This window comes from Harmonia axyridis, chromosome 7, assembly GCF_914767665.1.
Source record: "Harmonia axyridis chromosome 7, icHarAxyr1.1, whole genome shotgun sequence".
Classification (NCBI taxonomy): domain Eukaryota; kingdom Metazoa; phylum Arthropoda; class Insecta; order Coleoptera; family Coccinellidae; genus Harmonia; species Harmonia axyridis.
The window spans coordinates 25703595-25926907 of NC_059507.1; the positions used below are offsets into that span (position 1 = coordinate 25703595).

The 223313-nt window shown below is 34.7% G+C and overlaps 20 protein-coding genes, 3 long non-coding RNA genes and 4 pseudogenes across 32 annotated transcripts; 13 read left to right on the forward strand and 14 right to left on the reverse strand.

Annotated features, from left to right (window-relative positions):
- Nucleotides 1-575: 575 nt before the first annotated feature.
- On the forward strand, nucleotides 576-9195 carry LOC123684322 (ectonucleoside triphosphate diphosphohydrolase 5). Of its 4 annotated transcripts, XM_045623538.1 has the most exons (10): nucleotides 811-1223; nucleotides 1308-1392; nucleotides 1555-1681; nucleotides 1733-1971; nucleotides 2024-2279; nucleotides 3471-3737; nucleotides 6082-6330; nucleotides 6540-6596; nucleotides 8739-8845; nucleotides 8898-9195. In XM_045623538.1, the coding sequence occupies exons 2-10, from the start codon at nucleotides 1330-1332 to the stop codon at nucleotides 8970-8972; spliced, it is 1440 nt and encodes a 479-aa protein (XP_045479494.1). In that variant the 5' UTR covers nucleotides 811-1223; nucleotides 1308-1329; the 3' UTR covers nucleotides 8973-9195. The 4 variants fall into 4 exon arrangements, with proteins under 4 accessions (XP_045479498.1, XP_045479494.1, XP_045479496.1 ...); XM_045623542.1 differs by lacking the exons at nucleotides 811-1223; nucleotides 1308-1392 and adding an exon at nucleotides 576-714; XM_045623540.1 differs by lacking the exon at nucleotides 1308-1392 and having other exon boundaries at nucleotides 812-1223.
- On the reverse strand, nucleotides 5690-8730 carry LOC123684323. The gene is made up of 3 exons (XR_006748132.1): nucleotides 8449-8730; nucleotides 8170-8384; nucleotides 5690-5816 (listed from the first exon to the last, which is right to left on the reverse strand). It is a non-coding gene; the product is annotated as an uncharacterized LOC123684323 (long non-coding RNA).
- A 7040-nt stretch (nucleotides 9196-16235) lies between the features above and the next one.
- LOC123685072 lies at nucleotides 16236-21411 on the forward strand. 2 transcript variants are annotated; one of them, XR_006748246.1, is made up of 2 exons: nucleotides 16236-20900; nucleotides 20982-21411. XR_006748246.1 is itself a non-coding variant. In XM_045624651.1 (2 exons), the coding sequence occupies exons 1-2, from the start codon at nucleotides 16831-16833 to the stop codon at nucleotides 20653-20655; spliced, it is 3597 nt and encodes a 1198-aa protein (XP_045480607.1). In that variant the 5' UTR covers nucleotides 16236-16830; the 3' UTR covers nucleotides 20656-21411. The 2 variants fall into 2 exon arrangements, 1 of the variants encoding a protein (XP_045480607.1); XM_045624651.1 differs by having other exon boundaries at nucleotides 16236-20398; nucleotides 20627-21411.
- Nucleotides 17099-22403, reverse strand: LOC123685076. 2 transcript variants are annotated; one of them, XR_006748248.1, is made up of 3 exons: nucleotides 22075-22403; nucleotides 21663-22021; nucleotides 17099-17392 (listed from the first exon to the last, which is right to left on the reverse strand). It is a non-coding gene; the product is annotated as an uncharacterized LOC123685076 (long non-coding RNA). The 2 variants fall into 2 exon arrangements; XR_006748247.1 differs by having other exon boundaries at nucleotides 21663-22403.
- Nucleotides 22404-46668: 24265 nt separating this feature from the next.
- On the reverse strand, nucleotides 46669-48658 carry LOC123685077. Of its 3 annotated transcripts, none has more exons than XR_006748251.1 (3): nucleotides 48529-48658; nucleotides 47123-47557; nucleotides 46669-47057 (listed from the first exon to the last, which is right to left on the reverse strand). It is a non-coding gene; the product is annotated as an uncharacterized LOC123685077 (long non-coding RNA). The 3 variants fall into 3 exon arrangements; XR_006748249.1 differs by lacking the exon at nucleotides 48529-48658 and adding an exon at nucleotides 48221-48391; XR_006748250.1 differs by lacking the exon at nucleotides 48529-48658 and adding an exon at nucleotides 47710-48212.
- Nucleotides 48659-53325: 4667 nt separating this feature from the next.
- LOC123685073 (open rectifier potassium channel protein 1) lies at nucleotides 53326-80547 on the forward strand. 3 transcript variants are annotated; one of them, XM_045624652.1, is made up of 6 exons: nucleotides 53326-53785; nucleotides 72694-72854; nucleotides 72905-73069; nucleotides 76226-76347; nucleotides 76410-76638; nucleotides 78947-80547. In XM_045624652.1, the coding sequence occupies exons 2-6, from the start codon at nucleotides 72710-72712 to the stop codon at nucleotides 80296-80298; spliced, it is 2013 nt and encodes a 670-aa protein (XP_045480608.1). In that variant the 5' UTR covers nucleotides 53326-53785; nucleotides 72694-72709; the 3' UTR covers nucleotides 80299-80547. The 3 variants fall into 3 exon arrangements, with proteins under 3 accessions (XP_045480608.1, XP_045480609.1, XP_045480610.1); XM_045624653.1 differs by lacking the exon at nucleotides 53326-53785 and adding an exon at nucleotides 57562-57741; XM_045624654.1 differs by lacking the exon at nucleotides 53326-53785 and having other exon boundaries at nucleotides 72712-72854; nucleotides 72905-73056.
- Nucleotides 80548-88891: 8344 nt separating this feature from the next.
- Nucleotides 88892-97698, reverse strand: LOC123685074. The gene is made up of 2 exons (XM_045624655.1): nucleotides 96805-97698; nucleotides 88892-91774 (listed from the first exon to the last, which is right to left on the reverse strand). Exons 1-2 carry the CDS (start codon nucleotides 96816-96818, stop codon nucleotides 90280-90282), a joined length of 1509 nt encoding a protein of 502 aa, XP_045480611.1. The 5' UTR covers nucleotides 96819-97698; the 3' UTR covers nucleotides 88892-90279.
- Nucleotides 97699-106038: 8340 nt separating this feature from the next.
- LOC123685075 (60S ribosomal protein L27a-like) lies at nucleotides 106039-107229 on the forward strand. Its single transcript, XM_045624657.1, has one exon. The coding sequence runs from the start codon at nucleotides 106628-106630 to the stop codon at nucleotides 107084-107086; it is 459 nt and encodes a 152-aa protein (XP_045480613.1). The 5' UTR covers nucleotides 106039-106627; the 3' UTR covers nucleotides 107087-107229.
- A 5811-nt stretch (nucleotides 107230-113040) lies between these two features.
- LOC123685339 (cystathionine beta-synthase-like) lies at nucleotides 113041-117628 on the reverse strand (the record flags this gene model as incomplete). The annotated part of the gene is made up of 2 exons (XM_045624998.1): nucleotides 113041-114562; nucleotides 117604-117628. Coding segments are annotated over 2 exons (1326 nt in total), but the record flags the coding sequence as incomplete, so codon positions are not given.
- On the reverse strand, nucleotides 114622-116538 carry LOC123683902 (nucleolar protein 9-like). The gene has a single exon (XM_045622908.1). The coding sequence runs from the start codon at nucleotides 116405-116407 to the stop codon at nucleotides 114956-114958; it is 1452 nt and encodes a 483-aa protein (XP_045478864.1). The 5' UTR covers nucleotides 116408-116538; the 3' UTR covers nucleotides 114622-114955.
- Nucleotides 116442-117616, reverse strand: LOC123683908. The gene has a single exon (XM_045622914.1). The coding sequence runs from the start codon at nucleotides 117409-117411 to the stop codon at nucleotides 116575-116577; it is 837 nt and encodes a 278-aa protein (XP_045478870.1). The 5' UTR covers nucleotides 117412-117616; the 3' UTR covers nucleotides 116442-116574.
- A 169-nt stretch (nucleotides 117629-117797) lies between the features above and the next one.
- On the reverse strand, nucleotides 117798-118830 carry LOC123683910 (40S ribosomal protein S3-like). The gene has a single exon (XM_045622915.1). The coding sequence runs from the start codon at nucleotides 118560-118562 to the stop codon at nucleotides 117837-117839; it is 726 nt and encodes a 241-aa protein (XP_045478871.1). The 5' UTR covers nucleotides 118563-118830; the 3' UTR covers nucleotides 117798-117836.
- Nucleotides 118831-122695: 3865 nt separating this feature from the next.
- On the reverse strand, nucleotides 122696-123127 carry LOC123685340 (protein big brother-like). Its single transcript, XM_045624999.1, has one exon. It carries the CDS (start codon nucleotides 123125-123127, stop codon nucleotides 122696-122698), a length of 432 nt encoding a protein of 143 aa, XP_045480955.1.
- Nucleotides 123128-124313: 1186 nt separating this feature from the next.
- On the reverse strand, nucleotides 124314-124940 carry LOC123685341 (poly(A) RNA polymerase, mitochondrial-like). Its single transcript, XM_045625000.1, has one exon. It carries the CDS (start codon nucleotides 124938-124940, stop codon nucleotides 124314-124316), a length of 627 nt encoding a protein of 208 aa, XP_045480956.1.
- A 250-nt stretch (nucleotides 124941-125190) lies between these two features.
- LOC123683911 lies at nucleotides 125191-126716 on the reverse strand (annotated as a pseudogene).
- A 2174-nt stretch (nucleotides 126717-128890) lies between these two features.
- On the reverse strand, nucleotides 128891-132019 carry LOC123683905 (homeobox protein prospero-like). Its single transcript, XM_045622911.1, has 4 exons — nucleotides 130838-132019; nucleotides 130132-130509; nucleotides 129560-129847; nucleotides 128891-129061 (listed from the first exon to the last, which is right to left on the reverse strand). Exons 1-4 carry the CDS (start codon nucleotides 131057-131059, stop codon nucleotides 128894-128896), a joined length of 1056 nt encoding a protein of 351 aa, XP_045478867.1. The 5' UTR covers nucleotides 131060-132019; the 3' UTR covers nucleotides 128891-128893.
- A 2153-nt stretch (nucleotides 132020-134172) lies between these two features.
- Nucleotides 134173-137728, reverse strand: LOC123683900 (leucine-rich repeat-containing protein 24-like). Its single transcript, XM_045622905.1, has 2 exons — nucleotides 136236-137728; nucleotides 134173-135128 (listed from the first exon to the last, which is right to left on the reverse strand). The coding sequence occupies exons 1-2, from the start codon at nucleotides 137695-137697 to the stop codon at nucleotides 134410-134412; spliced, it is 2181 nt and encodes a 726-aa protein (XP_045478861.1). The 5' UTR covers nucleotides 137698-137728; the 3' UTR covers nucleotides 134173-134409.
- Nucleotides 137729-142499: 4771 nt separating this feature from the next.
- LOC123683913 lies at nucleotides 142500-149240 on the reverse strand. The gene is made up of 2 exons (XM_045622917.1): nucleotides 148443-149240; nucleotides 142500-143390 (listed from the first exon to the last, which is right to left on the reverse strand). Exons 1-2 carry the CDS (start codon nucleotides 148501-148503, stop codon nucleotides 143065-143067), a joined length of 387 nt encoding a protein of 128 aa, XP_045478873.1. The 5' UTR covers nucleotides 148504-149240; the 3' UTR covers nucleotides 142500-143064.
- A 7436-nt stretch (nucleotides 149241-156676) lies between these two features.
- Nucleotides 156677-167714, forward strand: LOC123683899 (annotated as a pseudogene).
- Nucleotides 167715-167870: 156 nt separating this feature from the next.
- LOC123683912 (guanine nucleotide-binding protein subunit alpha homolog) lies at nucleotides 167871-168404 on the forward strand. Its single transcript, XM_045622916.1, has one exon. The coding sequence runs from the start codon at nucleotides 167871-167873 to the stop codon at nucleotides 168402-168404; it is 534 nt and encodes a 177-aa protein (XP_045478872.1).
- Nucleotides 168405-168462: 58 nt separating this feature from the next.
- LOC123683904 (protein daughterless-like) lies at nucleotides 168463-169769 on the forward strand. The gene has a single exon (XM_045622910.1). It carries the CDS (start codon nucleotides 168463-168465, stop codon nucleotides 169552-169554), a length of 1092 nt encoding a protein of 363 aa, XP_045478866.1. The 3' UTR covers nucleotides 169555-169769.
- Nucleotides 169770-169909: 140 nt separating this feature from the next.
- Nucleotides 169910-175065, forward strand: LOC123683907 (epidermal growth factor receptor-like). Its single transcript, XM_045622913.1, has 3 exons — nucleotides 169910-170591; nucleotides 170693-170991; nucleotides 174128-175065. Exon 3 carries the CDS (start codon nucleotides 174205-174207, stop codon nucleotides 175045-175047), a length of 843 nt encoding a protein of 280 aa, XP_045478869.1. The 5' UTR covers nucleotides 169910-170591; nucleotides 170693-170991; nucleotides 174128-174204; the 3' UTR covers nucleotides 175048-175065.
- LOC123683914 lies at nucleotides 175065-176461 on the forward strand (annotated as a pseudogene).
- Nucleotides 176462-176561: 100 nt separating this feature from the next.
- On the forward strand, nucleotides 176562-181103 carry LOC123683903 (protein nubbin-like). Its single transcript, XM_045622909.1, has 4 exons — nucleotides 176562-176742; nucleotides 177885-178255; nucleotides 179400-179718; nucleotides 180409-181103. Exons 1-4 carry the CDS (start codon nucleotides 176562-176564, stop codon nucleotides 180957-180959), a joined length of 1422 nt encoding a protein of 473 aa, XP_045478865.1. The 3' UTR covers nucleotides 180960-181103.
- Nucleotides 181097-182934, forward strand: LOC123683901 (kinesin-like protein costa). Its single transcript, XM_045622906.1, is given in 2 exon segments — nucleotides 181097-182395; nucleotides 182398-182934. Coding segments are annotated over 2 exon segments (1683 nt in total). The 5' UTR covers nucleotides 181097-181098; the 3' UTR covers nucleotides 182784-182934.
- Nucleotides 182935-183146: 212 nt separating this feature from the next.
- LOC123685342 lies at nucleotides 183147-215190 on the forward strand (annotated as a pseudogene).
- Nucleotides 215191-215901, forward strand: LOC123685343 (homeotic protein antennapedia-like). The gene has a single exon (XM_045625001.1). It carries the CDS (start codon nucleotides 215191-215193, stop codon nucleotides 215899-215901), a length of 711 nt encoding a protein of 236 aa, XP_045480957.1.
- The last annotated feature ends 7412 nt before the right edge of the window (nucleotides 215902-223313 follow it).

Consider the following 223313-nt stretch of genomic DNA (forward strand, 5'->3'; position numbering starts at 1 on the left):
AACTCATTATGTAGAATACATCCTGATATCACAAGGGAACAAATTAGATCTAGTCTGGCCGTCTCCAATAATTTCAATCGACGAAATTGCTTTTTTCTTTTCACAAAACACATTCAAAAATTCTTCGATATCAGCTCCGTTAGTTCCGTCATCGTTCGGCAAATCAATTACGCACCTATTGCTCCGTGGTCACGTGACCTATCAAACCGTTTACACCTTACACTGCACGCTCCGCACCGGTGGGCATATACCGAACGCAGTAATTGTTCGGCAAAAGCAAAACACGCACGTACCTCTTGCACCGTGGTCACGTGATCTATCAACCGTTCGCACCACAGAATATTAAATGTTCGCACTATATATTCAGTATTCTGTGGTTCGCACCTTACACCGGTTGTGACCACAGAACACTAATTTATAACCTTCTAGTCATGGAATATGTCAAAATTGAACCTTCTAATCAAATCATATTCTATTCTATCTCGATGAATCTAATCTAACTCTAATATATTTGTGTTCTGTGATTCTAATCGAATACTAATTTCTTTGAGCCGTGACCTTGCTTGTGTGAGTCCTAGTTAAGATGTTTTAGGCATTTTAGTCCTTGTCACAGAATATGTCAAAATTGAACCACAGACTACTAGTCTTTGAACATTCTAATCTAATTTCTTTGAGCTGTGACCTTGCTTTTGATTATTATTGTTCATATTTTGGGTTAGTTACTATAATTTTATTCCCATTCATTTGAACTTTCATTCAATGGAAAACTGTTCATTATCATTTCTTGGAATTCTATGCTTTAGCTGGAATTTAAATATGTCAAATATACTTAACATATATACAAATATATCTACCTTCAACTCCAATGAAATTCAATATTTATTTGTTGATATATCATTACAATCATAAAACCAAATAGCAAACTCGGAAATAAGAGTATAGAGTAATCGTTATGGAGGTCATTATTTTCCACTTTAGGTGAAATAGTTAAAATCATTCTACTGGCTTTCGAATAAACCCTTCATTGTGACGACAAAAATGGTATAATCTCGATTTTATCAGTACATTTTAGATGTCTATTTTTCGGCTTCATGTTTTTTATTATATAATAATAATCACTTATACCTGGCCAAGATAAGCTGAGTGTCTAGTCCTAAATAAGTATTGGACAATCCTATAATTCTAAAATAATCATGACTAGCGAACTTCGTAGACGTACAAAGGTATGGATAAATGGATTTAATTCCCTTTTTCAATTTTAAGTTTCGGCTATTACTTATTTTATTTCCTGAATCATCTATTTTCAGTGTTATTGAAACACTCCATTACATGACATTTTTCATTAATTTTATGGTTTCGTTCGATTGTAGGAAATTTCAAGAAAACAATTCAGTAAGTTTGAATCTGATGTTTTCATTTTTGACCAACATAACCCCAAAAATAATGGTTGTTTCATTTATTAGGACTTAACCCATAATATTTTGGTTTGATTTTCGTTTGCTTTTAGATATTCCTCCTACATTGTATTCGTTAATATGTTCCAAATGTTTTCAGGTCAAAGAACATAATGTTAATTCACTAATGCATAATAGAAGGCATAAAATTTCAAAGAAGGGATTCTCTATACACACCTCTTTATTATGTCTCATAATCAGTGGATCTATATTGACTTTATTTGGAGGTAGGTGGAAATATTCAAATGAGTTTTATGTTTTAATTCTATGTTTTACAGTTTTATATATAGACAACATTCCATGGCACATAGGATCCGTTGCTATTGATAAATTAGCTGTAAATTTCGGATACCATCAACCAGTATATGCAATTGTTATAGATGCCGGAAGTACTGGATCTCGAATACTTGCATTCACATTCCATGAATCTTATATAGGTTCTCATTTAATATTGGATAAAGAATTATTCAAATATAATAAAGAAGGACTATCATCATTTGCTGAAAACCCTGAAGATGTAACTGATCTATAATATTTCCCTATTACCTTCATTTAAATAAGAATTTTAGGGAGCGAAATCTATCCAGAGTTTAATTGAAGAGGCTAAAGATGAAATACCACAGGAACATTGGACAAACACTTCATTACTTTTGAGAGCAACAGCTGGACTTCGACTACTACCAAAAGACAAGGCCGAAAACCTTTTGGAGAGTGTTAGAAATTTATTTAAAAATGTTCCATTTCTTACCAAAACGAATTCAGTAGAAATAATGGATGGTGTAAATGAAGGAATATATTCTTGGTTCACAGTGAACTTTTTATTAGGTTTGAGCATTAAAATTATTACTTATGGTTGTTCAAAAATTTCATTCACTTTTCATCATGAAATTCTCATATTTTTTTTTTTCAAGAAATAAATTTTGTTGTTATAATGTTGAAGGCTGTCACAGCCAGATTGGTAAACAGAGTACGAAAATTTAGGGCTTTCTAAGCGTGGTCTAGTCAGTTTTTCACCTGATGTTTCGCTCACACCTGCAGGAAATATCAAGGGTTTATTGGAAGTAGCTCTTAACCCAACAATTGATTTCCTTATTATTATTATTCCTATTCAAGGCCGTAAAAATTTAGGGGATTTTTGTTGTGGGTTTCAGTTTGATGGAATAATAAATAAACATTGAATTGTTTCGATGAAAGAAATAAAGCTGCTAATAATCTATTATTTATATTTTCATTAAAAAACAATGACAGAAATTCACATCTTATTACAAAATTAAATTTAGTTTTATAGCTTTCTTAGCAAAATAATCAATTATCTCCTCACAGTCGATGTCAATTTTGCGATGGATTGACATCAAAGCCAAACCGTTTGATCACTCCTGGTTTCTGGAGTGTCCTTAATAAGTTTTGAGGCATTTTAGAGAAGAGAAGTCTTCTCAGGGTACTTGTGTTTGCAGGCAGTGTGTCCAAAAGCCATTTCATCCACTTTATGTCCTGGACTCCTCATGTTACAAAAAGTATTGCTCAATATTTGTCCTCGCACTCTCAATATTTTTGCAGAACACCGAGAACGTCAGATTTTTGTGCAAATTTTTTGCCAGTGTGAAAGCCATTCGATAAAAGGTGCACTTAATATATATAATATTTTATATCTTCAGGAGGATTGATCCCTTCTTGATCGTCCCCCGGCTGCGTCATTGCTCTGATCGATGTTTATTGTTATTATTACCAAAAACCTGGTATTTATGTTTTATTCGTTAGGTGGGGTGGAAATAGATTTGTTGCTGGTAACCAGACAGTTACAGTTAGTAGTAGGTCTTGATGTTTATGATAATATCTGTCTTCAAGTACAAGCATATGCAGCTAGTGTGGAGTTGATGTGATTGGTAGAGCGGTTTATGTTCTTGGACTTCCGTCTGAATGATTTTTTTGTAATATTCATGAAATCTTTTCCGTAGTATCTTTGTTACATTCGCTAAATGAGTATAGTAGTTACATTTTCATTTTCTGATTTTTTAGGAAGAATTAATGGAAATCCAGGAAATACTGTTGCTGCCCTTGATTTGGGAGGAGGTTCAACTCAAGTTACTTTTGCTGCCTTAGCTCCATCTAGTTTGAAACATAAAGACCGAATACATTCCGCTCCCTCGCTAACTGGTGGTATACCAGTATATACTCATAGCTTTCTTGGATTAGGATTGAAAGCTGCAAGAAAGGCAATATTAACTGTTGGTCAAGAAAACTCTAAAAACATTACTAGTGAATGTGTGAACCACATTATAGAGGGTGAGATTTGATACCATAATAATAAGGATAATTTAAATCAATAACGTCATATAAAAACAAGTTATAATTTAGCATTTATCAGAAATTCTACAACCAATTGATATATTACAGACAGTACCAACTCCTCAGACTTCCTTTCAAATGCAGTTGTATTCAATTACTTAAATTTTTCTGGCAATCATTTTACAATTTTGGGCCCTAAAAGTCCACCCTCTGTTGAGTTCTCTTCCATTTGTGGTATGGTACAACTGGTTTGTACCCATTTCTAGTTATGAAATCATATCCCGAAGTTGTCAAGGAAATTACCTCAATTTCTATTCAACCCAGTGTAGATGGTGTATAATATTCAGTGGAAATAAAGGCAAATATTTTTGGTCTTAATTCTCACATATTCCAGACTGATATATTAATTACTGCTTTTTTTCTGAATTGTTTATTCTCAATTTCACTCTAATTATGTGTAACAATAATAGTCCGGGAGCCAGGTGCAAATTTGGTTGATTATTTCCTCTTGAGAGATACTTGGTAAGATGCATCAGATAATAGTAATGAAAAGCCTCGTGAACGTCAGCTACGACTTGGTTGGAGGGGGGGAGAGCGGCGGCAGCCCCCCAAACACGAAGAAAAAAAAATACATTCAGTCATTTCCTCCCAACTAAAAATTTGTCAAATTGTAGCTAACCCAATATCCAGACGAAAAAATACAATCAGCTGGCTATAGCATGGTGGATTATACGTCAGCTGGTGCCTCAAACATGAAAAAAAAATTATATTTTCAATGACAGCTCTGACAGCGACTCTGATACTGAATCAGAGAGTGGAAGTAACTAAATATTATTGTGCAACATGTGGAGAAAGTCCTTTTCTCGCGAGTGTGGCACTCTCTGATTCATTATCAAAGTCGCTGTCAGAGCTGTCATTGAAAATTTTTTTTTTTCATGTTTGAGGCACCAGCTGACGTATAATCCACCATGCTATAGCCAGCTGATTGTATTTTTTCGTCTAGATATTGGGTTAGCTACAATTTGACAAATTTTCAGTTGGGAGGAAATGACTGAATTTATTTATTTTTTCTTCGTGTTTGGGGGGCTGCCGCCGCTCTCCCCCCAGCAGAGTCGCAGCTGACGTTCACGAGGCTTTTTATTACTATTACCTGATGCATTCTACTAATTACCGTTTGAGAGGAACTTGGTCATGTATATGTTACTGTTACTGGCTTCCGGACTATAAGTTTTTTGACAAGAATAACTCTGAATAAAAATAACCATTCAGTATTAACTATCAGTGTCCTTCAGCATATTGCATTTGATTGCATGTTCACTGTAAAAAGAAAAAACTTATTCTATATTGACTTACTGAAGCTTTGATAGGCTCCATTAAAATTAGAGTTGAATTTTTCTGAGTTGATTACTGGGTCTTTGTATCAGGTTCACCTCGGAACTCAAATTTCAAAAAAGAGCAAATTGATTTCCAAAGGACATATACTTATAAGAAGACTTTTTCTTGTACAAGCAATTACACATATAATCTAAACAAAATTCGCACAAGAGGTAGAGATCATATAGGTTTGTTACTAACTTCATCTCATAAATTTCAGCCAAATTATATATTTCTTCATTTTTCCACAAAGTATTTATGGTCAATGAATATGTCTGAATTATTTTATCCCTTAATTTTTTCTATCTTGCTTCAAACAACAATGGAGAATTATTTACAGTAGTATTTATTATTATTAAGTAAAAACTCATGTATCTAATGAAGAATAGGTATGATGCTTGACCTCTTTGAAATCAAGATCTTGTATTTGTCTACAAGCTATTTAATGGCATGATTGGTTGTCTCGAATTATTCTACAAATTTAATTTTTATAATCTGCCATTAAATATACTGTTACCTCTGTTTTACCAGGGGACACTCCTTTTTACAACACCTCGTTGCTGTGCTTTATAAAGGTTTGTGCAGTTTTGGACTTGATTGGACCCCCTATTAATTGTTTTAAGTGAAATACTCCAAATTTTCATTTTGATTATTTTTCTTACTGTCATAAATTTCCTGATGTTTCGATGTGAACAATGTTACCTACAAATTAATAACATTTGCTGTAGATCATTTTTCAGAACTATAACTCTATCAAATGATATGTAGATGATTCTGTATCCTTAGTGTTGAACCACTTAAACAGTCACTTTTATCGAGTGGATTCTACGTAGTTTCATTCAAGCAAGTAAATAGAGATCATACATTTTTCAAAAATTATGATATCAAAGTGATCAACTTAACCTCATAGCAATTCCTATTGTCTGATTTCATATTTGAATCTAAACTGAAAATTTTCCATTTACAGGTCAGAAATTCAAATATGGTAATGAAGTGTATTATGTAAGTGGTCCAAAAAAAGATTACTTAACAATTGAAGATGAATCTGTTGGTTATTTGACTGGTTCTGAAATACCCATAGTTAACATGGATAAATGTTTATCTATCATAAGATCCTTTGTTCGAAGAAACTCGAAGCCTCCAGAAGAATTACCTAATAAAGTTATATTTGCATTCAGTTATTATTTTGATAGAGCTGCTGAAGCCGGCTTGATTGGTATGTATTTTGATATCTGTTGTTTGAATCAACAAATTATTTAATTTCAAGCTTAGCATATTTTTTCCTCTAAATTAAATTCTGAAATGAAAAAATGATGTCGCAAAAATTTCCATTTCAATATCTGTTAGAGGATGAATAGGTTAATTCACCCTTTCTCCTGTATATGCTGTTTATCAAAAGAGGATTCAATTTATCATGTTTTTCAGATCCTCTCAATGGTGGAAAGATTGAACTTCAAGACTTCAAAAATGCAGCTACAGAAGGTAAATATTTTTCTTTCTCAAATCATTTTACCTCACCACGGAGATCAACAAATTCCATTGATTTTTTTTATTTATTCGAATCAATGACTTAATAATACATAAATGCGCCCTTGAGCAGACTTGAGGTGCAGATCATTGAGAGGAAAATTAGGCCTCATGTCACGTGATGGATAGGAGAAAGTTGGAGAGGAGAAAGATGTTTGAATATCAACCAATGATAAGAAAAGTTAAACGTGACCTAAAACGGTTCGATGGTTCATTATGTTCAACCAATAACAACATCGGTTGATTGAGCCTGAGATGCATAGAAAACCTGGTGTGTCTACTTATACCTGTAAAACTTTCAGACACAACGAGAGATTTTTCAGATTTATACCTACTTGATTTCGAAGGATCGCGTTTTTTTCAGATGGCGCATACATCGTTTACATTTGACATTTCTCTCAATTCTCTACTCTTATGAACCAAGGGCGTAGATCTTTTTTTTCTCGGAGGGGGATAATCGAAAAAAAAAACTTTTGACGACTACTTTTACACATATCTGTAATGTTAAAAAAAGAAGTTTGATAACGAAGTTTGAACCAAATTACTCGAAATAATTTTTTTTATTACTAATTCGGTTGTTCTTACCTTATACTGGGTGTTCTCAAATTAGAGTTACGAAGGAAAATGAGAAATTACTTGGATAATTTTGAGAAAAAAAAGTTTCATGAATATGAGCACACAAACGCTTTGCTTTCAATATACAGGTTGTTTCTAGTGTGTCATACTTTTTGTGATGCTTATATCAGTTTATCAAATATTTATTAATCTTCGCTACAGATTGGGTAAATAAATACCAAAACTTATAATTAATGCATTCATTAGAGCTTACTAGCTGGATCTTTATAATAATCTGTATTTTTCTGAGGATTACTAGAGATTTTTTCTCGAAATCGATAGCAGATACGACAAAACTATAACAAACCAAAAAGTGTAGTCCTGGACCAGAGTTTTTTTCACATTTTTCTAAACTAACAGCCATTCACCAAAATATAGTTTTGGAGGAAGATATTCCAGTTTAATGTTCTCACCATGTGATATGCTAATTTTGAATGCAAATATACAGGGTGATATTTTTTCTGGAAGCAGGCATCCTTCCAGAAAAAATATCACCCTGTAGATTTGCATTCAAAATTGAATTCAAAATTCACAAGATATTTAATTTGAATTGGTCATAGATATTCCAGTTTAAGGTTCTCACCATGTGATATGCTAATTTTGAATGCAAATATACAGGGTGATATTTTTTCTGGAAGCAGGCATCCTTCCAGAAAAAATATCACCCTGTAGATAATGAATTGTAATCTATTGTGAATGTTTGCAGTGTCTAAAATCAGTATTTCCTTTTTAAACGGCACTTGGCAGATAGCGGGAATTCGAAAATTTTTGAAGAGCGCCCCCTTACAGAACTCTGGTGAAGCAGAACACCAAAGCAACAGGTGGGTCTCTCAAAATCGAATCAGTAAACACACCAGGTATTCTATGCATCTTAGTTGAGCCTTTCTCTGGTCACGAACATCCTACGTCTTACCTTTTTGTTAGAATCGATTCCTGAAAGCAATCATAACCTTCTGTTCAAATTGCAGTTGATCTTGTTTTATCTTCTCTTCCAATTCCAAAATGTTTGCTATTAATGCATTTTCCGTTCCACTAAATTCTTCAATTTGTTTTCTTCCCGCTTTCTGTCTGAATCATTTTCCGTGCTTGTGAATGGAATATCAGAAATATTCGGTGTTTTTGATTGACCTCCAAGAATAAAAGACAATGTAAGATTTTCTCGAAGTCAGTTTTGTTTGTCTCTATCTCTTACCTGAGCATCCGTTGATCTTGATATATACTGGTTATCTTTAGAGGATGGTAAAAATAATGATGTTAACATAATCAAAGCCAATGAAAATTCAAACAGAAAATCGAAAAAACTTGATATTTCAGTGACAACAGATTCGAACAAGTTAAAAAAGATTAAAAAAAAGTTGGACCAGCTTTCGACTATGTTTGGTCTAGGACACGCCACTTCCTTTTAATAAAATATATCTTGAAGCATCACTTCGAAAACTCCATACTGTCCATATTTAATTTGAGGAAGTTTTTTTTTTTCAGCTTGTAAAACTCCAAATGCAGACCAGCCATTTATGTGCCTTGACTTATCATTTATCTGGATACTTTTAGAAGATGGTTTGGGACTTAGGCTAGAAACGCCAATCAATGTAGGTTTTCAATGGCTTGTTATAAATGATGAATCAATTGAGTTCTTTTTAGCTTTTCAAGAAAATCGATGGCCATGAGATAAGTTGGGCACTAGGAGCCGCTTATGATTTATTGAGAGGAAGATAGCTGTGAAAGAAATTATCCAACTATTGCACAATTTATCAACCAATGTGCCTCTTTGACCTGGTAATGCACAATACAGGGTGTACATAGTAGAAGTGCTGTCATTTAAAATTCCAATTTATCAAAAGTACGTAAATATTTTTTCAATGAAATACTTTACAGTAAAAATGCAAAAAATCACCATGAAAACAGGCATACTTATCAGCAATAAATGTTATGTTTGAACTAAAAGATTTTTATTCAATTACCCTAAGGCTCCTCTCACACGGTGAGCCGTACGGCTCTCGCTCGTGTGCGAGGGCCACATTGAAGGGTCGAAATGCAAAGAGTACAACGGCGCTTTCACACGATGAGCCATGAGTCGTTACGTCTCATGCATCAGAGTGCTTATAAAGGAGACAGAGCCGTAGCACGGTAGTAGGCAGGGTAGGTGGTCGCCTTGGACAAAATTCAGGGGCTACATTTCATGCTTGATCAATAAAAAGCCCATAGAGGTAGAAATTCGAAGTACCGAATGAGAATGTAATTCAGTCAGTAACAATACAAAGGAATACAGACGATTTGGATTTTTCCATAAAAAATTGGGGTTACAATTTTATCTCTTCTGTCTCCGCTGGAATGATAAGTGGGGGAAACACTTTATATTCTTCAATCTCAAAAGAATTTTTGAAAGAAAAACCGGCACTGTTTTTGTTGAACCCGTTTAGGAAAAATGATTTGAAAAATGGGGTTCGTTGAAATGAAGTCATATTTGAAAAGAGGCCTCTGGATCAAAATAGTTTGGGAACCCTTGCTCTAAATGCAAATGGAGAAGTGGGGCATTCACAAGAGGAGCCAAAAATGCTCCCGGCAATCAGTATCATCTATTCAAAATGAATTTGGATGTGGAGCAACTCATCATGCAGTATGCACTATGCAGTCGGCCTGCACTTTGGGATAAAAGTAGCGAATCATATAAGGATCGCTACGAAGTGGAGGGAAGTATGTGGTTCCCTCAACGAACAATTTGAAAAATTGTCCGTGAATGATAAAAAGAAATATGGTAGATTGAAATTGTAATTATTTATTTCAACCACATTAAATTCATTTTTCAATTGTACAGAATTCATGTTATCATTCATAACATCTGAACTGACAGAGTAAATAATGAATTATATCGGGTGTCCCAAGGTGAGTGGCCTATTAGATTATTATGGAAACTATTGATGGTAAAGATTTCAAATTTTGTGGATAGATATTTGGCCATGTAAGGTACATTTTCAAAATAATTTCACATTTCCAGTGTTGCCGGATGTACGACAATTTGGCAACAACTTTGTTATTTTAAATGGGACATCAGGTATTTCTATTTTTTTTATGATACTCCATAAAATATTAAATCTATTCACTCTTACTTTTCCATCCCTATCTTTAACGGTTTTTGAGTTATTAATTATTTTTCGAAATTTTAGATCAAATTAGCGTATTACGAAAATGATTCTAGTTCGCTCAATATTTGAGATTTAAGTCAGAAATTTTGCAAGTCGTTAGATATTGATCTGATCTGTGTGACTCCTTTTGAATTATGGTTGTCAATAATACAGGACGGACCAAAAAAACTCATCATTTGCCAAGTTACAAAATTGTAAAAAAGTCTATTTTTTCAAATTAGACACCTAGTATATTTTTCAATTTTTGTAATCAGTACAACACACTCTACAATTTTTTTATTCACGTCCCTATACCTATCTCAACTGGATTCCGAGTTATATGCGTTATATGTGTATATCTTTCTTGAGCCATTATTTATAGAAAAACCTCGGAACAAAACACCTGTTAGGCAATAATTGTTTATTTCGACATTTTTGGATTGAACTGATTCATTGATATATCGATCTATGAACGACATAGAGAAAATAACAATACAAAAGAAATTAACGCTTATTGAATCAATGTGAAATCTAATAAACGCATATAACTCGGAATCCAGTTGAGATAGGTATAGGGACGTGAATAGAAAAATTGTAGAGTGTGTTGTACTGATTCCAAAAATTGAAAAATATACTAGGTGTCTAATTTGAAAAAATAGACTTTTTTACAATTTTGTAACTTGGCAAATGATGAGTTTTTTTGGTCCGTCCTGTATTATTGACAACCATAATTCAAAAGGAGTCACACAGATCAGATCAATATCTAACGACTTGCAAAATTTCTGACTCAAATCTCAAATATTGAGCGAACTAGAGTCATTTTCGTAATACGCTTATTTGATCTAAAATTTCGAAAAATAATTAATAACTCGAAAACCGTTAAAGATAGGGATGGAAAAGTAAGAGTGAATAGATTTAATATTTTATGGAGTATCATAAAAAAAATAGAAATACCTGATGTCCCATTTAAAATAACAAAGTTGTTGCCAAATTGTCGTACATCCGGCAACACTGGAAATGTGAAATTATTTTGAAAATGTACCTTACATGGCCAAATATCTATCCACAAAATATGAAATCTTTACCATCAATAGTTTCCATAATAATCTAATAGGCCACTCACCTTGGGACACCCGATATAGCTCTGAAACAACTAATAATGTGTAAGTATAATTTTGTTTGAGTATAACTATTATTGGTATGCTTACCCAGCAAGGTATTTATGGCAGCGGTTATGACTAACGTTGTCCTGTACAGTATGTATTTGACTAGACTCCTCCTATACCGTTGGACGGATTTTGATTTTGGTGTGTTCAAGTTTATTCAGTAAAAAAAAAATTTGGATTGAATAGAAAATTTATAAGAGAAACGTTGTGATAAAAACGTGGATCCAAAACCATTCTTGAATCCACTTGAACATATATAAAAAATTTCATCAAAATCCGTCCTGCCATTTAGCGGTAATTCAGTGAAATGAACACGCAAAGAATAATTATATTATACATGGAGACCAATTCTGAAAGATCCCTTATAATATTAATTATATATACCTAATAATATGATAAATAATATAATGAAATAAATAAATCTAACGAACAGACAGGACCGGACTCATTAATACTCATTTGAAGTCTACAGTCATCAAATACATCACTTTATATTTTGAATTTGCAATCATTGGTCAAATTCTCAAAAAGGACATAAACTCAACTTCAATACGCGGTATCACTCAAAATTGTCACATCTAACATTCTCTTTTTATTCTAATTGAATTCCTGGATCTTCAAATGAGAAATAATGAGTCCGATCCTGGAATATTGAAAAAATGAATATATCTCTGACTGAACCTCGGCATGGGTCAATTACATCCCAAGTTTTAATAAATTCCGCTGATAAGTTTGGTTCTGATAATGGTTTCATTATTTCCATGAATATACAAACTCACCCTGTAGCTTTCTCAGCTTAGAAAAGACAGAAATTAATTTTTCGAAGTCAGTCCATACTCACCCAGTCCTACTCTACCTCTCATAAGAGTATGTACAGTTACTCCCGGGGCACTCTGTATATATTATTTTCCTAACCAGTAGGAGAACGAGAATAGTAAATCTGGACTCTGGACCTGACATTCCTAATGCCTCAGCCAAACCCTATAACGTGCAACGATTTTGAACGCTTCAATTAATGTTACGCTACTGGAATTTTAAAAGACGCGGTAATTTGTCGATTCGTCGTTGGTGATTGGTCGGGATGCGGATGCGCGTATTTAGAGAAAGAAACAGACATGATTTTCTCAAAGATTTTCATTAATTATCGAGACTTCAGGAAGGATACGTACCTTGTTTTAGATTTCAGCCATTGCTTGTTTAGTTTGAGATTTGGAATTCAATTTATCGTCGAGAATTGTGTCGGGATTCTAGGTAATTGTTGACATGAATATTTGCATTCAACAAGTAATAATCTCACCAGGACGAATTGATTAATTTTGGGACAGTAGTTTTTTTAGAGTCATCTATCTTGAAGAAACGTATTTCAGGTTTGGTAGATTTTTTTTTGTGTCAAATAATTTCAACAAAACTCCTTCTCAGGTTTATTTTATGATAAATATAAGCATTTATTTATAATTTATTGGTTAGAAATCTGAGGAGTTGTAAATTCAGGTTAACATATTCTTATATCGTTATTCATTTTCCCAAAGCACCTCCCTTGGGATTGGAACAACAGAAACTTCTCTTGGGATTGAAAAATATCAAGAAGTACTTCCTTGAGATATAGGAATTAGAACAGTACGTATGTTAAACCACTTTGGTTCCTGAAACTGAGAGAATATACCTGCGTAATACCTGGCGTTATTACATCAACTTCCCCGAATGGGAAATGGATTACTATAGATAGCTTCCTGCAAAGATCTGGTGTCAAGAGTCTGAAAATATTCTACAGAAGAGGTTTCATCCTAATAGCATATTAATTCATTAGAAACCGATTTAAGTTAAGTTTTTATTTCAATATTATTTGTTTACAGTGAAAGGGATAGATAATAATAATAATAATAATATTAGCCCAGTCATATTAGGTAAAAAAAGGGGTCAACTTCGGAATGAAAGATAATAAGCTGCAAATTAGTATGAACCTTTGTTTTGTCATTCTAAATGTTGTCTCAAAAGTCACAATCGTTATCGTGTCCGCGTCTCAAGATATTCAAGGTCAAAGGTCACAAAAATCGGTTTTTCGCGAATATCTGGCTTCCTATCGGTTAAATGAGATTTGCATTTATTATAAAAGTTGTAGGCTATAAAATTCCCTACAACTTTTGTTTGAACTTTTTTTTCATACGACCAACCGTTTTGAAGGTAGAGCGCGAAGAGTGCACATCGTACAGTCATATACGGCCTAATGCAAGGTCAAGCGTGAGTTATGGTTATCAGTACGTTATAAAGTCAATTATTTACTTGGAAATTATAATTATTAAACAATGCCTATTATTTATGTACTAACTATTAATTATTTATATTTAATTAAAGTAAGTAACTTGATTATTTATATATAATTATTCATATTTAACTATTTAAGTATAAAATATTATTAATTCTGGATTATATATTTTAGTTTTATTTTAAGTTGTAACGAAGTCTGATTATTCCCATAGGAATAATCAGGCTCCGTCTAAAGAATATTTTATTGTTTTCCGTTCGGATAAATCATTCTGATGTATTCCGTAAATATTGGAAATAATTTATTAATTGTTCGCCGCGATGATGAAAAAGTCCATGCTTCATGTTTTTCAACCGACCAGGGCCTCGAATAATCCGAGTGAAATAATATAAGAAATTATTTATTTCGGCGTTTTTACCGCTGATATATTTTTTTCCATATGTCAGATTACGTTCCGCCAAGAGAATTTTCTCGAAAAACGAGGTTTTTGTCGACATGAAGAGTCACGTGGACCGAATTCCTTCACCGTCCCGCACCGAAGTTATAAAAGGGGGTAACCGACCCAAAATCGGGAATTCATGTTTAGGCAGTCAGAAAATTGATGTTCAGGCATTCAGATAGTTGCTTAGTAGTTTTCAGTAGTATAGTAAAGTTAGTTATTCAGATAGATTTAGGTAGTAGTTAGTTCAGTAGTTAGTTAGTTAGATTTAGAAGTTTAGGCAGTAGTTTTAGTTTTAGAAAAGACATTTTGGTTAAGTGGTTACCAGGTGACCGGAAAATAGTAAAATTGGTAATTGAACGCCAATAATTACAAATCCGTTTCTGAGGTCGAAAATCGCCATTTTCATCAGTAAACTTACTTGTTAGTCTTTTTCTGGGGAGTTTGCTAATTTTTACTTGTGACTTTCTTACGAGTGAATATTCAAGGGTTTCATTTGATAGAGACAACGAGAGGGTGGTGTACCGGTGGAGTTTTTCAACGCGCTAGGATTAGTTTTCATTCCTTCCCGACTCTACAAAATCCACGATTCTCAATCTCCAAATATCATAATTTCCCGGCTCCCGGATCCGACTAACTTGTTCAACGGTTCTGACTGACAATAAATTGGTGAGGTAAGGACACAGTAGTTGTAGACAGTACAAATTATCTCAGTAACCGAATTAAAGTATACAGATTGATATAGTTTATGCTTTTCCTGATTTCCCGTTTTTGCTGAGATTGTCTGTATTGTAGAATTGAATCAATAAACCTATTAATTTTGTTGCGTTGTTTGTTACTTGGTCACCGCTACCATCCTAGGTGACACCGAATCCTGTCTTCACTAAGCTGCCCTGGTAAGGTTTGTCAATTTCTCCCTAAAATTGGCTGGCGCTCGAGATACTCCTGCAAAGTGCTGAAGGGCAATTGGCAGAGGCGCCAGTGACGCAAAAAGAACGCTACAAATGGCGCCCGAGCAGGGACTTGAGAGGACAACGCTACAAAAGGACAGAATAGCTCCCGATCTTCAGAAAACGACGCTTAAGGGTGTAAGGACTGAAGAGGAACCGAAGGTCAGTGCAACCATTTTTTTTTTCTCTCTGAGTGGAAGAGATTATCTTCTCCTGTTGGAGGAAGATCCGTATATTGAATTGATTTATTACTGGTACCTAAGTATCAGTGGACTATATTAAAGTGCTATAAACATTTCCGCGTTTGACAATAATTTCCTTTATTAGCAGGAAACCGACATAGCATTAACAGTGTGGACATTGATATCTGAATAACTTTTTTTTTTTTTTGTTTTGTGTATTGCAGCAGGACTAGAACAATCGACCGCCGGATTTCTTGTGACTTTTTCGGTTACGTGAAGGATTACGGAAAGTGACTTTGAGGTGACACTCAGTGACTATCTTTGTGCGCGTTGAATACTGTTTAACGTTGAGTGGTTGGTTCAACTCGGACAGAAAACCAGTGAGTATAATTGAGATACTACTACCGATTGTTTCATTGTACAATCACTGCAGCTAATATAGTGATATCATACCGCCTTCATATAATAGGGTATTGTTCACTGCTACTATTTACTGATCATCGTTTGAATAAAGAAAGATTTGTTGTTTTTTCCCTTACACACTATTATCCTGAGCAACTTTATTCCAGGTTGAAACAAGGTAGGGATATAAAAGTCATAAGGACTTGGAGATATTTACTGTGATTTTATTTGCTTTTGAACCATAATAGCTGATTTCTGATAAATAAAGTTGACTTGTTTATTATTATTGCTGCAACAGTGAATATAAGTTTTGTTGCTGTGTATTCCTTATTTCTGAATTTACTGATTGCCTGAAACATTTTTATTTTGTGTTGAATTGCTGAAGAATTTTTTGAAACAAGTGATTATCGTTATTGATTTGAATAAAGACTTGCATTGATTTTCTTTGTCTGATATTCCGGGATTGCTGAATTGTTGTTGATTTATTTGAAATATATTTTGACTGTGAATAAAATTGACAATTTGTTATTATCTGATTGATAGAACTGTCAACTGTGTTTGACAGTGGACATTATTTGAACTACTAGGTTAACCCTACTTTTCTTTTCTGGGTTTTTGAATTATTTTCTTGCTGAAATTGTCAACTGCGTTTGACATTGAATATTTTTTGAGCTACTCAGTTAACCCTACTTTGTTCTTCTGGGTTTATGAATTAGTTTTTCTTTCGGAAATTGTCAACTGTCTGACATTGAAAATTTTTTTGAGAATCATAATAAATTTAAACCAACTTGTTTTCTGAGAGTTTTCTCATTTTTGATTTTCTTTGACTGTATCAAACAATAATTCAAACTTCTGTTATCAACTTGTAATTTTTCAGCATTATTGTCTATTAGTGTTATTTTTGTGCGAGGGATAAGGGAAAAATAAGGACTGTTACCGGGAATAGTGAAGTTGGGGAAAGTGTTCGGACTTCAACGATTAATAAGAAGAGGACATTGTCGAATAACTTCGATAGATTTCAAACCGATTGAGTTTGGACTTAACCTCAACATGGATGTGAATAGATTATTGAATGATGAGCTGACTTATGAGTTACAGCTGAGAGGACAAACAATACCCAGCACAGTAACGCTAAAGAGAAGCCTATTACGACAGGTATTGAAATTAAATTTGCCTCTACAGCCGACAGGAATGAACCCGACACTGGACATGGAATCCTGTCAGAACAAACTCACCGACTTGCTGGAAACCATTAAACACTTTGACACTGGGAACACCACAAATGAATATACTCGGATTTCAACAAGATTGATACACATTCAGAGAAGACTGAATTTTATTATCACTGAAAATGAAACCGAGTCACAGATGATAGAACAATTAAAGGAGACTGCAGCTCGGGCCTTGAGGTCATTGGAGGCACTAGTGACTGCAGACAGACCGCAGCCATCGAATCATCCGGATGGATCGCTTTTGGATGTAGAGATTCCACAGTCGCCGGGGATGTCTCCCATACAGCCAACCAAGGTTGCACCACTGGAGACATCGTTGATAACATTGGACGCTGATGATCAGCCACTACCACAGGTTCCAATTCCCCAGGCTGCGACACCTAAAAATAAATCAAAATTAGCACAGGTCCTGAATGAAACTAGACAGGAATGTGAAGATTTACTACAGCATTTACCAACAATGCCAGTTTCTCAGCCACAGAGACAGAATGTGGAACAACAAGAGGGGCCAACTCATAGTAGGTGGACGAGCTCTATGAGAAAGGTGTCATTCCCCCATCCGACGGAATCAATAATAGATTTGAACCCCCGACATGAAACCCAACAGAAGTCAACACCGACTGCAACGGTACCCATTCATAAATGGAATATTTATTTTGATGGCACTGATAGCGTAACCGGATTTATAGAGGAGATAGAGAGACTGGCTGAATCCCGGAAGACATCCTTAGAACAGGTGTTCGAATCAATTTATGAACTTTTACGAAAGGATGCCAAGGATTGGTTCATTCCCCGGAGGGGACTTTTCAGAAACTGGGATGATTTCAAAAATCAATTAAAGGAAGCATTCTTACCAGTCAATTATGAAGAGAACCTACTGGATGAAATCAAGAAGAGGATGCAAGGTCCTGATGAGAAGCTGTTGTTGTATGTTACCCGGATGCAAAATCTGTTCCAGAAATTGACTTGCAATCGTCCCACTGAGAGTGAACAGATTCGACTGATAAGACAGAGGTTATTGCCATCACTGCAACAGGCTTTGGCCTTTCAAGAGACCACCACGTATGATGAACTCCTGAAAAAGGGAAAAGTTTTTGAAATGGTTCAATGGCAGATGGGACATTATACCAAACCACCGGTTAAACCCAGCCTCATCGATGAACCACATCTAACATATCATCAACGTCGTCAACAGGACTACCCGGCCAACCTCTCTGCAATTTCGGAGAATACTAGACAACGAAACCACAGTACTCGTCAGGAAGCTCCCGCTCCATCTCCGAAGAAAGGCCCGTCAAGACCGCTAACCACAGCCACAAGGATAGAAGACTGGAATTGCTCAGTATCCCCTGGACCAGATCGTCCCCATCTGCCCTCGCGGCCACCGGAATACTCGACCAACAGAACAGGAAATGCCAACACCTCCCAGGATCGGAATGGATCACCACCGGAGCGAAGAGTGTCCTCCCAGACACAATGCTTCAGATGCGGGGGATATGGCCACCTACGTCGAGACTGCCGAGGGACACCGAAAATGTTTTGCTCCCGATGTCAACGAGAAAATATCCTGTCACGAGACTGCCCATGTCCTCAAAACCGGAGAGGAACGACACCGTCAACTTCAGCGGGACTCCTAACTACAGTAATTCCTATCGTTAGCAACGACAGCTGGCCTCTGGTAGAAGTGCACATTGAGGGAAAGTTATTCCATGCATTGATAGACACTGGTGCGGCAAAGAGCTGCTGTAGTCAGAGGGTAGCCCAGCTGTGTGAAAGAAATGGAATCAAGGGAGAAAAATCAACGACTGAAGCTGTCATGGTAGCGAATGGACAAACTACAGCCATACCGAAGATGTATCACCTTGGAATGGTGATAGCCGATTATGCCCTGAAGAACATAGAATTCTTACTTGTACCCAACTTACCAGTCGACTTAATCCTGGGAATAGAGATGCTGAAGACATACAACTTCTCCCTGGATATCAAGAACACAGAATGTTATCTAGAAGGACGACGGATCCCCAGAGCTAAACAGGTTAGCCAAGAGGTCATAGAGGTGCAGACTCCCGAAAAACACCTCCAGAACCGAAGAGGATCCCACAACAGACTTGCTGAGAGCCCGTTGAGAAATCCATTGCCGACACTCAACTGTGTCCAACTGAAAGAAACAGGTATGCAATGTAAGTGGTACAAAAATAAGTTTCAGGAAGTAGAGAAAGGACCAGAGCACTGCCCCGAGTATTCCATCATCAATGGAAGATTGCACCGACACTTTTGGGATTCATCAGATGTTAGGGAAGCTGGAACAGGCCACCCATGGAAGCTGTGTATACCCACCGAACAGAGGAACGAAGTACTGAAAGAAAACCACGACTCGGCCTTGGCTGGACATCTGGGAATAGCCAAGACAATTGCGAGGATCTCGAGGAATTATTACTGGCCAGGTATGTTTAGGGACATTGCGAAATATGTCCGGAACTGCACTTCGTGCCAAAAGTTTAAAGTACCCCAACAGCAACTGGCAGGAAAGATGCAACCTCGAAAGATGGTGGATGCGCCATTCAAGGAAGTATCAACTGATGTAGTAGGACCTCTACCCCGCTCCAAGAAAGGTAATTCCTATATTGTAGTTATGCAGGACAGGTTTACCAAGTGGGTGGAATGTCGACCAGTGAGGAAGGCCAACGCCAAGACTGTCTACATGGCGTTATATGAACAGGTTGTACTGAAGTATGGATGTCCAACCACTGTGATCTCCGACAATGGGAAACAGTATGACAGCCGGCTATTCAGAGAAAACCTCCAGGCTATGGGTATCAATCACCAGTTTACCCCTACGTATACTCCACAATGCAATCCGGTTGAAAGGGCCAACCGAACACTGAAGACAATGATTGCTCAATTCTGCGAGGCAGATCACCGAAGTTGGGATGAAAAGGTAGGAGAATTAACCTTTGCTATTAATACTGCTCGACAGGACTCTACAGGATTCACTCCGGCATATCTAAATTATGGAAGGGAACTGCGCATCCCCAAAGCCATATATGCCACGGAACCCAGGAATCAAGGATCTGGAGATCCCAACGAGAACACCGAAGAAAAAGAAGAAAGTTTGACTCACCGTACAGAGCAGATTCAACACCTACTGGAGGCCTATGAGTTTGTAAGGACCAACCTATACAGGGCTTTTAATCGACAAGCTCATAACTATAACCTACGACGTAGAGAGGTTCGTTTCCAGGTAGGCGATCAAGTGCTTCGTCGTACACATCACCTATCATCCGCCGTTAATAACTTCGCATCTAAGTTAGCTCCAAAGTTTGAAGGGCCATTTCTTGTTGTGAAGGTGATTTCACCAGTTATTTATGACCTGAAAGACCGGTCAGGTAAGAAAGTGAATCACGTACATGTCAAAGACCTAAAACCATTTCATAACTAGTAAGTTACTTTGTTAAACTCACCGAGAAAAAGTCAGAACTGAGATAAAAAAAAAAAAAAAAAAAAAAAAAAAAAAAAAATTGTTACTAACTGGTACCTCCCCGCATAAACTAGACCTATTAATCTGATTTTATACTACTGACATGTTCTTATTATTCTGTGATTTTCTTGTTCAGGCAAAGAGGATGTCAGAGAGTCTGCATAGTCGCTGGGCAGAAATCCGGTGGGGAGATGAGGTGGTGTACGAGCCACGAAGCTCATCACCGGAGACAATACCGGAAGTACCGGTGTTGAGGAGAAGAACGGTGACAGAGGTGAGGATGTCTAGAGCCCCCCAGAGCTCGGTGTCGTCAGTGCGAGGGAAAAACACCCTAGCAAGAGTGGAGAGGGTGGTGAAACGGACCACTACCCAGTCTACACAAACACCCCCTTTGTGCCAGCTGCGTGCCAGTAAGCAAGATACCGGTTCTAAAATTCCATTCAGGACGAGTGTGGAAGACAACACCGGTATAACTAAACCATATGTTTCAGATCAAACCACACCGGCCCCCAAGAGTGTTCGTACAGTCGGTACGACAGGATCTAAGGTATATCTGGAGGTGAGATCCAACACGTGCTGGAAGTGCGGCAAGACATGCCCCTCGCGGCAGGAGTGTCGAGGTCCACCACTCCTATTTTGCAGCAGATGTGGTTTGATAGGTACGCAGACCAGGTACTGCGAGTGCGTACCCAGGAAACTGGCCCCACGACCGCCAACAACTAGGTCGGAACAACCAGCCAGGCATCCATGTGCAAGATGCACAGAAAGGGAGGCCATGCAGCGGAAAATAAGATAGAACAAAAAGAATGATGAAAAAAAATAGAATTGCAAAGAAGATACCGTTGTTTTTGTTCCATAATCCTGTAAAACTGTATAAAACCATATAGGGCCTAACCCAATATCTGATAACATTATATTCAAGACTAGTAGACTGATTTTTAATCTGTAAATGTTAATGAAACTGAATAGTACATAATAAGTCAGTGAATATTATACAATAAAAACAATTCCAGTCACTTGCCCCGAATTTCAAAGGCCATCAGATATAAATTAGTAGTTTCACTGTGTAATCTATTTGAAGAATGCCATTTCTAATCTCTTACTGTTCTGATAAATTACTGAAATATTCCGCAGTGTTACAGATGAAGTTTTCTAAGAGGCTAGATACTCACCGATGAGAATAAATGCTGGAGATAGGCAACACACCTTTCATCGGATGATCAGCTGTAGGCCCAATTCCACCGAAGACATGTAATCAGTCAGTCCTGAAGATTTAATCATGTCATCATCCAAGAAAGAAGTATGAAGAATTGGACATCATGGCCTGTCAATTATTACTCTGGTGGACATTTGGATTCCATTTCAATTTTCATATAGATAATTTAAACTGTATAACTGGAAGAATTTTCACCGTTCTGAAAATTTCACCATACAGTCACTGATTCCTTGTAATATCCACAGGTAAATCAACCAGTATATCAATGGGTTTGGAATGGTTTCGACTCATCTGACTGGGAACTTCGACGTCCCTCTGAAATAATATGGCATGATTCATCGAGATATGGAAATCACGGAACTACTCACCGGAGAATGGGATAATCCACACCTGACATCAAATTATTTCACCGACACTTGGAAACTTCATGGAAATGGGAATGAGTTCTACTCCACAACCCCGAGATGAAGAAATTCCCAAACATGTTAACATTCAAATCACCCCGGATGACCGAAGGAGGAAGACGGCGTTTGAATTTTTCACCGACACTTGGAAACTTCATGGAAATGGGAATGAGTTCTACTCCACAACCCCGAGATGAAGAAATTTCCAAACATTCAAATCACCCCGGATGACAGAAGAAAGAAGACGACGTTTGAATTTGACATCGATTCATAGAGCAAAGTTTTATTTTTATATGTCATACTGTCTACAACAGCACTATAGTCTTTGATAGCGTAACGTAACAGTCAGACCCGTACTTCCCATATATCCCGCGTAATAAGACAGGATAGTATTCGGTTATTTTTTTTGTTTGTTTTTAGAATTCAAATTTCTGTTTCACCGTAACTTGAATTTTTCCGAACCAGGGGGGATGTAACGAAGTCTGATTATTCCCATAGGAATAATCAGGCTCCGTCTAAAGAATATTTTATTGTTTTCCGTTCGGATAAATCATTCTGATGTATTCCGTAAATATTGGAAATAATTTATTAATTGTTCGCCGCGATGATGAAAAAGTCCATGCTTCATGTTTTTCAACCGACCAGGGCCTCGAATAATCCGAGTGAAATAATATAAGAAATTATTTATTTCGGCGTTTTTACCGCTGATATATTTTTTTCCATATGTCAGATTACGTTCCGCCAAGAGAATTTTCTCGAAAAACGAGGTTTTTGTCGACATGAAGAGTCACGTGGACCGAATTCCTTCACCGTCCCGCACCGAAGTTATAAAAGGGGGTAACCGACCCAAAATCGGGAATTCATGTTTAGGCAGTCAGAAAATTGATGTTCAGGCATTCAGATAGTTGCTTAGTAGTTTTCAGTAGTATAGTAAAGTTAGTTATTCAGATAGATTTAGGTAGTAGTTAGTTCAGTAGTTAGTTAGTTAGATTTAGAAGTTTAGGCAGTAGTTTTAGTTTTAGAAAAGACATTTTGGTTAAGTGGTTACCAGGTGACCGGAAAATAGTAAAATTGGTAATTGAACGCCAATAATTACAAATCCGTTTCTGAGGTCGAAAATCGCCATTTTCATCAGTAAACTTACTTGTTAGTCTTTTTCTGGGGAGTTTGCTAATTTTTACTTGTGACTTTCTTACGAGTGAATATTCAAGGGTTTCATTTGATAGAGACAACGAGAGGGTGGTGTACCGGTGGAGTTTTTCAACGCGCTAGGATTAGTTTTCATTCCTTCCCGACTCTACAAAATCCACGATTCTCAATCTCCAAATATCATAATTTCCCGGCTCCCGGATCCGACTAACTTGTTCAACGGTTCTGACTGACAATAAATTGGTGAGGTAAGGACACAGTAGTTGTAGACAGTACAAATTATCTCAGTAACCGAATTAAAGTATACAGATTGATATAGTTTATGCTTTTCCTGATTTCCCGTTTTTGCTGAGATTGTCTGTATTGTAGAATTGAATCAATAAACCTATTAATTTTGTTGCGTTGTTTGTTACTTGGTCACCGCTACCATCCTAGGTGACACCGAATCCTGTCTTCACTAAGCTGCCCTGGTAAGGTTTGTCAATTTCTCCTTAAAATTGGCTGGCGCTCGAGATACTCCTGCAAAGTGCTGAAGGGCAATTGGCAGAGGCGCCAGTGACGCAAAAAGAACGCTACAAAGTTAACACGACATTATATATCTTTTCTTTAAAACGCGTAAATTTCTCAATACTTATATACCTGGAAATGGAGTGCGCATCTTGTTGGCATTATATAATGCTCCAAAATCTGAGGACAACATTGATCATTTCCGCTACACGCAATTCATCAAATTTACAAAACTAAATAAACCTGTACAACTGTCAACACTTCCACCAACAAGTGTAGCAGCTCATCAACACATAAAACGTGTCTACTACCAGATTCAAACGTGGTTAGGGAAGGACTTAGAACCTCAAGAATGGGGCTGGATGCTTGAAAATGAAATCCTGGAGCCCATACGAACGTTATTACCTCCAGCACCAGCCGAACTACTAAACGTAATATTTTGCAATTGCAAAAATGGTTGTGGTTCCTGCTGTGGATGCAGAAAATCAGGGCTACAATGTTCTTTAGCATGCGGCCAGTGCAACGGACAAGCTCGCCTCAACGCTTCACTGTATCCAAGTAATTCCGATGAAGAAAATACATATGATCCCGATATTCTGGAAGGTTTGGAGATGAACATGACAGATAATGAGGATGATGACAATGAATCGAACATTTTTGAGCGACAAGAAGAAGAAGACGACGAAGAAGAAGAAGATAATTAGCTTCCATTTCCAATTTCATTACAATTAAAATCAACAAAGATACTTTTGATATTTGAACTCACATTTTGATAAACGTATATTATGCCGTATTTAATAATAAATAAAAATATGTGTAAAATATATACTCTTACTATCATTTTAACTTAAAATAAAACTAAAATATATAATCCAGAATTAATAATATTTTATACTTAAATAGTTAAATATGAATAATTATATATAAATAATCAAGTTACTTACTTTAATTAAATATAAATAATTAATAGTTAGTACATAAATAATAGGCATTGTTTAATAATTATAATTTCCAAGTAAATAATTGACTTTATCTACTCCTATTGAATTATAAACTCATTATTCAACTGCTTTTGAGCAATTAATAGTATCTATTAACAAACAGCGTGATTTATAATAACTCACTACTTATAACTCACTATTATAAATCGGAAAATATGGATCTGTGCTTCTATACTTCTCTGCTTCTATTCGATTGGCCGAAAGGGAACATTCCATTATTATTATTGAGGGGAGGAATGTCCGAGGGAATGTCACTTTTGACGTTTTCAAATTAAGTTGATATCTAATTATTGTGAATGTTTTGCTGAAAACGATTAATTCAGATAGTGAAGATGAAATATTATAAAGGTATACATTTCCAAAAGACAAACAGCTAATGTCACCATACAGAATTATTTGCCCGAAAAAATATAAAGTTTGAAAAAATTTTCAAGATTGGTGTAGCAGTAAGATCATTAAGTAATCGTTTACAGGGAATATTTTTTGGTATATTTTAATGCATTTTTATAGACAATTATTAAGGTTTTTCAAAAAAATCTGTACTCTGTACTGAATTCGAGCTAGCCGAAGCTAGTTCGATTGTGATTGGTAGCACTAAGTTTCCATCTCTCTTGTACGGGATCGAGCACCTTATGTTTATTTCCCGTTCCTTCTGTCTTTATTCTAAGTCTGTATTTTTTCTTAGTATTTATTGATATAGTCGTAGATAAAGTATAGTATTCAACTTGCGGTAATGGTCATAACTCACTTGATGAATTACAGCACTCGCCTGCGGCTCGTGCTGCAAACATCATCTGCGTGAGTTATGACCTACATTACCGCTCGTTGAATAATATACTATTATAACGTACTGATAACCATAACTCACGCTTGACCTTGCATTAGGCCGTATATGACTGTACGATGTGCACTCTTCGCGCTCTACCTTCAAAACGGTTGGTCGTATGAAAAAAAAGTTCAAACAAAAGTTGTAGGGAATTTTATAGCCTACAACTTTTATAATAAATGCAAATCTCATTTAACCGATAGGAAGCCAGATATTCGCGAAAAACCGATTTTTGTGACCTTTGACCTTGAATATCTTGAGACGCGGACACGATAACGATTGTGACTTTTGAGACAACATTTAGAATGACAAAACAAAGGTTCATACTAATTTGCAGCTTATTATCTTTCATTCCGAAGTGAAAGCCCTAATATGACTGGGCTATATGTTTATTCAACATGAATAAACATGGTGAGTAACAGAGGTTTTCAATTGTAAAATTAAGTACCTGTGCGTAACTAAAGATCTTTGTATATTTCAATTTTATTAAATTTGTAAAAACCTGGTTAGGAGTTTTGTTGCCAAATAAGCCAAACCACCCCTAGAAATCAGTCTTTAGAGTCTCATGGGCAATTGTAACGTTACAAAAAGTAAATAAATGAATATACATTCATTATTTATATGACGATGATATATTGTAACATCACATGATTAAATATTATTCATCTATACCATTGACCATGGTATAGCTCCAACTGGTGACATGAAGTAATCAAAGAGATCATTTCTGACATCGTTGGCAGAAAATGTTCCTCGTTCTGTTTGCTGCTGTTGTACATCCTCCAGTCCTGTTATTGTCATTGTGTTTTCGAAATTGAAACCATCTCTTTCTCGAACGAAATTGTGAAGAATAACACAATATTTTGACAAAGTCTACAGCGAAATCTATTTGCACGTTGATTGCCCGGTGATGGATGCGCCATTTGTTGGATAAGATTCCAAATGCACATTCTACAAAGCGTCTCGCCCTTCTCAAACGGTAGTTGAATATTCTTTTCGCAACTGATAAATTTGGTCCTTCAAAGGGTCTCAACAAGTTCTTTCTCAACCCAAAAGCTTCATCAGCGAAGAAAACATAAGGTACTTTGGTTTCCACGGCACCAGGAATATTCTTCTCGATCGGGACTTCAGTATTTTCATTTGCAATTGATCTCCAAAACCTCAAATGCTGAAAAGTCGAAGAGTTGCAATCTTTTCCATAGCTGCCAATAACCAAGTACACAAAGCGGTACTCAGAATCCGCTATGGCCATGAGCACCACAGAGAAGTATTGTTAGTAGTTGTATCGATCCACTTGTGGCGGCTTCTCATAAAGCTCCACATAGCAACAATAAACACAGCACTCGGTGGCCTAGAGATTAAGAGTGTAGACTCACTCACCGAGATGCGACAAGGTGCCGGGTTCGAGTCCCGGCGGCTCCCGATAATAATAAATTCCCTAAGCGTCTGTGACACGGCACACACAAATATACCAAAGTCACACTGATGAGTCCGGTGTGTGTGCCAGGGACGAAACGCATAAGTAGGCATATGTGAAATCCTACACACTTTTGAGAGGACACACCAAACGTACATGTTTGCCGTCAATAGCGCCAAGGCAATTTGGAAGTTAACTTTTTTTTCAAAGCCTGCTGCAACACTTACCCACTGCTCTCTTGTTGGTACAGGGAGCACCTCCACTTTCAAAGTAGACCAAAAAATGACTGGCATACGCTTCTACTTCTAACCATTTTGGATGCAGTTGAAATCCCGATTCTGAACATATAATGTAGCTCGGTGAATGTGCAACCACTTGCGAGGTACCTAAAAAGATGGTATAATGATGCAATTACAAAACAAAGTTTTCACACAAATTTCTAAATAGTTAAAAGCAGTATTTGTATTTGTATCACTCAATTAATCATTACTACCATGTTGTCACATTAATTCGTTCTTTGTTGATATAGAAATAAAGGAACGACAAAATGAAGAACCATCAGAAGTGGTTACCGAAAAGCTCTCGAAAGGAACAAAACGTCGACGAGATCTGGTGCATCCGCTTTAAAAATTAAAAAGCACCGGGGTTTTCACTATAGTTTGACTCCCCTTTTAAATTTGTTAATAAAAGAGGTACAAAAAAATGTTTTCTACAAAAGTTTCACGAAATCGATTAGTGTTTTTCAAAATGATTTCACAAAACGAAATATATATAGAGTGGGCAACATATCATATCGATAGCAACTTCATTTTTGCAAATAGAACATCCTGTTTATTTTTCTATATTTGACTAGCTCTTTTTCCCCTGATTTCAAATATATAACATATGTTTGGCCTATCTCTCTTATTGTGAGTACCACAGAGTTTCAAATTTTAAGAACCACCTGGCAAGCTAAATAATCAATTTTCAAGTGGAAGGCTGCGATAACTCAAAATGCCTTTTTTGAGTTATCTCGTTGGCAACGATATGCCATACGTTTTTCACTAAAAATTGGAATTGGGTGATTTGGATGCAACTCCATATATTCTCTCCTTGCAGCTTTCTTATTTTTATTGTTCTTCTAAAGCGAAGATATTTCAAATTTTTCCGCTTCTGTGTAGTGCATATTCAATGAATAGTTTTATTCAATAACAAACGTATGTTACATATCGTTGCCAACGAGATAACTCAAAAAAGGGCATTCTGAATTATGGTAGCCTTCCAATTGAAAACAGATTACTTAGCTTGCCAGGTGGTTCTTAAAATTTGAAACTCTGTGGTGCTCAGAATAAGAAAGATAGTCCAAACATATGTTATATATTCGAAATCAGGGGTAAAAGAGCTAGTAAAATATAGAGAAATATACAGGGTGTTCCATTTGAAAAAATGAAGTTGCATTCAATATGTTGCCCCACCCTGTATATATTTCGTTTTGTGAAATCATCTTGAAAAACACTAGTCGATTTAGTGAAATTTTGTACAAAAAAATTTTTTTGCACCTCTTCTAGTGACAAAGTTGAAGAGGGGGGTTAAATTATGGTGAAAAACCCGGTACATTTACCACGATCACCTAGATTTTTTGAGAAAAATTTTTGATGCAAGGGCGATTGAAGATACGATGGCAACTGGAAACAGTGATCAGGAAAGCTACCATGAAAGTGTAGAAGGTGAGTATGAGGATCAACAGCAGTTCTCCAGAGGTGAAAGGTCTTTGAATCCGAGGAACAGTCCCAACCATCAAAGAGTTCGTCATTCAACATATAAACACAGAGAAAACAATCCTCTACAAGCCAACTCGATGAATTTCAGCTGAATTTAATGGAGATGGTTCAAAATCCGAACCGTCACATAGCTTTTATTCAAGGAATTCTGCCCACACTTGAAAATTTCGAAGACGATGATGTCTTGGAATTCCAAACAGGTACGTGTTCTTCAGTTGGCTCAAAGAATAAAAGCTAAAAGAAAAAAATGTAGCTAGTTCATCTCTAGAACGGTCTCTCTATCCAAATCAGACAATTCAGTGTTATGGATGGGGAGAGACCATTACTTCTGTTCAAAATTCTCAAGAACGGTACTCGAATCCGATGGCAACAGCTCCGCACGCTACTTCTGTAAACATGCAACATGATTACAGCCCTTAGATCCTATTTATTCACCTCTCCCAATTCAACTAATACCACAATCCCGACTCCATCTGAAAGTCCATTTCCACATGATATGATACTATAATTTTTTTTCCCTGATTATTTTCCCAAAACATATTTTTTTAACTTTTTCCAATTTTTTTATGAATTTTTTTGAATAACATTTTACATAATTTTAGAATTCAGTGTTTCTTTTTAACAATAACAATAATAACACTAATTTTATTCGGTCTGAAAGTTTTAATCAAAATAAATGTAAATTCTAGAAATCGGTACCACCTAAGCTGAAGCTTGTGTGTTGCACAGTTACCGAACACATCAACTGTAAAAAATAACTCAGCCACCATATCACTCATCTCATACCTCGTCTCATACATACTCACCCTCACACTCGATCCAGGAAGGAGAGAACGATAAACGAATATAAAAAACACACGCATCTTATTTCAACACTTTCAAAAATTCTTCATAATTCTGCCCGATATATTCCGCCAATTTATGTCTTTTGTATTTCTTTGTTACATCAACATTTTTCAGAGCAGGAGCCAAAACATTGAAAAACTTTGGTCCCAAATATTCCAAACAACGCTGTAAATAACTTTTGCAAACAAAAGAAACACGTAATGATTCCATACATCGATATCTAGATATCTGATGCACTCTATACACTCAAAAATATATAATTGTCTTATGTTCATTTTGTTGCAATCACTGAACAATATTCTGTACTATACGTTCTATCCACCCTCAAGATAATTTTCAAAATATACTTCTGAATGATCTGCGATCCCTCCAGAGCATTATCGTATAAACCACCCCATATAACCAACGCATACCTCAACACCGACTCAACCAAGGAATCATAAACTTTCAGTTAAGTGGAAGTGTTTGCTACATCGCGAACATTGTAAAAAATATATTCCAAGCCCTTAAGACGAGTCCTCAAATAATCCACATGCGCATCCCATCTCATATGTTGGTCCAAGAAAACCCCTAAATCTTTAATACTTGAAACCCTATCAATTGTTGGACAGGTGCAGTTAGAATTATTACAGTCAGCTCTATGTACAGGGTGGGCAAATTTCGATGTTTTAGCACTACAACTTTTGAACCAGAGGAGATAGACAAAATCTGATACCCACTTCTCGATCTCTTTTTCTGAGAAACTAAAAAGGGTAGTTTTCGTTTTTGGCCACCTTCTTTTGTTTTCGAGTTATAAGCGAAAATTGGAAAAATGGCGAAATCGAAAAACAGTTATATCTCCGCTAATACTCATGATAGAGCTCTGAAATTAAAACATTATACAGGCACTTTTTTACGTAGAATCCAGTGGCGTGCTTGTATTTTCAAAAGGGTTTTTAATTACGAAGCTATGACCCAAAGTTATGTTTTTTTAAATGGGAACACTAGATTTTTGTGCCATTTTCTGAAAGCTTAATTTTTCCTGATTTCAAAAATATATAACATCGTATGATTCGGATCAATATAAATAATAGAAAATGGCCAAAAACCTCTTTTCACCTAAGAGTCTCAATATTTCTATGGTTTCAACTGTTGATGAACACAGAAAACTTGAGCTTTCTATAACAAGAGCAGTATCCTTCCGTCAATCTGATTATTTCTATGCTTTTCACTTATTTCTACAAAATTCGAATCTAGATATGTTTTATAAATTTTTTATCTAAAAATTGATTTGGAAATAACGGAGAAACCACAAGATCGAGGGATGTTGATGGGGGTGTTAAATGGTTCACTGATGAGCTTCGCACGATGAGAGATCAGGTGTCACTTTTTAATGGTCTTTATATAGCTCTATAAAACTGACGACTTGAAATCGGCTAGAAACAGGATGAGAGCAAAATATAGGTGTGCATTAAAAAAATCAAAAATACAAGCAAATGATAGAATCATTAAGAATTCTACAAACCCTTCTAAAAGTATGTGGAAGATAATAAACTCAAAGAGACATAAATCCAATGATGTCAAAGTCGGTATCACAGCGGATGAACTTAATGATTATTTTGTTTCAGTACCTTTAAAAATTAAGGAAACCCTACCAGAAAACATGCATAGGTCACCTGAGGACTACATGCCTGAGCACTCACATGGTGATGTGACTTTCACATTTTCTGAAATCAGTTACAATCAAGTCAGGGAAATAATTTACTCTCTTAAAAATAGCAAATCAAGGGATTGTTTTGGACTCTCTGCTACCCTGTTAAAAAGAAATATTAATAATATTGTTTCACCACTGACTAACCTAATTAACAAATGCATTAGATCGGACACTTTTCCCAACTGCCTTAAGGTGGCTAAAATTGTACCATTCTATAAGAAAGGAAATGAGGAATCCACTGAAAATTACCGTCCGATATCATTGCTGCCTGTTTTTTCAAAGATATTTGAAAAGGTCATATATGATCAGCTTGTGCATTACTTTGAAACTAACAATTTACTCTTTAACAACCAATATGGATTCAGAAAGAATAGAAAGACCTGTGATGCCATAATACGTTTTGTGAAGTATACCTTGAAATGTTTTGAGGATGGTAAATTTTCCTTCTCTACATTTCTGGATCTCAGCAGGGCGTTTGACCTGGTGTCACCCTCGGTCCTATTGAAAAAGTTGTCTAAATATGGACTTGATAATGCTGCATTAAGACTAATTCATAGTTATTTTGAAGGACGGCGACAGAAGGTGTTCACTGGTGGGCGGTGGTCTCGGGAGAGCCAGGTTGTGATTGGAGTGCCTCAGGGGTCGACTCTGGGACCTTTTTTCTTTATAGTGTTCATTAATGATCTCTCGCATTTCCTTGGGTCTTATGAACACATACTGTGGGCGGATGACTCCAGTTTTACGGTGGGAGATCGTGATATCCAACATACGGAGGAGTTGGCATTGAAGGTTGAAATGATGGCAGTGGAGTGGTTTCAAACAAATGGTCTCAAATGTAACATGGATAAGACCGAAAAAATGCTCTTCACTTCGAGGCATTCGGATCGTGCAATTGGGGGCACCTCATTGAAGTTTCTTGGAGTTCATTTGGACCCAACCCTAACATGGAGCACACATATCGACTCAGTTGTCAAAAAATTAGTAAAGAACACATTTTTGCTGCGTAATCTGGTTGACTCTGTTTCAGTGAGGATTTTGAAAACTGTATACCACTCACTGATAGAAACACATATGAGATATTGTGTTGTGTTATGGGGAAATGGCTCTAGTTGTGAGAGAGTATTTCGAATACAGAGAAGAGCCATTAGGTTGGTTGCAGGATTGGGCTACAGGGAAGACTGTAGGAGGGCATTCATTGCACTGAATGTGATGACTTTCCCATCGTTGTACATTTATGAATGCTTAATATATGCCCATAAAAACCATGATAGTAAATTAAAAAATAGTAATTTTCATTCTTACAATACTAGGAGAAAGGATGACATAAGACCTGAATCACATCGTTTAGAGAAGACAGGGCGGAGTGTAGAATGTATGGCCTACAAGATGTTCAATTTGATGCCTGGGCATGTGAGAGACAAACCATCACCAGTTTTTAAAAATATAATTATAAAATATCTGAAGAGAAAAGCGTTCTTCAGTGTGGCTGAGTTTCTGTCGGATGATTTTTCATATGAATGATGAAATATTTCACATATTATTTTTATATATGACTGTTTGTATATTTGTGTTTTGACTTGTGTAATACAACATGAAATTTAAGTTGTAACTAGCACCAAATAAATATTATTATTATTATTATTATTTCAATCGACAGAGTTGTAATGAGATGCATGTATCAGGAGATTATTTACATAGGTCTCCAGAATCAATACGCACAAGTACCAATCCATTTTAAACAGCATATGAAACAATGCATATCTGATTGAACTCAACATTTTAATTACAAAGGGACAAACAAGAAATAATATTTTACCTAATAATGACAACAATTGCACAATGCACAGTCGACACCTCTTCTAGATATTTCAATAGATGAATATTTGAAACTGTGTTCAAGCTACCTAGGAACCTTTTTCCAAGTTCGTTTATCTTTTCGAAACTATTTGTATGAAATGAATATAGATTCGAATTTTGTAGAAATAAGTGAAAAGCATAGAAATAATCAGATTGACGGAAGGACGCTGCTCTTGTTATAGGAAGGCTCATCAACAGTTGAAACCATAGAAATATTGAGACTCTTAAGGAAAAAAAGGTTTTTGACCATTTTCTGTTATTCATTTTGATACGAATCATACGATGTTATATATTTTTGAAATCAGGAAAAATTAAGCTTTCAGAAAACGGCACAAAAATCTAGTGTTCCCATTTAAAAAAACATAACTTTGGGTCATAGCTTCGTAATTAAAAACCCTTTTGAAAATACAAGCACTCCACTGGATTCTACGTAAAAAAGTGCCTGTATAATGTTTTAATTTCAGAGCTCTATCATCAGTATTAGCGGAGATATAAATGTTTTTCGATATCGCCATTTTTCCAATTTTCGCTTATAACTCGAAAACAAAAGAAGGTGGCCAAAAATGAATACTACCCTTGTTAGTTTCTCAGAAAAAGAGATCGAGAAGTGGGTATCAGATTTTGTCTATCTCCTCTGGTTCAAAAGTTGTAGTGCTAAAACATCGAAATTTGCCCACCCTGTACAGTTAATAATGATATCAGGCTGTCCGTTCTTCATGAGGGAAAACGTAATGAACCGAGATTTGGTAGTGTTGAGACTTAGTAAGCTCATCGAAAACCAAATATTAATCAACCCCATACCTTTTCGGCTCCTCTGTATGTACACCTCATCCCATGTATTTCCACTGAACAGCAACATTGTATCGTCAGCATATGACAAAATCTTACAGCTTGGGATATTCAACAAAAGTAGCTGATTGACGTAAACGAGGAACAGAACCGGCCCCAGAACAGTACACTGTGGAATGCCCATACCCAAAATTCCTCGATCACTCAGCTGCCCATTCAGTGAGACCCTCTGTACTCTGACATCCAAATAATCCTCCAGCAGTTTCAAACCCCTCATGCCCACCGTTTCTAATCTATGCAGTAATATTTTGTGCGAAACAGTATCGAACGCCTTCGCTAGATCCAAGAACACACCCATGCATTTTTCCCCTTTGTTCATAGATTTTATCAATGAAGAAATTAACTGCTCCATGGCATCCTGGGTTGACTTGCTTTGTCGAAAACCGAATTGATTACAACAAATTATATTACATTTTTCAAGAAAATGTGTTAATCGCGATTTCAAAAATCTTCACGAAGTAGTTAATAAGTGATATAGGTCTATAATTCGTTAGCTTGTCCCTTTCGTTCGACTAATGTACACATATTACCAAAGTTTCCTTCCATTCAGATGGTATAATAGAAGTATTGAATACTAAACTTATGATATGCACCAAAGGCTGTAAAAGATGCTCATGTATGGACTTAATTACCCTAGCACTAATGCCATCCGACCCAGAGGAAGCGTTAATCCTGAGAGAGGCTATTACCTGTATTATTTCATTATGATTCACAGGTTTCAAAAATATAGACTCAGAATTGATTACAGGTTTAAATACTCTATCATTTTTCATGCTTTCTATTTGAGATGCCATCCGCCTTCCAATATTTATAAAAAAATCATTAAACTTATCTGACTTGATTTTATCGTCCGTGTAAGTATTACCCATTTCATCAGTAATAGAATGTGGAGAAATATTATCTTTCACCCGATTTGTTAGTTCATTTATTACTGACCACGTCTCTTTAGTGTTCCCCTTTGCTTTTCCCACTTTCTTAGAAAAATAATCATTTTTAGTCCTGCGTATAAGACTGTTCAAAATATTCCGATATAATCTATAATGTTCACGATCTTCTTAAACAATAAACATTCTTGCTCACTACAATAAAAGCGTTGCAAAGTTGAAATCATGACTTTTATTTCCTGTCAATATTCGGGACTAGGAAATAAAAGAAAATATTAGGTGATTTTGATCAGATAAATTTCATTTTCTTTATATAAAAACATCAAATTTCTTGTTCTTAACATTATCAATTACTGATACGAAAAATATAATCAAATTGGCAAATTTAATAAAAGTTTTTGTTCTGATTTTGCTTTTTCATCGGTCCTCGAGCTGTGATTACCTGATGTTGATTAATTACAAGGGCAAGATTTAAATACCCATAATACATTCCTCAAATATATGAAAATAGGCCCTTTAGTGTAACTTGAATAGAAACGAACGAATCGTATCGTAATCTAAGAAATCGATGTCTCACTTCTATTGTGTTTAAATTTGGTATTCTGTATCTAATTCCAAAGTATTTATATTCGATCTTTACCATCTCTATTCGATTTGAAGTTACAGAATAGGGCTTAATAGTTTTTGAAAATTGAAGGGGAATACGATGCGTCAAAAACATACAAAAGCGCAAACCTGAAAATAAATATCTGGTGTAAACACGGAATATTGTTTATACCCTATGACAAGTCACTATGAATGGAAATCCTGTGAAAATAATGCTCGGAACTCCATCTCTGAAAGGCGTGCGAACTAAAAATATTCTTTCGTTTTCAAAGCAACTTCTCCTAAGAGATATATTCTGTATGATGAACCGCAAATCCATTTTAAGGACTCAATAATTCTTTCATTTTCATCATATTCACCTGGAAATAGCACAAACATCTAGATGACAATGGGCTCAATTAGATCAATTATCACTTCTCCAAAATATGAAAACCAATATTTATCGATGATTTTAACACCTCATTGTGACGCAGATCATTATTGATTTTCTTTAGGTAAATTGACGATAGCGAAAAGTTTCGGGCACTTTTTATCGTTTCTGATGAAATCCCATTTGCATAATCAAATCGGCGATTATAGATATCGGACATGCAACGTACTTGTAGTCTCATGTCCTCAATTTTATCTGTTTATTGTTTTTATTCACGGAATTTCGAGAAATTTGAGTGTTGTAGATAATTAATTTGTAGGTATGAGAAGAAATACTGTTCCTGAAATTTACTGTCAGATTATTATGCTTCAATTGTATTCGATAACAATGACATTAATACAAGTGCACAATAACCAAGTCAGGAAGTTTCCAAATAAAAATCTCAAATATCTCCTCAAGAAAGCATTAAAAAAAGTGCTACATTCCCGGAATATTATTGAGAAAGTCCAACAGTATGCCAATTGTTGTTATAGATATATACAGAGTGGCCCATTGAATAGCTGCTCTTTAGGTCGACAGAACCGAATAATATTAAAATGCTCGGACATGTCAATTACATTGTTCACAATGAAATTTCATCCATCGTAGTTGTGACCGCCACCACTAAATTTTCAAATAGCAACATATGACTAGTGATAAAAACCTCTTTTATCTCTCTTTTTATTCACTCAATCAATAAGAATAAGATGTAACAATACATTTATTCAAAAATAATTATCAATCTGAGGAATTAAATAATCTGTATACCAACAGATAACAATTCCGTTCAAACTTTTCATTTCATCCCCATTTATTTAGTCAAAGAATTTTTAAGGTTCTCAATAATCGATAAAAAGACGTTTTCTCTAAATGTGAGTAACAAAAACATGCATGTGATAATTTTTTTCGCCAAATCTCAATTATGGACGTCTGATCAGTGATCTTTGAGCGAACGACATTTGAGTGAATTACATGGATAAAGCTGATAAAGCCTGATAAACTTCATCTATGATAAAAGTAGAATTAAGCAATGGAAAAAATAATCATCATCTGTTTCAAGATGGTAACCCTTTACCTATCATTTTTCTAATTTTTTCTGAAAATTTATATTCGTCTCAAAACAAATAATAACGAATAGGTACTATAATTTTTCTCAATGACCCAAAAACATTCAAGTATTGTCGAAATAGATAATATCTTCATATGGGTATCATTATATTTTACCCACATCGAATAAATTTTGAATATACACGAAGAAAACAAGAAATTTAAGAATGAAACCAAGGTAATAATGATACATTATTTATAAGAATTGACATTAAATCAACTCCTTTTGGATAAAAAAAAATTATACACGAATTAATTCTAACCATAATACAGAGTAGGTACGTACTAATAGACATGCGAGCAGTGGTGTAGCTATCTGGTGGCAAGGTGACATTATATTTCGAGCCCCTGAGTGGCTAAATTCCAAGTTACGTCCATGCTTTGATTGATAGTATCCGTAGATCATTCTTATAGGATGAACGTTTGGCAGCAAAATTCAATTTGAAGGTTAAAGGTTATGGCGCTATGTTGATTGTCTAGCGCAAGATTAAAGATATCTATCTTAGTTGAGATTAATCATTTTGTTTCGTTTACTGCTTTAAATCGCTGAAAAAATCACCTATATGATTTGTGGTCAGGTTTTCTCTATCCAGTCCAATTTGAACAAACATTAAAAAAGATGTAAATAAACTCAAAACCGTGATTGTTTGACATAATCAATCAGATTGATTATTGAAAATTCAAACCCTTATACTAGATTTCTTTCCTATGGTCATCAGTTAAATGATTTATCAGTCTTAGTTGCAGTTTTTCTCAAAAGACTTATATAAATATGTTTCTATACAGTGCCCGTCAAAATTATGGATTAAATTAATTTTTTCAGAAGAAAAATATTTGGCAACAAAATCCTGAAACAAGTCAATTTTTGTTTCACTTTTACCAAATTTTTATACATTTTTGAAGGATTTTTGTTGCACCCTGTGCCATCCCCATCAACCCTCTAAATTTTTTGAATAGTAAAAGTGGGTCATGTAGTACTTTTTTGGCAAGGTCTTTGTATCTTCTTTACAGGCGTGCAGAAATTTACAAGTTACAAAGCGCGGTAGGACATGCAGAGCTTCGAAAACTAAAAACGAGTGAAAATATTTGGAATTCAACAGTAACTAGTTTCGAATGCAAAATCGTAGGAATTTTCCATATGTTGAATGTGTGAACAACTTCCACATAATTCGAAAGAGAAGATAATGTTGTTTTTCGTCTCTGTGAAATACATTTCATCCCTCTTTCAATTAGGGTAATAGGCAATGCTGTTTATATTGATTGGGTTGCCATGTGTTATTTATTGCATAGGCGGCTTAGTAAAGACGGTTCGGAGATTTTTATTGCAGGATATGTTGATAAACGCAGCGGAGCGGATCAACCACATGTTGTGTTCAAGAACCAAGTCAAATTTTTTTTAGAAAAATGAAAAGACGGCCACAAACTGGGCTAAATTGCCGTCTCTCGAAAAGAGGCGCCTGAAACAGTCGCTTCACTGTTTCACGCCTAAAGCCGGCCTTGTTTATAGCACCAGTAATAAAGAAGTTATGAGAACTTGTCTTTTCACAACATTTTTCAATTTTCTCTCATAGCATGAAAAATGAGGTTGCTCAAAGGAATTTTGAGATCCCCGATTCCCTCCATTTAATAAGGCCAAATAATATGTTCTTGTCAAATTTGACCCAATTATGCCAACCTTTCTTCGAACAGTTCAAACAAAAATTATTCTTGTTGTTGAATAGTTAGACGTTGCCGCTGTTACCCAGGACTGTCACGATGTGCGGAAGAAATAATTCTACTGAAAAATTATTTCGAAATGTGCAAATTCAGAATGATATGGGACAAACAATTTCGTTTATTTGCGATTAGTTTCATCATATTTTATCGCGAGTGATCCAGAATTCCCCACGAGGAGATAATATTCAGATCGACATGATTAAATTCAAAATAGTTATGATTCGTTTTTTTTTGGGAAAATTCGAACTTTATGCATAAATACAATTTTTGGACTCGAATACGATATCACTGTGACTATTCAATTCAAACATAAAATGAATTCTATAAAACAAGGAATCAACAGAAATAAACTCTGAATGTACTTCAAAACTAAACTGTGAATAAATACTATCAAAGTAAAGATCAACTATAAACATTTAAAACAAAATATCTGGATTGTTAATGAATGAATGTCAATAATTTTCAGAAAGAGTCATTCTTGAATTCGGTCATTTCAGAAGAGGATAATACTACTGAAAATTCAAAAAAATCACTTGATTAACACAATGACACAATGAACATTTAGCGGGATAGGAATCCTAGATACCACATAACATTTATGTATAATTTACATGGGCGCCCGCAGAAATTTTTCTCAGGGGGGGCAAAAGATGAAAATTATTGAAAATTGATAAGGCGTCCATGATTGTCGTAAGCGATATTAGTATTCCGTTTCTTTCTTTTTCTGTATTTATATTCATAAGTGGGGGGAGGACTGTGCAAAATAAAAATTATGAAGTTTTCCACTTCAACATTTTTTTTAAACATCAACAACATTGGGTGATGTGAAATAATACGGTAACTCTCTTCAAAAAGAGTCACATTCAATGGAAGAATTTACAAAAAAATAAATATAAAAATATGGAGAACGAAATGAAATAATTATTATAATTGCTGATAAAGAAAAAACAACGAGTAATAACGAAATGAAAAATATATACATATATGCTCGATAAAACTATGTTCATAAGAATAATAAAAGAATAATAATAAATCTTGAAATATACAGTGAATGACGCAAACAATGGAGTTTAAAACAAAATAGCACAGAATTGCTCCAGAATGTGAAAACAACAAACAAGTATTTTATCAAAATTAACAAATCATAAATTGCAAAAAACAACTCATAAAAACAATATTAATTCTGAAGACAAAATACTTAATCGTTATACAACAGAGTAGGCATATTTTATTCTGATTTAAAATTTAATTCTGCGCTGAAACTACGCTCTATAGCACGAGTAGATAGATCTTCAATTTTTATGTTTTCATCCATTTGTGATTTAGATGAATACTCATTCCAAATGTTCAATTCACTTTCTAAATTTTCAATGTTATACATATTGCCGACCTTAGATGCGAAAGATTCAATATCTAGTAATTTTGAATTCTTTGGCAATTGAAGAAAGAAAAAAGAATCTCGTTTCAAGGGCTGAAATCAAATGATCTAAATATGGGATGAATATAGATTTTTCGAAGTAATCTTCAGCTGAATCTGCTTCATAATTAGATCTGTATATTTGTCTACCGCAAATTCGTGGTTTTCCGATCTGTATATTGAGATTCAGAGCAATAGTTGATGCTTTGGAAAAAATTTCTGTGAAGCATGCATCATCTGAGCGATGTTTTCCACATATTTCTATAATTAAATTTATATGACGGTGAAAATCTACAAAATTAATAGAAACACCTTGTAGTGTATTTGCTATTGGTTCCAATATATTTTAATATTTACTTGCTACCGTCAAACAAATCACAAAAGTGAAAGAGTTTATTGCAGCCCATAACTGAGCAGCTCTTTTTGTTGATGAAGAATTCATTGAGATTTCTCCAGATTTTATAGCAAAAAAGAGTTTTGAATATGGTATTGAAGTTTTCAGTGAAAACTTGCAAAGATTTATATTTAGCTGACCAACGAGTTTCACAAAACAAAGGAATATTTGGAATCAGATTTCTTCTTAAGGTACTCTCTCGAAAAAAGACTATAATGTCATTAACGGTTCCAATGCTCTTACGAATCTCAGTTATTTTACTGATGTCATTTATTACTGAATTCAACCTAGTGGAGGCACAACGGAAATAAATTGCTATCTTGTACTTGTCTCTTATGATATTTTGAACCCTGAGAATTTCACCAGCCATTGTTGAGCCTCCATCATAACCTTGCGCTACAAGTTTGTCCAAATTCAAACCAGCTGCGTTGAATGAATGGATCTCTGAATCTTCATCTCCAACGTCTACTCTGAATTTCAAAAGATCACTAAAATTTCCAGAGTTCTTGTTGCTCTCTCGTATAGGCATATCTTCAGTTCCGCAAAAAACTTTTGTTTTTATAATCTGTAAATTTTTTTTTCGATTTTCTCCAATACTTTTTTTCTTACATTCATCTATTAAAGACAAAAGGAGAGTATATATAAAATGTTGTTTTTTTTTAATTGACACGCGTGGATTGCGTTCGGTTCCACGATTTTTCTTCACCCAAGAAGTGCTCAACGCGTCTAAAAAAGTTTTCAATTGAAAAAAATACCTCTGCGGATTATGGATATGTGTATAGTATATTATGGATGTCTTTATAGTCATTCCATTGAAAACTGGAAAATTGTTGTGAATCTATTACCTTCCTTTTTCCTTGCCCTTTGGATTGAGAAAGTAATATTGAGGGTGTTGTGCTGAAAAATGAAGTTATCAAAATCTCAGGGGGGGCCATGGCCCCCCCTGGCCCCCCCCCTGCGGGCGCCCATGATAATTTAATAATATTTCTAGAATAAAGGTTTCAAAATGTCTATCAGATTATCTATTTTACAAACATTATTACATATTTGGCAATGATAACTTTATTAAAAATTTGTGAATAATATACATATCTATTGAGCATTTAAATGTTGCTCCAAAAGCCCTATTGTTGCATGAACGACGAGCGCTCAGAAGCTCCCGACTTCATGTACATAAGCGCTATCCTAATTTTTTTGATATTCCGCTCGAATTTTCCATGGTAGTTAATCGTAGTAATAGTACATAATCCTGGTATATTGAAATCTACCATCTCCAAAAGACGAGCACCATTGATAAGTCCATTGAGTAATTTCTGGAGTAGCAACTAATCGGCTACATCCCTCCTTGAACAAAGATTACCAACATTGAACAATGTGTACAAAGAACCAACGTCCATGTCCCGGACATGATCTCTGAATGCAATAAACCTCAAGAACCTCTTCTGAACTTTCTCCAAGGCACCAATATCGCAATTATAACTTGGGAACAAAATGCAAGAAGCAAACTCTAGAGTGAAACATACCAAGGAAAAATACAAGATTCTCAAGCTATTCATCTTGAATGCTTTGGCGCGTATATCTGATATGTGCTCTTTGAAACTTAGTTGACTATTCAGCTTACTCCCAGATCCTATATGGAATCCACTCTTTTTAATTTGACGTTATCAATGTAATAATCCCTCAAATGAACTGACCGACCTCTATGGAAGCTGATCACACAACATTCGTTCAAATTCAAGTCGAAGTGATTGCACTGTGTCCACTCGAATAGTTTGTTAAGTTCCATCTGAAGATAAAGAGCGTCACTAAATTCCTTAATGGCGGAGTATAGTATATTTTTAGATCATCCGCAATAAAATTTGGTTGTTAAATGTGTACCAATACCATTGTTAAACAACAAGGGGACCCAAGTGGGAACCCTGGGGTACGCCGGAATTAACATATATTATCCCAGACAAATAGTTATTATACTAGACAACTTGAACCCGCCCATAAAGAAAACCCCTGATCCAAGATAGTATGAACCCTGACAAGCCAATAGCCTTTAATTTTGTAAATAAGATGTTTAGGTTAACTATATCAAATGCCTTGGAGAAATCAGTATAGATTGCATCCTGCTGAGCTCCCGCGCCCAGACCACGTAAGATATCATCCGTATAGATTAATAGTTTGCCCATATTGAACGACCCCTATAACAAACTGGCCTGTAGTTGGGTGTTAATGTTTAAAAAAAAAAGGAACTTATTAGAAGATCGGCTTTCTATAGTTCCCGCCAGTACAGTTATTTGGAAATTAACACAATTTCTCTTTTATGAAAGAACCTTTCGTGCGTCAGGCTTATGCTCTAGGATAAGTCTTATATTTGATCTTTTTCTTGGAGGTGTTTTCACTGAATGAGACCAAGTATTCTTGAATAACAAAGTTTAATAATTTATTGGAATAATTAATGAGAAAATACAGTCAATAAAATTTGCACATTACTAGCCTATGGCAAACACCTTAAGAGTAAATAAGAAAAAATTATAACACTCGACAATCTTGGACTATTTGGTAAATCTTTTCTAAGGAGAAAAATCAAACAACAATATATATAAGATTAAATTAAATATCCTTACCCTGGATATCACAATCACTGTTCAAATAAACCATTCAACAAATTCCCTATTTGTACCTTTCCTGAAACCGTTCCCGAAAACCGACTTGAACTTTATTCAACTTAGAATCGAACTTTAACTCAGAACCGAATTCCCCTTTTGGTCCCACCTTCCAACCGAACCCCGAACTTTAACTCTAACTCTGACTTTAATTCTAACTGTCTACCGAATTGAAAACTATTGTTTTTATAGTTGAATAATTGTCACCCTCCTTCTACCAAATTTTTCTAAGCGTCTATCTTCTTTTTCCTTTTGTCCAATCAGAGTGATTGTCCTTATGTACCTAGATTATTGGTTCCACCTCATGTTATGTACTATTGACATGGGGTTGTACCGTTAGCACCGCCTAAAATCAGGAACGTACCGCTGGTGGTCCCTCCGAATAAAACAGATTTTTATGTTCCAAGTTTTTGGGCCATTTAATCCTCCCTAGAGTTTTTACGACTAAATTTTTATTGCTTTGACATCCTGTACAAATCTCTTGAAATTTGAACCTAGTTGTTTTATCGTGGGATATCGACAGTGCCAACCACCCTGGGGTGTTTATCTTAAGCCAGGATGAAGGAATTAATGCCTAATAAATGTGAGGGGTGACAACGACTTCGTTTGCGTTCACTCTACTGGGATAGAATCAGGAATTTGTTGAATATCCTTTCAATGAGCTGTACTAATTGTGAATTATTATTCACATTCATTACACCCCCACGAAAACCGCGCTGCTCATCCGCCAAAACTGGACTAAGCTGCCAAGAAAGGTAACTACAGACAAGACTGTCCAATAATTTCGGTGATTGGATTGCAATGCCTCTATAAGTCTTCACTTGATTCTTATCACTAGATTTATGTATTGGAGTAACAAAACTACTTTTCCAATAAGTTGCAAATACGCCACTATTAAGAGATATATTGAAAAAAAACCGATGATCTAGACAATGAATATGTACAATTTTTAGTACAATACAAGGTTTACCATCAGGTCTAGGCAATAACTTCTGCGCGAGATTATTAATCGAGTTGAAAACCTCAGTGACCAAAACACTGTGTGAGGACATATTCAATCTACTTCGATATTCTTTTTTGGGTGGGACGACTTCTAAATTCCTAAATACTTCTGAGAAATATTGTGTGAAAAGATCTACAATCACTTGTCCATCAGAAGCCACCTCACCACTATAATGTAAGTCCCTAGGGAGATCAGAGTCTCTCCTTCTGGATCTGATATAATTCCAAAAATATTTTGGATCGCTACTGAATCTGATCTAAGCATCAACAAAATAATTATTGTAAAGATTTGCATTCAATGTAGGTATGACAAGAACGTCGAAGTTCATTGAACCTTTCATAATTATTATTGTCTTATAAGATTTCTAAGTTCCGTAGTAAACCAGGGAGGATACCTGCACAGCCTTCTCACCACAACAGGCATAAACTGAGATAAACCATTATAAAAATTAGAATAAAACTTTATAACAGAATAATCAACATTGAACTGAGCGAAGGACCAATCGCATTTCGATAAGTAAATGTTCAAACCAACAAAACCACCTCTACAAAAATCAAACTTTGTCTCCTCAAGTCCTTAGCGCATTTCTCCAACACAACAGCAAAATCCAGAGCAGCATGTTGACCACCATCAGTCTGTAACGGGTCACAAGCACTCATAACACCCGCAGTGCCAACACTAGCAAACACCACGACTATTCGGAACGGTGTTGACCTGCTTGACGTTAAGGAAGTCCAGTGTATATCTAAAACTGGCGGCTGCCATTTTAAGGGATACTACTTGGCTAAGTGACCGTTATCGCATAACACATAATCGCCATCACTCCATCTACCACCATCTACCGGACGTTATAGTCTCCACACAAATAAATGGGTATCATGGGTCACAACAATAAGATCTTCAGACCGGTGCAATTATTGACAGTAAAGTTTCTAGTTTATAGTTGTGCTTTAAGTGAGCAGTTCATAGTAAATAATTCCCTGCTAATCCCACCAAGGACAAAGCAAAACCTTCCTGAACATTTCAGATGGCTCTCCGCGACCACGACCGTTTTCGCTTGACGTTGTTGTAAGTGATCCACTTTTCATCACCAAAAAAATGAAGCGATTTGTTGAGATGCAACAGCGATTCGTGAATGGAACCCATACATAGACCTTCTTTTTGAGACCAGCCTCATGCAAATAGTGATCCAAACGGTTCATTGTAGCTCCTAGAAGCAATCGAAACAGGACACGACAATATCCATGCTTTTATCGATATTTTCGATAATCCTGATGAAGAATACTTTCCAATTTATTCAGTTCACTTTTCACACAAAAGTTTGCTCAGTTAAAAAATAATCCTTCGATATGCGTAAAGGTAGACCTAAAACCAAAGTTGTTCAAGATGGCCTGAAATGTATTTCGCGAGCGAATATCTTGTATAGTATATTCAAAGTCACTTGGAGGAAGATGAATATTTCGATTATACAAGGTTTGTCCAAGTTTCCAGAAATTTCTTTGGGGCCAGTGAATTTATTGCCTAACAATACTTTCAAATAAACCCTGGTATTTAGCAGATCGCGGTATCCACTTTAAAGGGACATCTATGGTCGAGCGTTTTTATGGACTAGTTCAAGTGACTTTGGATAAACTATACTATTTTCATTTTTTCCACCAGGAGTTTAATTTTATTTTATAACTTTTCGTTCATCTTTGAATAATTTGTGTTGATCTCCGTCATTGTAGTTTCGACCTTTAGAAATGTCTTCTATAGTTTTTGCTATAGCCTCAGTCACTAAGGGCCGATTCCACAGTTTACCCTTAACCCATAAGCTCTCCTCGAGGCTCTCCTTAAATTGCTTAACTTTCGATGAAGCATTCCACCGACCGCTAAGCGGAACTTATATCTCTCTGAATTTAAGCCTAAGAATTGGTTCGGTTTTACCGTGAAAGTGGAGCTTAGGAAAATAATGTCAGATTAGACAGAATCGTCTACAAAGTACAAATTACACACACAATTTGAATAGGTGTATCCGAACAAAGACTTTTTGCATTTATTTTTGTTATTTTGATGATGGATAATGATTTTGATGAATAATACTTTTTAAAGATTCAAGGCGTATATTCAAGAGATGGGAATGTTAATCATTACTACTAGTTCGGAATATGTAGGTATCGAGATTACTTTTGATTTTTAACAAAAACAGGTATTGCTCCGTTTTCCGAACTGTTTGTGTGACATGAATCTCATTCATCAGAATTCAATCATTTTATATGATTTGATATTTAGAATTTCTATATTTGATATGTCTTACTATCGGGAAAGATCAAAAAAATTTCAATTCAAAATTGATCCAGGTGGGTGTTAAATTGTATATTAAAGGAAGAAATATATTTGAAATTTAGATTTATTTTATCATAATCTATTACACATACTTATTTGTAAGATTTTAATAATTATCTCTAATATTCAAAGCAACACTGAAATTTGATATGGAAACTTTCCCAAATTAAAACGAGAACCGATTTTTTCAAATATTTTTGATGAAAACAATTATAAATACATATACATATAAACACAAAACTTAATATTTCAACAATTTTCAAATAAAATGAGTTAAGACATTGTTTGTCTGATGGTTGTCGATCTTCCCTGAAGTTCATCATCAATTAGTTTAGATTCATGGTGCATTCTACATTTCAAGAATATATTTGAAATATTTCTGTTGATTTGAACTTCATGTGATGTATATATGATGCATGAAGTAAAAATTGTAAGGTGAATTGAAATATAGTGCAAATTCCTTCATCATTGAAGAATATATCCTTTGTCCTGGAGCAAAATAGGTTCCAGAGGTTATATGTATACATCTAGAAATTGTAAATATTTACTTATAATACCAGAATTCAATTTTTAATAGTAAATTCTAAATTACCTTTCAGTTTAAATCTGCAGGTGACTTTCAAATTAGCTTCAAAATAGTTCTTCGAAACTACATCCAATTTTTAATCACGATATCACCTATCTCCTAGAGATGTCAAGATTTCAAATATGAAAGAAGTTATAAATGAAATTCAAAAATTTCATTTATAACTTCTTTCATATTTGAAATCTTGTCATCTCTAGGTCTAACTTTTTATTGAAGAGTATTTAATTTTCTTTTCAAACAGTTGAATCCCAAGTAATTTTTTGGAAGTTGAGCTGCACTATCAACAAATGATTTGGGTGCTGCTGTATAGATGAAGATAGTAAACTAACATCTGAATTCATATTTAAATCTTCAAATTTTGGGAAAGTTACTGCAGTAGTAGATTATGTTGCTGAACTTAAATCCATATCCCATTGCTTCTTCAACAACTCCAGTAGCCACCTAAAATATAAAGTCAGTCATCAAAAGTTAATAAATTAGATTCAGATTTTATTTAATTTGGTACGCTTTTTTCAAATGCTTTGGTAGTGCATCAGTTTAATTTTTTTTTTTTATAACCTGGCATGTATTGGTAATCTGATGATAGAACATACACTTTTGGACACATTTTTAGCCGAATGTGAGAACCTACGGGTTATTTCCATTTTCCTCTTCCATTTACTGCTCTTGGTAACTCTCGATAAATTCAAAAGTTGGACCCCTTATCTATGGTAACCACAAAATATAGATGTAAGTAACTAGTTCAGAAAAATTGCTAGTCAGCAGTTCTCAAAAGCGGAATCGACACTTAACTAAAAATACGTCCTTGGTGGGAAGTGGAATACAGTCAACGATTTAAGTTACACTTAGTCTAAGCCAAGTTTATGATTTAAGGGTAAACTGTGGAATCAGCCCAATGTTCACTATTTGACTCATAAGTTAATTTTATGCACTAGGTCGCACCTTGATTTGATGCTGATTCTATGTCCTTTGTTATAGATGTATTTCGCGAGCGAATATTTTGAAATCAGAGAATAAATAATTTTTTCGATTCCATAATTGATTACAATAGTTCCTCCACTGAACGTGAATGATGAAATTTATATTAAAAGTTGTATTGTTAACCTGATATCTGTCAAGTGCGTAAATTCCACCTCTCAAAATGCACCAAAGGTCTATTCGTCTAAGAAAGAGGTTATCAATCAGAAATCCTTATCGAGTGTGCATTCGCAGATCCATTCATAAAACGATAATGTGATCCCTTAGAACCTTGGATAAACTCTCAAAATCAGGATACAGAAGCTCTATTAATCTTTACTGGAGCAACAAAAATAAAATCTGGATTGATATATCGATATATATTGAGGATTTCGAGATGATAACAATGTGGTGACGATAATAAGAATATAAAACATAAGTGATATTCTAATTACCCTTTCCCTGTTCACCTATTGTGATGCCTTCGAAGCTTTGACAGTGGCGTACTTTTCACAAGGTTTTTCGTCATCTTTCATCAGATCGAAACGTTTTGTGCAAACTGTAATTATAATGCAGTCTTTTTCCAAATTTCCAAATTAGACGTGAGCCATATTTATGATAACTAAAAATCAACAGTTTACGAGATATTTGCGTTACTCATTTTAATTCATTTTTCGTCGATTTTTTCTACGTTGACCAAATTTGATTATAATTTTGGATTATTTTCGTGGCCAGCGAGAAGTCCGCACCTGTAGAATAGACGAAGCAGCGAGAAGACTGAGAGTAAATTTCAGACGGAAAGTAACAAATGAAGAAATAAGAAAGAGAGCACGTGCTTCTATAAGGAATGGTGGGGGTTATTTAAAACATAATTTATAATTTATGAATACATTTCTTTGCTTCTTTCAAATCAAAATCTGCTGAAACAAAACTAGTACCGTCATTCTAACGACAACTTTTTTAGGAAATAAAGAAGGAATTTAACAAGTTTTCAAAATAATTTTTTCATACATAAATTGTGGAATTTGAAAGTTGTAGTCAAATTTATATTCGAAAGTTTCTATTATTTTCTTCATATACCAACTTTCGAATCATACTCATTCCTATTCAACGTCTAATACTGCATAGTTTTGCTTTTTTCATACATATCATATTTTGAAATTTAAATCAAACTTGGTCAACGTACAAAAAATTGACGAAAAATGAAGTACGGTGAGAAATTTTTTGAAAAATACAAGAACTCGAATATCTCGAGAACTGTTGATTTTCGGTTATCAATAAATATGGCTCAATCGACGTTAAATGAGTGATACTTACACCTCATCCAAGGTACACGTCTAATTTGGAAACACCTCGCATTATTATAGTTCGATATATGTATGTTTATTTTCTCTTGTTTACTTAAATTTTTTATACTATGTCTTATTATTTTTTTGTATTTCTTTCAAACTTTCATTTTGGAATTGGGTTTCGTTTTTCTTCTGTTGATTATTATATGATGTAATAAAACCTCGAATTATGTATTTGTGAATGCAGTAGTGGACTTTAAATGGTCTGTTGTATTCCTTGTCTGTAATAAATGTAATAAATGAATAATAAATAAACAAATGAATAAATAAACAAACAAATGAATGAATAAATAAATAGACAAATGAATAAATAAATAGGTAATTGAATAAATAAATAAATGAATAAATAAAGAAATGAATAAATAAAGAAATGAATAAATAAATAAAAGAATAAATGAATGAATAAATAAATAATAATTTCGCTTCCGAATTTAACGAAAGTAGAAGAATCTTTGTGATTATTTTCGGAATGATAAAACAATTTCAATTTCATGCCTGTATATCGTCTTACCTGATATTAATGGAATTTGGTTTGGGTCAGAAGTGGTTACTTAGGAGTTTGAGCGGTTTCGGATGAATTCTTTGCTCATGTGCAAACGTGTATCGCGAGATATCAATAGCCCTATTCAAATTTGGCATGGACAACAGAATGATTATTTCACAAATACAAACTAAATTTCAATCTACCCCGATTACGATCTGTTCTCTAGGAAATAATGGAAATGATTTTCTAAATTCTGCTTGAATGTTCTATGATGATTACGATCAAGCAATCAACATGGAATTTTGAATAAGACTCAATGTTAAAGTTATTATTTCATACCTACACGCAAAACCTCAGATCAATTGCTTTTATTTTTGCCGAAAAAACAATTTTTTTCGAAAATATTAAATTTTCTCTAATGACAAATCTGAATGATATCTTTCCATAAAAGCAGTAACTCTCGAAGAAAAAACCTAAAAAAATGAAAATTTTAAAGACATTTCGGATCTCGAATATAACGGTTAACTTCATTAATGGCTATTCCCAATTTTGTCCCCCTAATAATTTCAATACCCATGTTATTACTCCAATTTGAAGAAAATTAATTGAAATTGAATTGAATTGAAAAAAGACTCAATCGAGATGATTTTGCTTTTAGATGAAAAAATATGAGTTTCAAGCTTGATGTGAAATATCGATGTCATTCATCATGTGAAAAAATCACTCAATTTTCCAGAAACACTCCATATAGTAAAATTTTGCGTGCTGATATAAAACAACATTTTCAAGCTTCATGTAGAATTTCGTGTTGTTTGTGTCATTAGAATCATATAAAATTCCAGCAGAATTTCGAAAAATCCTATTATGTATTCCCCTAACAACATATCTTACTGATCTGCGAGTAGATGTATACCTAGTGACAATTTTAAACTCCGTGCGGATTCTTATGTTCATTGCGAAACCAGAACCACAGAAAATGGCTGTGATTTAGTTTGTGTATGTTTTAAAAAAAAAGTGTAATATACATCAACATTGTCACCTTCAACAGTGATAAATGTACCCAACGCTTCTCTTTTTCAAACCTTTTTTATGGAACGATTCATCTTCGCCTATGAAATAGACTTCAACTTTGGCAAGCATGTCTTCAGTAGAGCCAAGCCCAATGCTACCTTTAAACCGTTGTTATCTATGGGGCAGAATCTGAATAACATTCTTCAAGTGACATTCAGAAAAGTATTGTTCTGCTTACACAATTTTTTTTCCCATCTTAAAACTCGTTTTTATCCATTTTTCAAACAACAACAAATGTAGTGTCACTAAATCTTCAATATCTCGATCCATACTCAACTGTATGTTCCGAAATTTCAACACGCATATTATAAAGCATAGTAGTTACGAGAAAAAAAAGTGGTATGGCACTGATAGTTGCATCTGTGAGCCAGGCTCAGGATTGAGGGACGTGATAACCTACTTACTGATATGTATACGCTTCAAAAAAATCCTTTTCGAAATAAATCAGGTAAGATTTCATGAGAGGAATAATGTTGCTTGAATGTTGGAATAGTATTGTGGGCTGTAGTCCTTATACGGTGACTATCAAGTAGTTCACTGCCAAGGAATTTAGGGAAATAAAAGAACGGGATAAAAAATACATATTCGATTTATTTCAACCCACTAAAAGAGTTTGAAGAAGATGAGTATTTGTCTAGATTCTTAGGGTCGCTGGACGCTTGGGTCGTTGTGTCTCGGTCGCAGGTAGTTTTTCGCCGGTCGGGAACAGATGTGATATTCTTCAATCTTCTTGTTGTCGGTGCAAGTGTGGAACATCTGTGGAAGTCGTAGTTTCTTGTAGAATGGTCTGAACTCTGTTGAATTATTCTCCCTGAAATGCCGAGTTTTATGGGCATTCAGGCTGTTTTCTATTCGCCATTCACAACGCCTTTCTACGGATCCCTAAGGGGTGTGGCTTTGATTATTCCAAGTTTTTACACCGAGTTCTTCTGTTTTAAGATTTTCGTTCTCGGACGCAATATTTTCGAGGGAATCGATAGATTCCCTACAGTATATGTATTCTAAAACAAGTTGAAGAATGTGCTCCTATCCTCTATCAGTACAAAATGATTTGAGCTATAATGAATCTCTATAGGTTATACCTAAAACAATTAATTATCAACTCAAAATGATTATAATCGAGTGATTCTTTTATTTTCGAGTCCATTCAGAACGATCTCCATGTATTACTGAGAAGCAAAGATTGTTTCATTACTATAAAATTCTAACATATAATCTACTCATTTGATATTCTCATATTCAGCTCAATTGATTTTTGCATTCTTTCATATCTTTTTGGTCTCATTCTGATTTCAGTCTTTATCTGTAAATCTGAAATAGTATATTCTAAAACAAGTTGCAGAAGGAGCTCCTACTCCAACACGAATGCAAAATGCGAACGCATGAGTGTTGGCCTTCTGCAACGAGTATTAGACGATATTTTCTCTATTTCAGTCAAGTTTTGTGAAATATTGTCGAAATTCAATGAAAAATTCAGATTTTACATTCTAGTGATATTTTTATTGAATCTTGGCAGTTGGTGTGACTGTTACGAAAATTGACAAATTGGGGAATATGAATTTGAATTGTACGTTTCAATTTTGAAATAATTTATAATAAGGCGTTAAATTCGTGAATTAAGTCTGCTGAAGTCGAATTAAGAGAAATTGCCAATCATGCCTCAAACCATTTCACTCAATCCAAATTATCATATTGACAATTGATGTTTGTTGAATTTTGATAAGATTGGAAGTCTGTGTAGACAACCACAAAACGAAAAACATAACTGAAAACAATGCTGTAATGAGTTCATTACAGCACTGTTTTAAGAACTGTAATGAACTATACTGAATGTATATGTATATTACTATACTGAAATAGAGAGAAACTCCTTCCGGAACAGAATATTTATTTATTTAATGGAACAAACTATGTGCCCAGAATCGACTGAGAATAAAACTCAATTCCAATTCTTGAGCACACCTCATTGATATTCAACATGAAGCTGCAGTATGAAAAATTCGAGCTCTCAATGTGTAGGTTCCATCGAAAAATTATGATGGGTCATATAGTTGAAGGCAAAGTTACAACAATAAAATCCTCGAATTCGAATTCATGAAAGTTAAATTTCGAAAAAATTCCAACCTTGGCATTCTCCGTTGTGTATTACGTTGGTTCTATCTAATTCTGATTTTCCGCAAACCACATTTTCCATAAATTGTGTGAAATTCGACGTAAAACATATTTTTGAATAGATAATAGACCTAATTTGCATTCTGTGAATCCCTGGAATTGTTTTCACCTTTATCATTTCATATTCGAGATTTTCTTCGAAAAGTGGCAGTGCAATGCTGTTGAAGCCCCACTCGCTACGCCTTTGACGTTAGCCGCAAGATAGAATCTAAAAATTGTCTGGTTGAATGAAAACTGGGGGACTTAAATCAGTTTATCTTTCGTTGAGATGTATCAATTCAATCAGTTTCATACCCACCTCTGATAATTCTCAGCTTTATAAAAATCTCTAGCTCAGTTATCCATCTATTAGTTCAGTGATTCCTCCGAAGTGATGCCTTCAATATGAAATACACTTGTTACAATTCCCATCGGCACACCTCTGAAGCGCTCCATTCAAAATTTGTATGCATTGTTTATGATGCCCTATTGTTGTTAATTTTGTTGATGTTCGACCTGCCAGAACAATCTTTCTCTCGTACTACTTTTGAAAAAATCTCTGGACATTGTGCCTTTTCGGGAGTGATTGAATCTATGTTTTCGATAATATTAATTCTGTGATATTTTACCTGATTTGTGAATACATTCTACTTTTGTGTAAGTATATTCATATTCGAACTTAATTAATCTAAAATCTTGATAAAACATAGATATGTAATAAATTTTGTCATGGTGAGACGGCACTAAATAAAATATTCTTCATTTCAAATTTTCACTGAAAGTCTGAGTTCAGGAAAAAATTAAATGAACAAAGTTACATTTTTTCGATGTAATGCCCCATATATGAATTCAAAAATCAAATGGCAAGCTCAAATAGTGATGAGTTTCTACAGATCACCTTAGAAGCACCATTCGCGAGAAAATGGCAAAAAATTGAAAATATTAAGTTTTTTAATTGGTAATTAATGAAGAAATCAGTTACGCCAGACGCTACCGATAAAGATAATGTTTTTTTGAGTAGATATATTGGCTACTTCTATACAGAAAATGTCAACTCTGGATTGAGTGATCATAATTAATAATCAAACATTAACTACTAGTCCAGTAGATATATACATTTTACCTGGAAAAAATTCCGAACTTAATGAAACTTTTACAAGTTGTTCGGGGGTGTTGTGGGATGACTCTGTCAAGTTATCCAACACGAGGACCTTGTGCTAACTTGAGGACGGTCGAAGAACCACAACATTTTCGGACTTTTTTCGGTTTTTTGCTCATAACTTCTAACCTAATGAGTTTTCTACCAAAACGTTCATTGTTAAAGTTGAAAAGCATTGAATTCTCTACAATTTTGTATTCACAAACTTTTGTGTAAACCCAATATCAATTTAGATACAGTCGATCAAAATAATAGTCCACTAGATAAAGCAAAAAAAGTGGGGTCTGTGGAAAAAATTCCGAACTTGATGAAACTTCTACAGGTTGTTCAAAGGTGTTGTGGGATGACTTTGTGAAGTTATCCAGCACAAGGACCCTGTGCTAACTTGAGGAGTGCCGAAGAACCCCAACATTTTCGGATCTTTTTTCGGTTTTTTGCTTATAACTTTTAACCAAACCAGTTTTCGACCAGAACGTTTTTTTTTTCAAAGTTGTAGATAATTGAATTCCCTATAATTTTGTTTCCAGAAACATCTAAACCCCATATCAACCGAGATGCAGCCAATAAAAATTAGAGGCATTTCATCAAAATTTCAAAAATTAGCAAAAAACAAAGGTTTTGACCCCCTATTAATTAACAGCCGTTTTATGGTAATTATAGTAATTTCTCATCAATATCGATATATTGAGACATGGGGAGGTGGAGGGGGATGTATCTTCGACTAAAACCCTATGTTTATGTGAAGAGGACATATTTCAATGTTATCGTGGCATGTTATCAACTTACTGTAAATTCCTATCAACCTATAATTATGTTGAACCTTAATAATCAGATCAATTGGGTAAAATCAATGAATAATAACCAATAATTAATTGATAATAATGATTATATATAACCGAAAAAAGTCCGAAAATGTTAGGGTTCTTCGGCCGTCCTCAAGTTAGCACAAGGTCCTTGTGTTGGATAACTAGACAGAGTCATCCCACAACCCCGTCGAACAACCTGTAGAAGTTTCATTAAATTCTGAATTTTTTCCAGCAGACCCCCTTTTTTTGTATTTGCACTGGACTATACGAATAACGACCAAAAGCTTTTTTTTCAATTGATACCCTCTGAAAATCTATAATGTTAAGGCGTGGAAAAACCTGATGAAGATAAATTAAGTTTTACATTCCACAAGATATGGAAATACTGGGTGTGCCATTTGAAATAAAAAAGTTTTGGCCATTATTTGTAGTAATATTCGAATATTAATTATGTTCATTCTGTATAATCTAAAACTAAAATTTTATTTTCTATATAAGAGTTGCTCTTTTTTAATTTTTCGCTATTTTCTCGTGGTTGGTGTTTGTAAGGTATAACGTGAATAAAGAAACTCATCATTTTTTGAACTCACCATTTCATATTTGAAACAATTTGAAGGGTGTTAAGTTGAAAAAAGGTAACTTTGGTCTATGTCTTTGTTTCCGAACACCTTGTATCTATAGAAATAATTTCAAATTGTTCATAAGATTGCCCTTTATACATCACGTTAAAATATTTTCAAAATATGTTTATTTACTCTCTTAAAACGAGATCCGCGTCTGTGGTTATCCTCCCGGTATATTTTTTCAACAGCGTGCCATCACTTGCCCAAATATCTGTAAGTATCGAATTTTTAGCTGAGAGTGGTTTCAAATTTGTAATTGGATTCGACTCACTGAATTCGGAATCAAAATCGATTCTGTCAGCCATCGACTATAATTTTTTTATACAATGTGTCAAAGAATTATTTTTAGGGTAGGTTCATGGTACCATTACCTCAGTTTAGGTAAAATCTGGAGTTGTACCTATATAAAATTTTGTTTTTTCGATTATTGCAAAAAAGGTCTAACGACTGAAGACCGTACTAAATCAAATGAAATAATCACACATGAATAACATGATAGCAGTAAGAGAATCTAACTTCTATACTGCAAATACACAGGATGATTGCATAAATACTCACTGAATCAATCAGAACACATATTGAAATGAATATTCATGCGAAATTTTGAGAGGAACTTATCATTGGAATATAAGAAATATTCTTTGAGAAATTTTGGAATCATCAGATTTCTATAAAATCATAATGTAGGGTACATGAAGTTCTTTGATGGAGATAATTATCCAAAAATTCAGAAAGAAAAAAAACAAGATCTTCTAATCTGATAACTCTCTTGATCCAAAGATTATATATCGAAGGAATTATTTGCAGCTGTTCAGCAATTTTTGGCTATTTGCAGGGAGAAGAAATTCCAAGATGCAAGTATATATAAGTTTTTATATAATTCGGTTTTTCGAAAGGTGTTCATGGAGTGTCGCATTTATGGCTGAAATTAATTTTAAAAACACTTGTTGATTTCTATGAAAAGCATTATAGATCAGTAGTAATAGATTTTGATGTAGATTCCACCTGACCAATAAAAAAATTGTTTTTCATTTGAAAAAAAAAGTCTTCTAAGGTATTTTTTCATGGCTGCTATGGCTGAGTGTATTTTCTATTCAATTTATATTAACGGAGGAGAAGCTAGGAACTAAGAAATTTTCAAGCAAAATCTCAATGTTATTAACATTGGAATGGAGCCATATTTGAGAAAATTTGAACATTTTTTTCAGATTCCAGACAAATTTTCTGGAAAAAATATGCAAATGATACATTAAATGAATGTAGAACTGAATGACTAATCTGATAATGAATGAAAAACTGGGTGTTACATTTAAAAAACGGAAGTTGGCATCATTTTCGGTAGAATATATACTCGTTTTCCGAAAAGAATTATTTTCCAGTAAGTACTAACTGACATTGTGTTGACAGTATTACTTCAATTTGTGTCCCAAAAATTGAATTGAGTATATGAAAGCAAAAATCTATATATAGTATATCTGAATAAATCTCTAAAATCGCGACTTTATGTCAGTGCTTCCCCCATTTTAATAACAATATTGAAATCAAGTCGGAAAGTCCGTCTCCTCCACTGATTTACTAAATATTCATAGTGATGACACAGATTCGGGGAAATCTGCTCAATGTTCTCTTGTCGTTTTTTAGGCCAGTCCTTTAGTGACATAAATATCACAAGTTTATTGTTCCTTTCCCTATTAGGAAAATCATTCAATTTCGCTGAGGAAATAGATGTGAATGAGTGTGCAGACTATTGAAACTAATGATCTCGACGTGACATGTTTGGAAATTCTTTTAACAGGTTCTCTAAATTTGATAAGTGGGGTATACACTCTTCAACATGATTAGATCATTATACAACATCAAACAGAAAATAGTCAGTTACTAAAAGCTAAGTTCATAATGTTTGAGATATATCGTTTCGTTCGTAATAAGTCTAGGTTTTTTGAAATTGGGAAGTAGTTCTTTGAATTGAAGAGAAAAATAATGTGATGGTATTACATCTGAAGTCTATAACCGTTTTGATTCCCTGTAAGTAGAGGAATAAAGTTTTCGGAAAAGCTTTTGCCAATTTTCAAAACTTATCAATGAATGCAAAATAAATAAAATCAAAGTATCGTATTCCATTGAAATTCAACCCAAGTTTGATTTTAGTGATTTCATAATATAAGTTTATCAGGAATAACTTTTTTCCACATCAACTAATTCTTTATAATAATAAAATTTAAATGAATTGACATATCTTTCGCTTTTGGCACTTTGGATTAATTCCAATATTCTAATCAGAAAATATACCAAACAAACTATACAGGGTGGCCATTTGAAAACGAAACAGACGAGATTACAGACGAAATAAAGTTTTTCGATAGAAATGCTCGGACAGGTCGATTTCTGTTTCGAGGGGGACAACTTAAGATGTAGGTTACGGACGCATGGCGCTTCAACCCTTGCTGCTACAACCCCCACCCCCAATTTTTGAATAGGAAAGATGGGGTGAGTGATACCTCAATTTAAAGGTATTTTTATACTGATTTCAGCACAGTAATTGTTTTTTCATTTTATGCATTAGTTCTCGAAATATTCATGCGTTAGTTAGTTAGGAAGGAAGCCACAGTCATGGTTGTTTTGAAGCTCAAAATGTCGATTTTTCACTAAACACTACAAGTGCCATGAAAACACCACTTCATTTTCGAATACTTAGTTAAGAATATTTCGAGAACTAATGCATAAAATAAAAAAACAATTACTGTGCTGAAATCAGTATAAAAATACCTTTCAAATGAGGTATCACTCACCCCATCTTCCCTATTCAAAATTTGGGGGTGAGGGTTGTAGTAGCAAGGGTTGAAGCGCTATGCGTCCGTAACCTACATCTTAAGTTGTCCCCCTCGAAACAGAAATCGACCTGTCCGAGCATTTCTATCGAGAAACTTTATGTCGTCTGTAATCTCGTCTGTTTCGTTTTCAAATGGCCACCCTGTATATGATAATCAACGATAAAATATTTTATACAAAGATGTCTCCAATTCCTTAGTTTTTGAGTGACGGGGTTATGTTTGAAGTTATAGGTGATATCTAAATATCAAATTATTACATTATTGAGTGAGATGTCACCTTTCAAATTTATCTTTCGTTGTGTAAGTATTCATTTGCCTAGAAATAAAATTTTAACATGACAAAAGATTATTTATCGATATGAAGAAAAGAGAAAATTATCCAAAACTATACAATACACAAAAAAAAGGTGTAGAGTAAAGGATACCTTCCTTTTTTCTTTTAGTTTATATGGTATATATGGTTTCATGGTACAATTGTATTTCTAGACAAATTAATAAAAATATATCAGAAGATATATTCGAAACTGAATCTCAAATAAGGTTCTGAGTTGAATAAACAAGAAAGCACCTTGAGGGTTATAATCTACCACTGTGTGACTTCTTCTTGAAATTTTTGGAAGTTGAAAGTAATAGAAGTGAGAAAAGTTTGTTCCCGCCCAAAGGAAACAACATAATCTTCAAAATTGATTCTGATGAAGCAATGCTATCTGTCAGTAATACTGAGAAGAATATGCGAAGAAGTATAGACTTGTTTTATCGGATCCTAGAGCCGTTTAAAATAAATGGGATTCTTCTTCGAGCTCCATATTTGATACATCATATATTATCTAAAAAAACTCAGATGTCCGATCTGCCGTCAGTATATAAATCTGTTGAAGCAGGAAAGATCAATGAACCCACAGGAGAAAAATAAACATAGAAATAATACCATTTTTGGTACAAACGATGCATTACTAGTTAGTACGAATGAGAACTGCATTCACAGGTGTTCAGACTTGATCCAGCTACTTATGAAAACGATATACTTGATTACCTGAAGCACACTGTTCTGCATATCCAGTCCAAGTCTGAGCAAATAGCACATGGAGGTGTCATATCGTGTTTTAATCCCAGTTTTGATTTATCCCATCATGATGAAGTCTTCAACCCAGTTATACAGGGTGTCCCATAAGTGGCACGTCACAGTGACACCGGAGGTAGGTCAGCTAAAGAGGGACCTAACCAGCCTAACATGACCCCAGTAAAAGTTGCATGGTTTTCGAGTTATTACCAAATTACGTTTTTTAGTGAATTTTCACCTTTTTTAACATTGTCAGGGTCAGAATTCTGCTGGAAAGCTCTCGAAGCTTATTTTTTTTGTTGTAATGGAATCTTAGATAGTTATTTAAGATGACATGAGTATGATTCTGTCAAAAAGTTATGTGGATTTCCGTAAATTAATGGATAAATCTTGATTTCAATTGCTAGCAAAACGAGAACTTCGACTTTGGACACCTGCTGTGAAAAAAAAATCCTTGAAACAAAACGAGCAAGTAACATAAAAAAATTGGGCATTTTAGACAGATTTAGAAATGGTACAATACACGAATCTTATGCCCATAAAACTAGGTATTTTCATCATTTTACCGATGCCCTACTTAACTAAGTTGAAACTAGGAACCCCGCTATCAGGTAATTTTCCGCTTGCTATGACATTATACATTTGATACCGGGCTTTGTTATTATTTGTTAAAGTCACAATAGGGAAAAAGATGGATTAGGGGAAGCGAAAAAGGAATATTATTGAAAAAAAGGTAAATTAATTAAAAACAGACTTAACTTTCGATTATTTATTTAATTCTTAAATCTAACTTACAGTAAATGTTCAAACTGTTTCCCTCGGACTCTAATGCATAAATGACACCGTTTTATAAAATTACGATTCAATTTTCTTAAACTAATTTCTTATATGGTCCGGGCTGCGTCGAATACGCGTTCACGCAATTCTTCCTCGCCTCTTATTGGTTTTGCATACACTTTGTCCTTTAAACATCCCCAATAAAAAAAATCCAGTGGATTCAAATCCGGGGATCGCGGTGGCCACAGTATGGGTCCTAATCGCCCAATCCACCTGTCGGGGAATATGTTGCTGAGGTGCTCGCGAACCCGCCGAGCGTAGTGTGCCGGGCAGCCATCTTGCTGGAACCACATCTTCTGCCTGAGGACCCATACTGTGGCCACCGCGATCCCCGGATTTGAATCCACTGGATTTTTTTTATTGGGGATGTTTAAAGGACAAAGTGTATGCAAAACCAATAAGAAGCGAGGAAGAATTGCGTGAACGCGTATTCGACGCAGCCCGGACCATATAAGAAATTAGTTTAAGAAAATTGAATCGTAATTTTATAAAACGGTGTCATTTATGCATTAGAGTCCGAGGGAAACAGTTTGAACATTTACTGTAAGTTAGATTTAAGAATTGAATAAATAATCGAAAGTTAAGTCTGTTTTTAATTAATTTACCTTTTTTTTTATTTATATTCCTTTTTCGCTTCCCCTAATCCATCTTTTTCCCTATTGTGACTTTAACAAATAATAACAAAGCCCGGTATCAAATGTAATGTCATAGCAAGCGGCAAAATTACCTGATAGCGGGGTTCCTAGTTTCAACTTAGTTAAGTAGGGCATCGGTAAAATGATGAAAATACCTAGTTTTATGGGCATAAGATTCGTGTATTGTACCATTTCTAAATCTGTCTAAAATGCCCAATTTTTTTATGTTACTTGCTCGTTTTGTCCAAAAACGAAGTTCTCGTTTTGCTAGCAATTGAAATCAAGATTTATTCATTAATTTACGGAAATCCACATAACTTTTTGACAGAATCATACTCATGTCATCTTAAATAACTATTTAAGATTCCATTACAACAAAAAAAATAAGCTTCGAGAGCTTTCCAGCAGAATTCTGACCCTGACAATGTTAAAAAAGGTGAAAATTCACTAAAAAACGTAATTTGGTAATAACTCGAAAACCATGAAACTTTTACTGGGGTCATGTTAGGCTGGTTAGGTCCCTCTTTAGCTGACCTACCTCCGGTGTCACTGTGACGTGCCACTTATGGGACACCCTGTATGGCTGACAGGTGCTGCTATTCGGGAATTCTACCTGAATAGAAGACCTAAAAATTTTCCAACAGATGCGCTTGGCGTGACCTAAGAAAATGCAGAGGGGTTTGGTCCAAAACTTTGTGGCAAATAGTCTGAGTTTTGCAGTACAAGGAGGTTGGGGAGGGAAGTGTCAGCTTGGTTTATGAGGAAAAACTCTCAGATGTATATTGTAATATTACTCATGCTTTTGGTCATAACGTTATTACCAGTATAGCGAAGATTATCCAACAGCAACAGCAGTATGTTTTTCTATCGCTGTACTCTTCAGGAGGTATCCACAGTCATTAATGATTTCCCAAACAAAAAATTCACAGGTCTTTCAAATAATGTAATCTATTTAGGTATTTTTTGTCATCATAAAACATTTTATTCAGAAATTTTGGACGTTATGGTTGATAAAAAATCTGAGAACTCCTGATAAGGTGTTTTATCCAGAACAGGTATGTGTGATTCGATGAAGTTTTCGGTATTCGGCTTTTTCAGCGTTCAACAAAGAGGTTGTAACTTTGTAGTTGACTTTAACTTAATCTCAAACTTCAGTGTATTTATTGAAATATTTGAGAGAATGATGGTCAACAGGTTCATTGACTATTTGAGGAGCAACAACAGTCGAGTGAACTCACAGTATGGATTCAAACCCGAAATATCTGCAGAATTGAATCAGGTAAATTTGTTGTGATGATATTCTTTGACATTGCAAAGATCTTCGATCCCATATAGACCCTGATCTCCTACCTGAAAAGATTTACAATAAGGATATCCACGTTGTTCATGATTGGTTGATAACATAAGTATCTGTCTCATCAAACTATGAGGATTAAAATGGATATTAGTGTTATTTTATTCATCATCAGATCCACCCGGAAAATACGATGAGCTGCCAGATGGCTCATCAAGTGTGGAATAAAAGAACGAGCTGATGGTTCTATGCTGTTTAGAAGTGTTACGTCACAGAACATTGAGGTTAGGCAGATATCTTTCCACCATCATTTAGTAGAAAACAACCTCCTCCACTTCTTTCATCACATTTTCATCATATTCATTTTCAATCGTTGAATAAACGAACGATTTGATGCAATAGTGGTTGAAGCGCTGAATACTTTTTTTTTCTTCCTTTACATGTGCTAGGGTGCTTTGGCAATCCACACAGCGAAAATTTTGTATTATTTATAAAACTCTATCAAATTTATTAACCACTACCAGACATGCACAACATCCATGACCTAACAAGGATTCGAACCCAGTACCTTCGGCACCACAGTCAACTCTTCAGTACACTGTACTACCGAGGTAGTCAGCGCTGAATACTTTGCCGAATAAAAGAAATCCTAATGCAATTTCAGGAGATTTGACAAATAACAGATAAATCCGTGGCAGGATAGTTTCGAATACCAACATTCCAACATATAATAATAAAATATATAACCATGCAATCTGTGCGAATCTGCAATATTCTCGCACGATTTTGTTCTACTAGATGTGGTAGGATGAACCGATTAGCACAGAATTAGAGAATATGACCTTCCTGAACTAAATGCCGAATACTTGTTAGCTACATCTTTGTGAGAAGATGACACAGATTTTGTGATCCTGGAACGAGTTTTTATAGCCTGTATCTGAGAGGTTTTGAGGGATATGGAGCAGTAGAAATTCTAGTGTAACTATAACAGATTGATCAATAATGTAGGTTATTTCGTGATCATGGCTTTTAGTGGAAAAAGATTAAATCTATCCAGCGAGGTAAATATCTGATGTATTTGAAGTACAAATGCTATATAGATTTATATGTGCGTTTTCACTTATTATTCAGAAGGATATTTGAATTACCGTCTTAACTTGTCACGTGCCTCTACCCTCCCTTCAGATCCACTATTTTTGTATCCTAATTTTTGAAGATGTCGGTGATCATTACGACTTCATCAACCTTTCTTCTCGCATCGTCGGCATATAGCGACTTCATAGGAGTTGTATAATCTTCAGTTTCCTCGAAGGATTAGTGGTTTGAGCATCGGACTAGTTATTCGGAGATTGCGGGTTCAAGTCCTGCTGGAGGAGGTACTTTATCCGTAATTTAAAAATTTTCTGACTGCCGTGAAAATATTTACTGAATTAATTCGTCAACAATCGAGCTGCAAATTGTAGAACAGTAAAATACTATTAGGAAACATGAAAGAATCGCGATAAAGTGTCGAAAAGGATAAGAAATGACGAATGGCTCAATCCAGTGCTGATCTATTGATTCTGAATTCAAATACAATTCAAATTTCAACTATGATTTAATTTTTCATCTTTTACAGAAAATTATTTTGGTATAGACATTTATCAAAATATTGAAAAGGATACTGAATTGGTCTCGGGAGCTTTTGAGCGCCAGTTCATTCATACACCTATAGGATACCTATTTTTTTTACCTAACTCTCCCATTCGAGTGATGAGTTTACATTTCACGGAAAATTTTCTGTTTCTGGAACACGATCGAGATTAAAGTTTTCATAAATTGTTTTTATTCATCTATGCCTAAAAATTCAGATCTATTTTCATTGAACTCTAACTTTTTTTTGGTATTCTGCTTAAATTTTCTATACTGTCGAGTTGGCGATCAACATGAAATATTTCAGAAACTATGAAATTCTTATATTATATCTACAAGCAAATTCTCAATCTGTTGTCACTGAGATATTGAGTTTTTTTCTCATTATTCCTCTTTGATTTTCTTTGGTTTTCGTGATGCCATCAACATAAAATTTGGTAAAAAGCTACATAGTGTTATTCTATATCCGATCGCAAAATTTCATTGATTTCGAATTCTTATTTTCAAAATTATGAGGAAAATACAATTTTGAACGGGCATATTCGAGAAACTCCTAGGCAGATTTTACTCATTAAGAGGGAACACCACCACGTGGTTGCTCAGTTCAAAACGAAGTTAGAGCTATTTCTTTTTACAAATCACCGATTTTCTCATAATTTCCTTAAACAATAATCTACATGGAAGGCAGTAAATATTTTCAATTTGCAAATGAAAAGAATTAAAAATTTTGGTAATTCTTAGTTTTTCGCAAAAAAGTTGATGATGTGAACTTTTTACAACGCACTGATATATTTTTAAAATATTCGAGAAAAAAAAATTCACTAAAAATCATTACAAAACAGGTAAACTTATAATTTCGTGTTATTTCATTTTGAATGATGATATTATTGAATTGAAAAACTGTTTGGAAAATAATTGAAGATATTCAGGGGAGAACTGCGCGGAATATGACTTATATTCATTTGGATGAAGGTTTTTCTGATATTGCGGATGATTATGACTGCTATCTAAGGGTTATATCATCTAAGTTGAATACAGTCAATCAAAATAACACAATATAACGCCAAACGCAAAATCAATTTTCATAAGACCAGTAGATTCGACATATATTTCTTAAGGAAAAATGATCAGTTAATTTATATCGTGAATAATTCTTTGAATAATGGAATCTTCTCTGAATCCCTGAAACTAGCTATTGTTAAACCGATACATGAGGGGGGAGATCCTACCAGTTTAGACGACATGATAGATTGATTCTTTTTTGGAACTATCTCTCGAAAATATTGGTCATTCAAAACCCGAATAAATCATTCAAAAATACATAACTAATGAAAGTAGGAGCCAAGACGAGCTGGTAATAAAATATTGTATTCTTCCCGATTCCATGATTGTATTTCGCCATTTTCTCGACGAATCATTTTGTTTTAAATCTGATTATTCTATTTTTTTCTACGAGATTTATGGATTATGCGATATCGAGATAGGAGAATAAATGCTATCAACAACGAATTATTATTTTATCTCCACTAATAGATATTTAGAATTGTTCGAGGAAAAATTTCATTTCCTCTGAGATTTCGGCAGTTTTAAAGTAAGTGGAATTTGAATTCGAATGGAGTTATGAGTACCTACTTTTAGATTGAGTACATTAATCTTGAATGAAAACAATGTAGTAGGTAATCAAATTTACAGTAAAATCACATGATGATATTAATTACAACAGTCTGTAAGAATTTTGAGCAATGAATATATGATCGTTTCATTAGGATTTCCGATAAAATTGCCTCGTGATCGAATATCTCACTATTTTTTTCTTTATAATTTGTATATTCTTTGTATGATGATACTTTGGCGACATGATAGATAATAACCAAATGTAGTATCAACTTTTCAGTTTCTTTTCAAATAATCATTGAAAAATATTCAGTATTCTTACATTTCATACAGTCTAATTTTAGTTCCACTCGCTACTGATTTTTTGCAGAACAATCGTTTTTCTTTGTTATTAATCATCTATTTTTGGAGCATTTATCTTGGCAATACTACTCCCTTACCCCAACCGGACATTTATAAATTTCCGCAAATAAACAATAAACTGAATTATAATATTTGAATGAGTAGAATTTTCTACCGAATTGGCATTTGCGGGTATGAGTTCTCCATTACCAATTGATAGGAAATAGTCCAGTAGATATTATATACATTTCACCTGGAAAAAATTCCGAACTCAATGAAACTTCGAGAGGTTGTTACTGTGTCAAATTATCTAACTCGTAGACCCTGTGCTGACTCGAGGAGGACCGAAGTACCTCAACGTTTTCGGACTACATAGCCCCTCAAAAAGTAGTCTAGCGGTGTTAAATCACAAGATCTTGGAGGCCAATTCACAGGGCCAAAACGTGAAATTAGGCGGTCACCAAACGTGTCTTTCAATAAATCGATTGTGGCACGAGCTGTGTGACATGTTGCGCCGTATTGTTGGAACCACAGCTCCTGGACATCATGGTTGTTCAATTTAGGAATGAAAAAGTTAGTAATCATGGCTCTATACCGATCACCATTGACTGTAACGTTCTGGCCATCATCGTTTTTGAAGAAGTACGGACCAATGATTCCACCAGCCCATAAAGCACACCAAACAGTTAGTTTTTCTGGATGTAACGGTGTTTCGACATACACTTGAGGATTAGCTTCACTCCAAATGCGGCAGTTTTGTTTGTTGATGTAGCCATTCAACCAGAAGTGCGCTTCATCGCTAAACAAAATTCGCTTATGGAAATCGGGAACAACGGCAATCTCATTTTTGACCAAATTGCACTATTGCAAGCGTTGTTCAGGCTTGAATCGATTCATGATGAATTGCCAAACCGAACTGAGAATCGATCATTTGACAGCTGTTAACTCGTTCGCCATCTCGAACAGAAATGCCAACTTGAGGTTATATACCTCGAAAAAAAACACCCTATAGCTTCTAACCTAATGGGTTTTCTACCAAAACGTCCACTTTGGAAGTTGTAGAGCATTGAATTCTCTATAATTTAGTATTCACAAACTTTTTCGTAAACCCAATATCAATTGAGATACAGTCGATCAAAATAATAGTCCAGTAGACAAAGCAAAAAAAGTGGGGCTGCTGAAAAAATTCCGAACTATGCTGACTCGAGGAGGAACGAAGAACCTCAACGTTTTCGGACTTTCTTTTCGGTTTTTTGCTCATAAAGGGTCTTTTTTTTAGAGCTATAGAACTTTAAATTGCAATAAAACAACGATGGAACTTTTACAGGTTGTTCGGGGGTGTTGTGGAATGGTTTTGTCAAGTTATACAACTCAAATACCCTGTGCTAACTTAACAAGGGCCGAAGAATCCCAACTTTTTTGGAACTTTTTTCGGTTTTTTGCTTATAACTTGCTATAACTGAATCAATTTTCGACCAAAACGTTCATTTTCCAAGTTTTAGATAATTGAAATTCCTACAATTTTGTTTTCAGAAACTTTTTTCTGAACCTAACATACACCGAGAAGCAGCCAACCAAAATTAGAGGAATTTCCTCAAAATGTCAAAAATTGGCAAAAATAGAGGTGTTGACCCTCTAACTATCAATTACGAACCGTTTTATGGTAATTATAGTAATTACTAAATATGGACATATTGAAACATAGGGAAGTGGAGGGGTGAAGTAGCTTTGACTTAGAGTCTATGTTCATGTGAAGAGCAGATATTTGATATTATCGTGGCATGTTATCTCCTTACTATAAATTCCATCAACCCATAATTATTTTGAATCTCAATAATCAGATCTACTAGGTAAAATCAATAAATAATATTCAAGAATTAATTAAAAATAATGATTGTAAAAAATCGAAAAAAGTCCGAATATGTTAGGGTTCTTCGGCCCTCTTCAAGTTAGCACAGGGTCCTCGTGTTGGATTAATCAACAGAGTCATCCTTCACCTCCGTACAATCTGAAGAAGTTCCATTGAGTTCGGAATTTTTTTCAGCAGACCCTACTTTTTTTGCTTTGTGTACTGGACTATAATTTTCATCGACTGTATCTCAATTGATATTAGGTTCACGAAAAAGTTTGTGGATACAATATTGTAGAGAATTTTATGTTCTACAACTTAAAAGTGGACGTTTTTGTCAAAAACTATTTAGTTTAGAGGTTATGAGCAAAAAACTGGAAAAAGTCCGGAAATGTTGAGGTTCTTCGGCCCTCCGCAAGTTGGCACAGGGTCCTCGTGTTGAATAACTTGACAGAGTCATTCCACAACACCCCGGAACAACCTGTAGAAGTTTCATTAAGTTCGGAATTTTTTCCAGCAGACCCACCTTTTTGTAATTGTCTACTGGACTAAAGAAGGGCCAGGAAAAAATTATTCGTCCAGAAATGTGAAAGAGTTCATTATGGAGAACATGAAACTAATTTTTATTCTACTGTATTTATACCATAATTATTTCACGTATATGATGCGATACTGATTGGAATGATTTTGTTTTTATGATTATTAATCAATGATTATCAAAATGAACCTCGAAGGGGGCGCATATCCACATCACCACGGACAGCCAAACCAAGCTGAGATCCCTGGAATCGTGTTGTCAGGGGTCTCTGCTGACTTGGGAGTGCCGTAACACCATAAAGCAACTGGCCAGTGAAAATAAGGTGACTCTACTATGGGTACCAGGACACTGTGGGGTTGAAGGAAATGAAAGAGCTGATGAGCTTGCCAAAAGTGCATCAAGGTTAACACCTGCTGGACCCGAGCCTTTCTGTGGGATAGGAAAAGACCAATATAAAGCTGCGGTCCAGCTATGGGAGTTAAACAGCAGGACATTCCACTGGACTAACACTCCTAGACTTGTTCTGGCAAAGAAATCCATGAAGATTTCACCTACCTACGCCAAAAAGCTCCTGAAGCTGTCGCGAGCCGAGCTTCGGGTGATGGTGGGATTGCTGACGGGGCACTGTCGATACAAACATCATTTGTACTGTATGGGAAAGTCAGCAGACGAGAATTCCAAGCTGTGTGGATCGGAAGCAGAAACAGCCGAACATTTGATATGCAAGTGTCCGGAGCTGGCTGGACCAAGAACCATTCACATGGGTAAGCCGGTTCTGGATACCAGAGAGGTAACGGCCAAGGCCCCTAAGAAGGTTGTCAATTTTATTAACGTCGTTGACGACCTCCCTGGGTTTCTATGAATGAGTAGGGTAGTGAACAAAATTTCTGGATGGTCGCAGTTCCCGGAAGGCTTACCGAACTAAACGACCCCAGTTCAAATAATAATATGATTATTAAGCATTAAATTCCAAACTGCTGTTGTGTCCAGAAAATTTTCAATTAATGAGAAGTGGTCCGTAAATATCAAACAGGTTACATACTCGTAACATATTGAAAATTACCAGTAACTGCTTGCCAATACCCATAGATTTCTTCACGAATTTTATGAGTTTATTACTTTTGAGGCTTTTGAAACGAAGAAATGCTGTTTGAATTTTAGGCATGAATGAAGTATCTACATGAATTCTTGCAGAAAGAAAATATTCTGATTGATGAACATGCACCTCCCATTCCATGGAAATTTTTATAATTGAAAAATTGCCTTGTCCAGCAGTCTTTATGTCTTCAGTACCATTTCGATAACGATGAATTCGATAAAAACTTGGGGTTACTAACTGAATTCAAAACAATCATTTTATCGGGCTATCACCAACGCTTGATCTTTTGTTGTCTATTACCTACGCCAACTTTTTTTTTCTGTACGACCGTAAATTAAATGTTATTCATATGGATCAAGGCAGTAATAATATCAGTTTAACTCCTACTGGCTCACTCCTACTGGATATTTTAACTCAACAGGAGCCGGATTTTACAGTTTTATCGCACATTCTCCTATAACTCATTCAAGTAAATCATTACTTAAGTGAAGCCAAAATAGTAATTTACGTAACAAGTCCGGAAAATAGGTTTTTTTTTGGGCGAATAGACAAAATTCCAGGACGAGCGTAAGCGAGTCCTGGAAGTCTGTGAGTCCAAAAAAACCATTTTCGGGCGTGTTGCGTACAATATTTTTTCGGCAACCATGTAAAATAACACTATCGCTGCTGCTTTCCATATTTTATTGCGATTGCGATCAAAAAACATGCAAATTTTTGACAACTAATTTCATATGAACTGTCAGCCGTTATCTCGGTTACTATGGATTCTATGATTCTTTTCCGGCCTAGTCCGGGAAGTACGTACTTTCCGGACTAGGCCGGGAAATGCTACTTTCTCAGAGAAAAAGCGTCCGGGAAGTGAGCACTTCCCGGACGGTTGCCGAAAAATATTATTTTTCGAATATGTCTTTTCCAAAATGCTTGGTTTGTTTTGAGTGTCATTACTCAGGAGAATTAATTAATGCCTTTTTTCTCGGAAATATATTTCAACAATTTTGGAAATTTTTGTTTTGTTCGCGAAGCGCTATTGTACAGAGCCAATCAATATGTTGATGTTGTGAAAATGTCAATCTGAAAGCCACTTCTTCTGCTCATTTACATGAGTAAAATTCATTTAGTTTCATTAAGTGTTGGTGATATCATTTATTCAGATGCATTTTTGCAGATGACAGATGACAATAACCAACACTTGTTCAAAATTGTATTTATGTCATTTATTCTCGAAATGTAGATTAGATTTTTGCTTCAATATACTGAATTCACCAATCTGAAGGTAAAACTTCCCAGGGTGAGACATGCCATAAAAACATAAAATAACGTGAAATTTCAACACAATGTCGTTTAACACTTTTTTGGCACGATTTTCAATATACCGGGTGGTTCGAAAGTCTGGAAACGGTAAATTTATTTCGCGCACAGGTGGTAAATTGGAAATCTGATACCAGGGTGTTTAGTAATTTCGCCCGAAGAATCATATGGGCCGATCAAATTTTGGACCCAAAAGAGCCTTATACCAAATATGAGGCCCAACTTTGAAATTTCAAATGCAAACCCATCTTTTTTATTGCAAATTCGGATTCAGTGGGAGATTTCACATCCGAATTGGTTGACACAAGACTTTTTTCGTCCATTTTTGGGCCCTTTGCAGCGTTTTTTGTTCAAAAATTCGGGGGCGTTCATTCACATCAGGATGCAAAAAATTCATATTCTGATACTGAGGTCCTTAGTAATTTTTCTCGTTGAATCGATTGAGCCAATCAGATTTTTAATGCAAAAGGCTCTTATACGAGATAAGATGCCTACTTTGAAATTTCAAATGCAAATCCATATTTTCTTCTTTAAAAAAAAAACGCTGCATAGGGCCAAAAAACGACGATAAATTTTGGGTTCAATCAATTCGGACTTTGAAGGTCCGTCTATTCTACGGGGTTGAAGCTTGGACCCTCACTGACGCACTGCTTAAAGACTGGAAGCATTCGAAATGTGGACTTATCGCAGAATTCTTCGAACATCATGGATAGATCACATCACTAATGAAGAAGTATTGAGAAGAATGAAAAAGAACAAGGAAGTTGTGTTTACCATCAAACAACGAAAGCTTCAATACTTCGGACACGTCATGAGGAACAGCAAATACCAAGTACTGCAGTTGATAATGCAGGGAAAAGTGGAAGGCAGGAGGGGACCGGGTAGAAGAAGACATTCATGGTTGCACAATCTCAGGAAGTGGTTTGGCCAGACATCCATACAATTTTTTAGAAACGCAGCGAACAAGATAAAACTTGCCAAGTTGATTGCCAACGTCCGGAACGGATAGGGCACGCCAAGAAGAAGAATCAATTCGGATGTAAAATTTTCCGCTGAATTCGAATCTGCAATAAAAAAGATGGACTTGCATTTGAATTTTCAGAATTGGGTCTCATATCTCGTATATTAAGGCCCTTTTGATGGACCCATTCGATTCCTTGCGCGAAATTACTAAAGATCCCAGTATCAGAATTCCGATTTCCACCTGTATGCGAAATAAATTCACCGTTTCCAGACTTCTGATCCACCCGGTATAACTACTATATATAATATATCTACATCAAATCATGGAAGAAGAAAGTTGTATCTATATTTCAATTTGTCTATTTCGAATGAGATCTTTCAATTGAAATTTGCAACTTTTTTAAGAATTAATGATGCGTATTATCGCCATAAAATCAACAATCCACGAATATTACATCCTAATTGTATCTTCTTGCATTTTACTATTTCTTCGAACTTCCCTGCAAATATTTGAAAAAAATGTGAAAAACCTAAGTCTGTTCTCAGAAAAATATTGTTTTTCTTACTAGGTGTTCAGATGAGAATAGTCTTCCGTAATAAAGCTAAAAATTTGAATTTTAGAAAATAACTAGTGAGTTATCATCATTTTCACCGATGACACTTCATCATATTCATCGATGAAGTGTCATCCGTGAAAATGGTGGGGTATTTGTAGTTCACTACACCCTAATCAACATAATCCAAAAACCTATAAAGATTCATCGATATTCAGACAGAATTTCAGGGTTGCTGATATATTCTGTTCAACACGACAGACGGACAGAACAGATTCCTCAAAATCTTCATTAGTGAATCCAATCGTTTGAGACCACTATCGGTTTAAAATTCGACTTGTGTCCTCCATATTTAATTATACACAATATATATATTTATATTAGGAAAACCAGAATAGGAATTAATAACTTTTTCCATCAGATGTGGGATTTTCAAAATGATGTCCACCAAGAATTTCGTTATAGTACTCCTTGTGTTTTGTGTATATGTTCTCCTCGGTGCCATGATATTCTATGGAACAGAATCAGCTGAAGAAAGAACAAGGATAATTCATGAGGAGGAACAACGAAAACAAGTTAAAGGTATGAATTATTTCAATATTGAACATCAACATGAAAATTTTCAATTTCAGATGTGATCAAACAATATCAGCAAAACAAGGAGAACAAAGAACAACTATTCGAAGCTCTAGAAAGTTATTGTGGAAAACCTATAAAAAATGTAACAACCAAAGTTGATCCAAAATGGGACTTCTACCACTCACTTTTCTTTGTTGTGACTGTGGTCAGTACTATTGGTGAGCTTGAATTTTTATGATAGGAATTTCGATTAATATAGAATGTGGATTATTATTTCCAAATGAGGGGTGTTTTTTTTAGAGCTATAGAACTTCAAATTGCAATAAAACAACGATGGATTATTCGATAGACATTAATGTTATTTATCCGCAAGATAATCTTGTGGCATTACTTTGTAAACATGATTTCTGGCATATGACCGCCAGGCTGGCTCGGATGTAGTCCAATCTGGACGTCCAATTTTCAATGACTTTTTCCAACATTTGTGGCCGTATATCGACAATAACACGGCGAATGTTGTCTTCCAAATGGTCAAGGGTTTGTGACTTATCCGAATAGACCAATGACTTTACATATTCCCACAGAAAGTAGTCTAGCGGTGTTAAATCACAAGATCTTGGAGGCCAATTCACAGGTCCAAAATGTGAAATTAGGCGGTCACCAAACGTGTCTTTCAATAAATCGATTGTGGCAAGAGCTGTGTGACATGTTGCGCCGTCTTGTTGGAACCACAGCTCCTGGACATCATGGTTGTTCAATTCAGGAATAAAAAGGTTGGTAATCATGGCTCTTTACTGATCACCATTGACTGCAACGTTCTGGCCATCATCGTTTTTGAAGAAGTACGGACCAATGATTCCACCAGCCTATAAAGCGCACCTAACAGTCAGTTTTTCTGGATGAAACGGTGTTTCGACATACACTTGAGGATAAGTTTCACTCCAAATGCGGCAGTTTTGTTTGTTGACGTAGCCATTCAACCAGAAGTGCGCTTCATTGCTAAACAAAATAAAATATCCTGTTTTTGTGAGGATCTGGCTATTTCAACAATTTCATCTCGAGCTTCTTCTGGTAATTTTCAAGAGTTTGATGACAATAAGTTCGGATCAAGGACAGATTCACAGGTCCAAAACGTGAAATTAGGAGGTCACCAAACGTGTCTTTCAATAAATCGATTGTGGCACGAGCTGTGTGACATGTTGCGCCGTCTTGTTGGAACCACAGCTCCTGGACATCATGGTTGTTCAATTCAGGAATGAAAAAGTTAGTAATCATGGCTCTATACCGATCACCATTGACTGTAACGTTCTGGCCATCATCGTTTTTGAAGAAGTACGGACCAATGATTCCACCAGCCCATAAAGCGCACCAAACAGTCAGTTTTTCTGGATGTAGCGGTGTTTCGACATACACTTGAGGATTAGCTTCACTCCAAATGCGGCAATTTTGTTTGTTGACGTAGCCATTCATTCCGCACAAAACCATTATTTTCGAAATAAAATTGCACTATTTGCAAGCGTTGTTCAGGCGTCAGTCCATTCATGATGAATTGCCAAACCAGACTAAGAATAAATCACTTGACAGCTGTTAAATCGGTCGCCATCTTGAACAGTAATGCCAACTTAAAGTTATATACCTCGAAAAAAAACACCCTATATATCAAAAAATTTTCTCAAGAATCTTCAAGTTTCGATATTGTAATTGGCTTTTTCAACTAACATATAAGGTGATATTATTATAGGCTTATCAGATTATTTTGTTTTTTTGGCCTTTCGTATAGTGAATATATTCTATATAAGTAATTCATAGAATCACTTTAATTCTCCTTTAGACGTTTAGTACGCAATAAGCTAGAAGATAATATATAATTCACAATCAAGCCTTAATGAATCAAGATCTATATTTTACATTGTAAACATTCTGAACGTTTATCGGAGAGAAATCAACGTTGAACTATTTGACCGATTTAGGTTTTTCAAGGTGTACAACCAGGGTAGTGTTAGTTGGAGATCTGTATTCAATGCAGTAGAAACATACCATCCGGTTTTCACATGATACTTCTAGGTCCTAGGAGAATTACACTTTTATATAAATATTCCAAATGAACTTGAGACATGACAAAATTTTGGAATTCAGTTCGTATTATAATACATTGGAGTGAAGCCTGAATTCGAAAGATAACTTCTAAATTTACGATAAAATGTCAAACGATTAGTGATTTCATGCTTCAATCGCGCCCTTGAAGACCACAGAGCTTTAATTAGATACATACAGAAAATTATATTATGTAATTATCTCTGCGGCTTGTTTATGTTTATTTAAATGAGATATAAACATTTCTTTTTTATTTTAGATGAGTGTTGAGTGTAAGAGAAAGTTGCATATTCTTTATATTTTGTGTAATTTTGATCACAGTTATAAAGGGGATTATGATGAAATGAAAAGAGAGAAAATCATAAGCTGAATTTAAGTAGTCAAAGATTCTACCAAAGGGAAATTTTGGGGTCGGATAATAAATCAAAAACCGTAAATTGAAGATAATTCAGAGGAAAATTCGCGGAATATGACTTATGTTCATTTGAATGAAGGTTTTTCTGATATTGCGGATGATTATGACTGCTCTCTAACGGATATATCATCTAGGTTGACTACAGTCCATCAAAATAATGAATTCAAACACAATATAACGCCAAACGCAAAATCAATTTTCATATGACCAGTAGATTCGACAGATATCTCAACTATTGTGGCAGGATTCAAAGATTTTTCATTGAATTGAGTTGTGGTTTTGATGAAATACCAGCCAAAATTTTGAAGGAGTGTATACCAAATATTGTTGATCAGTTAATTTATATCGTGAATAATTCTTTGAAAAATGGAATCTTGTGAGCTTTTGTCATCAAGGTTCCAATTTTGCGTTGTAGATTTTCTAAATTTGTTATACTCCATGAAATTATACCGAAAGAGAATGTTAGGATTGAACATGCATTAATTAATGGCTTTCCTCATATTCTTACTGTTGAGGTTTGTTTTTAAAATTTTGTCGGTTCTCCTAATCACTTAGTTGTTAAATCTTTCTTCATTCTGTGATGGTTGATTCGTCGATTATTCAATAAATCATTATTATTATTATTATAATTAATCGAAACTGAATGATCGATAAAATTAGTTTTTTTTTTCTGTTTTTCCCATTTTGTCCTGCATAAAGCAAAAAGTAACAAATTTTTTTATCAAATATATTAAAATTGAAATAGAAGTTGTTCATCTCATTTCCAGAACATGATCGTTTATTTCTTGACGAACCTAGGAGGGCCAAGACTTTTGACGATGTGTGTATGTATACATATATATCAAAATATTACTTTTCTTTTCAGGATATGGAAATTTGGCCCCGACAACAACATTCGGAAGAATTTTTACGATATTTTATGCACTTGTTGGTATACCAATCAATGGTTTCATTATGATAGCTTTGGGAGACTTTTTTGGAAAGTCGGTATGTAATAAAACTAACAAAATAACTCTTATCAACCAAAGAACTGAATGATATATTTTCAGTTCACAAAATTATACAACAGATGGAAAGATTCCAAGAGACTGAGACAGGTTGATCCATCTAGGTTAGGACTCGTGGCCCAAATAATACTCTACTTGGTTCCTGGTTTCACCTTTTTTATATTTGTGCCATCTATAGTAATATCTGCATTCGAGGGTTGGAGTTACAATGAAGCGGTCTACTTCTCTTTTGTCACTCTGACAACCATTGGATTTGGAGATTATGTTGCAGGTGAAAATTTTTCCAATTACTCTAATCATCTTTTAGCATAAGGAATAGAAGTGGATTAAAAATTGATAAAAGTAATGGCAAAATATTCCTTAAAAGTACGCGCGCTGAATATCATAATATGTCTATCTTTATTCACTAGGTGGTATTGTTGTGGAATGCTAGAACTAATATTTTTAATACAGGTTGATTCAAAAACGTTTTGTGTCCTTTATTTATTATTGTGTCAGCTCGAATTATTATTGGAAAGAACGAGATTAATTTATTATACGTACTAAGCATAGTTCGCACCCTATTTTGTACAATTTCTGGAATATTTGATATTACATATATTTTAAAATTGAAGTAAGACACAATGCAAAACAATTAGGAAAAATTAGAATTAGAAAACATTACTACAAATCTTCCAGGTACTAAAAACGCAAAAACCTTCCATCAATGTTCGGAATGTATTCCTATTCAACACAGAAACTATTGTGATGATTGTCAAGTACACAAAACAATAACATCGAATCTGTCACAGTGAAATTCGCTGGAGAAAGGAATGCGAAAAAAACAGATCATCAAACAGATATGGGATTAATGCCTAACACGGTTGTGAACGTGGCAAGCGGATTTATGATCCACTGAATCACTGACACCCAGTTGCAGTAAGGTTCATTAAAATTTAATGATGTCATTAATATTTCAATCCTCCAGTAGAAGGAGCCTATTGACACCCTTCAATGGAGGATTAAAATTTTAATGCGGCAATTTAATCCAGCATTAAATTTTAATGAACATACCTGTAACTGAGTGTGGGTCTTTTCATAGAAGTAAAGTTTAAAAGTGTTATTTATCTAAAAATTTGAAACAGAATTTCAAATAATTATCTAATTCTTTTTAAAAAGATCTAAAAACCCATTAATCACAAAAAGCTATTCTGATTCGAAGAAAAAAGCGAACGAAATTCTTAAAATAGTTCCTATCGAAAAAACTTAGGTACGTAATTTTTGATACGTGGATTTATCAATGTTATTTTTTATATTTGAATTAATAGCAAAAATAATAAAGTTTATTCACCAATATTCAATTACAAAGATGATTTTTCTCCAAAATATTTAATAAACAATTAACCGTCAAGACGAAATGCTAGCAACATAAAACAAAAACATTCTACAGGCACGTTTTCAGTAGAATCCATTGATGCAATCATTTGTTTTTTATTGCAATTAGTTCAGAAATTATATAACATGATGATATATAAATTTCTTATCAAACTATAAAAATCATCAAAGGTTTCAGTTTCACACGGCAAACCAACCAAGTACCTACCTAAGATAATCTGTGAATTCAAGATGATTAAAATTTACGGTGACATTTGAAGAACACCATTTACCAATTTGAAAAAGTTGAAATGTTGAAAAAATCGAACGGTGTTAAATCCGCAGATCATGATGGCCACCGATCATTTTAATTATCTGAAATTCACAGCTTTATCATAAATAGGCACTTGTTTGTTGATTTTTATAGTCACACTCTAATGCGGTACCGGTGGTCATATTGAACTGTAAAACACATACTTAATGTTGATGGTTTCCTCTATATTTTCAATTCAGAGCTTGATTTTCCAAAAAACCTCCGATAACCCTTTTTTATTAACTTTTCAAATTAATGTAGAGAACGAAAAAATTTTTTTTTCGAAAATCCAATAGCTACATGATGGTTAAATACAAAAAGGTCCTTTTCAATTCTAAGTTCGATATTTCAGTTAGAAGAGCTCGTATCGAAGTTTTGAAAAAGAGATATTGAAGCTGAATGAACAAGTTATCTCATCCATATAATGGTTAAGTTGGAAAAAAATTAACAAGTCTGTATGCCAAAAATAAAAACTAAAAAAATTTGGCAAAAATTTTAGATACTGTATTCATTAGGATTGAGCGGTTCACGTTGCTTGAAAAATGTGTTCATCATGAGATATATAAACTATAAACTTCAAGCTTCAAAATTATTTTTACAAATTGAGATACGACCATTGTTATCGAAAATACAGTCATTTGAAAATCCGCTTAAAATTTCGAATTCTATATTGATCCTTTTATTCCCCTAGTATATAATGAACAAGCGCTAACCACAATTATCTTGAAACACAAAACAAAAAAGGAAAATGCCACGAGAATTATTCTACCTGTTTATAGTGAAGCATTTACAAAATGAATTAACATGTCAGATTTTACACTTTATTTCTTCTATATTTTCTTCACTTCTTTATCTGTTGAGTAAATAACGAAATATTTAAGTTTAGAATTACAAAACTGAATTTTTTTTCTAGGGGAAGCTCAAGGTGATTTAGGCTACCTATACTACAATTTCTATCAAGTTTTTCTTCTGGTATGGGTAATAGGAGGATTAGGGTATGTGGTGATGATACTGAATTTTATAGGAAAAGGCATGCGAAGTAAAAAGCTTCAAGAACTTGAACACAAGATTGCTTCTAACATTATGAAGACTCCCACCAAAATTAGACAGGAACTCAGAGCCATTCTTGCAGAATTTCTGATGGTGAGAGTAAAGAAAGTTTACAAAGAATTTGATTATAAACCCCAACGCCTAGTAAGAAGTCAAAGTTGTCCTAGCCTATCAGTGACCAACCATGCGGGTACCTTAAACAATTTAGATAGGAAGCGAGCATTTTCGGAATGTCAAGACACCTTCATACTACAGAGAATTCAGAGTGACACTGATTTAGAAAGGATAGATAAGGAACTAACGTTCCAAGGTACTGACCACCAAGCAGACTTGATTATCAAGATGGTGGACGCCCTGAGCATGAATAGTTATGAACCAGAACCGGGATGTTACCAAGGTTTTTCAGACGGAGAGATATTAGCTAGTGAACAATTTGGATCAGAATGCTCAATAACGAGTCAAAGAGTTGCTCCTACTCCCTTCAGACATAGAGCAGCCAGTGACGTAAGATATCCAGTTCGTTCAAGGTTGCAGAATGAAAATGAGCACACTTGGTATGGACAAACATATCTAGCAAGGTACGCAAAACTCATTAAAGATGAGAAATCTTCATCGGGTAACGAAATTCAAAAAGTCGTTCCCAGCTTTTTCAAACGGATCAAAAATACTCTATTACCCAAAGACCGAAATACTGATGTGGAAAGATGCAACGAGCAGTCTAGATCTACACAGGAAGATAGAATCCCTATTCAGTCTATATTTGTACCCAATGATCATGAACAAATTTTAGAAAGAACTTCTGTAGCAGATTTATTGAGAGCATTGACAGCTTTATCAGACCAGACTCCTGGTTCTAGTCAACAAGAAAATAGCAAACGTACGAGAAGAATGCCTATAAAATCTAATTTTCAAAATAGAAGAACTTCCCTCATGCCTTCCCTGGCTTCCTCGACCAACAACTACAAACTGAACAGAAGATCATCCCTCACACCATTTACAGATTTTTCAACATCTGTTCCATCTTTTGCTGGACCTAGGAGATCTTCATTAGCACCTGTTTCAGAGTTACCTCCACCCTATCACCAAGTGACACAACAGGCATCAGCATATCCTTTAAGTCCTTCGAAAATCAGGAGATTTTCTGTTAGACCTGTAAATACTTCGAATGCTCAACCACAAATATTTTCTAAGAAAGAAGGAGAAGATACTTCTTGATGAAAATATTATAATTTTTTTCATTATGAATTTGTTGAGTTGCTTTAACTGAATTTTCCAATTTCAACCTGCATCATGTGGAAATAATAATATTAAATAGCCAACCCAGATTCTGGTCAGCTAGATTTGATTGAAGATAATCCATAGAATAATCTAATGGAATATGTAAAATAGTTTATTAGTTATTGAATAAAACGCATGGACTGTAACTAATTTTGATAGAAATTTATATAAAATATGTAAATGGTATTACTCTTTATTTCATCAATCATCTGAAAGTCACTTCATCAGCTCGAGTCATTCATGCAAATTGACTTTCTGACGCCAGTTTATGCAGAATGCAAATATCAATATTTTTTAACGCAATTTCTGTTTCAATACTATTAAAATATAGTTAGAGGTCAGAGCTATGAATGGGAGCAATGAATAACAGTGGCTTCGAGCACTAAGCCCTATAAAAGAAGAATTTCGAGCACTATGCACGAAGCAATGATTTCTATAAGAGACTTGCATATATTAAGCACTGCTCTGTAGATATTTCGATCACTTAGCACTGTTGGAGATTAACCCGTAACTGCTACCCACGGGTCCTTGGGAACTTTCGGTCGACTAATTTTTATAGAAAAATTGTTTGAGCAGTCCTAAAAGGCAGGCCTCTAGGTATTCTTTAATTCGGTAGAGGTTGAGCTGTCAAGGTGTGCGTAAGCAATATCGGCTCGCATTTTCACTTTTGGTATTCATAGGTGTCAAGAAGTGATGGGTAAATATGATATGATTTATGTGTGATGACGATCAATGTATAATTAATATGTGGGTTGTGGTCCTTATATTGTGACTTAAGTAGTTCACGGCCAAGGACAAATTAGGGAAATAAAAGAACGGGATAAAAACACGTATTCAATTTATTTCCGACCCACTAAAAATGTGTGAAGTAGGTGATATTTAGATCTAATCGTTTTTTAAGGGTAGCTGGACACTTGGGTCGTTGCGGCTCGGTCGCAGGTACTTTTCGCCGGTCTCTGAAAATCTTTACTCTTCTCGTTGTCGGTGCAAGTGTTGCACCTATGTTGTAGTTGTAGACTAGACTGAACTCAATTGAATTATTCGCTCTGAAATGCCGATTTTTATAGGCATTCAGGCCGTTTTCCATTCGACCGTTAGCACAGCCTTTCTACGGATCCCTTATGGGTGTGGCTTTGATCATTCAAATTTTTTACACCGAGTTCTTCTGTTTTAAGCATTTTGGTTCGAAATTTAACTTTACTTGAATATTTTCGAGGGAATCGATTCCCTACAAGCATAAACACGCATTTTTCCAAATATCAAATAGACCATTAACCAAGAAAAATGAATTAGGCGATGCAAGTTGTACTCAGATTAGTAGAACCAATAATAAATACATAATACTGGTAGAAATATAACAACAATTTCTGTATCTCTGTTGAACTTGGGAATGAATTACTAAAGCAGAACTCTTGTTGAAACTGTAAACAGGAAACCGTTTTTGGTTTTCAGTCAGAGTTGACATTAGTGTCTTACGCACCAAAGCGGAATAAATCTGTGGTATTGCTCTCTAGTATGCACAATGATAAAGCAGTTCGAAATTGATTCCTCGCATATCCCTTGGTGGAAAGAAAATAAACAAAACAACACTTGACTATACGTTTCACAATTTATTAATAAAATAATTAAAATCTTGTTGACATGCATGTTTCGGGTTTCACCCCATTCTCAAAACTGAATAAAATGATATACACAAGTACATATAGATGACTAGGTGACAGATGTTAGAAGTGGAGATAGGCGGAAATCTAATTGAACATTTACAATTGGGAGATTTTGTTTGTGCGCTGAGGATATTTCTAAAAACTCCAAGAGGTCTAAACGTTTTCCTTTAACACCTTTGTGTAAAATTTTTGTCTTATTAAAATCTATAAACTAATTGGAGGTGATACAGTGTTTGAAAAAACCGGTTGTAGATTTATTTTGAAGAATCCATCTTTTATGTTCTTCAATTCTAATTCCGAGAGATCGACCGGTCTGACCTATATAAAATGCAGGACATTCACCACAAAACAATATTCCATCTATTAGTGATAAACTTTGTAAAAGAATTAGACAAAATGATATTGATGTTATATGTACCAATAAGAGAAATTTAAAATCAATGTTTTTTAGTGGTAAGGGTCGACTCAATATTTCACAATCGAGTAGTGCTTATAAGTTGTTTTGTGACAAATGTCCTGCATTTTATACAGGGTGTTTCAAGTTCGATGGCCTATTAGTTTCTGCAGAACGAGGCCGATTTGAAATCTGAAAATTCATAATACGAAACGATCCATTAGTTGAAGTGAAACAACGTTTTCATGAAGACATCAGTAACGATAATGAGGACTTATTGGTTCAGATGTGTGCACAGAATAACCTGAGAATCAATAAATTAAATTTCATGTTAAGACAAATAAAAATGTGAAGGAAAGAGTAAACTATAACATAGAATCACTCCAAAACGAAAGCACTAAGAATCTGTATAAACAACGACTGGAAAACCAAGTTCTAGCAACACCCTTAAGAGAAAGTGACAGCCCTGATGAGGCTTGGATAAAGATCAAAGAGAACATCAAAAAAGCCGCAAAAGAGTCAAAGTAGGAAGAGAAAATATGTGGGAACTCATTGCACATTAAGAAAACACCATGGTATACCGAAGAAGTTAAAGAAATAACTGAAAGGAAACGAATGGCATTTCTGAGGTATAAGACTACGAGAAACACGTACGACTACAGGAAGTATGTCGCAGAATGAAACGTGGTTAATCAGAGGATAAGGCAAATGTTCGATATTGAATCGAATTTTCGCGGGTTGTTTTTGAATTGACGGAGTACGAGGATTTGAGAGGAATTATCTCCATATTGAAATCCCTTCTCAGATCCTGACTTTCCCATCCCCTCCACAATTTTAGCACACTTGGTTTTCCGCATCCACAACGGACGTTACGCACTGTCATTTTCAATGGTTTTTCGCTAATCCTAAATAAGGAAAAATCGCAGTTTCGCACAAAAACTCAATTAGTTTTTAAGTTAGTTAACAGCTTCGTGAGAGGACACATCATAGTTAAGTGAAGAAGATTGTTTAGTTTAAGTTTTTAAGGTGGAAAGTCAGAGAATCAACGGAGACCAGTGGTGGGATTCTGTAACGGCAAAGCGAAGCGAAAACGTGACGAAACGACAGTTTTGCTCGGTTCGGTATTCTGTAAAGGGATTCGGCAATAGTCGTGTTTGCCGAAGCAAAGAACGACCTCATGACGATAACGAAACATTTTAGGGTTCGTTGTCATTACGAAAAGTCCGACGACGTTTTTGATTGGTTTACTTTTACCACGTGACCAAGTCTTAAGCGTCATATTATGACACTTGAATGATTTCGATTTCGAGGTTATAATTTTGAATGTTTTTCTTCACAATATCACAATTCTTAATATTAAGTTTGAAATTCATTCTATTAATTATTGAAAAATTTTCTGTTCAAAAAGGAATGCTCTTCTTCTGATGGCTTCAAAATTTTTATGTGTGTACATTCGATTGCTCCAATTATACCTGGTATTCCACATTTTTCAAAAAATTTCCCTTTATTTTGGGTCTTCTCAGAATCATTAGGGAATTTAATTCTTCCTTGGAATACATGGGTTGACTTACTGCTAGCAAATATTCTTGTCCAATACCGCGTTGGTAATTTCCACTGGCAAAAAATCTCAAAGTTATCAATATTCGCTGTTCAAATGGCGTTCTCGTGTTCCTCCAATAATTATCCATAAATGGTTTCAATTCATCGAATAGAACGTGAACTAAATGTTTCGACAAACGGAAAACGTCTATAAATCTCTCATCCGTTAAGTTAAATGGATCAATTCTATCTCGAAGAAATCTATTCTCCTCTCTTGTAAGAGTTAGACGAACTTTTCTTGAGATTTCCTCGTCGATGATCAGAATCATTGAAAACATGATGAATATTTCTTTATACCTATACACACTATTATTGACTCCCCGAACTTATTTTGTAGTATGGGTAGGTTTTGTAACTGGAATAAGAATGAAGGTTTTAAATTATAATCCATTGAACGAGGTTCCATTTCGAATTTCTTCCAGTGCTCAAATAAGACTTTTTGTAATACTCAATATTTGCATTCAGGTGCTGTATTCAATTAGCTATTTCATTCTTAATGATAAACTAAACAGTTTAAAATGGTATGAAACCCTTTGTTAAGTAACTTCCAATGAGAGTCATAAATCAAAATATAATTTCTGACAATACTCAAGTTAAATACTGTGGATTATTCAAAGGACATTACAGCTAGAGTCCATAAAAGGGACTCTTATCTCATTGCACTTATTAGAGATTATCTCAGGTACCTCATATGTCAAAACCTGCAGAATCCTATAGTAGCTTAAATATCTACTTATTTGCAACGTTGCCAATGTTCCTTCGTGTGAAGTCGGTAAGCTCCGACAACGAAACTAAAAGCGTAAAGATAACGAAACGATAAAGAAAAAGACGCTCACAGAATACCGCATTCGCTTCGCTTAGCTTCGCTTCGTAACGTTATCGCTTTCGTTTGCTATGATAACGAAAGTTACAGAATCCTACCCCAGGTGAGTCCCTTTCCTGTTAGAATTTTCCTTCTTATTGCTGACTGTTCCGGGTGGTATTTCCTCTTAAATCTAAGAAATTAAGCGAATTTCATTTCTTTTATATCGGATAATTCACAAACTTGTGTGGCGGAGCAATCCAATTAATAATTACATACATAATACAGTCCACTAGAATAACTATTAAATGCAATTTGAATTGATCCATAACAGCAAATAAAAGAAGAATACTGAGAGCAATACACAAAATGAATTAGGCGATGCAAGTTGTACTCAGATTAGTAGAACCAATAATAAATACATAATACTGGTAGAAATATAACAACAATTTCTGTATCTCTGTTGAACTTGGGAATGAATTACTAAAGCAGAACTCTTGTTGAAACTGTAAACAGGAAACCGTTTTTGGTTTTCAGTCAGAGTTGACATTAGTGTCTTACGCACCAAAGCGGAATAAATCTGTGGTATTGCTCTCTAGTATGCACAATGATAAAGCAGTTCGAAATTGATTCCTCGCATATCCCTTGGTGGAAAGAAAATAAACAAAACAACACTTGACTATACGTTTCACAATTTATTAGCAATACACAAAAGACATGGGAACATAATCTATACGGATCGCAGAAAAAGATTTGGCGGATGCTACGGAATAGAAAATTGGAAATCAATGATACCATAAAAGTAAACACTGTCCATATTAACCAATGGGAAGAATATATGGGAATTATACAAAGAGGGAATAGATGACCTGGAGGATGACAAGGAAATAGGAGGGGGTGACCAAATAATAGAAATTACAAAAAATGATATTAAAAAGGCTCTCGGAGAATTCAAAAACAGAAAGGCTGCAGGAAACGATGAAATCTGTAATGAATTTTTGAAGTATGAAGTAGAACGACTAGAAGACGAATTAGAAACATTATTCAATAAACTGTGAAGACTACAACTATCCCAATATTCAAAAAAGGGGAGAAAAGCAATCCTGAAAACTATAGAGGTATAACCTTGCTGGGCTCAGTACAAAAATTATTTACCAAGATTTTGGGAAAACTGCAACAGTCAACATCAATGAAGAACAGCTGGCATTCCGTAAAAATCGGTCAACAACGGAAGCTATATTTATAATTCGTCAGATAGTCTAGAAAGCTATCGAATTCAATACGTCCGCTTTTATGTGCTTCGTGGACCTAAAAAAGGCATTCCGATCGCCTTAGGCTAGAAGACGTGATAGCAATTCTGCAGTTGAATAACACACCAAAACAATTAACGAAACAGATCAAAGATCTATTACACGAAAACAAGAGTTCAAACAACATCAGGTGTAACGAGGGAAATTAAAACACCAAATGGTATCCGCCAAGGAGACTCCCTAAGTCCAATGATTTTCAACCTAGTAATGGACAAGTTATACTATGGCAAAAATATTACAATTTTATGTTACGCGGACGATGCGGTCTGGATCGCAGATTCAGAAGACAATCTACAAAGACTCCTTCACGCCTTTTCGAGAGCGGCGACGACCTTGAATACGTTGATATAAACGGAAAAAACAAACCTTCTATTCTCCTCGCGGTTTTCGAGTATACGGGGTGTTTCGGATTATTTCGACATTTCAAGTCCCATATTTCTGTGGTATCTGTGGACGATTCGACTGTCAGTGTCATGTTATAATATAATATAATATAATAATAAATATTCCATTTCGATATACCTACTTGTGAAAGTTCTTGAGAAAGTTTGCAGTTTCCAAAATTGTTATTTAATATTGGAATAAATGCCGACAGATAAAATGCAAAGTCTTCGGCGAATCAAAAATTCAATAGATATTTGTCAAAATTTGGAAATGAACATTGATGTCATCGAATGCATTTTCCTCAGTTCAGGTTCGTTTGAAGGGTTTGTATTATTGATTCAATTGGATGAATGTTACTTTATTTCAGGAATTTTTTGTTTATGTTCCACAAACTATAAAACTACATTCTCATTCGTGAGAATATGAATCTATAGCGACAGCAGATGGAACTACAAAAGAGAACAGAACTTCATCTGATCATCAATAGGAATACCGATATTCGTAAATTGTAAACTTTAAATAAACATGAATCATCCAGTCAATACAGTCTTGGATTGGAGTAAAAGTTGTGCTACTATGAAACAGTATTAAACAAATAGAAAAACTACTTATAGATAATTCATAATTGGCTTTATTACTGGAAAAAAGAGCCAAGTTAGTCAGATGACATTCAAAAATTTCCATGTATGTTTTGAATATCTAAAATATACACTTTTACGACAGAAGAGTGCAAAAATATAAGTGACCTATCCGTTTCTGAAGAATTTGAGTGCAGTGCTGTTGAATTTATAATGAATAAATCGAATAGTTGTGAAACCTCCATACGAATAATTTAGATTATATATACCCTGTTATATTATCATTTTATTTGCCGCTCAACTCAAACATGTATTAATAAACCTTGGAAATTAGACTTTCAAATTTTCAACCTGATTTGTCGAAAAGGTTCCACCTGATATGATATAACAATTGCTTTTGAGGTAACATAAGCCATGGGTATTTGAAAGGCCAGTATATTCAATCTGTCTCTTTTTAGGTTGTTCATTTATAGCTATACTGAATAATTCTCCGAAAAAAAATTAATTTTAGATGTGAATTAATTAAATTTGGACTTGTGCATATGACTATAAATTTGAGAAAGACATATTCTTCTAAATTCCATTATTAGTCTTTTCAATAGTACTTCGAAGATATTGATTTCAATAATGTATGGAATATTTTCACTGGTCTTCTTCAGATGAAGTGTGGCGATTAGATTTTCTTCAAATGAATATTTATTCTCCATTTTTTTGTTGAACAATCAAATTATTCATGGATGGCGAGGATATACATATATAGAAATGAGTTCAAATTTTTCACTTGAAATACTAGTAAAAATGTTACGACAGAAATAAAATTTGAAGGATCATTTCATCATAAATTTTAACATGGCAGTTACTTTCGACATTGGTATCAATTTTCCAGCAATTCAATGTAGGTATAAAATACTTTAAAAAGTAACAATTTATTACACGTACAGGCTCACGCCTCTGTGATTATATGTTTATACCCTGTAGCTTACAGAATAAACCATTTTATTATTATTATTATTATTAAAACTTTCCATGTCATGAATGATCAAACTTTTATAAAAATGTATATACCTATTTGTTCACTAAAGTTTCCAATCTTTTAATCGTTGTAGGAATAGGTGCTCTATGGACAGTTCGAAAATGCTATCTTACTGATTTATTCATTGCATTTAATTTTGGTAAAAATTAAATTATTAATTGATTCAGATCCAAAGTTAACATTCAAAACAAAATCAAATCAGTGTAGTTATCGAACCCACTAACATGGGTCAATAGTATTGAATGATACAATTTTAGTACCGAGGCAGTCATTTCAAATACTGAACACCGGTCCTTCTGACTGAAGTAAAAATTGAACAATGATCTTTTTTTACTTGCCTCTTGAAATGAGTTTTGCACTTTTCCAGTGTCCAATAATGAGATAATAATTAAATTGACTCAAGAGATTAACAGGGTATGCTATATCAGGACTAGTTAATACTGCTAAAGACGTTAATAACTCTCTTATATGGTTCATCATTACAACTCTCTTTTGTTGAATCAAATTTCAATTTAGTTTTCAAAGGAGCTTTCATATTTACAATCAGACATGTTGAATATTTGCAATTTTTCATCATTTCTATTGATATTCATCCCTAAACATTTTTTAGCTTCCCCTAAATTCTTTGTCATAAAATTATCACTTGAATTTTCTATCAGATATATTCATTCAGAATTAACATTAGTTGAAACAAAAAAGTCATCCACGTACAATACAACAATAGTAAGCAAGTTATTTTTTGATTTTATGTGAATACAATGCTCAATTGTTGAATCAGTTGTAACTAATATCTGTCAAAATTTTATTTACTACATATGTATGGGACATAAATTGCCCTGTTCAATTTACTTCCGAGTAAAACCCAGAGCTACAAGTCTTGCTCTATAATGTAGCGAACCATCACTATTAAGCTTTTTCTTAAACACCCAGTAATAGTCCACTACACTGGCACCTTCAGGAAGTTCTGCAATTTCCCAGGCATTATTCCTGATGAACAAATCATATTCTTCCTCCATCACTGCCTTCCATTGCTCTCCGTCCCATCTAGATAAGTCTTCGTCTGAAACATACATGTACGTTATGTGATCTTGAACTATCTTTGTCTTTGATTCTCATTTCGATCTTCTCAATTCCTGATTAGTACTGGTATTTGGACATCTGATATATAGTCATTATCATAATTCATTTCATCACTAGCTTCTTCTATATCATTTCTGTACATACTAACTCTCCATTTTACATTCTGCTGCCCTCCACTGAATCAGAATTATTTAGTGAAATTTCTACATCATCTCTTTTCTATGATAACTACATCTCAACTGGTACTAATGACATTGTTACCTGTATTCTGCATCCCTTTGATCGTTCACCAGAACCCACAAAAATCATTTTTGTCCATATACATTCAAGAAATATGCAACAGAAGAGTATGCAAAATACATCAATACAATTTTCAGATTCTTAAAATGCCTTAGTTCTTCAGGAATGTCCAATTGGTCTTTCGAATTGTTGCAATTATTAATTGTATATTGTATTCCTTTATAAATTATGAAGAATACCTTCTATTTAATAGGGGGCTCTCTCTAGAAATCACTATTTGGTATTCTAAATCTATGCAACCTATAAATTGCAAATTATATACTGTATTATTTCATAAATTATGAAAAATAACCTACTATTAACCAAATTTTTAGATTTCAAAAGGTGTCCTTCCTTGTATTCTAAATATATAATTATGTTTTCCGTATCTTAAAGTCTGTTTTTAAAAAGGATTTATTCTATTTCGAATTAAGAATTACAACACTTGGATAAATAATTAATAATTCTACAGATTAAGATTTGGGAAAAACGTGAGTTACAAAACGAAGCTTGATGTTCTAAATCTGATTCATAACTAACTAAAGTCTGTCCTGAAATCTACAAAGAAAGCTTTGAGTTCACAGAGAGAATTTGCACTTCAGCACTATCGCGTACATTTCCAAGAACGGCGTTGGCCGAGCTTCTTCTATTATGTTGACTTGTGCTGTTTCGGTCGATGTGGATCTCATAATACCTCCCCCCTTAGTTCAGATAACGTCCTCGTTATCAGTGGGATCACCTGGGTTGTTCTCGAGGTCGATGCGAATGATTTTCCTCGGATTGTATAACAGGTCTCTAATTCTTACTCTGTTTATCATGACAGTGATTGTTCCAATGATTATGAAACAGTAAAATTCCGCTTATGGTATAATGCGTGAGCTGAGTTATTGGGTGTAGATAAATTGGTTGATTTTGAAGTTTCTCACCTTCTTGCAGGATTGATGTAGGTTCTCTTAAGTGTTTTAACTGAAGTTCCATTTTATAATCGTAACTCAATGGGAGTTTCGAAATGTTTTCAAATTTCATCTCAAAAATTGGTTCAGTGTTTTCAAATATTGAATTGTCGATGATGATGGTACAATCTGAATGTAGCAGGTTTATTCCTTGTATGGATTTTTTCATAATTATACCATGGCAATCTTCTAGTATTGTCTGCGTATTCTTAAACAGGGTGAGAAGCTGTTTGTTCTGAAGTGTATGGATTATCTTATAGTTGTTTTTGATGAGCACTTTTTGACACTGGTCTGGTGATGACAGGATGCAGGCTTCTTTGACTGGTGGTTGAAGACATAAGACAATGGAACTGCCTAATGTGGAAATACAGGCTTCATTGGTCCAGTATTCTTCGTAGTTGATTCTGACCAAATACTTTTTCGGAGGTATTACAGCAATATCTTGGTGGTTAGGTAGAGGGTACACTCGGGAATAGTTTGTGGTGATCTGTTTGAGAATAGGAATTTTGAGGAGAAAGGTGATGGATTCATCCGTTCGTATGACAGATATTTTAGCAAACTCTATAGTTTTATAGAGATGAACGTGATCGATTGGAGATAATTGTTGTGGTTTATAATTTTTTTCGAGATACTTTCCAATCAAAAGAAGTTCATCGATTTTTATGAGTTCTAAATTTGGTATTCCTTTCATTGCAAAACTGATAGTTCTTTCAAGCATCAAGAAAGTATTCAATAGATCTTCTGCTTGAAGTATTTGATATTCAACAGTCATTCTGAATTGTTCCGTTGATTTTATGTTTTGAAAAAGTAATTTAGTATGTTGAATATTATCATTCAATAAAGCTAAATCTTCTGAGTACCTTTGTGTTAAATGATTCGCAAAAGAAGTTAATTTATTGATTCTTTCAATTTCAGAGTTTTTAATTTGATGGAGACTTTCTATGTTCTCGTTAATAGTTTTCAGATCATCGTCGTCTAGATTTCCTGTGATAAATTTTATGCCTTTGCCAATAAAATTAGCCAAACCTCTTTTAACTTTTTTGTTAATGAATTTATGTAGTATTTGTTCAATTTGGGCTAAATTCGAATTTAATTGAAGGTAAATTCTATGAGATAATTCATCAATAGTTCGATTTTTCTGCAGTGCATTAAAGTTGTAATTAAGTTGATTATAATTGATTTGTAAATTCGTGATGTTTATAAAAAAGAGAAAATTATGGTAATGATCAAGAATTTTGGCCTGACTTAAGGGTTCTTCAAAGTATCCATTACTGATTATTTTGTTGACCTGAAGGGCCTGGTTGATTTGGGTCTGTATCAGGAGGATCATTGGTATCCTGAAAAGAACAAACATTTTTTCTTAGTCGTTTGACTTTTTTGATATGAGCTGTGGTTTCTCTAGATTTTTGAGTTAAACCACTAATTTTATTTTGTTGTTGTCGTTCAACTGTAACTTTTTCAAAAGGCGGGTCAGTTTTTCTGGGTCTATTTCTTTCAACGTAGACTTCTCTTTGTGCTAGATTTGGGGGATCGTTTCTATTCTCATTTATTCTATTAAATTTTTTCTGCCCTTTTTCTTTATTCCATTCGTAAATATGGTCAAAAAATGGTAATATTTCTTTCTTTCTTTTTTCGTTGTATTGCTCGTAAACTGTCATGTTCAAGTCAAATTCTGGTAATTTGTCGTACGGACCGTAAAGTAAATGAAATGGAGAATATCCGGTCGTTGAATGTATTGATTGATTATAGATCAAAGTTGCAGTGATCATAAGATTTGAAGGATTTTCATTTGGATTTTTCAATTTCAAAATTCTGAGTTTTTCTAATAGTGTTGAATGAAATCTCTCAATAGGAGAGTTTGAACTTGGGTTATTCACAGTAGTAAAGTGTAAATCAATTTTATTCAACTTACAATACTCTAAAAAGGTTTTATTATGAAATTCTCTTCCTTCGTCACAAACAATTTTTGAGGAATATTATGATGTGCCAAATAATGGCGTAATTTGTTGAGGATTGTTAATGCTGTACCATCTTTAACGAGATACGACTGGGCGTATTTAGAAAAGAGGTCTATTATTGTCAAAAATTTGGAATTAAGAAAAGAAAAAGTATCGATGTGTATTACTTCAAATGGTCTCTTTGCAAGAAGAGGGCCAGAAAATTTCAATCTATAAGGGTGTCTTTCGTATTTTGACTGAAGACATAGTTCACATTTATTTATGATTTCAGTGATTTTGTTTTTCATTCTCGGCCAATAATACTTTTTTGATAAAAATTTGTGACTTTCTGAAATTCCATTATGATTTTTGTCGTGATATTCGGAAATAATTTCTTTTTGATTTTCCTCGCAAATTACATCCAATAAGTAGATATTGCTAATAAAAAGTTTGGCAGAGTAGTTAAATGATTCTTTACAAAATCTAACGAGAGGTAAACGCAGCTTATTGTCTCTAAAATAAATTCCGTAAGATTCATTTGGTCTGAGAATTTCTTTGAAAAGTTTAGAAAAGTCATCTGTAATACAATTTTGTCGTATTGATACGCTATACGTGTTTCTTCCGAAGGGTTTACTAAATTTCAAATTGAATTGTTCACCGATGTTTAAAATTACTCGATTGGGATAGATATTGACTGATTTTTCTGTAATTGGAATGACTTTTCCATTATCTTCTTGGGTAGAATGAATGGTAGCATCAGTATCAGAATTTTGATCATCATTTAAATTTTGTTGTTCACTATTATTTGGAATAGATAATTCATCGTTTTGGCAATTGAGAATATTTTCTAATTCTTCATCGCCTAATTCAGGGAGTTCACTCACATTTGGTAAAATAGAGGATAGTTCTGCATTTAAATCAACATCAGATAGAAGTGGTTCATTTTCTCGATTATGTATTTCTATACGAGAAAGAGCATCGGCAACTTTATTTTCTTTGCCTTTGGTGTGAATGATTTCAAAATCAAATTCTTCTAATTTCAGTTTCCAACGTATGAGTCGAGAATTTGGTTCTTTGATTTTAGAGAGCCAGCCATACGAGGGGATTATGATCGGTTTCAATTGTGAAATGTTGTCCATAAAGATAAGGCCTAAAATGTTTTGTAGAATCTAGGATTGAAAGTAATTCTTTTTCGATAGTCGAATAATTTCTTTCAGCTGAATTTAGAGTTCTTGAATAGTAAGCTACAGGTCGATTTGATTGTGATAAAACACTTCCAATAGCAACATTTGAAGCATCGGTGGTTAATTTAAATGGTTTCTCGAAATCTGGATATACTAAAATTGGGGCATTTGTCAATAATTCTTTGCATAAGTGGAATGCATGCACGTAATCGGGATCATCAGGGTTTATTTTTGCGCCTTTTTTCAAGCATTTAGTAAAAGGTGAGACAATATGTGCGAAATTTTGAATAAATCTGCGGTAGTAACCTACCAAACCTAGAAATGATTTGATTTCTTTCACTGTACGAGGTATTGGGTAATTTTCTATAGTGTGTAATTTTGAGGGGTTGGGGGATACTCCTTCCGGGGTTATCACATGTCCCAAAAATTCTACATTTTTGCTTAAAAATTCGCATTTGTCAAGTTCGATTTTTAGGTTGAATTCTTTTATTTTTTGAAATATTAATTTTAAGTGATTAATGTGTTCTTGTAAGGATTTGGAAAATACGACAACGTCGTCCATGTATACAAAACAGAATTTATGGAGATATTCTTTGAGTACGTTATCCATACAACGTTGAAATGTACTTCGGCCGTTTTTCAAACCATAAGGCATTCTAACATATTCAAAGTGGCCATTATTCACTGTAAACGCGGTTTTTTCGATCGATTCGGGGTCCATTTCAATTTGATGAAATGCTTTTGCCATGTCGATTGTTGTGAAATAACAACTTTTTCCTAAGTTATCTAAAATTTCTTCGATACGCGGTAAAGGGTATTTATCTTCTACGGTTTTTTCATTAAGACGTCGATAATCAATGACCATTCTGTATTTCTTTTGTCCAGATGCGTATTTTTTCTTATCAACAATCCAAACTGGGGCACTGTAGGGTGAAATCGATGGACGTATAATTTTGTCATCTAATAATTTTTGAATTTGTTCCTGAATAATTTTTTTCATGTGATGGGGGTGTCTAAAAGATTTAACATAAACTGGTTCTTCATCTTTTGTTCGAATTTTGTGTTTTACATTATTGCTGAATGAAAGATCGGAATTTTCATTATAAAAAATATTTTTGAATTTACTACAGAGTTTCAAAATTTCTCGTTTTTCTTCCGAATTCATGTGTGAGGTTCTAATATTTTTAGCAATTCTAAAATTTTGGCTTTCTAATGGAGGTGTAGATATTTCAGTCTCTAAAAGAGATGTCACAGGTATTCTTTCAGAAAAATTTATTTCTATGTTATTTTGATTTGGTTTTGAAGTTGGTATAAAACAAAATCCGTTTTTCGCATGAGCAATGCATTCTGGAGTTGAAAATTCTTGAAAATTTAATTCTGGTAATAAAACATCACCGTTTTCTATAGTGACAGGTACTTTAACAAAATTATTTGCTTCGAATTTTTTCGGTTTCAATTTTGTGGAAGAATATGCAAGGTTGAATGGAATTTTCATGTTATTAATTTCTAAAGTATGTGTTTTATAGTCGATGTTTGCACCTAATTTTTGTAGATCTGATGTACCTAATAAAGCGTCGAATTTCTGATGCCAATCAACTACATGTAGATGGATATTATCGAAGATTCCTAGTTCGTATAAAAGTGGAATGCTCAAATTATTGTCAGCTTTAATAGTATTTCCTAAGCCTGAAACACTGAATTCTTCTTTGTATAAATATTCAAAAAATTTTTCGAATTAATGACGGAGTTTGTTGCTCCCGAATCAATTAAAATTTTAAGATCAATTTTGGGTAGATAAATATAGGGCAATTTTGACTTAATTTTTACACAATTTAAGTCTAAATTTCTTGGGATTCCGAGGCATTCATCTGAAAATTTTCGTCATCCTCGTAATAATTCTCACAATCAGGTTGTTGTTCAATTTCCGCATTATAATATTCCGTTTCATAACATTCTGGATCATCATTCTCGGTTCGAACATTAAATAATTCTTCCGAATAAAATTTTGGTTGTTGTGATTGATTTGGATTTCTTTGGAATGTTCTGGTTGATATTGACATGGGTGTTTGTTGTGGTTGTTTAGAAGTATTCCTAGTCGAAATTGACATAGGCGTGGGTTTTGGTTGATTTTTGTAAATATTTGAACCGGGTTTGGTTCCAAAAACTTCGCGATTCGTGGGGAATCTTTGATTGTTTGAAATCGGTTTATTTATTGAGTGAGGGAAACCTGGTGGGTTTCTAGAATTGTTATTAAATTGAGAATTTGTTGCTGGATTAGTAAAATTTGATGGGTTATTAAAATAATTTGGAGTAAAATTATTGTAATGATTCGAACGATTTGGATAATTTGATGGTTGTGGGCGTATGTGAATTGGTTTTTTAGGCGTTTCTTGTGATTTTCGTAGGAATTCACAATATTCCCATTCTTGTTTTCTATTATCAAAAATTTTACATCTATTTATACATTCTTCGATGGTATTTGAATCGAAATTACTTAGATAGGATCGATAAGGTTCTAGAATTCCAATTTGAAATGTTTTGAGGGCTAAATTTTGAATGTCCTGCTTTTTGAACAAGAGATAATTTGGGTCTTGAATATTTAAGGTCAGATGTTGAAGGAGATCATTTAAATTTTTTGATAGCCTACTGTAAAATTCTAAATAATTTTCACTTCTATGTTGTACGCATTGACTTAATGATGAAATTAATAAATCTTCGTTACGTTGGTCTCCGTACCTTTGCAAGAGAACTCTTCTGATTGTAGGCCAATCAGAGGCATTTTGGAAAGCAATGGAATCTCCGGCTTCATTTTTCAATTTTGATCTTATAGAAAAATTAAGCGCATAGTTCAAGTCAGGATTTAATCTTCCTTGCAAATGTAGTAGTAAATTATCGACTTCATTGATGAATATCGATAGATTTTGACCAGGTGAATATTCTGGTATGGAATTCAATAGTAATTGTAAGTCCTGTCTGGACATTACTTCGGTAGGTATAACGTTAGTTACTTCGGTAAGTATAACGTTAGAAGAAGTTTGGTTATTCATTTCGGAATGTGTTAAAGTTCTTCTACGATAAGGTTGAAATCTATTATTTCTAATCGATTGATTTTGTAAAAAATTTGCTCCTAGCTCTAGAATTTCTGAGTCTTCAGCGATAATTTCTAATTCTTAAGATGAGTTATCTGTCATTTGAAATTAGGACTGATGTGGAAAAAATGAGGGAAAAAGGGGTTGATGGACTTACACCAAGATTTGCATCCTATAGTGGTTGGTCCTTCCTTCTGTGTTGAAGGGGTGGTGCTTCCTTCTGGATCGAAGTGGTTGGCTTCCTTCTGTGTTGAAGGGGTGGTGCTTCCTTCTGGATCGAAGTGGTTGGCTTCCTTCTGGGTTGAAGGGGTGGTTGATGATGGTTCTGGATATCACATCAAGAGTTGAAACTCAACGGGAGTTCCTTGGACACAATCCGTAGCGGACACTTATTTCAGTTTCGAACTAAAACCCCGTTGCGATATCCTGTTCGCAGCGCCAATTATGTTTTCCGTATCTTAAAGTCTGTTTTTAAAAAGGATTTATTCTATTTCGAATTAAGAATTACAACACTTGGATAAATAATTAATAATTCTACAGATTAAGATTTGGGAAAAACGTGAGTTACAAAACGAAGCTTGATGTTCTAAATCTGATTCATAACTAACTAAAGTCTGTCCTGAAATCTACAAAGAAAGCTTTATGAGTTCACAGAGAGAATTTGCACTTCAGCACTATCGCGTACATTTCCAAGAACGGCGTTGGCCGAGCTTCTTCTATTATGTTGACTTGTGCTGTTTCGGTCGATGTGGATCTCATTATAATATACACCTTATATTATAATTGTTTGTCGTATATTGTATTTCTTAATAAATTATGGAATAGAGGAATAATTTGTTGCTCAACTGAAAAAAGTATTGATGAATCTTGAAAATGAGGGACTTCCTAATAATAATAATAAAGTTTATTTATTTCTTATAACCTGATTTCTCAAAGATGTTACACCTAGATATGATATTACGATTACTTGTGAGGCCACATAAGCCATGGGTTTTTGAAAGGTAGATCTATTCATTCTGCCTCTTTTCAGTTTATTATATAATGAAAATTCCTAAAACAAAATCAATATTTGTCAAAACTGAAAATAAACATTGAACGCAGTTTCCTTATTTCAGGTAGTATTTCTATTGACTGATAATAACGCTCACATTTTGATTATGCATTTTTCCCAAATTTTTCAAAGAAGAATGAAATTGCCATTTCTAGAGAATTGAGAATTTCAGATTTCAAAATGTCTCGTTTCTCCAAAAATGACTAATTACTACTTCAAATATATACACCCTGTATAATTGGTGATTAAATATTGTATTTCTTTACAAATTAATTAATAATTTGAGGCTTTAATCTCAATTTTCAGACTTGAAATGGTCCAACATCTCTAGATACTTCTAATTGATATTCGACAAATAAATATCCGGTATAATTATCCATCCAAACGAAAATAATCCATCTTCTGAAAAGAAAAACATAACAATGTTCAAATCATCAAGTTTTAAGTGTTTCTGCATTCAGCTTTCCAATTACATATTGAAAATATTCTTTACTTACGTTGTATATTTTGAATGAGTGAATTAAAAGCCTGAAATTATCATCAAAGACGATTCATGAAATATTTCTGTTATCGTTTAATTACCTTTAATTGCTTCAATTATTAGACTTGGTTCATAACAAACTTTACAAATTCCTTGAAACAAATGAACATAAAATCGGCTTGGAGGATATTTTTATGAATGAATTTAAAGAACATCTACAAAAATTCATTTTTTGTTATGAACATAAGGATGTAAGCGAACAAATTTTAAAATTGACTCTAAGATTACTTTTATACAAGTATACAAAAGATCGAAATATCTCTAAAACATTAAGTTCAGGGCATTTCCGAAAACAAAAGATTTTTTCAGAGAGTAAACCTCCGAAAAAAATGAAAATGAATTGCTCTTCAACTACATATTCATAATTATTTTTTGTTTCATATCTCCACCATCAACAACCTCCAAATGAGCACCAAAGAAGACCTGTGATAATTAATATAGAAAGTCTATTTATTTTGTTGGAATTTTTTTTAATTTATTAATGAATCAATGTTCTTTATTTTGTTAGAATTTTTATTAATTTATTTACGAATCAATGTTTTTTATTTTGTTAGAATTGTTGTTAATTTATGTATGAATATATGTATGTGTATACATATATTCCAATGTATTATAAGTTATGAAATTTTACTCTCTGCATTCAATGTATCTTGTGATTCAATCAATAATTTTATTTATTTCTCAAGTATTTTTGAAGTGGATTTTCATAACTTAGTATATATACAATGACAATTACTCATTGAAGCAAATGGTATTATTTTGAATCAGTGATAAAAAAGCCAAAAGCAAATTAACACAAGTTTTGAGTAACTGTGTCAGACAATCTATTATTTTTAAAATACAAAAATATATAAATTTGTTATACCCAAATATATAGATTATTTTGAAAAATATATATTATATTTATTAAGAAAGAATGTATATTTATGTATAGTGTTATCTTATTCATATAAAAATTTCTAATATTAATTCATTCCAATTAAAGTGAATCACGAAATGTAGGAAGATAGATTAATCGAACCGAAGATTTTTTATCTTTCATGTATGTGTAGAAATTTTAATATTGCTTCAGAAATATATCAATTCAGTTGTTCATCAGATAGAATTTTATGAAGTAGGTATAAAAAGATATATTTTTTTTTCAGTCGGGTATAGTGTAAATAAAATAATGTATATTATGTATTGATTTTTATAAATAATTATTATTTTAAGCAAATATGTAAATTTCCTTTGATAAATAAAACTTTTCGATGATATTTTTCTGTTTTAATTCGAAATTATAACAACATAACCTAAAATAAATACTAATGATATTCCAACAATTTCAATGAATTGTCATACCTTCATATTCAAATTTTCCCGCCATATTACACTACATGATGGCGGACAAAATATCGGCCATATTGTTGCCTTGATTTAACACGGCGTTAGCACTTCTTATATATTTAGTATTCTGTGCTGCAAACATTCACAATAAATTACAATTCAGTTCATATCGAATTTTTACTCAAATGAATGGAATTTAATGACAGTCGATAGAATATAAAATATTATTGTTCAAAGTTCACGACAAGAGCGTAGAAATGGGGGGATACCGGGGGTAATCACACGGAGTTCCTAAATTGGAGATGCAAATGAAAATGACAGATTTCCGGATCATTTAAAAAAAAAAGTCCTATAATATGAGTCCCCAAACATTTTGTTTTGAGATACATGTGTTAAAGTTTAAGTTTTTTTCTCGTATAACCTGTGTAAAACTGTCAATTTTGTATTGATCTTTTTGTGATAATTTTCTTCAAAGTATAGTATCTCCCCATCAAGACTTTCTCGGAATAAATGAAACATAACATATAAATTCATGAAATATACCTACTCGAATAACTTATTTCATTATTCAGATAATTAAATTATTTACAATTAATTCTCAATCAAATTAATGCTTCACTTGTGTCACTCATAAAAATTATACAGGATGATTCACCGGGATGGCCTATTAGACGTTTATGGAAAACTATCCATAATTTTTAGCTGAAAATTTGCATATTGGGGTTTGAGACAATGATCTTTCTCCCTAAAATATATCCAGATCTATACAACTTCCGGTTATACCGGAAATAGACTGCTTCTTCCTTATTTCAAATGGCACACCCAATATATTATTGCATCATTAGATAGCTTTTTTGATGGCAATTTCGGCAATATGCCATGCCTTGGGTGAAAACTCAACGGTTCATGATAACTCTTGAAGTATTCATTTTAGGTAAAGGGTTTGCTTAAGTAACCCCCACTATTTTTGTACGTAGAATCGACTGAAAAAATAAAAAATATAGGTTCTTATTTGAAAATCTTGAGTTTTGATGAATTTGTGTTGTCCAAATTCATGATCTTCTTATGAACATCCTGTACATTTTTGGTTCAAACCGCAAACAGAAAAATATTTTCTCGATAAAAGCTTTTTCTGCTGAAATATTCAAGAAAATGTGAGTCCTCATCTCCAGCATTTTTTTCATAAGAATCCCAATAACTCGTGAACCGTTGAAGTTTCACCCAAGGTATGGCATATTTCCGAAATTGCCATCAAAAAAGTTATCTAATGATGCAATAATATACTGGGTGTGCCATTTGAAATGAAGAAGTAGCAGTCTGTTTCCGGTATAACTGAAAGTTGTAGAGATCTGAAAATATTTTAGGGGGAAAGATCATTGTCTCAAACCCCAATACGCAAATTTTCAGCTAAAAGGCCATCCCAGTGAATCACCCTGTATAGTTAAGGTAAAAATCGAAAAATTTCATAGCTGGGAATTCGAGATGATTAATAATTTTTAAAAAAGGAACAGTATGGATTTTTCCGAGATAAATTTCGATGACCTCTTTTTTATAGAAATAATTTCAAATATTCAGGAACACCATTCCAGTACAGAAGTTGAAACAAAAACTTCAGAGCAATAAATAGAATATTGTTTAATTTATGTACAAATACCATCCTAGTTCAAAATGCAATAAAACTAATCAATTCTGAATTTTGGATGAACATCTTGCAACATCAGATATGGATGCAAGGATATATTTTCGAAATTTTGTGGAATTCTTATTTCGTTAGATTTTCTATACAAATAGTCCTCATAATCTAACGTTTTATCGATTTCTGACTTTGTCCAATAGCTAAACGGCAGTATTTTATTAAATGCCAACGCTACTACCGCGATAGGGGTCCATTGTTTATTTCGACTGATTTCATGGTGACGCACATTATTTCGAGAACTTAGGCTAGGAACATAGTGAAGCGACCAAGAGGTGCGAAGAGGATAGCAGAGAGGATAGCGGTTTCCGAGAGTAGCGGCGATGACGAGGTGACATCTCATAGTGAGGCGAACAAGAAATCAAGGCGATAGTCGAGTTTGATTATTATAGAGGAGGCGCGTTTTCGAAAAATGGAATTTTACTGTTAGAAAATTCGTTATTGAAACTCTGGTATGTAATGAAAAATGATGAAAATAGAAGAACTTGTAGTGTTCACGAAATTAATAAATCTAGGAAAGTACATGGTGAATTTCATCACTTTTATAAAGAATTACGCGATCATCCAGAGAAATGTCTTTCATATTTCCGTATTAATATTGCAACGACTACATTCTAGAAAAAATTGAATCTAAATTGATGAAAAACTAGACTAATTTCATTTGCGACCCTATCACTTCCACGGATTAATTACTTGTTAGTTTCATTTCATCCGCTACAGCATCCCATAATTTGTCCAAAATATATCAAGTCGAGTTTGATTATTATAGAGGAGGTGCGTTTCCGAAAAATGGATTTATACTGTTAGAAAATTCGCTATTGAAACGCTGATATGTAATGAAAAATCATGAAAATAGAAGAACTTGTAGTGTTCACGAAATTAATAAATCTAGGAAAGTACATGGTGAATTTCATCACTTGTATAAAGAATTACGCGATCATCCAGAGAAATTTCTTTCATATTTCCGTATGAATATTGCAACGAGTACATTCTGGAAAAAATTGAATCTAAATTAATGAAAAACTGGACTAATTTCATTCGCGACCCTATCACTCCCACGGATTAATTACTTGTTTGTTTCATTTCATCCGCTACAGCATCCCATAAATTGTCCAAAATATATAGATTATGATGTTGAGCATGTCTCTGATTCCATAAATTACTTTTCACAAATATCGAACTTATGAATGCGTCAATATCCCATTTTATTTATTAATTGCGCAGCAGCGCGGCGATGAAAGAAAACAAACTTCCCCGATCGCGCCTCTATCCTCGCTTAACCGCCTCGCGCAACCGCATTCGGGATCGCTGCACTATGTACTACCCTATTAGTAGTTATTTGTTTGAATTCGCCTCTATCCTCTCTACTATCCTCTTCGCACCTCTTGGTCGCTTCACTATGTTCCTAGCCTTACTCCTCCGCAAGATTTTCGAAATATAAAATTTAAGAAAACAAAGCCGAAGAACAAAAATTTCTCCATAAAATGAACAAATATAATCATTTCACTTTCCCTTGAAATCGACACGTCAGTACAAAATCGGATCCTTTTACGGTTCATGATTTTATTGTTGCTTTCAAGATGAGTACCTACTTTAATTGCACTACAAGCGCGTCTTTGTCCGAGGTTTATTATTTTTCCCGTTTCTTTCCTCCAGAATTATTTTTTTGTAACCACTAGTAGTTTAGAAAAATTAAAAATAAACTCTGGTTCCGTACTACACTTTTTGGTTTGTTGTAGTTTTCTCGTATCTGCAATCGATTTCGAAAAAAAAAAATCAAACAGCTGTCGATAGTAATTCTCAGGAAAATCCAAATTATTGTGAAGATCCAGTTAAGTAGTTGTGATAATTAAAAAAATTATAAGTTTTGGTACTTATTCACCAACTATGTAGCGTAAATTAAGACTTTCCACATTATTGGAAATTCAAAATTTGATGCCAGCGCCCCAGTGGCGAAAGTTAAAAGTACAAATTTTCTACTTTATTTGTCATTCAGTATTGAAAACATATTAGTTTTTCCGATGAGATTAATCGAATAAATATGAAATTGAGAACAGTTGATTCTATTAATGATAAAGAATTATTTGAATGGCATAAACAAACGTAATATATCATTATCAAATATTTCGCTGTCGTTCCAATTTCATACGCACGCAAATACAGTTCTCCTTTATACAGTGAAATCTCTTTGAATATTCTCAATTCAAATGAAAATTGAGAGAGCCTTATTTCGTGTTATTTACGAATTCCAACATGATATTTTCAACAATTAGTGAAAATTAGTATTTTCACTATATTATTGAATCAAATTCAAGCGAATAACCTGATTATCATCAGTGAATACCAACAATAACGAACTGCATTCAAGCGCTTTTGGTCATTGTTGGTTATTATTATTATTATTATTATGGACTATAGTCTTCAACGTCTCCGATTTCGACCGCGAATAACCACACTCGAGAGCTGGGTTATACCTTTGGTTATTAATGACATTATAAAAGTAAGGTTAAATTTGATCAGTTTGAATAATCAAAATAAAAATACAACATAATTTTCTATCGATGGCAAGATTTATTTTATCGAAAAGGAGCATTTATACACATTGATTATGTCGAAATAAAAGATGGTTGTGTTTGTTTTGGTTACAGCAACCTGATCTACATTAACCAAAATGGTGGACTATAACCACACTGAATTCAAGAGAGTCAAGTTGGTTATTCCTAAAGGGCTCTAACTTAGTGCAAGGCCATAGACAACCGCGGTTATCCGCTTGAAATTGATTTTGGTCTACTAGAAATTGGTGAAAACGTGACTTATGCCCGTCTGGTTCTGAGGTACAGATTTATGTAGAGATTATGCTATGCCATTCCAAATTTCCAGTTTTCAGTCAATAATAATAACATGTCAACTACATCAGACTCATTACTCGAAAATCCTCGTGAATATATGAAATTTTGATATGAACTTGTCTTTTCCCAAAACTATATAACCGCCAATCCTATCAATTGAATGTTCATTTTTTTTTGTTAAAAAACAAAAAAACCAAAGTAATTTTCATTTACAGGATGAGTATTCGAAATCTTCAATAAAAATATTTTTATTTTGTAGGAGTATGAGGTTCTAGAATAGATCTTAAAATAATATGAAGAACTTTTCGTGAATGCTTTTACATTTGTGTGCAATGCACTACCAGATAGCCATAAGAGAAAGAAATTGTAGATATTGCATAATGTGAAATTAGACATTCATAATTACTACTTTCCAGAGTAACGTCAGAAAATTTCTGGAACACTCTGTATATTTTGATTTACGTGTGTATATTGGAATTCGCTTCGAGGTATTATTCTGAGCTCCACAACGTGCCACATTCAAATGAATTAAAGAGGTTATTCTGCATTGCATATGCATCCTAACTAAAGTACAGAGTTCTTATACTATTGGCCAGAATAAATCAACCCAACCAAAATATATATGGTTATTGATATCTGTACACATAAAACATTCCTACTCTGAACTGATATGAGGACTGATAAGTTTTCTGTCAGAAACTCAAGGTGAAGTCAAACTAGATATGCCTTGTCAGAAGTTATGTAATGAAAAGGAATAGATGAATCGTAAGAAATGTGTAAAAAAAGGATCGTATCAAAAACCCTACTTCGAGGCCCAATTTTTAAAAAAAAGATAAGTGTTCTGTACTTTCATACAAATGTTTCCAGTATAAAAAATCCTCTCATTTCGATAGTGCAGCTGATGATCAATTCCTCGATTTGAACACTGTTTTCATTTTATTCTACTCATGTGTAGCATATCTACAATTTCGGATGAACTAGGAAGAACTTTTCAGAAGATTTTTCCTATAATGATATTCCGTTGAAAAAGACTAATCAAATCTTACCCTCAACTGCTTCATATTATTTTGATCAATTCGTGTATTGTATATGTTCATATATTCATTGAATTTCATATTCCTAACATTATCTAATGGCGATATCGAATATTTGTTGATTGTAAACTATGCTTTATTGAATTGTTGTTTTTTTTTTTGTTTGGGAAACCACAGGAAGTCCTATCACAATCATTTTCAAGCATAAATTGTCTGTACCCTCCGAAAAAAAAGTTTTTGCTGAAATTTTCTCTTATCATTTTGGAATGCGAATAAAATAATTCTCTCATCTGCCTACCAGAGATTTTATTGAAGTTTGTATGAACAATTAACATGAATCGATCCATAGCTCTGCAGAATTGTAGAGAAAAGCAGAACTGTATTTTGTGCTTAGATAGGTTTTAAGGGTAAGGTGAAATGAAATTTAAAAATTGTCGTTATTGTCTATTTCACTTGTAACTAGTGTTGGGCATAATCGGATGTTTTCAATACTCGGTTAATCAACAACCGAGCATTTCAAAAATCGGATGTTTATTCGAATAAAAATCCTCGTATGCGATATGACCTTCATTGCGTTGAAATGTCGTCGGCAATAGACAAAGATTCCCCAATACGTTGCGCTAAGTAATAAACTACACCCGGTCGGTAATATTTCGCGGGACTTTTACTCTCCACAATGTATAACACGATCTTAGTTGGAGGAAGTGAAATTACTTGAATGAACAACTTTCAATATCGTTGAACATGGTCAAAATACAAGAAGTGTACAAAATAAAAATGTAATAGTCCCAAGATTTCATAGAACACATTTACAGCACAAATTAGGTATCTTATTATGGACCAAAACTATATTGCCTTCTTCCAGTTGAGATGAAATTTAATATTAATGTAAAGAACAAACAAGATAAAAGAAAACTTAAAACTTACATCGTGGAAAACTCTGGTATATTTCACTCTGTATTCGAGAATATGTGTTAGTTTATATTGGCAGCCTCTAGAGAGCTTATTTTCTTATTTATAAATTATAGGACAGTTATTTTGGATTTGGTTGATTTTTAATGTAGCGAATATCTTTGTATTCATCTTTGTTGGTCGGAGTGTATGAAATACAAGCTTTGCTCAGGTCATACATTTCTGATCATACTTATGTATTTTAGAATGTTGTATGCTATATGTTGTAATGAATTAATTTGAATTTGAATAAGTTGCCTATAATAGGGGTGATACCTGCGCGATACAAATGAACCCATGGAATTTGCATACATTAGAGAGTCTACACCTCTAAGAGAAAGATAATTCTTCTGTTGAAAGTCGATTCGGAAAACTAGAGAAAATGCACTTTGCCTAATAGATAGAGGTGAGGAAGGACTGATACTCCTTGAAGAAATGTCAAGTAGGGGACTGCTCGAAGAACGATCAGGAGATCTCGATAGTATCGATGTTAGATCGCTGTTGTAATGATGTAGCATAATTAGTCGGGACATCGATGAAACGTTATGTGGAAGGACGCGGTAATGCTGGTTGTATGCATCACCACCGGATTGACTTTGACAAATACCATCCTGGATATTTTGGAAAGCTTGGTATGGTCAGATATCATAAAAAAAACTCTAAATGGCAGCCAGCCATCAACATTGATAAATTATGGACACTTGTAAGTGAACTAACAAGACAGAAGTACAAAGATGACCCTAATGGAAAGGCCCCAGTTATAAAGCTTATTAATGCTGGATACTACAAACTTTTAGGAAAAGGAAGGTTGCCCGCTCAACCAGTCATAGTGAAGGCTAGATTCTTCTCTAAAAGGGCAGAAGATAAGATCAACGCTGTAGGAGGAGCTTGTATTCCCCAAGTAGGCATGGTTTTCAACGATGCCTTTGTTGTTCCTAGAAGCAAATTCGTTACATATGCTACTTACCACTTCGGACAATTCCGCTGGGCTTAGTTGTGATGTCTCCTATCTCAGCCTTGGATGATCCTTGAACTTCTCTCTCAGCTCTTCCATATGCACAGTGTTCTCCGAGGTATACAATCACAGCCATCCAGAATAGTCTTTGATGATGAAATACTTAAGGTTGAGTCGCTTGAGATAGGAAACGTCGATCTATGGGAGCACTAGGATCAAATAACTTGCCCTTTCTCGCTAGAATTTTTAATCAAAGCATTGCTGTTGAGTAGTACGGGATATACTCGGGAAGCAACTCCTTGGGCAGACTTGGATTATCTGTAGTCAGGTCTTCGTACATCTGCATCGATATTTCTATGCATGCAGAAGCAGGCGGTGTGAATGCCACGTTTTCACCCTTCTGCAGCGGCTGGCAGCAGATGACGCAGACGAAGCATTGTAGATGAAATACGTGTTGCTACGCTCGCAGCACCATCTCGTGTGGCAGCAGACGATCTCCGCATCTTGAACATTTGACTCGGAATAGCCTGAAATAGGAGCATTTACATAGCATGAAATTTATCAAGTATACACATGCCGACAGAGAACAGTGATGCATCGGCGGGGTTCGCACTAGACATGGTGCCACCGACGTTGGCAGCCTTCTGGGTAGGCTTATTCCTAGTGGAGGGCATCTCTTTACTCTGAGCGCGCTTGTTCTGCCCTGGTTGGGGTTTGCGGCCGGGTTTATGGATGGCTGTTTTATAATAATAATAATATCACGCTGGTTTTCAGCTTTGCCACGATAAACGCGGCGCTGATCAGCGAATTGTTAGTTGTTCTGGGGATAATCATTATTATTATCAGCCATGGCTTGTTTGATTCGGGTGTGGTTTCGCGAACTTCGCTCCTTCAAAAAAATGGATCTACGCCCTTGGTGTTTACTAATAGGTCTAAAGATTTTTCTTACTTCTCCTTTTTGGCCGCCTTATATAGTTCTCCGGATATGCGAAACGATCGGGAGGATTACGCTTTCTTTGTGATCTTCTCAGTTCTGTAAAACATAATTAAACAAATTAAGCAATTTATCACAGGAATTTGGACAAAATAATTAAACAAAACAACAAAAACAAGCACACGTCATAGATTAGGTAATTTGATTGCAGATTGCATGCTTTCAGTAATTGCAAGCGTTAACCGCTTTATATAACTTGACAAAAAACATATCAAAAATATAAATGCATGTTGGTTCACAAATAGATTTGCTGGGTTCTGTATTTTTCTAACATGAACAGTACAAAAATGATTGAGCTTGTGTTGTATTTAGGCTTTATTGTTACAAGGTTCAGCTACCACTTTATTTGTTCCTTACTTTATAATTGCTTCATAAAATCCTGTGGTACTTTTTATTTTATGATTTATTTCATATTATCTTGAGCTCAGATCTCCATCACTCTGACACTTCGAGGTATACAATCAAAGCCATCCGGAAAAGTCTTTGATGATAGAATACTTAAGGTTTAATCGCTTGACATAGGATACGTTGATCTATGGGGGCACTAGGATCAAATAACTTGCCTTTTCTTGCTGAATAATCAAGAACTTTTTGGTCAGACTCTGATACTGCAGTCTTCGATAATGCAAGTGCTACTGCTGTCTTTTCTCCAAGGGTCGTCTTAACGAGTTGTGTCGCAATGTTGGAGGTCTTGTAATTATTCCACGTCTTCTCCCCTATAATAATAATAATAATAATTTATTAGATACCCTCAAAATTTTACAGGGAGTGTCAAAGAATTGTATGATAATCTACATCATAATATAAAAAGTGTATAAATCAGACAATAGTCAATAAATGAATACTTCTAAAATTTACAACAACCAATTATAAAACAAACTATTACACATAGGTACGAACTGAAACGCAGAAGGATAATGACTGGTACCTCTTAAATTCATCCATTGAATAAAATGCACATTTAGTGAGAATGGCTTTAACTTTCCGCTTGAATGTTTTATGACCCAGTGATGTTAGGGATTGTGGAAGTTTGTTGTACATTTTGATTCCATTGAATATATGCGTGTTTCGAGTCTTTTTCAGTCTATGTCTTGCGGCAATAAAGTTGTTCCTAAACCTGGTCTCATGATTGTGAACCGCTGAGTGTTTGTGGAAAGTATCCCGATTTTTGTGTATATACATAAGACTCTCCAGTATACAGGGTGTTTCCTAAACATGCGGCAAAAATTCAGGGGGTTGTTCCTTGGACTATTCTAAGAATATTTTGTCCTTTGATGATTTTTGAAAAACCTATTTGTTTCGAAGATTCAAATTCAGGAAGTAAATTAGGAAGGGTGAAGGTAAAATAAGGAAAAAATAAGATGAAATTTTAAACCTGGACAGCACTCCCACTGCGGCTCGGGATGCAGGTGGTAATCCCGACCTTCCTTGGTTTGAATAAAAATGCTATAATCCTAATAATGCGGGTTGAACCATGATGCGAGTTGAACTATAACTATGATGCACTAACACCAAGGTGCACACTAAATATTGCGGTTTTACTATGAGAAATTTTTCTAAAGCGGGTGAAAAGCGAAAATGCGAAAAGCTGGTCGAAATTCTACAACACGGCGGCGTCGAATTCTAAACTGAAACTGAATGGAAACGCGACGAGAGCGAAATTAAAACATGTGGTGTCATATGTGAGATATGAACCGACACAAACAATAATAAACAAATATTGGGGAAATTCCGAAAACGCCCCAACAGTTAGATTTGAGCGATTAGTTGAGAACATTAAAACATTGGTTTTGTTTCCATTCAGAACTAAGCCATTTTCAACACACCATTTCTCAATCACTGTCATTGATGTTCTTAAAGTGTTCATGACATCTTCAATATTCTGGCCTGATATTAAAACATTAGCGTCATCGGCATATAAATATATTTCAATATGTTCTTCTCTAGGTGTAACATATTCAATTGCAATGTTTTGTTGTGGTGAATTTGTTGAATGGGTAGTGGATGGCGAAGTTATAAAATCATGTTGAGGATCGAGAACTTTATTGAAAATTTCGGGTAAGTCGTCAATATATACTACGAATAGTATGGGTCCCACTATGGTTCCTTGCGGTACTCCCTTGTGTGTGATTCTTTCGGATGATATAATTCGTATTCCTTTGTGATACAAAAAAGTTATTTGTTTTCTATTGGTGAGGTAACTCTCAAAATGTTTGAGTGGAATCCCTCTTATGCCGTACATTTTCAGTTTCCCCAATAAAATATTGTGATCTACAGAGTCGAAAGCCTTCGTAAAGTCTACAAACAGCCCTTCTGGTACTCGACCTTCCTCAAGGAGAAAAGTTATCTTCCGGAGGAATTCAAACAAAGCGGTTTCAGTGCTTTTGGTCTGGGTGAAACCATGCTGACTTCCCGACAAAACCTTGAATTTCTTGAAGAAGTTTACGAGACGGTTAGAAAGAACCTTTTCAAAGATCTTGGCGAATGAGGTAACCAAACTAATCGGTCTGTAGTTTGAAAGATCGTCCAAATCACCATTTTCATGACAAGTTGTCACGAGGGTTTTCTTAAGGGCATCTGGGAAAATGCCTGACTTAAATACACAATTCATTATGAAACAAATTGGTTTTATTATTAGTGAAAAGTGACGTTTTATTACATTTATTGGGACCTCATCATATCCACAACACGTTATATTTTTCATCAACTTAACTACATCTCGCAACTCTGACTCCAAAAACTTCGAAAAGATAATATGGGCGACGAAAGTGACGACGAATCTGAGACGAGCTCTCAAAAACAAAGTTATATCGATGTCAATATCGCGAATAAAAATGAAAAAGGCTTTTCATGCTGCTCAAAAAAATGCGGTATAGTCATTTGTGCATTCTGTGAAAAAATTATGCATAAATCTTGTGCTAAAAAGATGGAACACATAAAATTTATTGATGGGTTTCATATGAACTGTTGTAACTCCGAAGAAACTATCGAGATATCTCTTCGAAAATCAGAGGAAGAGACAGTGAGTAGTTTGGGTTTCCTCGAAAGAAAATTACTAGAGACTAAAAATCAATTTCTCGTTCAACTATTAGAATCAGCGAATGAAAAAAATGAAATTCTTAAATTAAATAACGCCTTGCTTCTTCAAAGAATACAGGATATCGAACGGAAAACAAATGTACCGCAGAAAAACGCGAATAATTATCATGAACCTGTTGATAACAATTTCCATCATAGCTCTTTTTCCTCTGATTTCGAATATATAACATATGGTTGGTATATCTCTCTTATTCTGAGTACCACAGAGTTTCAAATTTTAAGAACCTCCTAGCATGCTCAGTAATCAGTTTTCAAGTGGTAGGCTGCGATAACTCAAAATGCCCTTTTTTGAGTTATCTCGTTGCCAACGATATGACTTACGTTTTTCACTATAAATTGGAATTAGATGATTTGGATGTAATTCCATATATTCTCTCCTTGTAGCTTTCTTATTTTTATTGTTCTTCACATAAAGTTAAAATATTTCAAATATTTCTGCTTCTGTGTAGTGCATATTTGATAAATATTTTCATTCAATGACGGGATAACTCAAAAAAGGGTATTTTGAATTATCGCAGCCTTCCACATAAAAACTGATTACTTAGCTTACCAGGTGGTTCTTAAAATTTGAAACTCTGTGGTACTCAGAATAAGAGAGATAGGCCAAACATATGTTATATATTCGAAGTCAGGGGAAAAACAGCTAGTCAAATATAGAAAAATATACAGGGTGTTCCATTTGAAAAATGAAGTTGCAATCAATATCTTGCCCACTCTGTATATATTTCGTTGTGTGAAATCATTTTAAAAAACTCTAGTTGATTCCGTGAAACTTTCGTAGAAAACATTTTTTGTACCTGTTTTAGTACCAAAGTTAAAGGTGGGGTCAAATTATGGTGAAAAACCCGGTACCTATACAGGGTGTTTCAGTATTCAATATCAAGATTTTAGGAACGTATTTTTCAGGTGAAATTAAGACTTTTTCCATTACATATATCCGCTAATGCTGTCCGTAACCGAACTGAAGAGTGCTAAAGTATCAAGATTGCTTTAGTTATTTCTTAATAGCTCTTTCAGTTTTCGAGATATTAAGATGAGATTTGAATTATACAGTTGCCCTAAGTTTCATATTTTTTCGAGGTAACTTGTAATTTAGATATAACCAAACCAAATACGTAGAGTTTTTTGTTTTCATTTTGATAATAGGTTCCTACGTTTTTGGAAAATTTCAATTAAATGTAGCGAATTACAAAAAATTATTTCACTTTTCTCTCGATAACGATCGCAAATGCGTAAAAACCAAAGGAGACGAAAAATGAATTAACAAATTATAGAATGCATTTCAGCCACCAGCTTGACCCTTGAGAAAATATCTCCCTGTGGCTTGTTAAAATCACTTAGCATACTGAATGATATAAACCCTAAATTTCAAATTTGATCTTAATAAAAACTGAAAGAGCTATGAAGAACAAACTAAAAAAATCTTTTAACTTGAACTCTGTAGTTCACGTTCAACGCTCAAAGCGTTAGCGGACACGTTTATAGAAAAAAGTACCTGAAATCTCGATACTCAATTTTGAAACAACCTGTATAATCCAAAAATCGGTTTTTCGTTTAATTTGTTACCTCAAATTTCTTAGTTTATGAAATCTTAACTTTAGGAAAATAAAGCCCCAGGAATTATGATATGATTGACAAAAGATTCTGAATTAGAATTTCAAACAATTTGGAATCATTAATAGCAAAGATTAGGTTAATCTTTGGTTAATAGAAGATTTCTGACTTTGAGAATATAGATACCTTTGATTCTTTTTGCTGCTGCTACATCTTTGGAATATTCTTTGAACTAAAACATTTATCGAATACAATAGGTACATGTTTATTATCGAATTTGTAGTAGTTCGGCTACCAATGTGAAGGTGGCGTTATGGAATAAAAAGAAAACGAAATCTACATCAAAATAAATTATTTATTTTCGAACAATTATCTATATTGGAAACTAATCCCAGACAATATATTTTCTCTTATAGAATTATATTCAGATTCAAATTAGTAAATAAGTAATTATAAAAATCATTATATCATCAATTCAGTCAAAACTACATAAAAGAAAGTCACAAATTTCATAAAAACTTCCACATTTTTATTTTGAAACAACAATATCAATTAATTATTGCACTTTCAATTATTCAGATGATTATTCTCTTCTGTTTTTCTTCGGCAACCTTCTTCTGTGGCAATGAATTGTAACAAATCAACAGCAGTGATTATACCAAGTGCTTTGTTTTTGTCTACAACAACCACAAATGATTCCCTTTCCAACGTTCTTGAAACAACTCCCAAAGTTCCAGAGCTAGATATTTTGGGGAAAATTGTCTCAACTATAGTTGATATTTCATCACTTGCAGTTATTTTCTTTGCTATAAGTTTATTTAGTAAATTCTGCATAGTCACCACACCTACGAGAGAACCATCATTGTCAACAATTGGTATTTGATCAATTCCACTTAGTTTCATCATTTTCAACACTTTGAAACACTGGATACACTGTTTAGCTGTTGTCAGAGGTTGCATTGTGATTTCTGTAACAGCAGTATCCCGCCACCAATGATTTTGTGTATTAACAGGTTCTTGTAAATTTTTTGACTCCATCCAATGATCAGAAACAAACTTTGTGATGTAATTTCTTATACTATCAGGTAACAGAACTACAACACGTTGATTTTTCTTCAAGTTTTTGGCAGCTTTGAGAGCACCAGAAACAACTGCACCACTGCTTCCTCCAGATAGAAGACCTTCCTCCTTAATGAGTCTACGAGCCATTGGCAGAGATTCTTGATCGTTAATTTTAACCCACTCATCAACAACATTACGGTCCAAAACAGTTGGTATGAAATCATAGCCAATTCCTTCTACTTCGTAAAAATCAGTTTCTGTTTTATTAACTTCTTCAGGCAGTGCTAAAATGGAACCTTCAGGATCAACACCTACAACGATTGTGTTTGGTGATTTTTCTTTGATCTTTCTTCCAATTCCTGTCATGGTGCCACCTGTACCAGTACCAAGTACAATCATATCGATTTTACCATCACATTGATCCAATATTTCCTCAGCAGTTGTATCATAATGCGCCAAAGGATTTCCAGGATTACTGTATTGGTCGAGAATAATAGAGTTGGGAATTTCATTCTTCAGTCTGTTAGTTACGCCAAATAGTCCTTCAGGTGAATCGGAACTAGCTGAGATAGGAGTTCTGACCACTTCGGCACCAAGAGCTTTAAGAACATCCACTTTTTCATTTGACATCTTCTCGGATATAACTATCACACAACGGTACCCTTTAACAGCAGCTGCAAGTGCGAGACCAATACCAGTATTTCCAGAAGTGGGTTCAATTATTGTAGCGCCTGGTTTCAGTATTCCTGCTTTTTCAGCATCTTCTACAATCCGGTGGGCAATTCGATCTTTCACAGAACCACCAGGATTGTGAGGCGATTGAATATCTCCATTTCTATGCCAAGTACATACAAGTGCAGAATTTCAATAGTCAAATAAGAAATTACAGAGAACCAAATCCAAATCTTTACCAACATTTTCATGCAAATTTTTCAATAAAGCTTTCTTTATAATTTTAACTGATGACTCTGCTTCTCCGTTGGATTGCGGATGGTATGGAGGTGTAAATATTAAATTTATACGATTTTTGTATAAAAATTGTTTAAACTCATGACAATCGAATTGTGGACCATTGTCACACACTAATATTTTTGGTAATCCAAAACGAGCGAAAGTATAGCGTAAGGTTCTTATAGTTTCTGATGCTGTTATTTTAGACATTATAAAAACTTCGATCCATTTGGAATGAGCATCCACAATTACCAAAAAAAATTTTCCCAAAAACGGTCCGCAAAAATCGATATGAATGCGTTCCCAAGCTTTATCCGGCCATTTCCAAGTATACTATTGACAATTTTTATTGGTTTATTGAATTCCAGCAGAATTTGAAGTATTAGTGTTCCATGCAAATTGAGTCTAGTTTTTTGCAGTTCTTCATTGCTCAAACTGGATGAAGCACAGTCCTCGAATGTTTTCATTCTTGCCAAACAAATAATAAGTGAGGATTGTCTTGTTTCTGGCTCCAAGCAATTAAATGCCTTCATAAGACTATTCACAAATGGACCTTGTTTCGAAGATAATCTTTTGCATCCATCAGCAATGGCCCATATTATTCCTGTGTGTCCTTCCTGAATAATGTTGGCAAAATGATCTGCCAATTCATCAAAAATCGATTCAAACTCACTCTTTTCTTGACAATGGGTGATTAGTTTTTGTACAGCAAAGTTAGTGTTTCTTATAGTGGATAATTTGAATAATTTTCCAGCAAAACATTTTACATAAATTTTTGATAGGTATTTTTGTGGGGCAACCTGCAAATAAGTTTCTAGAACCATTATAGAGCTTGTTGCTAGAAAGACTGGTAATAATTTATTTGAGTCTTTGTTTTCATCCTCCGGTGTGAAACACTCCAAAAGTTTCTTCATATACTTTTTAAGAAGTTTAGGACTTAGTTTGTTCAAAGCTTTTAGAAGAATTTGAAGAAAACCTGAAGTCTTTTCATTTTTACAGAGATCAGGAAACTGTGGCCAAGTCAGAAGACGTTCTCCATACTCAATGACAACATCAGCATATTCAGGAACAATTGGAGCTTCTTCTATTTCCTTTTTAGAATTTTTTCCACTATCTTTGGACTTAGGGTCATCCTTAGGTATGTTGGAGAAAATTTGTAAACAAGTTCTCATGATGTGATTTCCATTAGTGTCCCAAATATAATCTTCGAGATTATTAAGTAAAAATTTGCTTATTTTCAATGTGAATTCCTTGTATTCTTCTTTCATATCATTACTTTGAGTGGAACGTGCACAACTCTGCGTGACCAGTTCTTCCAGTACATGACTGGCAAATTTATCACAGCAAAGTGGACGTAATTCATTACCAAAGCTATCCATATATTTTTTCATTACATTGTCATTTGCGAATGGTAACAACATTTCTATGACCCTACAGCCTACTTGATTACAACTACATTGAATTTCCTGGTTGTCAGTTTGTTGGAAAACATTATCCACAAATATTCTTTTATCTTCATCATTATCGAATCCTTCTCTGAACACTTCCATTATTTTGACAAAATAGTCGTATGTATCACTTTCCAGTCGACTCCCACAACCAAAATGTCCTTTTTTAGCATATTTTCGTGCATTTTTTAAGAATGACTTCTTTCTCTTTCTTTTATTTGGGTTTCTTTGAATTTCACTTTTTTCATTCATATTTAATGAAATTCTGCTTTTATTTGCACACACCAAGATACAATATATTATATTTTATTGTGAATAACACAAATGATTGTATTATATTTGCCAGTTACCGACGTGAACGTTATTAACATAGAGTTCTGTAATACCATAACAGATTGAGTTCATCAACCGATGTTACGTTACGACCAAGTTCTAGTGGATCTTGAACGCAAATTCTCATACTTATAAAACCATTTCAACAAATTTCTACACGTGTAACTTGCCAAAGTAGAAAACATATCTTTATCACAGCCATTCCGAAAGAACTCCACTTCTACACAAGACAGTGTTGTATTGGAAGTGATCATAACAGAACATCTAAACTCAGGTTCATCAGAACAAGAACTGCAAGACTCAACGCATGAATTGTTCCATAGATCTTCTTCCGAATCAATTGTGCACACTTTCAATTTCTCTTCGATTATCTCCATATCAACATCTTGACTCCGCCATGGTTGACGCTTCGAAGAAACTGTGTAGGAGTGATTATTTCTGAAATGTCCTTCCGACTCTATTTTCAATCCAAGAATTCTCTGGAAAACCAAGGTACAGAAGTTTATTGTTCGTGTGAACCAGATATCCCTTAGATCGAAGGTTGATACCAAGGCGTCTTTTGCCTTGAGAAGTTGATTGTGGTGTTGAACACTGCTAGTTGTCATGTATAAATATACATCGAAGTACTCCTTCAACTCTTGTATAGGTGACAATAAATCGATCATCATGAAGTTTCCGCCATCGCGCAAAATTTCTCTGGCAGTAGAGCATTGCATAACGAAGCGGGATAGATTGAGTTCATCAACCGATGTTACGTTACGACCAAGTTCTAGTGGATCTTGAACGCAAATTGGGCGTTTGGTAGTAAACTGTTTCAACTCTTTCAATTGTCTAGTATGGCGGTGGAAACGTTTCTGGCAAAGATTATGATCCTCTAAAAAAACCTTGGAAAATTGGTTTTCCAAAATAAGGACAAATGACATATGAATCTTATGTACAGAGTCCTTTTATTGAATGATCATTCTTCTTTAGGAGAAGGTTCTTTCGGGTCATCAATATTTGTTTTTAACTCTGTTCTGGGGGACTCTGGAAGAGGCTCTTCTTTGGGCTCATTTATTACAATTTTGTAAGGCAGAGGGTTTTTAGGGCAATTCGATCTTTCACAGAACCACCAGGATTGAAATACTCACATTTGGCTAGTAGTTAATATTCCAAATTCGAATTCTTCATTAAATTAGATAATCTCACCATTGGGGTATTTCCTATTGAATGCAGTATATTTGGAAGGATTTTTTCAGATTTCTTCCATTCGGTTTTTCTGTGAGGCGATTGAATATCTCCATTTCTATGCCAAGTACATCCTGAAGCCTTATTTTTAACTTATGTACAGAGTCCTTTTATTGAATGGTCATTCTTCTTTAGGAGAAGGTTCTTTTGGTTCATCACTATTCGCTTTTAACTCTGTTCTGGGCGACTCTGGAAGAGGCTCTTCTTTGGGCTCATGGATCACAATTTTGTCAGGGAGAGGGTTTTTAGGTCCAATTTTGCCTGTGGCATCGTGAGGCAACATTATTTTTATCTTGATGCCAACGACTCCCTGCCTCAAGAGCACATGTCTTGTTGCAGTGTTGACATATGTGTTGACCGGATCTCCAGAATGAATCATGAGTCCTTCAACAAATTTCATTGCTTTTGCTCTCTGGCCTCTAAGTTTGCCAAAAATTATGATCTCGCATCCTTGAGCGCCATTCTGCATAATATAGCGTAATACGCCATAGCTGGCTCTGCGAATAGCGAGCCCCCCGAGAAGCTTGAACCTTAAAGATTCAGCCTGGGCAGTAGCACACAAGCCCCTGTTTGCTACTTTCTCTGCATAGAGCGCAACAGAGTTTTCAGGAAAGTTGAATCTCATTGTGACTAAACGAGTTAATTCTCGAATCCTGCGGTTTTTTTCACCAAGAACTAAATCAGTCCTAGTCGCAGAGATGATAATTTCAGTCTTAGCTGGAGTTGTCCTAACTTCAACACCAGAGTAGCCATCTTCGGCTAACTCTCTCCTCAAAAATTCATCAAGTTCAGCCTTGAAGACACCATCAGCGACAAACTTTCGCTTCAAAGAAACTAGAGAAGCCATGATGAGTTATTTGAAAAATTGAGAAAACAATCAATAATTCAAAAGTCGTCGAACTCGAACGAAGGAACGAGGAGTTTTTGCAGTTTCGTTCAAGGGTGAACGAAAATTCATTAATTTTTCAGAAGCCTTGCAAGACATAACTTTGTTATCCATTATCGAATGGAAACTGATATCAAAATGACTGAATGAAAAATTGTATAGGTCTAAATTGCAAAATGACGAATTATTGCAAAATTCAAATTGTAACCTTTCACCGCACTGATAAACAATCAACATTACTGAACACTGCTAGTTGTCATGTATAAATATACATCGAAGTACTCCTTCAACTCTTGTATCTCTCTCTAGTCGTTCCATCATTGCTGATGATCGTGATTCCCTCCTATACGCTCGGTCAGTTGTTTCCACCTCGCTCCATCCTCTGCATCTCGAAGAGCCTGAAAGAATGGGCGGGTCGTACTTTGTTGAACTTGGTCGGTCCATCTAGTCGGTGATCTACCTCTCGCTCTCTTACCCGGAACATTTCCCGACACAATTAGTTTCTCCAGGTTGTCTCCATCTCGGCGGGCTATATGACCGAAAAACTGAAGAACGCGCTGCAAGCAGATGGACGATAGTCTGGTTCTTATCTTCAACTCGCTTAAAACAGAAACGTTAGTGCGATGAGCTGTCCAAGGTATTCGCAGCATTCGCCTCCAACACCACAATTCAAACGCGTCAATTTTCTGACGTTCAGACGACCGCAGAGTCCAGGTTTCAGCACCATACAGGAAGACAGAGAAGACAAGAGCTCTAACAAGTCTCACCTTTACACTCTTAGAAATCGAGCGGTCTCTCCATACTTTAGTTAACCGGGTCATGGCGCTCTTTGCCATGATTATGCGCCTTCGTACTTCCGCTTCGCAGTTTCCATCACTAGTTATGGAAGAACCCAAGTAATTGAAACTGTCTACCAGGTCATATTGGCTCAGAAGGCCCGTCAACCGTAACGTGCCGAATCTATCGACTATCATTATTTTAGTCTTTATTTTATTTATTTTCAAACCGACATTGTTGCTCTCACATTCCACCCGTCTGAGAAGTTCCACCATCTCTTCTTCCGTCGCCGCTATGAGGGTGGTATCGTCAGCAAATCTTAAGTTGGTGATTTTTTTCCCGGCAATCGTTATGCCTCCAGACCATTCATCCAAGGACCTTCCCATCACAAATTCACCATATATATTGAAAAGGTCTGGCGATAAAACACAACCCTGTCTGACTCCCCGTTCCGTTCTAAACCGTTTCGAGAACTTCTGGCTCAAACGAACAGTTGACTCATTTGATTCATAGAGATTTTTAATGAGGGATACCAGATGAACAGGGGCTCCCATATGTACCAGGATTGTCCAAAGTTTGGCCCAGTTCACACAGTCGAACGCCTTTTGATAATCGACGAAACATATTATCATGGGTACTTGGTATTCTCTAGATTTTTCGATCAGCTGTCTGATATTCAGTATTTGTTCCCTAGTACCTTTTCCTTTTACAAAACCTGCCTGCTCTTGGGGTATTTGGCAGTCCAAATATGCTTTCAGTCTTGTTTTCAAGATTTTCAAAAGGACTTTGCTGGCGTGAGATACAAGTGACAGTGTTCGGTAGTTCTCGCACTTTGTAGTTGATCCTTTTTTGTGTAATGGAACGTATATTGACGTACACCAGTCGGTTGGCCATTTTCCCGTGCTCCATATAGCCGTACAGACTGAGTGGAATATTCGTACACCCTTTTCGTCCAACATTTGAAAGAGTTCGCCTGGTACGGTATCGATTCCTGGGGATTTATTCTTCTTCAATGATCGAATGGCTTCTTGTACTTCAGATAGTAGTATCGCTGGCTCTCTGGGATAGCTACATGGCCATGAAATTTCTGGTGGGTCCTGCCTGCTCTTGTACAGATCTGCACAGTAAATCCTCCATGTTTCCAATATTTCATCCATATCAGTCTTCAGATTTCCCCCAGCATCCAGAATGGACCAGTTCTGCGGTCTGAATTCTCTTGTCAGCAGTTTTATTTTGTTGAATAATTCCCTAGGCTCATTTCTGATCCCATGCCTCTCTATTTCCTCACATATACCAGCTATGTACTCCTCTTTGTCCTTGCGACATTGTCTTTGGACTTCCCTCGACAGCTTCCTATAGGCATGGTCTGCATCAGCCTTGCGCTTCACATCTTTCCTGCGTTGAATTGAATCCCATGAGTGATCAGTAATCCATGGTTTGCGCTTTGTGTTGTTTGGTGGTGTATGTTTTTTTGCTGTCTCAACCATTATGCTCTTCAAGTATTCCCAACGTTTTTCAGGATCGCTCTCTACCTGATCTAGGCAGAGTTTACTTTCTATGTCCAGCCTAAAATCCTGGACTTTTGATGGTTGCGGTATCATGGTCTTTCTTATTAGTTTCCGAGACACTATTTTAAAACGAAGCCTGAAATCGAGAACTAAAAGTTGGTGATCTGTTCCGCAGTCCGCTCCAGGGTAGGCTCTGCAGTTTGTGGCCGACGATCTCCATCGTTGTTTGATCAGAATGTAGTCAATCTGGTTTTTGGTTCGACCATCTGGGCTCCGCCACGTGAATTGTCTTCGAGGGTGGTGTTTAAAGAGAGTGTTAGTAATTGCAAGGTTCTGTTGTATGCAAAACTCCAAGAGGCGATCTCCTCTCTCATTTCTCTGGCCCAGTCCAAACTTACCCACAGCGCGCTCGACTTCTGAAGATTTTCCGACCTTGGCATTGAAATCGCCTAAGATGAACAATAGGTCACGGTTTGGAATATCGGTAAGAACCTCCTCAAGACGACCGTAGAACGCCTCTATCTCCACCTCCGAGGATGTCGATGTTGGTGCATAGATTTGTACAAAATGCGCTATTGTTGTGGTGGTTTGTATCTTGACATGTATTATTCTGTCATCTCCTGCACGGTATCCAATCACAGAGTTATTCAGCTTTGGAGGCACAATTATTGCGACACCATTCGAGCTCGTATTTTCTGGACCCGAAAAGTAGACGGTGTTTCCCTCGGCGGTTCTGAAATGTCCACTATTCCGCCAATGTGTTTCCGACAGTCCCAGAATATCAAGATTATAAGTTCTCATCTCTCTCTCGACGATCTGTAGCTTCCCAGAATGTTGGACCAGACCTCGGATGTTCCATGTCCCAATTTTCCTTTTCTTTCGGAGATTTATATTTGTGTTGGTTCCAGTAACATAATTTCTGCAAGGTACCTGATTCCTCACACCTTTGCAGCCGGTAGCATATTTCACACCATCCGACCCGGAATCAGTATGGCGCCGAGTGCGAGTCGGATCGCAGCACGAACTATCAATCTATCTATCCATCTTTGACTTTCATTATGGAGGAGAGAATTCTCTTGGGAATGTAGTGCAGTGGTTTCCCGTTGCCTTCTGCACCGCAGTACCCAGCCGTTTTTAGAATACGTCCATTGCGCCTGGAGAAATCCGTTCTGAAGCCGGTAATGATGGATACTGCTGCCCTCCATCATATCTTGGTTATAAACCCCAAGACAAGGTTGCCACTTCCGCTAGTTCCACCGTGCCGATGTCTCCCATCTCCGCCATCACAACCGTTGTGGACTTCGCCAGTTTCCCTTGGCATGGGACCCTTACAGGTACTAGTTTTCCGGGTCAGAAAACTCCTGGAATCTGCGGTGGGCAGGGATTGATTCATTTTCCCTGATAGGACTGCCCAAAGGGTTCCTACCCGCTACCCGCACATACACACATACACGAGATATATTTACATTATTACAAAAGAAACAAGAGTTCCTCATACACATGGCTACAAAGAGCATATTCAGTCGGTACAAAATTAAAAAAACAATACTTGTTTATCACAGACTATCAGTACCATAACACTCACATAATCAAAATATATTGCCAAATGAAATCTTGAAATCAATTAGATTCAACTCGGTTTGACAAGAATATTTTCAATATCTACAAAAATGTAAAAAAGAAAATAGTTTTATCGGCGATATAATATGCAACCTTTGTCAAAAATATTCTTGTGTTGTTTTGGAATGGACGACGCGAAGATATGCAGTTATTTCAAATCGAAATAAACTGAGGGCAAGTCGGAAATTTTCATCTCATCTTCATGTAGCTATCTCTTCTGGCCTCTTCTTTAGCGCCCAATTCTTCGTCATATTCGAGGCAGCCGATGCCGTCGAGACGCTCCAGATCGATCCAACCCCTCCATCTGACGCAGACGCCGTTCATTATTAAGGAGGATTTGATGTGAACTTTTCCAGGTTCTCTATCGAAATCACATTGTTTATCTTTCTTGTTATATTCTTGAGTTGGTGGTGTGAAAGCTAATTGGATAGACATTCCGTTGGTGATGAAAGAAACTTCAGTGCGACCTTCATGAAGTTCACGTTGAAATTTGCTCTGTCTTTCTTCCTTTCCCCTTTCTCGACATCCTGTGTATCTGACCTCACTCTCTCTATAGGTGACAATAAATCGATCATCATGAAGTTTCCGCCATCGCGCAAAATTTCTCTGGCAGTAGAGCATTGCATAACGAAGCGGGATAGATTGAGTTCATCAACCGATGTTACGTTACGACCAAGTTCTAGTGGATCTTGAACGCAAATTCTCATACTTATAAAACCATTTCAACAAATTTCTACACGTGTAACTTGCCAAAGTAGAAAACATATCTTTATCACAGCCATTCCGAAAGAACTCCACTTCTACACAAGACAGTGTTGTATTGGAAGTGATCATAACAGAACATCTAAACTCAGGTTCATCAGAACAAGAACTGCAAGACTCAACGCATGAATTGTTCCATAGATCTTCTTCCGAATCAATTGTGCACACTTTCAATTTCTCTTCGATTATCTCCATATCAACATCTTGACTCCGCCATGGTTGACGCTTCGAAGAAACTGTGTAGGAGTGATTATTTCTGAAATGTCCTTCCGACTCTATTTTCAATCCAAGAATTCTCTGGAAAACCAAGGTACAGAAGTTTATTGTTCGTGTGAACCAGATATCCCTTAGATCGAAGGTTGATACCAAGGCGTCTTTTGCCTTGAGAAGTTGATTGTGGTGTTGAACACTGCTAGTTGTCATGTATAAATATACATCGAAGTACTCCTTCAACTCTTGTATAGGTGACAATAAATCGATCATCATGAAGTTTCCGCCATCGCGCAAAATTTCTCTGGCAGTAGAGCATTGCATAACGAAGCGGGATAGATTGAGTTCATCAACCGATGTTACGTTACGACCAAGTTCTAGTGGATCTTGAACGCAAATTGGGCGTTTGGTAGTAAACTGTTTCAACTCTTTCAATTGTCTAGTATGGCGGTGGAAACGTTTCTGGCAAAGATTATGATCCTCTAAAAAGACTTGGAAAATTGGTTTTCCAAAATAAGGAAAAATGACATATGAATCTTATGTACAGAGTCCTTTTATTGAATGATCATTCTTCTTTAGGAGAAGGTTCTTTCGGGTCATCACTATTCGTTTTTAACTCTGTTCTGGGGGACTCTGGAAGAGGCTCTTCTTTGGGCTCATGGATCACAATTTTGTCAGGGAGAGGGTTTTTAGGTCCAATTTTGCCTGTGGCATCGTGAGGCAACATTATTTTTATCTTGATACCAACGACCAATCGTACAGGAAGTCCTCATAATAACTAAAGAAACCGAAAAGAAGGCTGAACATTGATTTTGAGTGTATTTCTTTTATTTTATCAGATGTTTGTGGGAACTGTATTTTCTTGTAATTCATAAACACTGGGGAAGGAATGTTCGTGCTGAAGGTAGAAAATGAACATCATCGTCAAAGAATACTTGGAAAAACCTCGCTCTTTACAAGTCAATTCGTGTAGTTGAGCCCAGTATTTTATCACTAGCATCACGGATCTCAACTTGTTGTCTACTGATAAATAATTTTTTATCAACTGGTCATTTTCAACTCCACTCAAAAAGCTGAAATTCATATCACACTTCAACCCTGTTTCTTTATGTACACACTTGACAATGGGTATTCTGGGTTGGCTCAAGTTCACCACATTATCGAATAATACACTCTCCGACAAAGCTGCAGCAACCCTATACGTACATTTTCTTGCCTTACATGGTCTTTTTTCGAAATAGATATTCATGTCCAAATCGCTAGAGTGTAACTGTAAACCAGAAACTCGTGATCCCGTAGGGCGAATGGTAAAACTATCGACGAATACTTCTGACAAAACACTGGCCAAATCTTTCTCAATCAAGTTGTAAATCGTTTGCATAGATTGCTCATCAGGAGATATAGTTTTAACCACTTGTTCTATCTGATCCTCAATGTCGGGAATATAACTCAATTTTTCCATTAATTCCACATTTCTCAGTTGGTCTTCTACGAGTCGATCTGAAAAATAAGCATGTATAATATTTTGATAAGAAATGTTCAATATGCACACAATGGACTAGTTTTAATTTTTTTGTTAAGGATTAATTCTAAAAATTTAAGTGAATGAAACAAAAATGTGGAAGAATCATTGAAATATTTCTAGAAATGAAAAAGTTATGGGACTTTGAAGTTGCGCTTGAAAGAATAATTTCATAGTCTAGTGTGAAATGAGAATTAAAAGATGTGAACATAACATATTACATTCGTTTTCAACAAGTCTCCCTTACGGAACATAAAAAAATAAGCAAATATAGAATATTTCTGTACAAACAATTAATATTTATTGATGAGCATAACACGAGATCATAACAACGTTACATCCTTACATTTCTTTCAACAGATAAAATATCTGATGGACTACAGGTATCTTCTTAAACTCTGCTACGCATCAACAAGCTCTAGATTTTGTCGATCCTTCTTCTCGTCGCTAATGTACCCAAGACGGCGTCGTAACCGCCGTCACAGAGGCGGAGTAAGGTGGTGGGCCGTTCGCTTGACCTGTTGGTAACACTGTCTGATGGCTTTCAGGGGCTAAGGCCACTCCTTGGGGCTAGTTCTGGAAGTTGAAGTCCAAGCTGCCGTCCATGTTCAACTCATGCTTTATGAGCTCTTCCACGTTGCAATCAAAACTGCCATGGAGCTCCATGATGCTCAGGTCATCTAACTGATTCTGGTTCAGGGCTCCCATCAGTTGGCCCATCATGGTAGATGCGATGCCGGTATGTGTTGGTTGAGGTGTCAGAGGTGGACTAGGAGAGGGCGGCCTAGGTAGCATGTTTCTGTTGAGCATATATTGGCTGCCTAAGGGGTCTGGAGAGGGTTCTGAGTGGGGGTAGGAGGGCGACATTCCAGTGGGTGACATCCGCTCCACTTTGATCGACATACACACGCAGTTTTGTGTCCTGTGGATGGGACACTGCATGATTCCATAGGGTGATGCGGCATGTAGGGTCCTTCCTGGGAAGTTGTCGAAGGGGGCTGTGTACGGAGGTGGCGGGGGTGGCTGTTGTGTTGGTGTATGTCCGTTCAGGTATCCCATGTAGTCCGAGTCTAATTTCATTCCTTGTTGCAAGTTGCCAGCCAACGTGTCGGGAGAGTAGTTGCCAGCCAATTCAGGACTGTAGTTGCTGTTGTACCTGGGGGACTCCCATTCAGGTTCCAACTCAGCCACAGACGGTATTGGAGACAGTCTCCCGCACGATGATGTGTTGGAAGATGCTCTTGGTCTGAAGTCGGGGCTTTGTTGAAAGCCACCATGAATTGGCGAATCTGGAAATTTATCTAAACCTTCAGAAATCGACGAACTAGGGCTAGGTGTAGTGTCATGCAACACGCCTCCGTTTTTGAGCATCTCAACCTTCTTTTTCACTCTTCCTCTCCTTTTTTCAAACTTACTGGTCTCCATCGAGGCAGCTCTCCTCCTGACCGATTTTCCTGGTTTAGCATCAGGATTGATCATCCACCAAGACGATTTACCAGTACCTTCATTTTGCACCCTCATGAACCTGTTGTGCAGACTGAGGTTGTGGCGAATGGAGTTCTTCCATCCTGCTGAGCTATTGCTGTCACCCTTGTCCTTGAAGTAAGGTACATTCTGCACCATCCACTCGTAGATTTGAGACAAAGTTAACCTTTTATCTGGTGATGAGGTGATTGCTTGGGTTATGAGGTCTGCACTTACACGAGGCGACTGGTATTCGCAGAGTGCCTACGAATTCATTGGTGTACAATCACTTGTGCCGTTCGTGTCGTGTTTTGTTCGTTACACGATGGCTGAAATAAAAAAAAATCCTACAAATATTGTATTGTGCCTATGTGTGCAAGCACGACAATTAAAAACCCCGATAAATTGTTTTTTCATGTACCAAATGACATGAATCAAAGGAGGAAGTGGTGCAAATTAATGAGGCGTGACTTAATGGGACCTAAACTACTTCATATGTGTGTGAAGATCATTTTGATATAAGTACCTATCAGTACTAGCTGTCTATTTCTGATAATAAAAATACTAAGGTGTAGGTTGGTTTGAAATGAGTTATTGAGTAAAAATAACTTTATCCTTTCACGAAGCCTTCTTCCATTATGGTGACATAAAAACAAAACTCGAGTAAAAACTACACTGTACAACTACAAACGGCGCGAGAGCCTTGGCGCGGCTAAGTATTTAAACGTAATGTATGGTGTAGCGATCACAGGCAAGTGGCGTGACGTCACAGACGAGTCGGAGACCAAAGACGTTCCGCGGTAAAATACGTAAATTTAAATAATCTATTTCTCAGTCAATTATTGATGGATTTTCAAAATTGTTTTCACTGATTTATCAGTTTTGCTCTATATTTTAATTCTATCTTATCAAATATAGTATTATCAACATCACTAAACTAGTCCATTCAGCTTACTATTTACTATTTTATGTAGGATATAATTGATTCTTCAAACTCAAAAGATTCAATGTATATGGTGTAATAGACGATTTATTAACAAATCTAATTGAAATAAGTTACGGATTTTTTTAGGTTTTTAATTCTACACGTTCAAAAAATACGAGACCTTCTGGGTATTCTACCGCAAATAGTGAAAACAATGAATACTAATGGCAAATATAATGATACACTAAGAATAGAAACCTGTTTTCTCTCATCATTATCAATTTAAAGAAACAAATTGATCAAGATATTCTGACCTCAATACATCAGTATTGTCAAGACGTTCAGGGAAGGCTATAAAACGCTGGTGAGGCAAAGAGCTTATGTTTAACAGTTCGCAAATTTTTCTACTTACAAAAAGGAATCAGAGGCGTTGAAGTTCTCGTATTAGCCCAAAGTTTATGAGAAGGCTTCATCTGCCAGTTTGCCACTCCTTTTTGGCTTTAGTTTATTTTATATTTTGTTTTACCAACGTTTTTTTGGAGTATTCCACAGTATCAAACATGTGGGTACACTATATTGAGCTCCTGAAATCGCTATGATTTAGGTATAAAACAAGATAATGGGAATATTAAGAAATTTAATTCGCAATACTGGTTGGATACTCTAGACCTCATAAATCAATTTCATTAAAATCAATGAATACTCCAAATTGAATAATAAATAATAGAGAAAAGTAAGAAATATATTATCTTATGATATATTATAATAATGACATGGGCGCCCGCAGGGGGGGGCCAGAGGGGGCCATGGCCCCCCCTGAGATTTTGATTGCCTCATTTTTCAGCACAGCACCCTCAATATTACTTTCTCAATCCAAAGGGCATGGAAAAAAGGAAAGTAATGTATTCTCAACAATTTTCCGGATTTCAGTGACAATCATGGACGCCTTATCGTTTTTCAATAATTTTCATTTTGCCCCCCCTGAGAAAAATTTCTGCGGGCGCCCATGAGAAAGAATCATATTGATTAATATCGAAGGATATGACTTTTATCCCCAATTTTTTCTTGTTTATTCTGATTGTGTTTTATCGAAAACGTTCAACTTGTTCTTATATTATTGTAAATAGCGAACTAAATGGCTGGGTAAATATTTGATACGGAAAGATAATGCAAAGCACATGCAATAATAAGCTCGTCCCATAGCTTTTGTTGCTTGGCGTAAGCTTTTGTTTGTTGAAACAGATGTACCTTACGCGATAAGATAAGAAAAGTAATATCGCATGTTTCAATCTATCCAATATCCCTAATGAACGATATGAGAAAATTTGACGTTTTCCGAGGGGTTCCCTGTAGGATAAAAATAGACTTCCGCGAAGACAGAACTTCAAATTTGTAATCTCTATTAATATTATTCTTAAGTTTCTTATCTCTGTTATGTAGTACGAATAATTTTCATGAAATTCAACACAATAAAAACAAAGAAAACTCACCTGAAGTTGGAGAATCACTTAACCAACTGGGCAGTGTTATTTTTGTTGAATTTGATGTCTGGGAAGTACATTTTGAGGACTGACGAGCTTGGGTACCTCACCCAAAAGAACATCAGTTTAGCTTTCCTGAGATGCATCGGGGTCAATGTAGACGAGTGCTCTGGACTTAAGGACATATTCGGCTAAAGTAGGAAGAAATAAAATAAAAATAAAAGCCTGGAAATGACAGTGGAACAAAAATAATTTTCCTGATACATAATTGATGTAAGATCACGGAAACCACATGTTTTCTCCCATAACCCTCGTGTTCAATTATTAAGATATCAACTTGAAAAATGAGTTTGGTATTAAAAAATTCAAACAGTAATGCGCTACATCTCCATCTAACCTTACAATAAGGAAAGTTGAAGACCGATAAATAATTGATTTGATCGTGAAATACGTTATTTTCTTTTCTTGATATCCCGGCAAACAGGATTAGCTCTGAATTATAGGGATTCCCATAGAATTACGGAGATTTTATACCCCAACTGATACCTTATTCAATTACTTAACCTTCCAATGCAAGAATTATATCTGATTGAAGTCTTAGAGCTTCTCCCGCCCCTAATAGTTCGAACGAATAAAATCGAAACTTTAACAGTGGCGAATTTTCCCCATAAAAAAATCAAATTACGTACATGTTGAGAACTAAGATTTTTACTAAAATCTTTGCATAAAAAGGATATAGTAGGCTTCATTCCATCGTAGGATATGTCTCCTGAGTTGCAGTCAGAGTTTCTATCACCATTGTCCATATTTACTATTCCGTATTTACTTTCCATATTGACTGCTCTCATATGAGAATAATCAGGACTACCACCGTGCTGAGCAGCAGCTAGGAGGGCAGGATGTAGTAACGTTGGGGGATGGTGAATTGGGGGTGACTCTCTTTCCATTTTGTGCATTCTTGGCGGTGACGACGATGCCTGAAAACGAGGAAAAATATGAATTAAAATTGCCTATCATCAAATTGAATATTCCATCAGATATAAATCTATGGATATAAATAATGCCACTTGTCATTAGTAATTTCCTGTACACTCAATGATCTGTAGCAATAATAATAACAGAAATAATCTGAACTGTTAATGGTAGAGGAAATAACAAAGGACGAGTGTAATAAAGGATGAGCTTAATTGTTCCATAATGAGAATATGTGTAAAAATACATTAAAAACTATTTTTGGAATAATAGAATATTTTCGACTAACCTGCATCGCCATATGGTGCCCATGGCTAGGTCCATGGAAGAAAGGGCTGTAGGGTGAGAAAACCTGAGATTCGTGAAGTCCTGGATTTGGGATGGCCACAGAAGTTGGCAGCGACACTGGCAGCATCGGAGGCGGTTGGTGGTGATGGGGATATGGCGGCGGTCTTGGAGACGTGCACTGGCTGTGTTCCATGGAAGCCGGAGACATTCCCATACCTTCCTGGCCGCCCAAGATTCTGCTGACTGTCCTCGGTGTTATCCGGGTATCCGTGACTTTATGTCGCTTCTTCTTGTGGGTCACCACCAGGCTGAGGGCTTCATTTTGCTCTGGGTTCTCCTGCTTGCAGAAGGGGTGGTTCATTCCAAATAACGGGGCCTGGTTTATTTACAAAAATTCCCTTTTGCTTCGGTTTCTCATAACCTCCTTCTTTATTTTTTTAATGTTTCGATTCTTGGCTTCCTCTTGTGCCTCAATATTACTTTGCCTGTATTTTTCTAGTCTTTCTTTGGTTTTTTGTTTTTCCTTTTCCTTATCATGATTCTTGGCTTCCTCTTGTGCCTCAATATTACTTTGCCTGTATTTTTCTAGTCTTTCTTTGGATTTTTGTTTTTCCTTTTCCTTATCATGATTATAAACCGTCTTGATCATCTTCATCATGTTCATTACCTTTTGTTCCTTAGGCTCCATTATTGATTATTGATTATTGGTTGATGCCGGGAGGTTTCGGAGGCTGAAATGTAGGAGGTCGCAGGTGAAGTTCTGATGGTTTTGGAATGATATGGTTGTTCATGTGCACTATAGGCTGACAACCATTGCCATTTACCATTTGAGGTCCTGAGGATGTCGGAATTTGTGGCGGCGGAGCTTGAGGTCGTTCCGCCACTTTGGTCCTTGGAGATTTGCGGTCTAACAATTGCGAGGCCATCATCAGGTCCTTGTTCAACTGTTCTGCTGCGTTGGCTGCATCTTGCTGCTTACACCTTCGCTGATGTACAAACCTGGACAGGATGGAATCGATCAAGCTCGACAGTGATGCTGTGATTTCTGTTTTTAGTACGTCTGCTAATCCTTCATCATCTCATCTCATCATCATCATTTAATGCGTTTACGTCAATTCCCCGTTTAACCAACAGTTCTGCTACTTGCAGATAAGGTCTAGATGAGAAATCCTTATGAGCTAATCGGTGTAGGAGATTCTGATCTTGCCAATCTTTGGTGTCGATATTGCACTCTATATCTAAAAGAGCACTGATCAGATGTATCTTCTCAGGTCTTTCGATGGCAGAAGCAAAAAAAATAATATCTTTTAAAATATAGGGTCCGTGGTATTGCATTTCCCGCTTTATGAGCTGATTCAAACATCTTACTGTATTTGAAATGAGCAATGTGGAATCTGGCCTGGCTCTAAAAACACGATCGATCAAAAGTAATATAATTTCAGTCATGCAGTAACTTTTATCGTCGACTATATAACTAAATGCAATTATGATTTTATCAGCATCTCCTGAATATGCAGCCCTGTAAATTTCTTCATCTTCTTCTGTACAATTTTTCCATTTTTCAATTGAACTAGGATCTCGACTCGTTTCAAAATTTTCTGGTTTCTAAAAATCACACAAATGATCATTAATCTTTTGTTTTTGGTAACGAATCAATTAAGAAAAATAATATACTCATAAAAACTATATTTTAAAACTTGATCTTCTCGAAAGTAATTCTACAAAACAACGGCCTCTAAAAAATAATTTTGCTTGAAGCCTCGCCTCTGGTTTAAGTATTGAAATCTTTGTGTCAAGGATTTAACTTTGACTCTCATAATCATGGGCGCCCGCAGGGGGGGGGGCAGAGGGGGCCATGGCCCCCCCTGAGATTTTGATTGCCTCATTTTTCAGCACAGCACCCTCAATATTACTTTCTCAATCCAAAGGGCATGGAAAAAAGGAAAGTAATGTATTCTCAACAATTTTCCGGATTTCAGTGACAATCATGGACGCCTTATCGTTTTTCAATAATTTTCATTTTGCCCCCCCTGAGAAAAATTTCTGCGGGCGCCCATGAATAATGAGTATATTTAATAATAATAAGTATTTAAAGTATATGAAGTGTCGACAACGATAAGTACATTTGACCGATATCCGATTATTGTCTGAGATTGGTAGTCCTTGACGTTCGAGATACTTATAGCATTTTTTGCACGATAGAAACACTTTTCACTTTAAATAAAAAAAATTTTCAAAAAATTCAAATAGTCATTCGTGGCTCTAATGTTAATGCTGTGAAGAAATATAAAATAGAAGCCGTTGTCTTGAAAGTTAATAGATTGTAGATTGTCAAAGTGACAATTATAATTAACTGAATTCAGTCATAATACAAAAATTAGCGATAACAAATCTTCTGTAGAAAAATAAATCCAAAAAGCCTGGGAATTTTGCTGTTCTGCAGTTATTCCCGAGAAATCAAAACTTCGTAAAGAGGGTAGATACAAGACTTTCACTCCCGATCTAGTAACAAACGGGGTTACTAATAAAAGTCGTTCTATCGTGCAAAAAATAAATTCAACGACAATTGAAAACGATTAAAAATGTTATGTGAACACTACACTAACGCCTGGTTTCTGAAGCGATGATCAGCGCGAACTTATTAGTTGTCAAATTTAATGTCAACTGTCAAATGAGATTCGCTCAGCATTATCATACCTAGTTGTCAAATTTAATGTCAACTGTCAAATGATATTCGCTAAGCAATATCATACGTTGCGCATAACATGACATGACATTTTGAAGTTGACACTAGGTTTGACGTATTTGTTCGATCAACCTTTCAGCAACCGCGTTAATGTCGATTTGTTGGTGAGTGAAATAAAAGAAAGAAAAATAAAATAATGTGTCAATTTAAAATATACAATACAATGTTGAACTAATAGAAAAATGTACTACAAATTCTACAATCTAAATATCTTAATATACAAAATCATTTACAATACAAAGTACTGAATGTTTTACCTGAAGTATTCTTGATCTGCTCTAGGATTTCCAGGTCTTTTTCATCAAACGGCTCGGTCATCTTGTATCTAAAACTGCTAAGTTCCCTTGTGTGCGTTCTTCACGGAGAAACGATCTAAATAAGCAGCAAGGGTGTGAACCAGATATCCCTTAGATCGAAGGTTGATACTAAGGCGTCTTTTGCCTTGAGAAGTTGATTGTGGTGTTGAACACTGCTAGTTGTCATGTATAAATATACATCGAAGTACTCCTTCAACTCTTGTATAGGTGACAATAAATCGATCATCATGAAGTTTCCGCCATCGCGCAAAATTTCTCTGGCAGTAGAGCATTGCATAACGAAGCGGGATAGATTGAGTTCATCAACCGATGTTACGTTACGACCAAACCGGTATTTTGCAGACAGTAGATGGATGGAAATTGTGGTGATGGTTGCAATTTCTTGATTGCACAAATATCGGAGAATCAGAAAGACACTCCGCGTAAACTTCACCATTCACATAGTACAGATGCACCCCTTTGCCTATATGTCGCCTAGTGTTCTCAATAGTAGAGTTCTAAGAGGAACAGGTGGTTCACCGGTTATTATACACAAAGATGTATAAACAACAACGTCGTATGCAAGCTAATTTAGACTGGCGTCACCGCACAAGCAAGCCATACATATATGGCCATATTTCGAACGATTTGTAACTGTCATAAGATCACAGTCGGGTTCATAACACTACAACGATTTACTGAGATCAGCAAAGGCGATACAGACTGCTCCTGTGTACTCGCACTGCTTATCTTAAATTAATAATACTGACGGAGCAGACTCGTACTCATCAATCACGTGGCAAGGGAGAGTTTATTCATCAGACCACGAAGACGGGGAATTCGGCTTGCACCACCCGTCTGTGTCGAGATACCGTGATTACAATTTCACTTAGCGAACCAGGTCATCAGGGGAGATCCGTTAAGCTACATGTCTTCCCTCTTATCTCGAAGAAGCCTCGTTCCTACCTAAATTGGATCGTTGTGTTTCTTTTTACATCAGTCGTTTGGAAGCCCGTATGAAAATTACAAGTACGCACATTTTTAAATCCGATTTTTCAAGCACGAACAAATAAATACCGATTTAATTATTTTATTAGTCACTAAACTACTCGACGGGAAGGCACTGTTCGATTCAAATCAATTAAAGTCCTAGTAGAAAACCCTGTGTACAAAAGTCCCTTGGTCCGTACTCTCAACTGCAAGCAACCAGTGCCGGAAGCACCAGTTTAAGCCATTCTCACACTTCCGTACCGTCCTCTCCTTCGTCCTCGAAGAGTGGTCCGGTTGGGGTTTTCTTCTTGGGCTTCGGCGGTGGTCTTGGTGGTATCTTGGAGGGTTTCTGCTCGCTTGGAGGGAACACAGACAAAGAGTTCCTCCTATCCGGACTCTGGAAAGCCTCGGCGTTAGCTCTTGCCCAGTTGGTCCTAGAGGGCGACAGCTTCTGGTTCAGGTTCCTAGGAAGCGTGGCCGAGACTGTAGGTGGTGCTTCGTTCTCAGCTATAGGGTCGCAACTGGAAGGACTCAGTGCTAGTTTGTTCATCAAACTACCAGTAGCTGTCGTACGTCGTCCCAAGTTATCGTAAAGAGGTTCAGCAACCTCTGGAGGCTCGCTGCTCCAACTTTGCTGTCTGGGGCGCCTTGGGATGGTGACGTAGCCCTGTCTGGGAACAAAGGGGGCTGACACAGGGGTGAAGGGTGAGTGAGACCTTGAGTGGGGCAGCGTTCGATAGATGTGGTCGTAGAAGGGGCTGTGAAGAGGTGATTGAGGTCCGTGCAGGGCTGGCAAACGGGATGTATCTGCAACGGTGGATGCTGAGCTGCCAGCTGGTGATACCTGTGATGCTCTGTGTGGAAATGGTGGGAGCAGATCTGGCGGGTAGGGCAGTCGCATGTCCATCATGTCCGTTCTCCTCGATTGTATATCGAAGTCGAGCGAACGTGATTCGTCGTCTCCAACTGTAAGGAAAAATGAAGAATGAGTAAATTGAGTATGAAGGATTTTTTCTTTTTTCAAAAAGAAAATACGTGTATAATAACACAAAGCTTATAATTCAAGTAGATAAAATGAACCAATTTAGTTAAGCAGTTATAAAGTGAAACTTCTTCAGCAAATTCTGCCGTTTGTTTGAAATTCACATTATCTCGGTGTTGTGTAAAATCGGTTATTTTTTCAATTTCGGAATTACTCAGAGTAAAGTACTTTTCATCACCCCTGACGATGACTTTGTTATTTGCAAAATGAATGTGCGTTAAAGCACGGCAAAATCTCGATATTCCAGTACAATAATTTGGCATGTATTTTGAAATTTTTTTCTATTACGGTAGTTTTATGAAACCCACTTTTCAGAAGATTTAGGCTTGGCAAACCTTCCTCTCATTCTGCTATTGCACAATCCTTTATAATTAAATAACTCTTCCTTTCAAAGCTCACTCGACAATAAGCCTAGAAATGACGTTATAAAACTACTATTTCTCCTTGATTCAGTGAAATAAATGAACTAACGATCTCAATGAACTAGAAATGAAACTTGCATCGAAGATGATCTTGAATATACTTAATATAATATATATTAATATACTCAAATTGAAGGTTAGTAAAGAATATGATGTTTGCATGTAATTATTACAATTTCAGTAAAATATTGAAATATTACCTATATCCAGTTTCAACTCGAAAAGACGTATTTGAGCCTTTCGCTTGAAGAATTAATTAAATAAATGCTATCCGTTTTCTCGTATCACAGTTATTACTTCCTCCTCACGTATTTCATTCACAAAGAGAGTAAAAAGCAATTAAAGAGAAAATCAACCAAAAAATTGGGTTAGATAACCTAACTAATTTAGTATACTAGGTGAACAGAGTAGGGATGCAAAATAAATTTTTAGGGGTGAACGCAAGGTAGGATGATCTTTTGTTTCTCCTATAATCTAATCTAGAATACTAGGTAGGTGAGTAAACTGGGAACTGGATTTACAGTACCACACTTCCTGCAGTTCTAACTGCACCCAAGACTTTCTGAATTCAATGAGGAATAAATTAATTAGAGGAGTGAAAATACTCACTGTAGACACTGTCGCTGTCCAGAAGATTTCTCTTAGCGTCACTAACTTCGGTCCCACCACTGCTCATGCTCATAGGTGTGGGCATCACGAATCTGGGGGGTTTGACAACCGGATTGACATCCGTGATGAGCGACTTCTCCAAATCTGGCTGTCCGTGCAGGTTTATGTACTCACTGGATGACTCGTTATCGCCACCCTTCCTGTCAGTCCCGTTCCTAGGGCTCTCCTTCCTGCATCGACACAGCAGGAGCGAGATCAGCATCAGCAGGAAGACCGCTGCTAGTAAAGCTGCGACAACTATTAGATAGTAACCTTCAAATGGTTTCATTATGTTGGCAACACCGGCAGTGTGGGTGAGCTCGCTGGAGATGAGTAGAGTTACGTTGTGTTCGTCTGTGCCTCCGGGGTTTTTGGCTAAACATTTGTACTCTCCCCTGTCTCTGTAGTTCACGTTGACTATGGTGAGGTTGTTCCAGGTGAAATTACCCTCGATGTTTTTGGCTAGGAAGTATCTTTGCGTGGATTGTCTAGGGTCTCTAGCTATGATCCTGCCATTTATGACCCAGTCCACGTCTGGCAAAGGTTGTCCAGTCACTTTACACGTTAAGGAAACGTTGGTGGTTGAAACTTCCAATGTGGTCATCCCCTGAGGCTCTAGAATGGTTGGTGCACAAGCGAACACGTCTGATCCAGACCACAACCTATCCCTGAGCCTTGGTGGTTCTGCACAACTCGTAGGGGTGGTTATCCAATTCTCCCTCAACGTTTTCCTCCTAAACTGCTCCAAGTGGCAGTCGCAAACCCAGGGGTTACCCTCCATGTTCAAACTGTTCAACTTTTCCAAGTTCTTGGTGAAGTCGTTGACCACGCTTTTCAACCTGTTGTTGCCTAGGTTAATGTGTTGAAGAGCAGGCAGCTTCTCGAAGACCGTCTGGCCCATCCAGCTGATCTGATTGTCGTTCAGGACTATCTTCTGTAGATGCGTCATGTTGTAAAATAGGCCACTCTCGAGTCTCGTCAATTTGTTGAAACTAAGATTCAGTATTCTCATTTTGAGATTGTCCTTGAAAGTTTCCTTATCGATGTTCTTTAGGTTGTTTTTCGATAGATCTAGCTCGATGAGCAGACATACGCCTTCAAAAGCGGTTTTGTCGATGGATTCTAAGCTACAGTTTTGGAATCGTAGTTTATGTACATCTCTAATTTTGTTCTTGAAAAAAACTTTGGGCCCCAACTCGTAGATAGGGTTGAGGGAAAAGTCCATTTCACGTATCTGCGTACTGAGATCTGTTGGTATAGCGCTTAGGTTTATATCTGTACAATCTGCTACTTTCTTTCCGCTTGACCAGACGCACTTGCATTTGTTGCATTTTCTGGTCCAGTCTATTTCTTGAGATAGGCATGTTGAGGCTGCCAGAAGAAATAAGGACACAACTGCTAGCTTCGCCATTGTTATCACCATTGTTCACCCATCTGAAACGAAGGAAAGAAAATTAAAGTGTCGGAATAATCTGTAGATGAATATTTTGCACAAAGGTTTTTATTTTCTTTGACAATGGTATTTTCATTTAATATTCAGCATTTTGATTTTTCACACTTAATGGTTTCTGAGAGTTTTTGAGCACTCGTTCACCGAATAGATTTCCTCTATTAATTGCATACACAGATTACAGATAATATAGATAGAACACTCGCCTTCTCCCACTCGAAATTAAGTTTTAGTTCAGGAACCGGTTGATTGGCACCGCTGTGGGCGCTGTTCACAGATTACAGATACTAATCTGTAGTGCTGTTAGCCATTTTTTTCTTTTGGTTTGCTGTCATTTTCATTTCAAAATAGAAGCTGAAACAGGACGTTGTCTGTTGAAGTAAGTACAATTGCCGTACCTCGTATAAATTAATTCCAAGATAGAAATATACTTCCAAATTTCAAGGTAAGTGCTTCCATCAAACAAGTTTCAATATAATAAATAATGCATAGTTTATTATATCAGAATGCCGAAAATAAAGAAATTTTGTGTACCTGGATGTACCGATGAGACAAGTGTAAGACATCATTTCCCTTAGAGGAATTTGGATATTTTCGATAACTGGCTCCAAATTATCCCACCAAAAAATTGGCAAGAATTAAGTCGGGAAAAAATTTATTGTCGAGAATTGGGGGACATGGATTTTATTCAGGTACGGCAGTACATATATGGAAAGTTGACAAAACCTGGGTAGTGTGTATCATTTTCATTTAGGCATTCTTTGAATAACCTTTTTTATATTATTCCGCGAATTTGTGAAAAGAAAAACATTTCCTTCTATTTAAAATATTTCTCAATGAAAAATTTAGAATTCAAAATTTTAAACTGTAATGAACACAGATGGGGGGAAAAGTATGTGAAACAATTATAAGGTGTGCCTTGCCCTGGTGGTGCAAGCAGGTAAATTAAATTATGAATGGTACCGACACAAAATTTTTTAAATTCCTTCAAACTTCCCCTTGTGAAGAATTTGTAGATCCCATCAAATTGAAGGCGAAAAGAATCTTTGATACAAAGAGAAAAAAAAATATTTAATGATTCATATCAATTTATTTGTTTATGTTAATTATTTGTTGGTGATACTTATTTATTGTTAATTCATTCATACAAATGTATATTGTTTAATTGTTATATATTATTGTTGAAACTAATTTATTCATTTATTGTTGTTTATTTTTCTATACATATATTGTTTATCTTTTGTTGATTTATTCATTTTTAATTAGGTACTGCTAATTCAATATATTTTTTTTCCAACTAACGACTTTTATTTCCACAAAATTCAATATCATCACATATGGTCCCAGTTATTTATAAAAAAATTAAAATGGTCTTTGGATATCGCAGCACTAAACTCCATTTGAATTGCTCAATATCTGGTACTGAACAATTCAAATCGAGTTTGGTGCTGCGATAACCAAAGACCATTTGAATTCAAATTCAAAACAAGTAAAGGAAAACCACTCATTTCAAACTTCCTGCGTTTGTAGAGTTTGTTCGAGAACCAGACGCCAGGGGGAGCTATGTTTAAAATAATTCGCTGAAGGAGTGGAGTGTCAGGTCTATGGTATTTGTAATCTGTGATTGCATATTTGATTGAAATGAAGATTTGCACTTATATGTAATGAAACAGTTTTAAGCTACGTTCGAAATTTCATGTCGACTGCATAACCAGAACCATAGAAAATTCGAGAATGTCGTTTAAAAAGCTAGCAAATATTGCCGAGATCTCCGAACCGTCGGAAATGAAATTTTTAATCATGACATGAAATAACAATTTGAAGCTGATCACATCATCAGCACTATAGGAAATTCAAAAAGAATTTTGGAAAATGATGCCCAATATTTCCCTGACAACATATACGGTAGAACTGAGATTTTGTGTGTATACAGGGTGTTAGTGAATAAGTGCGACAAATTTCAGGGGGGTGATTCTGCCTGAAAACATGTTGGCAGTTCGCTATATAACTTTTGTTCACAAATGCCTAATATTCCCATATGTTGAAGTTTTTAAGAATTGACTAGTTAATTATTGCTCTGAAACTGATTTTTACTTTGAAATATCTGGCATACCTTTTCTTCTCTTGAGAACAATAAATGAATAGTCAGATTTTAAAAACACTGAATTTTGTCCCACTTATTCACTAATATATGTATATGGAATAACCATTTCAAACTTTCGAAAATTTTGTATTGATAGCGTCATCAGGATCATATAAAATTCAAGCAGAATATAAAAAACCTAATATTTCAGTGACAACAGATCCGAACGAGTTGTATATTGGAATAACAGTTCCAAGCTTCGTTAAAACATGAAAAAGTTCAAGCACAACAAAAAAAACTTATATGAAGCCGGGAGCTTTTGAGCGACAGTCTACGAAACTATAAATTTCCTAGAATCGAGACCAATACTATTCAGTTACCGATAGAAATGCACCGAGCAAAGAGAACATCAAAACCCATTGTTGAACGCAAAGAAAAATTCTACCTATTCTTTTATTTGAGCAACATAACGTGCCTCTTCCAATCAACTGAAAGGTAACACACATAGACCATTATGCCGAAAGCACGCACGTGAACTTTTGCATCGAAATTCGCATTCAAACAGTAGGACGACATTGTTTTCGGAGATTTTCAAACTCCAACCCAGTGTTCCATTCACCGAACTCTCATATTCATTCCAGAGTTCGACTCCTCGAAACAATGCCGAACATACAATTAAAAATACATCAAACGGAGTATGTAAATTAAAACAAAACAATCTGGTACATTATAGAGGATTATTATGGAAAATATGCCGGTTGTGATCTACGTAACAGATACCCGGACGAAAGGAGAGAAAGGCTGGAAATAAAGGAGAATGAATATTCAAAGGATGTTGTTCATAACATCGGAATCCGTCCTGAGTACAAATTTCAGCGGTATATTTCTGGATGTAGAAGCGGGGTAGGTCTGCTGATTGGTTTTCGAAGTTGTTGGCAAAGTTTTGGAGCATTTGCGCAATAATCTCTGTACCTCCTCGTACAACTGGGGGATGCGGATGCAAATCAGATCATCCGAGTTGAAATATTTGAAAGGTTATGGAAAACTGAGACGACGGATCAGGTCTTCAAACTTCTTTCAGGATGTCAAGATTCAATACTACTTCTCGTTTTTTTATTATTATTATTATTTTTATTATTATAATTTCAATTAGAGTAGAGGTACAAACCTATAATACTCAATCTAAACAAAAAAAAAGCATACATGCACGTGTGAAGTGAATAACTGAAGAGAATTAAAATTGCTACATCCTTAAGATAAATTTCTGAAACAAAAGACAGAAGAATACCCAATTACAGGCGATCATAAATTATTCTCTATAACGTGTGAAGTTTTAAAAGGTGCTGATGCTATTTCTGCAAATCATATTGCTAAGAATATGTCAACCAAGGAAAGATTCCATCGTATCTTGGGTCATGTTAACTTCTGAGATCTGAATATAATGTGTCGTGATAAGTATTTAGATGATTTGCCAGACCATTTAGATAATAATTTCATAAGCTGTAAAATTTGCCTAGAAAGTAAGATGTCAAACAAGGAATATGCTTCTGAACGTAGAAGAGCTAGATACTGCGGTGAAATAGTGCATTCTGATGTGAAGTATTTGGATGTAGATGGGTTTAATGGAGAAAAGTATTTCGTTACTTTTATTGAAGATTACTCGAGAATTGCAAGAGCCTATCCAATTGAGAACAAGTCTGAAGTATACGATAAATTTGTTGAATATTTCAATATTCTTAAAAACTATGCTGAAGGTCCTTTATGTGAATTTAGATGCGATAACGGAAAAGAATTTTTGAATAAAGAGTTTTATAATTTGGCTAAAAATGAAGGTTTTCGAATTTTTCCTTGCATTGCATATAACCAGTTGAATGGAGTTGCAGAGAGATATAACAGGACAATAATGGACAGAGTAAGATGTCTCAGAAAAGAATCTAAATTAGACCGCAAATATTGGCCAGAATTTGTCTTGGCCGCATGTTTTGTAGGTAATAGGTTGAGAAATAGTTCTACTTTCGAATCGAAAACCCCTTTTGAAATCTTTTTCGGTAGAAAACCAAGTGCAAAAAATTTGAAAATTTATGGTATGTGAGAATTCCTGACGAAAAAAGAAAAACATCTGACGACAAAGCAGTTGAAGGAATTTTGATTGGGTATACTGATTTAGGTTACAGAGTCTTGATAAACGGTAAAATTGAATTAGCTAGAAATGTTCAAGTTGTAGAGCCCGGTACTGATTTTATTCAAATAAGTGATGATGAGGAAAATGATGATAATGAAATCGAAAAAGACAATAATGAAGGAAGTACAATTGATCGACCTGTCAGGAAAAGATGACTTCCGAATAAATATGATGATTTTATTATTTCTGTAAATTTAGCAGATTTAGATGCTCCTAAATCTTTCGATGAGGCTATAAATTCTGTAGATTCACAAAATTGGAAGGATGCAATGATAAAAGAGTTTAGTGCATTGAATGATTCAAAAACGTGGGAATTAATACCTAAGCCGGTTGATAAGAAAATTCTTTCGGTAAAATGGGTTTATAAAAAAAATCTGAAGACAATTTCAAAGCACGGCTTGTACTTAGAGGCTACGAACAAAAAGACCAAATTGATTAAATTTATGCCCCTGTTGCAAAAATGACTACCTTACGGTTACTTTTGAGCATGTCTGTTAAAAGAGGATTTAATGTGCATCATATGGATGAAGAAACTGCATTTTTGAACAGTGATGTAAAATCTGAAGTTTATGTTAGTCAACCCGACGGTTTTATTAAAAATGAAAATATGGTCTATCATCTAAAAAAATCTTTATATGGTCTACGTGAGTCGCCAAGGAACTGGTACGACCATTTCAATAATTTTATTACGAAACTGGGATTTACTAGAAGTAATCATGACTTATGTTTGTACTGTAATGTGAAATCAGAAATCTGTTGCATACTTTTTGTTGACGATTTACTTATCTGTGGTCCAGATAAAGAACTCATTGAGAGCATTAAAAGTGAATTCAAAATTCAATTTAAAATGAAAGATCTAGGAAATGTTAAAAGGTATTTAGGCATCGAAATTGACTTTAATAAATCTACAAGAGAAATGAAACTTTCTCAAGAAGAATTATTATTATTATTATTATTACATATAAATGAAGGCTGAGGTCTAAGTCCTATGTAAGCCTAAAAACCAAAGAAATCAATAAGCTGACTGAATGCATGCAGAGAAAAAAAAAACAATTATTATATGCATAGAAACAAATTAACCAAATAAGCAACTGTCTATTTTGTTTTTAAAACTATTCACTGAGTCAGAATTCACTACATCACCAGGTAAGCCATTCCATGTCTCGAATATACGGTTGAACAAAAAATATTGTCTCTGTCTTGTGGCAAACTTTTCCTTTTTCAATTTGAAAGTGTGACCTCTCAACCGCGGATCATTGTTGAAGATGAGAAGTTCTCTATGGTTAGCATAATTGTACTTGGCTATACGGAAAGATATGACAAGATCCCCACGGAGTCGACGTTGGTCAAAAGCTATCAGTTGTGCCATCCTCAGTCTTTCGGGATACATTGAAACTTTAGCTGAAAAATTCGGAATTGTACACTCAAGAATTAAGCATACACCTATGGAAACAGGATTAAAATTGTTTGAAGGAAAAATTTACGAAAGTTTAAATTATAGAAATTTAATAGGCGCATTATCTTATATTGCTCAAGCAACCAGACCTGATATAATGTACGCAATAAACTATCTAAGTAGATTTCAAAATTGTTGTAGTGATACTCATTACAAACATGCTATACGCATTCTAATATACTTATACCATTCCAAGCATTTGAGTTTGCACTTTACTGGTGATTCTGATATTATGATTTGTGGTTATTCAGATTCTGACTGGGCAGGTGATCCAACTGATTCAAAGTCAACAACTGGATCAATAATTAAAGTTTTTGGAAATCCAATATTTTGGAAGACTGTAAAGCAAAAGTCAGTTTCACGTTCATCTACCCAAGCAGAATATATTGCCTTAGCTTATACAATAGAAGAAATTTTATTCATTAAAAATATTTTAGTTGATCTTGGTTTGTCAAAGGATTTGTTGAATGAAATTAAGATTTATGTTGATAATATTAGTTGTATTATGTTAGCCAAAAATGGTAATTTTTCAAAACGGTCCAAACATATAAATGTAGCTTTACATTTTGTACATGATACTGTTAATAATAAGCTAATTGATGTTGTTAAAATTGATGGAAATGTAAATTTAGCAGATACATTTACAAAATCCCTTTGCCGTGATAAATTTGAAAATTATCGCTATAAAATGAATGTTTATTAATTTTGTTAATTAAGAATGTAAAATTGTAAGGGGGGGTGTTAAAGTAATCTGTAATAGGATACAATTTTCCACTCACTCATAGAGGGCGCTAGACACTATAAAGAATACTGTATTATGGAATGTTCTAGAAATATAAAAGTGTATAAAAAACCGCGTCACTTGAGTAGTTGTTGTTATCGACTACTGATCGAGAGAGAGTTGACGACCGTACGAGACGTACCTGAGTTTAAGTGTATTCACAAGTGACAAAGTGCAGAGTGTTAAAAGTGTTAAAAGACTTCAACAACATAGAGGAGTTATTCTCGACCTTAAAAATCGCCTGCAGCGGTTTAAGGACATGGATGTTGTAAAAACTTTCCAAGAATCAATGGCTTCCACATCCACGTGGAGTGAAGAAATGGACTGTGAAACGTTCATTTCTCCCAAAAAAACATCGAAGGCGCCAATCGTCAAGACTTACCCACCTAAAATTTCAAATTCTTTCGGAGTACTCGAGACCGAAAAAAATACTCACTCGAAAACCTCGAGCCCAACACCTACAATAACGAGCCCAACCAATGGACAAAAAAGATGCCCTCCCGTGATAATCACACAAAAAATAGGATCGTATACCCAGTTCCATCAAAAATTAAAAACTATTATTAAAAGCAGATATCTGATTAAATATACCAAAGAGGATATAAAAATCACTACAAAGGAAATGAGTGATTACAAAGCTCTGATATCTGCTCTCAAAAAGGAAGATATTCAGTATTTCTCCCATACCCCTAGTGATCAAGTGAAGAAGAAAATGGTCTTGAAAGCCGCTTGCTTCATGACTGAAAGTGAAATTATCCAGGAAATCACAAAGGGTGGAAAAATAAAGCAGGATGAAATCGACTGCATAAAAATGAAAGGTAAAAACCCCAATTCACGCTCCTTTCTGGTAAATATTGCAAAATCTTGCCAAATCCAAGACCTTAAAAAAATTGAAGAGATAGACCATGTCAAAATTCAATGGCAGAAATATTCGAGAAAATCCCCTGTAACACAATGTTACCGATGTCAAAAATTAGGCCATGGATCTTCCAACTGCAATAGAATTCCGAAATGCGTCAAATGCGCGAAAAACCACTTAACAAAAGACTGTGAAATCAAGGAAAAAAATAGCGAATTAATACAATGTGCTAACTGCGATGGACCACACACTGCAAATTACTCAAAATGTCCAATAATTCTGAGGTATGTTGATTCTTTAATACACAAATCGCCTCAAAAACCAGAAAATATCCCGAAAATACCCGACATGAAACAATTCGCCCCTTTGAAAAAAACAAGCTACCACCCTGTAACAAACCAAATCTCATATCTAGAGATGGCAAAAAAATCCTCCCCAAAAACCCAGCAAACCATAATAGAAACCCCAATTTCAACTCAAAATAACTTAGACGATTTTCAAACTTTAATTAAAGAGATTCAAGAACTCAATTCAATTTGCAACATTTCACAATTAATATCACTAGTCAGAGATATCAAAAACCAAATTCAAACTTGCACATCTCCATTGAATAAGATACTAACCATACAAAACCTAATTGAAAAACATGGTATTTAAGTCTCCTAAAAAAGATATAAATATAATTACTTGGAATGCTAACGGAATTTTCAATAAAATTGACGAACTGGCAATTCTATCGAATGAAATAAAAGTCGAAATAATCTGCATACAGGAATCTAGACTGAACAATAGAAAACCTCCTAAATTACCAAATTTTTACTACATAAATAAGCCGAAAACCAAATCCGGGGGGCTTATTATTTATTATAAGAAACACTTAAAACCGATTGAAATTCCAACCGTCACAGTAAATTCCGAAACCCAGGCTATACGTTTAAATGACTTAACAATAGTAAATTACTACAACGGACATCAAAGTCCCATTGATACTAGCGAATTAGACTATATTTTCAGACTAGGCAATAGAGTAATAATAGTCGGGGACTACAATAGTCGAAGTACTTCGTGGAACTGTGCAGGTAATAACAGTAACGGAACAATTCTCCGCAGATACTTAGAAAGTAACAATTTTGTGTTAAACTTTCCCAGAAATTCGTATACCTATCATCCAGCCCATCGAGCAACTCCCTCAACCATTGATCTGATGATAACAAACAATATCCAAATATCCCAACCGTACACAATCCAGGCTCTAGATTCAGATCATTTCCCGGTATTGGCTACAATTCCGAGAATTAATTCCTCAGCACTGCCAAAACCAACAGCCTCTTACTATACTAACTGGAGACTTTTCAAAAACTTAATAAATCAAAATATAACTATCAATAGAGAACTCAATTCAACGGAAGACATAAACAAATGCATCCAATGTTTCACCAACTTAATTAAAAATTGCCTTTTTCAATCAACCAATAAAATAACCCATCCGTCCAATCATCACTTAGAAATTCCCCCCTCAATTCAGGAACTCATTAAAATTAAAAACAAACTAAGAAAAAGACTACAACGCAATTTCACAGCTAGCCTCCATGCACAATATAAGGATACAATTAATCTTGTTAGAGGCTCAATAAGCTCTCTAAAAACACACAAATGGGAAAAATTCACGCAAAATCTAACGAACACTGACGCAATGTGGCGAATAGTGCGCTCACTAAAACAAAATTCTTTTGGAATCTCCACACTACTCGGCCCTCAAGGATTAATCTTCGAGGATGAGTGTAAAGCTAAATATCTAGCTGAAACGTACTCAAAAAATCATAACTCTACTTGCGACATGTCTGACAGCCAAACCGAAAATACAGTCAAAGAAACAATAAACCAATTCACATAAACAACATTAGACAGAAGTGCTACATACTACTTCGCAGTCTGTACCCACTTTTGTCTAAGGGAAGCAAACTCAGCAAAAAATCAAAAATTCGAATATACAAACAATGCATCCGTCCGGTATTCCTGTATGCAGATCCAATATGGAGCAAAACTTCATTGTCAAATTTAAGAACATTACAAGTGTTACAAAATAAATTCCTTAGAATCATTCTAAATGAATCAAGGTATACACCAATTGAAGAAATTCACAAAACAGGAAACATCGAACTAATTCAGGACAAAATAAAAAACGATACTATAAAATTCTTTAAATATACTGCCAAAAAACTTGAAAAAACCAAATACCTCGGCACTACTACTTCACAAAATACTAATATTAGAATACGACATAAATTGATACATCACATTACTCTAACGTAAGAAATCCTGAAAAAATGTATCCCACCTGAGGCGAATATGTGTTTTATTTGACCCAACATACCTCTAGAAAAAAATTATACTAACCACCCAATATTGTTCATACATTATAATTTATATAAAAACATTAGGTGCGATCCCAGAGATCAGGTACTAATTTCTAATTAAAAATTTAAATTTATCTATCCTGTATATTTCTCCTTGTAAATATTCTTGTATATATAATTTAGGAAAATAATAATAAAAACGCTGTAAAGCGAAAAAAAAAAATATGTGTTTTATTTGTAGTTGTTGTTGTTGAATATAATGGGTGAAGAACACGTTTTATGTTGGAGCATTGTTGGAGGTCTGAATAAATATATTTTAAAGTAATTGAAAACTGTTTAATTATAATTAACTGAATTCACTCATAATACAAAAATGAGCGATAACAAATCTTCTGTAGAAAAATAAATTCAAAAAGCCTGGGAATTTTGCTGTTCTGCAGTTATTCCCGAGAAATCAAAACTTCGTAAAGAGGGTAGATACAAGACTTTCACTCCCGATCTAGTAACAAACGGGGTTACTAATAAAAGTCGTTCTATCGTGCAGAAAATAAATTCAACGACAATTGAAAACGATTAAAAATGTTATGTGAACACTACACTAACGCCTGGTTTCTGAAGCGATGATCAGCGCGAACTTAATAGTTGTCAAATTTAATGTCAACTGTCAAATGAGATTCGCTCAGCATTATCATACCTAGTTGTCCAATTTAATGTCAACTGTCAAATGATATTCGCTAAGCAATATCATACGTTGCGCATAACATGACATGACATTTTGAAGTTGACACTAGGTTTGACATATTTGTTCGATCAACCTTTCAGCAACCGCGTTAATGTCGATTTGTTGGTGAGTGAAATAAAAGAAAGAAAAATAAAATAATGTGTCAATTTAAAATATACAATACAATGTTGAACTAATAGAAAAATGTACTACAAATTCTACAATCTAAATATCTTAATATACAAAATCATTTACAATACAAAGTACTGAATGTTTTACCTGAAGTATTCTTGATCTGCTCTAGGATTTCCAGGTCTTTTTCATCAAACGGCTCGGTCATCTTGTATCTAAAACTGCTAAGTTTCCTTGTGTGCGTTCTTCACGGAGAAACGATATAAATATGCAGCAAGGGTAGTAGCACTTGGTCCAGCCAGACTGGGGTGAATCTTTCGATATCGATTGGCAGCAGTCCAATCAAACTTTGTGCGTGACAACTCTCACTTTCCTAGGTCTTGTGTGCGCCTACTATATGTCTCCCCTAGTCACCCTTTCACGTTCATTCATCCCACTAACAAAACATGCACTATTCTAGACGGACAGAATCGGGCATAATATAATGCTTTTTGCATTCTCCCCTACTCTTGCTAAAGACCTAACCATGTGATGAAGCCTGGTAAGAGAGGTGGGTCTTTTCTAGGAATGCATTGATTATTACCAGGAAATTTTCGTTAATGTCTTTCAGTTTTACTTGAGTTAAAGAGGGTCGTCGATATGATTATTTTTAAATTTGAACCTAATGTTGTGGAATAATCGTTTTATGAGGAAAGAGTAGATTTTTGGTTTTCATGACTATTTCTTTTGTCACTTGGCGTTTCTAGTGTAAGTTTTGTGATTCACCCAAAATTCAAGAAGAAATTGAGAAACACTATTTATCTTTTGTGATCGCAAATAACACCTCATATTTCAGTTTTATTTTCAACAGGGCCGCCGCCAGACATTTTGGCGCCCCGGCAAAATAAAATTTCGCCGTCCTGCTTTGCCTTATTCATCTGAATTTTCTTTGAAGGAGCCTCTGTTATTCCTCTTTGGAAGTTTTCAATTTCATATCGAATCGTCTTTTTTTAACTCAAAATCACCTTGCCAAAATTATAGAAGGTTGTTTTGTCGATTTCATCAAAAAGCGTCCTGAAATGTTTAAAAGTACGACACTCAATTATGAATCTATAGTAAAAGGACGACGTAGTTCTTAAAGCTGCATTTTAGTATCTTTGTATTTTCATAACTGTAATTATGATTTCAAAGAAATTGGTTTTTGGAAATTTTATTATTTTTTCATTAAAAAAACATGCGATATGTCTTGTTTCATTAACTGATTTTGCGCCCCTATAATTTGGCGCTCCGGCAAAATGTCTGGTTTGCCATGGCAGCCCTGTTTTTTAATACTATTCAAATGTTACTCAGATTGAATTCTGATATTACCAGCAATAAATACTAGCGATTTTCGCCTTTTGTCGAATTTCAAAGGAAAAAACACTTCTGCTGCACACTGCTTGGATCTGTTGTGCAAAACTATATTGAAACTTTCGTCTTGACTTTTTATTTTGCATTTTTTATTTTTGAATGATTTTTATTCAACGAAATAAAAATTTGCAATGCAAAACTATAGTGCTACTTTTATCTTGGCTTTTTATTTTGCATTTTTTAGTTTTGATTGTTTTTATGCAACGAAATTCAGTTGAAAAGTGCAAAGTAAAAATTTGCAATGCAAAACTATAGTGCAACTTTTGTCTTGACTTTTTATTTTGCATTTTTTATTTTCGAATGTTTTTTTATGCAACGAAATTCAGTTGAAAAGTGCAAAGTAAAAATATGCAATGCAAAACTATAGTGCAACTTTTGTCTTGACTTTTATTTTGCATTTTTTCTTTTCGGTTTTTTTTTATGCAACAGAATTCAATTGAAAAGTGCAAAGTGAAAATTTGCAATGAAGTTTGGTACAACCACAATATAAATGAACCTATAAAATCATAAGTCTAGGAACTAGGACTTTCGACAAAAAAGTTCGATTCTATTCAGTATCGATCAAATCAACTACTCATCGAGCAAATTTTATTAAGAAACATTTTTTTTTCAGTATTATAGATTATATAGAAAAAAAATGTTTTTTAATGATATATTTACTTTCACGTTTCACTAGCGCCACTAGAGGAGGGGGTTGCTTTCGAGCTAAGTTCATGGAGTTGTTTGATTGATGTGTATCTATTTTTGTTGAGTATGATTCTCAAAAATTTGTAGTCGTTGAAGTTTTTTGTAATTTGTATCTGAAATTTTGCTCCAAATTGGATTTGCATACAAGAATGCTGGCCTAATTCCTTGTTTAAAAACCCGAAGTTTGGATTTCCGGCTGAGTTTGATGTTTTTACTGATCAATGGGAAAATTTTGTTGAGGATTGTGTAACATTTTCGTGAAATGTTACCTAAATGCTCATTGAAAGATAATTTTTTATCTAGGGTGACCCCTAGATATTTAACCGAATTTTGAATGTGGATTAACTCGCCGTTGAATTTTACCTTGATGCTGATAGGTGGAGTTTTCCTTTTTTGGGTGAAGTGAGTTAGAGTTGTTTTTTTGGCGTTTATTTTAATTTTCCATTTGTTATAATATTTTTCTAGTTCATTTACATGAGCTTGAATATATTTGTTGGCATAGTTTGGGTCTGAGGATTCCGAAAGTATAGCCGTGTCATCTGCGAAAATTTTTAATTTGTCTGGGGTGTTTTTGGAATGTCATTAATGTAGTAATTGAATAGGGTTGGAGATAACTATCTTCCCTGTGGAACTCCTGCAGAAATTGAATATTTGGTTGAAAGAATTTTTTCTACTCTTACTTGGTATGTTCGACCCTGTAAATAGGAGTGGATAATTTTGATTATATGAGGATGGAGTTTGGTCATAAGGAGCTTGTAAATGAGACCATTATGCCACACAGTGTCAAAAGCTTTTTCAATGTCTAAATTCAGCATAGCAGTGATCTTTTTATAATTGAAATTTTTTGTTATTAGGTCTGTGATAGTTGCTAGTTGTAGAACCGTGCTATGGGATGTTCTAACTCCGTATTGTTCGTCTTTTATTTCGTTATAATCATTTTCGTGGTTTTTAATGTTATTTAAAATGATTTTTTCAAAAACTTTTGACATTGTTGGCAATAAGCTTATGGGGCGGTAGTTGGATGCAAATTTTGGGTCCTTTTTAGGTTTAGGAAAGGAGAGGACTATCGCGTTTTTCCAGGAGTTCGGAAAATAACATAGTTTTAGACAGCTATTAAAGATATAGTTGAGCTGTACTATAGCTTTCCTCGGAAGATGTTTCAGAGCTAGATTACTGATTTTATCTTCTCCGGGTGCTTTTTTATTTTTTAATGCCTTAATTATTTGTCTTATTTCATTGAGGGAAGTTGAATGATCTGGGGGAGTGTCTAAATTAGAGTTAATAAATGAGAGAACTCTTTCATCAACTGTTCTTTCAGTTTGACGGTCGGACATACCACGTGTTGAATTATGAATTTTTGCATAATTTTCTGCTAGATGTTCAGCCTTACTTTCTTCGTCGAAAATCAAACCATGAGGTCCGTGCAATGTGGAAATTCCACTGGGATTAGAGTTGTTTTTCAACGATCGAGCAATCCTCCACATTTCATCTGAATTGGTTAAATTTTTTGTGAATTTTTCCCATTCTTCGGTTTTCAGCGAGTTTAGCGTTGCCCTCACAAGATTCACTGAGTCCTTATACTGTTGAAACAAGCTCATACTATGATTTCGCTGGAGTCTTTTGCGTAATTTATTTTTAATTTTAATTAGATCTTGAACGTGAGGTGGAATCTTTAAATAGTGGTATTTCTGCGTGTTAGTTGTAATCGTGGAATGGTGTAAACATTGTTTGATGATTTTGGTTAGTTGCCTAATGCAATTGTCGATGTCGTCCGTTGTGTGGAGGTTGTTATTCATTTTTACGTTTTGATTAATTAGTTCTTTGAATTTCTTCCAGTCTGTATAGTATGTAGCTTTAGGTTTTGGTAGAGAAGAAGAGTTAGATTTGGGTATGGTCGTTAATACGGGAAAGTGATCAGAGTCTAATTCTTGAATTGTGAAGGATTGGATTATTGTTATGTTTTTGGTTGTCATTAGGTCTATTGTTGACGGTGTATTGTTATTTGTAGGATAATACGTATATGAATTTCTTGGAAAATTTAAGATGTAATTTGTACTATCCAAGTATCTTTTCAGAAGATTGCCGTTGGTGTTGGAAGTAGTACAATTCCAGGAACTATTTCGACAGTTGTAGTCACCGGCTATTATTACCCTTTCGTCAAGGTTCATCAGGTAGTCTAGTTCGTCAGTGTCTAATGGAGTTTGGTGACCGTTATAGAAATTTACAATTTCGTCAAGGTTTATCAGGTAGTCTAGTTCGTCAGTGTCTAATGGAGTTTGGTGACCGTTATAGAAATTTACAATCGTTTATCTTAATTGCTTGGAACTCGGAATTCACAGTATGAGTTTGTATTTCAATAGGTTTCAAATGTTTCTTGTAGTAAATAATGAGGCCTCCACCGATATTTTTCGGTTTATTGATATAGTAAAAGTTTCGGATTTTAGGAGGTTTACGTTTATTCAATTTGGATTCTTGTATGCAAATTATTTCGACCTTAATTTCGTTAGTTAGGGCTTCCAGTTCATTAACTTTATTAGTAATACCGTTGGCATTCCATGATATAAGATTAATATCTTTGAATAAGGCTTTGAAAGCCATATTTTTCTGATAAATTTAGAATTATTGCCACCTTATCCATAGGGGATGTGCAATTTTTAAGTTTAATTTTCAGCTCTCTAACTAACGAAATGAGTTGCGTTAAATTACAGATAGAATTTAGTTCGTTTAATTCATTCAGAAGAGTTTGGAAGTCGTCTAGGTTGTCTGTTTTAGTGATTGTTTTTGTCGTCGGAAATTGGTCATTTGTAACCGCACTTGAATAAGGGAATTTGATTCTATAATAGTCTTGGGGGGAAGTCTGGGGAAATCTTTTGAAGTAAATCACGGTGTGTTTATTTGTTTTAAGGTTGTTGATTTGTCGGTGCTTTTATTGATTCCACATACCTTATTAGCACAGGACATTTAGAGTAATTGGCCGTATGAGGCCCGTTACAATTCGCACACTGAATTTGATCTCGATCAATAAACTTCGCGCTACACTCCGAGGTTAGGTGGTTTTTCCCGCACTTAACGCACCTTGGCTTAATATTACAATTTGCCGATCCGTGTACGAATTTTTGGCAACGGTGACACTGCGTGACACTTTGTTTTTTTGTGAAGTCCTGCCGCTGTACACGAACGTTATCAATTACTTGGATTGACTTCAGATCCTGGGGGTTAGTTTTTTTGGGGTAATATACTAAAAATGAAGGGGGGTTTGGTCCTTTCCCTCTCAATTTGCTTACTTTGATTTCTTCGGGTTTGATTCTGCCTCCTTTTGATAGTTCCTCTGCCAGCATCGACTCCGTCATAAATGGGGCGGCTTTTATAACCAGTTTTTTCTTTGCATCTTCCTTGGCGGTGTGAGAGAAGTATTCAATGTCTTCAATCTTCAAGGTATTGATAAGCGATTTGTAGTCGTTCACGTCAGTTGTATGTATTATTGTTGCATTGGTGTTATACTTCACCGAATATTTGTTTTTAATGATTTAATTTTTGAATGGAACTGCTTATAGCATTCGATTTTTTGTATAATAGTTATAGGGGGGCATCTTACAGGTTTGTTCGTTTTAATTATAGGATTATTAATCGTCACGGGCGTACAATCCGTTTCCATTGACGATTTTCGAATGAATTCTCAAGAAATATCTGAATGCATCATCATATGCAGCGTTGCCAGGCCGACAAGCCGAAAATATCGTACCGCGTGTTCAAAATTATCGTACATTATCGTACATATTATCGTATCCCACTGATTTTTATCGTACACATTCGAAATAAAGGAAATTTTTGCGAGAAAATATGATAATTTGTGGACAAGGATGAAAAAACAAGCAATATATCGAATAAGTAATTTATTTTTTATTTGAACAAAACGGTAAATGAATAATTAATCAATTATTAGGCAAGATCAGACAACCTGCATTATCCTATTCACAGATTAAATTTAATTAACATGCATTATCATTTATTTTTTCTTCATATTAATTCAATTGAATCTGTGGATGAAATGAAAGTCTTCAAAGACAAATATCCCAAATGTGCTTTTTTGCACATACGCCCTTTTCAATTGAAACGGCAGTATATTTTTGATGGTCTTTTTAATGTGCTTTCAACAATTGAACATTTGCTCCCATAACCACATATAAAATAACATGAATCTGAATAATTGAATTGATTGGAAATACAGAGATATATCTTCGTAAAAATTCTCTATAAAATAAATGTCATCAAAAAAACGATTTTCTTATATGAAATGAATATATTCAAATCTGAAATATTCAGCCACACAAATTTTTCAATGAAATTCCAGTTACAACAATTGTTTTTCACTAAACAGAATACCAAATGAGAGATAATGGTAATTGGTATATTTTCAACTGAATTTTGAACACCATCTGTTTTTAATGAGGACCCTTCGTCCCTCCGGAGTTCGGATATTCCATGATTCTTTGTATTTATTTTCAGCTGACAGGCACCAAAGAAGTTTTATGATCTATTATGTTTGAGTAGGTTCGTTCTCCTAGATTCACGTTGAACGTAGAACCCCAATGAACAATGAATTGATTCATCGGAACATTCTTGAGTCTAGACATTCCCAACCGTCTCGGTTAGATTTTTTAAAACTACTAAAATCTATCAAATGATTTCTTCCTACTAAAAACTTCCTGAAAATGCAATAATCTACTGAAAAATTGGATATCTACTAAATCTAGTCATACTGAGTTTCATTATATTTTGAGTGACACTTTAGCTCAAATGATAGGTACACTGAAATTATCGTACAAAACGCTATTATCGTACATGCGGTATCGTACATAGTATTGAGCAGCAAATTATCGTACAAAACGATAATTATCGTACGAACGGCAACGCTATGATTCATATGGTATGTTCTCCCACCCTTAAGCTGTTCAAAAAGAAGAGGGAACACAATAGGACCTTCTTAAAAGGGCGTACCATCACTGGTTAACTATCAGTAGTACTAGTAACAGTTAAAAATCAGAGGTTGAAGCTGCACCCACAGCTTGCACAGGTGGGTGCAGTTTCAAGCTCAGTCATTGAATCATTAGTACTTATCTTTTAATTTCATTTTAGGCTTTTGTTTGAAATTTCAATATACATTTTTTTTTTATTCTAAGTAAATATTTTTAATTGAAAATAAATTTTCTAAAATGGATTCAATACCTTGCTATATTATATTGGAAGATGGAGAAGTTATTAGAGGAAGTTCTTTTGGAGCTATAAATGCTTCTGAGGGAGAAGTCGGTGAGTTAATTTTTTTTTATTTAAATATTGTTTGAACCCGTAAACAAACGCGTCAGATCTGTAGATTTTATAAAAAATTGAACTAATATTTAAACGGACTTGTTGTCTTGAAATCATGCGTAGATTAACCTACTAATTCCATAAATTTCATTAAAATCAAGTTTTGGCTATTTGGTTAAAGTAAGGAATTAATTCACTATCACTATCTGCATTACTGGTTTATGGTCAGCCTGTATATACATGTTTCATACCGAGTGTTATTTCAATTGATTTAATTTAAAAAAATACTCTGTATGAAAAATTTATACACAGGCTGACCGATTACATTCGTCATAGGCGGGGTACTCAAAACGGTGATTAAATTGTATATTTGACTAATTTCAATTTTTGGTAATCTGGTTGAAGTAAGATATGGACTCAATATCAAAATCTGCATTACTGGTCTTCGGCCAGCCCTTATACAGGTTTCATACTGAGTGTTTTTTAATTGACCGAATTGAAAAACTCTGGGTACGAATTATGTATATACAGGCTGATTCTAAACCACACCAAAATTTGTCAAATATACAATTTGATCACTGTTTTTGACTGTTGAGTTATTGAGCTTATTACGAATGTTACAGATTGACCAGCTCATTGAACGCATCCAAATTCAAAAATATTCACAACTTGACTTTAAAAATATGAATTCGAGACTAATTGAAGAAAAGCTCGTTTTAAAATTATTGTTAGTTACATTAATCTTTCGAATGGGTTATTCAATGTCTAGTCAAATGTACAAATTGCTTGAAACTGGCTTCAATACAACATATCTCAAGGTACCTATGATATTACTTATGAGCGAGCGCGCAAAACTTCTGACCCTTGGAATCCTTCGAACCGCCTGAAGGTACCGCCACTGGATACTCAAAATCGTAGTACAATCATGTGAAGAAAAAGAACACTTGAGTACTCCAATCATGCGCATTTCGAAAAATGGTACCAATATATCAAGGTTTGATCATGATATAAATTAAGTTTGATGATAATGTAAACAAGAACAAACATGGAAAACTCCGCACCATGCTTTTTAATATTAGAAGATGGAGAAATAATCAAAGGACAATCGTTCGGAGCGAAGATACCGAAAAATGGTGAAGTTGGTAAGTTCACTTGTATTCGTATTGTTTTTTCTATTCCATTCAGAAATATAATAGTTTAAATGTTTTTCTCAAAATATCCTGGTATGACTATAAGTAGATATTATTATTAGTTTCCTAATCAATTCGTTTTCTCTTATCACTAATTAAAATATGTGGAACCGGTTCTTTAACTTCACAACACTAGATTTTCCGGTGTGCTGTGTTGTCAAATGCGTACATAACATGTATTTGTTGTCGGCGAATTTTGAAATTACAATATTGAAATCTATAATACTAATTCTATAATATACTTATTCCGTTGTTTCCTTGATATTTCACCAAATGTTTTCATGGACTTCTGAAAAAACAATTTCAATTAATGAAATTTGAAAAATTTTCAAAAATATGAAGTAGGGGTATTTAAGTCTGCGGTGAGAATTAATTTGATGACTAGTTTTGTGGTTTTCATTGTAGACAATGCCAGGGCCCCCGCAAGGGTCATCAACGCCCGCGTGCCGAAAATATTTTGGCGCCCCTTAAGGGGGGAAAGTGGAGAAAAACGTCGCAGGATAATCGGAAAAAAATGTTTCAGTTTTTGTTAGGAATTTATTTGTAGAAGGGTTAAAAAAACTATCAGCAACCTTTATTGAATGCCTTAAGAACTTTATGCTGTCAGTTGTTGCATAATACATTTTTTAAATGTTTCATTATTTCATTCAAGCATTCGATCAAAACCGCATTTTATTTTAATTTTGTAATGAAACTGCAGAGTTATCCAAACCTGAGCTTTATTCTTCTTCAAATTATTCATAATATTATATTGAAATATTAATATTATTATTAATGATTATTAAATATTATTCCATACTCCCAGCCATCTTCTCCCTTTGTTGAAGTCTAGCTTTTTTTTGCTCTCGAAATTTTGCATCAGAAGGTCGTTTTCTCTTGTATGGCTCCTAGGATTTAAGAAAAACTTGATCCAAAATTGGTAAGGACATTCACCCATGATTTACTTTGCGCCATCCCTTTGAGAATAACCCGTATGTTTTCATTTTTATGAATTTAAACCTTAAATCCGAGCCTTTAAACCTAAACGGAGTTAATATTAATAATAATAATAAGTTAAAACCGATCTGAAGCACATACTCTGTTCCTGTTATAATAATTAATTTTTGGCAAAGGTGAAATATAATTTTTTAGAATGTCAAACGGCTACGAACATCAAATAAATAATACAGATCCAGGGTGCATATTAAAAAAAAATTAAGTATAATATGATGGTGGCCCCAGGTAATAAATTCAAAATATCAAAGTCGATTCAATTTTTTCACGATTACAAACAATACTTCCCTATTTGAAGCAAATAAAAATAATATTATAGTATATAGGTATGGGATAATTTAGGAGGTGCACCATTTTAAACAGAAAAAAAAATCGAATTTTGTAGACTAATAGAAATGCTAATACTGTATGTGGATAGGTACTTACCATTTCATGAAATTTAATTTAATCACAACAAGAAACAGTAAAACAAACCATAATTACACAAAATACAAATCTTTCCAATTATCTGAGTATTTTAATTTTTTGCGTCTTGACCTCAACCCCTAAACGTTTCGAAACAAAATAACTATTCTTTGTATAGGTTTCTGCTGTTATAGCATAGCAAGCAGATTTTGGTAGTTTCAGAAATTCTCTGTAACATGTAGTATTTTTCCTACAGATGGTGGCGAAAGTTTCAGTAATTCCCCTGGCTAAAAGCTATCGCTTCGGTATTTATGATTGTTTATGTATACCATATGCGTTTTAGTGATGATGTCTTTGCACGTTTAAAATTGTTGAAAAAATAAAAAAAATCTTTTTCAAAAACCTTTGGTCTTTCGGATTTTCATGCGGTCTATAAGAGATTTTGGCGCCCCTTAAGAGTGGCGCCCGCGTGCGGTGCACGCGTTGAACGCGTGGTTGCGGGGGCCCTGGACAATGCTCCAATAATATATTATCAAAAATAATAGATTTTCATCATTTCCATCTTTCTAATCAATAAATCTGTTTTTGAGACTTTTTCCCTGAGCAGAGCGTTAGATAACTTGTTCAAGATATCTGTATTGAATATTGAGCCGAGAATGGTCTCAAACGATAAAGTCCTTGGCCCTTGCTATAGTGCACGCGATAATTATCTAAGGGAAAAACTTTTTTAATTTTAGGGGTAGTTGAGTTTCGCATTTAGAAGAACTACAGTTTCAAGCTTCATGCCAAATATCATGTTGATCGCATAATAAGAATCACAAAAAAAATCGATAAAAATATCGAAAGATATACCCAATATTTCAGTGACAACAGATCCACTAACAATTTTGTGTTAATCTCGTCATCAGAAACACAGGAAATTCAAGCATATCTGACCTAGGCTGGAATTTAGTTTGTATATGTAAAATAATCACTAACATATCCAGGAAGATCGTCTTCAAGGTCTCGAAGAGCGCAATAGGCGTTTGAATAAACGAGAGCTCAAAATAAAAAAAAACTATTCATTTTGTCAATCTGGATTTTTGTAAATTGCCCTTGAAGTCGATATGGTTTTCACTGTTGAATATTTTGACTATTATTTTTTCGTCTTTGAAACATAGATCGCGTTCTCAAAATAGAAGCAGTACAACAATCAATCTTGCTCCGGAGGAGTAATTGTTTTATTGAAATTTAAATTAAAATTTAATTTGGTATAGACATTCATTCGTATAACGCCAGTGGCCTACTGTAATTCTCTTAGCTTGACTAGAAATATGTATACATTCTAATGGCTTCTATTCATGGTTCAAAATTTTATTTTATCAACAGAGCTATATCTATTTGGATCGAAAAATTCCTGTTTCGAGTTAACGTGAAAACTCGTAAAAGCCCCGAACATTTTAACTTTGGGTTTTCCACCAGAATTTCTGTGAAAAAAAATAGTTACTTGTTATTACAGCCAATAATAAGATCATCCATTGATAACACTTACTAGCGGAAAATAATTTGCTTCTGAAAGAATATTGAAAAATGTTATCTTCAATAGATACCATATCGGTTAGGCTATTAAAGAGAATCATTTTGAGACAAGAATCTGTGTGACCTCAGCGTTATCTGCCGAAATTTGTTGACTAAATTGAGTAAATAGCAAATTCTTGATCTTGACGAATGAATATGAAAAATAACTAGCCTATCTTCATTTATTGGTCTAGCGTTCAATTCCAAGGCCACCTGAAACTTTTTTTTTATATATGAGGTTTTCACTATTATTCATTTCAAAGAGTTCATCATCATATTAATTTTTTTGGAATGGAAGAAAATCAGATAAATTTTTATTGAAGAATAATTATATACGCATGATATAATTTCCGGAACAAACAATTTTTTTTATGAATAATAAAAATATTATACAAAAAGTCTTGTCAAAGGCTGAAAATGCGGTTCTTATAAAATTAAAAACAAGAACGTAAAAAATTATTTTGAATTATTGCATATGGTAAAAAAGGACGGTAAATCAGAGGAACTTTTTATATTGCTATACTCATCCTTAAAAAAGTTGTGATCTCAAAAATGGTCAGGGGAGAAGTAGTGCGAGATCTATCAACTGAACAAAAATATGAAATTGTAGTAGCCACACTCTAATCAATAAAATCTTAACAAGTGTTTGATGCACGTTGTGAAAACGATGGTGTTATTTTTAAAAACAAAAATTAAAAAACTATTTTTAATTCCAGAAGATGACAGCATCGATATCGAAACATTCGTTAAATGCCTATAAAGATTCTGTGAGTGTTGTTAATAGTGTTAATACAACCTCAGTTAATAATAAAAAATTTTGAATTCTCCTCAATGAAAATGCAATTTCTTTGATGTTAGAACCATCAATAGTTTTTGAGAATGAGGAATAACAAACGATGCAAATCTTTCTCCAAATATACTTGGACTTTTCTAAAAAAGTTCTTTTTTGTTTAATTTTGTCATGTATGTTAAATCTTTTATATGGCGTTTAATGGATTTGGTCCTTACTTAATGAAAATTCATTACATGAAACGAAAAATTAAATTAAAAAAAATTGATTTCCACAATATAACCTACATAATGACAGTTCGCTATAAAATTTTTTTTGCAAACATTCCGAGATACGGGGTGTTAGATTTCTTCTTAAAAACAAACTACATATTACATTATATTGGTTATTATTATTGCTCTGAAAGCGGATGAGATATTCAAAAAAATTTGGTGAGTTAATTCCAACAGTGATTGTGCATTTATTGACATAGAATTGGGAATTTTATCATTCAGCCAGAAATATCTCAGTGGCGTACCAATTAATTTTTAAAAGAATAATGTGATTTATTTCAAGATGAAAATCATTTTTGAGTTCCTCGTTCAATTTAGAAAAAATCTCTCATATGCCTTTTTTGGTATGTAGACTCATTTTCATTGAAAAAAGTCCCTTAAGCTTATTTTTATTTCTTTAATGGATTATCTATTAATGGATAGTTCTTGATAATGTATTAAAGTTGAGATGTTTGATTTTTTTGCATAAAACTGGTGCCCTATACGAAAAAAAGTTTTTACTCATAAATTGAATGAGCAAATAAAAAATAATTTTTAGTCTTAAATACATCTCAATGGCATACAATTTTTTCCTCTCGAAAAATTGGGACTAATGATTAAATAGTCAATTTTTAAGGAAAACTGTATCTCGGATTACCAAGCAACTGAAGTTATATAGCAAACTGTAATTATTTTTTATGTAGAATCAGTTTATTTACTTTGTTCTTTAAATTAGCATTGTCTTTTTGTGTAAACTTCGATTGAGTTCATACAAAATATCCTCATATATTTTATTGAATGATGATTATTCTAAAAACCATTTTTTTTTCAGTATTTCAAACTGGAATGGTGGGATATTCAGTATCCTTAACAGATCCCAGTTACAATCGTCAGATATTAATTTTAACTTATCCTATTATTGGGAGTTATGGTGTTCCTGACCAAGAACTCAAAGATGAGCATGGCATTCCCTGGTAAATACCCATTCTGTTCATCATATTTGGTTATATCTGACCTTTGCTTAATTCATTTTATAAAAATGTAATATTTTCAATTTCAGTTTTTTCGAGTCTTCCAAGATCTGGGCATATGCATTGGTTGTGGGTGAATATTGTGATTATCCCAGTCATTGGAGAAAACAACAAACATTTTCAGAATGGATGGTGCAGGAAAATGTACCAGGTATACAAGGAGTCGATAAAAAATTAGAGAGAAAGGAAGTTGTCTAGGAAAAATGGTGTATGAGCTACCCGAAACAACTGAATTAACAACCTTTGAGAATCCAAATATATTACACCTAGTCGCAGAAGTCTCAGTGGCTGTGAGTGTTCACTAATGTTACCTACATGTTAATGTTCGCTTATAATGAGATTGATGAGGAAAATGAATTGATCGCTATATACGAGCGCTTATTTAAAAAACATTGGCAGAATTCGGTTATTACAAAGATAGTCTCATTATTCTCAGCCTCTGCTATTACAAGTAAGATTGTGATAACTATTTTCTGAATATGGAGAAAGAATATATGTGAATAAAACATATGTCATCGTAGGATTATAAACATTCAACGCATTGTTTAAGGTAAACAATATAATAACAACTGAATATAAATAATACACTTGCACTCACCCAGGAAAATATAAATAAGGAAAATTTTTTATTCAGTAATGATCGCTCTATTTTTTATTGAAGACTATAATATTTTTCTATTGTCTCATCTTCAAATCCATTCAGTTAGATATAATTTTCATTGCATCAAATATTTGGGATGCAGATGGATACTGCCATATTTTATCGTTATCTTCATTTGATGTTTCGTTTCGTCAGATAGATATTCACAAATTTCCAGACTCGTCCAGAGTGTCATAGTCCCTCAATTCTTTGGTGATAATATATAGGTGGTTTCTATTTGCCCAATCAAATAAACTGAGCTGAGTCCGTTGAGAATTCTCTTCATTCTATTTAACACAAGTATAGCATCAAGAAGAGAAAATTTAAAATATTCTACATTGTCTAAATGAGATATCAAACTACTAGAAGTATTTTTTTTAAATGATATTTAAACATGTTCTAATTCCTTGGTCCATAGGTTTTAACTTGAGATTGTAATTGGAGGCAGAAACACTAATGCACTTATGCTCTATAGATTTTTGAAATGTGGATGAGCAGAATAAGTGTTTTCTTTTTTGTAAATCAAGTTTCCATTTTCTGATTTTAGTATCAAAAGTTTCAGATGTGACTCATGACTTTTTATTTGAAATATAATTAACAGGAAATATCTAGGTGTCCTTGATTTTTCGATAATTAATAAATTTTTCCTTGTCATACATGTTAGCGGAATTTAATACCTACTGTAATTCCATCATTATTTCTTTTACCTACCTCAATAACATCTCTCGTTTTGAAACATAAGAGTATGATTTGGCATATTTTTCAAAGCAATTCCAGTCTCGTCAGCTTTGAAAATATCACCATTAGAATATTTTTTTTTTCAATGTCGGGCCAAGAATTATTTGAGCAATCTTATTTTTGAAACTCTGGCAGCTTCTTCATGCATTCTACTTGAAATTATATTATTATTATTATATGGTATCTTCTTTTGAAGCGATCAATCCAACTTTTAGTTAGAAGAGGGTTAGTTAGGGGACGATAAGTTGAAAATCCTTCTGATTTCTTCTGCAATATAGATTTTCTAATGGGAACGTTTTGTAATATTTTTCGTTGAACCATTCTAGCCCTGACAGTCCCAATATTATAAGGCTGTTTATTTTAGGTATGTTCAAATTTTGAAGTTCACCTCTATTTTTTCAGATAGTTGAAACTGTAGAACTGAATGATCCATATTTTCGGCAAATATCTGCATTTGATTCGTCAATTTATTTATTAATTGACTCTTGTCGAATATCAGTACAATTTAACTCTCAATGAAATATTAGAACATATTGAAGCAATGAAGACAAACCAAATTTTGATCTCTAAGTTTTTAGAGTATTTTAAGGGCAAATCTACTCTGTCGATGCATAAAGATCTATTTATGAAAAAAACAGTTCGATTGAATTCGTATGAAATGTATTCCTAATATTCAAACTCTCTTCCGAACATTGAATGTGAGAAATTGTTCTCTAAAACCAGTCTCTCATCATAGGCGAACTAAACTGTAAATCCAAATGATTTGAAATTTAGGAATCTACATTATTATAGTCTTTACTCAGTCAATATTTTATAGAAACCAGTTACATACAACAAAAATGGATATCCAAGAATTTGTGCCGTTGATTGCGGCTTGAAGTACAACCTAATAAGATGTCTCTTGAAAAGAGGCGCTAGAGTAGATGTTGTTCCATGGAATCATAAATTAAATGTAGATGAGTATGACGGTCTCTTTCTGAGCAATGGCCCAGGTGACCCTGTTATGTGTAAAGACACAATAGAAAACATGAAAGTAGTGCTAAGATCTCCAAAAATGAAACCGATCTTCGGTATTTGCTTAGGACATCAACTATTGGCTTCTGCCATAGGATGCAAGACATTCAAGATGAGGTATGTTTGAATATTTTTATGCTTACGCAGTCCACTGATTATTTTTTTTTAGTTATGGTAATCGCGGACACAATCAACCATGTGTTCATGAACATACGAAAAAATGTTATATGACCTCACAAAATCACGGTTATGCTGTGGATCCTCACTCCTTGCCCAAGAACTGAGAACCACTTTTTACAAATGCTAATGACAAAACAAATGAGGGAATAGTTCATACCAAGCTTCCATATTTCAGTGTACAATTTCATCCAGAGCATACAGCTGGGCCAGAAGATTTAGAATGTCTGTTTGATGTATTTTTAGATCTGGTGAAAAATCAGGGCAAAAAGGAAATGACTGCTATGGAAAGTATCAAATCGAAATTATCATTCAAAAAAGAACTTTCTAGTATTGCGAGGCCAAAAAAAGTTCTTATTATCGGATCAGGGGGATTATCTATTGGACAGGCTGGAGAGTTCGATTATTCTGGATCACAAGCAATCAAAGCTCTTTGTGAAGAAAATATCCAAACTGTCCTCATCGATCCAAATATAGCGACAGTTCAAACTTCTAAAGGGCTAGCTGATAAAGCATATTTCCTACCTCTAGTTGCAGAGTATGTGGAACAAGTAATCAAAGTTGAACGTCCTGATGGAGCTCTACTTACCTTTGGTGGTCAGACTGGTCTGAATTGTGGTATTGAATTAGAAAAGAAAGGAGTATTTGAAAGATATAATGTGAATATACTAGGAACCCCTATTCAATCAATTATAGATACAGAAGATAGAAAAATTTTCAGTGAAAAAATAAACGCGATAGGAGAAAAAGTCGCACCAAGTTTAGCAGCTCATTCAGTGAATGAAGCTCTGGAGGCAGCAGAAGAACTAGGTTATCCTGTAATGACAAGAGCAGCATTTTCTTTAGGGGGGTTGGGTTCTGGGTTCGCTAATAACAAGGAGGAACTAAGAGTACTTGCTATCAAAGGTTTGGCACATTCAGCTCAATTAATTATCGACAAATCACTTAAAGGGTGGAAAAAGGTAAGTTATCAGGTTTTTCCGTCTTACCAAAACCACTGAGTTATTTATTTTTTCTAGGTCGAGTATGAAGTTGTTAGGGATGCCTATGATAACTGTATAACAGTATGTAAAATGGAAAATGTCGATCCTTTAGGAATTCATACAGGAGAATCCATTGTTGTAGCACCAAGTCAAACATTAAGTGATAGGGAATACAATATGCTTCGAACTATAGCCATAAAAGTAATTAAACATTTCGGAATCGTTGGAGAATGTAATATTCAATATGCTTTGAACCCTGATTCTGAGGAGTTTTACATAATTGAAGTGAACGCAAGATTATCGAGGAGTTCTGCATTGGCCAGTAAAGCTACCGGTTATCCATTAGCTTATGTAGCAGCTAAATTAGGATAAGGAATTCCACTTCCTGACATCAAAAACTCAGTTACAGGAGATACAACTGCTTGCTTCGAACCTAGTTTAGATTATTGTGTTGTCAAAATCCCTAGATGGGATTTACATAAATTTCAAAGGGTCAGTACTAAAATAGGAAGCTCGATGAAGAGTGTGGGAGAGGTAATGGCAATTGGAAGAAAATTTGAAGAAGCGTTTCAAAAGGCACTCCGAATGGTCGATGAAAATGTATCTGGTTTTGATCCATATATAAAAAAAGTTGAAGATGAAGAATTGGAGCAACCTACTGATAAACGAATGTTTGTTATAGCTGCAGCCTTGAAAGGTGGATATACCGTGGATAAACTTTATGAACTCACTAAAATCGACAGGTGGTTCTTGCAGAAAATGAAAAATGTAATCGATTGGAATACATATTTGGAATCACTTACTCCGGAAGAAGTTACTCGAGAAATATTATTGAAATCTAAGCAAATAGGTTTCTGCGATAAACAAATAGGCGCAGCAGTACAAAGTACAGAACAAGCTATACGAAATATGAGAGAGGAATTAAGTGTCAAACCATTTGTGAAACGGATAGATACTGTGGCAGCAGAATGGCCAGCAACAACAAACTACCTATATCTGACGTACAATGCAATTTCCCATGATATCACATTTGATGAGGAACATGTGATGGTACTTGGCTCAGGTGTATATAGGATTGGAAGTTCAGTAGAATTCGATTGGTGCGCTGTTGGTTGTATTCGAGAACTTCGAAAATTAAATAGAAAAATAATTATGGTGAACTACAACCCTGAAACAGTCAGTACCGACTACGATATGTCTGATAGATTATATTTCGAAGAAATTTCTTATGAGGTTGTTATGGACATTTATAATATAGATAATCCAGTTGGTATAATTTTATCCATGGGTGGTCAGTTGCCTAATAGTATAGCAATGGATTTATATCATCAACAAGCAAGAATTCTGGGAACATCTCCAAAATCGATTGACGAGGCTGAAAATAGGTTCAAATTTTCCAGAGGGTTGGATAGAATAGGAATCAAACAACCAAGATGGAAGGAACTAACAAATCTCAAATCAGCAATCGAATTTTGTGACGAAGTCAAATATCCTTGTCTAGTACGTCCATCGTATGTTTTGAGTGGGGCAGCAATGAATGTTGCTCATTCAAATAAAGATTTAGAAACTTATTTGAAAGCGGCAAGTGATGTCAGCAAAGAACATCCAGTGGTTATTTCCAAATTCGAAGTGAATGCGAAAGAATTAGACGTAGATGCTGTGGCGAGAAATGGTGAGATTTTATGTATGGCACTTTCGGAGCATGTTGAAAATGCTGGCGTTCATTCTGGCGACGCTACTTTAGTTACACCGCCTCAGGACATTAACCCTAAAACTTTGTCTAAGATAAAAGCAATAACAAAAGCAATCGCAGTAGAACTAGATGTTACTGGACCTTCAATATGCAGTTGATTGCTAAGAATGATGAACTCAAAGTCATTGAATGTAACGTCAGAGTATCTCGATCTTTTCCATTTGTGTCCAAAACTGTAGATCATGATTTCGTCGCTATGGCAACCAAAGTTATTATGGGAGAGCCTTGTGAAGAAACAAAGGTCTTGCATGGCGTTGGAAAAGTAGGGGTGAAAGTGCCCCAATTTTCATTTTCTAGATTGGCTGGAGCCGACTTCATGTTGGGTGTTGAAATGGCATCTACTGGTGAAGTAGCTGCATTTGGAGAGAACAGATATGAAGCTGCTCTAAGCAGATATTCTTTATTTTCTTTTTTATTCAAAATTTCGTTCGATCCTTTCAAATATGAATTATCACAAAATATAACTTCAAAAAATACACGGTATAATTTAAATAAAATTTGGCAACATCGTTGACAGATGACTTCTGTTACCACCTCTACCAAACGTAGGAATCCGTCAATTTATTTTCCTTAGTAAATCCGAAATCTGTAGCATGTTCTGAAAGCAGAGACAACCCTGAAAGTTTTGACTAGTGATGTTGATCATCGGCCCTTAGTGCATGTTTTGATAATGTCCACTTCACTGTGTTCGTGCTGTTTACGCTTCAAATTCAGCCCAGAAGAAATTGAACAGCGGCATGAAAGTCAAGAAATAGATAAAATGTTGGAAAAAGACAAGCAAACACTTAAGAGACAGGTAAAGCTCTTTTTGCTAGGAGCTGGAGAGAGTGGAAAATCCACATTTCTCAAACAAATGAGGATTATTCATGGGATGAAGTTCGACCATGAATATCTCAAGGAGTTCCAACAGGTCATATACGAAAATGTTGTCCGAGGGATGCAAAGTTTAGTGGATGCCAGGGCTAAATTAGACATTCCTTGGGGTGACCCTACGAACTCTAGTGCTGAAAAAGAGTTACTTCTATTCAACAAAGTATTGCATTTAGATGCAAAACTTTTTCTAAGTTACACTCCGTCTATAGCAAAATTGTGGTCTGACAGTGGTATACGAAGAGCTTTTGATCGAAGAAGAGAGTTCCAAATTGTAAGTACCTGCCATTCATGTAGTGTAGGTTATATTGATAAAAGTCATTCATCTCAGTGAATCATTATACTTGAGATCATCAATTATTTAATCTGCAAAGGATGTGACCATATCCTAGATGTGTAAGCCTAATTTTAGTTCTCTAGGATACGCAGTACCACCGCTTCCCGAACCACACTTACCAGAACCAATCAAAGTGGAAAGGGCAACGTACAACACAAAGAAACGCAAGGAACCCCCAGACAGTGATACAAAACCATCCAGCTCAATAGAAAGTGTTATACAACCAAATTCGACTAGTGGGCCACAATCAAAATCTTCCAAAAGGTCGAGGAGGTATAGTAACGCTGAAGAAGAAGAAATAGACGATCCCAGCAACAAGGCAGTACGTGAAAAAGAACGTAGACAGGCCAACAATGTTCGTGAGCGAATACGTATTCGGGACATAAACGAAGCGTTGAAGGAATTGGGAAGAATGTGTATGGCACATTTGAAAACGGATAAACCCCAGACAAAACTTGGCATACTTAATATGGCAGTTGAAGTTATAATGACGTTAGAGCAACAAGTTAGGGAAAGAAATTTGAATCCAAAGGCAGCTTGTTTGAAAAGAAGAGAAGAAGAGAGAGCAGAACCACACTTACCAGAACCAATCAAAGTGGAGAGGGCAACGTACAACACAAAGAAACGCAAGGAACCCCCAGACAGTGATACAAAACCATCCAGCTCATTAGAAAGTGTTATACAACCAAATTCGACTAGTGGGCCACAATCAAAATCTTCCAAAAGGTCGAGGAGGTATAGTAACGCTGAAGAAGAAGAAATAGACGATCCCAGCAACAAGGCAGTACGTGAAAAAGAACGTAGACAGGCCAACAATGTTCGTGAGCGAATACGTATTCGGGACATAAACGAAGCGTTGAAGGAATTGGGAAGAATATGTATGGCACATTTGAAAACGGATAAACCCCAGACAAAACTTGGCATACTTAATATGGCAGTTGAAGTTATAATGACGTTAGAGCAACAAGTTAGGGAAAGAAATTTGAATCCAAAGGCAGCTTGTTTGAAAAGAAGAGAAGAAGAGAAAGCAGAAGATGGGCCAAAACTAGGTCCTGGACCACCACATCACATGTTGGGCACCCCCCACTACTCCACCATAACGGGTCCCCCTACCAACTTGCCTCACAATCCGGGTCAGCCTCAATAGCATTGCTAGTAAATTTATCAATGGCAGGGTTGCCACCTGTACATACCCACACTCGTACAAACGGCCATCATTTCTTCATCAAGCATCAATCATGAACAATATTATATTTTTTTAAGGATATTCTGTGATACAAGTACTTAAATATTTGAACTATAATACAGTTTCCTTCTTGTTAGAACTTGATCAGAATTTTTGAATATATTGTAGCAGTACTTTTTCAGTCATGAATTATTGCACTGAAAGGCAATCCTATTTTACTTCTGCTTCAACCTCTTCTACTCTAGAAAAACAAATATGATTTTCATTGCATTTATATGTTTTATGACTCATATTCTGTTGAGATTTCCATAACAACTCTTGTTTGAATTAGGACAAGCACTTCCACTGTTCCATTATGTTATTACATATTAAAATGTTCAATATTTTTTGGTTATGAGTGAAAAGGGACGAATAAGCTCTCTTTGAATCTAATCTAATTTCTTCTTATTTTTGATTAATTCCAAACTCATTCATCCTAAGCGCTTGAAGTATGGAATATTCAATTCTAATTTGCCCATAATTGTTTGATATTTTCCCGTTACATTTCTTTTTTTCGATTCAAATCATTTTTTGGGTCAATGCCTTAATTTCCCTTTTTTAAATTTCTTTCAACTGTTATTCCAAATTTCACTTACAAATTTTTAAAGATGAGAATGAGCATTTCGTGGTTCATTTTCATTGTTTTGAAATAAATGAGATCAAACACTGCTAAGAAGAACTGATATAGATAAGAATAATTAGTTACGTCGCAAATTTATTTGTGCTTTGTTAGGGCCGAAACTAGCCTATGTTATGATATTATACAACAATATAATTCCGTCACAGTAGATAATACCAGGAACAACAGAAATTTAATAAAAGAGTGGAATTATAAATCTTGCAGATAAGATTGATTTGGCCTAATAGTTTTTTTTTTTTGGTGAAGTTCATTCTTCTGCTTCTGCTTCTCTTTTGAAGCCTCTGGCAGGAAAGGCTATCTGCAGGAAATGTCATCCAAGGTAATTTCATCCTCCTTTACTAGACTCGTATACTATGCTGTATTCAAAGTCGCGTCTTTCTTATAATAAACGATTATTTTACCTGTTGTCTTTTTCTCCAGGTGTGAAACATGTACAGGCTATGGTTTCCACGTATTCATGTGCACCAGGTGCGCAAGGTACAGAGACGGAGAGCAATGCGTGGATGATTGTCCCTCCGACAACTACAGCAGAGACAACCCTGAAAGTTTTGACTAGTGATGTTGATCATCGGCCCTTAGTGCATGTTTTGATAATGTCCACTTAACTGTGTTCGTGCTGTTTACGCTTCAAATTCAGCCCAGAAGGAATTGAACAGCGGCATAAAAGTCAAGAAATAGATAAAATGTTGGAAAAAGACAAGCAAACACTTAAGAGACAGGTAAAGCTCCTTTTGCTAGGAGCTGGAGAGAGTGGAAAATCTTTGATCTTCATTCATTTCTTCAACTGTTATTCCAAATTTCACTTACAAATTTTTAAAGATGAGAATGAGCATTTCGTGGTTCATTTTCATTGTTTTGAAATAAATGAGATCAAACACTGCTAAGAAGAACTGATATAGATAAGAATAATTAGTTACATCGCAAATTTATTTGAGCTTTGTTAGGGCCGAAACTAGCCTATGTTATGATATTATACAACAATATAATTCCGTCACAGTAGATAATACCAGGAACAACAGAAATTTAATAAAAGAGTGGAATTATAAATCTTGCAGATAAGATTGATTTGGCCTAATAGTTTTTTTTTTGGTGATGTTCATTGAATTATATTTTTTCTTTTTTCATTAGTTTTTATAATTAAACATTGAACATAACAATTGACACGATTTATCCATTATTTTAAAGAAGTGTTGAGTTTCTAATGTGCCATTCAAAGACCTGCAAAAATAGTTTGTCTACCCAGGTCAAGGTCGTTTTTATTGTTTTGTATGAAGAACATGAAATTTATACATATCTAAAAATTGGAATAATACAATTGAATGCTTCTGTAGGAATGAGTTTATTCAAATAAGTATGTGTTTGGTCTGATTCTAATTTAACCATTTCCTTTTTTTATAGGTACTCGATTATTAAAAGTTGTGTAATATTGAAACTTACATTGAACATTGTTATTTTTTCTGATTTAATATTCCTGAATTAATGTTTTCAATTGATGGAAACCATTTCTTCTGAGGAAAATATATCGTTTTCATGTTAGATATTTTCTTCAATTTCAAAAAGACTTGTTATTCCAATCAGTAGGGTGAATACCTATCCCTTACAATTTTTTAGTTTGAGATATACAGGGTGGGTTAGGAAAATTATTGAAATTCTGACGGAATCGATAGCACTGCGCGCATAAGCTTGAATTATTTTCTGACTCTACGGCTGGTCTGAAGTGAAACACGATATCACTTAGTTTTTTTAAATGCGAATTTCCAATTTCTATTTCATATATTCATAAACTTCATGAGATTCTAATTTGGAAATACCCCACTTGTCATCAATTTTTTTTTGTTGAAAAATTTCGTTATTACAATGATTTAAACTTAAGATCATATTTTCAAAGAAGATAATTGTAAGATATAAGTTTTCAATGAATTCTTGAAAACTTGATCTGAATTCTCTTGAGGAGTTCGAAATGGCTGCATATTTTCGGTTGAAAAGTCTCATCAATATTTATCGCTCATATGATGTCTGCAAACTTTTTTAATAATTTCAATATGATTTAAATGAGATGCAGTTTTATTTGAAAAAAGCTTGCAGACATATAAACAGATCATTTGAGTGATAAATATTGATGAGACTCCTTGAAATAATTCAGAATATCTTCCTGTTTTTTCACGAGTTCTCCATTCAATTTTGTCAAAACGAATGTTTCCAAAGATTTTGATGATTTCTTTGATTTGATTTGGCTTATCTTCAATTGGTTTACTACTAGGTATTAAGGAGAGTTGAGTAATCTTATCCCTTTGAAGTTGTATCCGTGAAAATAGTTATGGAAACATCGAATTTTAGTTTTTTTCTGTGTTTTCCGGAAGTCACACACTTCTCCACGCAATTATAAATTGCGGTTTTTCCTCATTTAAAGTTCTTCCTCGATAACTCTCAAAGTATTCATTTTAGGTATAGGGTTTGCCCAAGTTTGCCCACTATTTTTGTTCGTAGAATCGACTGAAATAAAAAAAATATAGGTTCTGATTTGAAAATCTTTAGTTTTGATGAATTTGAGTTGTCCAAGTTCATGATCTTCTGACCCTGTACATTTTTGGTCCAAACCGCAGTCTTATATTACTACGTTTTTGCAGAATCGAAAAAAAAATTCCGAAAAAAGCTCTTTCTGTCGAAAAATTCAAAAAAATCCCCATCGCCACCATTTTTTCCATAAGAATTCCTCATCAACCGTTGTGTTTTTACCTAAGGAATGGATATTTCCGAAATTGTCATCAAAAAAGCTATCTAATGATGCAATAATATACTGGGTGTGCCAATGGAAAAAAGGTTTCCGGTATAACCGGAAGTTGAAATTATTTTAGGGAGAAAGATCATAACCTCAAAACCCCAAAATGCAAATTTTCAGCTGAAAATTATGATTAGTTTTCCATAAACGTCTAATATTGTATTGTTCTATCAATTTTCTTTTAGAAAGCTTCAAGTGTGTTATTGAAACTACAACGTCAAAAAAGTTTATATAATTTCAGTATTTGAAAAACTGCCCATTTTCAAAGGATCTAAATTTCACCCTTAATGAAACTTTGGAAAATCCCGTTTTTCTGAATTTTTTTATGCGCCGTGTAAATAACTATTGTGTATTAGTATATAACTAAGTAACCAAAGAGTTGGCGGTGTATTGATATTAGGACATTATAACTCTGCTACTGCAACACCTTGTAATTTTTTCATCACCTTATCAATCTTCCAGAGGTGTGTTGTAGCAGACATTCAGTCTTTACTCTCTGTTTTACGCCAACTTGAAGTAATAATTCATTCCATTGTAACCCAAACAGAGCTTCGGGAGTGCCAACTGCACGAAAAGAGAAACAGTGACAAGCGATTAGTGCAATGAAGGTTTAAAAAGTTGTATATATGATGAGGAGGTTGAGTTCGAATTGGTTTATACTTGATACTGGTGGGCGGACTTGTTGGGTATTGATAGATTTGACATCGGAATTAGAAATCGGAAATTCTATAGTCGCTTCACAACCCGTTAAGAATGAAGATGATATTGAGGAACTTCTTCCTTTGGTGTTTTTTTCCAATCACTTAGTATTGGATATTTCTAAGATGAAATTATGAACAGTTCATAAAACGATGATTATAATGTTTACTTTTTCAGGTTTCAATATTATATAATAATTTCTTATTTAAGGCACTTGTATTATATTCATTTATAAATAAAAATGTATATCTATTAAGCCAACTGATCTGATCTCAATGAAAATGTATATTCAACACTGAATGCTCAACAGTCATCTGCATAATTTCCTTCCAAAATTTAAGCTCAACATCATACTAACTGGAACATTTTTTTTTCAGTTTGCATCGGCACCAATGCCCGATTGTCGGTTCCCTCCAATAGAGAACACCATTATGCCAACCTCAAGGACAGATTCATGAACTGTACATACGTTGATGGTAACCTTGAGCTGACATGGCTGAAAGACGACAGTTTAGACTTCAGTTTCCTTCAGTACATCAGAGAAGTAACGGGATACATCCTGATCTCACACGTGGAAATCAAGAGGATAGTTCTACCGAAGCTCCAAATCATCAGAGGAGGAACTCTTTTCAGGATGAACAACGGTGGTGAAGAATTCTCCTTGATAGTGTCCTTATCCAAGATGTATACCCTTGAATTGCCTGCTTTGAGAGATGTTTTAAGCGGAAACATTGGACTGTTCAATAATTATAACCTATGTCATGTGAAAACGATAAACAGGGAAGAAATTATGTCTGACCCAAACTCCAAGTATAGTTATGTTTACAATTTCACCTCCCCTGAAAGAATATGCCCCTCTTGTGATAAAAAATGTGAAGCTGGTTGTTGGGGCGAAGGAGAAGAAAACTGCCAGAAATTCTCGAAAGTGAAATGTAGCCCCCAATGTTTTGGGGGCAGGTGCTTTGGATCTCAACCTAGAGAGTGCTGCCATCTTTTTTGCGCCGGTGGTTGCGTAGGGCCAAAACAAGGCGACTGTATTGCTTGTAAGAATTTCTACAACGACGGTGAATGCACCCAAGAATGCCCTCCGATGCAGATTTACAACACTGTTAATTATTCTTGGGTGCCAAACCCCAAAGGAAAGTACGCTTATGGTGCTACTTGCGTCGAGAAATGTCCTGAACATCTCCTCAAAGATAATGGCGCTTGCGTACGTACCTGTCCTCCCCAAAAGAGAGCAAAGAACGGAGAGTGCATACCATGTGAAGGAAACCAAATGAACAAAAAAAAATTCTAACATAACAAATTCTTCGATTTGCAGGTTTCTGGGGCAACCCTGTCGCTTCTCCCATAGGAAACTGTCAACAGTGCGAATGCTATCCCCCTGGTACCGAGCTCAACCCGTCAGGTCTGCCAATTTGTAACCAAGTATCAGGTGCTTGTCACTGTAAGCCCCACGTAGGCGGAAAAAATTGTGACGTATGTGAGGATGGCTACTACAACTTACAGAGTGGCCAAGGTTGCCAGACTTGCAACTGCGATCCTATTGGTTCCTACAACCAAACTTGTGATATCTACTCGGGACAATGTTTCTGTAGACCAGGGGTTACTGGGTGAGTAAAAAATCAATGTTGACTAATAATAACTCTTTCATAATGATGCTAACAATGTACCAATTACGTGTCAGTAGAAGGCAAGCATCAAAATAATTCAGAGTATAGAAATGTTATTCCTTATTTTGTTTTTACAGATTACGATGCGATCACTGTGAGCCACGAAAGTATGGTTTCTCCCTGGACGGTTGTAAAGACTGCGAATGCGATTCCATAGGTTCCAAGGATTTACAGTGTGACGCATCAGGACAATGCCCGTGCTTGGACAACGTTGAGGGTAGAAGATGTGACCGCTGCAAAGAGAACAAATTCGACAGGCAGAGGGGTTGCATCGACTGTCCCGATTGCTACAACCTTGTGCAAAATGCAGCCAGAGCACATAACGATAAACTCGACAAGCTCAGGGACGAACTGGAAGAAATCGAGAACAGGCCTACGGTTATAAACGATGAAGAGTTTCCGGAAGAACTCAAGAACCTTCAAGAGAGCATCAATGAATTTCACTCGAAGGTGGTAGAAGCAACTGGCGAAACAGCATCATCAAACAAGTCCAAGATATAAGGAATAGGGAAAAGGATATCACAAGAACCTTGTCTGAAATAGAGGAAGATGTAGAACTGGCTATAGACAAATCGAACCTTGCTTCGCAAAACATTTCAAACAGCGAGGATGATCTAGAAACAGCCGAAATCAAGCTGAACGATCTCAGTTATGCCTTCGAAACAGAAGCTAAGGTAGCGCTTGAAAATGCGGTCAATAGAGCCAAAATTGTAGGACAGCAATCTGAGAAGATGACGACAATAGCTCAGGAAGCCAGAGAACTCGCTGATAAACTCGAACAACAATCTCAGGAACTTATCAAGAAAGCTAACGAGGCTAAAAATAAATCAGAGAATGCTTATGTTCTAGCTGAAAAAGCCTAGAACATGCAAGAAAATGTGGTTCCCAGTAAGATCAAAGATTTGAAAAATGAGCTGTCCAAAATTGAAGCCAACCTCAACAAAACTAAACAGCTCAGTGAAACTGCCAGCGTAAAGGCTAGGGAAGCCAAAAATGAAGCTCTATCGTTGTTGAGCCAAGTGAACAACTTGGTTGTACCGTTTCGAAAGAAAAACAGAAGACAGAACAGATCAAACTAGAAGCAGATCGTATAATAACTGAAGTCCAGCGAATCACCAAGGATAACGAAGAAATTTTGATGGACATACACGAACAATTGTACAGTGGAGAGGAAATGTTGCAGAAAGCAGAAGATCAACAGTTTGTACTTGGCCAACAATTGAATGACATCGATCTTTATGATATCCAAACAACGAAAACAGTTGAAGAAGCTGATAAGCTGTCGAATTCGACAATGGAAACGTACCAGATTTTAAGCGGTGAGTAGTTCCTCATTTGGGTTTATTAATTCCAATAATACAACTTAACAATACGTAAATTACTATTACGTAACAAGTCCGGAAAATAGGGTTTTTTTGGACGAATAGACAAAATTCCAGGACGAGCGTAAGCGAGTCCTGGAAGTCTGTGAGTCCAAAAAAACCATTTTCGGGCGTGTTGCGTACAATATTTTTTCGGCAATCATGTAAAATAACTCTATCGCTGCTGCTTTTCATATTTTATTGCGATAAAAAAACATGCAAATTTTTGACAACTAATTTCATATGAACTGTCAGCCGTTATCTCGGTTGCTATGGATTCTATGATTCTTTTCCGGCCTAGTCCGGGAAGTACGTACTTTCCGGACTAGGCCGGGAAATGCTACTTTCTCAGAGAAAAAGCGTCCGGGAAGTGAGCACTTCCCGGACGGTTGCCGAAAAAATATATAAACCATAAAATCATAAACATTGAATTCTGTAACAAATGAACCCGGGTTCGAATTGCTTGATATCTTCATATTTTTGTCAACCTTTCAAGATGTTTCGGTCGAAATAGAGGATAAAAAACCATAGTGTGAAATTTACAATGTTTTCAACTCAATTGTGATATAAATCTCCAGGAATCTCTCAAGTCCTAATGAATTCCAGTTTAGTTCAGCTCTATGTGGTTTCATTCTACTGATGACATACATTATTGTACTTGCAAAATATTCATTTGTCGCTAGAGAAGACCTATTTAAAGAAAAGGAACACTCATCGATATAAAAATAGTTATAAAAATAGTTTTTTTTTCTCTGCAGAAGTTCCAGATGAAATGTTCAAAATTCTAATGTACGGTGAAATATAGTGATTCTGTCAGTTTTAATTTCCCTTCCTTATTTTTTCACTTGATAAAGCCTTACAAATATAATCTGATCATTTAAGCAATCTGCTTGAAGGGATTCTCAAATCAATTTTGTCGCTAAGTTTGTACAAATGTCCTGTATAAAAGGAGGACGACTGATTAGTTAATTTCAAGTGTGTTTAGCGATTCTGGCAATATGTCTTAAACACAAAGAGAACTTTGTGAACATTTCACTTGAGATTACCGTGATTCAATCAAAAACTCAAGTACAATATATGAAAAATGATCTCTTCAACAGATTTCGATAAGCAAGCTCAAGAGAAAAAGCGAGAGGCCCTAGAAGCTCTGAGTAGAGTTCCTGAAATTCAAAAGCTAATCGATGACGCATTCAGAAAGTATGATGAAGGCCATAAAACCCTCGAAGATGCCAAGTTGTACTCGAACAATGCACTCAAGAAGGCCGTCCAAGCTCTAGATCTTGCTCAAAACGCTTCAACTGATGCCGAAAAGATCAAGAACGAAGCCATTCTGTTGAATCAGAACACCACAGAACTGAACGACGAAGCCATTTACATGGGTGAAAGGCTGCAGAGGACCGAATCCGAATTCAAGCATATTTTCGAACAAAACCAGGTCAACGACTCTCTGATTGCTATAGCTAAAGAAAAGGTACCTATAAATAATTCATTCTTTTTGAGATTCCAGGAATAGTATGACTAAAAGCAGGCATCCATTCACATCAACAATATGCTCTACTCTCCCAGCTCCACAATACTCTACCTTAAGGAACAAAAACTTACGATACCTTACGATTCATCGTTACTGCAATACCCAACCCGTTTTCTTCTTCCTAGCCACAACATAATAATAATAATAATAATAATAAACTTTATTTAGCACTAGGCTATTGAAAACAATACAAATGTAATCTACTAACTTAATTAAATTCTTCATAAATATAACTCATTAAACATTTTTTGAATTCTCTTTAATTATTACAATATTTGATCTTTTCAGGTAGTTTATTGAAGATAACTAATCCCCTGCTAAATGTGGATTTATTCATTAATGTTGTATTAACTTTCTCTATGTAAAAATCATCTCGACGTCGTGTATTATAATTATGTATCTCATTAGCAAATTTTAGGTTTTCACTCAAATATTAAATCTAATGTTCTATAAATAATTCTTTGATTGACACTCATCAATTTCAAACATTTCAACATATTTCTTATGGGAGTTCTTTTATTACATTTCAAAATAATTCTCATACCTCTATTTTGTACTTTTTGTAACCTATCTATGCTACCTTTATTTAAACTAAACATAACTGACGAGCAATAATCCACATGAGGAAGTACCAATGATCTAAACAACATCAGTGACGTGACACACACCAAACCTAAGCCAAGTATATTTTTTTAACTATGTATATAAATTCATACTCTGTGACATAAAAAAATGCAACACCAAAAAGACTTTGAAATTTTGTGGTAAAACTTGGCAGAAATATTTAACTTGTTAAAGGTTGTGTTTGATCAAAATTTTGTTCTTAGTAACCTTGTAGATAAGGAAAATTTGACGTTTTACTTACTATAATCTAAATGATCGGGTATAGTTCTTTGATCATTTTTCGTTTAATTGGGTAGATGGAAGTATGCAAATCAAATGAAACTAGGATGTTTAGATTGTTTAAAAAAAAACAATGCTGCGTCGAATTGAGAATAGTATTTGCCAGTTATCTCGTTTCATTAGTAAATGTTCTAACATTGTTTTTAAAACTGAAATTAAACGAAGTATTTTTCTTTTGAAGGTACAACAAATTGCTCAACAACTTCAACAACTCCAAAAGTCACAACATCAGCAACAAAATGTCGTACAACACCAGCACAACACAAGCATTCCCACGAACAATACGATAGTGCCTCATCAAACTCAAATAACACCACCCAACAATGCTGCCCACATTCCTGCTAGTCTACTCACTCCAAGCACTCCTGGTTCAGTGGGTTTAACGCCGCAACATCTTAAAACTCCATCCAGGCTTCTTGAACCATCTCCGGAAGAGACCACGGATCTGGAGGAGCTTGAACAGTTTGCCAAGACGTTCAAACAGAGGAGGATAAAGTTAGGTTAGTATAGATTGTATGTTTTTATCTAGAATATGGGAAGTAGGAAAGCTGCTCCGCCTTTTTTTCATTTTTCAAATTTTATAAAGGTCTTGTTATAATTCACAACAGAATTATTGATATCTTCCCAATTTCCTTCATTTGTTGAGCTCTCAGATTCAGAATTTCCCCGAAAAGATAGCTGCACTGAGTCTAACTTTTTTTTTGAGAACCTTTGTTAGTTCCTTAGTATGTTTTCTTTAGCTAATTCTGACATACAATGTAGTTTATTTCCTTTATTCTTCAATAAGGTGTTGGTCTTATTGTTGCAATAATAATTTGTTTCATACATTCACACAAGTTAAAGTCATCTGACAGTCGAATATATCAACGTAGCGTTACACCTGGTTTTGTTAAAGCCAAGGAGTGTCCAAAAGGCACATCACAAATGACTAATAATTGAAATTCTCGAATGCATAAATTTCAAGAAAGGGACAGAAGAAGTAAAAAACAAGTAAATATTAAGATTGCTAACATTATCTTTATACTTTGATCATAAATTCATATTTGTTCTCATCGAATTTATTGAGGAAGCTGTACTTTCCAAACTTCCATGGTAAACACGCTTTGGGTATAAGAGAAGAGGAAGGAAATATTTTCCTTTAATTTGGTTATTTAAGGCAATGAGAATTTACATTTCGGAATTATTTTCAGGGTTCACACAAGGAGACGTGGGCTTAGCTATGGGAAAATTATACGGTAACGATTTTTCTCAAACAACAATATCCAGGTTCGAAGCTCTAAACCTGAGCTTCAAGAATATGTGCAAACTGAAGCCCCTCCTCCAAAAATGGCTAGAGGACGCAGACAGCACTATGACCAATCCAGGAGCTCTAAGCAACCCTCTGACGACACCAGAAGCCATTGGAAGACGTCGCAAAAAAAGAACTTCGATAGAAACAAGTGTGCGAATAGCTTTAGAGAAAGCGTTTATGCAGAACCCAAAGCCAACATCAGAAGAAATTTCAATTTTGGCGGACGGTCTCTGCATGGAAAAAGAAGTTGTGCGAGTGTGGTTTTGTAATAGGAGACAGGAAGAGAAGAGAATCAATCCACCAGCTGCGGCGATGGGTTCGCCGTGCTCATCTGCCAATACTAATGGCGCAATGTTCGCGATTGCTAACTCACTAGCCCCTAGTCCTTTATCTTTAGTCACATCTAGCAGTCATAATTTCAACCCCAATATGATGGTCAAACAAGAATGACCCCACGTTAACTTCTTTGCGGATCACTATTTAGAGTGATACAACACAGTGCAATGAATATTCAGTTTATCACTGATCACGCAGAATGTTGCAAACATATTGAATGCGAGTTCCTCGGAAAGGTATGCCATACCACTAGATGACTAATACTGAGAGAAATATTGATTTATTCCAGGATATCGCTAAAAAATGTTTTTATTTACTCGGTTCAGGCTTAGTGGAATGTACTGATATACTTGAAGCTTTCCATTTAATTCAATTAGGTATGTCAAATACAGGACCAAAATTTGCACACACCTTATTCACAATCACATTATATCAAGAATGGACAATAGAATCTACTGTTCGACACCGAATTTCAACAGCCAGTTTTACAGATTTGGGAAGTAGTGAAAAAGTTTTGATCTATGATAACAATAGACTTGTTCAGTCTGTACCAACTGATCCAGGACTTATGGCCTTACAACAATGTATCAATGCGCTTTCTGAACCCCATTATTCAAATTTCAATATCAATAATATTCCTTATGATCAATCTGTCTTAACAAAATTATTGAAAGATTCTTTTGGTGGTCGCTCTAAAACAGTATTATTATGTACTGTATCTTCTTTTATAGAAGATTTTGCAGAATCTTTATATACTTTACAGTTGGCACTAAGGTCACAGGCTATTAAGAATTTTGTCACTGTTAATTCATATACAATGTACCAAAATATTGAAGAGGATTCAGATGTTTTCAGTCTTCAATTTGCAGCCAATCAATTGCTTAAATTAGTTAAAAATGCAGAGGAATTGTTCCAAAAGGTATTAACAAATTCAGCATTACCCAAAAGTTTATTAGAACAGATATCCCATTGGTTAACTTTCAAACAAGAATGCGAGGAATGCTTAAATGACAACTGTGAGCCTCATAGATCATTAGATATAATTGAAGAGGAAGAAGCTGAGGATTACATGAGCTGTAATACAATACATAGTAGTGATAGTGAAGGAATAGATGAAGAACAGGAAGATAATTCAGAAAAGATCATGGAAAATTTTGAGGATTTATTGAAAAATTTCTCCTCCCTAACTGATGAACTTGTTAGTAACTATTATCTTGATTATTTCGATGTAAATGTCAGTGGTAAAGAAAGTTCCTGCATTTCCAGTACGGAAAATCATATAAACGGAGCTAGAGGTCGTCGAGTTAGCATACATTCATTTGCAGAATTGAAAAATTCAGTTTCTATCAACAACAACAAAATATGTGAAGAACTGGAAGTTCATACTGATGATAAAATAGGTGAAACTGATAATATGACTTATGAAATGAAGAAAAAACTTTTGAAAAAAATTGTAACAGCTATTCAAGGTTACCAAAAACAAATTGAAGATTTACAGAAAACAATTCAGGTAAAAGAAAAATTGATGCAACAATTGATCAAGAATAAAAATATAAAAATAATGCTAGGATGAAACTAGAACAGAAATGTCAAAAATTGCTGAAAGAATATGATAAGATGATGGCTGCTCTTACTCAAGCTGAAATAAATGAAGATTCCGACTCTGAGAAAAAATATCAGTTGAAATTAACAGAACTCAAGAAAAAAATCAAAGATGCGGAATCTTTGAAAAATTTGACAGAGGAGAGTAATAAAAAACTTCAAGAAGTTGAAAATAGTGTTCATACATCCAAAAAACAGTTAGAGAAATTGAACAAATGTAAAAGGAAAGAAGAAAAAAGGAGAATAATGTATGAAACTCAACTTAAAGAAGACAAAAAAAAATTGAAACTAGTCAAGACAGTTTGGAAATGCAGAAATGAGGATCCTATTATATAATTATTTCCAAAAAATTGTAGATCTAAGGAACAGCACAAAAAAGTTGGAGCTTGAAGTAATTGATATAGAAAATAAAAATGAAAATTTGAGTTGTCGTGTTCAAAATTTGAGTTATAACCTGCAACAAGTTCGATTGGAGTCCGAGAGGCGAATTATAGCCTTACAACATCAACACGAGAATAAATTACAATTAGTTATGAAACATCTTGCTAATGATAATGGTGATGATAGAGTTGTTTCAAGGGTTTCCAAGCATACCTTAGCATTCCAAATGGCAGGTACTAGCAAGCAAGGAGATAAAAGTCTGATTGCAAGGTTCACAAGATATGCCAGACAAGAAACAGTATCAAAGTAACTTCAAGCAACAGTATCAGTTCCTCAAGCAATTGTAACAAGGCAGAAGAACAAACTATTCATACAGCAAACCCAAAAGTAAGAATATCGATATCATAAAAAGTTAAGAAACTCATAATTTTTTAATTGTTACAAGTGACCAGGTATTGATATTTCTTATAAATATTATCTATGAACACGAATTGATGTCCTTATGCCTGGTACAAGCCATCTTCTGAAAAACGAGAAGATTCCCGCTTTCAATGGGTTATTTCAATTGCAAAACGATTTGGAGACACACTGTATTCTAAAAGGGTATCTGCGTTGTATGTTGGTACAGATTGTAGCCTGGAATTGGTCCCTCAGCATAGGATATCAGTGGATATTAGTATTGTGAATTCCGTGTTTAAAATGATGTGCATCTACGAAGATAGAGTGCCGTTATTGCGATCTGGTGCGGTTTTTTTCAAACAAACAAAGTGCGACAGTTGCTGTGATCCCGAGTTTTAGGTTTAATCTAGAGGAAGTTTAGGAAAGATGAGTTCTTATTTCGCGAACAACTACATGCCGGATATGCGAAATGGTGGCGTATCGGCAGAACATCCACACCAGCACCAACACTATGGTGCGGCAGTGCAAGTGCCTTACGGAAATAACCAGGTGGATTCTTGAATGTGGGCCACCCTGTAGATCAGTTTAAAGACATGCATGGAGGCGAAGATGATTACTAGACAGATCTGATGACCACTTTCTATGAACTTAAGGTACTGGGGTCAAGCTTTCTTCTAGGTAGGCCTGCAATTAGTGTCGGTATCATATCAATTTTTGCGATATAGAAATACGGAAACGTCATGGTGGACAGGTCTTGTTGGGGATAATAGACTGTATTGTGCAATACGTATTTCAGTCAATTAATTGTTCATTGAGTGTATCGGGCTGATAGGATTGGTTTGATCCTATAACAACACAGATTTACGAAGAATCGATTGAATTTAAAGAAATGTTTTATTGGTTATTTTCACATTGCAAAATGGATCGATTAGAGGCCACGAATTTTCGAAACAATTTCGTTTAAATAGGTGAATATTGCATAAGACCTGTGTTATCACAATTATTTTTTTCGCTTGTTCTCCATAGTTGTGTTCATTTTGTTATTTTCAGTTATTCTCAAGATTTAAATGAAAAATGTGGATTTCTTGACTTGAATTGATATTAACCAATTGATTTACTCCAATTTTGATCGACTTCTCACATGAATATCTTGACCGGATGGTGACAATATCATAGAATTTCTGAAGTATACATGCAAACTTTGCTTAGATGACTTCTTGAATGAATTGTTAGAATGCTGTAAGCAAGGAAACCAAGACACGAACATCGGTAATTGATGAAATGTCTTATATTACTTGAAAACATATTTCATATCATCATATCTAATCTGCGTTAGCAAATGTCCAGTATTTCGGTATCAATAAAATAACAATTCAAGCTATCAAGGAATGAATATAGCCGTATTTCACTTGACCTATCAGTTTAAATGGAGTAAACTATCAGAATATATCTTGCATGATTTTGCTTTTAGGATAATAGTTTTATGGACATAATCTCGAAATAAATTTTTGGTTATTTGATGGTTGAATCGATTGAAATTATTGGTCTTCTGAAATAACCTTTGATTACTTCACCTCATTGTAAAATGGACCAATCCACCAATCAAAGAGAATATTTTTCGAACAAATTTCTTTTAGGTGAGCGGAAAAAGATCTTTTGAATCGCGATTCAATTTGGTCCTCCATCTTGGTTTTCATTTTGTGATTTTGTGGTTCATAAATTATTCCCATAATTTTTGCTGAAAGTTCATGACAAATATAAATTTCCTCTTCGTTCGAATGACAATTCTCAATCGTGAAATTCTTATTAGAATGCATTGCAATATTGATTACTCTGAATCAATATGGTTTATCCCAATATCATATCTTAGTTTTGGAGTTAAAAATGTGTGAAAGTTTATCTTATCCCGAATGAAGAACAACAGAGTGATTATTATTAGCTTTCAAATTTCCAGATTTATCATCTATTGCAAACTTATTTGTTTGGTCGAAACCTTTAAATTCTACACTATGACTTATTTTTTCTTCTTTCATAGCAAAATTACTCACACTTGCTCATTCTTTCCAAAGTTCGAATTTAAGTTTCAAAAATTAATAACTCAGAAACCATAAAAGCATAAGATTGCGGTAAGGAATATGTATTCACTATCCACATTTTCGATTTCATGATTGAATGTGATCAAGTTTCCCAAATACAAATTTTTTAATTTGATTCCTACATTTTTTGTCTTTGAAATTAGTAGATTATGTTCTTGTGACAGCAGCATTAATATGGTATCGGCTTTGTAAAAAAAAATTTTGAAATTCTGGACGACACAAACTATGGACTTATTTTTTTCAACTCTAATTTCTTAGATCATCTGTTGGACATAATTTTGTTCTCATTTTTATATTTGGTCATCACTGACTAATAGCCTGAATTTTTTTTAAGGTGGAAACAGGTGCTCTAAACTTGACCTTCCCGCTTATGTTCAATCCAGTAACTTGGGATGCACATGCCTTCCCAGTTTTCTTTGGGGGTACTGAAGTCAGCGAAGATGGCATCATTATAAGTGTGCCCTCTGTTCAACTTGTATATTTCGCAAATGCAGACTCCAAGAAATATCAGAAAATGTAAGTTGGAAAAAGTTACACCCTTTCAAATTATGTTAGATATATCTAAATTAAATAAGAATTTTTTTATGGATTGAAATATTTTCAGGGGAGCAGCTTGGGAAGATGCCTTCCTTGATTTGATCGAGGAAAAGCAAGACAAATTGAATATATTCGAGCATATTAGAATTGCTAGGTTTGCGTCAAGAACCCTCGATCATGAATTAGAGAAAAATACGAAATCTGTAGTACCATATTTCACTTCCACTTTCGCTATTATGACGATATTCTCAGTAGGTGAGTCTTATCAATATTAATCACAAATTATAAATTCAAATATCTCATGTTATATCAAAGATATTCTGGGAATAGGTCACTGAAACACTAAATATGTAGATAAATGTAAGATTTGTTGAGTCTTTGGCCATAAATTGATTTATAAGATTGATGCGGGTCTGTTAAAATCTAAAGTAAATTTAAAGAAACAATCTGAAAAACACAAGTATGGTACAAGACATGCCAATAATCTCTACAGTGACTTCATATTCAAAACAACGAGAGGGTCAAGACTTCCAACACACTCGGCAATAAACTCATATAATGGGTTACCCATCCACTTAAAAAAAAAAAAAACATTTATTAAGTTTAAAAAAGAGTTGAAAAAATATTTCATTAAACTTCAAATAGATTAAGAAATTAGTTGTTACTCTGTGATAACAAACTATGTTTGATTTACAGTTTTATATTCTAATAAATAAATAAATTCCTTCGTGATGCAAATTCCATACATTTTTTCCAATCAAGCTGGTTTCCTATGATGATGAATAGCACTATGATAAACATGGTAATTGATCCTCAGATGACAGTTGAACCAACTTCGATAATAATTTGAAGCGGACTTTTCAAATGACCAATTGCCCAGTTTTTTTCTTGAGGGTTATGAAATAAGATGTTTCAAGTTAATATTATGGTTCTAATAGAAATATCTTTTATTTAGTAACCTGCATGATGACGATTGGGTGCGATCCAAACCTTGGCTTGGTCTTCTTGGAAACTTGAGTGCTGCCATGGCAACGCTATGCGGCTTTGGAATCTGTATGTATGCAGGAATAGACTTCATTGGGATAAACTTGGCTGCTCCCTTTTTAATGATCGGTAAGTTTGTTAATTAACTAGCCTGAGTTTGCTATCTCACATAATACAACAACATCCAACCTATAATCACTTCGATATATTTCATTAATTTCCTGAATAGTTCGAATGTACGATTGATTTTCAGGTATTGGTATTGATGACACTTTCGTGATGTTGGCCGCTTGGAGAACAACATCTATGAAACACAGTGTACCAGAAAGAATGGCCCAGATGATGAGCGAGGCTGCTGTGTCAATAACGATCACATCAGTCACCGATTTCTTCAGTTTTGGAATTGGTATTCTCAGTCCATTTCCATCTGTGACAATTTTCTGCATCTAACTCAGGTAAGAATAATTTTGAATACTTAAGTGAGAAAAGTACGTATGTAGAGTCAAGAGCTTTTGATTGGTTGTTCAAATCGTAATCGATCATATTTTTCAAGAAACATCTCAATTAACTCAAATAACCAGCTATATGAGAACACAATAATCATTCATCACTTTTTTGGAACAATTATCATGAGGAAACTTAAAAGCATGAAGAAATAACAAATGCACGCTAGACTGTTCGATTTTCCCAATAAATGCAAATTTTTGAATAATTAATGCTCCCTGTATATTAACTTTTCTACGATTGTCCCTGCAAAAATTTGAAAAAAACCTTTCTGCGTTTCGAAGTGTGTTATCAGATATGAAAATCTTTATAATTTTTTTTCGTGTAGAACTAAAGTGGCTGAATTCTTGGAACACTAAATTTATCGTTGAACTTCATATAGACACAAAATTTCAGTTAAATCGGAAGCATAGAATTAGATAGGTACCGAAATTTTACAATTTTTTTTTATTTCTCCCAATTATAATATTTTCACAGAATACCTATTGCATGACCATTCGTTTCACTGCATAACAACTGATTTCTTCATTTCAGTTCAATCGGATGACTAGTTTTTTAATCAATCAAAAAATATAATTTCATAATATACAGAGTGAGAGTCTTTGACTTGTACATATATTTTAACAGTAGATTCTTGAGGTTAAAAGGAACACCTTTTTCCTTTACCATTTTCTCCGATTCGGTCTAGATGAAAACTTTTTTCAACTTGGGCTTCGAATGTGATCTGGATTTTTCAAAATAGAATGTTTATTTTAATGAAGTATCTTTATATTATTAGAACTGTGCCAAAGCTCTGTAATTTGTAATCGAGGAGTTGAGGTGAGCTTATTCAAATCACTTCATTTTCAAAATAAGTTGGCCAGTGCTTCAATTCTAAAATCTGAAACATGACATCAGAGCACATATTCATTTCTCTGGTTTTTTTCCACAACAGAACAGAGTTGCATTTAGCCAAAGTACCAAATTTTTTGAATTTCACAGATAATTTTTGTTTTTTAAGATTAAATTACTCGAAAACGGCGCTTTGTACGAGGTAATATAAAGAATACTTTTATTTTTCAATGAATGTTTAAATTACTTTTAAGAGTTGGTTTCTTCGAATTTCTGCTATTTTTATGGAATGTAATGTTCATAATGAAGAAACTGAAATATGTCGATGGAATTTTGTGTTCAAAGAAGATGCATCACATCAAGGAAAAGCTATATTCAAAAATTATTTCCTTCGATAGAACCAGTTACGAGATATAGACGAAAATTACATATTTTTATTGATTTTCAACAGCCTGTATCTTTTTAACCGGGCCGAATCGGAATAAATGGCAAAGGAAAAAAGTGTTTTTTTTGACCTCAGAAATCTTGTATATGAAAGACTCACTCCGTATTTGGAGTCTTAATATAGACTAAAAATTTCAAATTTCTAGCCCATTTTATTCGTTAATTATCGTGTTTACAGTCAGTCGAACCCAATCATTTAATACCATGCGCGGCTTAAAATTCGTAAATCATAGACATTTGGGTTCAATGCTTCCCTGTTCCCTGAAAGAAGTGCGCAAAAAGTGTCTATAAATTTTCAGGACACTACTGTGTATTTATTTGAGTGGTACATTTTGAAAATGTATAATACGCATTTCAAATCAATTGAATCCAAAAAATTTTTGACACTTATATACCTTTTTAGTATTAATAAATGCTGATGTAAACTATAAAAATATTTGCAACTATGAATTTCTTTTCCAGGTGCTGCCACCTGCCTGCTCTTCATCTGGCACATCACCTTCTTCGCTGCATGCGTAGCCATCTCTGGTTATGCAGAAGAGAAAAACCTACATTCAGTGATTTGTATTCCTGTCCAACCTGTGTCAAAGTCCCGTAAGTACTATTCTTCAATGAATGAAAAAAGCAAATCGCCTTTTTGTGAGCTTTATTTGAGGAAGGCAGCAAAGTTGAATAGTGGTATGATAGAGGTTCAGACAAATCGGATAACGTCATACAAGAACGGTTAAATTATTCACGGTTTTATCTGTTTATAATATTCTGTCGTTATTTTACGTTGTCGAGAAGATTTCCTGTGGAAAAAGCATTTCATTTTTTGTGAGTGAAATTAAAACGAATTCAGGATGTTAACTGTTGAGTGATAAAAAGGTTAGGTAATATATTATGGTATAAAAAGGGATTATGAAAAATGCAGTTTTTTCCTCCTTCAAATTGAGATGGAAATGGAGTGCTTTTTTTCGAGGGATTCCATTTTTCTGACTTCTACAATAGAGGCGATAGAAACATGTTCAAAGCCTTTGTTTTTGTTGCTGATCGTTGCAATTGGAAGTGCGATTACATTACCTACACTACTGGAAAACAAGTCCTTTTGGTTTCGTGAATTTATCTGGAATTCTATATCTTGAAATTTCCAACCCAAACTAGATTTCTTCTTATCAAAAACAATTCAGCTTCGCTGTGGTTTCATTTGTTCTCGTTAATTTCCAAGCAATATACTTTTCCTAAAAAATAAATGTTTATCCGACCCAAAAGATATTGTGCTTTTATACGTATGATAAGAATTATGAGATTTCGCAATATACAAATATAATTGTGTATGCCTCAAACTCCTCAGAGTATAACATAAGTAGAAGGAATAAACGCAGTTCTCAAGAGCCCTCAATATGGTTATCTGCACGTTCTCAGATTGTAATATATTTTGAAATACAAAATGATATTATACAACTAAAAATGAAACAGAATGGAATCTATTCGTTCGAATTATTCTTGGTTAAATATGAAATTTTGAATGATTTCTCTTCGATATTTCAAAATACACATGCTGTACCAAGAAAATGTTAATGACTGAACATCTGTTTTTTCTTATGGAACATACTGTTTTTTATTGAATTTTCAGATTGAATGAAATAAAAGTTTCATATACTCAAACTACCCGTGTTTGGGATTTTTCATAAATTGGAGGGTCTCCAGAAAAACCTAGTGACTTCGAAATAGTATAATTTATTTGAATAAGACTTTGGAAGTGAATAGTAGGTAGAAGAACAGAGCTTAGTACTGGCTTTTTGATAATCATTGAGAACTCTATTGGTTGTTCAAAACCAATTCATTGATGACTTATTCAAAAGTTGCTATCGGACTAGGGAGTCCGATACAGGGATATTTCCATTACCATTCTCTTCCAAATGAGAAAATAAAATATAGGGTGTGCCTTTTGGAATAAGCCCGATATTTACGTTTGAATAAGTCTCTCAATGAATCTTCTCATTTTGACACCCGGTAAAGATCTCAATGATTATTAAAAAGTTAGTTCTTCTAGTATTCTCTTTCAACATCTCGTTCAAAGAAATTCATTCATTGTGAAGTTATTAGATTTTTCAAAGACCTTCAATTCATGCGAATTCTAAATATCTCAAAAAAGGTATGATTTAAGCATATAAAACTTCGAACAAACTTGGGTTCATTTATTCCATATAATCTGAAAATTCAATAAAAAACGAGGTGTGCCATGAGAAAAAATATGTGTTTGATCATTTTCTCACCCTGTGTTTTTCTCAACAATTTGAGAATAAAGCTCTAATGTAGATTAATGATAGGTACCTACTGTGTCGAAAAAAAATCGAAAATTTCAGCGCTTAACCGTAATAGAACGTCAATGGTGGAACACCCTGTATATAGAAGTTTTCACTTCAAGTGTTTTTACAATTGCAACAAATACCTGAATATCATACATTCTTGAATGAACACCTTTAAGACAATGAAGCTCATTCAACTCTAGTGAAAATGGATAAAGGGTGATCCATCAGGAATTTATTGGTGCGCAAAAAATTGTTAATGTCCACTCGTGGACACCTTATATAATACGAACAAATACAGCGCCAGACGCGTGTATCTGCGACATTTGTATCTATTCACTCTGACGTAACAAACGGACAAACCTGATCCGAAGTGTTACGAAGAGAGTAAACACAAAATTGTACACCGATATAAAACTTTCACCTGTTCTTATCAATCAGTCACAACAACTTGGTTACTTGGTTAATTGAATTGGAGGAATGCGACCTCTTCCAGCGAGTTCCTCACAATTTGCAGAAGGGGAACATGCAGCATTGTGGCTTACTGACATTATAAGCGCTTGCCTTCGTTCAGTGAAGGCATTAATTGAGGTAGATTTGGACGGATTTAGGAGTTATTTTATGCTTTCTAAGCTTGTTATTATTTTTGGAGATATGGTTGGAGAATACTGCAAATGGATTTTAAACAATGATATATTATTTCTTCATATCAGATTGAATAAGGAAAATGATAAACTAACAGTAACTTTGATACGTACCTACTTAAGAAGAGTTTGGATCGAAGTATTGGAAAAACAGAAAACCATTGCAGAAACAGAAAACCATTGCAGAATAAATTGATAGATATCTCTGCAATATTTCCTACTATTGTATTTTTAACTTTTGTGAAATGAAAGATGAATTTTCGTTTATGTTCTTTGTCCGCTGTTAGTAGAATGAGAAGAAATCGATACCTACTTTCATTGTAATCATTTGTAAGGCAAATTTTCTATTTTAAGGGCATATTTTCCAAACAAATCGCTCTATCATTTCGTCACAATGTCTGTAATTTTGTATCGGAAATGGTCTCAAACAATAACATTTGACTCACTGATGACCTAGGGTCCAGCCGTAAACACGATAATTCTCAAACGGAAATAGCAACGTGAAAGTTTCGATTTGAATACCGATGTTAAGATAGTTAATGGGGAACCGAGGATTCCGTACAAAATGGCCCTTTGAAATTCTATTTTCCTGTTAATTTCGAGATGAAAATTTGCAATTGGATTTGAAATGGTAATTTCAAACCTCTTGCAAAATTTCATAGAACCATAGCAATTTCAAAAAATCGCAAAAAATCAACCCAATTCTGGTTCAAGTGCATCACATCTGTTTATTGGTTGAATCGTTCAACTTTAATTCTATTAAATTGGGATAATGAAACACCGGATTTCTTAACTACTATAATGAATTTGGCTGTACAAGTTATATGTTTAAAAGTTAACAGCTACAAGCGTACTGGGGTTCTATGGTGCCCCAATTTCTTGGGGATGTTAATTGTCGCCTTGGATTCTGCATACCAAAGCTCCATCCAGGTCCCTGATTGGTCCACGTCCTCATTCCTTTGTTCCTACGATGTGACTTCAGGATGACCATATGTGGCTCCTGGCGCCAAGGAAGTTCCAGTTCTATTTTTAGCCCTCGCTGATACCTGCAGGGGTTGGCTTTTCGACCTAAATGCGACTTTGTGAATATTCAACTGTCCGTAAAGTTTGTGTGAAATTCACTTGACGCAACATACCGCCCCCCTTGAAAGCTCTGCCTTTCAACAACGTCCGAAACTGCAGGCAGAGTACCCTAACACTCAAAAAAATGTCAATTTTCGACCGGTAAAACACTAAGTCCCGATACCGGTCGTTTGAATAATCCTTTAGCGGTTCTCACTGTCACTACACGCACTATACTGTCCTTACAATGGTGCGTTTCGGTGATTCCGGCTAATTCCCAATTTTGAGGAGGTGTGTTGTCCTCCTTCAATGATACCATTGTCCCTGGTTGCTGGTTCCCAAACTCGATCGTCACCTGAAGAGACTTCTTGATTCGATTTGTAGTCTCGAATCGTAGATCTTCTTGCGGTGTTGATACACGAAAATGATCTGATGTGAGGACATTCAGGACCAAAGGATCATAGGATAGAGGCTTTTAAAGGTCGAGAGTTTAAGCACTCCTCTACCTGTACAATGACTGTCTGAAACTCATCATAAAATAGCCTCTCATTACCTAAAATTTCTTTGATATAAAATTTGGTTGACCTTACTGCCGCTTCCCACAGACCGCCAAAGTACGGTGCTCGTGGTGATATAAAATGCCATTGTGTCATATGACTTGAAAAATACTCCGAAAATTTAGCCTGATTTTTGTAAGATTTCAGAACATCATCTAATTCCAAGAGTTCCCGCTTTGCTCCAATAAAATTCGCCCCGTTACTCGAATATATGTTTTGAATCAAACCTCTGCTTGCAATAAATCGCCTGAAACAATTCATGAATGATTCCCTGCTCAAGTCCGGAGCTAGTTCCAAATGAACTGCCTTTGTCGAAATGCAAGCAAATGAATATAAATATGAATTCACGTATTTTTTTTCTGATAGATCGCCGATTATGTAATTCGATCTTGAAGGTTTGATGCAAAAACAAGTTAGAGATTTATGTCTCTGTCTCTTTCTGACCGTAGCGTGTCCTGATAACACCCTATATTTTATTCGTATCGATGAAAGAAGAAATTGCGCTCCCAGATGCATATTCCCGCTATGCTCATTCTTGAAGTTAAATTTTGTTAAATGCTTAACCGAATGACCGAATTCCTCAGGTTCACAAATTTGTTGAATTCGCCTTTCTAAAACATCATTAGTTGAAAAATTGCAAACCACTTTATTCTTCCTTGAATGCCCCCCTTTTCCATTTATTTGCCCTGCTATGATCCATCCCAACCTAGTTTTTTGTAAGGTTGGTTTCCCCTTACCAAAATTGATCTGACCCGCACAGATTAAATCCCAAAATACAGAGCCACCCAATATCCCATCGATTTTATCGGGTTCTGCAAACGACTCATCTGCCAAGTTGACATGTTTCGGAATAGTAAATTGACTTGTATCGATTTTTCTTGATGGCATACTGTCAGAAATTCCTTCTATAACTAGAAATGTAGAATTAAATTTAAAGTTCTTGAACCTTGAATGAACCGACATGTTAATCGAATATCTAATCTGAGACGTTACGTTTCCAATACCAACAACTGGTATATTCACTCGATTCCGTGACAGGTTTAGTTTTTCAGCGAATTCTCTCGTTACAAAATTCGACTGGCTTCCTGAATCTAAAAGGATCCTACCCCGATGTATAATTCCGTCCGAACCCGCAAAGTAAATAATTGCCGTTGACAATAGAACGTCTGATCCATGTCTGACCGTGAAATTGTGTACCGATTCTTCCTTAACGACCTTCGGAACTCTTTGACCATCTGTATTTTTAAGACCCTGAATTGAGGGATGCCTTACCCTCACACATGAATAATTGTGAGATGTACCCCCTGAAGTTTCTATTGCCGGAATATCTTCACTTTGTTTTGATACTTGTGGTCGAGTAATTGCATGCAACAATGTGTTGTGCTTATTTCCGCAGTGCCTGCAACCGCCGCGTTTGCAGTCTTGCGCCCTATGTCCCTGTTGGAGACAGTTCCAACAAGAATTTGACCGTCTGACTTCATTTCGCCGTTCATTTATTGAAAGTCCCAAGATTTTTTTGCAAATGAATAAAGAATGGTTTTCCTTACATATTGTACATGACTTGAAAGATGACATGAAGGCCTTCGAAGTTCTTTCAAACCTTAGTTTATTGCCTTGTACCCCTGCTCTATTTGACTCTATTGTTTCAAGAAGAACGCACCTTTCCTCTAAAAATTGTAAAAATTCTTCCATGCTTGCGAATTTATTAACTTTACCCGATTTTTGCCATTCCCTTCTTGTGACAGGATCTAGTTTTGCCTCGAGAGTAAAAATCAGTAAAGTATCCCAATGCTCTATCGGTTGACCCAATGACCTGAGAGCCCTCAAATCCCTTCTAATTTCGTCTAAAAATTTCCTGATTTGACCATATGATTCTTTCATTATGGGCGGAAAGTTATAGAGAGATTCTATGTGATTCAATGCGATCATCTTTTTGTTCTCAAATCTGGTCTTGAGCAATGACCAGGCCTCGTTATAGTTGTCAGACGAAACTTCTAAAGACCGAATGACTTCCGCCGCATCGCCTTTAAGAGCATTCTTCAAATAATAGAACTTTTGGATGTCCGTTAATCCCTTGTTTAAATGTATTAACGCATTAAAACTATCATAGAACTCTAACCAGTTTTTGTAAGAACCTTGAATCTCTGGAATTTGCATTGTGGGCAATTTGACATTTCTTTCCGCTATTGAATTTTCACTTGAGCAAAGTGAACCCTTCATGAATTGCGAGATCTTTGTATCCGCGAGAGCAATTGATTCAAAATACGCATCCTGAAACTCGATTCTTTCTTGTTCCTGCAAGTCAGGATGATTGATGTCGAGTTCTTCAATTTGTATTTGCAAATTTTCGAACTCGTTCCACAACTCTTTGCATTTTTCTAACCGTGCCGGGATTTGGCCTGCCTTTTCTGACTCGATAGTCTTCAAAAAGGATTCAAATCGAGTTAATTGAGCTTTAACTACACCTCTGCGTTTAATTAAAACATTCAATTCCGACATTTTGTGAGAAATAATGAGAGTCTAATTTATTTAATAATTTCAACCAGTCAATGCACTGATTAATCGTACCAAAGTGAATGAGGAAGGAAAGGAAAATGTACTCACAATCCGTCCTTTTTCTGTACCTTGAATGATTATAGCTAGCTACCAATCTGCTGCTGGGTAACCAGTAATCCTATGTGTCCGTTTGTATTGTCCCCCAGGTGGAACTCCGAAATCTGCCTTGATTACGCTGTTGCGTTGCTTCTGTTGCTGTGTTCTCCCCAAATGGAACACCAAAATGCCTTGAATACGCTGAACTCTGCTACCGTTTGCACTTGTACACCTTAGCGTTGTTTTCCGATTTTACAACACTACCCGTCGAAATCTTTCGCAATGTTCACTATCCGGCTCGAAGGACCAATGTTTGATGGTTGAATCGATCAACTTCAATTCTATTAAATTGGGATAATGAAACACCGGATTTCTTAACTAATATAATGAATTTGGCTGTACAAGTTATATGTTTGCAAGTTAACAGCTACAAGCGTACTGGGGTTCTATGGTGCCCCAATTTCTTGGGGATGTTAATTGTCGCCTTGGATTCTGCATACCAAAGCTCCATCCAGGTCCCAGATTGGTCCACGTCCTCATTCCTTTGTTCCTACGATGTGACTTCAGGATGACCATATGTGGCTCCTGGCGCCAAGGAAATTCCAGTTCTATTTTTAGCCCTCGCTGATACCTGCAGGGGTTGGCTTTTCGACCTAAATGCGACTTTGTGAATATTCAACTGTCCGTAAAGTTTGTGTGAAATTCACTTGACGCAACAACATCATCAGAACCATAGAAAATTCAAGAAGAGTAAATACCTACCTAATATTTCCGTGGTTATCGATCCGGTTGAAATTGAAGGTATATAAAGGATGTTTCAAAATAGGAAGGACAAACAAAAATGAGAAATTCCTAGAATATTTCCAAGAAAAAAGTCCTCTGAACATGGGCTCACAAATGCTCAGTTTTCGAGATCGACATACAGGGTGTTTGATTTTTTTTTCCAAGTGTTTTTCTATAGCATCTGTACTGCGCAAGGTATTCAACTGAAATTTGATATAAATATTCCAATTCAGAGCTTATATCACGTAATATGCCAATTTGGATTGCAATTGGGTGATATTTTTCCTGGAACAGTGCCCCCTTTTTTCCTACAGAAATTTTAAGTGACGACTGGTAGTTTAAAGAAATGTACAAAATACTTTGATCTATGAATAAAACTTTTGGTTTCTTGTAGATTTGTCATATCTGGTATCGATTTCGGGAAAAAATCCCGTTGATAAAACTGTAATGAATAATTTAATCACCTATTTGTTTTGAGGCTAATTTTCCGAATTTATAGCAATTATTCATAAAGATTCGACGAAATCGTATAATCATCATAAAAAATGTAGGTCTACATGACCCAGCATTTCGAAATCAAAGCGTTTGGAGTCTTTTTTTTCTTGAAATCATCCAAGAAGCAAGCTATGTTGTCTCCAAGAACGCAATTGAATGGAAGCTCAAAAATTTTCGAGTCAATGATTTTCCTATTTTGATTTTCCTATTTTGTGACTGAAAATAAAAAAAATAGAAGGAATCCTCGATAATCAAGATAAGGGTAAAGAATTAGTTTGAAAAGGGTCTAATTGCTTTGAATTAGCGAAAATTTTCTGTGGCTCATGAAAATAACTATGAATTGGAGTTGTAAGTTTTTTCTATGAAATTAACAATGAGTACAATATTTAGTACAATTTCCAAATGAGTAATATCATCGTATGATATTAATTATATATCTGGTTATCTAATGTATCAGCAATATAAATTGCCATCAACATAAACCATTGTCAGACAGAAGGTCTCCACACCATTACGTAGGAATCATAATCGAAAGTAACCCAAGGAGAATGCATGTCATCAAGGGAGGATAGCGATATACCGGTTTCACCCTTATTAGGGATCATCAGAATCAGAAAAACATTTATTAAACATTAAAATATATACAATACACACAATATACATAATTGTTTTCATATTTTCTTATACAATGATAGTTCCTACATAAGATGTTTAGCTATCTTTCTTTTTATGTGGTATTATATTACCTTACAATAGTTGAAATTTCATACAAGTCGAGTATTCTTTTATAAATTTAAGTTTTCATTGTTTTTACAGGGAAATAAAATAAGAAAAAACCTGCTTTAATTTGTTCAATATAAATTATTGATGTGGGGTTTTAAGTTTTACCTTTCGGGGTTTTATGACTATTTTTTAGAATACTGTTTATATTCTTCGTAGAAAATTGGTAGGTGTTCATAGGGAAGAACATGCCGACCATTTCGATTCTTATCACAGAATCGAATTTTTGTTATCCGACTAACCGGATCGCTCACATAACAGGATTTTTCATAAAATTTGGAGGCTATGCCATCTATGTATTCCTTCAGAGTTTCAATTCCTGAGGCGTCATGGAGTGTTGTCACCCTTGTATACCTATTTTTCTTCAAAACCATCCTCAGTATTTGGTTTTGGAATTTTTGTAGTGGGCTTAATGGTGTAGGTTTTAAATGACACCAAGTAGGTGCTGCGTATGTAATAATTGGGCGGATCAGTGCAGTATAAATCAGTTTCTTGTTTTCTGTATTTACTAAACTGTTTTTGTGCAACAGAGAATGTAGGGTCCTTTTAACGGCGTACGCTTTTCTTAATGTATTATCGATGTGTTTGTGGAAGTTTAATCTTGAATCTAGTGTTAATCCTAGATATTTCACAGACTCTTTCTGTTTGATGATGTGATTATTAAAAGTGAGAGGCGAAACTAAATTTCTATCATTAATTTTCCTACTGAAAACGATCATTTCGGTTTTATTTCCATTTACTTTAATTTTCCACCTATTATAGTAATCCATCAATATTCGTAAATGGTATTGTAATAATTTCGAAGCCACTATTGCACTGAAAGAATGAGCGTAAATCGCGGTATCATCCGCAAAAAGTGCAGTTTTCGTATTGGGAAATGGTGGGAGATCGTGTATATACAAGTTGAATAGTTTGGGCCCAAGGACGGAGCCTTGAGGTACACCTGCCGAAATTGTGATTGGATTTGATAATGTTTGGTTCAATTTGACCATGAATTTTCTCTCTAATAGATAAGAATTAATTAATTTTATGATGAATGTGGGGAGTTTAAGGTTGATCATTTTGTATAGTAGTCCTTGGATCCAAACTCGATCAAACGCTTTTTCTATGTCTAATAGTACCATCACTGTGTTCTGTTTTTTATTGAATGCATTGATGGTGTCGGTTATGATTCTTGCTAATTGGTGGGTTGAACTGTGCTTTTCCTTGAATCCGAATTGAAATGGGTCTCGCATTTCCGACCTCTCAAGCGTTTTTTTGAGTATGTTAAAAATTACTTTTCCTGTAAGTTTACTCAACATCGGCAACAAACTAATAGGCCTGTAGCTTAAAGGCGAGTGTTTGTCTTTACCTGCTTTATGAATAGGTATCACCATTGCGGTTTTCCATATTCTGGGCCAATAACTCAATTTTATGATAGCGTTCACTATATCGGGTGTCCCAAGGTGAGTGGCCTATTAGATTATTATGGAAACTATTGATGGTAAAGATTTCAAATTTTGTGGATAGATATTTGGCCAGTTAAGGTACATTTTTAAAATAATTTCACATTTCCAGTGTTGCCGGATGTACGACAATTTGGCAACAACTTTGTTATTTTAAATGGGACATCCGGTATTTCTATTTTTTTTATGATACTCCATAAAATATTAAATCTATTCACTCTTACTTTTCCATCCCTATCTTCAACGGTTTTTGAGTTATTAATTATTTTTCGAAATTTTAGATCAAATTGGCGTATTACGAAAATGACTCTAGTTCGCTCAATATTTGAGATTTAAGTCAGAAATTTTGCAAGTCGTTAGATATTGATCTGATCTGTGTCACTGCTTTTGAATGATGGTTGTCAATAATACAGGACGGACCAAAAAAATTCATCATTTGCCAAGCTACAAAATTGTAAAAAAGTTTATTTTTTCAAATTAGACACCTAGTATATTTTTCAATTTTTGGAATCAGTACAACACATTCTACAATTTTTCTATTCACTTACACAGACTTTTTTACTATTTTGTAACTTGGTAAATGATGATTTTTTTTTGGTCCGTCCTGTATTATTGACAACCATCATTCAAAAGCAGTGACACAGATCAGATCAATATCTAACGACTTGCAAAATTTCTGACTTAAATCTCAAATATTGAGCGAACTAGAGTCATTTTCGTAATACGCCAATTTGATCTAAAATTTCGAAAAATAATTAATAACTCAAAAACCGTTAAAGATAGGGATGGAAAAGTAAGAGTGAATAGATTTAATATTTTATGGAGTATCATAAAAAAAATAGAAATACCGGATGTCCCATTTAAAATAACAAAGTTGTTGCCAAATTGTCGTACATCCGGCAACACTGGAAATGTGAAATTATTTTAAAAATGTACCTTAACTGGCCAAATATCTATCCACAAAATTTGAAATCTTTACCATCAATAGTTCCCATAATAATCTAATAGGCCACTCACCTTGGGACACCCGATATAGGTCAATTGTACCAAAGCTTTTTTAGAAAGATTTTTTATTAATTTGTTGTCGATGTCATCGAGTCCTGGGGATTTATTGGGTGGGAGGGTTTTAATTAGTTCTTGAAGATCTGAGGGATTTGTTAGGTATTTATTGGATTCGGTGTCACTTTGGTTGGAATTTCGTAAAAAGTCAGACACGGTATTTTCTATGAGACGATCAGTATCAGAATGATCTAAATTGTGAATTTTTTCGAAGGTTTTGGCCATTAACTCGGCTTTCTGCCCGTCTGTGACAAAGAAATTTGAATCGTGATTCAATTGGGGTATGGTAGTATCTTTTTTCTTCAGAGTCTTTGTTACTTTCCACAAGGAACCGTCCGATGGATTGAGTTTTTGAAGTTTATTATTCCATTCTTGATTTTTATAAATTTGGATTTCTCTTTTTATCATTGCGGAAAGTGATTCAGAATTGATTTTTTCTAGGGGATCACGAAAGCGTTGCCAACGTTTGCGAGTTCTATTCCTAAGTCTAATTAAGTCAACAATATATGAGGGGAGTGATTCGGCGAATGGATAGATTCTTTTGGATTTTGTCGTACGGTTCCGTGCGTAAGTGAGACACTCTGAAAATTTCGATAGTTCTTGCTCTAAACATTCAGCGGAGTTAACGGCATTATTTATGACTATTTTTTCATTGAGAATTCTCCGAAATTCCTTCCAGTTTGTAGTTGAATAGTCAAAGATGTTTTTGGAAGTATTGTTACGAAAGTTTCCGAATATTTCAAACTTTATGACATTATGGTCTGAATTTAACTCAGGTAAAGATTCGAGTTCACTAATACGGGTAAAGGATTTTGCTAATAAAATATCTATTGTTGAGGGAGTGGTGCTGTTATACGGAAATAGGGTAGGACTGGGTGAGTAATGTAGATTACAGTCTGGATTTTTTTCCAAGAATTTCAACAGGGTTCTTCCGTTTGTATTATTATTGAGATTTCCCCAAACACGATGTTTGGCATTTAGGTCTCCAATTACAAGAGTTTCTCTGTTATTTAAAAGACTTTCTAAGCAGGTTTCTCTGAATTTATTCGAAGGGCTATTATAAACACAAATTATTTTAGGACCATTTTCCACTTGTATACCTACATTCTCTATTGAACAACTAGTACTAGGTAAAATTTTATATGGAATTGAAGTATGTACGAGAATGGCAACACCTCCGTAGTGAGTATTATTTGAACGATCCATTCTAGCCACGTGGAAGCCTTTTATTTTAAAATTATCCGATGATGTTAACCTTGTTTCGTTTATAAGAAAAATTTTGATGGAATGTTGTTTTAAGAAATACGAAATTTCGTACTCCTTATCACGAACTCCGTTGGCGTTCCAGGAAGCTAAATTAAGTCTATGTGCTGGTTTACTAGTCATTATATGCTATCAAGAAAAGAATGAAAAGTTTGGAATTTTTCATAGCCAGATTCGCATCTAGCCAATTTTTCGTTTAAAGTTCTAATTTTTTGCAGAAAGTCTGAGATATTGATGAAGTTATTCAATTTGTTGAATTCATTTTTGAGTTCTGTAAATGTACCGAATTCACCTGTTGGTTGTTTTGGAATTTTGCGTTCTTCTATTTCTTTTGAACTATTTTGACGGATGTTCTCTTTCTCCTCCCGTCTTCTCAGGCGTTCCTCCCAAGGGTTCTCTTTCGGCAAAGGCGCTGGTATATATTTTTTTGGTTCTTCTTGCTTCTTGTTGGAGGTTTTGTGCAGTTTCTCCAAAAGGTTTATATATACCTCACACTTTATGGAATTTGCTGGATGATCCCCACCGCAGTTCGCACATTTCGCACATTTCGCAGGTGTGTCCATTGTTTTTGTACAGTCTTTCGTCAGATGTCCCTCTGCACATTTCAGACATTGATAGGATCTGAAACAATTTGAGGTAGCATGTCCCCAATTTTGACATATTAGGGATCATCAGTACCGCATAACCCTACCCACGATGACAAACAAACGAAATAGCAGGCATCTTATTGAACGCTGGCAGTCGCTAGTCAGTATGAATTACTGCAGAGCGCCATCCAGCGGACAAATAACCTAACTACTTCCTCCATGAATACCTCGAAAAAGCAGAATCCCACGTCAACAAGGTACACTAAATATTGTACTCATTGTTAATTTTATCACTTATTTCCAAAATATTTATTTATTATTTTTTCTATGAATCGTTGGATCTGAAACACTTCATTCGATAAGTCCTGGCCTTGACCAGTAAAAACACATTTTTGCTAAAAAATCAACAAGAAAAAATTGTCTTTGTTTTCGAAATATGTTGTAACCTCTGCAATCTTCATTAGAGCCAGATTTCGTTCCCTGGAGCACCTTTTAGCCATTGTTGTCGATGGAGCAGAGTCTAAATTAAAATACTTATCAAGCTATTGCTTTACTCGTACAATATTTTTTCTCATTAAAAAAACATTGTTTATCAATACAATCAATGTTTTGGATTGTTCGCACATGAGTTGTTCTGAGTAGACGTATGTTTGCGACTCCGACATCATTGTTAAAGAATTCCTATATAATTACAATAAATTTATTATATTTCAATCGATATTAGAGGTATCTAAGAAACGACGATAAAATGGGACTTACACGAGAAAAAAAAATGGAAATCGAAGAAATTGTGAAGAAAATAGTAACTGAGGTACTTGATGGTTATATTGAAAAAATTACAGAGAAGATTGTCGAAAACGTCAAGTCCATTTTTCAAGATGAGGTTGATGAATTAAAAAAGAAATTATGTGAATCTCAGGAAAGATTGGAGCAACTGCAGCAAGAAAATAAAAGAAAAAACATAATTGTTTTCGGATTAAACGAAAAACCAGAATGTCAAAGAAAAACTTATCGACATATGTGACGGTGAAAACATAAACAAACCTTTTGAGTCGATAAAAACATTCTATAGGCATCTGAGATTAAGAATGCAGCGACAAGGTGAGCAAACGTAGAACTATAAATGTTGCCATTGGAGTGTTTGGTTGTATTAGTTGTGTGTGTATTTGCGTTATTAAAATTCGATTTTACAATAAATATAAAAACTTTTCAGACTTCTATAGTGAACAAGTGTGTTACTGTGTATATTTTATTTTAATTTTAGGTAAAGGCGGTAGATATCATCATTTGTTTCAGTTCAGTCTAGTGATATTGAAAGTTATGCAAGGATGGAAGACTTCGAAAAATGACGAATAACAATCGTGTGCATATAATATGTGAACGGTTCAATCAACATTATTATACTACAGGATTCTGATAGTACCTTTTTTAGGTCCAAATGGCAAGACTGAGTAGAATACTTGGGGTATCTTAAAGGTACAAACACTTCTAGAAGTCTTTATGAAGGCAGGGGCGGATCCAGGGGGGGGGCCATGGGGGCCATGGCCCCCCCCCCTCGCGGACCTTATAAATTTAAAAATATATCCTGAATCATCGAAAACAATGCATATGGGCACTCAGAAGTGTGAAAGATTGGATATGATCTAGAATGGTTGAATGGTTCTAAAGAGGTTGAATGGTTTGGCATTAATGCATATACACAGGACCATTTGCAGCAGTCTGAATGTTGAAAATACATATTATCCGAAGATACGCTAATCAAAAATAGGAGACCAGAATTTGTTATTGAATTTTTAATATTTGATCATATGTTTTTATTTAATAGGAATCCATTATTTTTTCAATGCTGGCTTTAGTTATTTGTATCTCGCGTTGTACAAGTCCGATCAGTTTCCACTATATGGCGTTAGAAAAATGAGATTTCGCACTACAAAATCATTCTGACAGTTTTGTGATGAGTTGACTCAGTCAAGTTTGAGCGCGCCACGAAGATAAACACAAGCAGAAAAAATACGCTATTTTTTATAGTTTTTCTTAGATAGAGGCAAAAAACAAGCCAGGCGGCTGAAAATGTGAATAGTGTTTATGGACCTGATACTGTAATAGCCAAACATGTGCAATTTTGGTTGCGTCGATTCCGTTCCGTAGTTTCGATGTCAAAGATGCACCACGCACTGAAAGGCCAACTGTCGTAAATATCGATAAAATCATGGACATTGTCTAGTCCTGTTTCGATTGCTCAAGAGCTTAAGAGTGCACAATAAACCGTTTGGAACACTATTTGCATAAGGCTGATCTCAAGAAGATGCTAGATATATGGGATCCACATGAATTAACGCAAAACACCGCATGGACCGAATTTCCACTGCGAATCACTGCAGAATCGCAACAAAATCGCCCCATTTTCGAAACGCTTGGTAACTTGTGATGAAAAGTGGATCATTTACGACAACGTCAAGCAAAAACGGTCGTGGTCGAAACGCGATGAGCCATCGGAAACGGCCGGGAAGATTTTGCTTTGTGTTTAGTGAGATTGACAAGGAATTATCTACGAAGAGCTGCTCCCCTAAGACACAACTGTGCACTTGGAACTGTAGTTATCAAACGAAACAGCGCATATTTGACCTAAACTGGATCATTCTAACTATGGTAATTGAAGCCTCGTTCTTTATGCAGAAATAATGGATTTCTTCTTACTACTCCTTATACTTTCATGCGCCTGAGTTTTCTTGTGAAATAAATTTACATATATTTATGAAATACATAAAATTTTTGGAACTTGTTTTTGTTCTACAAAAATTTTGGAAACTGAATATGATATGATTTACAAAAATCCATCTTTCTTTAAAAAAACTCTTGATCCAGTAGGTACAAAAAAAAAATTCCGCCATTTTTCTAACCTATATGAGCCGTGACTTTCTATGGCCCCCCCCTCAAACATCGCCTGGATCCGCCCCTGTATGAAGGTGAAGAAGTTTTAAATGCTGGTCACATAATAAAAATGTTACATGTTATTTGCATGACTAATAAACTTTAGTTGAAAGGTTCTTTTACTTATCAGAATTGATCATTTCACATTACCCTTCAATTATACAGTCCCAACAAAATATTACAAATGCTAATGTATTGAATATTTTTAGGAATACTACAGAAAGTCGCATATCCATTTTTTTTATTTATTAAGAGATAACTCAATTTACATAAAATGTTTCTAAAAATAAATTTAAATAACTAGGTTACTTAAAACTACTCATATCGATACCTATTTATCGAATTAAATTATTGCTTGACTAATGAATCATCAAAAAATATGAGAATTCAATTGAAAATATTTCACTTATGAAATGTATTCATTTTGAAAATATATTCGGCATATTATACGACTATTTTAAAATAATTAAAATGAGATAGAGAAGTATCATCAGTGTGCCCTGAAAAAAAATATATAGAATTTCAGAATACATGTCCAAATATTTCTGAGGAATTTTTCCAATATAATGTAAAGGTACCTTAGATTTGAAGACAATGTATCTTTGGCACAATTCTTGTGAAATGCCAAATGAAACAGATAATGTCACATATGAAAGATCACATTTCAATTTTGTTAAAACTAAAACAATACACTGCTTGATCGTTAAACGATCTGATCTTTGATCACTGTAAATAGATTGTACTGCTTCTACTATTGTATCTTATAGTTTCATATTATTGAGACCAGTAAAACTGTTCAGAGCACTATCTGTTGTTATCAGATCACACAAAGAAGATACTTCAGGAGTATTCACTTGCACTTCGAAATCCTTGAAAGTTTTAGGCCCATTATAATCAGGCTGACCCTGAAGAAGCTGTAATAGACCTTGTGTAGCTTCGATTTCATCTTGGGAAGTAGATTGTAGAGCAGGTTCGATTTCTTCACTAGAGCATTCTTCAGCAATAAGTTTTTCTTTGTTGATATATCTTTGATTCAATCTTTCAGATCTACTACTAGAACATTCAGGTTCTTCCTTTGTGGTAGTGGATCCAACAGAAAGATTTCTGGAAGGCACAGCAGTCTTTTTCAAACATTCTTTCTGTGTAGAACTGGAATCTGTAAACGATTATTATTTATATTATTATTATCCCCATAAATATAATCTAAAATTCCACGTGCTGTCAGTGCTTACCTCGATAAAATAATCATCATCGATAAAATGCAGGGAACATACTTCCATATTTCTTGTCGCTGGTTTATCGATTTTTAGTTTCAGTTGCCAAGCTTTTTGTCGATCCATCAGCACTTTACTCCCCAATTTCCCTTCCATCCAAACACGATATTTATTACCAGTTTGAGGGAAAGCATGGAACTTGATATTTGACCTTTTTTTTTCCCAGGAAGAACACTGAGGAACTGAACAATAGCGATTTGAACGACTCAGAACTATTGAAATGATTTAAAAAATATATAAATATTTGTAGAATATCACACAAAAACAAAGCAAAATACTAGAACCTCAGAGGAATGAAAAGGACTGACTACCCAGTGTTGCCGAAAGTATAAACTCAAGATCGGTATAAATGACTGCGCAAAATCGGTGTATTTGGGGAGGAAATCGGTGTAAGGAAGATTTTACCAAGAATATCAATTTATTAAAATAAAATATAAACAAGAGAACATTCAATTAACTGAAAATACATTTTCTTGTAACCAAAAATAACATCAAGTGAAAAAATTAATAAAATACAATATTTTCATTAAAAAATAAAAACATAAATTTTCCCCACAATTGGGTATTCATGAGTTTGTCGACCCATACCAATATGATTTTGACATAGTTGAGGTCATTTCTTGACCAATGTCAAAATAAAAACAGTTAGGTCCTGTTGTTTTTATCAATCTTTTTGGGTGCAACAAACCGGTAATTGTTTCGGTTGACTGTCTGTTGCGTTGAGTCGTTTTCATATGGTCAATGGCAGAAAATATTCTCCACGTTTGCCGATGAATGGGGTAATGTGAACATATTAAACACGAATTTAGTTACAGTGGGAAAAGTGGGAGTGCCATCACCATTCTTAATATGAGCCACTTCTTCCCAAAATAATAACGTATCGTCAGGAAACTCTTTGATTATTTCCGTATTCCGCAGGGTTCTCCATTCTGTATCACAGTTTTGGAAATCTGTGTCGCCTATTAAACCGCGAAACAATCTGCACACTGGAATTACAGAGGCAGTTTTGACTTCCTTAACATTCCTTGCTTCGGAAATATTAAAGTCCTTAATAATATTGTTTTTTAATGGGAATCTTTGAATTATTTGTTGACAGGCCTCTAGATAGAAATCCAAGCACCTGACTTTAAAAAATTTAATTTTTTTCTTTTATTCGTTGCCACTGAGAAGAGAATTGGTAACAGCGGCACCATAATAAATTTTGAATCTTATCTTTATGTATCTAAACCGAGCAAGATGTGCTCATCTAATCTCTTGTCTATGCATCTAATTATACAAAATATTTAATTTTTCGGTAAAAGATTCAATTTCGACATAATATCTATGAAATTGAAAAAACGGTATACATTTATCCCCTTTCGGTACATCGGGAGATCAGTTTCCAAATCGGTATAAATACCGATAAATCGGTGTTTTCGGCAACACTGAGACTACCTCTCAGGTAAGAGCCATAGCAAACATGGCAACATTTATAGTTACTCTGATTGTCACCAGGTGGCGTAGCGCTTATCTTGATTCGCCTATAGAATAGGAAATAAAAATGATAAAAATCCACGTCCAGTTATTCTGAAATTCAAGAGCGAAGAACTAAAAGAAAATTTCATGACATTGAAGAAACACTTTAGAAATCATAAAATCTATATGAAGGAGGATCTAACTAGAAAACGGCTCGAAATATTGAGATATGCTGGAGAAAAATCTGGTTCCAAAAATGTATGGTCCGCTGATGGAAATATCAAAGTGAAGATGGAAGATAGAATTCGTACATTGAGAAGCAAGGATGACTGCGACAAAATAAAAATAGGTACACCGGCGACTCGAGATACGAGGAAGAATGTACAGTCTTCTTGAGTTTTGCTTTTTTTTTTTCAGAGAAGTATTAAATATGAACAAAATTTATTCTTGGTTTTCTTGTTTCAGATTTATGAAATGTGCTTTTTATTCATTTGTTTAAAAAATGTGTCAGATAAGCTTTCATATGATTTTGCTCAATTTATATTGATTTAATTTTGAAAAAAAAATTTTTTTTTTTTGTTGATAATTTCGATTATCAATTATCATTAGGGGATTTGAAGAATATGGTCAATGCGACCAAACGAAAGTTTATGAAGAAATTGAGGCTGTCAGAGAAAAATTAAAACTCGATAAAATTTTGAATATAGTAAATTTCAATATAAGAAGTTTACGTAAGAACTATGATGAACTGTTGGTATATTTGCAGGCGTTGGACTATGCAAGTTTGGATATAATAATTCTTTCGGAATGTTGGTTATTAGATAATAATATAATTATAATGTTTATTACAATGGCTCCAAACATAACAAATGTGATGGACTCATTGCTTATGTAAAGGATTCAATAGAGGTAGGTGTTGAAGTTTATAATTTCAGTCAAACTAATGTCTTGCGTTTGATTTTTGAACTGTATGGTTATCACTACGGGATAACAGCATCTTACAGACCACCCTCCACAAATGCGGAACATTATATAGGGGAGTTAAATAAATATTTTGAGGTTATGAATTATCGTGACTTTGAGGTTTTTGTGGGAGATATAAATATAAATATTGATGACGACACTTGTAAGAGCAGTGTAGCATATCAATCGATTATGGGTTTGAATGGTTTCGAAGTGAAAATCAATGTTGCAACTAGGGAGACAGAAAATACGTCGTCTATCATAGATCACATATTTACCAAAATAAAGAATAAAGTACGAAATAAATTTTCCATACATCCCGGTCTGATAAAAACATCGATAACGGATCACAGCGCAATATTTCTGTCTGTGAAATCACTCATTCCCAGTATCGATGAAAACGTATTGAAAAAAAAAAGAAAATTAGTAGATTTTGATAAACTTTATGACTATTTATCTACGGAAGACTGGAAGACGGTTCTCGATTGTAAGAGTTTGTTGGATGCTTATGTGGGGTTCATTGATATATTGAGGAAATGTTTGGAAAAATCTTCGTTTTTCGTTAATTGAAGTCCAGCAAAGCGTTATCAGAAACTGAAACCTTGGATCACAAATGCGCTCATTAAATCGATACAATGTAGAGACAGAATGAAATTAGAATTGAAAAAAAGACCTAGTATAGAAAAAAAACGTGATTTTATTATCTACAGAAATAATTTGAATAAATTGATTGGAACTACTAAGGAGTCATACTACAGAGATAAAATTATAATGTTAGGAAATAACACAAGAAAGCTCTGGGAAAATATAAATAAAATAAATAATAAAAATAGGACGAAAGAAAGTATACTCGGTGAAATCAAGGATGAACACAATGTTGTAACCACAGATCCCGGACAAAAGGCGAATTTGTTCAACGATTTTTTCATAAATGTGGGTAAGAAAATGACGGATAGTGTATCCGTAAATACGGAAGATATATTTTTTCAAACAACGAGCTTGGCATCATCGATCTTACTAAAACCTGTGACACAGAGTGAAATTGTTTCTTATATATTCTCATTAAATAATAATTCCGCCACAGGACCGGACGGTTTCAAGGTTTCTCTCATCAAAAAAATTCATCCTGTCATATTGGATCCACTTTTACACATAATAAATTTAATTTTTAAAACAGGTATAATACCATCAGAGTGGAAAGAGTCACATAAAACTTGTGTATACAAATCAGGAGACAAAACAAATATGTCGAAATATAGACCGATTTCTGTAATAAACCATTTTGCAAAAGTTTTTGAGAAGTGCTTGAAGACAAGATTGATGTCTTATCTGGATCAATTCAGCATCTTGAGTTCGAAACAGTATGGATTCAGGGAGGGTTTGAATAGAAAAAAAAAAAAATATATATATATATATATATATATATATATATATATATATATATATATATAAATATAAGGTTTGAATAGAAAAAAGAAGATTCTGTCAGTTTTTTTAGATTTAGCCAAGGCTTTCGACATCGTCTCTCATGAACTTCTGCTGTGTAGACTTGAGAAAATTGGTATAAGGGGGATTTGTCTGAGATTGTTTCGAGATTATCTCTCTACAAGACAACAATGCGTGAAGATTGCGGGATTGGGGGAAATGATATTATGAATATCCCTTATATAAATGTCATCTCATATGCAGATGATTCGGTAGTAACGTTTGAGGGAAAAACTTGGGATGAAACTTATAGAGCAACTGAAAATGGCATGAGATTGATAAATGCATGGTTAACACAAAGTTTATTAAGTTTGAATTCGGCTAAAACAAAATTCATCGCGTTCTCATTGACTATCAATGGTCAACCAAGTTTTTCCAAAGTGACTATTCACTCCTTCAAATGCGCTAACATCTGCGATTGTAGTTGTCCTACCATTTCTAGGGAAAACTCTGTTAAATATTTGGGAGTCATTGTTGATCGTTTTTTACGATGGGACATGCAGGTGGTATATTTGACTAACCGATTAAAGCAATTTTATTATGTATTTTACAATTTGAGAAACATTATGTCTGATAAATTGCTTTATCGTGTCTATGATGCTGTGGTTGGATCGGTGCTAAGATATGGTATTATACTGTGGGGTGGTATGTTTCGTACTCATTTAAAACACTTGGAAATTGTCCAACATACTATATTGAAGATCATTCATAAAGTTGGAAGACTGTTCAATACTGATAGATTATACAACGAGACGAAACAACTTAATATCAAACAAATATTTATTTATGAAACTTCAATAAACCAATTGAAAAAAAAAACAAAGTATTGTTGAACATGGTCAAAATACAAGAAGTGTACAAAATAATAATGTAATAATCCCAAGATTTCATAGAACACATTTACAGCACAGTTTATCTTATTATGGACCAAAACTATATTGCCTTCTTCCAGTTGAGATGAAATTTAATATTAATGTGATTATATAAATAATGTAATATATAAATAATGATGTTAATTAGTCTTTTGGCTCAAAAACAGTTTACCCTGAAAGTTTACTTATACAGAGTGAGACTTTACATTGTACATTGAATTCAACATCTCTGAAAACAGAGATGAAATACGTAAATACTTACTTTCATATAATCCGAGATCAATCTTTTCTATTGGATAATATATGATCTCCTATCATATCATTATTATTTCATTATCTATCATTTTCTTTTTTGATTTTAACGAATACTCTGTTACAGAATGCAAGTGATAGTAGCTGGCACGTACGATTACTCCAATAAAACTATACAAGACGAAGTCGAAAAACTGACTCAAACTTTAGAAAACACTTCCTATGTCTCCAACCAACTTTATACTGAATCCTGGCTCAGAAGTTTTCTCCAGTATGCTGAGAGAAATCAAGAGTACTTAAACTTCACGATCGATACAAAAGACGACTTCAACCGAGTTTAAAAGTAGGTAAGGAGCAATAGATTTTAATTTAGTGATTCAGTAAATTAATCGTGAATTATTTCAGTTATGGTTGCCTCCTACCAGTCCTTTTTCTTTGGATGTTAAATTTGACGAATCTGGAAACAATATCGTAGCCATGAGATTTTTGGTGCAAGCAGTCAACATATCAGGGACGGAACATGAAAAAGAAATGGTGGGAGCTTTGAGACAAATCTGCAGAGAATCTTCGTTGAATGCTACTATATTCCATCCATATTTCGTGTTCTTCGATCAGGTAAATAAAATTAAATAATCAATCCTGAATTGGAAGTTCGGCCGTATAGTCGTTCCTAAATGTCAAAAAAAGTACTGAGAATTTGTCAGTGAAGTAGTAATGGAGACATAACCCACCCCCCATTGATTAGAGAAATAGAAAAATTGTAAATAACAATTTAAAAAAATTTAAAGATTTTGTTCTTTCAACGTGAGTCAACTATAGCTACGCCACTGCAGAAGATTGAGGTGGTTATTCGATGAGATGAGTTATTAGAAGACATTTTCAGATTCCATTCTTTATTTATTCTGACACTTTTTGACAAAAATAAATAGTAAGAATTGGCTCAAACAACGATATTTCATTCATACTCATCATTTCTTTTAGGACTTGAATGATGTTGAGTTTAAGACGTTCATTGCAGGTCAGAGCAAAAAAATTCCTTTTCGGATAATGAGAGCTGAAAAATGAAACAGAATTTAAGCAAAATAATCAAGTAAATCAAAATTAATTTCATCTTCAAAATACAATTCGAAATTTTGGAACAAATCCTTTTGAACTAAATGAAAGACGGCGCTCAAACTGCGGGAGAATATAAAATGCAGTTTTGCCTCTGGAAGGTTTCTCAAATTATCAATTCCTTGTACTTTTTTGGCAGCATGTATTATAATACATTACAAAAGCAGTATAAATAGAAAACTATAATTAATTTTTTTTTTCAGTTTGAACTTGTACGTCCTCAGTCCATTCAGAACATGTTTATTGGAGGAATAATCATGATGATAGTCTCGTTCATCTTCATCCCCAACTTCTTATGTTCCTTCTGGGTCGCCATAAGCATAGTATCAATCGAAACTGGTGTTATAGGCTACATGGCACTCTGGGGAGTCAATTTGGACTCAATTTCGATGATCAACCTCATAATGTGCATCGGATTCAGCGTGGACTTCACTGCTCACATTTGTTATGCTTACATGAGCTCAAAGGCTGAATCTCCAGACGAAAGGGTTAGAGAATGTCTTCACGCTTCAGGACTTCCAATATTGCAAGGATCCATCAGTACAATCTTGGGGATGATGGCCTTGATACTGGCTAATAACTACATATTTGCCGTCTTCTTCAAAATGGTATTTCTGGTTGTATTCTTCGGAGCAATGCATGGACTATTCCTCCTGCCTGTTCTACTCTCTTTGTTTGGACCAGGCTCTTGCTCCTCCAGAAGAAGTTCCAGAAGAGTTCCAGAAGAAGACATCAAAATGTCCAACGTGGAAAAAACTTTACCCAGACCCTACTGCATACCCCATCCGCAACTCAAATTAAACTCTGGAAATTTAGGTAATACTCTGAGAAGCCAGAACATAACAACTCTGGAAAAGTATGGCAGTACCAACTTGAAACCCTTCAACGTTGAGAAGGATTTAGGTCTCGGTACTTCTGAAGAAAACTCGAGTGAATCGAGTTCAAATCATTCAAACAAAAAACCAGTGCTTGATAAAGAATCTCTGGATAAAAAATACCAGGTATCGTGGAAAAATACTCCAGAAATAAGTCAATCTATAATATATATAATATATATATAAGTCCAGAAATCTAGTCAATTTCATACGTCACAGGTATTAGACATTTTTGGTACAGAATCGGAGCAGGAGTATTACAGAAGGAGGGGAATTACTGATGGTAATAGAATGCGATTTTACGAGGTTCCCAGTAGGGAAGAAACCAACAGAAGGCAAGTGAATGGTCAAAGAAGAAGGTATTCTCCTCCAGAATCTTGGTACTACCCACACCCTCCACAACCTCAAGAAGCGTCTAACAGTAGGGAAAGAGCTTTAGCAAGATCAAACTCCTATCACAATATGTTGCATCCGAGATATCTTCAGGAGTTCCAATACCAATGATTGTATTCAATTAAGAAATAATTCAACCACTCGATATTTTTTGGCATATTCGAAGTTGGAAAAAGTAATCATCTTATATACATTCGTTACACAATAATCAAAATACTTTTCTATATTTAGATACTTTGTTGAATCGATATAAAACCTGAAATGTTCACAGGTTGTTTGGTTTTTCTCAGGAAATTTTCACTTCCTCACTTTTTTCTAGTGAATATGCACATGTATCAATATGTAATTATAACTCTCAAATTGTGTATCTTCCTGTAGGGAGTAAAAAAAACACTGAGGAAAGATTTATAAGTTCGGTGTAAAAACATATATTGAAATCTATTCATAAGAGAGGAATTTCCGAATATTATTGCATGACAGAAATATCAAAAACCAGTAGGCGTTTATAGAAAACACTGCATATGGAAGTTGTTGAATATTTTATAGTTTGGAATTGACTAATTTGTACATTCAGCATTTGAGGGATTTTAATTACTCATATCTTAAAGATTTGAATAACAAAAAATTCATAGACAATCGTTCTTGACAATGAACATATTTCGAGTTATGAACAGAGTTTAAATGCTTTACAACATCAACACGAGAATAAATTACAATTAGTTATGAAACATCTTGCTAATGATAATGGTGATGATAGAGTTGTTTCAAGGGTTTCCAAGCATGCCTTAGCATTCCAAATGGCAGGTACTAGCAAGCAAGGAGATAAAAGTCTGATTGCAAGGTTCACAAGATATGCCAGACAAGAAACAGTACCAAAGCAACTTCAAGCAACAGTATCAGTTCCTCAAGCAATTGTAACAAGGCAGAAGAACAAACTATTCATACAGCAAACCCAAAAGTAAGAATATCGATATCATAAAAAGTTAAGAAACTCATAATTTTTTAATTGTTACAAGTGACCAGGTATTGATATTTCTTATAAATATTATCTATGAACACGAATTGATGTCCTTATGCCTGGTACGAGCCATCTTCTGAAAAACGAGAAGATTCCCGCTTTCAATGGATTATTTCAATTGCAAAACGATTTGGAGACACACTGTATTCTAAAAGGGTATCTGCGTTGTATGTTGGTACAGATTGTAGCCTGGAATTGGTCCCTCAGCATAGGATATCAGTGGATATTAGTATTGTGAATTCCGTGTTTAAAATGATGTGCATCTACGAAGATAGAGTGCCGTTATTGCGATCTGGTGCGGTTTGTTTCAAACAAACAAAGTGCGACAGTTGCTGTGATCCCGAGTTTTAGGTTTAATCTAGAGGAAGTTTAGGAAAGATGAGTTCTTATTTCGCGAACAACTACATGCCGGATATGCGAAATGGTGGCGTATCGGCAGAACATCCACACCAGCACCAACACTATGGTGCGGCAGTGCAAGTGCCTCAGGGAGGTGGAGCGGTTCAGACGGATCCGAACGCGTGTGGCGACCCTTCGGTGGTGGGTCTGCGGCAGGGCATCCCCCCGCACCACTATGGAGGCCCCCCTGCCGCCGGCCAGCCACCGCAAGGGATGCCATACCCTGGGTTCCCTCCCTATGACAGGATAGACGTGAGGAACGCAGGGTACTATGGTGCCCAACCCCAACAAATGGACGGTGCGCAAGGGTACAGGCCCGATAGTCCGAGTAATATGCACATGGGCAACGGTGCGCCCAGTGGACACCAAAAACCTGTAGTTTATGCGAGCTGTAAGCTCCAAGCGGCGTCTGTAAGTCCGAACTGTGTATTAGGACCGACGGGCAGTCCGCCACTGGATACGTCGCAGCAGATGGGCAACCACCACATGGGTCACCACATGCAGGAGCAGCATCCGCAGCATCACCAACAGCCCCATCACCAGCAGCAACACATGTTGTACGGAGCGCAGCAGAATGCGAATATGCATCCCCAGGCGGCTCATCAGCAAGCTGCGATACCTCAGCCTCAGGGTCAGCAACAGGCCAACAACACGGCTTCTAGCCACCGAGTCCACTGTATCCTTGGATGAGAGGTCAATTCGAAAGGAAACGAGGACGACAGACCTACACCAGGTACCAGACCTTAGAATTGGAGAAGGAGTTCCACTTCAACAGGTACTTGACAAGGAGGCGACGCATAGAAATAGCGCACGCGCTCTGCCTAACGGAGCGACAGATAAAAATATGGTTCCAGAACAGGCGCATGAAGTGGAAAAAGGAGAACAAAACCAAAGGAGAAGGCGGTTCAGAAGGTGGTGGCGACGATATCAGTCCTCAGGGATCTCCTCAATAAACAGACACGTCCTCTGAACTTCAACCATGTACCTAATTATACATTGTAGTCATTTTCGAAATGCATTTACCTCCAGGTACGGCCCTGTACGCCCGTACCGCAAGTTGTGACCATTTTCGGCGGAACCCTCCAAATTGTCCCAACGCAACCGTAATGACCTCTTCAGAAAGTCTTTGTGTATAATTCAGTCGATATAAGTTAGTATATATATCGAAGAGCGCATATGACAGAGCGATATTATAGTTTATTTATTTATGAAAATGTAGATAATATAATTTTTATTATTATTATTATTTTTTTTTAATATTTTTTCTCGCGCGAAATTCAAGTTGGACTCACACGAATTTGTTTAGAGGCCAGTGTTACGTGCAATCTTATAGTGAAGCAGAAAACCTGCCAAATTGAAAAACTGTTCATTTAACATAATAGTTTTTATTCTCTCAATTTTTTACAGTTCTGGTTGCATTCTCTAAACTGTTGTCAGTTTTTGAATATTATAATTGAGTGATCAATAGCTATTTTCAAAGGAAAATATTTAAAAAACCTAGGTATGTACTCCCCCTCGTATCTCGAAAATTGTCATATGAATCATACCTATTGTTGCAATTTTTTTACGAAATGTATTATATGTATTTTTGAAAACAATGAAAGTTTTGATTTCGAACAAAAATTTCTTGGAGGACTTGTCCTGATTGGAGGGGATATTTGAAAAAAACGATTGAATTTGAATAGATTGTATACATTTTTAGATTACCTCCATATCTTTTTTTTTGTGGGATACTTTATGGATATCTCAATAATATATAGTTATCTGAAAATTAATTCAATATTTATTGTTTTATCGCAGATTCTCTATACATAATTACTTGTAAATATGTAATACATAAATTATATTTGAAATATTGAATATTTAATCAACATCATCAATAATTCAATTTTATATCCCTATGTCATTGAATTTTGTAAGAATTGTACATATAATCATTTTCCATAGAGGTTTCATAATTGTATTTAAATTTTCTGATTTTTTATATTAGGGACCAAAGGTGGAGAATTTGGCAATAATTGTAGAAGTGTCTTACTATAAAATGCATATTTTATTTGCTATTCAGTGCTACTCAGTACTTCCAAAGTATTTGACATAATATATACATATTTATTATTCAAGTACATATGTACATTGAAGGAAAATTCATGCACAAGCAATATTTATAAATTTGATGTTTCAATGGCCAATATTTTCACTTTTTCTACTTTCATAAACTAATCAGCTTATAGTTCTCACAATATACCAGTTAATTAAAAATACATCAGTTTCAATATTTTTGAAAAACTTTAGCGGTCCTTATCAAATTTATTAATGATGTTAATTTTATGTAGTTTTTTTAATTTTGTAATTATGTAAATAAATTTTTTGTATTTATTCATCTGAATTTCTCGATACTTTTGTATTTGGTTGAATTTCAAAATAAAATATTGAAGTAATTATAAATTTCTTTTTTTACTTATATTTATTTTTCAGAAAAAATGTTGACTCAAAATGATTTAATTGAAAAATTAATCATGATACAAGAAATTGGTTTCTTCTCGTAATAAATCATGTTTTGAGTTTTTTAAAGTACCTTCGGTGTGGAATGAACAATAATTGGTAGTGAATTTTCAGTGAAAATTAAAATAGTTGGCTTTTAATAATCTTCGGAAACGAAGAAACTCACTTTTAGGTTGGGACCAAGTTCCATAAAAAAATATCTGCCTTTGTCGAATGATCATAAATAAAAAAAATTTCGGATTGTGTCGTATATCGTATATACAGGGTGTATTGGGTCTTACTGTCTTCGTAACCGAGATACAGGGTGTTTTATGAATTTTGCCCGTTTCTTTCGGAGGCCATATCAAACGAACCACCCGGTATATTTTCTTAATATTTGGCAAATATCCTTTGATACGTCTATGTGCGTCACCATGAAATCAGTCGAAATAAACAATGGACCCCTATCGCGGTAGTAGCGTTGGCATTTAATAAAATACTGCCGTTTAGCTTTTGGACAAAGTCAGAAATCGATAAAACGTTAGATTATGAGGACCATTTGTATAGAAAATTTAACGAAATAAGAATTCCACAAAATCCATATCTTATGTTGCAAGAGATTCATCCAGAATTCAGAATTGATTAGTTTTATTGCATTTTGAACTAGGATGGTATTTGTACATAAATTTAACAATATTCTATTTATTGCTCTGAAGTTCTTGTTTCAACTTCTGTACTTAAATGGTCTTTCTGAATATTTGAAATTATTTCTATAAAAAAGAGGTCATCGAAATTAATCTCGGAAAAATCCATACTGTTCCTTTTTTAAAAATTATTAATCATCTCGAATTCCCAGTGTGGAGCTATGAAATTTTTCGATTTTTACCTTAACTATACAGGGTGATTCACTGGGATGGCCTATTAGACGTTTATGGAAAACTATCCATAAATTTTAGCTGAAAATTTGCGTATTGGGGTTTGAGACAATGATCTTTCCCCCTAAAATATTTTCAGATCTCTACAACTTTCAGTTATACCGGAAACAGACTGCTACTTCTTCATTTCAAATGGCACACCCAGTATATTATTGCATCATTAGATAACTTTTTTGATGGCAATTTCGGAAATATGCCATACCTTGGGTGAAACTTCAACGGTTCACGAGTTATTGGGATTCTTATGAAAAAAATGCTGGAGATGAGGACTCACATTTTCTGGAATATTTCAGCAGAAAAAGCTTTTATCGAGAAAATATTTTTCTGTTTGCGGTTTGAACCAAAAATGTACAGGATGTTCATAAGAAGATCATGAATTTGGACAACACAAATTCATCAAAACTCAAGATTTTCAAATAAGAACCTATATTTTTTATTTTTTCAGTCGATTCTACGTACAAAAATAGTGGGGGTTACTTAAGCAAACCCTTTACCTAAAATGAATACTTCAAGAGTTATCATGAACCGTTGAGTTTTCACCCAAGGCATGGCATATTGCCGAAATTGCCATCAAAAAAGCTATCTAATGATGCAATAATATATTGGGTGTGCCATTTGAAATAAGGAAGAAGCAGTCTATTTCCGGTATAACCGGAAGTTGTATAGATCTGGATATATTTTAGGGAGAAAGATCATTGTCTCAAACCCCAATATGCAAATTTTCAGCTAAAAATTATGGATAGTTTTCCATAAACGTCTAATAGGCCATCCCGGTGAATCATCCTGTATAATTTTTATGAGTGACACAAGTGAAGCATTAATTTGATTAAGAATTAATTGTAAATAATTTAATTATCTGAATAATGAAATAAGTTATTCGAGTAGGTATATTTCATGAATTTATATGTTATGTTTCATTTATTCCGAGAAAGTCTTGATGGGGAGATACTATACTTTGAAGAAAATTATCACAAAAAGATCAATACAAAATTGACAGTTTTACACAGGTTATACGAGAAAAAAACTTAAACTTTAACACATGTATCTCAAAACAAAATGTTTGGGGACTCATATTATAGGACTTTTTTTTTTAAATGATCCGGAATTCTGTCATTTTCATTTGCATCTCCAATTTAGGAACTCCGTGTGATTACCCCCGGTATCCCCCCATTTCTACGCTCTTGTCGTGAACTTTGAACAATAATATTTTATATTCTATCGACTGTCATTAAATTCCATTCATTTGAGTAAAAATTCGATATGAACTGAATTGTAATTTATTGTGAATGTTTGCAGCACAGAATACTAAATATATAAGAAGTGCTAACGCCGTGTTAAATCAAGGCAACAATATGGCCGATATTTTGTCCGCCATCATGTAGTGTAATATGGCGGGAAAATTTGAATATGAAGGTATGACAATTCATTGAAATTGTTGGAATATTATTAGTATTTATTTCAGGTTATGTTGTTATAATTTCGAATTAAAACAGAAAAATATCATCGAAAAGTTTTATTTATCAAAGGAAATTCACATATTTGCTTAAAATAATAATTATTTATAAAAATCAATACATAATATACATTATTTTATTTACACTATACCCGACTGAAAAAAAATATATCTTTTTATACCTACTTCATAAAATTCTATCTGATGAACAACTGAATTGATATATTTCTGAAGCAATATTAAAATTTCTACACATACATGAAAGATAAAAAATCTTCGGTTCGATTAATCTATCTTCCTACATTTCGTGATTCACTTTAATTGGAATAAATTAATATTAGAAATTTTTATATGAATAAGATAACACTATACATAAATATACATTCTTTCTTAATAAATATGATATATATTTTTCAAAATAATCTATATATCTGGGTATAACAAATTTATATATTTTTGTATTTTAAAAATAATAGATTGTCTGACACAGTTACTCAAAACTTGTGTTAATTTGCTTTTGGCTTTTTTATCACTGATTCAAAATAATACCATTTGCTTCAATGAGTAATTGTCATTGTATATATACTAAGTTATGAAAATCCACTTCAAAAATACTTGAGAAATAAATAAAATTATTGATTGAATCACAAGATACATTGAATGCAGAGAGTAAAATTTCATAACTTATAATACATTGGAATATATGTATACACATACATATATTCATACATAAATAAACAACAATTCTAACAAAATAAAAAACATTGATTCATAAATAAATTAATAAAAATTCTAACAAAATAAAGAACATTGAGTCATTAATAAATTTAAAAAAATTCCAACAAAATAAATAGACTTTCTATATTAATTATCACAGGTCTTCTTTGGTGCTCATTTGGAGGTTGTTGATGGTGGAGATATGAAACAAAAAATAATTATGAATATGTAGTTGAAGAGCAATTCATTTTCATTTTTTTCGGAGGTTTACTCTCTGATAAAATCTTTTGTTTTCGGAAATGCCCTGAACTTAATGTTTTAGAGCTATTTCGATCTTTTGTATACTTGTATAAAAGTAATCTTAGAGTCAATTTTAAAATTTGTTCACTTACATCCTTATGTTCATAACAAAAAATGAATTTTTGTAGATGTTCTTTAAATTCATTCATAAAAATATCCTCCAAGCCGATTTTATGTTCATTTGTTTCAAGGAATTTGTAAAGTTTGCTATGAACCAAGTCTAATAATTGAACAAATTTCTTACTGGCATAATTGAGTCTGGTATTTTCATTATGCTCGAATTCTTTGAAGGAAACAAGTAAATGCCAATTCTCAACTTTTTCAGAATAAACACCTTGGTAATATAACGATTCCAAATTGTTTGAAATTCTTATTCAGAATCTTTTGTCAATCATATCATAATTCCTGGGGCTTTATTTTCCTAAAGTTAAGATTTCATAAACTAAGAAATTTGAGGTAACAAATTGAACGAAAAACCGATTTTTGGATTATACAGGTTGTTTCAAAATTGAGTATCGAGATTTCAGGTACTTTTTTCTATAAACGTGTCCGCTAACGCTTTGAGCGTTGAACGTGAACTACAGAGTTCAAGTTTCAAGATTTTTTTAGTTTGTTCTTCATAGCTCTTTCAGTTTTTATTAAGATCAAATTTGAAATTTAGGGTTTATATCATTCAGTATGCTAAGTGATTTTAACAAGCTACAGGGAGATATTTTCTCAAGGGTCAAGCTGGTGGCTGAAATGCATTCTATAATTTGTTAATTCATTTTTCGTCTCCTTTGGTTTTTACGCATTTGCGATCGTTATCGAGAGAAAAGTGAAATAATTTTTTGTAATTCGCTACATTTAATTGAAATTTTCCAAAAACATAGGAACCTATTATCAAAATGAAAACAAAAAACTCTACGTATTTGGTTTGGTTATATCTAAATTATAAGTTACCTTGAAAAAATATGAAACTTAGGGCAACTGTATAATTCAAATCTGATCTTAATATCTCGAAAACTGAAAGAGCTATTAAGAAATAACTAAAGCAATCTTGATACTTTAGCACTCTTCAGTTCGGTTACGGATAGCATTAGCGGATATATGTAATGGAAAAAGTCTTAATTTCACCTGAAAAATACGTTCCTAAAATCTTGATATTGAATACTGAAACACCCTGTATAGGTACCGGGTTTTTCACCATAATTTGACCCCACCTTTAACTTTGGTACTAAAACAGGTACAAAAAATGTTTTCTACGAAAGTTTGACGGAATCAACTAGAGCTTTTTAAAATGATTTCACACAACGAAATATATACAGAGTGGGCAAGATTTTGATTGCAACTTCATTTTTCAAATGGAACACCCTGTATATTTTTCTATATTTGACTAGCTCTTTTTCCCCTGACTTCGAATATATAACATATGTTTGGCCTATCTCTCTTATTCTGAGTACCACAGAGTTTCAAATTTTAAGAACCACCTGGTAAGCTAAGTGATCAGTTTTTATGTGGAAGGCTGCGATAATTCAAAATACCCTTTTTTGAGTTATCCCGTCATTGAATGAAAATATTTATCAAATATGCACTACACAGAAGCAGAAATATTTGAAATATTTTAACTTTATGTGAAGAACAATAAAAATAAGAAAGCTACAAGGAGAGAATATATGGAATTACATCCAAATCATCTAATTCCAATTTATAGTGAAAAACGTAAGTCATATCGTTGGCAACGAGATAACTCAAAAAAGGGCATTTTGAGTTATCGCAGCCTACCACTTGAAAACTGATTACTGAGCATGCTAGGAGGTTCTTAAAATTTGAAACTCTGTGGTACTCAGAATAAGAGAGATAGACCAACCATATGTTATATATTCGAAATCAGAGGAAAAAGAGCTAGTCAAATATAGAAAAATATACAGGGTGTTCCATTTGAAAAATGAAGTTGCAGTCGATATGTTGCCCACTCTGTATATATTTCGTTGTGTGAAATCATTTTAAAAAACACTAGTTGATTCCGTGAAACTTGTGCAGAAAAACATTTTTTGTACCTCGTTTAGTAACAAAGTTAAAGGGGGGGTCAAATTATGGTGAAAAACCCGGTACATCTACCACTGCAAATCTTAAAAGTACCTACCTAACAGTAAAAGTTCCAGAGCATGTTTTTTTTATGGTTTTCTATTTATTTCTATGTATTAGAAACAACTAAGATTTATTAAAAAGCTAAG

Excerpts from the sequence above, each read along its gene's own strand:
- LOC123684322 (XM_045623538.1), top strand. The coding sequence starts at position 1,330 with ATGACATTTTTCATTAATTTTATGGTTTCGTTCGATTGTAGGAAATTT. Across the intron at positions 1,972-2,023 it reads TTGCTGAAAACCCTGAAGAT|GGAGCGAAATCTATCCAGAG; the intron begins GTAACTGATCTA and ends TAAGAATTTTAG. Across the intron at positions 6,597-8,738 it reads CAAAAATGCAGCTACAGAAG|CTTGTAAAACTCCAAATGCA; the intron begins GTAAATATTTTT and ends TTTTTTTTTCAG.
- LOC123685072 (XM_045624651.1), top strand. The coding sequence starts at position 16,831 with ATGGATGTGAATAGATTATTGAATGATGAGCTGACTTATGAGTTACAG. Across the intron at positions 20,399-20,626 it reads TGACCTGAAAGACCGGTCAG|GCAAAGAGGATGTCAGAGAG; the intron begins GTAAGAAAGTGA and ends TTTCTTGTTCAG.
- LOC123685073 (XM_045624652.1), top strand. The coding sequence starts at position 72,710 with ATGATGTCCACCAAGAATTTCGTTATAGTACTCCTTGTGTTTTGTGTA. Across the intron at positions 73,070-76,225 it reads GACTGTGGTCAGTACTATTG|GATATGGAAATTTGGCCCCG; the intron begins GTGAGCTTGAAT and ends TTTTCTTTTCAG. Across the intron at positions 76,639-78,946 it reads ATTTGGAGATTATGTTGCAG|GGGAAGCTCAAGGTGATTTA; the intron begins GTGAAAATTTTT and ends TTTTTTTTCTAG.
- LOC123685075 (XM_045624657.1), top strand. The coding sequence starts at position 106,628 with ATGAAACGTTATGTGGAAGGACGCGGTAATGCTGGTTGTATGCATCAC.
- LOC123683902 (XM_045622908.1), bottom strand. The coding sequence starts at position 116,407 with ATGAATGAAAAAAGTGAAATTCAAAGAAACCCAAATAAAAGAAAGAGA.
- LOC123683908 (XM_045622914.1), bottom strand. The coding sequence starts at position 117,411 with ATGTCATTTGTCCTTATTTTGGAAAACCAATTTTCCAAGGTTTTTTTA.
- LOC123683910 (XM_045622915.1), bottom strand. The coding sequence starts at position 118,562 with ATGGCTTCTCTAGTTTCTTTGAAGCGAAAGTTTGTCGCTGATGGTGTC.
- LOC123685340 (XM_045624999.1), bottom strand. The coding sequence starts at position 123,127 with ATGCTCTACTGCCAGAGAAATTTTGCGCGATGGCGGAAACTTCATGAT.
- LOC123685341 (XM_045625000.1), bottom strand. The coding sequence starts at position 124,940 with ATGGAAAAATTGAGTTATATTCCCGACATTGAGGATCAGATAGAACAA.
- LOC123683905 (XM_045622911.1), bottom strand. The coding sequence starts at position 131,059 with ATGATGGCCTCGCAATTGTTAGACCGCAAATCTCCAAGGACCAAAGTG. Across the intron at positions 130,510-130,837 it reads CGAAACCTCCCGGCATCAAC|CAGGCCCCGTTATTTGGAAT; the intron begins CAATAATCAATA and ends TTGTAAATAAAC. Across the intron at positions 129,062-129,559 it reads AAAATCTTAGTTCTCAACAT|CCGAATATGTCCTTAAGTCC; the intron begins GTACGTAATTTG and ends TTCCTACTTTAG.
- LOC123683900 (XM_045622905.1), bottom strand. The coding sequence starts at position 137,697 with ATGGTGATAACAATGGCGAAGCTAGCAGTTGTGTCCTTATTTCTTCTG. Across the intron at positions 135,129-136,235 it reads GGACAGCGACAGTGTCTACA|TTGGAGACGACGAATCACGT; the intron begins GTGAGTATTTTC and ends TTTTCCTTACAG.
- LOC123683913 (XM_045622917.1), bottom strand. The coding sequence starts at position 148,503 with ATGACCGAGCCGTTTGATGAAAAAGACCTGGAAATCCTAGAGCAGATC. Across the intron at positions 143,391-148,442 it reads GCAGATCAAGAATACTTCAG|CTAAAGTTTCAATGTATCCC; the intron begins GTAAAACATTCA and ends CGAATTTTTCAG.
- LOC123683912 (XM_045622916.1), top strand. The coding sequence starts at position 167,871 with ATGTCCACTTCACTGTGTTCGTGCTGTTTACGCTTCAAATTCAGCCCA.
- LOC123683904 (XM_045622910.1), top strand. The coding sequence starts at position 168,463 with ATGTGTAAGCCTAATTTTAGTTCTCTAGGATACGCAGTACCACCGCTT.
- LOC123683907 (XM_045622913.1), top strand. The coding sequence starts at position 174,205 with ATGAACTGTACATACGTTGATGGTAACCTTGAGCTGACATGGCTGAAA.
- LOC123683903 (XM_045622909.1), top strand. The coding sequence starts at position 176,562 with ATGGACATACACGAACAATTGTACAGTGGAGAGGAAATGTTGCAGAAA. Across the intron at positions 176,743-177,884 it reads AACGTACCAGATTTTAAGCG|ATTTCGATAAGCAAGCTCAA; the intron begins GTGAGTAGTTCC and ends TCTCTTCAACAG. Across the intron at positions 178,256-179,399 it reads TTGCTATAGCTAAAGAAAAG|GTACAACAAATTGCTCAACA; the intron begins GTACCTATAAAT and ends TTTCTTTTGAAG.
- LOC123685343 (XM_045625001.1), top strand. The coding sequence starts at position 215,191 with ATGAGTTCTTATTTCGCGAACAACTACATGCCGGATATGCGAAATGGT.